Source organism: Diabrotica virgifera, chromosome 9 (assembly GCF_917563875.1).
Source record: "Diabrotica virgifera virgifera chromosome 9, PGI_DIABVI_V3a".
NCBI lineage: Eukaryota > Metazoa > Arthropoda > Insecta > Coleoptera > Chrysomelidae > Diabrotica > Diabrotica virgifera.
Genome location: NC_065451.1, coordinates 48,798,501 through 49,086,858, shown reverse-complemented (window position 1 = coordinate 49,086,858; position 288,358 = coordinate 48,798,501). Strand labels below are relative to the sequence as shown.

Here is a 288,358-nt window from a genome sequence, read left to right as displayed (position 1 = left end):
TAAATATCCTAAAAGTCCCAGTTACCTCAAATTAAATATGTAACCCATAAAAAACCTTCATTGGATCTATTTTAAAGTCTGTAAAATGGGTAAAATTCCCATAAACCCCCTAAAAAACCGTTATTCATCTTTTTGAAAATATTGCACCTTACGCAAAAACTGAAAAAATAGGAAATATATACAAAATAAAATAAATTAGACATGCAGCTATTTACAAAAAAAAATGTTATAGGGTTTTTTTCCAAAAATTATGTTATGTTAATTTTTTGAAATTTCCAAATTGGTTGCATCATAATCTAAAAATTGTCTTAAGTGACATTTTTAATCACATAGATAGAACACAATAAAATAAAAAAAGTTGAATTTTCGATGATAGTGTTTGACATATAAGCGATTAAAAATTGAAAAATTGCGAAATCGGCCCTTTTTAACCCTCAAAAACTATGTGAAAAACTGAAAATTTGAATGTTACCAAGGTAAGCAGATATTCTTTAAACATCTATTGATGAAATCCCGAAAAGTTTTTTGCAATAAAATATTCAAAACTCCTCTGTTTTTTAATTGCTAATCAAGCGTGCGCGACACTATTTTCCACCGACAGTATGGTGCAAATGAAAGGAATAAATTCGTTATTTCGTAAACCGGCGACTTTAAGGAAAAATCCCGAAACAGGTTTATTTTTATTTTTAAGTTATGATATTGTGGCATATATGGTATACTAGTGACGTTATCCGTCTGGGCGTGATGACGTAATCGATGATTTTTTAAATGAGAATAGGGGTCGTGTGGTAACTCATTTGAAAGGTTCTTCAATTATATATTCAGTAATGTAAACATTTACATAATTATTTATAAAGGGTGTCCTTCTACTTCTTTTTTTGTCAAATAATTTAATTTATTTAAAAAATTTTTGGACACCCTGTATAAATAAATATGTAAATGTTTATATTACTGAATAGAGAATTGAAGAACCTTTCAAATGAGCTAGCACACGATCCCTATTCTTATTTAAAAAATCATCGATTACGTCATTACGTCCACCACCTTTTGGTCCTGGCAACATGCAAATTTGTTAAAAGGAGTCCTTTTTTAGTAAGATTGTGCAAAAATCCGAACCAGAATATTTTTCCTAGCGGATGCGCAGTGGCTTTCTGGACTACTGTGACTTATTCGATTTGGTTCTTATACGAATCTTGATTCATACTATGAAGCTTGGATTTGTTGTCTCTTGAGTTTCTGTTAAAAGCGGGATGGAGGATTTTTTGGTCATTTTGGATCATTTTTAAAATATTTTTACCATTTGGCTAACTATAAAAAAATAGTTTATTGCGTTTTTTTTTTATTTCATCGCAACTAAAAATACATTCACACTCCGTATTAGAGACCAGGGCAATTGGCACTAAAAATACCGGAAAAATCGAGTTTTAAAGAGAGCACCTAGAGACTTGAAACTTTTTGCATTGTATTCAGGATGACGCCAGGAAAAAATTATATAAGAGAAAAACGGGTGGAAATACATAATTGCATTTTAGCATAAGTACATAATATTATGTCTGTGTAGGATGTAGGTTGTATGTAATTTATTTAATTCAAAATACATTTACTACTGACAGAAAACAACAAAAAAATGTTTATTCAAAAAATTAACATTGCTTTTCGCTTAACCCTTATCCGGGCAAGGTGGGCCCAACGGGCTCGAGACGCCAATTCTTTTATCATAAACTGGTAAGAAAATTTTTATTGAATATTATGCATCACTGAATTTGTTTAGAAGTATGCTTCCTTCAACATAGTCATGAGCTATTCAAAATATTCATTATAATTTTTGAAATTATTGCGTCGAAAGAATTTTGTCAAGTAAAGGGGCAACACCGACCCGTCGGACCCTATTTGTATTTATACCTAAAGTCTTAATCTTTATTACAGAAGTTAATCTGGCAGTTAGGTAATGTTTTTGTGGATCATATAAACAACTTTTATAATTCCGGAAATCCAATAATAAAGTCTAAACGTGTAACAAACAATGTAAAATCTCTATGATGTGAACATCAAAGAGATGCTTACAATAGGTGTTATAACTATTCTAAATGACTTTTAAAAACTGATAATCATTGTTGGAATGCAATAATATTGTCAGGTAGGTACCGATACATATTTTGAAATAAATACAGTGAAAGTAGACACTGCGAATAAAATGTCCCAAAAACCATTATCAGCTACAGAACTGCAAGATATTACTAATAATGTATGGGATTCCGATGATGAAAGATCTCCTGAAGCAGGTGGCATTGAAAGTGACTCTGAAATTGAAGATCATCTTTCGGAAGCAAGTGAAGAGGATGATTAGCAAGTAGTATTGGGTGATGATGAAGAAGAATGTGTAGCTAGAAGTTACCAGATTTTAGAGTATGTATTTTTTGAAACTGAGGATTGAATTAACTGGAAGGGTCAACCACAATCGACAGGACGTATGCGATCCTGCGACATAATAAAAAGCAATGTGCACATAGTAAGGTTAGCCCCTGGTCAACGTGTAGATGATCCTGTTGATTCCTTTTGTTTGTTTGTGAACGAAAAAATTGTGAATGAAATCGTAAAGTGTACAAATAAAGAAGCCGAAGGAGTCCTGGGGATAGAGAACTGGAAATATTGCGACTCTACAGAGATTTATTGGACTACTACTAACTGCAGGGCACCTGAGTGCCAACATCCATAATGTAGATATACTTTGGAGTAAATTTTATGGACCTACTATATTTAAAGCTACCATGGTGTTAAAACGATTCAGAATTTTCTAAGATTTGTTCGATTTGATGACGAGGACACGAGGTCTGAACGAAGAAGGAACGACAAATTAGCAGCAATACGCGATGTGTGGAATCAAGTCAACCAAAACTTTTAGAAGTACTATTTATCAGGAAAAAACATAACCTTATGGTATTATAATATCACCCTGTACAAAAGATGTTTAAAACTCATTCAAAGTCATTAATCCATGTAGTATCTGTTCTTGGATTCAACAACCGCAAGTAACATTGAATTGTCATGTTTTGTTATTATTTAAATGTGTATATAAACATTAACTCGGTCGAGAAAGATTATTATGATTATTGATGTAGTTGGAAGGTATTCACGTATAGGATAGGTCAAGTTAATATTGTAAACAACTTATGTAGTGAATCATCGACTTCGAATTAAATATAATGTTATTGGAAAACCTAAGTTTTAATTAATTGGGACCAGAAGGCAGTAACATAACACTATTTAATACATGGCTGATCCTGCAGACTAGAGGAGGTCTTCTGAAAGGAGCAGAGATGGTGGCGCCAGCGTGGAAATACCGACGACGAAAATGGGAGTTGGACCAGGACCCAGGAAGACGATCAACCCAGTGAGCGACAGTGAAAAGACAAAGTGATAAAATGTAAGTAAGAATGTCTATCTTTATTAAAAATGCTTCCCTCGTTTTTATATTTTTATTGAACACTGAATATTTATCTTTGCTGATTTTAGAATAATTTATGAAGTATCGATTTTTTTTTATCTATGAATTTTGAAACATGGAGTGATTTTTTGAATTGAATATTTTTATCAAAGTTTATTATATATGTTATTATTGCATTTTTATTGAATTTTGAATTTTTATTGAATTTATTTGAAAAATCTCTATCCGATTTCGATTTTTAGTCCGGTTGTTTTTGAATATTTTATGGAATCTCGAATTTTTTTTCAAAAATTTCTATCGAATTTTGAGATATGAACTGATTTTGAATATTTTTATCTAACTTTTGCATATGCTATTTTTGAATTTTTATTGAATTTTATTAGCAGTTGTTTTTATTATTGATCTTTTAGATACATTTTTATCGATTTTGTGTTAAATTTTGTATGATACGAACCTGAATTAATAATTTTTGTGTGACTAATGATATATAAATGATTTTTTTTTTTTTATTGAATAATGATTAGGGATGACATACAACAAACATTGCTATAAGCAAGAGATATATTTTTAACGAACCGACCTGATGAGTCGAGATAAGGAATTTGAAGAAGAACTATATAGATAAGAAGAAGAACTAACAATATTATAAGCTAAATATTATGAGGCAACTAGAGACAATAACAAACCCACTGCTCTTGTCAAATTAGGAAGGTACTAAGTGATTTATAGAAGCTTGAAAGCTTATTAGAGACCCACTCTGTATTTTGAAGGGTACCTATTTTATTCATGATTATTCGTGAATAAACAAAGGCCTCAAAGCAAGGGATTGAGGTTGTGATATTTTTAGAACAATTTGAACCGCATAAAATACCTATTTCGTGTTTTGAGTTAACTATACCACCTTAATGGTGCGTACAGATCAGGGCGAAAATTCGGGTTAATATTGGCGGAGAACTAAGACATCCGAGTGAAACCTCTTTTGTTAAGGTAAAACGAAGGTATCGGAGCTAGTATATGAAGTGATGATTATGATGTTATATGAAATGATATATGAGATAAATGATATATGATTGTTATATGAAATATGTATATGAAGATGAATTATGTACACTGTAGAAGTGTTATTATGTGGAGAAAATGAAGAAATATAGTTGTAGTACCAGACAAGAAGAAGAAGAGAAAAAAAGATAATTTTTTTGTTAAAATATGTGGGAAAAATGAAAGAAGACACATAAAAATTGCAAGAAAATAAGCAAAATTAAGAAGATACTAAGCAAATAAGTAGCTAATCATTGAATTATGTCTAAGAATTAAAGTTGTAAATTTTTGTTTTCTCTAAAGTAACGTAAATTATAAATAACTTATTTTTAAAGGTAGATAATGAATTCAGGTTAAATTTTCGCGTAAAATGGAAGTGTTTGAATTAAGGATAGACAATATCTTACAATGGTGTTAGTAGATACTAAGCAAAGGGACACAAAAAGTGAAGTACTTAGAGAGATTACATTTTTATTATAGCTACAATATTTTAAAGTTAGTAAGGCGTATATAAATAAATCAAAAGAAGACAAATAGGAATTATTAATAGACTAAAGGATACATTTTTTTACTTATTTGAGTAATATTAGCTTAGCTTAGGACTTTTAGTTAGATACGAGATTTTTAGTTAGGTAGATTAGATTATTCCCCTGCTTATAGGAGATGCATATAGGCACTAAAAGACTATATTAAAAATCCCGATAGGTTTAGTCACTGTTTTTATGTGGACACTGTTTTGTGAATGGAGAAAAGACTAAAAAGCAAGACGGAACAGGAAGTGAATTAGTGATAATAATAAACAATTTTTAGGATTAAAAAAAAACTCTGAAACGTACCATGTTACAGTTAGTTAGGATAGTTAGGAAATTTAATTTTTGAAAATAGTATTAGGTAACCATAAACATTTTTGTAAAAGGGAAAGAGGAGCATCACATTTTAAAAATATGTAATTTTAACAAAACGGGGAGGTATGGTATTATAATATCACCCTGTACAAAAGATGTTTAAAACTCATTCAAAGTCATTAATCCATGTAGTATCTGTTCTTGGATTCAATAACCGCAAGTAACATTGAATTGTCATGTTTTGTTATTATTTAAATGTGTATATAAACATTAACTCGGTCGAGAAAGATTATTATGATTATTGATGTAGTTGGAAGGTATTCACGTATAGGATAGGTCAAGTTAATATTGTAAACAGCTTATGTAGTGAATCATCGACTTCGAATTAAATATAATGTTATCGGAAAACCTGAGTTTTAATTAATTGGGACCAGAAGGCAGTAACATAACACTATTTAATACAACCTTCCAAATGTTTATTACTTGTGAATAAATATTTTTTCTACAAAATTTTCTTGCATTTCATTATTTTTTGCAAATCTTTCAGGTAGATCGCACCCTCGAGGTAGACCGCATACTATAGTAGCATACTTAATCTAGACAATTTAAATTTAACTTTAATAAAAAATCAAAAAAAGAATATTAGAAATATATGGGTAAATATGAATAGTACATTCAAGAACAGTGGTGGGCCCAACGGACCCGAGTTGCCCGGTTACGTAAGTAAAATGTGTTGCCGGATAAGGGTTAAATTAATTGTTCAAACTTCCAAAACGCAGGTGCCTAGCAGGTGCTGGCTTGAACATTGAATCTACGGGAAAAGCAATGTTTATTTTTAAAATAAACATTTTTTTCTGTTTTCTGATAACAGTAAAAATTATTTTGTATTAAATAAATTACATTCATTCTTCTTTTTGTGTCAATTAATTTAATTTAAAAAATTGTTTTTGGACACCCTGTATAAATAATTATGTTAATGTTTACATTACGGAATAGAGAATTGAATAACCTTTTAAATGAGCTAGCACACGACCCCTATTCTCATTTAAAAAACATATTGATAACGTCATAACGCCCAGATAGATGACGTCACGCATGTGATATATATGCTAAAATATTATAATCTAAAAATAAAAATCAACCTGTTTCGGGATTTTCCCTTAAAGTCGACGGTTTACAAAATAACGAATTTATTCCTTTCATTTGCATCATACTGTATATCGATACACCAGTTCCAAAGTGTAACAAGTCAAAAATCCAGGGCCGTAACTACCATTGGGGCAACCGAGGAACGAGGAAAATAAAAGTATGTATTTTAAAAGTCAATCCCAACAAAATATTTTCAAATGACACAATTTTAAAAAGGCCGCAACATAGTTTTTTCACTGGGGAAATTAGTCTTTTAGACTAAAATGCAATTGGAACTGAACAGGGCCCCTAAGGCCTGACATAAGCTGGGGCCCCCGAGACCTTAACATAAAAATTTAAATTATTACTTAAGAAATTAGTTATTTCGGCGTAATACAACCTAGGATGCCATTGGAAGAGAGGGGCCCGGGCTAAGCTGGGGTCCCGAGACCTTTCGTAAACATATAAATTTTAGTTATTTTGGCGAAATAAACACTAAAATGCAACCGGAATAGGGCCCCTGGTCCCAGCTACTTTGTCTTAATCAATTTACCTCAGACCACATCTTGGTACGTGAAAGGAACCACATATTGAAAAGAAAGGTACACATAAGATAAAATGCATTAAGATCAGTCCCACCAGTAGACTGACCAGCTTACCGGGAGCAGACCTCCCGGTAAGGGCCCTCAGATCACATTTGCCCCGGGGCCTCCAACATCGTAGTTACGGCCCTGCAAAAATCATTAGTTGTACCAAAGTACCTACGAGAAAACATGGTAACAACTCGAAACGTGCGACATCTTCAAACGTTATTATAGAGTTACCCTTTAAAACTCGTAAATATTGGTTACTGAAGCACTTTCCAATACTTAACTCCAAATCACTCAAATTCAGACTTGTTACTCTTTGGAAGTGGTGTATCGATATTATTCAACGAGCATGTAATGATGGCTATCAGTCACAATGATGAATTACGCATTACATGCGAGTAGAATACTATACTTTTTCTACGACCTTTTTTTATTGTAATTAGTAAAAATATAAATGTCATCTAGATTAAAATTATAATTTACAAAAATACCTAAATGCTGTTTACCAATAGTACGTGGCTGAATAATTGGTTGCCTACTGTTACCAAATTCTGTATTATGTATTGTAAAAGTACAACAAATAATAGTTGATTCAAGTTCAATTCGTTTCCAAAAAATTGTAAGCACAAAGTACTATCAATCTATTTAATAAATACATATTTAATAAATATTATCGGTGGACGTGTTTCATAAAGTTCTAATGTACTGTCTATCCAAAGTCAATTGAAATTTGAAATTGTACGAGGAGGTTCAAATATATTGTTTGCACATCAATCCGTGCAGCAAGAATACGAGGATATCGTGCATAGCTTGGTTTCGTTGTGTACAATGCTTTGTGCAGTAAAACAGATCTGTTAAATAATATATTTGAATCTCCTCGTATTGACTTTGGATTGACAGTACATTTATATTTAACTAAGTATAATATAATAATATAACTATATATAATAATATAATATGTTATAACTATAACATATTTAACACAATATAACTTTATAAAATAAAGACATTACCTCGACACCATAAGGTACAAGAGGACGGCTTAAGTAAGTAACAAACAAAATGCGCTAATGTCACTGTCATTAAAAATGATAAACGTCAAATTTTTGAAGTGAAAACTTTTTTAGGGACGTTGTGCGATTTTTGGATAGGGGAAAAAGCATTGAATTCGCGACCGTCATCGCGACCGTCATCGCGACCGTCATCACTTATGCTATATATATTATTTGTATGTATATATAAATTGTATAGAAGTATTTAAATTGAAAATAAATGTAAAACCTATTTTAGGATGGGGAAAAAATATTTATTTCGCGACCGTCATAGCGACCGTCATCTCTTCGACGAAATAAATTTTGTACGTATATGTATTGAAGTGAAAACTTCTTTAGGGACGTTGTGCACTTTTTGGATGGGAAAAAGTATTAAATTGGCGACCGTCATCGCCTCGAAGAAATAAATTTTTGAAGTGAAAACTTCTTGAGGGTCGCTGTGCACTTTTTGGATGGGGAAAAATATTAAATTAGCGACCGCCATCGTTTCGACGAAATAAATTTTTGAAGTGAAAATTTCTTTAGGGACGTTGTGCACTTTTTAGATAGGGAAAAAGTATTGAATTAGCGAACGTCATCGCGACCGTCATCGCTTCGACAAAATCAATTTTTAAAGTGGAAACTTTTTTGGGGACGTTGTGCACTTTTAAGATGGGGAAGAAGTATTGAATCAGCGACCGTCATCGCTTCGGCGAAATAAATTTTTGAAGTGAAAACTTCTTTAGGGACGTTGTGCACTTTTTGGATGGGGAAAAAGTATTAAATTATCGACCGTCATCGCGACCGTCATCGCTTCGATGAAATAAATTTGTAAAGTGAAAACTTCTTGAGGGACGTTATGCACTTTTTGGATGGGGGAAAAGTATTGAATTAGGGACCGTCATCGCTTCGACGAAATAAATATTTGAAGTGAAACTTCTTTAGGGACGTTGTGTACTTTTTGGATGGGGAAAATTATTAAATTCGCGACCTTTATCGCTTCGACGAAATAAATTTTTGAAGTCAAAAACTCCTTTAGGGAAGTTGTGCACTTTTTGGATGGAGATAAATTACTAAATTAGGGACCGTCATAGCTTCGACGAAATAAATATTTGAAGTGAAACTTCTTTAGGGACCTTGTGCACATTTTGGATGGGGGAAAAGTATTGAATTAGGGACCGTCATCGCTTCGACGAAATAAATATTTGAAGTGAAACTTCTTAAGGGACGTTGTGCACCTTTTCGATGGAAAAAGTATTAAATTAGCGACCGTCATCGCTTCGATGAAATCAATTTTTGAAGTGGAAAGTTCTTGAGGGACGTTGTGCACTTTTTGGATGGGAAAAATATTATATCAGCGAACCTTCATCTATTCGACGAAATAAATTTTTGAAGTGAAAACTTCTTGAGGGACGTTGTGCACTTTTTGGATAAGGAAAAATTATTAAATCAGCGACCATTATCGCTTCGACGAAATAAATTTTTTAAGTGGAAACTTTTTTAGGGACCTTGCGCACTTTTTGTATGGAGGAAAAGTATTGAATTAGGGCCTTAAGCGCTTCGACGAAATAAATATTTGAAGTGAAACTTAGTTAGGGACGTTGTGCACTTTTTCGATGTAAAAAAGTATTAAATTAGCGATTACGTCACTTCGACGAAATAAATATTTGAAGTGAAAACTTTTTGAAGGACGTTGTGCACTTTTTGGATGGGGAAAATTATTATATTAGCGACCGTTATCGCTTCGACGAAATAAATTTTTGGATTGAAAATTTCTTTAGGGACGTTGTGCACTTCTTGGATGGGGAAAAAGTATTGAATTTGCGACCGTCATCACTTCGCTGAAATAAATTTTGTACATTATATAAATTATGTGTATGTATACATAAATAACATAGGGCATACGCATCGCGTGTATCGTATATGATATAGGTAGAGCACTTCTTTTAGGATGGGTTAAAAGCATTGAGCTCGTAATTTATATACTATAAGAAATTTTCACTTCTGTTGGCACTCCCACGAGTGCATTCAATTTTTTTTTAGTTAACAATAACCGTGAAGAGGTGAAGACGTGAATTATAAATTGTAAAATGCCCTGTAAATTTTAGAAGCCTCGGAGATGTAACCATAGAAGGTTTCCATTTATTTCAATCTGGTGGGATGTAGAGTAATATTTTTAATGTTATTCTATGTGCTATTAGATTGAAAACTTAGTCTTTTGCTAGCAGTTGCTGCTAGGGCATCTCTGCCATTTCGTTCGTTGCAATCTGTAACTGCACGCTGGGGTTTGTCCTAGTTGGATCAGAGAGAGCAGCATATGTGCCTCCTGATGAGAGACTAATAAGTTTCCAAACCTGTAGAGGTGCTTGCTGCACTCTCTGATTGAACTAGAATATGATGCGGCTGTAGTTTCGTGTTGCAACGAAATTGAAAATAGTTATTCATTTTTGAAAAAAAAAAACAGAATTTCGATGTTTTGACATTTGACTTTTATTTGTGTCAGCAGAAAAAAATATACTCCAAGGATTTTCAAATTTGAAGTCGGTTATCTTAAAGATGGTTAGAGATATCGAAATACCGTTTTCAGATTTGGATTCAGGAGACAAAACTATACTCAAAGAACGAAATAGTTGGCAGGAAACTGTTGCATGAAATGTTCCTAATGTTGCTTATTAGTTACTAAAATAATAGTATAATTATAAAATTATAGGATTATACATTATTTCTCATATTCATAATGTCATCACATTTTCTCACCTTTTAAACATTCCTTAGGCTTCTACAAACGTTTTAAAATCGAAATTAGCTAATTCGACTCAGTCATTCTGGAGCTGTTATAAAAAAATATATATAACAAAATGAAATGACGTTTATTACACGTCATTCAATGTTTATATATCGAAATCCCACCGGACAAACTGATTGACATGTCGCATTAGGATTTTATAAGATTAGATATACGGGGTGTCTCGAAAAGATTGGTCATAAATTATACCACACACTCTGGGGTCAAAACTAGTTCTATTGAACCTAACTTACCTTAGTACAAAAATGTGCTCATAAAAAAAGTTACAGCCCTTTGAAGTTACAAAATGAAAATCGATTTTTTTCAATATATCAAAAACTATTAGAGATTTTTTTATTGAAACTGGACATGTATCATTCTTACGATAGGAACATCTTAAAAAAATATATAGTGAAATTTGCCCACCCCATAAAAAATTTATGGGGATTTTGTTTCCTTAAACCCCCCCAAACTTTTGTGTACGTTCCAATTAATTCATTATTGTGGTACCATTAGTTAAACACAACGTTTTTAAAACTTTTGCATCTTAGTCTTTTTTTCATGTCACCTTTTATCGAGATGTAGCTTTTTTTTCAAAATATACCTAAAAATGTAAATTATAAATAAATTTTCAGATTATTAACAGGTCTCTATATAAAGATTATTAACAGGTCTCTATAATACTCTATAATCGTATACAAATGTCTATACAAAAGTCTATACCAATGGCAACTTTTGCGCACTATAGCGATCTGAAATAAAAAAAAAGTTTTTTTCGAACCACCCTAGTCTATAATCGTATACAAATATGTGGTGGATTCGAAAAATATTCAAAATATCTCGATAAACACTGGCTTTTCGAGAAAGTACTAGAGGCAAAAAAGTTTTAAAAACATTATGTTTAACTAATGGTAGCACAATAATAATTTAACTGGAACGTACACAAAAGTTTGGGGGGGTTTAAGGGAACAAAGCCCCCATAAAATTTTTATGGGGTGCACAAATTTCACTATAATTTTTTTAAGATGTTCTTGCTATAATAATCCCACATGTCCATTTTCAATAAAAAATCTCTAATAGTTTTCGATATATGGGAAAAAATTGATTTTAATTTTGTAACTTAAAGTGCTGTAACTTTTTTTATGTGCACATTTGTACTAAGTTAAGTTAGGTTAAATCAACCTCTTTTTGACCATACAATCTGTGGTATGATTATTTATGACCAATCTTTTCGGGACACTCTGTATACCTATCAAAAGTTTGTAAAACATATTTTTTATTGTGAATTAATATCATATTATTGGAATTTCAAAAACTGTTTACCTATATTTGATTTGTTGTTGATATTATCTACGAACTAATATAAGATTCATCTATAAAAAAAATAAGTACAAAGATTTGAATAAAATGTATTTTGATAAAAAATATCATATTTGTGCAATTCATTGATATTCTAAGCACAATAACAACACATTGTATTTATTTGGGATTAAACCAGAATTTATTGTATTAAAAAATATATTTTACAGAGATTGTTTTAAAATGATGATTTTTTATAATCTGTAGTGGATTTTATTAATTAGCTCTTTTGTTTGGGAAGAAATAAAGGTGATAAGCTATTATCAATTTCTTTTGTTTTATTGGCTTTTTACATTTTTTGTTCATAACTGTTTACCTCATATATTCTCTGCCTATTTCAAGTTAAACATGTAGCTCAATTATGGGAGTATTTGATAATTTGTTGTTTATAATTATTAAAATAAAGAACAAAAATATTTAAAACACATTTTACAATGTGAGTTTTTGTGTAGATATGATAATTTAGTAATGTTATAATATCTATTACTCAAAATGTATTATCAGTTCTCTTTTTTTTCTTTGGACGTTTAACATTTTTCCGTTTAAGTTTTGACATCATTATATTTTCTGCTTATTTCAAATTAGACATGTCGCCCAATTATGTGTATAATTTTATCGATAAAACTAAATAATTCACAAGAAAAATAAATAAGGGTCTACGCAATATTCAAATACTGAAATAATCTGAATAATTTAACCAGAACCTATCACTAAATATTTAAGGAATTCAACACTGAATACTAAAATAATTCGCAAAATAAATTTTTATGTAGATAAGCGATATTCCTGGAGCTTGTTAAAGACAAGGAAACCGTCTTTTCCAGGTTCCCAATAGCCTTTCCACAATATAATCAATAAACTTTAAAAATTCTTTAACTTCATACATTTTTTATTGTTATTAGAAAAAATCGAAAAATACATATTGGAAAAGAATATTCATCAACAATAAGATCCTCTGCTGAAGGTTGGTAGATCCTATTAATAAGAACCATTTTGCATTCTCAAGATTGGATTCGTGCTTAAGATCGGTTTATAAAACACTATTCACTTAAGATTCAAAATCGAGTCTTAAGACCGCTTTACAGCTTGCAATTATACGTGCAAGACCCAAGAAAATTGCCTAAAGGCATGAGCAGTATGTCGGCAGTTGATTATTGCCTGCAACTTCTTTAAATTGCGCGATAACCGGTTTGGTGCCATTTTCTCTGCAAGTTTCCATGCAAGTCTAGAGGAATTTGTAGGAAGTTTGATTTTTCTACAATGCCAAATGTTATAATCACTTATTGACACGGATACATGCCGATCAGCTATTTTTTGTTTGTGAAATATCAATATCAACATTTTTCCCACTCGGCCAAGCTTGGAAATGAATAATGAAATGACACTTTCAGCGATTCTATAATAATTGTACCGGGTGTCCCAATAAGAATGGCTCTCGGCCATATCTCAGGAACCGTTTATAGAAAAACTTTGAAATAAAAAATTTTAGAACAAAAGTTGCCTCAGGAAAAGCCTGGAAATTATTTTCCTAATTGTGGGTCCACCGCTAAAGGGCGTAATTGAATATCAAAAATTAAAAAATCAAAATTTTACAAAATTTTTCTAATGAAGGGGCATTGAAAATCCAGTTATCGTATTTCTCATATAATTCTGCGCATATTTTATTTCGCAAGTTTAGGTCTACCTTTGCAAATAAGAGGTGGGGGTGAGTGGGAACCTTGTTATGAAAAAATGGCTGTAAGTCCGGTTCTGTTAAATCAAATCTTGCAAATTTGGTCTTGTTGAAAACAGATCTTTTTCGTCAATGTAAGAGTTATGATTTCGAACCAACCTACTAAGTAGTACGCCAGCTATAAGGCGTTATTTAATTTTTTTCAGAAATCTAGTTTTCTTTGGAAAATATTAAATACAAGTATGCATTTTTAATCCTATACTATAAAATTAGATTAAATTAGCAATGGAATAGCGAAAACCGCATGTCGATACCATTTTTTTATCTCAAGGTATCATACGAAACGTGTAAATTTAAAAACATTACTACTGTCACCGGTAAACGAAGTTAAGGAAAAGTAGTGTGCTATGATAAAAACAAAGAAACATTTTCCAGATGTCAACGTATATAATAGGGCTTTTGAACGCTTCTCATTTGTTTCGAGCCTCGATCATATTCCGTATACATATTAATATTATCACGGATTATACGACATATATGACAGAGGCTCGAAACAAATGAGAAGCGTTGAAAAGCCCTATTAATTAAAACAACAAAATAATAAAAACAACTATTTAGTGTTCGTGACGACATAAATGTTCAAATTTTTGCCAAATCATTTTCGTTGCAAGCATTTACTCTTTCAGATTGAACAGCGGCCTCAATTTCTGCTCTTGAAATGCTTTCGTCTTCTCTGGATAATGTTTTCTCGAGTAGTGTATTAGTATTGTAAATGTTTGCTTCAAAAATGATGGACAATAATTTGAATATTTAGGTCGTCACTAAGTAGTTGTTTTTATTTATTTGTTATATTTTATACTGTTGTTTGTCTTTATATTGTTGTTTTAATTAATTATATTTTTATAGGTTGACATCTGGAAAATATTTCTTTGTTTTTTCCATATCACACTAGTGTTCATTAACTTAGTTTACCGGTAATAGCAACAGTTATGTTTAAAATTTACACGTTTCTTAAGATATCTTGAGATAGAAAAAAGGTATAGACATGCGGTTTTCGCTATTCTATTGCTAATTTAATCTAACTTTATAATGTACGATTAAAAAGGCATACTTGTGTTTAATATTTTCCAAAGAATGCTAGAATTCTGAAAAAAATTAAATAACGCCTCCCAGCTGACTTATTACTTATTAGGCTGATTCGAAATTATAACTTTTACATTAACGAAAAAGATCTGTCTTCAACAAGACCCAGTTTGCAAAATTTGATTTAACAGGACCGGATTTACAGCCCTTTTTTATAACAAGGATCCCACTCACCTTCACCTCTTATTTGCAAAGGTAGACTTAAACTTATGAGATCAAATATGCGCAGAATTTTACGAAGAATACGACGATCGGATTTCCAGTAACCTTTTATTAGGAAAATTTTGTAAAATTTAGATTTTTTTATTTTTGATATTCAATTACTCCCTCTAGCGGTGAACCCACAATTATGAAAATAATTTCCAGGCTTTTCGTGAGGTAACTTTTGTTATAAAATTTTTTATTTCAAAGCTCTACTCTAAACGGTTCCTGAGATATGGCCGAGAGCCATTCTTATTGGGACACCCGGTACATTAAGGTACCAAAGCTCTCTCCTGTAGCAGTTTTTTTTCCTGAAAGCCGTCCGTGTATGCACCCCGGTGGCACTGCAGCTTTTCAGCTTATTGTGCTGTCTTCCATTTGTTCTCATGACACCCAATCCAATATAGCAGTGCCCTTCACTAGCCTGTAAAGGTCCATTGGGTTAGTGCCATACACTGTCGGACTTGGTTTGCAGTCTCCATATATTGCTTGTCTCTTACGATCCAGCGCCTCGCAATCGCACAATAAATATCTGACTGTCTCGGTCTCTCTATTGCATAGTCTGCAGCTGAGATCTCCATCATATAGTCCTATCGTGTGTAGGTGTCCTTTTACTGGAAAGTGTCCAGTTAAGAAACCTGTAGCGATTTTGAGGTGATTCCTGTTCATTTTGAACAGTTCTTCAGCTCTTTTTGCGCAGTCTGAGGTATAAATCTCTTCGCATGCTTTTGCGTGGGAATTTCTTCCCAGTATCCTATAGCAGTACTTTAGAGTAATAATTAATTTGTGTTTCGCAGAAATAGTATCTCAAAATATAGATTTCTTTGTGATTATGTGTTCAATTTTTCCCAAGAGATTATTAAATGTATTTTCATTCATTCGTAGAAAATTAGAGTATTTTTCATCATATACTTGGATAAATTCTTCTGTTAGAGATATATTACCTCTCTTCTTGTTCAACCAAAGTCTTACCCAAAGGCTGGCTGCAGCAATAATAATACTTAAGTTGGATTTATAGTTTGACGTAGCGTAGACGTAGACGCAACGTAACGTAAGGAACGGATGCAGACGTAAGAAAATATTTTGTCAATTTATAAATTAACGCAGCGGAATTTTTGTGCATGAGTAGAAACAGTGACTTAATTCAACAACATAGCCTAAAAATTATACGAACCGTAAACAAAATTTGGTGTTTATTTATTTATACTATTGTTTATTATAATATTTATCCGTTTTGTGTGTCACAATGGATTAGGAAATAAACGAAGGTATGCTCTTTGGTGCCGTGGAATTTCCAAATGTTGTTTCATTTCCTGGTCTTTAAAATGTTCATTGGATTTAATTATCGTATATTATGTGGGGATAACCCCGAATTAACAGGCTAATAAATAACTCATATTTATCTGAAATATTGAAACTACACTATGATATATTTTTATTAAATTAATAACTTAACATCCATTGTAACAAATAATTAACAAAATTCGAATATGTTGACAAACAACTTTACAAAAGGAATGAGGGGGCCGGTCCACTTTGAGTGACAGAACAAAATTCTTCCTTATGATTGTCCAGACGGAAGAAACGCACTGTAAAAGATGAAAGTTGACCATTTCTTCCGTTCATTTAGTATAAATAAGAGTACACAAAATTCGGTGTTGAAGTTTTCCAGTGCGTCCACGTTACGTCTACGTCTACGCTACGTCCAGGGCCGTGCGGTGCTATGATGCGGTGAGGCGGTCGCATCAGGCGGCATCACAAGTGGGCGGCATAATCAGTAAAATGAAAATACATTAAAATAATCATAAGAATAAGAAAGGGTGTGCAAAATAGAATAAGTATTTGAAAAATATCCGACGGTGTGTGTCACTCGAGTTTAAGGCTAAGGCCAGACAAGCGATAATTTACGTTGCCGTAAGAGCAGTAAAATGAAGCGCGAAAAATGGGTCCTCTCCTATGTTGCTATGTTGCTGCGCGATATTTTACAGCTCGTCTGGCCATCCACTACTCTCACCGTGGCACCCATTTTCGCGCTTGATTTTACTGCTCTTACGGCGCCGTAAATTATCGCTTGTCTGACCTTAGGCTAAAGAGTGGTGCATTACACTCTGTAAACTTAGTTATAAAAGTGAAATCGTGTCCTTCTACAGAAATAATAACCTTTTTTTTTGTATTATACAAGAGCTGTACATTTTTTTCTGGTTCTACAAAGCGTTGGGAAGTTCTGAAAAAACATGTTTCAAAACTAACTTTAAAACCGTTAAGCGATACTAGTAAATGGTCAAGTCGAATAGATGCATTGAAACCTTTAAGACTTCAATTTTGTGAAATATATGATGCCTTATTCGAAATAATAGAAGAAGTCAACAAAGATACAGAAACTAAAGTCAAACCACGAGGATTAGCAAAAAACATTAAAAATTATAAATTTATATGCCGTGTAGTTAGTCCTGTCGCCAGGGGGGGTACAACGGCCTTCTTAATTCAGATGGACTTACCCAAGTTTTTTTTATGTATTTTGACCCGTAGAACACGAATTTTTTGGGTAACAGTTGATCCGGATGTCGATAAGATTGTTATAAACAAAGAAGTTGAGGAATTACATAACAGCGATTTCTCTCAAAACAAAACATTTTTTTGTATTTTTTGGGTCATTCTAACCAAAAAATGTTCCTACAAGTTTTTTCGTAGGATGCATAGTTTTCGAGATAAACGCGGTTGAACTTTCAAAAAATGGAAAAATTGCAATTTTTGAACCCGAATAACGTTTGAATAAAAAATAAAATAGCAATTCTGCTTACCGCCTTTAAAAGTTTAAGTCAAATTATATCTGTTTTGAATATTTGTATTGCTACAAATTTATTTTTTGATTGTTAAAAAAAGCTATAAACACATACTGTTTCCCGTGCCTAATACATGCGTTTTATTGCATGCTACTTAGAAATAGCCCCGCTTGCACTTTTACCTCCTCTACGTACTCGTTCGATTTTAAATGAGAAATCATTGAAACATCACTCAAGCACTAGGTGTTTATAGCTTTGTTTTAACAATAAAATAATACATTTTTGGCAATACAAATAATTAAAACCGATATAATTTGACTTGAACTTTCAAATGCGGTAAGCAGAATTGCTATTTTATTTTTTAATCAAAAGTTTTTCGGGTTCAAAAATTCCAATTTTTCGATTTTTTGAAAGTTCAACCTCGTTTATCACGAAAACTATGCATCCTACGAAAAAATTTGTAGGAACATTTTTTGGTTAAAATGGCCCAAAAAATACAAAAAAATGTTTTGTTTTGCGAGAAATCGCTGTTATGTGATTCCTCAACTTCTTGGTTTATAACAATCTTATCGACATCCGGATCAACTGTTACCCAAAAAATTCGTGTTCTACAGGTCAAAATACATAAAAAAAAACTTGGGTAAGTCCATCTGAATACAGGAGGCCGTTGTACCCCCCCTGGCGACAGGACTAAGTTCTTTGGCACGATATTTTATTTCATATCAATTCGGTCTCAGTCTCGAATTTGCAACATGTAACTATAAAGTCAGATTGTGCAAAAAGGTTGTCAGAAACAATAAAAAAAAATTAAAAGTTACAGACAATCTGGCTATGACAAAGCAAAAATTACTGCTAATGAAATTGCAGAAAATCTTGATATAAGCTCCGAATTTCCAGCGAAAAATGAAATTCGAGCCAGGAGAAAAAAGCGTCAATTTGATGACGAAAAATCTATGGATGAGCTCTTAACAGAAGAAGATAAATTTAAAATAATTTTTTTCATCTATATTTTAGACATTGTCAATATTGTCATTAATCCTTTGATTGTTCGATTTTCCGTTCTAGAAATTCATAAATAAATAAATTTTTGATGGTATTTTTAAATTGGGGGAAATAAATGATAAAACACTAAAAAAAATATTGTATGAATCTTCATTCAAGACTTTCAATAGAAAAAGAATCGGATATACAGGCAAATGATCTTCTAGAAGAATTGTGTGGTATATCCCAAATTATAACATAGTCCATGAAACCTTTAGAACTATTTTTGTACACCCAAATGTAGTTGTATCGCTAATAATTTTATTAACACTCCCTGTCGAGGTAGTAGTGGGGAAAGAAGTTTTTCAAAATTAAAAATTATTAAAAACTGTTTACGAAGCTCCATAAGACAAAGAAAACTAAAAAAATTAGCACTCATTGCAATAGAGTCCTCGCTGGCTGCTACTTTAGACTACACCAATCTGATTGACAAATAATTTGCCAAAATTAAAGTCAGAAGGGTAAAATTGTAATTTTTGTAGTTTTTTTTTATTTAGCTAATGCCTCGACAAATAATGGCCATTGGCATGGTAAATACGGTGAATTTATTCAGTTAGGTACCTAGTGTCATGTGTAGTGTGTGTGGTGAGTAAGTGTCTTGTTACTTTGCAAAGTCGACGTCATCGTCTTTGCAAAGATACGCTAATTGTATCCGAACGTCTGCAGCCCCTCCGGTGAGTACCGATCCCACAAGGACAGAAACTATTTTCATCCATTAATTTATAATAAACGAAAAATTTCTAACCCTGGTGAGATTCGAACTCACGACCATTCGGACCTTTCGATCCAAAGGTAGGCGCTCTTACCACTGAGGCACAGAGGGGGTTATTTTTTTTTGTAAATGTTATTTAATGCTAATACGTATTCCATTTAATTTAAATTATGTTTTGTTTTTAAAATAAAAGTGTGCTCATTTTGTGCAGTTGCATTTAATAAAAATAAAAGTTAAGTTATACTTTTAAGGGGCGGCATACCTTTTTCCTTTTATATTTGGCTATTTTTGATAGACTTGGCATTTCGAAATTTACTAAGTTAAATAAACAGCAATAAAGTAATTAGAAAAACAAAAGTTTATAAGTTAGGTTAAGGTTAAAACTTTCAACATTAATCGCACATATAGACCATGCAATAGTCTTGCATGCTGGTAATTGCAGAAGTTTTCTTGCAAGCTGTAAAGTAGTCTTTAAGCATCGACAACTACTTGAGTACAGGCTATAAATCGAGCATTAGTCTTCCTTTGCGTATCTATTTCTTCTTAGCTTTCTATCGTCTACGTTTGGACATAGGCCTCCCCCAACTCCTTCCATCGGTCTCTATCATGAGCAGCAGTGGCGGCTCGTCAGAGGAGGCAAGGGAGGCTCAGCCTCCCCATCAATTTTTTACACACTCTATACTGTTTTGTTTATCATGAATCGCGAAAACAACAATTACTTTCACTATTATACAACGTGTAAACTCCATATTATCACTAATTATCCATACGTACGGAGCATTAGCATTAGAACGCATGATCGCGTCTCAGTTTTATTACATATTATTGTAGGCAGCCCCTGGGTTATCCCGAGATGCACGAACGGAGCCGAGAAGCCCAGCTTTCTCCGTTGCTAATGCTCCGTGCAGCGCAGCAGGCGTTTAAGGAGACCCGGTCTCCTAACAGTGGCATCTACGGCGCCATCACACGCTGCCCGGAGATATACCAAGGGAGGCAGTGTAGCTTCTCAGCTCAGTTGGGTGGTTGGGTGCGTCTCGGGACAACGAATTTTAGGGTCCTGACTAAAAATAATGAAAAATCTAAAAGTGCGAATTTTGTTATGAAATTTGGTATGTGGGGTTATAATAATATTTGGAACAACTTGCTCAAATAACTTTTTCCGATATCTCTAACTCAAAGCAAAATATCGGTAATTTATCGTGTTTTTGAATTCGCAGTAGGCCGCGTTTAGAATTAAAAAAATTCAGTTGAGTATCTTAAAAAATTTGAAGCTTCATTATGTATGGACTGCAAAACTTCAAATCTGTATTTATTTTGATATGCATAGGTATCTATTTACAAATAGATGGAATTGTTAACAAATAAACGACACAAACTTTGGTATTAAACTTTTACTATTAGACTAACTATTTTTAAAATGATGATATCATGAAATTATGAATTAGGATGATATTATGAAATGTAAATAAAAAATGGTCAAGAGATGGGGCCTTATATTACATTTTTTGGCGCATTTTTTTGCTAGTGCAAATTTGTCTAGATATTTTACAGTTAGGTATAGCCTCCCCTATTGTAAAAATCACGAGCCGCCACTGATGAGCAGCATATTTCCAATTTGTTCCGGCTACTCTCTTAATATCATCAACCCATCTCATTAGTGGTCTTCTTCTCGGTCGTTTACTTTCATAAGGTCTCCAGTGTTGTATTGTTGCATTCCAACGTTCGTCTTTTTGAAGTTATACTTGTTTAGCCGCGGTTGAGGGTGATTATTTATTAATAATCTGCGCGCATGCGCACACCGACAGTATGGTAATAGTCGTTATACGGGCTCTGATTGGGTGTTGAAATGATCTGTCAATAATAATTGTTCAATATGGAGGTAAACAAATATATAATATATTAGTTTTATTGTTGTCAGGACAGAAAAAAAAAAGTTTATAATTGTAGTGACTTTATAAATAGTTTTTAAAAGTAACAGGTACGTAATAATAATTGTAAATGTTTAAGTATCGCAATAAAAAATTACATAACCTATTTGGAAAATGTAAAATAAACCTACCTCGTATGTACCTATGTAAAATAAACCTACCTACCTAACCAACAAAATTTCTAAAAATATTCATCTAATATTGTTTTCTTGCTCTGTTTTGTTGTGTTGTAATATTTGAATTCCGTAGACATCAAACTAATGTGGTTAAATTCGGAAGTGTCAAGTTGTTGAGTTGCTCTATCTTCCAGTACAATGCATATGTCCCCGCAGCCGATATCCAAAGGTGCTGTAACTTGAACACAATGCACGTGGGTTCAATCCCCAATACAAACTTTTATTTTTTTTATACATTTTATGATTGTAATTATATTATTTTATAATTTTTTTAAAGAAAATACGTATTTAATTAAAAATTTTCCAAAAATACTTATTGTTCAGAAATCATTTGTGGCATTTTTCAATGTGTTTGTGTGTGTTTTATTCTGTTATAAGTATAACTTCTTACGTGCGTACAACGTACACACACATTCTTTTTTATTGGCGTATCTATTTATCACTTTCATTTTCACGTTCCAATAAAAATAGTCAGTGTTAATTCCTTTCCTTTTAGTTGTACTTTTTAACTTTGATTCCTTCGATGTTGGGGCTTATATCTTGTAGTGAACAGCAGTCAAGTCTCAAGAGACTCAATTCTCAAAAATATTATATGTGGTGTACCACAAGGTTCAGTACTGGGTCCTTTACTTTTCCTTATCTTCATAAATGACATCACTAATTTAAAAATCGATGGAAAAATTTTTCTTTGCTGATGATACCAGTATCACTGGGAGCAACTCAACTATTGCAACTCTTCATGCAACTATAACTTCGGATCTACTGACAATAAAGACCTGGTCTGACTCTAATGTTTACTCTCTTTTAACGTATATAAGACAGTAGCATTATCCTATAAAGGAGCTCTTCAACTTTTGCCTATTAATAACAGCCAGATCAGTACCGTTGATTCTGTAAAATCTATTGGTATTTTTTTAGACAGCAACCTCAAATGGTCCCTTCATATCGATTCGTTAAGTAAGAAACTCGCCTCAGCTTGCTATGCAATAAGATCTGTTTCAAGGAAAATCAATTTAGCATCTTCCAAAATAACATATATTTTGTTGTTCGGGTCTCATCTTCGATATGGTCTTCCTTTTTGGGGTTCTGGTACAGCTACTCAATCGGATGTTATTTTTAAATTTCAAAAAAGAGCAATAAGATATCTGTTTGGCCTCAGAAGAACTACACATTGCAGAAGTTACTTCAGGTATCACGGAATTTTAACTCTTCCATCTTTATATATTCTAGAAACGGTTTGTTTAATTCGTAAACACCTTCATGTCTTTCCAGCAAGGCCTAATCTTCTCGACTCCACCAGAAATTCAACCTTTGATATTTATTTACCGATCACGTCCACTGAGTTAGTAACGAAAGCTATATTATATTCAGCAAAAAACTATACAACCAACTCCTATTACAACTTAAATCTGCAACATGTTTCCCAAAGTTCCGTAAAATGACAAAAGCCTATCTATCTAAAAGACCATATTATTCAATAGAAGAATTTCTTAATGAATAGCTAAGAAACTTGAGTTTCATACGCTGCAGCTTAAACTTATTAGTTCCTAATGTTGATTTTATTTGTTGATGTTCAATTTTCAATGTTCAATTTTCAATAAATTTTGCAATATATTGTTTTTGTTTTTGCTTTGCTTTAATACTCTTATATACTGATATTGACGATTTTTCTTATTCTAGTTAATTGTATTTTTTATTTGTTACTGATATTTTTTGACTGTATGTAAGATTTGTCCATAAAATTATAAAATTTTCAGTGACCTAGTGAATAAAGCATATTTCTATTTTATTCTAGTCTTTCTTCTACCTTTACGTATAAATAATTCCCTTTTACCTAATTTTATTTTATTCTTCATTAAACACAATACCTCTTCTTCTTGTTCTTCTTTTTGTGTAGACATGATTCTGTTTGTTTTTCAATGTGCCTCCAGTAAATTGTCATTTCATTATTTTTGTGTTCTTACCACTGATTCTCTTCCTATTGGGGAACCGTATCTCGCCTTTTTACTACTCCATTTTTTGTCATTCGGCTTATGTGGTCGTTCCATTCTACTCTTCTGGTTCTTACTCAGTTATTAATGTTCTCTTTCTTGCATCTCTGTCGTATATCTTCACTTCCATAGTGTCTTACTTCTGTCCCACACTGTCTTACCATCTATGTTTTAAAGATTCTTTTTACCCTCTCTGCCGAAGGTATTGTTTCTATAGCGATGCGCTTTAATTACTATTTTTGCTAATTTTAATTTTAATAATTTTTCTCTAAACGAAATAATATGGGTCATATATAAGTCACAGTTAATATACAAACCAGATGCTAAGAAAGACACGGTTTTACGAAACGAAATGCATCCCTAACCATATGGTTTTTGATGTGTTCAGTTTAACAAAATGAATTCCCCATAAATTAATTACCATATCAGACCATATGTGTCAACAACTCACAAAGGACATGCATTCGAGACGTTTCTTAAAACTGCAGAAATGTTCCTGTTTTTAAACGCCAGATCTAAATAATTTATTGCCCTCTTCGGGCCATATTGTAGAAAAGCATACATCGATATAATAGTGTTGTGGTTTTAGCCAGTCTCTTCACAGCATGCGAACCATGCAGACACGCCCACACTCTCTCTAACAATCAACCCTCTTCCAAGATATAAGCAAACACCTTTTTTGTTACCAAAATAAATAAATAAATATTTTACTGTTCGTTTGTTACACTTATTTTTATTATTTCAAATAATTGTTTCCGTCAACACACTCCAACGGAACATTATATTTCCACTGCTTATGTCATTAATGATCTGATGACTGTTTTGTAAATTATGCCTTTCAGTTCTTTCCCGATATTTTGTATTTATCTAAATTGTCTCATGCAGGTAACCTGTGGCCATGTCTACTATATTCAGTTGATCTTTCACTTCCGTTTCGAGCTTTCCGTAGTAGTCCATGTGGTGAGACCGCTCCTGTCTGAAAAAAATTTCTGATTCGGTTTCTTTGTGGATTCATATTCAAAAATGTCCCCTTTAAACAAATCTGAAGGGTGCCGGGCGGAATTTTTGGGCAGAAATTGTTTAAACAATTTTTTTAAACAAATACAAAAGATCATGTTTGTTGCTCTGGATCATATATTTTTAGATTTTTTGGGTCAACCTAAACAAGAAAGGTATCTTGTAATTTTTCTCAAAAATTAATAGTTTTGGAGTTATAGGCGATTTAAAATCTGAAAGATGCGAAAATACGCATTTTCGAGGCTTCAAAAGTCATATTTAAATTAGTATTTTTGAGGTTGCCGGATACTTAGATTGAAGACTAAACATTCAGCTCCAAGATTCTGAAGAGTGATCGCGTCTAACTTAAATTTATACCGTTGTTTTTTAATTGTTAAATATTCGTGTTTATCCGATTTTTTTGCCGGTGCGGCGCGCTCCATTTCAAAAATCTCCTATTTTCCTCCGAAAAATATTTTTCCTAAATTCTTTGGGACATTCTAAATAAAATAAGTTTCTTGACATTTTTCTCAAAAGTTAATAGTTTTTAAGTTATAAGCGACTTAAAATCCGAAAAATGACAAAAAACGCATTTTCGGATTTTAAATCGCTTATAACTTTAAAACTATTAACTTTTGAGAAAAATGTCAAGAAACTTATTTTATTGAGAATGTCGCAAAAGAATCTAGAAAAAATATTTTTCGGAGGAAAATAGGAGATTTTTGAAACGGAGCGCGCCGCACCGGCAAAAAAATCGGATAAACACGCATATTTAACAATTTAAAAACAACGGTATAAATTAAAGTTAGACACGATCGCTCTTCAATATCTGGAAGCTAAATATTTAGTTTTCAATTTAAGTATCTGGCAACCTCAAAAATACTAATTTGAATATAAGTTTTTAAGCCTCGAAAATGCGTATTTTCGCATTTTTCAGATTTTAAATCATCTATAGCTCGAAAACTATCAATTTTTGAGAAAATTTACAAGATACCTTTCTTGTTCAGAATAACCGACAAAACTTAGAAATATATGTTCCGGGGCACAAAAACGTGATCTTTTGAATTTGTTTAAAAAAATATTTAAACAATTAAATGGCAGTTTTTGAATTTTGGTCCGATCATTTGTGGCTTCGCTAATTGCAAAATAAGACTAAAATTTCGAAAATAAAAAATTTGCTATAACTTTGGCGAAAATTAACTTAAGACTTTGATATTGCATGAATAGTTGAAAAAGCCAGTACATATCATGCACAAAAAATTTCAAGATGATTCGTCAATTAGTTTAAATTTTATTCAATTTATTTATCCAAAAGAGCTTTTTTTGCAATGTTATTGTTCAGAAACTAATAATGACACAGCAATTCTGTGGAAACCATATGAAAGAAGAACACTCATATTTTCAAAGCATTTAAGAAAGTCTATAAAAAGTAATTTTTATTATTCCGAAAACATTTTACAAAAGTAGAGTCCTTTTTGGCTTACAAACAATTTGAATAGCTTTGTTAATATTGACTGTATAGTAAATCTACTTTGGGATTCCAAAAGCTGGTATTTTTACACGAATTTAAAAAAAAACGTTTTGCCTAGGGTCATTGCGGTCAAAGGTAGCCACTTTTATTATTTAATTCACAGTTACTTTTATATACATAAAATTCTCCTGTAACAGTGTTAGTTACCATACTCCTCCGAAACTGCTTGACCGATTTTTATTAAATTTTACACGTATACGTATATCCTGTAGGACTGAGAATAGGTTCTAATCTATTTTTCGTACCAATAAATTATAAATCTTGACATTTTTTTTATTTGTTTGGACAAAATTGTCTACTTTAATTTTATATGGTGTAGAATTAAAAATACATACAACCCTTAATTTTCAGTCTTCTCTCACCAACCCCTATATTTTAATAGCCATCTATATATTTGCATCTATAAAATTCTCCTGTCACAGTGTTAATTGCCATACTCCTCCGAGACCGCTTGACTGATTTTTATGAAATTATATATGTGTATTCGGTAGGTATTTGAATCCGTTGTAATCAATTTTTCACATCCCTGAGTGAGAAGGGGGCTTCCCCCTAACATTTTCTTATGTTAGGTGGGGATATGTGTACATAACCTACTTTACAAGACTACGAGTACATCCAAATTTAAAAAATTATGATCAAAATCCATCAACAAGCTCCGGAGATATTAATTGCAGCATATGTTTGAAGAATCAATTTCATGTTTTGAGTGCACGGATTTTAATAATTCCCCTCCACCGACCACACGAATCGATTTCGTTAGGACGTCGTAATTTTAAAGCTTTATTAACCACTTTATTGAAGTTCGAAGTTTACTCAAACTTTTACACATAAACTATATACCTTGAACTTTAAAATGGCGCTAGTTAGGTTGCTTAATTGTTATAAACAAAGTAGCTGTGAATTAATTTATAAAAAGTGGCAAGCTTTGACCGTGATTAACCTAAGCGAAAAGGTTTCTTTTTGAAAATTCGTGCAAAAATACCAGCTTTTCAAATCCGAAAGTTTCTGGAGTCAATATTAACAAAGTTATTCAAATTGTTTATAAATCAAAAATGACCCTCCTTTACAAAAATGTTTTCGGAATAATAAAAATGACTTTTTAATGATTTTTTTAAATCCGTTGAAAACATAACTATTCTTCTTTCACATGGTTTTCACAGAATTGCTATATCATTATTATTTTCAAACAATAACATTGCAAAAAAAGCTCTTTGGGATAAACAAATTGAATAATATTTAAACTAATTGACGAATCATCTTAAACATTTTTGTGCATTATGTGGACTGTTTGACTCAACTTTTCATGCACTATGAAACTCTTAAGGTCATTTTCGCAAAAGTTATAGCAATTTTTTTATTTTCCAAATTTTAGTTTTATTTTGAAATTTCCGAAGCAACAAATGATCCGACTAAAATTTAAAAACTGCCATTTTAAACCATTGTTCATCTACTAAAAGAAAAATACTATAAATAAGATATTTAATTACCCTATTTTTACCAGTTAATACTCAATGGAAAGATCGACGGAAAAAGAGGAATTGGTCGAAAGAAATATTCATGGCTCCGAAACCTTCGTCAATGGACAGGCTTATCAGCAGATCAATTGTTACATGCCGCACAAGATCGAGAACGATATCGGCAAATTGTTATGGAAGCTACCTACGCCTAAAAATTTGGGCACGGTATTTAAAGAAGAAGAAGATTTATACGAAAAAACTTTTATTTTTCACACTTATTTGTTAATAACTAATATTCTCGTCCGAACTGTGACGGGCATTTTTGTATTTATAATGTATTAGGTATATAGTACCCAAAAAAACCCATTTGCAAAATGGCTGCTCAAGTGTCCCGAACATGGTATATTTTTGTTTTATTTCCCTGGCGTATTTGAGAGACTGATATTGCATCATCTGCATAGCAGATTAGAGAGAATAGAAATCTGTTTTTCTCGCATTTGGTATTCTTTCTTATTTCTTACTTGTTTTATTATTTCATCCATGATTAGGTTGAACAATAGAGAACTAGAGAGAGAGCCAGCTTCACTTGGGTCAATTAGTTCTTCTACTTCTATTTTTATTGTATTGTTTTAGAAGAAATTTTCGATCGTTTTAATTATTCCTAGATGTGTACCTCCTGCGTACAATAAATGGATAACGTTCTTTAATTTAACCCTGTCAAATGACTTCTTAAAGTCAACTAAATATAAATATGCCAGTTCGTTGTATTCTATCACATGTATTCTAACCAAATACCTACATGTAATAATTTTGTAATTTTAAGGATAAATTATTTTTATCTATTAACCAAAAGATATAATCAATCTTCTTCTTTGTACTCGACCTACTACTGTTTCTTCGTAATGTTGTACATCTTATATTTTCTGCTTATTTCAAATTAAACAAGTAGCCCAGTTATGGGTATAATTTTAGCGATAAAACTAAACAATTCACAAGAAAAATAAATAAGGGCCTACTCAATATTCAAATGCTAAAATAGACTGCATAATTTAATTAGAACCTGTCACTGAATATTTAAAAATTCGAGCACTGAATACTAAAATAATTCGCAAAATAAATTTGTATGTAAGCGATATTCAAATTATAAAATATATCGTAGAATAAATAAATAAATAAATAAATTGCTGGTGTGGGAACGTAAAATCCTTTGAATGATATATGGCCCTTGCAGAGACAGCGTAACAAACGAATGGAGGCGCAGATACAATAACGAGCTAGAGTCTCTATTCGGAAAAGAAAATCTAGTCAGATATATAAAGGCTAATAGACTCAGATGGGCAGGGCATGTGATACGCAGTAACGACAATCGCCTTATAAACAATGTGTTCTGGGAAAGGCCAGATGGAAGAAGGTCTGTAGGGCGGCCTAGAAAAAGGTGGAAAGATGCAGTCAAAGAAGATCTAGAGAAAATGGGAGTGCGACAATGGGAATTAGCGGCACAGGACCGACAAACAGGGAAGGCAATAGTAAACGCGGCAAAGACTCACGAAGAGTTGTAGCGCCATTGATGATGATCGTAGAATTTAACTAGAAATTGATAGTCCGGGAACCGAAGCTTTTCACCTCGCAATTTTTACAGAATCGATGGATTTGCTTGAAAATTTGAGATAGAGTAGTGGATAGTCCAAGGATCAAAATCTATATGATGCAGAAAGGCGCTTTTACCATGGAGTGGTTGCCACCCCATCTCGGGGGTGGAAATTTTTTATTATATTTTGACCGCAAAAGTTGATAAAAACATTCATTTTAAGTAAAAAATGTTTTATATATTTTTTTGATAAAATTAATAGTTTTCGATTTATTCGCTATCGAAAGTGTTATATCGAAAAAATCAATGTTTTTCGATAATATACTCATTTACGATTCACTAAATTTATGCCGCAGAAAATTTATTTAAACGAATTTCGTGAGAAATAAATAAACTGCCATTTAATATTTAAACATTTTTTCGTATTTTTGATGCTAATCTTTATATTCTGAAGAAAATGGCATTTTTTACCAAACTACAAAAATCCTTATTCGATTTTAACTCCAGTTTTTTAAAAACTAATCATTGTAAGCCAGTCAAACTTCTGGAATCTATTAATAATACATAAATAAAGAAGAATGAATAAGACTAAAAACACCGCTAACTTACATTATTATGCTTCCAATTGGATTTCTCCTTTTTTTTTTCAAAAAAATATATTGATTTTTTAACCCTAACTTCTTTATTTTTTAACCTTGAAAGTTTGGTAAAAAAGAGTTTTACAAGATCTATAAGGTTATTAATACTAAATCCTTTTAAAATTCTCATTTGCAAAAAAAGGTGACTTTGAAAGGGTTTGTAAAGGTGGTTTTTGCATGTTATTACAAATTTTAACTGTCAAAAGCTCACTCAATTTTTGCCGTAGAAGAAATTTTTGCAAATCAGTTTCTTTGGAATTAAATAAGCTACAATTTTATGTTTAAACATTTTTTCCTATCTCTGATGCTAATCTTTCTATCCTGAAGAAAAAGGCATTTATTACCAATCTACAAAAATTCGTTATTCGCTTTTAACTCCATTTTTTTAACTGATCATACTAAGCCGGTCAAACCTCTAGAACCTATTAATAATACATACATAAAGAAGACCAAATAAGGTCAATGACTAATTTTATTTGGAGTGGTAAGTAGGGGGAAGCTTCCGATCACTTTGGCGCTGAAAAAATAGGGACTGACATTCTTTTTATTACGTCACTTAATTTTTGAGCTAGAAACTATTTTTTATTTCTGGAGATAGAATACTTTTAAATACTTTAAATTAGCTTAAACAAGTTATCCTCGAAACATGCATAGTTTTCCCGTTTTTTGACTTTGAAACTACAATATTTAGCATTTGACGAAGAAGAGCTTACATATAATAAAGTATAGCTCGACTACTATTGGTCTTAAAAAAATTTAAAAAAAAGGTTTTCTTAATTTTTTCAAAAGGTACTTATTGTTAAGGGGATGGGTACGTATTTTCGGCTGCAATGCTATTCAAATAGGGATTAATTTTTTTCCAATCCTGAGAAAACTAATAAGTATTTTTGAAAAATTTTAACGCAGAATGAAATATTACGTTATTAGCGAGGGACGAAAGTCCCTGAGAACTTCTATAATGTTTATTTTAATAAGTTACAGGGGTGAAAAACTAAGAGAAAATTTAGTGTGATTTTTAATTTCAAATATCTCATTCAAAAGAAACTTTTTATTTATTCTAAGGGACTTTCGGCCCTTGGTAATAATTTAGTCTTTCATTCTGCGTTTAAATTTTTCAAAAATATTTATTGGTTTTTTCAGGATTGGAAAAAAATGAACACAATATCCGTGGTAATATTTTCCAAATCTATCTTTATCTTACAACGCACTCAGTCGAATAGAATATTGTCAGCATATTGTCAGTCAGACAGGGACAATCAGTGACAATTTTAATTATTTGACACGACATCGGGAATATTTTGAGTTGTTGATTAAATAATATTGATATATTATAGTGTATTTCATAAATAATTGAATTAAGACGTGAACTTAATATAAAGTTATTTATTGTGTATTATTTGTGGAAGATCCAAGAGAGAATACATCAGCATAATATATTCTGTGATCCAAGTATTTGTTGTTAAAGATGTTCAAAATTGTAAGCGTTCCATAGTAACAATATATTATTAAAAAATCACTTTAACACTTTTCCTCTTTTCTCGATTGAGTAGTAGTTTTTGTTGTACATATAAATTATTACAATCACTGAATACATAGTTAGTTAAAAAAATTATCACATTTAATAACTGAATTAATAATTTGCAATTATACAAATAACAGTTATCCAAAGACATTCAAAAGCCATCTTCAAGTAGAATGACATTCTAGTAATGTTTTCATATCCATACGAGTGTGAATTTTACTACACGTAATTTGCCGTGTAAAGACAGAAAAAGTAGGGATAGCCGTAAAATATTTGCGAATTATGTACCGATGGCCTTAAGCAAAGTTTTTTTGATAATACTAGTTTTTGAGTTATTAGCAGAAAACTGATTAAAAACATTGATTTTTTCGATGTAAAATTAACACTTTCGATAGCGAATAAATCGAAAAATATTAATTTTATCAAAAAAATGTATAGAGCGTTTTTTGCTTAGAATGAACGTTTTTGCCAACTTTTGCGGTCAAAATAAAATAAAAAATGTCTACCCCCGAGATGGGGTTGCAACCACCCCCATAGTAATAGCGGCTTTCGGCCCCATATAGATTTTGATCCTTGGACTATCCACTACTTATTCTCAAAATTTCAAGCAAATCGATGCATTCTGTAAGAATTGCGAGGTTTTGTCCTATTTTAACCCTCGTAAGGCGGTATGGGTTGCAAATGCACCCCAGACACCGTTATTCTCACCTATCTTTTTTAATATTTTTTTTATTGTTGTTCATTTTTTTATTTGCATTAAATTCAATTCTAAACGCATTCCACCCATTACACCGTTTAAAACTCTTAGCGTTTAAGTGCTTTTTTGGAAAAGTGACTCTAGGGTACAAATAGTGAGGTAAAATTTCCGGGAAGATTCAAACGCCGGAAAGTTCCCGGAAACTTTCCGGGAATATTGGAAACTTTCGGAAACTTATGGAAATATTGCATTTTTATTAAAATTATTTTAATAAATTATACAAATCAGTAGTTAGCTTTACTTATTGTTGTGGTATTATGACTACAGAAAAAATCTGTTAAAAATTAAATGTCCAAAATTTTAAAATTTAACTTAATTAAAAAAAATACTTTAAATATTTGTTATTAGTCGTTATAATTAAAAATAAAAAAGTTATTTTATTTAAAAATATATTAAAAATAAAAAAGATAACATAAAATAACCAAACCAAAATTGATTATATAGGAACTTATTTCAGGTAATCTGTAGTCCTATATAGTATTAAAGCAGGAACTCTTTTCTTAACAAATAATAATAAAAGACACTACAAAATTCTAAGGAATTATAATTATAAAATATATAAATAAGTAAGAGTCTATTCTTGTGAGTCAACGAAATTGTCTTCACACAAGCTGGACTCTGTATTATGAAGAGATATAATGAATAGTCTCTCTCCGTCTAGCTTAATCTTTCATTTTCTGATATGGATTTAGAGTCTTGCCCTGCATCCAACAGATGAGTTATAGAAAGACTCTCATCACATACCGTTTTTCCATGTTTATGATCTTTTAGTGAGTTTTTCATTATGAGCTATTAACTTCCCTGCTCTATCTATAGTCAGTATATTTTTCCTTTTATGTATGAAAGAGTATGTGCTATAACTACGATCTGTTTCAGTGTAGGAAGCTGGTAATCCCAGTATTGTAGTTGCCAAATCTTTTAAAGAAATTTTGGTGCACATTCCTTGTCACCAGCTTATACAATCTACTGATCGTGCTGAAAGCCAAATAAAATCCATTGACCAATGGTCTGCTTTAGCATAGAACTTTGTTAGTTCTGTAAAAATGTTTTCTTTTTTGTCAACAAACTTGGGATGATTGGTTAATATCTTGTCTATACACTGCATAGCTAATATATGCTCTTCACCAGTGAGGCTTTGTCCTGTTAAAGAAGAATCAAGCAAGTTTCCAGCATAGTGCACAGGCTTCACTGTCATTTTTTTTTCTTTTTTCTAATTTAGATAAGCATTCCTTTTCCTCAGACTTATTGATTGGAAGTAATGGAATATTCTCGGTAAAAATATTTTCTGTATCCTTAAATGCCTCGACAACCTGAGATGTTTTAAACATATTGCCTTCCAATAAAGTCTAATCCATTTCACAATTGGCGTTAGCACAACTTCTATTTTTTACAACTTTATCCAAAATATTTCATCATCCAGACAGTTCTGTTTGTTATTTATACAATTGAACATTGAACTCCATCTAGTTTTTACAGGAAGCTTTAATGATAGTATAACTTATTGTAATTTTGAATTTTTTCTTTCTTTTATTATTTCCCTTTTGAAATATTCCCATGCATTATACCTATATAAAATCACAATAAAGATGCACTAGAAATAAACAAACCAAGACACATTGAATGTTCGAGGAGGACTCCCAAATCATGATTTACAATGTATATACATTGTAAATCCCAAATCATGATTTGCAAAGTTTATACATTTTAAATCATGATTCGGGACTACTCGTAATATTCAACGTGTATTGGTTTGATTATTTCTAGTGCATCTTTATTATAATTTTAGTATAGCTTTAGGCATCGAGTGATGTGTGTTAGCGAGTAGACGTGCTTTGCCCGTGCTCCCAACAATTTAACAGTGAAATCAGTTGAAGTCATATTAGTATTACAGTTTGGTCATTTGTAAATCATCGAATTTAATTTCTATATAAAATGGTTGTAACTAGAGAAATGAAAGAAGAAATTGAAAAAGCAGTTCAAGCAGCAGTAATTAGTGCTTTCAAATCTGAATCATTTTTAAAAATTATTACTACAAATGTGACCGACGCAACCATAAAAACGATAAATGAGCTTGAAAAAACTGTAAACAGCTTAAGTGATAAGATAAAAATAATGGAAAGTGAACATCAAAATTCTATAAAGCAGGTTAACCAAGAGTTATCGGATATGATAACGTATAATCATAATTTGAAAGGAAAAATTAATATATTGGATCAAGCAAATAGAAAATTTAATCTCAGAATCTTTAATTTAAAAGAAAAATCAAATGAGAAGGTAGAAGACGAAATTATTAAGCTTTTAAATTCAAAAATAAATATCGATATAACTAATTATATTGAAGTATGCTACAGGGTTGGACAAAAACAACAATAAGGATAGAGGAATTTTCCTCAAGTTAACAACGTATGAAATAAAAAAGAGAATTTATGCAGGAAAAAAATTATTTAAGGGTACCGGCATCGTTGTTAGAGAAGATCTAAGTGCTACGAACATGCAATTATTAAACCAGGCAATAAATAAAGTGGGTGCAAAAAACGTTTGGACTATGGATGGAAAAATATACATACAAAAAGATAATAAAATTATTAGTTTAAAAGACTGTACTCATCTGGAAAAAGTATTTACGTAGTAATTGTTGTTGAGTTTGTTATGATGGTTCACTAGAAGTTATTTAATTTATGTTAAAGAGTAATATTTGTTTTAGGTTTTTAGTTACAATATAATATATTATGAATAATTAAGGCTTCTTGTCTAAATTCATTATAGGTTGGCCGAGCTGGAGGTAATTAAGCATGCCATCAAAACAAATTCTATGATTGAATTCCTTAATCTACTAGATAACAATTTAACAATTGATACAAATATTATTAGTAATATGGAACAGTTTGTTGGTGAGAGAGACACGGACAATCTATCAGGTATGGGTATTGTTCATTTTAATATTCGTGGGCTCAGAAAACATCTTGATGAATTAACCATATATGTAGCTACTATGGAAAAATATTTTGATTTAATTGTTCTCTCTGAAACGAGAAATCTTTTTGAGGTAAGCAATTACAATATTCCTGGATATAATCTGTTTTATAATGATTCTAAAAAAAATATATGTGATGGTGTTGCCATCTACATAAAAAATTCAATTAATGCAGACGTTAAAGTAATATCAATAAATGATAACAAATTTCTTAGAGTTACATATTTATTAAATTCTACTTATTCTAAGTATTCATTTGGTGTAACAGCTTCATACCGATCACCTTCTAGTAAAATTGATACTTATATTAATGATTTAGAATCATATTTCTCGCAAATTCAAATGATGGATATTGAAATACATCTAGGTGATATCAATATTGACTTACAAAATCAAAACTCTCCCGAAACAGTTATATATTTAAATATGCTAAATATGTTTGGCTATACTTCTTTTTTATTTTTTTTTTATTTAGAAAGTACAGCCGCATCCACCTTGATGGTGATTAGCGGCGGCTACAGAATACAATGCTAAATTTTATAAAATATTCCTGTGGACTTTAGAAATTTTGTAATATTGTCCGTTGAACAATTAGTGCCCAATAAATTACTTATACATTTAGGTATGTTAAACATGACGCGATAATTGGCAAAACGGGGGCATACAATTAACAAGTGATTAACAGTAATTTGGACATTACATATTTCACATACAGGTGGATCGCTTTTAGACAGTAAATATGAATGAGTAAGTCTCGTGTGTCCAATTCTCAATCGAGTTATCACCAGCTGTTCTCTTCTGTTACGAGTTGACGGCTCCCAGGCTATAATGTCATTTTTAATTAGTCTCAGTGAAGTTTGAGACGATTGCCATTCGTTTTTCCACTTGCACAAAACACGGTTCTTAAAGTAAGCTTTTATATCACTCGCGGTATTTCGACACTCATCTTTTTCTATATCGGCACATACGGCAATTTCACTCGCGCACTGGTCAGCTTTTTCGTTGCCTGCAATGCCAATGTGGGATGGTATCCATATAAATCTGATTCGTCTAGCGTTTTCTTGAGCCTGCATCAGTTCGAATTTAATGTGTTTCTCAATAGGACCTTTGGGATAGATCTGTTTAAGGGTTTGAAGAGCGCTTAGTGAGTCACTTAAGATAACTGAATTAGAAATGTCATTAGAATTGATATGCATGATAGCTTTGAGCACTGCATAGAGCTCAGCAGAGAAAATCGAGAAGTAAGATGGGAGACGAAATTGATAAGTATTGCTTGGGGTAACGAAGGAAGCACCTACTCCTCTCTCACACTTTGATGCGTCTGTAAAGATTTTGTAACAATACTCATAATTCTCTTTGAGAACTAAATCTAGATGGTGCTGGATCTCTGCATGACTATTAATATGTTTGTCGAATTGGGTTAGCGCAGTATTTATATTGGGAATATTAATTAACCAAGGTGAGGGGTTTTTAATATTGATTGGAAGAATATCTGGGAATTCGACGTCGAGACATCTCAGGTAACACCGTACTCGTTCGTAGTAAGGTTTGTGTTTAGTACTATTGGTAAAGAGATTTATATATTTATTAGTGAATGTGTTATTGAAAAGAGGTTTGTTTACGTTTGAAGCTATTGACGTTGCATGTGACAAAGTTAAGGAAGTTCGTCGATGATATAAGGAAGGCTCTCCACTTTCACTATATAAACTTTCTACAGGTGATGTTCGGAATGCACCAAGAGATAGTCTAAGTGCTGTATTGTGTACAGAGTCTAGCTGTTTCAATAATGTGGGGGATGCAGAGGCGTATGCGATTGATCCATAATCTAGTTTTGATCTTATTAACATTCTGTAGATAGTTAGCAAAGTGGAGCGATCAGAGCCCCAATATTTATTTGACAATGTTCTCATTAGATTTAGTTTCTTATTACAAGTCAATACTAACTGCCTAATGTGTTCTTTCCAAGTAAGTTTTTTATCAAACCACATACCTAAGAATTTCACACATGGTTTGAATGAAAGCGGTGTATTGAAAAATTTGAGATTAGGATTATTTGTAAGGTTCTTTTTAGAGAACACCATACCTACGGTTTTTGTAACTGAGAATTGAAAGCCTGTATCGCGAGACCATTCTTCGAGATTGTGTAAAAAACTTTGGAAAACTGTTAAAATTAAATTGATATCCTTGCCTTTTACGTAAACGACCAAGTCATCTGCATATAAGCGTGCTTTTAAAGGTTTCATGAGGTTTCCGATTATATCGTTAATGGCGATTAAGAAGAGTGTAGGGCTGATAATTGAACCTTGGGGAGTCCCATTTTCTTCCTCTTGTTTTTCGGAATAGTGGCTGTTAATTCTTACACGAAACGACCTATTCTCTAGAAAGTTCTTAATATAGTGAAGACAATTTCCACGAATATTCCACGACTGTAACTTTCTTAAGATGTTGTATCTCCAGCATGTATTAAACGCTCTTCTTAAGTCAAAAAATACGGCAATACAATGTTGTTTCGTTGCCAGGGATTCGTGAATATCACTTTCCAGATCTAATATGTTGTCTATCCCAGATCGGTTTTGTCGAAAGCCATTTTGTTCATTTATAAGTAAGTTTGAACTTTCTAGCTGCCATATCAGCCTTGAATTGATAATTTTTTCTAATAGCTTGCCCATTGCACCTGTTAGGCTTATTGGTCTATAAGAATCAGGATCCAAACGAGATTTTTGGCTTTTGCGAAATGGAAGAATAATAGATTTTGACCAAACAGATGGGTATTGGTGCCGTTGCCAGATAAAGTTAAATAATCGGAGCAAGTAATTTTTAGCAGAAGTGGGTAGGTGTTTTAAGAAAACTGTTGGAATATCATCTGGCCCAGGACTTGTGTTTTTTAGTTCATTAAGTGAGTTATTGAGTTCTTGTAACGTAATAGGAGCGTTTAATGGGATGTTAGAATTTTCTAGAGAAAGGGTAGACTTTTCGGCTTCTAGTTTGTTTTCCAGAAATACGGGGTCGAGATTTTCATTGGAACACATCTGTCTGTAGTTTTTAGCTAATTCGTTAACAATTTCCAGCGGGGATGTGATAATTTGACTTCCAATTTTAAGACTAGATATTGGGGGTGACCCCTTTATGCCGGAAATTTTACGAATTTTCTTCCATACTTCTCTTACTGGAGTGGAACTGTTAATACTAGAGACATATTGTGCCCAACTGGATTTTTTTGTTTGATTTATTAAACGTTGAGCTCTAGCCTTCATTTTTTTATAGGTTATTTTATTTTCAAGCGTTTTATGCTTTTTTAATCTATTAAAAGCTGTTTTGCTGGCACGTACGGCTTCGCTACACTCCGAATTCCACCAAGGCACAGGGACGTGATTTTTGACGGGCTTAGTTTTGCCGATAAAGAGCTTCGCACTCTGCAAGATGACACCATTAAAAGCACTCAAAGATTCATTTATATTATCGCTCATTACAAGATTTCCCAAAGCTTTATCTATATAGTTTTCAAATTCGTTCCACTTAGCAGAATTTATATTCCATTTGGGCAAGAAAGATATTGGACAAGGCTGACTTGAGAGATTTTCAATTAAAATGGGATGGTGGTCACTACCATAGGTATACTGGAGAACATTCCAAGAGAGACGTGGGGCGATACCTGGATCGCACAAACTTAAATCTATCACGGAGGATTCCCCAGTGCAGATGTTAAATCTTGTAGGTGACCCGTCATTTAGGAAATGTAATTGAAGATCTTGCAATACCTTTTCTAGAAGTTTTCCTCTGCGGTCAGTACTCTTCGAACCCCAAATAAAATTATGACCATTAAAGTCGCCTACAATGATTCGGGGAGACGGTATCTGTTCGATAAGATTTTTTAAATCTTCATACGTAACTGAGGAACTAGATGGAATATAAACATTGCATATGTACATTGAAACAGGAGCAGTAATCTCTATAACTATAGCTTCGATATTACTATTAACGGGAAAATCATTTGCAACCAAAGAATTTTTAACAAGTGTCATAACTCCACCTGAAGAATAATTATTGTCACGTACTCTGTCTTTTCTAAAAACGTTAAAATATTTAGAATTATAGTTTTTTTGTGAGTTTAAGTTTGTTTCTTGGAGACATATTATTTCGATAGAAAATTCAGAAGTAAGTTTTTGTAAGGTAGGTAGTCGATGGAAAAATCCATCTATATTCCATTGCAATAGCTTAGTGAATTTTATTATATGGAAATATAAATTTACTGATTACTCTGAGATGACTCGCCCTCGGATTCAGATACCTCGTTTCCTAAGTGTCGTAGGATTTTCTTTCTGAGAGTGGTGATAAAACGTTTGGATGATCTATTTTGCAATTGTGGATAAACTTTAGTTAACATGTAGTGTAAGTCCATTAGGTTGGTAGTGAAATCTTGAATAATTATATCAATAGGGTTTTGCGCGCCAGTAATATTGCTAATAAGAAGGTTCAGTTGGTCAAAGTTGAGGACAAATGCGGGCGAATGATTTTCGATAAAAGTTTTGGCAGGTCCAAGATCATGTTTTTTGACTGATTTCGTTGCTACATGCTCCTCGTCGCTTTTAATCTTCTTGGCTTTAGGTTTAGATGTAGGTACAATAAAGGGTTTTTCTGTATGACTTGTTTCTGGGGAAGTGAGAACTTCATTGATACTACGTTTCGACTGAAGGTCGACATTAATGGGTATGGAGGTGTCCATGGTGCTAACTTCTTGACTTTTTTCTATATTAGGATTGTTTAGATTATTTGCTGAGCTTTCTTCGATAGGAATTTGTTCGTGAGATAGAATTGTAGCTGTAGATTGAGGCATAGTTTCGGGCGAGGAAGAAGAGATCGGTTGACTGTTATTTGAATTTGCTAGTGATTCCATTTTATCGGGACAGTTTGCGGCGATGTGCCCAGACTTTTTGCAGGTATAACAGGCCGTAGTTTCTAAGAAAATTCGATATGTTGTATTATCAAAGTCTAAAAGGAATGAGTCGGGTAAGGAGATATTGTGAGGACTAACGTATATTTGTCTTCTGAAGCTCAAAATATGATTGTATTCAGGAAGATTAGAACTGATTTTTAGGAAGGTGACTGGGGAGAGAAGATTAAGTCCTATTTTTTGCAAATAATCAGTTAACAAACTGTGTGGTATACTGGGACATACGTTTGACAAAACAATACGTTCGGCTGGAGAAATCAGTCTTCTAGCTTGTACAATATTATTTTCGATTTTTATTTGCCCGTGCTTTTGCATAAATTCGTCCACCAGTTGTTTGCTTGAAAGGTACATACATATCCGATTGTTCGACAATCGAGACGAAAATATAATATTTTTTGGTTGAATTAGATTGCCCAACGGAATTAAGTAATCTTGCAGCTTCGTATTTTCTAAGGCGCTGAAGACAATCGCTTGCAGCTTCGACGGAAAAGAAGAAGAAGCTGCTAATGAATAGGTTTTATTGGTATTTGTCTGCGGTTGTTGTACATGTTGCGAGTCAGAGAGACTCTGAATGTTAGGTTCCATTTTTAAATTTAACACGAGACATGTGTTCAAAACTAATACGGACCTGACCAGTAATTAAGCAGGTAATTAAACCAGTAACAAAACTGGAATAAATTGTAGCTTATATCGTACTTTATTGATGTTATTAAATAAGAATTAGCCAAAACTGGTTTACCACGTTATACTAAACAAAAATAATACGATGGATGCACTTACTGGTATCTAATAAACTTGTCACTGAACTATTTATAAATAAACTATTACTATTTCTGCAAAAATTTGCAATTTTGTTGAGACCAGAAATAAACATACCTTTCGGTAGGTCATTCAGGGCCGTACTCCCGGCTATACTTCTTATATTAATAAACCTAAAAGAGTAACTAAAAAATCAAGTACTACGTTAGACCATATATTTATTAGACAGAATAGCGCAATACAAAATTCGTTTAGAATTGATCCTGTAATTTTTACTACTGATATGACAGATCATTATACACCGTTTGTATATTTTAATACTGAAAATGATAAACCGCTGTCCAATTTAAACGATACCGTCCAGATAATAGATTATAAACAATTAAACGTAAAATTGTCCGGTGAATCATGAAATGACTTTTATTCAAGTAATACAACGCAAATTGTTTATGATGAGTTTATAAATAAGTTAAATAATTTCATCATAAACTCAACAAAAACTATAAAAAGAAAAAATAAAGAACAATGTAAAAAAATTAAACCCTGGATTAGTTCTGGTTTAATAGTGTCTATTAAAACTAGAGACAATCTAAAGCGAAAACTATTAAAAAACTACTCTATTGAACTAGACAAAGAATATAAAACTTATCGAAATCACTTAAGTAATCTAATTAAAAAGACAAAAAATTATTTTTATAAAGCTAAAATTAATGAAACAAACGGTGACTATAAAAAAATGTGGTCTATTATAAATGAAATTTCAGGTTGCAAAAGTAAACAAAACAATCAACTTGAAAATATTCCGTTGATTAATACACAAGGAACTCAAATAACTAATAATATTGAGAAATCAAATATGTTTAACAATTATTTTACAAGTATTGGGCAAAAAATGCCTGATAGTAGATATTACAAAAACTACATTACCACCGGGTTTTGAAAGAGACTTAGAATTACAATCATCAATTTTTTTGGAACCTGTAAATATAAATGAAATTATTTTACTAATATCTAATTTAAAAAATAATAGTGCGCCAGGACCAGACGGAATTACTTCGAAATTAGTTAAAAATATTCATGTGCACATTGCTTCTCCATTAGTTCATATCATTAATCTCTGTTATACAACAGCAAAAATCCCAACACAATGGAAAGAATCACTTGTAACACCTGTTTTCAAAGCCGGTAATCAAAAACAAGTCGACAATTACCGTCCTATATCAGTCATTAATAGTTTTTCGAAAATTTTTGAACAATCTCTCAAAAAGAGACTAATTACATTCTTTGATAAATATAAAATTATAACCGAAAGGCAATTTGGATTTGTGAAAAAAGCTAACACAGAGAAAGCTATAATCGATCTTGTTGATCAAACAGTACAATGTCTAGAAGAATCAAATAAATGTCTAGCAATTTTTCTGGATCTCGCTAAAGCTTTTGATACTATATCACATGAGATTCTTCTAAACAAATTATATAAAAATGGGGTAAGAGGTGTAGCTTTAAATCTTATTAGTAATTATTTATCTCAAAGAACACAAAAAGTTAAAATAGGTAATTGTATTAGCTCAACTAAAGAGATTACTGTTGGGGTACCCCAAGGAACAGTACTAGGTCCGATTCTATTTATACTGTACATTAATAGTATAACCGAAATTAATGGGTTTTCAGGGCGAATTTTATGCTATGCTGATGACACAGTCTTAGTATTTAAATATTCAACATGGGACCGCGTATGTAAAACAGCTGAATCTGGCATAAGTAAGATACAGTTATGGCTTAACCACAATCTGCTCAGTCTGAATATAAAAAAAACCAAATTTATTACTTTATCTCCCACTATGTCTGATCAGCCAACTAATATTAGTTTAAAAATTCATAGTTCAGATTGCAACAGTGTGCAGGCATGTCCATGTCCCTCTTTAGAAAAAACTAAATCTATTAAATATTTAGGAGTTATAATTGATCAGCATCTGAGATGGCGTGAGCATGTGGCACACGTTGCAAAAAGAATTAAATCCTTAATGCCTAAATTTTACTTATTAAGAGACTTCTCTCAAAAAAAAACCTTGAGTATCCTATATAACTCTTGGATTGAATCTATAATACGATATTGTATTGTTGTTTGGGGTGGTACATTTAGTAATACCTTACATATTTTACAGACAGCTCAAAATACACTTCTTAAAATAATATTTAAAAAAAGTAAACTTTTTTCCACATCACTTTTATATAAAGAGTTAAAACAAATGAGTGTCCGATCTATTTATATACAGCAATCATTAATTTGGGTATTTTCCAATTCAAGTAAGTTAAAAATAAATCAACATCAAAAGTATACAAGGACAACTCAACAACTTTTGGTTAAAGTACCATTTTTCAGCAAGACAATTACAAAACGATCACTATTTTATTATGGTCCAACTCTATTTAATTTATTGCCAAAAAATATAAAAACAATAATAAATTATAAACAGTTTAAAAGAACCATAAAAAATATGATATTAACTAAAACAATTGAATTCAACATTTTCTAAAAATTAATTTTCTAGCCAAACTGTCTTCTAGTAAATATAGTTGCGCCATGCCGATTAGGTCTTCTCTCCTCTCACTTTCAATTGTATTTTGTCAATCATAGAGTATGTAAATTATACCAGCCACAAGTTCTTACTGTTTAAAATTGTACAATTGGATTGTACACCTTCAGGGATTAAGCTTACAATACAGGTATTAAGTTGCCTAGTGTGCTTTTTCCCTGAAGTGGGTGCATTATATTAAATATAATATTATTGTTAATTACAATGTACAAAATTCTTCTTTGGAAATAAAATTGAATTGAATTGAATTGAATTGAATTGAATTGAATTTTAGTATAAAAATAGTGAAGGTAATGTTCAAAACAATGTTCCTTTTGTACTTGTCAGTGGTATAGGTTCGCCGGCCGTGTGAATTAAATAGCGCTACTTCCATGTAAATTCAAATTACGTCACTGCCTCTTATGTCCAAAAGGCTCTTGGAAATATTCTCAAAAGTTCTCGGGAATATTATGGAAAGTTCTCGGAAACATTCTTGAAAGTTCTCGGAAATATTCTCGAGAATTATTTGCATTGAAAGTTTCCGGGAATATACGCGGTCAGGGGAATATTTCCATTTTTTATAGGCGAATATTCTCGGAAACTTTCCAATGTTCGCGAATATTTGCTTGGAAATATTCTCGACTCGCATCACTAGGTACAAATGATGAAAATTTCATATCCTGAATTGGACGTTTCTGGTGTTCCACCTGGAGCTAAGAGAGCTAAGGGCCAAGGTCGGTGTTACTTATGTCAGAGAAAAAAAAACGAACGTCCTGACATAACTGTATTGTGTGTAAAAACTTTGTGTTGCTCACTCTGTGAAAAATTTCATATGTTTGTCTTGCAAAGATAATTTTTTTTTTAAGAAATGAGTACTTTTTTTGTAAAATGATGTTTCATAGGATAATAAACAAGTCCTAATTATGTTTTAAATCGATTTTCCCGACGTTTACATATAAAAAAAATTGATATACAGATGGGGTGCAAATGCACCCCGCACCGTTGTTTACGTAAGAATCTAACACCGCCTTACGAGGATTAATCTTCATTACTTGGACTATGACATCGAACGTTTAAAAAATTAGAATGAATGAACTTTATCGCTAAAATTACTATCTGTTCCACTTAAGTACTTAATTTGTAATTTATGTATAGTAAAATAGCATAGTGAGTTGACCTAACATGAAATTTATAAAAAGGTTGTATTGGAAAATTAAATATAACTTAAAAGTTTTGAATCCAAAGTTCAAACCAATTAATAGTACTCTTTTTTAGTCTTCAATCTTCAATCTTCTTTTAGAAGTCAATCCATCATTGCTTCTCTCAAAGATAGATTTAACATAATAAATATACGTACGCTATATGAACTTTATCGCTAAAATTACTATCTGTTCCACTTAAGTACTTAATTTGTAATTTATGTAGAGTAAAATAGCATAGTAGGTTGACCTAACATGAAATTTATAAAAAGGTTGTATTGGAAAATTAAATATAACTTAAAAGTTTTGAATCCAAAGTTCAGACCAATTAATAGTACCCTTTTTTAGTCTTCAATCTTCAATCTTCTTTTAGAAGTCAATCCATCATTGCTTCTCTCAACGATAGATTTAACATAATAAATATACGTACGTGTCCTAGATCTAGTTCTTTATGTTTTGGCCATATCCGCCCTAGTTTCTACTGTTTATGGAGGATTCACGAGTACAGTGACCTCATTATCCTAACGTCCTCTTAGATATAGCGATAATTCGAGGTGGTGTACTAGTTACAGTTCCTAAACATCAGGAACAGTACGCGCATAGAACATGATTCTCTACAGAAACGACATTAGCTCATCCCGTAGAGAAGATAGAGTACGTTCTGGTAAACCAAGGGCTGATAATATGTATGTGTATTTTTTTATATAGAAGGAACATTCGACATCACCACCTACGAAGTCATCACAATACGATTCATCTAAAAGATATAAGAGATGGAAAAAACTGCAAATGGATATATTGCATGCTAAGGAGCTAAGTTTGAGCCATTAGAGCACGTGTAGCTAGATGCTGTCCGTAGATGGGAGTTCTCTCGTATGACATCTGGCCAGGGATGACCAGATATAATAACGGGATATATCTGGCGCTATATTCTGAGCAATGTGGACTATCTAGTCATCTTAGCACACGGCAAATCTAATGGCAGTCAAAGGTAAAATAACTTGGGGTAACTACCTTCAGACTTGGGACTTACTTGGATAGAACCAATAATTAAGATTGCGTTAATGGTAGTAACACGCACTCATGGAAATATGTGAGAATTAAAATGAGGTGGTATTGGATTTATAGCATGGTGATTAACAAAACAACTACATATGCATTTGTGGTGCATATATGCTGTAACCAACAGGGCAACAAAAAACTGTCATCTCCAATCTTAACAAGATGTAAAGGCTTGCTTTTCTTGGAATTTATAGGGACTCTGACAGACAAATTAACAGCAGATGTAGAAGGTTAGCAGTGAGCGTGTCCATACACAGGAAAAAGAGGCGCTAGAGTCGATCCTTGGTGAATACCAGTAGTGATAGGGAAATGCGGAGATATTCCTTAGGCATCGGATGGATCGTGTGACTTTGGCGTGGAGAAATATTACCCATTACATGTAAGCTTTACGAAGGTCGTGTGATCTGAGGCCAAGCAAGATAAAATCATGCGGAACCAAGTCGAAGGTTTTTTTAGATCAGCTATGTGCACTGTTTTGTTCTTCTCTTGATGCCTCCCCAAGAGCAGCTGAACAGCGTTAAGTGCATCTGAATTACCAGAGAACGGCAGTTCTCGCCAGTGGCGCACACCCACACCCCCCTACACACGACACTATAATATATACACGAAATTTTCGATTTTCTAAATCTGACGGAATTGAAAATTGTACCAACTCCCATCTTAAATTTCAGGAAAAGACTCACCCATTCATATATAACCATTCATTTTGGTCCAAGGATGTGGATTTTACGACCCTTCCTATTTAGGGCATGTTTTTCGTTCTCGTCCCCAAAACTCCAAAAATCTTCAAAAATTTAAGTCCAACCTTTACAGCTTCTAATAGTACTGATCATTACCTTTCCAAAGCATATCTAATTTTGAAAATCGGTTATACCGTTCAAAAGTTACCGAGCTCAGAAATATGACTCAATTTCTATTTAAAAATGGGAAAATGTTTGTGGATATGTATGTATGTATGTATGTATGTGGCTGGAAAAGTTAAACCGATCTGAATTTTTTTCTGTGTTTGAAGAGGAGATCAGTGCCGATTCAGAACCGGTGTATTTTGTGACTTTTGACCACCCATAAGGCAACTATAGGACTTGGTAAGTACAAAACGGCATATTTTTTGGGGGTACATATCTTCGGTTCAAGAAGAGATGGGAGAACCGTATATACAACAAATTAATAGTGTTGAGTTATGCTTTCAAATGGTGTTTAAGCCGTCAGGATCAGACATACACACGGCTTAGTATCGCAGATAAACTAAAAAACTAAACTTTGAAAATTTTGGTTTTTCCACAATTACTCAAAATTGCAACCTACTAATTGCGACAATAACTGAGCGTTTGTAGAAGGACTATAGACGAATCTGACGGTGTGTACCTTATATCCGGGAAAATTCGAATTTTTAAGTTATAGGCTTCATAAATATGATCAAATCTATTTCCTGTGGTAAAAACGGTTTTTCAAGCTCAATAATTCCTATAGTAGCTTCAGTTATCATACTTGACCTTAGATGCATCAGATACTACCTGTCAATACGTTTCAAACTCATGTTTAGTGATCAAAATCGGTTAAGCCGTTTAGAAGTTATTAGGCTACAAAAGTATAATACAATTAACGATTATTCTCGAAATGATTTATGTAGTTGTAGTGGTTACGACGCTAAATCTGATCTGGCAAACGGGCATTCAACTTCATACATTAAATTTATAATAAAAACCAGAGATTTTTCCATAATATTTGCTAAATTTGAAGTAAGCGCGCCACAAAAGAGTTTCAAAATTCAAACTGTATCAAAGTTACTCTTTTTTTGGCGCGTTTTACTTCAAATTTAGCAAATATTGTGGAAAAATCTTTTAAAATAAAACTAAAATTTTATTTTGCATCAAAAAGAAAATACATTTTCGCGCCACGTAATATTCATATCAGATCTTCTGTAGCTGGAATATTGTATTCGCCACTTATTTTTACGGCGTTTAGCGGATTTTTATTCTTGTTTAATTATACTTGTAGTAAATGTATACAAATCAAATACACTTATTTATTGATGATATTGGCCTCGTTCATAAGTTAGAAAAACTGTAATATTACTTTTCAGAGATTAAGTCCTTATAGGCGATCTTGGGAGCAAATGTCAACAGACAGTGTAACCCAAAAAGAAAGCATATCAAGAATCGGACAAATGAGGAAAACACTCACGAACATGAAAACATTGTTTACAAGATCAGACCTCAGTCTAGGGCTCAGAGTCCTGATCATCAAACGTTACGTTTTCTCTGTCTTACTGTATGGCTGTGAAAGTTGGACAATGGACTCTGAAAAAAAAATAGGTGCCTTTGAGATGTATATATACAGAAGAATGCTAAGAGCTCCATCGATACCAAAATTTACCAACGATGAATATACTTCGGCACATCAGTAAATAAAAAATTACTAAGCATAATCAAAGAGAGGAAAATACAGTACCTGGGTCATGTATTGACAGGTGAAACATATGAGTTGATCCAGACCATATTGTAAGGTAAAGTACAGGACAAAATATTAGTAGGAAGATGCTAAAACTCGTAGCTGAAAGACCTGAGAAGATGGTTTAGTCGCTTACCAGCAGAAATCTTTCGTTCAGCAGTTTCGAAAGCTACAATTACCATTTGAATCGTCAACCTTCTAAAGGAGACGGTACAATAAGAAGACCGGGGACCTGACTGAAAAGAAATGTTTAATGTTCTAATCTTCCAAGGCAGCATTTGATTTCTTCTTCAGTATTTCTCATATTTGGAATTTATAGGGATAAAAGGCAGAGTTCGAGCATATAGTTTAATCAAATCTTGCCCAAGTATACTTTCGGATTACGAGGAAAACGAAAAGCCCTAGATACAAAGTTTACTACGTTTTAAACAATTAGAATAATTGAAATAAAAATATAATAAACAATATTTTAAATCCAAGACTTTTCAAAGTCTCAAAAGGCGGGTTCATCGCATCGCGATGGTTTGCTTTAAAAGAGGCAGAATGTTTGTATTCCCTTCAGAGTTGTGACTGCATAATCTTCACTGATGATGCATAAGGATGCTGAAATAGTTACTATATGGAGATGGTAGTCCAACTCTGAATCGAATATAAACAAAACCTGCCTTGAACCCTTTTTTATCTTTTTCATTTTTACTCAATTTGTGAGTATTTAGAAACTGTCTTTCGGTCCATTTCCTAGACGAAGAGAAGGTAAATGCGTGGCCTAAGTGTCCTCTATTTGCTTTCTCCTATTTCGTCGTCTCTATGTGATTATATACTGTAAAATCCGGAGATGTGGGATGCAGCCAGAAAGCAGTTTATTAACGAAAAGTCTTGGATTTAAAATATTGTTTATTATATTTTTATTTCAATTATTCTAATTGTTTAAAAAGTAGTAAACTTTGTATCTAGGGCTTTTCGTTTTCCTCGTAATACGAGAGATGTCGCTGTATTGCGTCTCAAAAGGCGGGTTCATCGCATCGCGATGGTTTGCTTTAAAAGAGGCAGAATGTTTGTATTCCCTTCAGAGTTGTGACTGCATAATCTTCACTGATGATGCATAAGGATGCTGAAATAGTTACTATATGGAGATGGTAGTCCAACTCTGAATCGAATATAAACAAAACCTGCCTTGAACCCTTTTTTATCTTTTTCATTTTTACTCAATTTTTGAGTATTTAGAAACTGTCTTTCGGTCCTTTTCCTAGACGAAGAGAAGGTAAATGCGTGGCCTAAGTGTCCTCTATTTGCTTTCTCCTATTTCGTTGTCTCTATGTGATTATATATTGTAAAATCCGGAGATATGGGATGCAGCCAGAAAGCAGTTTATTAACGAAAAGTCTTGGATTTAAAATATTGTTTATTATATTTTTATTTCAATTATTCTAATTGTTTAAAAAGTAGTAAACTTTGTATCTAGGACTTTTCGTTTTCCTCGTAATACGAGAGATGTCGCTGTATTGCGTCTCAAAAGGCGGGTTCATCGCATCGCAGTGTTGCCAACCTGAGGGAAATTTCCCTTTTTGCGGGATTTTTTAACAGTTAAAAAGGTAAGAAGAGAAAAAATGAACTCAAAAGGGAATTTTTGTTCCAGTCCAAATTCTAAAATATTTAGAAAAAATGAGGGAAATTACCGATTTTGTAAACGGTAGGGAATTTTTTCATAAAAGTGGGAATTTTAGGGTAAGTTGAGGGAAAAAGCTCGCTTGAAGGTTGGCAACACTGTCGCATCGCGACGGTTTGCTTTAAAAGAGGCAGAATGTTTGTATTCCCTTCAGAGTTGTGACTGCATAATCTTCACTGATGATGCATAAGGATGCTGAAATAGTTACTATATGGAGATGGTAGTCCAACTCTGAATCGAATATAAACAAAACCTGCCTTGAACCCTTTTTTATACTTTCGGCATCATCAGGGGCATTTCTTCAAAACAGGAAGATATCCCATCAAAATGTAGATAACATTTGTATGGCAAGAACGTAATTCAAAGAATTTTGCAACTAATAAATAACATTTAACACACACTGGGTGAAGGACAAACAGATCAAAAATTAATTAAAATTTGCCAGATACTACATTTTGGCAAGAGAAATGTAAGAACAATCACGCCATCATTTTTCTTACATTTCTCTTGCCAAGAATGTAGTATCCGGCAAATTTTAATTAATTTTTGAAGTTATAATTCTTTAGGCGCGATTGAAAGTAAAATTTCAAAATGCTGCGCGCATGCGCACACAGACAGTATCGCGTTTAGTTGCTAAATCTTTCAAGTTATGTATAAATATATCAGTGCAACAAAAGGCGTGAAAAGAATATATTAGTGTTTTTAGTAAATATAGAACTTTGGATTTGTCTTCTTCAGGAGTAAGATGAGTATTATTAAAACATTTTATTGTATATTTATTATACTTCACCTTGTCTGTTTGTTACCGTGAATTGTCATTAGGTACGTCCGAACCAATACAGACACAGTCCTCGTAGCGTATTTGGTATAGCATTCGGCCAGAGATTGAGAGGTCTTGAGTTCGAATCCGGAGCAATTCTATACTTTTTTTTATTTTTTTGAAAGTGATACGCACAAAATTAGTTTGGTGTTTAAAAAAAATTAAAACAGACTGTTTATAGTATATTAAGTATGGAGAACGGTAAGGGTTTTATACCGATCGAAGACAATTGTTTGGAGGAGGAGCGGAGCGACGACTTCAATTATTGTCTAAGATCGGTTACCCTTAATGTTCGACATGCTTATAACGTTTTTTGCACGATTGATACCATTATAAATTTAAAATTAAACATTTTCGTCATATTGACTAGTTTCATTCATTTTATCAAGATAGATACTTTGGTTGTTAGGTAGTAACTAGGGTGCATAACAACAATGGAGAATTGAGTTTTTATTTAGTTGTCAATAATTTTAAGTACAATTTTGATTATTATAAATTAAAATATGAGCGAAAGTGAATTTGAAGAAATTGAACGGGCTTGGGAAGAAGGGTGTTCCGCAATTATTCCCGAAAAATCCAAAATCCGTTATCAAAATGCCTACCAAAGTTTTAAAAAATGGTGCGAAGGCAAGAATTTAAGAATCGAAGAAAAGACTCTACTGGAATATTTCGTTCAAAGACATATGCATTTGAAAGCTCCTGGAAGCCTCTGGGCAGAATATTCAATGATTAAATCCACCGTTTTTCTTTATGATGGCATTGATATTTCCAAGTTTTTAACTTTGATCGCGTATTTGAAGAGAAAAAATGTTGGCTATAGGCCTAAGAAAGTGAGCATATTTACACGGGAGCAATTTGAAAAATTTCTGATGGAAGCACAGGATGAAGAATTTCTAGTTCACAAGGTAATATAAGCTAGTTTAGGTAAAATAAATACTCTAATGAAGATTTTTTCATAATTTGTAGGTCGCAATGATATTGGGAATATCTGGTGCCTGTAGAAGAGAAGAATTATATAATATTACTATGAATGACATCCAACAAACCGATGGTTTAATGATTGTAAAAGTACCCAATACAAAAACGAACGTACGTTTACAGTCGTTAATAAACCAGACGATAAAATTCCATATTTAGAAATTCTGCAAAAGTATATAAAACTTCGTCCATTACAAGTAAAATCAAATCATTTGTTCTTAAGATACGCCAAAGGAAAATGTTGTGCTCAAGTAATAGGGAAAGGGACAATCGGGGGCTGGCCTTCTTAAATTGCCAAATTCTTAAATTTGCCTAATCCCGAGAACTATACTGGCCATTCGTTCAGGAGGACATCAGCAACGCTTTTGGCTAATAAAGGTGTTGATGTCCTCGGATTAAAGCGTCATGGAGGTTGGCGTTCATCGACAGTGGCAGAAAGCTATGTAGAAGATTCTCTTCAAAATAAAATAGATTTTGCCGAAAAAATATTGTGCAATACTAGTAATACTACTAATGTATGCGATTCTGCAGGAGTTTCTGTTAGAAGTGAAACCACAGCCCAAACAAGTGGGATTTCATTAAATAATTTAACAAATTGTACCATAAGTTTCAATATTAATAAATAATTCGTTACTTTTCTTTATTTTTTCAAAAAATAAATTAAAATTAAGAGATTTTTTAACTCGACGGTAAGTGAATTACTTACCGTCGAGTTGGAGTACTTACCGTCGAGTTGGATTACTTACCGTCGAGTTGCTAGTAAATGTCACCTACTGACGTAAAATCTGTCACGGTAAACAGTCAAAAATGATCAATCGTGCAAAAAAGTATATTTATTTTTAAGAAATCATATAATAAAAGTATAACTTCTTACGTGCGTACAAAGTACACACACATTCTTTTTTTTTTTTATCTGTTTGTCCTTCGTCCAGTGTGTGTTTAATGTTATTTATTAGTTGCAAAATTCTTCGAATTACGTTCTTGCCATACAAATGTGATCTACATTTTGCTGAGATATCTTCCTGTTTTGACGAAATGCCCCTGATGATGCCAGTGGCGGTCTCAAGGGGGGGCGACGGGGGCCATAGCCCCCCCCCCCAGAAACCTTAGTTTTCTGAAAAATTGAGAAGTTAATATACATATTAATCTGAAGTGTGAGATCGAACTAATACATTGCTATTATTGGACAAAATAATCTAACAGTGTTATCTTGTAACTTGTTTCAATCACAGTTTAAATCTATCACTGTCCAAATCATCTTAAATTCAGGCTGTTAGAAATGCAACGGGTACCATACAACAAACAGTTTCGTTCTTCACGTCTTCCTCAAAGAGAAATCAAGTTTTGAAACACTATGTAGGTGGCCAGCTACCTGGATTGTGTGAAACACGTTGGGTGGAAAGGCAAACATCGTTTTTGCAATTCAGACTTAAGTTCCCTGAAATCATTCAAGCCCTGGAATCAGTAGCTTCATGGCAAGATTTAAAAGCTGCATCCAAGGCGAGAACCTTGATTTGTGCCTTACTGAACAGTACTTTCATTATCACTGTAGTGTGTATGTGCAACATATTTTCACTTACACTGCCTTTTAGCAAGCTACTTCAAAAACCTGATATTGACTTGAAATGTGCATTGAAACATTTTACGGACATGACCAAAGCACTTGCCAATCAACGGAACACAGCGATTGTTTGCTTTAAAGATTTGCTCCAAGAAGCAAAGGACATCGCCGAGAAGACAAATTTTGATATTAGTATTCCAAGAATATCACAAGTGCAGAAGAATCGAGCCAACCACGCAACTAAAGACCCAGAGACATACTTTAGAGTATTAGTGTTCCTTCTCATTCTAGACTCTGTAATAGAAGACACAAAGTCTCGTTTTCCTGAAGAAACATTGGAGTTGTACAATCTTCACGTATGCATGCCTGAATACCTGATAACCAACTCTGTTCAGGACATGTCTGAAAAAATTGAGTGTTTAGTAAGGAGGTACAGTGAACTTTTTGATATGTCTCAAGCTGAAATGAAATGCTTATTGAAAGGTGAACTACAGCTTTGGGAAATGCAATGGAAAGACACGGACGAATTTCCAAAAACAGCGCTGGACGCGTTAGACAGTTGTAACAGAGATTTGTTCCCTACAGTCAGCAAGCTACTTCTAGTCTTAGCTACACTTCCCATCAGCAATGCTTCTGCAGAGCGTAGCTTTCAATCTCTAAAGAGAATAAAGTCGTGGCTAAGAACACGGATGCGTCAAGACAGGTTGACTGGACTTGCTCTACTCCATGCCCATCGAGACATCAATGTAGACCCAACGAAAGTTTTAGAACGATTCGCCAAAAGTGGCCATCGAAGACTTGAATTCGATTTGTAATTACATTCTTTTTAAAACCTTATAACTTGTTATTTTATTACTTATAACCTAATAAAACTATTACAATATATAATGTGAACCTCCTTTTTTCCATTCTAATAGACTAATTTGTATTGTATATTTATTGTAAATTTTAACGTTTTAAAAGGTAAAATGTGTTTTGAGCTCTTTCAATTCAAGCGTAAAACTAACATTGTCAGACCAAACCTCTGAAGTTTGACGTTTGTTCGTGATAAAGTAAAACCACCTAAATCGTCAAAGGTTTAGAAAGATGAGACTTGCTTCAGAGGCTTGCCATTGAAAAATACTATCACCCACAAACCTTTTCTATTAGACTTTGAGTTGTTTTCAATAGTTCTAAATTGGTTTTTGATACAATCACAAGAATACAAAATATATTTTGAATATTTTATTTGTAAGTTAGCCGAACAATATTTACAACAAGCTTTAGAGGCTAGCTTTTTTATTTTTTATTATAGTGTAAAACTGTTTCCACTCATACTAATTGTAATAATAATAAGTGATTTTCCTTTTTCTCCGTTCGTCATAACCACTAAGTGACAGTCAGTCCATATTCGGTCCATCAACTGTTCAAATGAATAAAATGTTTTTAAAACTCTCAAAATCTTGCCATATTTTTAAAAATTTTCCGGACCCCCTTTCCGGCTGGGGGGCTGCACCCCCCAGACCTCCCTGCAACAGACCATCGCCCCTCCCAAAATCTGACTCTGAGACCGCCACTGGATGATGCTAAGTTAGCGAGGCAAGATTTGATTAAACTATATGCTCGAAATCTGCCTTTTATCCCTATTAATTCCATATACTCGAGCATTCAACCTTCCTCTAATTTTCTCATATTTGTTTAGTTATTTGGTAAATATTAGTGGACGTTATGAATAACAACACAAATTTTGATGTCACTAAAATTTTATGTAACAAACATTAAAATATTAAACAATAGAACCTGCTGATATAGCACCTAAACAAAAGTGTAAGATAATTTTATCATTTAAACTGACGTTATCAAATTAGGCATATAATTATTCCTAAATATATTTTCTGAAAATTTTTTAAATGTGTTCTCGTTCAAGTCACTTTCTAATTCATCACTGGTATTGGTAGCCATGTATTCTAAAAATTTCCTTTGCTGTTCTTTCATTGCCATTAGTTCTTCTTCCTCTAGTACTTCTATTAGAGCTTCTTCGATGGTTTTTGACACCAAAACTTCTACAATTGGTTGGACTTCGATGTTAAAGTCAAAAAGCTAAAAATATATAAAACAAATTTTAATGTTGTCCTGAAGCTATTTTCTTGTGGCATTTTTACAATTTTAACTATTTATAATGGGAAATAAGCCACAATATTATTAAAAAATGATTTTTATTAACGTTTCGAGACCCAAATCGGGTGCCGTTGTCAAAATACAAAATACTACTAAAATAAACAAAAATGTTGTTGCTTAGTAAAAAAATTCTTCTAATAATTTATTTAATTTGACTCATTTATATCAGCAATTCAGATACATAATATGATACATTTTAAAGTAGAAGACTTTAAAATGATATTGCCAATATTTATGAGTTGCGTTTCTGGGACGACTTTACTGAAAGATAGTTCATTCGATTACATGAAATCAACCCCAACTCAAGAATATGCGTCACAAAAAAAATTCATAGCATGTGATCTGTCTTTAAAAAGACAACCACATGCAACGGTGACATTAAAATTCTCGCGTTAGAGATCTCATAGTAAATCACGAGGGAAAACCAGGAAAAACCTCGTGATACTATCCCGACATCGTAAGTATTTGGTCATACATTTAATTTACTCTCAAAATTAATACCAAATTCTGACTTTACTATATTTTTGTTTAAATTATAAATAATATCAATAATACATGGATATATAAGTAATACTAAAATATAAAATATGTACTAACTTGACTATTGACTTACTAATTGTGGTATTTTCTTTCTATTGACTTCCTCTTTCAGTATGGTATCCACATCCTACTGCATTCCACCGAGGAATTTGCGACACAATTGGTTTCGTTTAGCATAATTAGAGCCGCTTCTTTGATTTTTCTCTTTTTACTATCTGTTTCTTTCAGGACTATACTTGAATCTCTCCACTGAACATCAATATTATATTAAAAATAGAGAATTTGATAGATATTAAATATGTCAACACGCATGGGATAATGAACATAGAGTTCAGTGGAGAGATTCAAGTGTAGTCCTGAAAGAAACAGATAGTAAAAAGAGAAAAATCAAAGAAGCGGCTCTAATTATGCTAAACGAAACCAATTGTGTCGCAAATTCCTCGGTGGAATGCAGTAGGATGTGGATACCTATACTGAAAGAGGAAGTCAATATAAAGAAAATACCACAATTAGTAAGTCAATAGTCAAGTTAGTACATATTTTATATTTTAGTATTACTTATATATCCATGTATTATTGATATTATTTATAATTTAAACAAAATTATAGTAAAGTCAGAATTTGGTATTAATTTTGAGAGTAAATTAAATGTAAGACCAAATACTTACGATGTCGGGATAGTATCACGAGGTTTTTCCTGGTTTTCCCTCGTGATTTACTATGAGATATCTAACGCGAGAATTTTAATGTCACCGTTGCATGTGGTTGTCTTTTTAAAGACAGATCACATACTATGAATTTTTTTTGTGACGGATATTCTTGAGTTGGGGTTGATTTCATGTAATCGAATGAACTATCTTTCAGTAAAGTCGTCCCAGGAACGCAACTCATAAATATTGGCAATATCATTTTAAAGTCTTCTACTTTAAAATGTATCATATCGCACCCTCAGTGCAAGACTCCAGTAAGTCAAAATAAGTAAATTTCGAGATAAAGACGATTTTGTTTATTTTTGTGCTAATATCGGTGAAATAAGACACAAGTTTTAAGAAAAATTAACATTTGATTATGATTTTGCATGCTTTTCAGCCTATATTACATTAGCCAAAAATACAAATTTAAATAAAATAATATTAATGCAAAAAAAATTAGGAATTTCAAAGTTACAACAGTTTTGCACGGAGAAAATTGTAAAAAGTGTAGAAACATTTACTTTTACAGTAAAACCTGTGTTACCGGCCACCTGCCAATATCGGCCACCTGTACTAACGGCCAGTTTAAAAATTTCCCAAACCAATTATGTACATCTAGACTACAAAAACTGACAATACCGGCCACCTTTCTCTATCGGCCAATAGTTTTTTCATTTTTAGTGGCCGTTGCTGACAGGTTTTACCGTAGTTGTTGTCCTCTTCTCGTACATCATCTTGTGCCAAAATATTTTTATAAAAACTATGGTGGGCTTCTGGTATCATACCCGAATGGCATAAGTATACCAAATCTTTCTTTTTGGCCATTTGAATTTTTGGCTGTTCTTTGGCAAGTTTTATGAGAATAGATATTTTTGACCTCTCAGTATTGTCAATACACAAACGACATCGCACACATCTTATGGAAAATAAATATAATATCACACAAAGGACATAAAATTTACATCAATAGATTGGTCTCAAAAATCTTTGTTTATTGTCTCAGCCGTTAATGGATTACGTAGACGCGCTGTATATTAAAATTAAACACCACATATATAGACATTAAAATAACAAATATTTTACTTTTTTCATTGCTTGTTATCGAATCTGTTGTAACTCTGTTACATTAGAGTTACAACAGTTTTGCACGGAACTTATGTTCAAAAATGCAAAATAGTTAAACTGTTGTTGTTGTAATATTTAGCCCATTAAGCATTTGAAAGTTACTAAAGTTTTACAGGGGATAGATATGCATGTTTACAATCGAATTCCATGATTACTTCATTTTCATAAAATTTTGCGTTACTGCAGTCTTGCACTGAGGGTGCGATATTATGTATCTGAATTGCCGATATAAATGAGTCAGATTAAATAAATTATTAGAAGAATTTTTTTACTAAGCAACAACATTTTTGTTTATGTTAGTAGTATTTTGTATTTTGACAACGGCACCCGATTTGGGCGTCGAAACGTTAATAAAAATCATTTTTTAATAATATTGTGGCTTATTTCCCATTATAAATAGTTAAAACAAATTTTAATTATGGGACATAAGTAACAAATTTTAAATCGAATGATTTAAAAAAATTGTAATTCAATCGTCATTAAATTCAATATAAAGTGGCGAATATATAAACAAAAAAGAGAAGGTTTTAAACGTATTTCCTTAAAGGCATAAACAAATTGCCTTATTATACCGAACTCACCGATTTTTTGCATTTTTTCTGTATTTAAAGTGGAGTTTTAGTTCATAAACCCATTCATGTCGTTAAATCTAATCTATTTGGGAGTACTCAGTAATTAAGTTGTTAAGATTTTACCAATATTCAGTGTAGGACGACACGATACTGCTAGCTTCTACTCAAGAACATCTGCAAACATTATTTGACAGTGTCATTGAGAGCTGTGGGGAAGCAGGTAAGGATCTGAACATACGAAAAACCAAAATATTCGTAATAAGTAAACAACAGAAAATAAAACCGTCTACGTACCAAACTAGAAGATAGAGTACCAAACTTTAACAAGTTGATCAAATTGTTTGTCTTGGATATCAGTTAAATTGTAAAGTAGAGAGACACGGTAAAATTAGATCTAGAATTTAGCAGTCCAGAGCCGCTTTTAGAAATATGTTCAAGGTATTATGTAACAGAGACCTAAAATTGGCATTGCAGAGCCGCCTACTTCGCTGTTACGTGTTCTCGGTCTTACTTTATGGTGTCGAGTCTTGGACTTTGAATAAAAGTGATTTAAATCGCCTTGAGGCTTTTGAAATGTGGTGTTGTAGAAGAATTTTAAAAGTTTATTGAGTGAAGAAGACTCGAAACTCCAGAATTCTAGAACGTCTCAGAAAGACTACTGAGATTATAAAAAGCATCAGGAAGAGAAAGCTCGAGTACTTCGAACATGTAATAATGGATGCCAAATATAGGTTGCCACAAAATATTATGCAAGGGAAAATAGCAAGCAAACGCAGTCCAGGACGAAGAAAGACGGCATGGCTGAAGAACTTGCCAGATTGGTATATTATTGATACAAGCATTCATCATCATTCTCTTTGCCTTATCCCTATGCGGGGTCGGCTTCCCTAATTGCATTTCTCCACACAATTCTATCTTGGGTCATATCAATGTTAATCCCCTTTACCAACATGTCCTGCCTTATCGTCTCCCCCCAAGTCTTCTTTGGTCTTCCTCTCCTACCCCTTCCAGGAATCTGCACTTCAGCTACTCTTCGTGTTGGATGATTAACGTCTCGACGTTGAACATGACCAAACCATCTTAACCTATGCTCTCTCATTTTGGCATCAATTGGTGCCACACCTAGACTTCCCCTAATATACTCATTTCTAATTTTATCCTTCTTTGTCACTCCACACATCCATCTAAGCATTCTCATTTCCGCCACATGCATTCGTTGTTCCTCTTTCTTTTTCACTGCCCAACATTCAGTTCCGTGCATCATAGCCGGTCTTATGGCTGTTTTATAGAATTTTCCCTTCAGCTTCATTGAAAATTTTCTGTCACACAACACACCACTCGCTTCTTTCCACTTCATCCATCCAGCCCTCATTCTACTGCATGCATCTCCATCTATTTCTCCATTACTCTGTAATACCGATCCTAGGTACTTAAAACTATTGCTTTTCACAATCATTTCAGCATCCAAAGGTACCATTTTATTTGTAGTAGCTCCATCTTTAAATGAACATTCCAAATACTCTGTTTTTGTCCTACTAAGTTTTAAACCTTTTTCCTCCAGAGCTTGTCTCCACTGTTCCAGTTTTTGTTCTAAGTCTCTTTCACTATTTTCTATTAACACTACATCATCAGCATACATTAGGCACCATGGAATACTACCCTGTAGTTTCGCTGTTATCTGGTCCAAAACTAATGAGAATAAATAAGGACTAAGCACCGAGCCTTGGTGCAATCCTACTTTCACCTGAAATTTGTCAGTCTCTCCCACACCTGTCCTAACACTAGTCGTTACTCCCTCATACATATCTCTCACAATCTTTACATATTCGCCAGGGACTCCTTTCTTATTGAGTGCCCACCACAGAATCTCTCGAGGAACTCTATCATATGCTTTCTCAAGATGAATGAATACCATATGAGCGTTGGTCTCTTTATTTCTGTATTTTTCCATCAGTTGCCTTACAGTGAAAATTGCATCTGTTGTTGATCTGCCCTGCATAAAGCCAAATTGATTATCGGATATTTCGGTTTCTTCACGTATCCGTCTATTAATTACTCTCTCCCATATTTTCATGGTGTGGCTAAGTAGTTTTATAGCCCTGTAGTTTGTGCATTTTTGTATGTCTCCCTTGTTTTTGCAGACAGGTACTAATATACTGCTTCTCCATTCGTCTGGCATTTGTCCAACTTCCATAATTCTATTAATTAGACCTGCTAGCCAACTTATTCCTGTTTCTCCTAATGCTCTCCATACTTCCCCAGGAATATCATCTGGTCCGACTGCTTTTCCTTTCTTTATTTTTTGAAGCGCTTGAGCCACTTCCTCGTTTGTTATTCTGGTAACCATTGCTGTTACTGTCTCCGTTAACTCCACAGGCTGTCTGTCAAATTCTTCATTAAATAAACTGTCAAAATACTTTCTCCATCTCTTTTTCACATCCTTTTCGTGTATTTTATTATTTTCATCTCGCATACATCTAATCTGATTAAAATCTCTTGCTTTCGTTGCTCTGGTTGGCTATTTTTATATATCTTTGCTTCGCCTTCCCTGGTATTAAGTTGATCGTATAGGTTTGAATACGCTTCTGCTTTAGCTTTTGCTACTGCTACTTTCGCTTCCTTTTTGGCGACCATATAGTTTTGAAGATCTATGTCCGATCTGGTTTCTTGCCACTTTTTATATAATTTTCTCTTTTCTTTTATTTTTCCTTGTATATTATTGATACAAGCATTGACAGTGAATAAAATTCAGATTGATGTAATGGTTTTCAAAGTTCTGAAAAGATATGGCACATGGAGAAGAATAATAATATTTAGTGTCTTTGTTATAATATTCTGTTATGACTTGTTTTTATAAGCCCCAAATTTCTAATACACTTTTCTTTTCAACGGTATATGTGTATCTAGGTTAAATAATTTATTTTAATGATAATTATATTCATTCGATTGTCTTTGCTAACTGCTCTTCTCTTTTTAACAAACTTATTAATTTTATAACTCCATGGCAAGCCAATATTTTAAATGTTGGGTGTTGATGCCATCATCTTAGTTTTCTCCTCGTTTACTTGCAGGCCCATATTTTTGAAGCATTTGAGAAGGTGGTATACATTTCTTCTAGCTTGCGTGTTGTGCGGGCAACAAAATAACCCTTAACACAACTTAATAGGTAAATTTACCGGGTACTGGATAAAAAAGGATATTTTCTTTTTTTTTGCACAGTATCTTTAAAATTGACATTTATGTATAATTAGATGACCGCATGGATAAACAATTATGAAAATGAGGCAAGGCATATATTTATTTTTTCGTAAATGTGCACTAAATCAATTATACCATGTCATGCCCATATAGACTCGCTCCCAAGTAAAACACACACGAAACAGAAAAATGCAATTTATTGATCACATCCACAAATCCAGCAATTTTTTGAATATATAACCATTTTTATTCATTTTTGATTTACATGTTTACTCTGATTGGAGTACGAAGGGAAACATTCTCGTTGGAACTTTACAGCGCTGGGCAGATAGCAGATGGGACGTGAATTAAAAAATTGTAAAATTCCCTCATATTCCTTAGTCTCAGCATCTGTATGGATTGCAAATTGTAGAAGCCTCGGAGGTGTAACCAGAGAAGGTTCCCATTGTTTTCAGTCTGGTGGAACATTACGTTGTACATTACATTAACAACATTATGTTGTTTTATATGCCATTAGAGTGAAAACTTAGTCTTTTGCTAGCAGTTGCCGCTAGGGCATCTATGCCATTTCGTTCGTTGCAATCCGTGACTGCACGCCGGGGTTTGTTTTGGTTGGATTAGAGAGAGCAGCACATGCTCCTCCTGATGAGAGACTAATAAGTTTTGAAACCGGTAGGGGTGCTTGCTGCACTCTCTGATTGGACTAAAATATGATGCGGCTGTATTTTCGTTTTGCAACGAAATTTAAAACGGTTAGTCATTTTTGATTTACATGTTTACTCTCATTGGAGTACGAAGGGAGCCATTCTCGTTGAAACTTTACCGCGCTGAGCAGATGGGACGTGAATTATAAATTGTAAAATTCCCTCATCTTCCTTAGTCTCAGCATCCGTTATGGCTTGCAAATTGTAGAAGCCTCGGAGGTGTTACCAGAGAAGGTTCTCATTGTTTTGAATCTGGTAGGATGTAGAGTAACATTTTTGGATGTTGTTTTATGTGCTATTAGATTGAAAACTTACTTTTTTTTCATAACATAATATTATAACAAAGACACTAAATACTCTTATTTTTTTCCATGTACCATGTCTTCTCAGAACTTTGGAAACCATTACATCAATCTGAATTTTATTCACTGTCAATGCTTGTATTAATAACATACCAATCTCGCCATGCTTCGAAGTTCTTCAGCCATGCAGTTTTTCTTCGTCCTGGATTGCGTTTGCCTGCTATTTTCCCTTGCATAATATTTTGTAGCAACCTATATTTGGCACCCATTATTACATGATCGAAGTACTCCATTCAGCTTTCTCTTCCTGAAGCTTTTTATAATCTCAGTAGTCTTTCTGAGGCGTTCTAGTATTGTGGAGTTTCGAGTCTTCACTCAATAAACTTTTAAAATTCTTCTATAACACCACCTTTCGAAAAGCTCATGGCGATTTAGATCAGTTTTATTCAAAGTCCAAGACTCGACATCATAAAGTAAGACCGAGAACACCTAACAGCGAAGTAGGCGGCTCTGCAATGCCAATTTTAGATCTCTGTTACATAATACCTTGGACATCTTTCTAAAAGCGGCTCAGTACTGCTCAATTCTAGATCTTATTTTACCGTGTCTCTCTATCCGTGACGGCGCGCCGGGTTTGTCCTAGTTGGGTCAGAGAGATCAGCATATGTGCCTCCTTATTAGAGACTAATAAGTTTCGAAACCGGTAGAGGTGCTTGCTGCACTCTCTGATTGGACTGGAATAATGATGCGGCTGTAGTTTCGTGTTGCAACGAAATTGAAAATGGTTATTCATTTTTGATTATGTTATGACTTGTTTTTATAAACCCCCTTAAATTTCTAATACACTTTTCTTTTCAACGGTATATGTGTATCTAGGTTAAGTAATTTATTTTAATGATAACTATATTCATTCGATTGTCTTTGCTAACTGCTCTTCTCTTTTTAACAAACCTATTAATTTTATAACTCCATGGCAAGCCAATAGTTTAAATAATATATTATGCTGTCGCTAACACAAGGATTTTTGTTTTAGTATTTTTGTTCTGATTTGAATCCGTCTTGTCCCGCTTTTTGGTGGGACACACAAACCACGTAGTGCACGGCACATGGGATAACTAAAGTAACAAGGTTGCTATCATGAAAAAGTCAGCATCTAGTACAGTACAAGTATCTGAACTACAGTCAACTACATCTTCATCTTACCTCCGTAACAGTGACATAAGCTTTTTATATGTTAAGCTTTTAAGTAATATTTATTTTGGTTGATATTAAATTTATTTGTTAATGTATTGGAAAATGGAAATTCTAAAAAATAAAAACCTAGATGAAAGAGATTTAAGACTAATAACACACCTCTATTACAATCAGCGAGCAATAGTAAGAATTGAAAAAGAAATATCTAAAGAAATGGAAATAAAGAGAGGAGTCAGGCAATGCTGCATATTATCACCTCTATTACTTAACGCTTATTCTGAAGAGGTAATACGAGAAACTCTGGAAGATGAAACAGTCGGCATAAGAGTAAATGGAGTCTTAGTAAACAACATCAGATATGCAGATGATACAGTAATAATAGGCGATAGTTTACAAGACCTGCAAAGACTCATGAGTAAAATAGTAAGGTGTGGTAGGGAGGGCGGACTCTCTCAATATCAAAAAGACGAAGTTTACGAAAATTAGTAAGAAAAACCATAATACTAACGAAATCTTGATAGTAGAGGGCCAGCAGATCGAAAGAGTAAAAAAGTACACTTGCCTAGGAACACTTATAACAGAAAATAACGACTACGCTGCAGAAATCAAAGTCAGAATCGAAAAAGCACGTTCTAATTTTATGAAAATGAAAAAGGTCCTATGTAGCAAATATTTAACATTAGCTCTTAAAGTATGCCTAACAAAATGTTACGTATACAATGTACTATACTATGGAGTGAAATCATGGACGTTAAATGTAGAGACAATGAGACGACGTAACGCCTTTGAAATATGGACCTATAGAAGAATTATGAGGGCTTTCCTGGGTAGATAGAGTTACGAACAATGGAGTACTGAGAATAGAAGGTAAAGAGAAGGAAGTTGAACTTACAATTAAAGAAAGAAAGCTACAGTATCTCGGACATGTGATTCGGGCGAGAAGTATGGCATCCTACGACTCATAATGCAAGGAAAGATAGATGGCAGAAGAAGCATCGGAAGAAGACGAATTTCATGGCTGAAGAACCTGAGAGAATGGTTTGGATGTAGCTCAAAACAACTTTTTAGAACTACTGTCTCAAAAATTAAAATAGCTATGATTGCCAACCTCCGTAGCGGAGATAGTATTATAAATACGTTTAGTGTTTAGTTAATCTCATCTTTTATGTGTCCCTGCTCCAATTTCTCATTGTTTAGATTTGCATTTAAGATTAGATGCACCTTCCTTCGACTATTCAGAGGTAGTGGAAGCCTAAATCATAGGCGTAACCAGGATGATCCTAAGGGGGGGTTACAACTACTGGAAGGTCTCTGAGGAGTATGGTGTTAAGCGTATAGAGCTCAAAGTACATCCCAATGGGGGGTTATAACCCCCAAAACCCCCCTGGTTACGCCTATGGCCTAAATAATAAGCGCCCAATGTTGTAAATAGAAACTATTGTTATCCATTAGTTGTTATCTTGTTACAATTTTTAATTTTTATTCTTTATGTCTAATGATGCATAGAGTAGCAATCGACAACCAACAGAAAAAAGGTTGTGAATGTGATCACTTATTGATACAGACAAAATGTAGATACAGCATCTCCAAAAACAAAGACAAGCAGGAACAAACAACAAAATAGCTAAACGTCGAAAAACTGAAGCAACAAAATACAGAAGTACTGAAAATGATTCAGGACTGATTAACTTAGACAACCTGCATAATGCATAGACGGTAAAGAGAGAACATAGAAATAACAAGAATAATTAAAGACAAAAGAACAGTCATAAAATGTTTATAAATCCTATTTTAGATTCTACTACTGGTTTGGCTGATGTAATATCAGGAGAAGTCAGCACTGCAACGATTGGACTTTCAGATCGGCATTCAGCTCTCCAGAAGGGACCGAACGCACATCGATAGCCACGCAGTCACACTAATCTTCCACCACTACCGATGGATGCCAGGAGATGGGCCACCGAAATTGTATTTAATAGAGAGCGGAGCAACAGAAAATCAGTTCCACCCAGCGCACGGAGCTGAAAGGAACTCGCCGAGCCACCAGCATCAGCCTGTTGCCATTCGGTTCCCAATGAATTGAGTTGGGAACAGCCGAAGTCTTGCGGCTCATTGAGCTTCTAAACTCCCTGGCTAACTTAAGTATTGAGTAGAAGACCGCTACAGAACGATTTTGCATTGAAGGATTGCTTCATTGGTGATTGCGCATTGAACGATCGCCCGTGTCCAGCCGGGGGACGAGTCGTTGTAGAGTCCGTGTGTAGTTATAGACCAAGAGGCAGCGCTGAAAAATCTCTTTGAATTTACTAAAGCTAGATTTTTTACAGTTGATTACTGTGAGTGTGTAGAGAAACATACTGCGGTCGGTCAAGAGAAACGTAGAACAGGGGTATAACTGGGTACTGAGGGGGTATCAAAGTTGCTTTCCTACGAAGGTAATTATTTCCACTTACTAAGGTTGAAAATCAGTACACACATTCTAAATTAAATATACATAAAAGATATTATCGTAGGTCAGCTGTATGACGGGACAGAGCCGGTCTGTCGGCCCCAATAGTCGATTGAGGAAATAAAGCATTTTGGCTCGCAATTTTTTCTTCCAGCATGGATTTACTTGAAATTTTCACAGAAGGTAGGAAATAGTCCAAGGATCATTGTCTATATCATGCCGCTATCATACGCTAAAACCTTGGGGGGTGGTTGCCAACCCATCTCGGGGGTGGGAATTTTTTTATTACATTTTAACCATGTAATTCGATAGAAAAGGTGATTCTAAGAAAACAATGTTTTCTACATTTTCTTCGTAAAACTAATATTTTTCGAGTTATTCGCGCTTGAAAATAACAGTTTTTCGACGAAAAAATCGACTTTTTAGAGGGTTTTTTGAGAATACCACGAAAAATATGCATTTAATCAAAAAAAAACTGTAGAAATAAAATTTGTATCTTTTAGTAACACAAACCAAATTCTTTTCCAATAATATCTTTAAGACCAACACAAACCGAGATAGCTTTTGTGGTTAGCTTTTTTCGTCAAATGCATAATTTGAAATATTCAAAGCCAAATAATGGGAAAAATTTGCATTTTTCGAGGAAAGCAAATAATCTTTTTCAAGTATAAAATTAGGCCTTTCAAAAAAAATAACGAAAAGTTTCTAGCATGAAAATTAAGCGACTTAATTATCTCCTTGAGTATATTGATAATATGAATATAAAAGGAACTACAGAAAGGTGAAGACCAATTTTGAATTAGGAAGGTAGTTAGGGGGTTGTTTTCACTGATTTTTTCGTAGAGAAAAGCAGGTACCGACATTTTTTTGATTATAAGTCGCTTAATTTTCATGCTAGAAACTTTTCGTTATTTTTTAAGGCCTAATTTTATACTTGAAAAAATATTATTTAAGTTTTCCTCGAAAAATGCAAATTTTCCCATTATTTGGCTTTGAATATTTCAAATTATGCATTTGACGAAAAAAGCTAACATTTAACATGCCGCATCTCGGTTTGTGTTGGTCTTAAAGATATTATTGGAAGAGAATTTGGTTTGTGTTACTAAATGATACAATTTTTATATCTACAGTTTTTTTGATTAAATGCATATTTTTCAAGGTGTTCTCAAAAAACCCTCTAAAAAAGTCGATTTTTTCATAATTAAGTATTTTCTATGGGAAATAAGCCACAATTTTACTAAAAAATGAATTTATTAACGTTTCGAAGCCCAAATCGGGTTTCGTTGTCAAAATACAAAATACTATTAAAATAAACAAAAATGTTGTTGCTAAGTAAAAAAATTCTTCTAATAATTTATTTAATCTGGCTCATTTATATTGGCAATTCAGACGTATATTATACATTTTAAAGTAGAAGACTTTAAAATGATATCGCCAATATTTATGAGTTGTGTTCCTGGGACGACTTTACTAAAGGATAGTTCATTCGATTGCATGAAATCAACCCCAACTCAAGAATATCCGTCGCAAAAAATCATAGCATGTGATCTGTCTTTAAAAAGACAACCAAATGCAACGATGACAGTAAAATTCTCGCGTTAGAGATTCCATAGTAAATCACGAGGGAAAACCAGGAAAAAACCTCGTGATACTATCCCGACATCGTAAGTATTTGGTCTTACATTTAATTTACCTTCAAAAAACTAATACCAAATTCTGACTTTAATATGTTTAAATTATAAATAATATTAATAATAAATAGATATACAATAAGTAATACTAAAATATAAAATTTGTACTAACTCGATATGTTATTGACTTACTAATCGTGGTATTTTCTTTCTATTGACTTCCTTTTTCAGTATGGGCAACCACATCCTATTGCATTCTACCGAGGAATTTGCGACACAATTGGTTTCATTTAGCATAATTAGAGCCGCTTCTTTGATTTTCCTCTTTTTTCTATCTGATTCTTTCAGGACTATACTTGAATCTCTCCACTGAAAATCTCTCGATTTTTTCGTCGAAAAACTGTTATTTTCAAGCTCGAATAACTCGAAAAATATTAGTTTTACGAAGAAAATGTAAAAAACATTTTTTTCATTAATACCTTTTCCATCGAATTACATAGTTAAAATGTAATAAAAAATTCCCACCCCCGAGATGGGGTGGCAACCACCCCCAAGATTTTAGCGTATGATAGCGGCATGATATAGAAAATGATCCTTGGACGGACTATTCCCTACCTTCTGTGAAAATTTCAAGTAAATCCATGCTGGACGAAAAAATTGCGAGCCAGAATGCTTCATTTCCTCAATCGAATATTGGGGCCGGCCGACCGGCTCTGTCCCGTCATACAGCTGACCGACTATAATCACTTTTATTTATATTTAATTTAGAATGTGTGTACTGATTTTCAGCCTTAGTAAATGGATTTAATTACCTTCGTAGGAAAGCAAATTTGATACCCTCTCAGTAACCCCTGTTCTACGATTCGCTTGACCGACCGCAGTATGTTTCTCTACACACTCACAGTAATCAACTGTGAAAAATCTAGCTTTAGTAAATTCAAAGAGATTTTTCAGCGCTGCCTCTCCGTCTATTATTAATGTTTTAATTCCATATTGGGATAGCGTGATTACGAGTATGTGCTTAGTTATTAATATTTTGATTCCGTATTGAGGAATAGAGTGATTGCTTCTTGTATTATACTAACATTACAGTACAGAGAATTTCGTAAAATTACCTCTTGTTCCTTTTCTGTTCACAATTCCTGTTCAATTTCAGCTCTATATTAACATCATGTTCACACAGGTCACAAAATTTATAAAAAGAAACATACGACTACATACATAAAACAAGTATACGACCCGTAGTGATGTATGGTAGCGAAGCGTGGACGGTAACAAAAGCAAACGAAAGAAAAATCCTAAGGAAGATTTTGGGCCTGTGCTAGATGAAGCAGCAAGGCAATACAGGATAATAAATAACAAAGAACTAGAAGAACTATATTCAGACATTAACATAAAAGGAATAAAGTCCTGAAGGCTCCAATAGGCAGGACACCTCAGGAAACGTTTTGATGAAAGAATAGTAAGATTGGTATGAGAAGGAGATCCAGCTGGAAGAAGACCATGTGCGACTCGGGTGGCGAGATAATATAGTAAGAGACCTTAAATCTATGGGCGTGGAGGATTGGATGGAGATTGCTCCGGATAGGGAGGAATGGAGGCATGTTCTCGATTCGGCTAACACTCACGAAGGGTTGTACCTCCATGGAATAATACCCCAGTTAATAGGGAAAAAAGCATGAAAAAATGTTAAGCAGAGTTTTGAAGGTGCTAAACGGTAGATAAGAGATAAATGATGATAATTCCGTGAAGACGTACAGCTAATTTTTCTTCTTCTTTTTTTTAAACAGGTACAAAGAATGACAAACTCAGTTTTTTGACTATAAAACGTTTCTTGTAAATTTTAGAGAAAAATGTTTTAAATAAGTGTTGTAGATCTTAAAAAGTTCTTGAATTTGATAGTACTCATATTAATATACATAAACAATTGACCTAGATAATTGCAAACAACTCTCATTTTTGCACTAATTTTTAAATATTAATAACTTTACTTTTTACATAATGATATATAATTTAACTACTTTAAATTATGCCATTTAATGGTTTCTTTAAGTGCACTAAATTTCAACCAGATTGACCAAATAGTTTATAAGTTATTCAATTTGTTTATCCCAGAGAGCAATTGTTTATACAACTGTTCTTGCCCTAACAGTGAATCTAGAGATATTGAGCAAATCGCAATCAATTATCCGAGAGTCTACTTTTAAGATGCATTAAGAAAAAATTAACATTTTATTAAAATTGTTATTAAAAAACTCGTTTGAAAAAGACCCTACTTTCTAGGTTATAAACAATTTGAATAACTTTGACAGTTTTTATGTCACACGCTTGCATGTAGTCTCACTGAAAAGCTGGTGAAAAAATACATCAAGTTAGTATTTTTTTTATAAATCAAATTTTGCATTGTTTATAAACATCTATATTTTACGATCCAGTTTATAGATTGCATATACAGTGAAATAATAAAAACTTATGACCTGTTATACTGATGGTACTCGTGAAACACCTCCAACGAAAGTGAAGGTGGAAATTGTTCAAGCTTCGCTTCCTTTTTTGGGAAAAAACTGCAATATATTATCACCTTCCATAGCATGCACAACCTTCTTTTTTAACTGGAGTAGCTCAAGAAAATACTAAAAATTGTGTAAATTTCACCTTGCACAATTGGAAAATCCCGTGAAAATCAATTAATTGAATTTTATTATAAAAGTTATTGAACTCTACAAGTATTCCTTAAAAATTATTTAAATTATTAATTAAAGTATATTTTTTATATAAATATAAAATAATTATAAATTAGTACAATACATTATTTATTTTTTTTTTATTTGAAATAATTAAAAAGTATTTAAAAGTCCTTAATAGTTTTTAAAAAACTAATTTTTGTTTTATTTTGTTTTTGAATTGTTATGAAATGTTATTTAATTTAATGAAGCTATTAATATTTGTTTAGATAGGCATCTAATAAGTATAAATATGTAATATGTTTGCACTATTATTTAATGATGTATGTTAAGTTCAATAATTAGAATAAAATTCATATATTTGTTTTGATGGTAATATATATATTTTAATAAATTCATATAATTAATTATAAAAATAAAAAAGTAGAACATTGTTTATGAATTTTAATTTGATTATTCTAGTGAACGTCTATAACTTCTAAATCGCTTCTCGGCAAGATACAGTTTATCCTCTACAAAGTCTGACTCGACATCGTCAAGAACCACTGCAGCGCGATTACAACATTTTTTCTCCTCTTCTTCCACTGCACAGTTTGTAAAAAGATCCGTACAGTTTATACCATATTTTTTACAGCCACATCTTGTACTTTTGCAACCCGTTGAACATTTACATGTAATTTGTTTTAATATCTCTTTAGGTATCAAACAATCTAAGGTGTAAATAGGTTCAAAACCCGTATCAGTTTTTTTCCATCCATACTGGGTAGCATCCAGTTTTTTACCTAACCAGTGTTAAACGCGAAGTACATGCTGATAACCTGCACCTTCTGTTGGGGGCAAATTTTCCAATTTAAAAGATTTTTTCCCTGTATTTCTTATAAATTGTAAAAAACGTAACTAATTTAATGCCAATATGTTATTATTTTTTTTATATGTAACATCAATTGCAGCAGAATACAAAGCAACAATGATATCACATCCGTTTTTCATGATGTCCTCCTTGTTAGCATTCTCGTCATAAAAAATATTTATCAGATCTACAATTTCTGACGATGCAGTTAATAATTTGAATTTTCCTTGATTAAAAAAGAGGAAGTTGTATCACACTCAGTAAAAATATATAAGAACCCAACGTATTTTCTTAGATGAGAATGTTTAAAACTATTACAACTATAATAGATAGATTTTCCTTTTGCGCCTTTTTTTTTCAAAATATATGTTATTGTCCGGAGCAGAGAGTTGCGTCAATATTATGAGTATATCAGTATCATTACCAATTATTACAATGGTCTTGTTAGTTTCATATGTATGTTCGTGAAGAGCTGTCTGCACTATTAATACGTCTGCATCTTCATCTGCTACTTTAGTTCGGTACCCAGATTTGTTGAGCTCTGCACATAAAAGTTGAATCAATTGCTTTTTATTTTTACTAACTGCTAAAAATATTTTTTGTTTTATGGATAAGATCGTGTTTTCAACCAATTTATTTTCTGGGCCTGAGCTAATTATTATTGTATATTTATATAAATAATATTCTTTAATTAGTAAAATATAAGTAATTCTTACGAGAAATTATTGTAAAATTAAAGCAAGTAATAGCAATTAAACTGCAAATTTTTTCAACATGTTTCAAATTGGGATTCCATTCTAAAAAATAAAACGAAGCTATTCTCACCTTCACATTTGTTGGCGGTGTTTCACGAGTACCATCAGTTTAATGAGTCATGACTTTTTATTTTTTTACTGCATATGCAATCTATAAACTGGATCGTAAAATATAGACTTTCTTAAACAACTTATTCAATTTTCAGCTCTTAATGTTTATAAAAAATGGAAATATGATTTATTGAAAAAAAAATTCTAACTCGATTTCTATTAGTCATATAAAATCCACTTTATTATTTTAATGTGTATATTTTCACCAGCTTTTCAGTGAGCCTACATACGAGCGTGTAATGTAAAAACTGTCAAAGTTATTCTAATTGTTTATAACCTAAAAAGTAGAGTCTTTTTCAGGCGGTTTTTTTAACAACAATTTTGATAAAATCTTAAAACATTTTCAATACATCTTAAAACTAAACTCTCAAATAATCGATTGCGATTTGTAAAATATCTCTAGAGTTACTGTTAGGGCAAGAACAGTTGTTTAAACAATTGCTGTCTGGGATAAACAAATTGAATAACTTATAAACTATTTGGTCGATCTGGTTGAAATTTAGCTCACTAAAATAACCCATTAATTGGCATAATTTAAAGTAGTTAAATTAAATATCGTTGTGCAAAAAATACAGTTATTAATATTTAAAAATTAGTGCAAAAATGAGAGTTTTTTACAATTATCTCGGTCAATTGTTTATATATTGCAATATGTGTCACACCAAATTGAAGAACTTTTTAAGGTCTACAATATTTATTTGAAACATTTTTCTCTAAAATGGATAAGAAACGTTTTATAGTAAAAAAACTTAGTTTTTCATTCTTTATAACTGTTTTAAAAAAAGAAGAAGAAAAATTAGCTGTACGTCTTCACAGAATTATCATCATTTATACCTCATCTATCGCTTAAAACCTTCAAAACCCTGCTTAACATTTTTACGTGAAATCGATGATTTTTTCCCTATTAACTGGTGTATAAGGAAATATGTATCTATAAAGAAAAAAAAGAATTACTTACGTCCGTAGGGTGCACTTGAACCTGTGCATGTGCCTTTTCAATACTAATCGATTCTTGGGTCAAACACTGATCGTTCTCAGTCTGAGTGGCTGCGTCTGTTAGTTCTTTTGTCCTCAAAAGATGTTGTAGTTGACTAATATCTAACATCTTCTCTTGTAGGTGGTGTGGTACCGCGTAGCGCACTATAGTTGGTTTAGCAGGTTTGACTTGTTGGTTGATGGCTCTTTTTCTTGCCAACGCTCTTCTCTTTGCTTGCTCGGCTCTGGTGTTGGAAATATTTCGATCAGCCTAAGAAAAAAATGTAGTTTAGAACAGGTTGTAAAAAAAATTGTTTCTACAGTAAGTTTTAAGCTAAGCTATTGAGGCAATGAGAATGTTCATTTTCATCGATAAGCTATAGTTTATTTATGTTATTAATAAGTGGTTTATGACGTCTTAATTAGTATGTTTCTATGATTTTATATACATTGGAGAATAAAATTTATAAGATAAAAAATAAAGAGACAATATGTAAGACAATAAGGAATTTTAGAAGGAAATAAGTAGGTGCTAAAATAACAGTAAATATAGCGAAAAATTTTAGAGAGAAAACATTTTTGGTTGAGTTAAGTAGTAGAAAAGAAAATATAGCAGTTATAAAAAATAAAAATAAATTGAACAACAAGAAAGAAAATATCTATATAAATGAAGATATGACCAAAGTAGAAAGGTATATACAGAGAGAGTCTGTAAAGTGGAATAAATTCAATATCTCAAATACTAATTGTTTTTTTGGAAAATGCTCAGACCCGTCGATTAGTATTTCAAATTGTCCTTTTTGACATTCAATAAAAATGTATACAGGGTGTCCCAATTTAGAGATATGACGTCATCGTCGATTTTCTTAAATGGCAACACTGTCATTTTGATAGCTAATTTGATAGGGTTTGTAAAGTTATACATAACTGCAAAATATCAAATTTTTATTCTCCACCATTTACAAGATAATAGAAAATAACAAAGTTATATCTGTAATTTGGAATATATTCAATAATTAAAATACTAACTGTTTTTTGAAAAATGCTCAGACCCGTCGATTAGTATATCAAATTGTCATTTTTGACATATAATAATAATGTATACAGCGTGTCCCAATTTAGAGATATGACGTCATCGTTGATTTTCTTAAATGGCAACACTATCATTTTGATAGCTATTTTGATAGCGTGTGTAAAGTTTTACACATCTGAAAAATTTCAAAATTTTATTCCCTACCATTTACAAGATAATAAAAAATAACAAAGTTATGAAGAACAAGAAGTAATCAAATAATAATTGAATTTATTTATTTCAATTAAGCAAATGCTCATAACGTTGCCCATTGACAATTTGACAATAATTGAGGGCAACATTATGAGTTTTTGCTTAATTTATTGAAATAATTAAATTCAATTATTAGTTGATTACTTCTTTTTCATAACTTTGTTATTTTTTATTATCATCTAAATGGTAGAGAATACAAATTTGAAATTTTGCAGTTGTGTATAACTTTACACACCCTATCAAAATAGCTATCAAAATGACAGTGTTGCCATTTAAGAAAATCAACGATGACGTCATATCTCTAAATTGGGACACCCTGTATACATTATTATTATATGTCAAAAAGGACAATTTGATATACTAATCGACGGGTCTGAGCATTTTTCAAAAAAACAGTTAGTATTTTAATTATTGAATATATTCCAAATTACAGATATAACTTTGTTATTTTCTATTATCTTGTAAATGGTAGAGAATAAAAATTTGATATTTTGCAGTTATGTATAACTTTACAAACCCTATCAAATTAGCTATCAAAATGACAGTGTTGCCATTTAAGAAAATCGACGATGACGTGATATCTCTAAATTGGGACACCCTGTATACATTATTATTGAATGTCAAATAGGACAATTTGAAATACTAATCGACGGGTCTGAGCATTTTCCAAAAAAATAATTAGTATTTGAGATATTGAATTTATTCCACTTTACAGACTCTCTCTGTATATACAAACACAAATCAGGAACTATGCAAAGGACGAAAGAACATAAGAAAATAATATTAAGATCTGGTTTCTGATCCAATGGACAAGAAGGTATGGAGAAAAATGGTAAATTAAAAATGTATTATTGTTTATAGATTCAAAAGTTGTTATAATACAAGGTGTTTGGTAAAGAATAGGCAAAAGCTTAACCTTTGATTCCTGAGCTTAAAATAAGTCGATTTAAGGTAACTTATCTTGGTACGAAAGTTGGTAATAACCGAAATACAGGATGTCAAAGCTAAATTTTTATTTTATTTATTTTTGAATATTTTCTAACAGATACGGGATAATAACACTAAATTTGGTAAGCGGGGTTTTTTGGAACAGGAAATCTAAATTCGCCACCAAAAAGATGTATTATCCAGAGGGCGCCACACACGCCTTTCAGCGCTCATTTAATAGGTTCAATTTTTTTATTACTCACTCTATAACTTTTTGAATCAAAACTTTTATTGTCTTAATATTTTTACTTAAAAAATGTATTCTAAATTAATTTCGCTAAACTCTACCGGTTTCGATATATTAGGACCGTGCAAGTTAGGCAAAGCGACACCTGGTTTCTACGCTCAGCAACATTATTCGCACTTTTAATTTTATTGGCCAATTATATTAGTCCTGGTTACTGGATAATTGTCAAGGCCATAGTCGAAAAACATAATAAGAAGAAAAAATAAGATTCAGGTTATGGTATTAAAACGTAAACAATTGTATGTAGTAAATAAAATTAGTTATTAAAATGCAGTACTGCAAGCAAAGTACAATTAATTAAATTTACCTTTATATAATAATTGCATATCATATCAATATTGTGAAGCAATATATAATGTTTCTTCTTCAATGACAGTAGGAATGAAATATACGTCAATTTGACAATTTCAATCGACAATATGAATTATTTAAGAAAGTTGCAATATTTCTCCGCTATTCTCGCACGATCTTTTCTCGTATCCCCTCCAAGTACTTGCACACCGCGAAGGCAACATAATTTTTTGTATAATATCATTGTAGTTACACCGGAAAAATAACTTAAAACCATAAAAATTTACAAAAATGTATCTCAAGTTTCTTTAAATGAAATTTGCGATGCAATGACATAAATATGAGAACTGGAACAAATATTATGGTTTTAAGTTGATTTTTCGGGTGTAACTATAATGATATTATGCAAAAAATTATGTTGTATCGCAAGATTTAAAATGCGCTTATCTCGAAAACAGTTGAGTTTAGCGAGATGAATGTAGTATACCTTTTTTAAGTAAAAATATTAAGAGAATAGAAGTTTTGATTGAAAAAGTATGTAGAGTGGGGGATAAAAAATTGAACGTATTAAATGGGCTCTGAAACATGTATGTGACGCCCTCTGGGTAATACAACATTTTTGTTGGAGAATTTAGATGTCTCATCTCAAAAAACTTCCGCTTACCAAATTTCGTGTTGTCCCATGCCTGTCAGTAAATATTCAAGAATAAATAAAATAAAAGTTTAACTTTGACTTTTAAGTATTTCGGTTATTATCAACTTTCGATACTTCGTAACTTTCGTACTAAGGTAAGTTACCTTAAATCGACCTATTTAAAGGTCAGGAATCTATGGTTAAGCTATGGCTCATTCTTTACCAAACACCCTGTATATAGGTATGATTTTAAAATTAACTTTACTCAATTATAGGAAACAAACTAACTTATTCTACTATATTTTTGTTATTAATTTTGTATATAGTTGATAATAATATATTATGTATAAAATATTATTTTATGTGATTAATTTTTATGTCCAAAATTATACTTTTTCAAGGAGCTCTTTGTCTTCATTATTAGTAGGTACATATATTTCTAGAAGCAGACTTGTACTTGCACTTGCCATATGAGGGGTCGCCGTCTTACTATTTTGAAAAAAAGGACCGGTAGAAATTTGACTGACTGTAAAAGATAATTTCAATAGGGCTTTTCATTCACAGTCATTTGTTTCGAGCTTCTGTCATGTGTCACATAATATTAATATATCTACGTCATACGCTATTGGTATATACCAATTAAACAAACAAGATACAAACCAAAGACGTATGACGTAGATATATTAATATTAGGTGACACATGACCGAAGTTCGAAACAAATGACAATTGATGAAAAGCCCTATATTCAAAACTTTTAAAAATGTAAGTGAAAATCTCGTCAATTACTAATTAATTATTATTAGAATATGTTTTGAGTTCACATTTATAATAGTGGAAAATGCTTGATACCATCGTTGTTTAAGCCTTACCAGTTTTGGTCCTTTTGCAACCCTCATTGTTCTTTGACTATCTCAGTAACTAGAAAGTTCTTTAGCCGTTCGTTGATTATATGAGAGCCAGAGGGGCCTAATTTATAAGAACATTACTTTACATAACCAAAGAAAATAATCAAAAGCTAACAATGTCCTATTGTTTTAGTAATTTTATGTTGATCAAGAATCAGTTGTTAGCACGTTCTTTAACGGTAAAATATTGCAAAACCTCTAAATTTTAAAGAACCGCTTGGATTGACATGAAATTTGGCACACACATAGCTAACAAGTCAAAGAAAAAAAGTGATATTGTCCCGATGTGTGTTTTTGCCCTGGGAGTGGTTTTCACCCCCTCTTAAAGGTGAAAAAATATACGTCCAAAGTATGTCCGGAAATGGATAAAATGACTAATTTTAAGTAACTTTTGTTCCACAGAGTTTTTTTATTAAGTCAATACTTTTCGAGTTATTTGCCAGTGAATATGTTCATTTTTTTAACAAAATAACCACGCTTTTAGACGGTTTTTCGCAAATAACTCAAAAAGTAAGTATTTTGTCGAAAAAACATTCGTAGCAAAAATATAGCCTGTAAAAAATTTAAAAAAATGGTGTATATACCACGTCTCTATACTTAGTAGAAGCAGAATTATAGCTCATGAAAAATAGGTTCATATTCGTCAAATTCCAAATGGAATATTTGAACGTGAAATAACCAAAAATGAAGCACATTTCGGGGAAAACTCATTACAACTTATTTAAAGTGTTTAGAAAAAGCCTCATTTTTGTTTTATAAAAAAATTTCTAGCGTCAAAAGTAAACAAGTTACGCTCAAAATAAAGCTAGTCGTTTTTTTTTTTGGTAAAAAAATAGGGAAAATCACCTCCTAATTAGTATCTCAAATGAACTTAATCGTTTACGACTTTCGGTACGACTTCACAAGTTTTTTGACTCATGTATGTATTGTTTATATGATCTGTAGGTTTCATCGGTTCAAAGTCCTTATTTTTGAAAGGGCTGTAGTTAAAAGGGGTTGAGCGTGTCACTGATCACGAATGTATGCAAATTTAGAAACACCAAATCTTAATCAATTTTTGTCTTACAGGAAAACAAATAATACAGAATATTCAGAAAAGCAATGCTGACTTTTTTTTGTTTTTAGAGATTTTTGATATCTTTAACAATTTTTAAGTTATTTTGAAAAAAAAAGTATATTTTTCAAAATTAAAATATTTAAAAATTTTACTTTAAAATAAAAAAAATTTCAAAAATAAGCACTTTGAATCGATGAAACTTACAGATCATATAAACACAACAAAGTAAAATAATTTGTGGAGCGGTAACGATTAATTTCATTTAAGTTGCTAATTAGGGGGTGGTCTTCCCGATTTTTTTTGCCAAAACAAAAGGGACCAACTTTATTTTGCGTAACTTGCTTAAATTTAATGCTAGAGACTTTTTATAAAAACAGAAATAAAGCTTTTTTAACCTTCGGATGACCAAGCGGGGGAAATTGTGACCCCAGCGTATGTTTTTCTTTAATAAATTCAAAAGTATTTTCAATTTTTAACTCATTATTTTTTTATGTGACTTTAATCATTCTAGGTATCCTCATATTTGGAAATAAAAAAAAATCCCTATATTTTACGAATAAAAAATATATTCTGAAGTTGATGTTTAGTAAAATGTTGATGTTTATTATGTGTAATTCCAAGTAGTTTTACGCTAATGACGTCGACTTTGCAAAGTAACAAGACACACTAAACATACACACTACACACGACACTAATACTCATGTTGTGACTGGCTGAATGACATAAAGTCCATGCCATAAAAAAAATAAAAAAAAACTCCATCTTGGTCATCCGTGTAACAAAAAAGGTTGGTCATCGGAAGGTTAAACACTTTAAAACAGTTATAATTGATTTTCCCAAAAAATGCTTAATTTTTTGGATATTTTATGTCGAAATATTCTATTTGAAATTTGGCGAATATGCACCTATTTTTTATTGGCTATAACTCTGGTTCTACGAGGTCCAGAAACCTCACGCGTACACCATTTTTTTACAGGCTATATTTTTGCTAATAACCTTTTTTTCGACAAAATACTTACTTTTTGAGTTATTTGCGAAAAAACTTCTGAAAACGTGGTTATTTTGTTGAATGATGAACCTATTCACTCGCAAATAACTCGAAAAGTATTGATTTGGTGAAAAAACTCTACAGAACAAAAGTTACTTAAAATTAGTCAGTTTATCCATTTCGAGACTTATCTTGGACATATATTTTTTTCACCCACAAGAGAAGGTGAAAGTCACTGGCGGCTCCAGGGGGTGTCACAGGGGTCATGACCCCCCATAATTGTAAACCCACGTATCCTAGGGTTGGTAAGACTAAGTGACCTTGAATCAAAGATAGGAACTTAAATCACCCTCAAGACCCATGACCCCCCCCCAAACAAAATTTCTGGATCCGCCACTGGGTGAAAGTCACCCCCAGGGCAAAAGCACACATCGGCACAATATCACTTTTTTTCTTTGACATGTAAGCTATGCGTATGCCAAATTTCATGTCAATCCAAGGGGTTCTTTAAATTTTAGAGCAAAAACCGTGAAAGAATGTACTATGTTGATTTTATGTTGAATTGGTCAATACACAATTACTAAAACAATTGGACATTGATAGTTTCTGATCATTTTCTTTGATTATGTAAAGTAATGTTAAATCAGTTAAACCACTCTGGCTCTCATGGCCTCAATGTACCTATTATGGTAGGATTTTCCTTGCATAAGGAATAAGGGCAATGGTTCCGTAATTGCTACGTACGGTTAGTGATCCTTTTTTTTTGTCGATAGGGATCAAGGTGGATTTGCACCACTAATCAGGCAATCCACCTGTGATTCACATCATGTTCCACATATACAGTAATACAGCTACGCCAAACTCGCCCATTAGACAAGGCGAAAAAGGCGGGTTCGTTGGGAAAAATATTCCCATGAGATTTTTTTGCATAATCACATTCGTGAGACATCCCAGAATAAGGTTCAAGAAGTCGCCCACGTGAAAAGTGGTCCAAATTTTTTTTTTAATCAAATTGCAAAAACCAGTATTTTTGGCCCGGACAATTTTTTCTGTAAGTTTTTGGACCATTCTGGATAAAAAACGTCTCTTATAATTTTTCTCTAAAGTTGATCGTTATCGAGTTATAAGCAATTTAAAATTGAACAAAAACGAAAAATGGCGATTTTCAAGGCTTAATAACTCGGTTAAAAGTTATTATTATGAAACTCAGAAAGTGACCAAATCAAAGTTTAATGCCAGCCCTACAAGATCCTGAAGAAATTTTTATATCATTATTTTATTACTAAGCTTTTATTTTTAAGTAATAATAATGAGCGCCATGCACGTGTTAGGCGGCCTTAAATGCTGAGTGCGAGAAAGATGCCATTCCGGCAGTCCAATTGTGCATCTTACTTGCACTCAAATTTACAGCCGCGTCAATACGATCTAAAATTCCATTGTTATTAATTAAAAATAACAGCTTAGTAATACATTTATAACACAGATTTCTTCAGGATCATGTAGCGAAGGCTTTAAATTTTGATTTAGTCACTTTCTAACTTTCATAATGATAATTTTTAACCGAGTTATTAAGTCTTAAAAGGGTCATTTTCGCGTATTTCAAATTTTAAATTACTTATAACTCGAAAAAGATCAACTTTAGAGAAAAATTATAAGAGATCATCTTTTTTTACCAGAATGGTCCAAAAAACCTAAAAAAAATTGTCCGAGCCAAAAATACTGATTTTTGCCATTTGATTAAAAAAAATTGTTAAAAAAATTGAACCACTTTTCACGTGGGCGACTTCTTGAACCTTATTCTGGGATGTCTCACGAAAATCTCATGGGAATATTTTTCCCAGCGGACCCGCCGTTTTCGCCTTGTCTACATTGCTTTTAGAATATCCGCACGTACGCCATTGATCCCTGGGGGTTTGTGTTTCTTAGTTGGTTGAGAGAATCCTCTATTCTGCTCGTAAGATGATGGGTTCTGCGTCTCTAATTGCATGTGTCTGGTGTTCTGAGACTGATGTATCTTTTGAAGTAGGTATCTATGTATAATTGTGAGCAGTAGTTTTTCTAGGTCTCTGCAATGCTCTCTATGTCGGTTTTTACTTTTCCATTATGGTCCTAAACCTTCCGATGACTAACCTTTTTTTGTTACACGGATGACCAAGGGGGGCAAAATGACCCCAGGTCAAAAATGTCAAAAATGACAACAACAAAATGAAGTTTTTTTTTTTATTTTTTTATGGCATGGACTTTATGTCATTCAGCCAGTCACAACATGAGTATTAGTGTCATGTGTAGTGTGTATGTTGAGTGTCTTGTTATTTGCAAAGTATACGTCATTAGCGTAAAACTACTTGGAATTACACATAATAGACGGTATTTTACTAAACATCAACTTCAGAATACATATATTTTTTATTCGTAAAATATAGGGAATTTTTTTTATTTCAAAATATGAGGATATCTAGAATGATATTAAAGTCAAATAAAAAAATAATGAGTTAAAAACTGAAAATACTTTTGAATTTATTAAAGAAAAACATACGCTGGGGTCACAATTTCCCCCGCTTGGTCATCCGGAGACTTGAAGTTGTGGCTTGAAGTCTCGGGTAAAATATTTAACTTTTTTTAAATAGTTCATTGGCCTTCATGGTGGTTTGCATGTTGCTCCAGTTCTTAACAGTTATTTGTATGATTTTTTTTATCTCTGATGCATATATATTTTATTTTCATGCTTAGTTCCGCTATTTCTTAAGTGTTGTTTCGTGTTTTTGTGGTATTTTGTAGCATCATCATCATCAGGGTTTTTCATTCTGGGTGGAATGTTTGCCGCTCTTACTTAGAGCTCTCAGATTCGCTTATTGCGGTGAATCACTCCGCATTCCACTTGTATGTTATCAAAGTTTGTTGTATGACTTGGCTTTCGTTACAATTTTCTTCCACTCATTTCAATATGTGCATAGTTTCCTCCAGTTTCTCACTTCCAGAATTTTAATATCTCTCATGACCTGGTCCTCCCATCTCTCTCTGGATCTTCCCCTTGGTCTTTCAGTTTCTGGTTTCCATCTGGTGATCTTCTTAATCAGTAGGTCGTTTTTCCTTCTCTCTATGTGTCCCAGCTGTCTCAACCTCTGTGCCTTAGTACATCTAACTATATCTTCTCCCTTCATTATGTCTCTTAGTTCATGGTTAATTTTTCTTCTCATTTCTCCGTTGTCCGTTCTTATCGGGCCCATAATCCGTCTAAGGATTTTCCTTTCGAATATTCTCAATTTTTCTTCATCTTTTTCCGTAAGGTACTTGTAGCTAAGGCATTTTGTAGCATAGTTCTTCTTTTTCATTAATTCTAAGGTTTCTTTTTTATTTACACGGTGTGCACTCTTTTTCCGCAGAATTGGCAGTACATGTGTTTATTTTTGTTTTTTATTTTTACTAGAAAGAAGCTGTATATAATTGCCTTTCCAACGTGGGTATTCAAGTACACCTTTTTAAATCATCCATGTCGAGAGGGATGTTTATATATTTATTTAATAATTAATATAATTATACAGTGTGTCCCGAAAAGATTGGTGTCATAAATTATACCACACATTCTGGGGTCAAAAATAGTTCGATTGAACCTAACTTACCTTAGTACAAATGTGCTCATGAAAAAAGTTACAGACAGCTCTTTGAAGTTACAAAATGAAAATCGATTTTTTTCAATATATCGAAAACTATTAGAGATTTTTTATTGAAAATGGACATGGGCATTCTTACGGCAGGAACACCTTCAAACAAAATTATAGTGAAATTTGTCCACCCCATAAAAATTTTTTATGAGGGGTTTTGTTCTTTAAACCCCCCAAACTTTTGTGTACGTTCCAATTAATTCATTATTGTGGTACCATTAGTTAAACACAACGTTTCTAAAACTTTTTTGCCTCTTGGTATTTTTTAGATAAGCCAGTTTTTATTGGGATGCGGCTTCTTTTTTAATATGTATACATAAACATTTTATGGGGGTTTTGTTCCTTTAAACCCCCCAAATGTTTGTGTACGTTCCAATTAAAGTATTATTGTGGTACCATTAGGTAAACACAGTGTTTCTAAAACTTTTTTGTCTCTTAGTATTTTTTTGATAAGTCACCTTTTATCGAGATGTGGCTTCTTTTTCAAAATATACCTAATAATGTAAATTATAAATCCACCCCATAAAAATTTTTTATGAGGGGTTTTGTTCTTTAAACCCCCCAAACTTTTGTGTACGTTCCAATTAATTCATTATTGTGGTACCATTAGTTAAACACAACGTTTCTAAAACTTTTTTGCCTCTTGGTATTTTTTAGATAAGCCAGTTTTTATTGGGATGCGGCTTCTTTTTTAATATGTATACATAAACATTTTATGGGGGTTTTGTTCCTTTAAACCCCCCAAATGTTTGTGTACGTTCCAATTAAAGTATTATTGTGGTACCATTAGGTAAACACAGTGTTTTTAAAACTTTTTTGTCTCTTAGTATTTTTTTGATAAGTCACCTTTTATCGAGATGTGGCTTCTTTTTCAAAATATACCTAATAATGTAAATTATAAATAAATTTTCAGATTATTCTCTGCTCTCTATAATCGTACTTAACCATATTAGTCTAAGAGCTAGTGAACCCTCCGACTAACGGTCGTCCTGTAAGGCTAAAAATTTGTCTAGTGATAATTCATAGCACACCAAGGCTAAAAACCATGACCTGGCAGGCCTCAGCGGTGCACGTGTATCTACCAGGTGAATCGAAAAGTGCAAATTTAGGGGGTAAAATAAACTTTCTCCTGTAAGGTTTAAATATAATTATGTGTTTGAGTAAGTCATTTAGAAGAAATGTGTACAATGACAGGCGATTCTGAAGAGCATAAGACCTTGCCAGGCGAGAGGAAAGATTAGGGGTTTTTCCTAAAATTATTCTTTTTGCATCGAACAATTTTTTTTATGTTTTTTGAATCATTCCAAATAGAAAAGGTCATCAGTGATTTTTCTCTTAAGTTAATAGTTTTTGTTATATAAGCGATTGAAAATTTTGAAAATTGCGAAATCGGTCATTTTAACCCTAAATCGGACATTTATCTAAAAATTTCAATGTTGCCAAGGTACGCAGATATTCTTTAAACATTGATTGATGAAATTCCGAAGAGTTTTTTGCAATAAAATATCGAAAACCCCTTTGTTTTTTTAATTGCTGATCAAGCGGGTGCGACACTGTAGTATAAGTGAGGCCATTTGAGTTTGCATAAATTCATTATCTCGAGAATGGGCAAATTTCAAGGGAAATTCTCAGACACGTCGATTTTTATTTTTGAATTAGGACTTTTTGGCATATATAAAATACTAGTGACGTCATCCATCTGGGCGTGATGACGTAAGCGATGATTTTTTAAATAAGAGTAAGGGTTGTGTGATAGCTCATTTGAAAGGTTATTTAATTCTCTATTCAGTAATATAAACATTAACATAATTATTTATACAGGGTGTACAAAAAAATTTTTTCTTTTTGTCAAATTTAATCAAAGTTATTTTAATAAAAAAAATTTTTTTGTACACCCTGTACAAATAATTATGTTACTGTTTATATTATTGAATAGAGAATTAAATAACCTTTCAAATGAGCTATCACACAACCCCTACTCTCATTTTAAAAAATCATCGATTACGTCATCACGCTCAGATAGATGACGTCACTAGTATTATATATATATATGCCAAAAAGTCCTAATTTAAAAATAAAAATCGACCTGTCTGAGGATTGCTCTTGAAATTTGCCCATTCTCGAGATAATGAATTTATGGCAACTCAAACGTCCTCACTTATACTACAGTGTCGCGCCCGCTTGATTAGCAATTAAAAAACAAAGGGGTTTCCGACATTGTATTGCAAAAACTCTTTGGGATTTCATCAATCAATGTTGAAAGAATATCTACCTACCTTGGCAACTTTGAAATTTTTAGATAAATGTCCGATTCAGGCTTAAAAATGGTCGATTTCGCAATTTTCAAAATTTTCAATCGTTTATAAATATAACAAAAACTATTAACTTAAGAGAAAAATCACTAAAGACCTTTTCTGTTTGGAATGATTCAAAAAACTTAAAAAAAAATTTGTTCGATGCAAAAAAAATAATTTTAGGAAAAGCCCCTAATCTTTCCCCTCGCCTGGCAAGGTCTTATGCTCTTCAGAATCGCCTGTCATTGTACACATTTCTTCTAAATGACTTACTTAAACACATACTTAAATTTAAACCTTACAGGAGAAAGTTTATTTTACCCCCTAAATTTGCACTTTTCGATTCACCTGGTAGATACACGTGCACCTCTGAGGCATGCCAGGTCATGGTTTTTAGCCTTGGTATGCTATGAATTATCACTAGAAAAATTTCTAGCCTTACAGGACGACCGTTAGTCGGAGGGTTCACTAGCTCTTAGACTATATACAAATACCTATGTGGTGGATTCGACAAATATTCAAAATATCTCGATAAACACTGGCTTGTCGAAAAAGTACTAAGAGGAAAAAAGTTTTAAAACATTGTGTTTACCTAATAATGCAACAATAATAATTTAATTGGAACGTACACGAAAGTTTTGGGGGGTCTAAGGGAACAAAACCCCCATAAAATTTTTATGGGGTGCACAAATTTAACTTTAATTTTTATTTAAGATGTTGCTACTATAAGAATGCCACATGTCCATTTTCAATAAAAAATCTCTAAGAGTTTTCGATATATGAAAAAAAATCGATTTTCAGTTTGTAACTTCAAAGGGCTGTAACTATTTTTGTGTGCACTATTGTATATAGGTAAGTGAGGTTCAATCAATCTATTTTTGACCTCAGAATCTGCGGTATAATTTATGACTAATATTTTTGGGACACCCTGTATATGTTTTAAATTCTGCATAAATTACATTTTTAATAGTATTATAAAGCGCATGTGCACACATAAGCAAAATGGAAACATCTATGAGATAAATAAGAATGATGTAAAATATGGTTGATATACACAGAAAATGAAATGATGGTATGTTACTTTACGTACCTCGTCACATGACAGAAGTTTGGCAAACGCAAAATTAGGATTCCATCTTGGCTGCCAAACAGTACGACACAAATGTTACAAAATTACAACTTACACAGAGATTTTTATAATTTAGAAATCAAAATGGGCCGAGTGTGTACCTGATAAGAAATCTTCCAAAAAGTGTTCTGATTTTACCTGATTTTCCAGAGTTGATACGTAGTGTTCCCTATGTACTTTTTTTTCTATGGTGGATCGTGGTTTTGAAGCATCTCTAAAAAATAAGAAATACACCATTACAATCAGGTCGAACATACCGACCTACGTAAAGTATTTTGATATGTTGTAAATTTTAATAGAAAAGAACTAAAATTTGCAACAACACTTTTTGTTATACTTCTAATATTTGTAGAGACCTTCAAATACATACAGAACTACTAATTCTGATATGGATAGAGAACAAAACGGTGGGAAATCAAAAATGATGACGAACCTCGTCCCCAATGAGCTAAGAGAAATCTGGAAATTGCCCATTAAAGTTGTGGAAAGATATGTGTGTTTGGGCTACGAAATAAGATTAACGCAAGACAACCAAACATGTGAGCTACTAAGAAGAGTAAATTTAGCTTCCAACCAATGCATTCTACCAGTATTTGTATACGGAGCAGAAACCTTAACTCTTGCAATAATATCAACAGAAAAATTGGGGACACAAATAGTATAGTATAGTTGATCCAAAAGATGGCATAACCCAGACATCCAAAGTAAAAGTTATCCTTTAACACCAAATTGTTCTATATGGTTCACACATTGTCCAGAAAAAAGTCACACCATTTTGAGCGTCGGGTTTGGGGGGTAGAGGGGGCGAAATCGGTAAATTCGTAGTTTTTTAAGTTTTTCGCCAATATTTCTAAAACTTTGCGGTTTAGCTTGAACAACCCTCTATAAAAAATTATTCTACATTAAATTTGAAATAAAAAGGCCCTATGCATAATCTTTCTAAAATGAATGGTTCCAAAGTTACGGAGGTAGTATAGTATAACTGGTCCAGAAAAAGGCCTAACCCAAACATCCAAAGTAAAAGTTTTCCTCCAACACCAAAATGTTCTATATGGTCCACATATTGTTCAGTAAAAAGTTACACCATTTTGAGCGTCCGGTTTGGGAGGGAGAAGGGAGAGAAGCCGGTAAATTAGTAGTTTTTTTTAACGTTTTTCGTCAATATTTCTAAAACTATGCTTTAACGTAAACAATGTTATATACAAAAATATTCTACATAAAATTTAAAACAAAAAATGTTGTATACATAATTGTTATAAAATCAACGGTTCCAGAGTTACGGAGGGTGAAAATCGAGGTTTTCAATACTTTTTATATTTTTTGGGCTATATTTATGATATAACTATACCAAAAACCCAGACATCCAAAGTGAAAGTTATCCTCCAACACCAAATTGTTCTATATGGTCCACATAATGTTCAGAAAAAAGTCACACCATTTTGAGCGTCTGGTTTGGGGGGAGGAGAGGGGGGAGGAATCGGTAAATATAAAAAGTATCGAAAACCTCCACTTTTCACCCTCCGTAACTCTGGAACCGTTGATTTTATAACAATTATGTATCGAACCTTTTTTATTTTAAATTTTATGTAGAATATTTTTCTATAGAACATTCCTTACGCTAAAGCATAGTTTTAGAAATATTGACGAAAAACTTAAAAAAACTACTAATTTACCGACTTCTCCCCCATCTCCCCCCCAAACCGGAAGCTCAAAATGGTGTAACTTTTTACTGAACAATATGTGGAACATATAGAACAATTTGGTGTTGAAGGAAAACTTTTACTTTTGATGTCTGGGTTAGGCCTTTTTTTGGACCAATTATACTATACTACCTCGGTAACTGTGGAACCGTTCATTTTAGAAGGGTTATGCATAGGATAAGGCCTTTTTTATTTCAAATTTAATGTAGAACAATTTTGTGTAGAGGGTTGTTCATGCTAAACCGCTTAGTTTTAGAAATATTGACGAAAAACGTAAAAAACTACGAATTTGCAGATTTCTCCCCCCTCTCCCCCCAAACCCGACGCTCAAAATGGTGTGACTTTTTTCTGAACATTATGTGGACCATATAGAACAATTTGGTGTTGGAGGATAACTTTCACTTTGGATGTCTGGGTTTGGTTCTAACTATACCATACTAAAAGTAAAATAGAGAGATCAAGCTTCAGAAATATACTAAGAAACGGGGAAAGACGTTAGCTGGGCAAAAATTTTCTTGAGTGAAGACTACGGGTAGACAAGCGAAGCCGGGGAAGACGCAGATCCGGATTTAAGGGATGGCAGGCTGGGCAGCTGCCCGGGGCCCCCACATTTCGGGGGCCCCCACAAAGCTCCAAACATAAGAGGTTCGTTTAAACAAATATTGACAGGAGATACAGGAACTCGACAATATATGACAAGTATAAAATGAAGGAGCGTAGGAGTGATAATATTATTTGTTCATGGTTATGTTTTTCACCTTCACCGGGTGAGTGTATTACTTCGTTTGTAAATTCTTATCTAGTGTTCGTACACATTTTAGCCACAGAGGATTTTGTGATTGGAAACATGCAGATAGTAGGATTATAGATCACGAAATGTCTAAAGCACACGAAGGAATTGGGCGTATTGATACTGAAATAGCAAAACAGGCCGAAGAAATAAAGAATTATTGGAAAATGGTAACCCAAAGACTAATTTTAGTGTTATCAAGTTTATTTGTGAACACGATTTAGCATTTCACAGCGAAAATGAGTTGTCAAATTCATCACAAAATGAAAATTATTTGGGAATACTCCTGTTATTAGCTGAATATGATTAATTTTTGAAGCACCATATTAATAAATATTCAAATCCTGGAAGCGGACATCAACTATATGTGAGGAAATTGTACATCCGATGGGTCAAAACGTATTAAATAAAATAGTTTCAAGAATTAAAAAGTCAAAATATTATTCAGTTCATATCAATCAATTAACAATCCATTTCTTAGAATAATTTCTTAGAATTTCTTGTATTTTTCACTTCCTCTACATATAGATACAACTTAACAGAATGTTTAAAAGCTGCGTCTTTAAGCGACAGCGACGCAGACCGTGGCAAAAATATGATTGTTTCTAAAAGAGCAAATACTAGTATTGTCATGGAGGTAGTGCCGCAAAAGGACTAGTTAAAGGTTATAATCAGATTAAAAGAGCATTATCCAAAATTTCGGAAGACTATGAACAACAATTTAAAACTTATAGCATTGCAAATGGTTTTTACTTATAATCGAATGTGTTTACTGGAAACAGAGAGGATATTAGGGAAGACAAACAGCACAAGTCGATTTCTTCAAGATCCAAATATTGACCTTAATTTAGGAGTGGCAGCACTTGGATCACTTAAATAAATTATACAGTCAAGACGTGACAATTTCAAAATATATGAGAACATCAGAAAAGTATAACATTCAAAATTTCAGTCACTTCAGTACCTCTTTAAGTCATAGGCTTTCTGCATAAATATGAATCCATTCATTCCAATTTTGGATTTTTACATCATTTGGGAAAATTGGAAAATTTAACTCTCAATGAAATTGTAGCTCACTCACCAAACTTACCAACATTTATAGCAATGATTTAGATGAAAACTTATGTGTCCATCTGGTACAGTTTGTAAGATTCTTCAATTTATTTAAATATGGAATCAGATCATCAAATATAAGCAAACAACTTCAAATGTACCAACTGCTAGAGAAAAGTATACGAATGATGCTTTTGCAAATGTTGAGGTGACACTTTGTTTATATTTAGTTGTGATGCTAACTAACTGCAGTGGTTAGAGATCATTCTCAAAATTTAAGTTAATTAAAAATCGACTTCCGTTTATGATGGGCCAAGAGTGTTTGAATGATCTCTCTACAATGAGCATTGGCCACGATGTCTTAATGCAACTAGATATGTCTCACATAATCAAGAAATTTTCAATTAAAATATCTCGAAAAGTTTCCGGATTTTAAAACAATACATTTTACTATCATTTTTAATATTTTACTGTAACAAGTTACAGCTTTTATACTTTTTATTACTTAAAATTCTTTTATAAAAGTAGATTAACATTTTTTTAATGGTAGGAGGTAGGGCCCACACCAATTTTGGCCAGGGGCCCCTACTGCCTTAAATCCGGCTCTGGGAAGACCCCCAACGCCTATGGACTGAGGGCCTCAAAATAGTTATGACCAATTGGATAGCAAAGGATCAGAACAGAAAAAGATATAAAGGCAGGTAGATATAAAGGTATCTAGAGTAGGCGTATGTTTAACAATGGATACATCAAGACTGATTTATGATGATGAAGAAAATACCTCATCAAGCTCATCATACGTAGTATGAAATAGGCATACAAAACAAGTGCGGGAAATAGCATATCTCTCTCTCTCTCTCTCTCTCTCTCTCTCTCTCTCTCTCCTTCCATTATATTCTATCCCTTGCTCTGTTTTTACTTATGTCTTACTATGTTTCTTTAACCTTTCCTCAAAGTATGAACTATCCATTTCCATCTATTTACTTGACTGTATATATATATTAGTTTACTTTGTTCTTTCTCTAAATTTTGTATTAGTTATCTGCTGGACCTGTTTATTTTTAGGATTAAGATTTAAATGTTTCTGCTCGCTAAAGTACAAAGTAGTATACTTTTGATGCAACTATTAAAGATTTTAATTTTTGTTATTTCTGATATTTCGTTTATTTACTAAATTTTATTTAAAGCGTTCAATGCATGTTGATCCTATTCTCGTTGGTATAACCTTTTTACGCTCCCCGCTCCTTTCCATGACTGATCATCCCAAATATGTGAACTTGTCTACCTCCTGTCCTTCCTTACCGTTTATCAATATTTTATTATTTGGGTGGTTATTATTTCTTAAGAGTTTAGTTTTCTCATTGTTTACTTGGGATTCGATCGTGTCTAAGTACTGTGTCAACTTGTCAAATTTGTTTTCATATGATTTTTATATTCAGTTAGCAAGCACATCTTCTTTAAGAGCCATCTCCTCATCGGAGGTTGGATATCATCACCACTATCTTTACTCAATCCACCGCTGCTCTGAAGAGTTCTATAAAACTGCATTTAAACCAGTCCCTTAAATTATTCAACCATGAAACTCTTCTTCTTCCTATACTCCTTCCGCTTCTTATCTTTCCCTGTATTATCAGTCTTAGCAGTTCCCATTTCTCGTAATACTTCCGTGTTATTTTTCTTCTATGTCCATGCTATTCTAAGCATCTTCCTGTAACACTAAGTACATTTCAAAGGACTGTAGCTGATTTATGTGTTCTTCTGTATCAAAAGCAGGCACATATTATCCGCAAGGGATAGCAAGCAAACATGGACCTTGAGCGAGAAAAGTCAATGAACACCAAAAATTGGAATGAATGCACCAAAAGATGTACTGTAAATTATTTATTATATTTTCTTATAATATAAAATAAAACATTGAGTCTTGTTCTAGCATTCATACGAGTAAGACCTGTGCCAAGTATAATTAAAATCTAGTTTACCTTATCAGTAGTAATTAGTGTATTTGATTTCGATTTAATAGTGTATTTTAAAAAGTGATTTCTGGACAAAATTTGTACGTATTGCTTTCTTTATATTATTAAACCATTATAAATTGTATTTAATTTATAAAAAGTGCATACCAGCGGCTGGTTTCACCAGTTTGCTGGTTCTTGCTGACCATCCAGCATAATGGCTTTGAATGCAATTCTGATACCAGAACCATTTAAAGAAAAAATATAACACGAAGCTATTGTCTGTATCTGCATGACAAGTACAAACATACACAGTAATCCTACAGTTTCTACCTCAACCATGGCCCTTCAAAGTGCTACAAATACTCAAGCTACTACATCAATTTCGTACGTAAACGCTGCAAAATCTTCGCCGAAACCACCATCCCTACCCAAAAAAGAGCAAGCCATAGTCCTTCACGCAGAAGAAAACCTTAAACTTCTAGATTACGTTAAAGCTATTGGTGATGTCATCGGACCAAAAAATATTTCCTTTGCTTCCAGAATCTCAAATAATAGAATCTGCATATATCTAGCCAACCCAAATCTCGTTGATCAACTTCTGAAGTCCCACCCAACTATCCAAATCGGATCCCTAATTTTAAGTATTAGGAAACTTGTCTCCCCGACAAAAAGAATATTAATCTCGAATATCTCTCCTTATATTCCCCACCAACTTGCAGAAAATGCAATCAAGAGTCTTGGTCTTCAAATAGCCTCCCCAGTGTCTTTCCTTAGAGCAGGAATTCCAGGTGATGAATATTCCCACATCCTCAGTTTCCGCCGCCAAGTGTATGTCTTTTCACCCTCTGATAATTTCGAGCTTCACACCTCCTTATTAATTTCATTTGAAGGCAATGATAATAGAATTTTTCTTTCAACGGACAAGATGGAATGTTTCGTATGCAAACAGGCTGGGCACGTTGCGTCAAATTGCCCCAATACTTCATCTGACAATGTGTTATCACAAAATTCTACTCTTTCTCATGACCCAACTCCCACTACCGAATCAACGCCACAGCAACAGCATACACAACTTGTGACAGACAATGTGTTATCTCAAAACTCTACTATCTCATATGACCTAACCACCACCACCGAATCTACGCCACAGCAACAGAACACACAACTTTTCTCCCATACTGAATCACATCAAGCTGAAGACGGTGATCCAAACAACATAAATATTCAAAAACCTTCTTCAATTTCTTCTACTCCTCAAACCCTACTGCCAACTTCTGAAGCGAGCAAAATAATTCCCACCGAAGAGAACATTCCCACTAAAAATCCATGTGAAAAAACCTCTGAAGTAATGGATCAACAAGCTTCACTCGGAATCATAGGAGAATCATCCAGTACATCTGTGAAAAGAAGTATTGACGAAACGTTATCCCCTCCCATCGAAAATCTGAATACTAATAATCCAACGTTTGCTCTCCCTCAAACACCACGTCAAACCAACATCCAAAAGCCCAAAAAACCTAAACGCACAGCACCTACTCCTGACGCACTTAAATTTTTCATGAATAAAAATTCCACAACACTCCCATTAAACTATGATCAGCTAATAATGCTAATTGAAAATACCCAAGGTAACAATTCACCTATAGAAATTATCCAGGAATACACAACCGATCTCCCCGGTTTAATAAACCTATTAACCATATCTTACCCATACCTATCAGACAAAACTACGAAACATCGCTTCACCCGACTTAAAAATAAATTGAATCACTATCTAGGTAAAGATATCACTGACAGTGAATTATCTTCCTCCGATGCCTAATTTTCAACTCTATATTACAGTGGAATATTGATGGACTGTTCCATCGTTTACCCATGCTTCAAATCATCCAATCAGCCCTTGAACATGTCAACAAAAACAAAATACCAAAATGCTTGATCCTAAGTGATTCACTCGGTGCTTTACAAACTTTAAATCATGTGCATCCTAAAAACCCCCTAGAGAAAATGGTAAAATCTGAACTAGAAGAGGCTCAAGAAAATTCCAGACGCATTACCTTCATATGGATCCCATCTTATATTGGTATCGATGAAAACGAAGCAGCAGATCAGTGCGCCCGTAAAGTGTCGGAAAGTGTCGAAACAGAGGTAACGGAGTGTCGAAATCTCGCGAGTGACATAAAATCGTACTTTAGAAATCTAATCACGTGTAAATGGAACCAAGAATGGAAATATTCACAGACATCTTTAAGAACAATCAAAGATAATGTTTACCCGCGGCTATCGAGAATACGAGCCCGAAAACTTCAAACTGTTATCACACGTCTGCGTATAGGTCACACAAGATACACGCACTCTCACCTGTTTACAAGAGACGATCCCCCTAAATGTGAAATTTGTGACGAAATAAATAATGTAAAACATTTTTTTAATTGACTGTCCACTTTTTACAAATGAACGAATTAGATTCAATATTCCTAACAACATCAACAAACTTTTAGGCACAGATGGTTACTATGACAATATCGCAAACTATTTAAAATGTATAGGGCTATATTATAGAATCTAAATTACTGGAAGTTATACCTACACTGTATTCTTAATTTAAGATACATACTGTAATTATAGATAATAATATCGATAATTATTTAAAACTCATAGAATTATATTATAGATTGAAGTTATTGGAACTGTACTCCTACACTGTATTCCCGCTAATCACCTCTTGGTGGATGCGGTAAATTTTCAATAAAAAAAAAAAAAAAAATAAAACATTTTTTCTTGGGCTGAAAGATCCATAATGACGAATATTTTAACTTCTTCTTCTTCTTCTTTTTGTATAGATATGACTCTGTCTGTTTTTTCAATGTGCCTCTAGTAAGTTGTCGTTCAATCGTTTTCGTGGTCTTCCCACTGATCGTCTTCCTATTGGGGAACCGTCTCTCGCTGTCCTGACTGTCCTATTTGTTGTCATTCGGCTATGTGGTCATTCCATTCTATGCTTCTGTTTCTTACCCAGTTATTAATATTATACACCTTACATCTCCGTCGTATATCTGTACTTCTAGCTCTGTCCCATAGAGTCTTACCATCGATTTTTCGAAGGGTTTTTATCTCCGCTGTTTCGAGCAATCTTTTTGTCCTCTCTGTGTCGGGTCGTGTTTCTGCCGCGTATGTCATTATTGTTTTGATGACTATTTTGTAAATTCTGCCTTTCATTGCTTTTCCGCTATATTTATTTCTCCATATTGTGTCATTCAGGCAACCTGCGGCTCTGTTTGCTCTATTCACTTCTGAATACTTCCGTAGCTAGATAGTTTGATGCCTAGATATGCCTATACTTCTGTTTCGAGCCTTCCGTAGCTAGATAGTTTGATGCCTAGGTAGTTAAACTCCATCACTTGTTCTATTATCTGACCTTTCAGCTCCAATTTACATCTTATTGGATCTGCTGTTATAACCATGCATTTTGTCTTTTGTCAGGAAATTATCATGTTAAATTTTTTTTAATTTTCTTAATGTTTCCTTTACCTCTCCCTCCTCGATGTTTATTTCTTCGTTTGTTGTAACTTCAGGTGTAGGTGGTTCATTATCGTCGCCTTTAGCAAATAGAGATCGGAAATAGTCTGCGCATGTTTCCTTCTGAATGTGTTTCGCTTTTATTAATTCGTTCATCTCCTTTCTTTGCCCTCTGATCATTCTCCATACTTCTTTTTGTGTTCCGTAGAAGTCGTGTTCCATCTGTTTTGAGAAACTCTGCCAGTGCTCCCTTTTTATTTGCCTCACTAAAGTATTGGCATTGTTTATCTACACAATGGTCTAGTTATACAATGGTATTGGTTTCGTTTCTGATTCGTTTATGAAAAAACAAAAGATGTAGATCTTTGAAACACACTCAGTGATCAAAAGATCCACAGGTACTGGTTTAACGACCACTCGTACGAAATCAAACAAATGAAATAGAGAATGTGGAAAAATCCCCTTACGAACAATTCACACATCCACCATTTCGGGCTGGGAAAAATTTTTTGAATAGAATCAAAGATCCAAACACCAGTTCTTAGAAATGTGTTTCGCCCTCTTCAACCTCTCTGGGCTCATCGGTAAAGATGAGAAGTTGAATATCTTTAGACACATTCCAATCAAAAAACAACATTCGAGTCCTAGACATAGCAGGAGCGTAAATCTACGCCCATTTTTTAAATAAATTCGTAAGGGGATTTTTCCACATTCTCTATTTCATTTGTTTGATTTCGTACGAGTGGTCGTTAAACCAGTACCTGTGGATCTTTTGATCACTGAGTGTGTTTCAAAGATCTACATCTTTTGTTTTTTCATAAACATTATCTTACTTACTCTAAAGTAATTAGGGAATTCAAACTTAAGACTGTCATTTTCAGGTTGGGCGTAGATTTACGCTCCTGCTATGTCTAGGACTCGAATGTTGTTTTTTGATTGGAATGTGTCTAAAGATATTCAACTTCTCATCTTTACCGATGAGCCCAGAGAGGTTGAAGAGGGCGAAACACATTTCTAAGAACTGGTGTTTGGATCTTTGATTCTATTCAAAAAATTTTTCCCAGCCCGAAATGGTGGATGTGTGAATTGTTCGTAAGGGGATTTTTCCACATTCTCTATTTCATTTGTTTGGTTTCTGATTCGTTTGTAGTGATTGTATGCCTGTTGTGTTTGTTTCGTTCTGTATTGTAAAAATGCTTTCTTCTTTTCTTCACATTTTATCTTAACTTCCTCTCTAAACCACGGGGTTTTCTTCTTTAATATGTGAATATTCGTTACTTTTCTCTCTCCAAGTGATTCTGTTGCAGCGTCGATTATGTTATCTTTGAGTTTTTGCCAGCTTTCATCGATGTTATGGTTTTCTAATATTCCATTCTCAGCAATCTTCTTTAATATTCTTTTCCTGTATAAGTATTCTGTGGATTCCATGTGTAGTCCTTCGACTTTAATTTTTGTTTCTGTTTGTGCTGCCCTCTTGGGTGTCAAACATATCATAATAATTCCTATTTTACATAATACTAAGCTATGGTCGCTACCTACATCTGCAGAGTTGAGGCATTTTACGTTGATTATTTTTGATGGATGTATATCTCTGTTGGTTACAACATAATCTATCATATATCTTTGTCCACGGGTGTTATTGAATATATATTTGTGTTGGTCTTTGTGGTCAAAAAATGTGTTGTTTATTCTAAGTTTGTTATTCGTGCAGAAGTTTATCATCAGTTTTCCATTTTCGTTTTTAACTTTTTCATTGTATTTTTGCTTAATCCCGGATATTACTTGGTTACCTATTCGAGCGTTAATATCCCCCAGTATTATCATCTTTCCTCTAACTTGATCTGCTACTTGTTGTAATTCGTCATAAAAGATTTCCCTTGTTGTTTGAGGCTTGTTATTTTGTGGGTCGTATACTCCGATGATGTTCAGGTCTTCATTTTCCATTCTAATTTTTGTTGTGACAATTCTTTCCGATATATATTGACACACTTTGATGTGATTTTGGTATTTTTGATGTATTAATAATGCTACACCTTCTTTGGCCCTGTTTTCTTTTGCTACTCCACTGTAGATTAGTATATATTCACCTAACCTTGATTGTCCTTTTCCTTTCTTTTTTGTTTCCTGTAGAGCGCATATATCTATTTGTTTCTCTTTTAATACTTGGGTGATTTCTTGATCTCTAGTGTTGAGTGATCTGACGTTCCATGTGATAATTCTCATCAATGTTTTTCTTTTTTCCTTATTTCTCGCCATGGTCGTCTTCATATGATCAATACGGTTCCGAGGTTTCACATTGTTTCTTTGAGCAGTATTCGTGTTTCCGATTGATAGGTTGCTAACCTTGCCAGTCAACCCTCCACATTTTATCCGGGCTGGTGACCGGCTTGGAATATTTTAACTGTAAGGCAATATTAAAGTGATTAATAAAGTCAAAGATGAAAAATGTGAGTGAATTATTTACGAGTGCTCTAGATTGTAGTACTGTTGGTTCATGTCAAATACATTTTTTAAGTTTTAAAGTATTCTTAAAAATATTTTTTTATTAAAAATTTAATTTTAAAAATTTGCTCTACAAACCTGAGTTTTTCATTTTCATTCTTAACGCCAACAACTGTACCTACTAATTTTGCTGCTGCCCATGCTGCGGCTTCGCATCTTAAACATTAACATACATATAAATAAATAGAACTAAATCTAAAGCCGCATCCTCACTGGTAAATTTTTCGTGCGTATTGAACTAATGGTTCGTCGCAAGAATTTGCGTCGCAAATTTTTACCAGTGAGGACGCGGCTAAAAAGCGACAACCGATGGAGCGTGTGCATTGTGTGCGTCGAAAATTCTTGTGTCCGATTTATGCGACGAACTTGTCCACATTAACACAATTTATCTCGAGTACGCAAATATTTGCGACGTATAGCTGGTTCGACGCAAATTTTTATCAGTGAGGACGCGGCATAATACAACGGATATCGATATGTTAGAAATGGATATTATTCTCATTTTGTCTTTAATCAAGCTGCATCTGATGATACCAAATGTATAATCAAAGTAGACGAGATTTAATTATTCCTGTACGTATATTCTTTGTACATTATTTTATACTTTTGTTCAAATTGCAAAGTTACAAATTATGTTTACATGACAAGCACCAGATATTTTGTTGAAGATGCCAGTCCATCTGGCATCTTTAAATAAAAGGGACAGATAATGCCATTCTATTAGATTTGCTTCTATTTGATTCAGACTAGCAGCTAGATATTTTTCTATGCTTCTATGAGAACAGATCTACTTCAAGGACACAGGCCTACCTATGCAATCTACCTATCTCCCACATGTCAAGTCTCTGGTGAAATCTTGGCAATTCCTTTTCTTCCTATAAATATCGCAAATCCCTTTACATTTCCCTAGCCATGAAGAACAGCCAACGGTGAAAGGAACAGATGAGACAAAGAGTCATAGAATTCTGATCTTCACTCTGCCAACGGTCACTGTCCAATGACGGAAAAACGGAATGAGATAGGCCACCATTTTCTCTATGGGATGTGAAATTGCCTAAAATGGCAGATGAATGTAGAAGTGAACGGGATAAGGATATGGAAGATAATTGGATTGCATTGAGTTAGAACCTATCCTGGGATCTGGGGTCTGGCCATATAGGCGAGCGGCAGCAACTCCTAAAATTACGTTATACCGACCACGAAAATCAACTTTAAGGTGAATGACCAATTTTGGTGATTCTTTATGTTTTCGAGGTTGCTAAATGTGAATATGAAGTTTATTTTTATCGAGAGTTGGTGGAACATCTTCAAAAATCAAATTTTATGCAAAAATTCGAAAAATCAATTTTGATGATTTTTCAACTTTACCTCGCTGTATCTTTGGTCGCTGTAAATATTTCCTTTTGAAAATATTACTGTGTCATCTTTAAAGTATTTAGATAACAACGAGCTTTGTCCAAACTTTTAAACAAATTAAAAGAGGAGTTGTTAATATTTAAACATTTTGTCGTCAGATTTCGTTAGTTTCATGTTTACTTAAAAAAGTTGAATGACAAACTTTTCAGTTTATAATTTTTACCAACACAGGAGTAAAATATAATTCATGAAAAAGTTTTCTGGAAAATTTTGAGTCAAAATATGCAATAGGAAAAAAGTTATGTGACTTTATAGACGAGCGGCACACCACAAAAAACGCTTATTTCTCGAGATACTGTGTGGTGTGAAGACCACGGTGTGGTGAATGGCAAATTTTGGTTATACTTTATGTTTTTGATGGTGCTGAAAACAAAAAGTTTGGTTTATTTTAAATTTTACGTGGGGGAACATTGGCAAAATCGCTATTTTACCCTAAAAATAAAAAACAAGAATGTGTGTGTACTTTGTACGCACGTAAGAAGTTATACTTCTACTACATATTATGTGATTTTTAAGACTATACCAAAAATTTAAAAAAATAAAAGAATAAAACGCACACAAACACATTGAAAAATGCCACAAAGAAAAAATGATTTCTGGACGATAATAATTGTTGGCAAAAATTTTAAATACGCATTTGCTGAAAAAAAAAATTATAATATAACAAATATACTTACAATCATAATATGCGTAAAAAAGTAAAAAAATAAAACTTGCATCGGGAATTGAACCCTTGAATTTCGTGCCGCTTTGACTCGTAATCGAAGCGTAGACTCACTCGTCCAATCGCACATTATTTATCATGTGGAAAAATACGGTAACTGAACGTTTTACTGTTTGACAATTGTTTTGAAAATTATGTAGTTTAAATTTTGTGGAAGAAAATATAAAAATATAACAAAACAGTAAGAAAACAATATATTAGATGAAGATTGGTAGAACTTTTGTTGGTAATCAAATTAAGTATGTAAATCAAAGCATTACATACCTACTAGATAAATAAATCTACGCCAAAAAATCATAATTTAAAAATAAAAATCGAACCTAATTTGGGATTTCTCTCTAAAATCCGCATTCTTGAGAAAATAAATGTATGTATTTCAACCTAATCCAAATGTATAGTTACAATATGATTATAATAAAAACTAGGTACTTACCAAATTAGAATGAGTTTTCCTTGTCCAAAATAGTCCAAAAGTCCAAAAATATAGGTATATGAAAACTATTTAAAAAGGCAGTATAACTATTAACTAACTTTTGTTTGTTGTTTCTTTTCACACAAATTTTAAAACGCAACAACCATAAATAATCTAACTACAGCTATGCCACAGCCACCATATTGAATAATTTTTGACATGTCATTTGAACATCCAATCAGAACAAAGTTATAATGCGCATGCGCCCGGTCGCTAGGTTTTCCCATATAAAAATTTACCCTCTATCGCCGGTAAAGAAGTATAACTTCAAAAATTAAATTTTTTTTTGCGTTCAACTTGCTACGACATTGTTCCATTTTAATATTTTTTTTCTAAAATTTTTATAGTATATGTATATTTGTTACCTTTCCGAAAACAATGGTACCTGTTTCAATCTTTCTGTCTTATTATAATAAAAGTTATGAATTGTTTAAAGCAAAAGGTGTAGATTGCTGAATTGCAAAGTTTAATCGCAAAAGTTGAGCGACAAAATTTGAATTTTAGCTTTTTAATCAAGTTGATGTTAAAATATGGGTTACAAAGAATAAAATGTTTTATAGAAAAAAAAATAGTGCAACTTTTAATTTTAAAAAAAAAGGTGATTTCATTTTTTTTATTTTTAGGGTAAAATTGCGGTTTTGACAATGTTCCCCCATCTAAAATTCAAAATAAACCTCATTTTCGTTTTCAACACTATCAAAAACATAAAATAAGACAAAAATTAGCCATTCCCCACACCGTGGTCAGTATCGCGAGAATTGAGCGTTTTTTTTTGGAGTGATACTCGTTTATAAAGTCACATAACTTTTTCCTTATTGCATATTTTGACTTGAAATTTTCCAAAAAACGTCTACATGAATTATGTTTTATTGCTGTGTTGGCTGAAACTATAAACTAAACAGTTTGCCACTCAACTTTTTTAAGTAAACATGAAACTAACGAAATCTGACGACAAAATGTTTAAAAATTAACAACTCCTCAATTAATTTGTCTAAACATTTTGGACAAAGCTCGTTGTTATCTAAATACTTCAAAGATAACACAGTAGAATATTCAAAAGGAAAGATTTACAGCGACCAAAGATACAGCGAGGTAAATATGAAAAATCATCAAAATTGATTTCTCGCATTTTTGCATAAAATTTGATTTTTGAACATGTTCCACCAATTATAGATAAAAATAAACTTCATAATATTCGGACTCAGCGACCTCGAACATATAAAGAATGACTAACATTTTCCATTCAACTATCATGGTCGCTTTTTCGATTTCTAAGGCTCAAATTAGAGGTGTGCCGCTCGCCTAATAATGCTGTGGCGGAAAAAGTAAATATAAAATTAAAGAAAATTAAACAAAGGTTAAACAAGGGTTTCTAAATAAAATCGATAGTAGAAAATAGAGACCTTAGGTAGATATGAAAGTCAAAGGAAATGTAAAAGTGGCAATCCCTAAAATCATGATAGTGAGTCAACTTTCTTAAGCTATTTCATAATAATGATAATAACAATAATAACACTAACTTTTACCGTTGATATTACTTACCTAGACTGATGCACAGTTCTAGGCGGAGTACGACTTAAAAGTCTTGGTTGACTTGCAAATGCATACAGTTTTTTTAACTCCTTTGGATTTTTCCTTACAACTTTTGGCTCTTCTATCTTGACTCCCATGAGTAATGCTATCTCGGGCGGAGGTTCTAGGAATTGTCCCTTTTTAACGGTTGTTACAAAAGGCTTTCTAGAAGTTGGTGGGTCCGAGTATGAAGATTTTTGTTGTTGTTTATTTTCATTTTTCTGCAGTCTCTTAAGTTTAGAATCTAAAACGGAAATTTTATAGGTTTTAACTAATTTTGAAGCTACGACAATAGGGAGTTTTTGTTGCTACGTAACGTAACGCATCTCCGTATACGTAAAGCAACTAACGTGTCGTAGAGGATGAATGTTAAAATGGGTAGTTTTTGTAACTGCCTTAACGTAACGTAAAGCAAATCGTAAATGTTCACACAATATACAATTAATATACAAATGTAAAAAAAGATAAATGAATGATGAAATTGTATGGTTTTAATTGCTTCTATTTAAATATAAAAATATTATTTTTCCTTAGGTTAAAATTTTTTTATTTTTGTTTATACCTACTTTTTAGTTGTAAATTATTGTACCTACATCAGAATTCCAGTATAATGTAAATAGTTTGGTAATATTTATTTGCAAATTTTACTGAAACTAGGTCATTTGTTTATCTAGTTATTAATTGTGGTGATCACTGTATTTCTTAAACTAATACAAGATTTGTTTGTTTTACTTTATTAATAGAAAACTTAAAAACAATAAAATTTTAAATCTATTATGAAGTTCCAATTTCCAATTACAAACACAGAATAATTTTACTCAAATAGACTTTTAACCAATAACCAATATAACCTTAAAATGTTTATAAACGGGTAGTACGCTGATGAAATGTTCATTTGGTAGGTAATCGAGCAAGATCCTCGTCTGCATTCGGTGACTTTCGTCTCGATAGGGATGCGTTCTCACGTACGTATCAGAGCGTTACTTTAGGTAATACGTATCGAGATACGGGACTTCAACCATTACTGCGCAAGCGTATATGTCAAAAAGATGCGTTACGTTTACGTATTTGTGTGTACAAAAACTCCCTAATACTGTTTTACGTAAAGAAGAATATAAAGTGCGCTGGAGTAGTAAAAGAAGCGGGAAGTTCTCGAAGTTTACATCGGATCGAAAAACTGAAGAATACGTGTTTAATATTTTTTTAAATCTATCGAATGACCTCAAACACGACCCCCCACCACCACCCCTTAGAACGGCAGGAAACAACTTGCAATATTTAATGGGAACTCCACTTTTATACATTACTCAAAAAAATAAGTATGGCGCTATAATCGAAATAACGCGCTACAGCCGAAAAAAATAGAAAATTATGGAAATTGTCTAATATATATAAATACACTTCAAGATAAAATACCAAGGCACAGGTGTTTATTATTTTTTCGTGTTTGATGGTAGCCATCAAAAACGGCCCAAAATCTGACTATATGGGGTTGGGGCGTAGGGCAAACTTTATTACAAATTCGTACAGATTCCGATGAAATATCGGAAGAAATCCTGTATGTACTAATAAACAGAATATGGCAGGAGGAGAGAATACCTGATGATTGGAAAAAAGGTATAATTGTACAGATATAATAATTGTATAATTGGTATAATTGGAGAGCAATAACACTACTTTCTACAGTGAGTAAAGTCATGACAAGGATGATACTAGAAAGAATGAAAGAAACTATAGACCAGTTGTTAAGACCAAACCAAGCGGGCTTCAGAAGTAATAAAGCATGCACAGATCATATTAACACATTAAGAAACATTGTAGAACAAACAATAGAATGGCAGAGCAAAATCTATATAAATTTCATTGACTTTAGACAAGTCTTTGACCGGATTAACAGAGAAAAAATGTGGGAAATATTAAAGAGATATGGAATTCCATTAAAATACATAAGAATTATCAAAATGTTCTATGAGAACTATACCGCACAAATCATGCACAATGGGAAACTCACAGAACCAATCAACATAGACAGTGGAGTCAGACAGGGGTGTATTCTATCTCCAACCATATTTTTGACCTTAATCGACTGGGTCATGAAGAAGGCAACGAAAAATAAAGCAGGAATTAGATGGAATGCTTTTGGTCAGCTTGAAGATCTAGACTTAGCAGATGATATATATCTGGTGTCCGAAAACAGACAACATATGCAGAAAAAACAGAAAAGGTGACAAAAGAAGCAAGAAAAATAGGACTAGAGATTAACACAAGAAAAACCAAACTTATGAAGATAAATACGTAAAGAGAAATGGGTATATTCATTGAAGGAGAAGAAGTAGAAAATGTACAGAAGTTTTGCTATCTGGGAAGCATAATTGACGCTAGCGGTGGAATAGAAGAGGAAATTAATGGAAGGATAAATAAAGCCCAAAATGCGTTCTATATGCTGAAGAAAACATGGGAGTCCAATAAATTAACAACCAAAACCAAAATCAGGATATTTAATACAAATGTAAAGAGCATTTTGCTATATGCAGCAGAAACTTGGAAAATAGAGAAAAAGATTATACAAAAGGTTCAAACATTTGTAAATAGATGCCTTAGACGAATATTGCAAATATATTGGCCAAATCGGATAAGTAACAAGGAACTTTGGAGAAAAACTAATCAAGAGCCGATAGCCAAAACGATAAATAGAGGCAAATGGAAGTTTATTGGAAAAACTGGAAAAAGAAAACAAGGCAGACCAATGACATCCTGGAAAAGAAATATTGCCAGAGAGCTAGAAGACAATGGGTTAACATGGAAAGAAGTGAAAGCCCTGGCCAGAAACAGAGATGAATGGAGGGGGACTGTAGAGGCCCTATGTTCCAAATGGAATCAAGAGGAGTAAAGTAGTAGTCGTGCAGATTCATAATGCACAAGCACAAGCCATAATTCATGCATTATTTTGTACGGTACAAAATATATAGGATCCGTCTTTTTCGAGACGGTCTGTTATACAGCCATCAGAGTAGATGGCGCTCTTGTATCTTTCACTAAAATTGTGAATTTCCAGTACACATTGGTTTCCTTCTGGTTGTGGATTCGTATTCTATTCGGGTAGCTGATGACGCCGAGAGGCAGAAACCTACATGGATCACCCTATTGAATACCAATTCATGACCAGAAAGAGAACGATGTGTGCTGTTTTACCAGTTATTTAAATAAATATTTATTTATTTGGTATTTCAAATCATGACGTAGGCAGACATTCGTTGACATTCTAATATATGCTATATTCGTACATATTATTGTGTTTTCAATTTATCAATCAAAGGCAAAATGAAAATTAAATTAAATTTTTTTTTAAATAACGCGGGCACATAAATTTGATACACCCTGTATATTGATCTGTAAATATTTATTAGAATTTAGCTTGGATGTAAGTGGATTTCTCTTTTAATGAGCTTTCCGATGAACCATTAAAGACTTTTGTGAATAATTAAAGTGAAAAGGACGATGTATTTAGATTTAAAATGGAAAAAGATTGTTTATTACGGGAACTATAGAATCCACAGGTAGAGGTAATTATCATTTTCTAGAAAAATGGTTTAAAAGAAAGTTTGGAATTTTAATATTTTTGTTTCATCCCAAGTAAATGTTGTAGAGTTTCCCCGAAAGTAATTAGGATGGTCGGAATAATTTTGAAAGAATGACTGTTTGTTTGTCGAATGGAAAAGAGAAATGTTTCTGATTCTTGGCAATTTGGAAGGGGAAAAGTGGTTGGAATGATTGAGTGAGTTTGAAAAAGAAGGCAGTATGTTATTGGCATCGCTGAGGAGCAGTTCGACGTTTTCGTGGATAGATAGTTAGCAAGTACCAGTGGTTGTTTGATAGTGTAGAATAGTGCTGAAAAGTGGAACGAGAGACAGATCAAATTGAGACGAAATACCTCTTTGATTCTGTATTATTGTGAGAAGGAGAGCAGAGAATTTTTGGAGTTCTGTTGGAATCGAGTACTGGTCAAAAGAGGCCTGGCTTGTTGGAGAATTGGTGCTGGTATGCTGATAGTTTTGAAGCTGGAGAACGGAGAGGGCTTTGATGAGTAGCCTTTAACATAGTGAACGAGGGAGAGCTGTTTTGGGTCACGAGAGGACATCAGAGTGAGTGAAGCAAAAGGTCAGTCAACTTATGTGAAAGATATTTTTATGTTCGGAAACTAAAATTTTGAGTAAAAAGCGTAGGAATTAAAATTCCAATATTTCAAAAAGTAAATAGAAAGTATAGCTAATCTTGCGAATACATAATTTGGTTTTGTTTAATTTGTTGTACCAAAGTCATCGGGAACAAACCGATAAATTGTTTTTTTTTAACTAGAATAAATTTAAGTGGTAAAAATTTCATTCGGATATCTGTGTCCACAGGTTTTAGATTTGATAGATTTTAGAGTATTGATTTTGATAAATAAAAGACAATTCTGTATGTTTATTTTATATTTTTGCTTTATTTCTTTTTCCTATTTTATCCCGATTAGGATCAACTAAGAGATACTGAAACCACGAGAGAAGATAAGTATAACGTAAGATACTTTAGACATTTTTTTAATATTAAAAAAAAGGCACCCTGAGATTTTTTATTAATTTTTTATGTATGATTTGCGACAATTAAATAATTAGTCAAATAAATAATAATTAATATAAAATTAATAAGAAGCAGATCATAAAAACATGGCGAGCCAACGTAGGACATTAAAGTATCTCTGATTGTGAATTTGAAGGGAATAGGAAACGGAAAAACAGGTGAAGGAAAATTTATTTGCCCGTCGGAAAAAGTTTATATGTTTAAAGTTTATGAAATATTTTGTTTGGAGTTAAATTTTTTATCTAGGTACAGTTTTTACATATTTGTTTTATTTTTGATTGATTTGGAATTTGAAATATTTAAATTTGTGGGATAAATTGATTATATTTGGGGAGAGAAAAATTTTTGTCTCGACAGCATACAAGGTATTTTTCGAATTTCATATTAAACGGCGATAAAATTTTAACTACATGTCGATAACAACCAGAAGCAAAAGCAAAAAACAAAGAACAAGAAGAACATATAGAACAAGCAGACATTTTCGAAACAACAATCATGGCATCAGAACAACAGGAATTATCAGGAATAGATAAACTATTACAACTGATGCAACTCCAGTCACAAAAAATGGATGACAATCAAAGAGAAACACAACATAAAATGCAAGAAAATCAGGAGGAAACAAAACAAGCAGTGGATAAAAATCAGGAAGAAACATCAAAGAAAATGGATAAAAATCAGGAAGAAACAAAACAAGCAATAGAAGAGAACAATAAGGAAATAGAGGAACACAGAAAAGTATGAAAAGGAAATAAAAGGATGTTTGGCAACAATGAAAAACGAGATAGAACAGCAAGAAATGAAAATTAAAGATCACATGCAAGAACAAGAAATGAGAATGAAGGACCACATGAAAGAACAAGAAATGAAAATTCAAAACAAAATGAAGGAGTTAACAAATTGCCAGAAAAAGGAACTAGAAAATTTGGAAAACAAATTTGAAAATGCTTTACAAGAAGACAAGAAAGAAATAGAAGAAAGATGCCGAAATAATGAAAAACTAATTGATGATATCAGAAAACAACAAAATTCCGGAGAAAGAAGGGAAACGATTATCCCTAGTACAGAGGATGTGAAAATAAGATTTGGCGGGGATGTAAAAAAATTACACCCAGTAATTTTCATAAATCATTTAAAAAAGAAAGTAAAATACATCGGTAACTTCGAGACAGCCAAAGAAACGATAAGGAACCATCTTAAAGATGAGGCGAGTTTATGGTTTGATAGCAAAGAAGAAGAATTGGACAATTGGCATAAATTTGAACAAAAGTTCCTGAGTTATTTCTGGGGAAAAATACAACAGCTAGAAATAAACAAGGATTTGCAAAATGGAGGTACCATGATAGAATGGGTATTTCAGAGAAAACATATGCACTACAATTATATAATAATGCAAAACATCTACAGTACAATTATTCATCCGAACAGCTAGTAGAACTGATAGCCAGACATTTTGAAGATACCTTAGAAGATCACATAACTCTACAAAACCACAAAGATATCGACAGTTTGTGCCAATTCTTACAAATACGAGAAGCAAAAATGAGAGAAAGAGAAATAAGAAGATCGCAAGATAATTATAGACAACGCGAAAATCGAGACTATAGAGATAGAAGACAGAACTTTAGGACAGATTATACAAGAAGAGAAAACGAAAATAGAGACAACGGAAGAGGAAACTATGAACAAAGAAATCGGCAATGGAACGAAGACAGATATCGAGAAAACCAGAATAGAAATAACACCCGCACAAATCAAGAAGACAGAAATGATAATAGAAGGAATGAACAGGAAAATCGTGGAAACCGATACGGGTCCGACAGACAAAGAGAAAACAGAAGAGCGGTAAACAACACGCAAATATATGAATATGAGGATGAGACAAAAAGTGACGGAAGAAGAAGCGAAGAAGAACAGCAAGCGTCTTTTCACGAAGGCGCTCACTAAAAACAAAAGAACAAACAGGAATTTTTTGTCACCCGAAAGAATTTATTAAATTAGCAGGAAATAATGATAAAGGAAGTGGATCTAATTTAAAATTTGTAGATGGTTTTATCAATGAGAAACCGATTAAAATTATGATTGATACTGGTTCAGAAATTACTTTGATTAACAGGAAATTAATAGAAGAGGTTGATTTGACGAATTTAATTTACAAAATTCCCAGGGTAAATTTAGTGGGCGCAAGTAAACGGACTTTGGCAACAATAAATAAAGGAATACGAATAAAGGTTCGATTGGGGAAGAAATTTTATGCACTACAATGTGTTATAATGCCAAACATGATTCATGATATGATCGTAGGAGTGGATGAATTGTCAGAAAAACATGTGGTGATAGATTTCAAAAATAACACGATGAAAATCACAGATGGAAAAGAAGAAGAACCGAACATTCTGGAAATGGACAAGGAACATGAGAAACGAAAAAAGGATAATGCAGACAAAAAACAAACGGTGGAAATGAATTTGGCAATGAAGCAAGGACAGAAAAGAGAGAGGAGAAAGCAGCAGAAGATAAGTAAAAACAATGAAGATTGGGATTCCTCGAAAAAAGAGATGAGCCCAGAAGAAGAAAAAGAAGAAAAAAGAGTGACGAAAGAAATTGACGACTGAAATTCCTCGAAAAAAGAGATGAGTCCAGAAGAAGAAAAAGAAGAAAGAGGATTGATAAAAGAAAATGAAGATTGGGATTCCTCGAAAAAAGAGATGAGTCCAGAAGAAGAAAAAGAAGAAAGAAGATGGATAAAAGAAAATGAAGATTGGGATTCCTCGAAAAAAGAGATGAGCCCAGAAGAAGAAAAAGCAGAAAGAAGATTGACAAAAGAAAATGAAGCTTGGGATTCCTCAAAAGAAGAGATGAGCCCAGAAAAAGAAAAGGAAGAAAAAAGATTGACACAGGAAAATGAAGCTTGGGATTCCTCAAAAGATGAGATGAGCCCAGAAGAAGAAGAGATCAGAATAGAAAAAGAAGGCGGAAAAGATACAATTGAGACTGCGGCATTTAAAGAGGAAGTATGCAAAATGGAGAAGAAAGAATACACAATAAACATGTGAAGAGAATCGGAGGAGAAAGAAAGAAAATTGAGATGTGGAGAAGAAAAGGAGAAGGAACTGCGTGTAATATTGAGGGAATGTGAAAATTTAATAAATAAAGAAAACAGAGTAGCCAAAAAGTATGAAAATTCATTTGAGACTAAAGACTTAGGAAATTTTCGATCCAAAACTTACCCTATCCCATCTAAGTACAGACACTGGGAAAAAGAAAGCAATTGTTTTTCAGGTGGGATTCAATACTTTGACACAATAGAAAAGTGTTGTTGTCGAGAGAAAATCATTTTTTTGTTGCACTTATTAATACTGATTTTATCTCAAAACAAGTCGGGGATGTTTTTGTGTTTTCAATTTATCAATCAAAGGCAAAATGAAAATTGAATTAAATTTTTTTTTAAATAACGCGGGCACATAAATTTGATACACCCTGTATATTGATCTGTAAATATTTATTAGAATTTAGTTTGGATGTAAGTGGATTTCTCTTTTAATGAGCTTTCCGATGAACCATTAAAGACTTTTGTGAATAATTAAAGTGAAAAGGACGATGTATTTAGATTTAAAATGGAAAAAGATTGTTTATTACGGGAACTATAGAATCCACAGGTAGAGGTAATTATCATTTTCTAGAAAAATGGTTTCAAGAAAGTTTGGAATTTTAATATCTTTGTTTCACCCCAAGTAAATGTTGTAGAGTTTCCCCGAAGGTAATTAGGATGGTCGGAATAATTTTGAAAGAATGACTGTTTGTTTGTCGAATGGAAAAGAGAAATGTTTCTGATTCTTGGCAATAAGGAAGGGGAAAAGCGGTTGGAATGATTGAGTGAGTTTGAAAAAGAAGGCAGAATGTTATTGGCATCGCTGAGGAGCAGTTTGACGTTTTCGTGAATAGATAGTTAGCAAGTACCAGTGGTTGTTTGATAGTGGAGAATAGTGCTGAAAAGTGGAACGAGAGACAGATCAAATTGAGACGAAATACCTCTTTGATTCTGTATTATTGTGAGAAGGAGAGCAGAGAATTTTTGAAGTTCTGTTGGAATCGAGTACTGGTCAAAAGAGGCCTGGCTTGTTGGAGAATTGGTGCTGGTATGCTGATAGTTTTGGAGCTGGAGAACGGAGAGGGCTTTGATGAGTAGCCTTTAACATAGTCGACGAGTGAGAGCTGTTTTGGGTCACGAGAGGACATCAGAGTGAGTGAAGCAAAAGGTCAGTCAACTTATGTGAAAGATATTTTTATGTTCGGAAACTAAAATTTTGAGTAAAAAGCGTAGGAATTAAAATTCCAACATTTCAAAAAGTAAATAGGAAGTATAGCTAATCTTTCGAATACATAATTTGGTTTTGTTTAATTTGTTGTACCAAAGTCATCGGGAACAAACCGATAAATTGTTTTTTTTTTAACTAGAATAAATTTAAGTGGTAAAAATTTCATTCGGACATCTGTGTCCACAGGTTTTAGATTTGATAGATTTTAGAGTATTGATTTTGATAAATAAAAGACAATTCTGTATGTTTATTTTATATTTTTGCTTTATTTCTTTTTTCTATTTTATCCTGATTAGGATCAACTAAGAGATACTGAAACCACGAGAGAAGATAAGTATAACGTAAGATACTTTAGACACTTTTTTAATATTAAAAAAAGGCACCCTGAGATTTTTTATTCATTTTTTATGTATGATTTGCGACAATTAAATAATTAATCAAATAAATAATAATTAATATAAAATTAATAAGAAGCAGATCATAACAATATATTTCACATTTATAAACATTACATACAGGGAGGACGTTTGAGTTGGAATTAATTCATTTTCTCGAGAATAAGCGACTCTGGAGATAAATCCCGAAACAGGTCGATTTTAATTTTTAAATTATAATTCTTTTCATGTATATCATACTAGTAACGTCATCCATCTGGGCGTAATGACGTAATCGATGATTTTTTTAAATGACAATAGGGGTGGTGTGTTAGCTCATTCTAAAGGTTATTCAATGCTGTATTCACTAATATAAACATTAACATAATTATTTATGTTAGGCGGCCCAAAAAAAAATTTTTTAATTCAATTAATTGAGACAAAAAGAAGAAGGTGTATCATTTATTTAATTCGAAATACATTTTTCCACCTACCTCTACCGAAAGTATACTTTTCCGGACCTGATTGTAGGGAGCAAAGTTGTACTTTTCCTCCCTAGGGAGGAAAATATTTTTCCTCCCTAGGGAGGAAAAGTAAAAGTGACGTCATGTTATTTCATTCATGAAATATAACTTATTGACGCCCTGTACAATATCTATTTTCTATTACGTAAGTACCTATACATTTTAACATTTATTTATAAAACACCCTGTATTTTGCAGAATGGTAAAAAACAGTAAATTGTTATTTTGATTTATCAATGTTTACATTAATAAATTTGACTTATATTTGACAGTTGACAGTTATATTGTACCTACTTGTTAGTTTTAGTTCTAATAAATTTTGTTGGTTAGTTACATAAATAAACTATTTAAAAATGAAAAAATGACTTGTTATTTGAGGAAGGTGGAAAAACCATATGTATAACATGGGAGTAAAGTGCCTTTTACTCCCTTGTTATACAAATAGCTATTACTGTTGTCCGAAAACAGCAAAAAATGTGTATTTGATTGGTTTTCGCTTAACTTCAATATTAAAGCTGCCACTCACCTGCCTCTTAGCAGTTTGTACATTTAATTAAGCGAAAAGCAATGTTTATTTTTCAAGTTAACATTTTTTTCTGTTTTCTGACAACAGTAAAATGTATTTTGCATTAAATAAATTACATACATTCTTCTTTTTGTCTCAATTAATTTAATTCAAAAAATAAAAATTGTACAAATATTTATGTTAATGTTTTATTAGTGAAAAAATAATTGAATAATCTTTCGAATGAGCTATCACAGGACCTCTATTCTCATTTAAAATAATCATCGACTACGTTATCACGCCCAGATGGATGACGTCACCCATTAGTCGCCCATTCTCGAGAAAATGAATTTATTCCAACTCAAACGTCCTCACTGTATATCTACAATATATACACAATTACAGTGAGTTAGAATACTTCATAAGAATAATTTATAAATCAGGTCCAGTGGCTTTTTACTGACACCTTGTTACTGACAGGATCAATTGAACATCTTCAAGCGTTATTGAACCGAATGGTGGCATTCTGCGCGATATATAGACTCAAACTCAACGCAAGAAAAACAAAGTTTATAGTTATTAGTAAACAGGCAGCCGTAAATAATAAAAACTATAACGTAACAATCGGTAATGGCTCAATTGAACGGGTAAGTAATATTGTATATCTGGGTACTCATATTAATGAAAGCTGGAACCCTAGCACAGAAATAAAAAGTAGAATTGCCAAAGCAAGAACAAGTTTTATGAAATTTAAGAAAATCCTGTGCAGTCATGATCTAAATTTGGAACTTCGCATAAGAATGGTTCGATGTTGCATATTCCCAGTACTACTTTACGGGGTTGAAGCATGGACCCTGACAGAATCGCTTTTAAAAAACCTAGAAGCATTTGAGATGTGGGTCTACCGCCGTATTCTGAAGATCAGTTGGGTAGAAAGAGTCACAAACGAGAGGGTTTTGCAAAGTTTGAATAAAAGTTGCGAAGTAGTGAACACGGTCAAAAGGCGCAAATTGGAATACTTTGGTCATATAACGCGTCACCCAGAATAATATGACATATTTCATCTTGTCATGCAAGGTAAAATAATGGGAAAAAGAAGTGTGGGCCGCCGTACAACTTCTTGGCCTAAAAATCTACGCCAATGGTTTGGGAAAACCCGCACTGAACTATTTCGTGCGGCTGTAAATAAGACAATGATTGTTAATATGCTGGGAAACAAGAGAGCCAACGATCGACAAACGGTCTCGACACCTTAAGAAGAAGAGGCTTTTTACGTTTTAGTGTTTAAGTTTGTTGACTGTTACCAAGCAAGTTTATTGCCAGAGCATTTGGATGGCTTTCTAGGCGTTTTATGTACCGAACACTGCACTGAACTATCAATTCACTGATCGTAGGTATTTCTAGATCACACTAAATATCTATATTTGACATGAACCATGGGATGTCTCTTATAAAGCGTAACACTGGATAGGTTTGGTTTTGCTGCTGTACCCCATAGCTGGATCTCATAGGTCCAGACCGCATTGACTATTCTTTTGTATACCAACAGTTTGTTTCGAATAGACGACTTCGATGTTCTGCCCAGTATCCAATAATGTTTACGAAATTTTAAGTTCAACTGTTGGCGCTTTTTCCATATATGGGTTGTCTATGTCAAAGTTTTGTCCAGGTGCATACCAAGTTATTTAACGCTTACAGCTTGTGAAATTGCTTTGTTATTTATTTCTATATTTTACGACCTTTTATAAATATGATATGTTGCAATTTAGATTCATTGATTTTTATGCTCCATTTCTTTGTCCACTTTTCAATGTACCTAATATGCCTTTAAAGAGATTTTATAGCTGTTGCGCGATTTTAATGTTTGACTAATATAGCAGTGTTGTCTGTGAATATTGTAGTCATTACATTTTCATTTGTTGGTATGTTGTGTGTAAATATCAAATTTAATATAGATCCCAGGACACTGCCTTGAGGGACTCCCGATCGTAAAGGGCAGATGTTTCTGCTTCATACTTGACACGGTAGTGTCTTCTTTCTAAATATGATTTCAGTAAAGTTAACATTGAATCTGGAACGTTCAATTTTATTTTGAAGGGCAAACCTTCATGTCAGACTTTATCAAAAGCCTGGCTTATGCTGACGTAAACAAAGAGTGCAGAGCAGTATTTTTTTCTTCAAAAGTTTGTGAAATCTCAGCTAGATAAAAAAAACCAAAGACTTTTTTGATACCAAATTTGATAAAATGTTTGAATTTTCTTGAAAACTTTGACGAATCCTGACTTAAGGCTCAAAGAATCGATTGCGATTTGCTAAATACTTCTACAATTTTGGGCAAGTAGAGTTGTTTAAATAATGACTTTCCTGGGAAGCAAATTGAATAACTTTCAAACTATTTGGTCGATGCAGCTAAGATATGACCCACTTGAATAACTCATTGATTAACGTAATTTCTTCTTCTTCTTCTTCTTCTTCTTCTTCTTCTTTTTGTATAGACATGACTCTGTCTTTTCAATGTGCCTCTAGTAAGTTGTCGTTCCATCGTTTTCGTGGTCTTCCCACTGATCGTCTTCCTATTGGGGAACCGTCTCTAGCTGTCCTGACTACCATATTTGTTGTCATTCGGCTTATGTGGTCATTCTATTCTATTCTTCTGTTTCTTACCCAGTTATTAATGTTATCCGCCTTTCATCCCCGTCGTATATCTGTACTTCTAGCTCTGTCCCATAGAGTCTTACCATCGATTTCTCGAAGGGTTTTCATCTCCGCTGTTTCGAGCAATCTTTTTGTCCTGTCTGTGTCGGGTCGTGTTTCTACCGCGTATGTCATTATTGGTCTGATGACTGTTTTGTAAATTATGCCTTTCATTTCTTTTCCGATATTTTTATTTCTCCGTATTGTGTCATTCAGGCAACCTGCGGCTCTGTTTGCTCTATTCACTTGATCTTCCACTTCTGTTTCAAGTCTTCCGTAGCTAGATAGTGTGATGCCTAGATATTTAAACTCTATCACTTGTTCTATTATCTGACCTTCCAGCTCCAATTTACATCTTATTGGATCTGCTGTTATAACCATGCATTTTGTCTTTTTTGAGGAAATTAACATGTTAAATTTTCTGGCGATTATGTTGAATTGGTGCAGCATACGTTGTAAATCATCTTCACTTTGAGAGATTAGTATTGCATCGTCCGCATAGCAGATTATTTTAAGTTGTTTTTCTCCCATTTGGTATCCTTTTTTAGTTCTTACTTTTTTTATTATTTCGTCCATGATCAGGTTGAACAATAAAGGACTCAAGGAATCCCCCTGCCTTATCCCATTGCCGGCTTCAATTGGGTCAGTTAGTTCATCTTCCAATTTTTACTTTTATTGTGTTGTTCTGGTAGATGATTTCTATCGTTTTAATTATTCCCAGAGTTACCTCTCTCCAGTATAACAAGTGGATAACGTCCTTTAATGTGACCCTGTCAAATGCTTTCTTAAGGTCCACGAAACATAAATATGCCGGTTTGTTGTATTCCAACGATTTCTCTTGAACTTGCCTCATTATAAATATAGCGTCAGTGCATGACCTTCCCGACCTAAAACCTTGTTGTTCTTCTGCTAATGTTATAATTTCATTCAATTTGTTTGTTATCACTTTTGCTGTTAATTTTAATGTTGTGTTTAATAAGTTAATCCCTCTGTAATTCTCCGGGTCTTATTTGTCTCCTTTTTTGAAGAGAGGTATTAGGATGCTTGATCTCCATTCTTGTGGTATTCTGTTTTGTTCTATTATTTTTTGTATTAGTTTTAATAGTTGTTTAGTTAGATCTTGTCCTCCGTACTTTAGGAATTCGTTCGATATTCGATATCGAACCGTAATTTCAAGTAGTTATATTACATGTCGTTATGCAAAAAACGAACTTATTAACATTTATAAATTACTGCAAAAATAAGAATTTTTTGCAACGACCTCGGTCAATGGTATGTGTTTTAATTTACATACTCGCAAATTAAGACGCTTTTTGAGATCTGCAACTTTTATTTGAACCATTTTTCTCTAAAAATGTATAAGTAACGTTTTACAGGCAAAAAAGTTTTATCGCTTACGTTAGGCGCGTCGTTATTGCTGACAAGCTTAGGCACGCGGTCTACGATTGTAGACCAATAGTTTTTTGTCGTGTAATACCGGATTTTGACAAAATTAACAAACTAGTGGTTAATAACATGTTTATTTATGTTCGCACTTTGATATTAGATATGTTTTGTTCCTTGGCTTTTCTCATTTTGACAGTGGTAAAATTAAAAACGAGGTCATGATTTTTTGGGTCTTTATTCGCAAGTAAATGAAAATGGTCACAAAAATAAGCTCAATTTAGTAAAAAACACAAATATTTTTTTTATCTTTGAACTTATAGAATGACCATTAGGTATAAATAATAAAAAATAGAACTAAAAAGTATAAAAAGAACAAAACTATTAAATGGTCAAAATGGCACAATTTTAGTCCGTCAAACATTCAGTGCAAATATCCCCAAAATGATCCTTGAATGCAAATGTGTCACATCTTTGGCATGCCCTTCTTGTTGATATATTGCAAATTCATGCACAAATACAACATCGTCCCACGTAATTTGTTGGAGTATTAGGGGAAGAGGGTACGACTTCTTGAACTCAGAACAGTACGCGAGCTCGTCGTCTAAGTTCTCTTAGCAGGGAAGGCATAGTTGATCCATATTCAATTTGCTGTTTGATTAGTTCCCATGCTAAGTTTTCAATGAAGTCGCTTCTTGAAACATTTTCATTTATATTATTAGCTTTATACACACAGCAGGCTACATATTAGCTTTATATATACAACTAAAAACTGGAACGCGCTTAGTCGCGTGGTCTACGGTTGTAGACCAGTGCTCTTTGAATAATGGTAAAAAAATAATGCAAACAGATCGGCGGCGTTTAGAAAACTGAAGAGTAAGTTGAAAGTATTAGTGACAGCTACTAAGCGGGATGGGGGCGTATGTGCAGTTTTATGCAATTGGCGACCACTTAAAGGAGAGTGGTCTACGATTGTAGACCACGCGCCTAACGGAGGGTTAATGAATGTTTATAAAAGAAAACAAAGCAAAAAATCAGCTCTACGTCTTGAAGGACTTGTCATTATTGTCCTCACCTATCCCTCATATATCTTTTAGAACCTTCAAAGACCTGTCTAACGTTTTCTTTGCTAAGTTGTTTTTTTCTCTACTGACCTAATATTGAGCAGGTCACTTTTATTTAGTTTCAGACTGATCGATTTTTAAGTGTTCTAGAAAATTGAAGTTACTTTGGAAAAGTCGACAATGTTGTTTTTTATGTCTCTTATCCCCATTTGGTATTTTCCTTAATCAATAAACATACTTGAATATTTAAAGGAGGTAATGGTTGTTTTTTTAGAAACGTAGAATCTAGTTTATTTTCCATACAAAACGTAAAATCCGGACGCAATAACAGTAATACAACGAAACTGCTTGAAAATTATGTATGTAAATAATAGTTCATGTTTACCAAATAGCACTTCAGTTGATTTCTCTATTTTTGTTTGATTGATTGTCACAGCACATATTTAAAAAATATTCAATATTTTATTTTTAACACAACATAGAGTTTTCAATATTTTAACAGAGGATATTTAGGAGAAAAGAATATTTGTTTTATAACAAAAAAGGTAATTCTTTCGTTATTTTGGTGATATGGTAACACAATTCAGCAATGACGATTATGCGAGTAAATGAAGCACAAAAGCTACCAAATTTTTCGCAGCAACATGGTTATGCAACTTTTTGCATTCGATTGAGGAAAGTGCCAGAAAAGTTTTTAAATAAAATTCATGGGGTAAAATTAAAATTGCGTTTTGTGCAGAAGGAAAAACATCTCCAAACTGCATAGAAAATTAAACATTTGTTACTCAGGACATATCACCAGAAATAAGTTGAATTTTGGGGGTTATCTAGATCGCTAGATATGCGAAGAAAATAAGAAAGCCTTTTTACAATACAGAACGAAACAAACACAACAGGCATACAACCACTACAAACGAATCAGAAACGAAACGAATACTTTAGTGAGGCAAATAAAAAGGGAGCGTTGGCAGAGTTTCTCAAAACAGAAGTATCGAGAATGATCAGAGGGCCAAGAAAGGAGATGAACACATTAATAAAAGCGAAACACATTCAGAAGTAAACATGGGCAGACTACTTCCGATCTCTATTTGCTAAAGGCGACGATAATGAACCACCAACACCTGAAGTTACAACAAACGAAGAAATAAACATGGAGGAGGTAGAGGTAAAGGAAGCATTAAGAAAATAAAAAAAATAGAAAATCTCCAGGAGGAGACAGAATATCGAACGAACTCCTAAAGTACGGAGGACAAGATCTAACTAAACAAATATTAAAACTAATACAAAAAATAATAGAACAAAACAGAATACCGCAATAATGGAGATCAAGCATCAAAAAGGAGACAAATCGGACCCGGAGAATTACAGAGGAATTGACTTATTAAACACAACATTAAAATTAACAACCAAAGTGATAACAAACAAATTGAATGAAATTATAACATTAGCAGAAGAACAACAAGGTTTTAGGTCGGGAAGGTCATCTACTGACGCTATAATTATAATGAGGCAAGTTTAAGAGAAATCGTTGGAATACAACAAACCGACATATTTATGTTTCGTGGACCTTAAGAAAGCATTTGACAATGTCACACTAAAGGACGTTATCCATTTGTTATACTCGAGAGAGGTACCTCTAGGAATAATTAAAACTATCGAAAACATCTACCAGAACAACACAATAAAAGTAAAAGTGGATGATAAATTAACTGACCTAATTGAAGCCGGCAATGGGATAAGACAAAGGGATTCTTTGAGTCCTTTATTGTTCAACCTGATCATGGACAAAATAATAAAAAAGGAGGAACAAAAAAAAGGATACCAAATGGGAGAAAAACAACTTAAAATAATTTGCTGTGCGGACGATGCAATACTAATCTCTCAAAGTGAAGATGATTTACAACGTATGCTGCACCAATTCAACATAACCGACAGAAAATTTAACATGTTAATTTTCTCACAAAAGACAAAATGCATGGTTATAACATCAGAGCCAATAAGATGTAAATTGGAGCTGGAAGGTCAGATAATAGAACAAGTGATGGAGTTGAAATATCTGGGCATCACACTATCTAGCTACGGAAGGCTCGAAACAGAAGTGGAAGATCAAGTGAAAAGAGCAAACAGAGCCGCAGGTTGCCTGAATGACACAATATGGAGAAATAAATATATCGGAAAAGAAATGAAAGGCAGAATTTACAAAACAGTCATCAGACCAATAATGACATACGTGGCAGAAACACGACCCGACACAGAGAGGACAAAAAGATTGCTCGAAACAGCGGAGATGACAACCCTTCGAAAAATCGATGGTAAGACTCTATGGGACAGAGCTAGTAGTACAGATATACGACGGAGATGCAAGGTGTATAACATTAATAACTTGGTAAGAAACGGAAGAATAGAATGGAATGACCACATAAGCCGAATGACAACAAATAGGATAGTCAGGACAGCGAGAGACGGTTCCCCAATAGGAAGACGATCAGTCGGAAGAACACGAAAACCATGGAACGACAACTTACTAGAGGCATATTGAAAAAACAGACAGAGCCATGTCTATACAAAAAGAAGAAGAAGAAGAAGAAGAACAAGAAGAAGAAGAAAAAGAAGAAGAAGAAGATCTAGATCGCTGAACACACTCATAATGACAATGGTCCTCGAGCTATCTGGTGCCTACGGTAGACCTCTTCTCCTGGAGTTTTATGATATTTTCATTCAAATCCTGGAGCCATCTGGTACTTAAGGTGAACCACGCTTCCTAGAGTTTTATGTTATTTTCATTCGAAATCAATCTAAAGTAATTTCTCGTGGTCTTTTGGGTTCTTTTTTTTTTTTTTGTCTCACTCAGTTGGCAGAAACGTATCGGTATAAGATGAATCTTATGGCTATTTCCAAAAATTAAATGGGGTCGATTTGTAAAATTCTACCAACGGTAAATGTAAGTTCAAAATTGGTTAAAGAGAAAAGGAGTTTTGAATGTAACAGCCTGGGGATGGGAGCTCAAAGAAAATTCATATCATCCAGTGAAGGCGACACAGCCTCTTTTTCCACAAGTGTTTTGAATTTAATTTTTTGTAGTTGCCAAAAAGACTGCGGCAGCTCATGTGGATGTAGAAAAAATGGCTTGGTTTGGAATTTAGCTTGTAAATATTGTGCTAGGTCCAATTGTATGAATATTTATAGTCCAGAGAAATAAGGAAAAAAATATCCTGTTGGTGATACAAGCCTCTCCAGGCCGAAACCAAATTTTTTGAGTAGTATGGACATCTCTAATAATAACCTATATGTTTCGTGCAGTCGATTTTGATGATATACATAGTTATAAACAAATGAAGATCAAAAAACGGTAAATTTTCGCTTTTTTCGTCTATTACCAAAAATGTAAGTTTAAACAAATTTGAGAGTAAGAAACTTATAAATCGTATAAAAAACTTCAATATGGCGTTCGCTGAATATGTCTATCCTTATTGGTTGCTTATAAAATTGTAAAATAATTCTTAAACCTTCTTATTACACGGAATGCTGAGACTTCTGGTGCTTAAATCATACCCTAAATTTTAAAGCAATTGGTTAAATAGCTTTAGCTTTTTAGATAGAAATTTATTTATCCCAAATTAATTTTTTTGCAACACTATAAGTCAGAAAATGATGAAGTTGCAGTAATACTTTGGATAGTTTATGAAAGAAGAAGATTTACACTATTAATTTAATTTAAAAAAAAATGACAAAAATAATTCTAAACATTGCAAAATTATTTTGCAAGGACATGTGAATTAAAAAAGGGGGGACTAACTTCGTCCCTAATTGTCCTAGGACAATTGTTTTTCTTTTTAAATGTGTATAGGAATTCAGTCTTTCTAAATATGAAAAAATAATGTTTCTACGGTTAACGGTTAAAAAGTGATTCTAATTATTTATAAGTAAGCAAAAAATTGACATGATTTTGCAAAATAATTTTACACTATTTAAAATTATTTTATGTAATTTTTTTAATTAAGTTAATAGAATACATGTTCTTCTTTTATAAACTGTCCGAAATGTTACTGTAACCTCATAATTTTCTGACTTATAGTGTTGCAAAAAAAATGAATTTGGGATAAACAAATTAAATAACTTTTAAACTATTTGCCCAATTGTTTTGAAATTTAAAATATAATTTAAGCACAAGAAAAGTTATGAACATTTATAAAATCTCAAAATTTATGACTTATTTTGCAATTATCTAAGCAACCAATAAGAATAAACAAATTCCTCGAATGCAATATTGAAGCTTTTTATATGATTTATGGGTTTCTTATTCTCAAATTTGTTTAGAATGCTTCATTTTTTAGTAATAGACGAAAAAAGCTCAAATTTACCGCTTTTTGATCTTCATTTGTTTATAACTATATCGATACATCAGTATTAGAGTGCACCAACTCAAAAAACATAGTTCTTCACAAATCAACTTTAACTTATTTTTTCTGGGAGAAAATATTTTTAATCTGTTGTAAATGGTCCATTTGTTTTTCAAATAGAACAAAATTTTGGAATCAGATGTTTATTTTATGGTTCTTTTAGATGATAATTTTTGATTAATTTTTTTTTAAGAATTCAGGTTTTTTGTTTGAGTTGGTGCACTATGAAACTGTCGACACATGATTTTTTAACAATTAGTGCATTTTGTATAGGGTATTTGTATGGAAATCAAATAAAATTATTTAAGTATTTTTTTCTTATAAAATCAATATTGTTTCCTTGTTATGAAAAAATATAATAAAATCAAAATAGCGGCAATTCTTCAGCAGCGGCAGCTGTGGCAGAAGTTGGTAGTTCTGGAAAAACTGGAGGTTTATTGGAGAGGATGAGAGATGGTTCTTCATAGGCCACGCTCGTTCTGTTTTATCGAGTATTTATGACATTATAATTTTCGTCAAAATAAGACTTCTTTTACATTATTTTGTGTGGCTGGTTTTGCTCAACTCTTAGAATTTTTTATTTCGCTCCATTTTATTTTGTCTCCGGCTTCATTTATATTAAAAATTTTCCCAATTTTTTGTAAATTTTTACTTCATACACTTCGGCAATTTCTTCTGTAGCGTACCAGGCCGTCCAGTTTTCTTCTTCTATTTTTCTTCTTCTTTTTGTATAGACATGACTCTGTCTGTTTTTTCAATGTGCCTCTAGTAAGTTGTCGTTTTCCATCGTTTTCGTGGTCTTCCCACTGATCGTCTTCCTATTGGGGAACCGTCTCTTGCTGTCCTGACTACTATATTTTTTGTTATTCGGCTTATGTGGTCATTCCATTCTATTCTTCTGTTTCTTACCCAGTTATTAACGTTATCCACCTTCCATCTCCGTCGTATATCTGTACTTCTAGCTCTGCCGCGTATGTCATTATTGCTCTGATGTCTGTTTTGTAAATTCTGCCTTTCATTTCTTCTCCGATATTTTTATTGTAAGTTTTCTTAGCCAGGCTAATAATTATCGGTACCATTTGCGATCAAATATAGAGCGGGTTTCATTTTAGGTATCTTTTTTTTCTTTTTCTATGAGGGCATCACCATCATTTTGAGTATGTGCAACTACTGAGAATTTGTGGGTTATGCTTTTTATTGCTAAGTTTTGACAGCAATATAAAAACAAGCAAGCAATGAACTTGTTTTTTTTTTGGCCCAGGCAATTATCGGAGTAAAATATGTGCTCATATTGAAGTCCCATGGTTCTTTAGATACTGTCAAAGACACGTACTTATTTCATTAACACCTCTGCTTGCGATACGTTCGTGCCAAAAAAAACTATAGCAATGTTTGTGAGAAATATCAAATATAGTGAAGTTGTCACATGATAGGAGTATCATGTAATAAGAAAATCACTTCGATCTCCATTTGGTAGTGATAATACAACTTGGAGATGAAAGCAACAAACCACAGTACTGTCATCTTCCTTTGAATCCTTGATATCCAACTCTTTCTCTAACCGAATCTGATTTTTTTCTGATATGTGCATCATACTTAAGTTGCTGTAATACTTTTTACAACACTGGTCTTTTTTGGCTGAAAAAAGGCAATATTAAATTACCTGTTGAAAATCTTGGTGTAATAATGGAGTTTTACGGGAATTTTCAGTTCTCCTCTACATTTTCTTGGTACAATCTGTGCATGGTGGCTAAGTTTAGAGATTTGTTTTTTCTTGCTCGGCAATAATGAGAGTCAATTACTGGAAAAGATTTGATGTGGGACCTCACGAATTCTTTTTCATCATCTAGCACCCTTGGTCGCCCAGCATTTTTCTTTCCTCCTCGATTGTCATTTTGCGCAAATCCTAGCTCTGTTTTTTTTAAATTGCTGTGCATGCTTTTTTATTATTATCCTATTCAAAATGTTTAAAGTGTTCATAAAGTAAACTTTACATACAACTTTACTTAATTTTTTCATGTTTCATCTCAAAGTAATAAGCTATATTTTCGTTTCTATTACTCCCTTCTTTCTTATGTTGATATTTTGGCTTAACCGGCATTACATTGTTAACTATAAAATCTCGCTGCCTATTTAAATCACCAAGACCCCAGTAGTTATTTAACAGTTCTTCTCTTTCTGTATCACTAAATTTTTCATTTCAATAAAACATTTAATTTAGCAACGGTCAGTGCAAGCAGCTTTCACAGACCATTTTGAGTTAGTAGCTGACAACAGTTCTACCGATCAAGTTTCATTATGCACTAACTCAAAATGATGCGGTATGAAACTACGGCATTGTAAAAAAATATTCGATTCTGCATGTAGACAAGTCAAAATTTTTACAATGGGGTTGGAATTTTGAGATGGTGTAATTTGAAACTGATAAATAAACATATTTTAACCATTTCCTCATACTTATCTCAATATTGAAAAATTTTGAGTTGATGCAGTCTGATACTGATGTATCGATATATATCATCAAAATCGGCTGCAGAAAACATATAGGTTATAAATATAGATGTCCATTCTACTCAAAAAATTTGGTTTCGGCCTGGAGGGGATGTGTCAAGAGAAAATCTTATTTCGCTGGACTATTAGAAATATGAAGACAATCAATTATTGGATACAGAAGATAAGGAAGAAATACATTTGGATGATACGTTTATCTATTAATCATCTTTTTTACCTAATAAAAAAATTGTTGTGTTGACATTTAAGAAATCATATTTTAAATCTTATTTGAATCCACACTTTCATAAATATCTTAAATAACAAATTAACATAAAATTCAGGGGACGACGTCCACCCTGGGCACTAGATACCTTAGAGCAGGGGTCACCAATTATGTTCCCTGAGGGTCCATGTCGAAAATCCATGACACTTCCGGGGTCCGGATTTAATGCTACCTGTGTCTGGTTGTTCTGATTCGGTTTCTTTGCGGATTCTTGTTAAAAAATATCCCCTATAAACAAATCAGAAGGATGTCGGGCGAAATTGGTTTAGATATTGGGCAGAATTGTTTAACAAGTCCGATTTGAATCGGTTGAATGAATGGTGCAGCAACAATGACATGGTTCTCAACTCCTGCAAATGTTTTCACATTTCAATCACGCGTTCGAAAAGTCCTATCTCTTTCACATACAAAATAGGTGATATAAATATCACAACAGTCACATCCATAAAAGATCTTGGAGTTACACTTGACTCTGGACTATCTTTCAATATTCATATAAGCAATATCATCTCAAAATCGCTTCAACTGTTAGGTTTTATTAAAAGATGCTCCCAAGACTTTAAGCAGTTGAGATCGTTTAAACTGTTGTACTGTGCAATGGTGAGGCCAATCGTGGAATATGCATCTTGCGTCTGGTCACCCGCCTATGAGACATACAACTGTAAGATTGAAAGGATCCAGCACCTATTCCTTAGGTTCGTCGCATTCAAAACAAACCGTAGAGACTGGAATTATATGGATCTTGAACTAGAACTTAACATTGACACCTTATCAAGCAGACGGAAAAAGAAGGACATGTACATGTTGTATAATATTATAAATTCAATTCACGACTGACCTGAGCTCCTGGAGGAAGTAGGTTTACATATTCCCTCCAGAATCACACGTTCAAGATCTACGTTTCATACTCCCATCAGCAGAACTAACTTCACTGCAAATTCTTTCATCTCGAGGGTTTCTAGACAGGCAAATGCTTGCTCCAATTGTGTGGATTTCTTTGCGGATAGTTCGCGATTTTTAAAAACGCTAAAGGATTGCACCCTCTAGTTTTATGTTCTTGAATATTTTAAACTTGTGATTATATATCTTTACCTGTTATTTTTACCTTTTGACTTGCTTTATTGTCGTAGTGTTTATTGTATCTTATTGTATTTTATGTATATTTGTAATATTTTGTTAGTTCTTCATATCTTCTGTAATGTTTTATGGCAATGAGCTTTGCTCGTAAATATATATAAATAAATAAATAAATAAACAATTTTTTTAATAAATTTAAAACATTACTTTTTTGTCCCCGAAAATATGTTTTCAGCATTTTTGGGTCACCTTAAACAAAAAAGATCTTCTGTCATTTTTCTCCGAAGTTGATAGATTTCGAGTTTTAAACGATTTAAAATCTGAAAAAGGCGAAAATAAGAATTTTCGAAGCTTGAAAATGCATGTGTAAATATTAGTTTTGAAGTTGTCAAGTGCCTAAATTGAAGTTTAAACGTTCAATTTCAAGATTCTGATGGGACTTATTTCAATTTAGACCGTTGGTTTTAATTATTGTTAATTATGCGCGTTCACTCGACTCTTAAGCTACCGCGCCAGCGCGTCGCACTATATGGTGCGTATCGCATTATATGATTGGCGTATTTAATTAGCACATTGGCAATAATTAATTAAATAAATAAATAAGATGAATTTATTCATTGTTTACTGTTTTGATATTATTATCAGTATATTTTGAACATAGCAATATATTGTAAAAGCTAGAAATTTATATTTTGAATATTAATGACGTCTTTCTCAAGTTTTTAGACATCTTCAATTTTGTATGTAGTTATTAACTTCTTTAAATCCAATTATTGAAACAGAAATTTAAAAGAAATAACCATACTACAAAATGGTACCTAATTAACATGCTATATTTTCTACATTAGTTTCAATACAAGCTGTTTATTGCAAACTTATAAAATCTGAAACATATTTTAATTCAATGCAAAGCTGAAAAGTACTCCCCCTTAACATATAGAGATAGGAAATGGATATAAAAAACGCACATGACAACTGACATTACAGTTTAAGTATAACAATAAGGGGAAAACTCTTTACAAAATTAAATTATCAATAAGATAAATGACATTTTTTATTATGTACAACCTGTCTGAAGTTTGAAGTGAGGTTGGTGCAACTTATTCTCATTAGGGAGTTGGGATATTCATCTGTTGGCTGAGATCTCTAACGAATTTTAATAAAGTTCATTCTTGAAAAGGCGGCTTCGCACACATAAGTTGAGCCACACATAGTACACAATTTCATGGCCAAACATTTTCAAAATTGCCAAACATTATATTCTGAATTTAATAACGGTCCGGATGCGAACCGCGGTCCGCCAATTAGTGACCCCTGCCTTAAAAAATCGTCGTCGTAATATTCGTATTCGGCAACCCAAAAAACATACGAGTAATGACTGATTGATTTCGAATAAAAATAACATAAAACTCTACGAAGCGAATTCCACCCTAGACACCAGGTAGCTCGAGGATCATCGTCGGTGTCATATTCGTGTTCAGTGACCTCGAAAATTCCCCGAGGAATGACTTTTGACTGACTTTAAATGAAAATAAAATAAAACTCCAGGAGACGATGTCCACTCTGTGCACCAGGTAGTTCAAGGACCAGCATTCTTATCATTGTGTTCAGCGACCTCGAAAAACTCCGAGTAACAAAATTGAAGTCATATCTGTCGATATTTTCAGAGTTGCAAAATTTTCATTTTCTATGCACTTTGGAGATGCTTTTTCCTTTCGTAAAAAATGCAATTTGCATTTTACCAGCATGAATTTTATTCACAAACTTTCCTCACATTTTCCCCAATCGAATGCAAAAAGTTGTACAGCGATTCATCTTGTTGCGAAAAATGCTAGGTTTAGTGTAGGGATGGCCGTTGTTGACAAAACACCGGTTTTCGGTTAAACCGGTTTTTTTACTTACTGTTTAACCTGGCGATTTTAACCGGTCAAAAAAACCGGTTATTCCAAAAACCGATTTTCGGTTTTTGGAATCAATATCCAATACTCAATAGGTTACAATGTTACATTTACATTGCATTTTAGTTTGCGATACTCCAACATCCATATCGATGTAGTAGTATTGTTTAATGGAATAGGGAAGGTGGAACGAAAAGTTCGAACTAGCCAATTGGAATCAATAATAGAAGAACGGTTTCGGTCAGCCTAAAATTTCTACATTTCGCGCTCTAGAGCGAAAAATTTCCCCATTTTTTTTAGTGATGGGGTTCTTGAATACCAAGAATCGATTAGTATTCCAATCCTGAAAGTTCTCAAGATATCTCGAGAGTTTAAATCGAAGTATTCCAATACTAACTAGCGAAGCCTCTAGTTTATCTAAGGTTTGGCTAACAAAAACAAAATCTGTAACAAACTTACACTGAGATATCTTTTAATCCAAGTTGCCAAGCTTAAATGGAAGTTCGCAGGACATATCCTAAGGCAGAAGGATGAAAGATGGTCTAAGACTACACATTGTAGATCGTGGAGCCACAAACGAAAAAGGGGAAGGACACAAATGCAATGGTCAGATGATCTGAAGAAACACGCCTGGTAAAAATTTATGCAAAATGTCCAAGATAGTGAGGAACGGAGAAAGGAAGAGGATTCTCGTTTGTCTATAGCTATACAATTTCATCTAACTATGACTGCGCAGCTGATTGATACTATATTATTATATTTATTTTTAATAGGATTCCCCAATTCTCCAAACAAGACGTGCTTATTCTCAATATCATTAAAATTGACAATTCAGCCTATCACATTTATTAAACATAACTATTTTAGGGAGTGTGAGAGTCATTAACGAATATAAACACTATACTAAGCGTATCAAGAATATTGATGAATTTAAAACAAATAATATTTTTTCTCTAAATTCATAAATTTTTTCAGAAGTATAATAACTTATCCGGTTTTTCACCGGTTATTACTTTAAAAAAACCGGTTAAAACCGGAACAAAAAAAACGGGTAAAACCGGTTACTGCGAAGTAAAAAAACGGTTTTAGGTTATAACCGGTAGGTTTTTCCCATCCCCAGTTTAGTGCTTCATTTCCTCGCCTGCGCCAGTTTCAGAGGCTTGATCGGTAACTTTGTCATGTCGTCGAAGCTTGTTATTGGTTAGAAATTAATTAGAATTGGTTAGAAATGAAAAGCTGCGACGATACGACAAACTCACCGATGAGGCGTCTGAAATTGGCGTCCATTTTCAGACACCTGATTCGTGGGTTTGTCGCAGCTTGTGATTGGTTATAAATTAATTAAAATTGGTTAGAAATGAAATTTCTAATCGACTACAAGCTTCAACGACAAAACAAACCCACCGATCAGGCGTCTGAAACTGGCGTCTTAGCTTAACATGGAAGCGAACAACGCCGACGCACGTATAGGCATAAAATTCAAGATCTGAGTGCAATCAAGCTTATAGGAAAGCCGTGTACAATAAATAAATATAAAATGATCAGACATAAAGAAGAAATAAGAATTAAAATATATAAAAAAGGACATTTTTAGGTAGAAGTAATTGTTGTTTGAAGTAAAGCAAGCATTAAAGTAAAGATGACAGGCATTAATTAATAACCACAAATGTAATAACACTAACTTAATATTTGGTTACAATTTTCTAACTCTAGGTTCGTCTTCTTCTTTTTGTGTAGACATGACTCTGTCTGTTTTTCAATGTGCCATTCCAGTAAGTTGTCATTCCATCTTTTTCGTGGTCTTCCAATTGATCGTCTTCCTATTGGGGAACCGTCTCTCGCCGTCCTTACTGCTCTATTTGTTATCATTCGGCTTATGTGGTCGTTCCATTCCACTCTTCTGTTATTCACCCAGTTATTAATGTTGTCCACCCTGCATCTCCGTCGTATATCTGCACTTATAGCTGTCTATCCCATAGTCTCTTACCATCGATTTTTCGAAGTGTTTTCATCTCTGGTGTTTCTAGCATTCTTTTTGTCCTCTCTGTATCAGGTCGTATTTCTGCCGCGTATGTCAATATTGGTCTGATTACTGTTTTGTAAATTCTGCCTTTCACTTATTTTCCGATATTTTTATTTCTCCATATTGTTTTATTCAGGCAACCTGCGGCTCTGTTTGCTTCATTCGCCTGATCTTCCACTTCTGTTTCGAGCTTTCCGTAGCTGCATTGTGTGATGCTTAGATATTTAAACTCCATGACTTGTGCTATTATCTGACCCTCCAGCTCTAATTTACACCTTATTAGATTAACTGTTATAACAATAGACCAGGGCGCATCTGTAAAAATACTAGCACATTTGGGCACAAACCATACATACTCATAGACGTTTCACGGCCATGTTAATCTTTCGGATCGAATTAACGCCATCTCTTGATTGGAATGGGAACTAAATTAACAAATTTTAGTTACGTGGGAATTTCAAATTATAAATTTTGCGGGATTTTTTATGAAATTTCGCAGGAAATTAAAACAACAGAAAGACAATTCAATGTTTTATTCAATGTTTTACTGAAAACTTCAAATATTCCAATTTTATTTTCTAAATGCTATAAACACTACTGCCATGTGTCACGTGAAAGCACTGATGTGTAATATTGAGTTGAATGAAAATTTTTGAAATAATCTTGTAGGATGATTGTTTAGATAAATACCTTATAATCTTTCACAAACTTCCAAAAATATATAGGCCCGAAATGTTGATGACACACTTGTATATTGGAATAAACTGTTTCAGGATCTATTATATTGTTTTTTTAAATATGGAGAAACACAACACGGGATGATCAATGTAAACTAAAAATTCTACTCACAAAAACGGAGAGGAGGTTAATACAAGTGATTAAAATTGTGATTAAATCTAATTAAAAACGTAACACCACTATAATAAAATATTTAAGCCACAAACTGTAAAATAAAACGTAAATAACAAATTAATTTAATTGTCAACTGTCAGTTGTTAAATATGACAAGAGAATTGACTGACAGCGACATCTCTGGATTGGAATGGTAACTAATTTGCTGTCTTGACCTTGACAATTTACGTGAAACGTCTATAAGTATGTATGGTTTGTGCATTTGGGCGTTGAGAGGTGACTCAAACTTTTTTGCAGACATTGCTTGAAAATAACTCAAATAATAATATTTCAGTTATCCTCCCTCTCAAAAAGGTCCGGAACATTGTTTAAATAATCAAAATGTCAAGAAATGAAGGAAAAATTCAATTTTTTTCTTCGTTTTTTGATTATAACTTTAAAACTATTCATTTTAGACAAAAGTTGTGCTGACATAAAAGTTGCGAAATTAAATTTCCTATAACATAGAATTATCTAAAAATTTAAAAAATAGTCACCCTTGTTGCAAAATAGCAATAATTACGAAAAAAACATACAAAAACAAGTATTCGCATTTTACGTATTTCAACCATTTATACTACACCTAGGACCTTCATATTTTACCCAGAAAAACTTTATGATACAGTAAAACAACACTGTAAATTTCGGCACAATAAATTTTGCAATCCAGCTTTCGCAAAAAAAATTCATTTTTTCAAAATGTTACAGGACTGAAAATAAAGCAGATAGTAAGTTAAACATTTTTTTGCTTATAGAAGTGTACTGTACCTTTCATTTGCAATTCGCAAAACTAAAATCGATTAACTACCACGGCGTCAGGAATTTTTTTTAAATAAACATTAATTATTGGTGCTACGCGCAGGACAGCGGATAGTTTGCTCTGATTGGGCATTTCAATGACCTTTGATAATGATTGATATATTTTAATTTTTATTACATTTCGATATAAATAAATAAATTTGTTTATTGCAAAATAAAAACACATACTTTTCTTTTGAAATAACACTTTTTTAGCAAAAACTTTCTTTGTTCATATATTTTAACTTAGAGAATAAAAGTTTATTATTTTTAAACATTTGCAATTGTTTAAACAATATTTCACAAACAATAATAAAATTAGTTTGCTTTTTGTGGAATTAAAATATTAAAATACAACAAAATATAGAGTAAGAAAATAATATATTAGATAAAGATTGGAATAAATTTTGGTGGAAATCAACTTGTGTGAATCAAACACCGCTGTCCTGCGCGTAGCACCAAAAATTAATGTTTATTTAAAAAAAATCCTGACGCCTTGGTAGTTAACCGATTTTAATTTTGCAAATTGCAAATGAAAGGCACAGTATTCTTCTATTTGCAAAAAAAAAATTTAACTTGCTACCTGCTTTATTTTCAGTACTACAACATTTTGAAAAAATTAATTTTTTTTTCGAAAGCTGGATTGCAAAATTTATTTTGCAAAATCTGTTGAACCGATCTTAACTAAATTTACAGTATTATTTTACCATATCACAAAGTTTTTCTGGATGAAACATGAATTTCATAAGTTTAGCAGAAATGTTTGAAAAACGTAAAATGCGAATACTTGTTTTTTTATGTTTTTTTTTGCAATTATTGCTATTTTGCAGCAAGGGTAAAAATTTTAAAAATTTTTAACTAATCTTATATTGTAGTAAATTTAATTACGCAACTTTTATTTTAGTATAACTTTTCTCGGAAGTGAATACTTTTAAAGTTATAATCAAAAAACCAAGAAAAAATCTAATTTTTCCTTCATTTTTTGACATTTTGATTATTTAAACAATGTTCCGGACCTTTTTGAGTGGGAGGATAACTCAATTATTATTATATGGGCCAATTTCAAGCAATATTTGCAAAAAAAATTGGAGTCACCTCTCAACGTCCGTCTCTAAACAGATCCGCCCTGGACTACAATGCATTTAGCTTTTTTTGGGGAAATTAACATTTTAAATTTTCGAGCAATTATATTAAAATGGTGCAGCCTACGTTGTAAATCATCTTTACTTTGAGAGATTAGTATTGCGTCGCCTGCATAGCTCCAGGTGGTTCTCTAAATCCTCTAGTTTCATTTGAACCGTACTATTATTATGACATAAACCATGTGAAGTGCTAAAATTTTTGCGTACTTTAATTTTTCATGGCATCTTCATTACTGCCACCTACTTAATAATCCAGTAGGCTTTTCAGTAACTTTTTGCTTGGAATTTGTCCACTATTTTTCTCCATTTTCTTCTATCCTTGGCCATGGTACCCCGTCAAAATAGCCCCGTCGAAAAAGCTCCGACAAAATATCCCCGACATAATATCCCGCACACAAAACAGCTCCGACAAAATAGCCTGCAGACAAAATAGCCGCGAAACAATAGCTCCCCCACAAAATAGCCCCGACAAAATAGTCCCGACAAAAAAGCCCCCTTCAGAATTCATTGTGAAATAATCCCTTAAAAATACATTTTTTCGGAAATGGTAATTATCCTCTATTCAATATGCTTATCTTAACTACATTAAATAATGTTGTTCTGAAGCTATTTTCTTGTGGCATTTTTATAATCAAGTATATTCAAATGGGAAATAAGCCACAATTTTACCTAAAAATGATTTTATTAACGTTTCGACGCCCAAGTCGGGTGTCGTTGTCAAAATACAAAATAATACTAAATAAACAAAAATGTTGTTGCTTAGTAAAAAATTCTTGTAATAATTTATTTAATCTGACTCATTTATATCGGCAAATCAGACACGTATTATACATTTTAAAGTAGACGACTTTAAAATGATATTGCCAATATTGATTTTGTATATTCTATATATATAATATTTGATATTCCCAAACTTGAGTTGGGATTGATTTCATGTAATCAAATGAACTATCTTTTAGTAAAGTCGTCCCAGGAACGCAACTCATCAATATTGGCAATATCATTTTAAAGTCGTCTACTTTAAAATGTATAATACGTGTCTGATTTGCCGATATAAATGAGTCAGATTAAATAAATTATTAGAAGAATTTTTTACTAAGCAACAACATTTTTGTTTATTTAGTATTATTTTGTATTTTGACAACGACACCCGACTTGGGCATCGAAACGTTAATAAAATCATTTTTAGGTAAAATTGTGGCTTATTTCCCATTTGAATATACTTGATTACATTAAATAAAAATCGTCTTTTTAGAGAACTCGAACCCTGTGTCTTCTGTTAGGAAAAAACCAGGAAAAAAATTCCTGGTTTTTTTTTAGTGATTTACTATGGAATCACTAACACGAAAATTTTACTGTTACTATTGCATGTGGTTGTCTTTTTAAAGACGGATCACTTGCTATGATCACTTGCTTAAATTAAAGTTGATTTCATGTAATCGAATGAACTATCTTTCAATAAAGTCGTCCGAGGAACGCAACTCATAAATATTGGCAATATCATTTTAAAGTCTTCTACTTTAAAATGTATAATCTGAATTGCCGATAGGAATGAGTCAGATTAAATTAAATTATTAGCAGAATTTTTTTACTAGCAACAACATTTTTGTTTAATTTATCATTATTTTGTATTTTGACAACGACGTCCGAAGAGGAAGTCGAAACGTTAATATAATCATCTTTTTAAGTTAAATTGTGGCTTATTTCCCAACTAGAATAGTGATTTAAAATAAATGGTAATCCTTTAAAAGGTAAAACTTTTTATTGGGGGTGTTTTCGCCGGGGCTGTCTTGACCGAGGCTATTTTGTGTGCGATCTATTTTGTCGGGGCTATTTTGTTTACGGGCTATTTTGTCGAGGCTATTTTGTATCCGGGCTATTTTGACGAGGCTTTTTTGACGGGGCTGTTTTGACCGGGTCATTTTGACGGGTCACGCTTGGCCACAGTTCTCCAATTTGTCTTCTCGATTATTTCAAGGCCTTCCTTAAAAGCTTCTAATTCTAACCACTTTTGTGGACATCCTCTTCTCTTCTTTCCTTCCACTCTCAGCAGCTAGTCCTTTAGCCACTTTCCGTCAGCCTTTCTCTTAAGATGACCTAACCATCTAAATCTCTTTGTTCTGACGGTCTGGCTAATTTCTGGTTTCCGGTACAGCTCTCTAATATCTGCATTTTTTTGTCTCCTCCAAACGTCTTCACCGTTTTTTAGTTCCCTGAATATCTTCCTTGGAGTACTCCGCTACCAGCTGTTCATTATTTTTTTATTTTTGTTCATAATCCATGTTTCACTTCCGTGTAGGATGGATCACTGCTGTTGGCTATAGTGTCAATTTTGCCTATGTTGCCCAAGATGTTTTTTGCTCTTAGTAGTTTGTGTAGGGCTTCTATAATCTATTTTCCTCTCGAAATTCACTTCTCAATTTCTTGGCTTTCTTTCCCTTTACTTGTTGCTCCTAGTTACCCAAATTCCGTCACCTTTTTGAAGCAATACTCTTTACTCTCGTTGTTTATGGTAGTCTTCAGTTGAGTGTTTTTATATGTGGTCTGCCCCATTGCCATCATCATCATCAATGGTGCTACAGCCCTATGAAAGAGCATCGACCTTCCCAAGTCTCTTACGCCAGTCAGTCCTATCCATTGCCAACCGTTGCCAGTTTGATGCGCCTAGTTTTCTCCCATCCTCATCTACACCATCCTTCCATCTAAGTTTTGGCCTACCCCTATTTCTACTTCCCACAGGTTGTGACATAAGGATTCCTCTAGGAGGGTAGTTATGCTGTGATCTTGCTAGTTGTCCTGCCCATCTTAGCCTTCCTATTCTTATAAGAGATACTACGTCTTTACCACCAAATATATGTTTATATCTGTGGTATACCTCGTAGTTGTACCTCCTCCTCCACATACCATTTTCACAGATGCCACCGAATATTCCTTTCAGGATAATTCGTTCAAATATAAGCAGAAGGTTTTCATCTGCCTTGGAGATAGTCAATGTCTCCGATCCATATGTCAACACTGGTTGTATAAGAGTTTTGTATATGGTTATTTTTGTTTTTTGGCTAAGTTTCTGCTTCTCATATGTCTACTCAGTCCCAAATAGCATTTATTCGCTGGGATTATCCTTCGCTTGATTTCCTCCGTCATGACGTTCTCCTTGGTGATCAGGGAGCCTAAGTATGTGAATTTGTCCACCACTTCAAAGGTAGAGTTATCAACAGTGAATTGGTGACCGATGTTTCTGGCTCTATTGTTGTGTGTTGATGCCATCATCTTAGTTTTCTCCTCGTTTACTTTTTGACGCATTTGAGAAGATGGCATACATTTCTTCTAGTTTGCGTGTTGTGCGGGCAACTAGGTCCACGTCATCTGCATATGCCAAAATTTGGGATGATTTATTAAAAATATTTCCTCTGTTGTCTATTCGGGCATCTCTGACCGCCTTTTCCAGAGCTATGTTGAAGACGAGACACGCCAGCGCATCTCCCTGTCGCAGCCCAACATTCGTTTCAAACGCCTGTGATTGTTCGCCCTGTATTTCGACTTTACAAACGACTTTACGCATTGTAGCCTTAACTAATCTTATCAGTTTATCAGGGATGTGGAATTCATCCATGGCTTCATACAATTTATTTTTTAGGACACTATCATAGGCCGATTTAAAATCTACGAAAAGATGGTATGTGTGGATATTGAATTCATTGGTTTCTTTCAGTATTTGTCTTATCACAAAAGATCTGGTCTGTTGTTGGTCGACCAGGCCTAAAACCACTTTGAAATTCTCCAGGAAGCCCCTCTGAATGTGCACTTAGGCGACCATATAAAATACTCGAAAATATTTTGTAAGCTGTATTAAGGAGGGTTATTCGCCTATAGTTTCTACATTCCAATTGATTACCCTTTTTGTGTAGCGGGCAAACGATTCCAACACACCACTCTTTCGGGATTTGTTCCTCATTCCAGGCTCTCAGTATCATTTTATATATTTGATTAGTCAGAGTAGCACCTCCATATTTAATAAGTTCCGCGGATATACTATCACTTCCTGGAGATTTATTATTTTTTAGGTGTTTTATTGCATCCCCTACTTCTTGAATAGATGGAGGCTCTAATGGTGTATTGTTGGTTGCTCCTGGGGCTGGTTGATTTGGATCTTCTACTTCGATGGTAAGTAGTTCTTTATAGTGTTCCACCCAGCTTTTCTGGATTTTGGATCCCTGCATTTTTTTGTCTCCTCCAAACGTCTTCACAGTTTTTTAATTCCTTGAATATCTTCCTTGGAGTACTCCGCTCGCGCTCCCAGCAGTATATTTTTTTTATTTTTGTTCATAATCCATGTTTTGCTATAGTGTCAATTTTGCCTATGCTGCCTAAAAGGTTTTTTGCTCTTAGCTTTCTTCCCCTTTACTTGTTACTCCTAGATACCCAAACTCTCTCACCTTTTTGAAGCAATACTCTTTACTCTCGTTGTTTATGGTGGTCTTCAGTTGAGTGTCTTTATATGTGGTCTGCCCCATTGCCATATATTTGTTTTTATTTACTGATTAATTATTAGTCCATACTGCATAGCATCCGCTGCAAATACATAAATTAAAAATCCTCAGCAGTTCCCTTCCAGTTCTTATCATTAACACTACATCGCCCGCAAAGGCAAAGGCCAGGCTTAACTTGTGGCTTATTGCCAAGTAATAAGTAGATTTAATGATGTGATAGATCTGAGTGCAATCAAGATTATCGGAAAGCCGTGTACAACAAATAAATATAAAAATTATCACGCATATTATATGCATAGTACAGGGTTATTCACTATATTTTGACCCCCCTGTAAACTGCTTTATTTACAGAATGAGGAAAAAATGGTAAATACAAAAGTTATTCGATTTTTAAAATATGAACTTTTGACATATATAACATACTAATGACGTCATTCATCTGGGCGTGATGACGTAATCGACTATTTTTTTAAATGAAAATAGGGGTCGTGTGCTAGCTCATTTGGAAGGTAATTTAATTCTCTATTCAGTAATATAAACATTAAGATAATTAAAAAGGGGTAGTTCCCTGGGTTGGCTGTATACCTTATAGTTAAACAAACTGGAACATGAAGTAAAAAACACTTCTATGTAAAAGGTATATTTACTAAAAATTTTTAGAATCCCAATGGATTCAATAAAATGAGTTCATCAGAACGTTTTCAAACCTATCGGTCCATCATCAGTGAATTTGAATACTTGCAAAATAGCCCCAGAACCAAACAATGGTTTTGATCATAAATAGATCTACATTATGTTAAAATAAATTTAAAATGGCTAAACGCCGATGTTCAGGGATTAAACCTCTGGGAACATGGTGAAACTCTACCCGAGGACCCAATCAACCATCTTCGGTCAACGATGACTACTAAGTCACTTAACTTGACCGAAGATGGTTGATTGGGTCCTCGGGTAGAGTTTCACCATGTTCCCAGAGGTTTAATCCCTGAACATCGGCGTTTAGCCATATTAAATTTATTTTAACATAATGTAGATCTATTTATAATCACAACCATTGTTTGGTTCTGGGGCTATTTTGCAAGTATTCAAATTCACTGATGATGGACCGATAGGTTTGAAAACGTTCTGATGAACTCATTTTATTGAATCCATTGGGATTCTAAAAATTTTTAGTAAATATACCTTTTACATAGAAGTGGTTTTTACTTCATATTCCAGTTTGATTAAGATAATTATTTATACAAAAATAATTTTTTAAATTAAATTAATTGACACAAAAAGAAGAATGTATGTAATTTATTTAATTTAAAATACATTTTACTGCTGTTAGAAAACAAAAATAAAAATATTGCACAAATAAACATTGATTTTTGCTTAAATTCAATGTTCAAACTTCCAAGAGGCAGATGGGAGGCAGCTTGAACATTGAATTTAAGTGAAAAGTACTGTTTATTTGTTCAATAAATATTTATTTCTGTTTTCTGACAGGAGTATAATGTATTTTGAATTAAATAAATTACATACATTCTTCTTTTTGTGTCAATTAATTTCATTAAAAAAATTATTTTCGGACACCCTGTATAATTAATCATGTTAATGTTTATATTACTGAGTAGGCAATTGAATAACCTTTCAAATGAGCTAGCACTCGACCCATATTCCTATTTAAAAAAAATTGTCGATTACGTCATCACGCCCAGATGGATGACGTCACTAGTATGACATATATGTCAAAAAATCATAATTTAAAAATCGAATAACTTTTGTATTTTACATTTTTTTCTAATTCTGTAAATAAAGCAGTTTACAGGGGGGTCAAAATATAGTGAATAATCCTGTACATGTAATAAGAAAGAAAATATATTAAAAGAAATGCTTAGATGGAAGTATTTGCTGTTGAAGTAAAACAAGCATTAAAGTAAAGATGGCAAGCATTAGTAACCACAAACAGTACTAACCTAATATTTTGTTAAAATTTTCTAGCTCTAGGTTGTTCTCTAAATCCTCTAGTTTCATTTGAACAGTACTATTATTATGACATAAATTTCCATGTGAAGAGCTAAGATTTTTCCGTACTTTCACGGTATTTTCGTTACTACTATTTAATAATCCACTAGGTTTTTCAGTAAGTTTTGGCTTAGCATCTTCTACTGTCTTGGATATCCTTCGAATAGGGTGGACTATGAGGTTAGGTTTGTTCTTTTGAGCTGATTGGTCGAATGGTTTCAAAATTGGTTGACCTACTACTACTATTGGAAAATTGTCTTGGTTTATGACCTTAAAGGCTAGTTGGTCTTCATCTCCAGAAGTTTCTGAAGGAGTAGGAGCCATCTTTGTTGCTGATGTCATGCAGATCTGTTAAAAAAATGTACATACAGTCTTTAGTTTACTGGGTTTATGAGTCAAGGCAATCATTAATATTTTATGACTAATTTATAAAGCAATGGAAATATCATAAAAAAGACGTATTTTTATAATTTAACAACAACAGTAAAAACAACGAAGAAACCAAGATATTGGATGTATAAGCCCTAATTAGCAGTATGCTAATTAAAAATTGGTAGTATTTTATAATATTATTATATACACAAGTTTTAACTTGGATTTGTTCCGTTAAAAAAATTTAAAACCAGTTCATTTCCGCTTTAGTTTAATGCTAGATTAAGGCAGTTAATACATTTAAAAAAGAAAATACCATAACCAGTATAAATTACTTGGTAGAAGGGATGATTACTAAAGAATTTCTCATTTAAGAAATGAATGTAAACAAGACTCCACTGAATGTTATAGCGTTATAGTAACTATATATTTGAATAATATTGAGAATGGCATTCTATTTAATCTTCCACATTTTTGGAAATATATAGGGCGAGGCAGATAACTGGCCTATTAGAAATATTTAGAGAACTAAAGGCCACAGAATCATGAAAATTGGAATGAAGGGGTTTTGAAGGGTGATCTATTTAATGAAAATATTTTCATCAATTTGCCACATCCGGTTATACCGGAAGTGGCTTAAAACTTCGTTTTTTTTAATGGGACACCCTGTATATTTTTACATTTTTAGATTCTACTCGCTGTCTTCTTTCTTAAAATATGCGGTTTTGTAATGTTATACATGGTAGTTTAAAAGCTAATTACGTTTTTTTATTAATTTCGTAGCAACTTTCACACCCTGTAGAATTGTAGTAGTTGGATATCAAAAACTTTATTTATGTTAAAATGATTTTTAATATAGTCTACTATAATTAAAAATTATTAGTATAGCTAAATGTTAAATTTTAGTATACAGGGTTGGTCGAAACTCGGAATGAGGATTTTCTGAATATTCTTAAATGGAACACCCTGTATTTTAGTATTGCAATGAAAAGACATTTTATGGTAGTTTTTTATTTCTTAAGCATTCCCTATACCTAAATGCTTTAGTTTGTGCTTAATTGTTAATCGCGCCAAGAATGTTAACTACGTAGGTATTTTGATAGCTCAACCATTATTGGCAATTTTAAAGATCAGTCAAGATTAATATGTATTTATTTCCGAAAAATTATTTGTAATTGAATATTTTCACGGCCAACCTAATAAAATTTCACGTATTTTTTGTTGAAATTAATGTTTGGCTTGAATCACCAATAACTCACAAATTAAAGCATTGAGGTATAGGGAATGCTTAAGAAATAAAAAAGTAGCATAATATATCATTTCATTACGATAATAAAATATGGGGTGTTCCATTTAAGAAAACTCAGAAAATACTCTTTCCGAGTTTCGACCCACCCTGTATAGTCCAATTCAACATTTAGCTATACTAACAATTTTTAACAATAGTAGACTATATTAAAAATCATTTGAACATAAATAGAGTTTTTAATGTCAAACTACTACAATTCTACAGGGTGTGAATGTTGCTAGGAAATTAAGAAAAAAACGTAATTATCTATTAAACTACCCTGTATAACATTACAAAACCTCATATTTTAAGAAAGAAGACATCCAGGAAATCGAAAAATGTAAAAATATACAGGATGTTCCATTTAAAAAAACGAAGTTATAAGCCACTTCCGGTATAAGCGGAAGTAACAAATCGATGAAAATATTTTCATTAAAGAGATCACTATTCAAAACCCCTTCATTCCAATTTTCATGATTCTGGTTCCTTTAGTTCTCGAGATATTTCTAATAGGACTTTTATCTGCCTCACCCTGTATACACACAGCCAAACTTATAAGGAATCATCTGATAAGTTCTTACTATTACTTGCGAATTTAAAAAACGAACGCACGAAGTCAAACAATATTTATTTTAAAGCAATTTAATAACAAATACATAACAATTAAATAAAACAATAAAGTATTTAACAAACAAATTGAAAGTAGTTGTTTTAAAGTCAATAGCATACAAAATTTCAATGTAAAACGAATAATGTTTAACTTGTTTTTATTTATTTTTTTTGTAATTTGTGGTAGTCAGTGTTATCACCTCTAGTCCTTATGCAAGCTTCAGTTTGCGTAGGCACGCTCCTAATCAAATTATCAACATTTTGTTGTGGTAGGTTGCTCCATCCTTTAAAAGCAGCTTATACTAGCCGTGCGGTGTTTTCTCCAGACAAGGGATACCTTCTGTTTCAATGATGTCTGTAGTCACTCTAATGGTATGTAGACGTCCATTATCATAAAATTAAATTAAATTTTCTCCTGTTGCACCTCTCCAGAGCCTTACTACAGGTTATCAACATAACTGTGAGCAGTTAAAGTTGATTGGATGAAAACTAAAGGAGTTTTTTTACGAATCAGAATTCCTCTCCAAAGCATTACACTTCCCCTTGTATATTTGCGAACAGATCTGAGAGTTTTCGTTCTTGTTTGTCTTTCTCGACCTCTAAGTACACGATTTCGTGGGTCATCTGATTTTCCATCTGATTACATTAAATCCTGACTGTTTTTGGAAATAGCACATTTTGTCAATTCCCAATGTTCCAGTTTTGGTGGTGAAGACACCAAATTAGGCGATCAATCTTGTGCTACCTGGATAACTCGGTAACCCATAACTGTCTCCTGCTGTATACTTCTTGGTACGAACTCTTCTCTTCTTATCGTTTCAACTGAAACAGTTACACATGTAGCTTCCAAAAGCTTTCTTTGGAGCCGCAGGTGAGAAATGGTTGGGTGTCTTCCAGCTGATTGGACAATTAAACGACCGTGGAGAGCCGTTATTACTTTTGGCGACTTTCCTTTGCTTTATTTTGGAGCTTTCCTAGTTCCTGTTACCTAGCATACATTTTGGACAGAACGCCCTGTATTACGCCTAGCTCTGCAGCTATGTCCATCTGAGAACATTACTTTCTCCACAAGACCAATCTTTCCTCGTTGTAAGTCCTATAACCCCACATGAGGCATATTTTCGTTTTTGGACGCAAAAGTTAGTTTATTTATTTTCATTCAACTTGCAACTCAAGCAAATAATATATACCGTACCGGGCTCTACTATCCGATTGTCTTATATATTTGTTTATTTTCAATAAAAACCTATGATCTTCGCAACAATACCAAGTTTTTTCAAAAGAAATAAATATTACTTTGAAATACATGGTGATTCCATATAAGTTTGGGAGTGTGTAAATAACAAACGAAAAAGTTACAATCTGCCATCTACTATGTTCTATGGTAATAGTACAGGTGATAATTCTGAAGGCATAGTTAATTTATTTGGTAATTTTTTCTCAACTACATATTCAAATATTCTCAGTAGTAATTGCACATGAGCTCTAAAATTATTGAATTTTTCCCGAGTGACACTTTAACAGTTTTAATTTCACGAGCCGAAGACGAAAGAAACTATGTCAAAAGTGTCACGAGGGCAAAAATTCTATATTAATTTTAGAGATCGAGTGCAATTTGTTGCGATTATTTCATGAATAAAACTGTTCAAAACCAAAATTTTATTGTAATTTATTTATGTAAGTACAAATTGGTAAAATTAAACACACAGTTGTTATAAATATTTTACGGTTGAAAGTCATGACTTTTATAATTTTTAAAACATTAATTGTGATTAATGTCACTGAATATATTTTTTCGTAGCAACGAAGGGCATCTGACGTAATATGCTTGACGACGGGAAATTATCAGTAGTAATTGCACAAGAGCTCTAAAATTATTCAATTTCTCCCGAGTTACACTTTGACAGTTTTAATTTCACGAGCGAAAGGCGAGTGAAATTATGTCAAAGTGTCACGAGGGCAAAATTCTATATTAATTTTAGAGTTCGAGTGCAATTTGTTGCGATTATTTCACGAATAAAACTGTTCAAAACCAAAATTTTATTGTAATTTATTTAAGTACAAATTAGTACAATTAAACACAAAGTTTTTATAAATATTTGGCGATTGAAAGTCATCACTTTTATAATTTTTAAAACATTAATTGTCATTAATGTCACTGAATGTATTTTTTCGTAGCAACAAAGGGGATCTGACGTAATATACTTAACGACGGGCAATTATCAAAAATTATCGATTTAATTCAGATTTCTGTAGCTTTCTATTGGTCAGAATCTCCTATGAATGAAATAATCAGTAGTAATTGCACAAGAACTCTAAAATTATTGAATTTTCCCGAGTGACACTTTGACAGTTTTAATTTCACGAGCCGAAGGCGAGTGAAATTATGTCAAAGTGTCACGAGGGCAAAAATTTTATATTAATTTTAGAGATCGAGTTAAATTTGTTGCGATTATTTCGTGAATAAAACTGTTAAAAACCAAAATTTTATTGTAATTTATTTATGTAAGTACAAATTAGTACAATTAAATACACAGTTGTTATAAATATTTTACGGTTGAAAGTCATCACTTTTATAATTTTTAAAACATTAATTGTCATTAATGTCACTGAATGTATTTTTTCATAGCAACGAAGGGCATCTGACGTAATATACTTGACGGAAAATTATCAGTAGTAATTGCACAAGAGCTCTAAAATTATTCAATTTCTCCCGAGTGACACTTTGACAGTTTTAATTTCACGAGCGAAAGGCGAGTGAAATTCTGTCAAAGTGTCACGAGGGCAAAATTCTATATTAATTTTAGAGTTCGAGTGCAATTTGTTGCGATTATTTCATGAATAAAACTGTTCAAAACCAAAATTTTATTGTAATTTATTTATGTAAGTACAAATTAGTACAATTAAACACAAAGTTTTTATAAATATTTGACGATTGAAAGTCATCACTTTTATAATTTTTAAAACATTAATTGTCATTAATGTCACTGAATGTATTTTTTTGTAGCAACGAAGGGGATCTGACGTAATATACTTAACGACGGGCAATTATCAAAAATTATCGATTTAATTCAGATTTCTGTAGCTTTCTATTGGTCAGAATCTCCTATGAATGAAATAATCAGTAGTAATTGCACAAGAACTCTAAAATTATTGAATTTTTCCCGAGTGACACTTTGACAGTTTTAATTTCACGAGCCGAAGGCGAGTGAAATTATGTCAAAGTGTCACGAGGGCAAAAATTCTATATTAATTTTAGAGATCGAGTGCAATTTGTTGCGATTATTTCATGAATAAAACTGTTAAAAACCAAAATTTTATTGTAATTTATTTATGTAAGTACAAATTAGTACAATTAAATACACAGTTGTTATAAATATTTTACGGTTGAAAGTCATCACTTTTATAATTTTTAAAACATTAATTGTCATTAATGTCACTGAATGTATTTTTTCATAACAACGAAGGGCATCTGACGTAATATACTTGACGAGGGGAAATTATCGAAAATTATCAATTTAATTTAGATTTCTGTAGCTTTCTATTGGTCAGTATCTCCTATGAATGAAATAATCAAAAATTATCAATTTAATTTAGATTTCTGTAGCTTTCTATTGGTCAGAATCTCCTATGAATGAAATAATCAAAATAATCAGATCCCAATTTTTCGCTTTTAACATATAGTAAATGTGAATAATTATAGTATTAAGCTATCTAACATAATAATTATGTAATAGTATTTTAAAGACGCCTTAAAATTATCGTTTGGATCAGATTGTTTTCCAGATTTTGTACTCAAGCATTGCATTTTTATTCTTGTAAAACTTATCCACTACTGATTTATTTCATCACTGAGTACTGTATCTTTCCTGATTTTTTGAATTTCTCTATTGGAAATATTCTATACTTAAATATAAATAATGTTTTAAAAGTCCTTTTGGTAGATCATGGGATTTTGTACACTGTTGTTATTGTACAACTAATGTACCTTTAGTGGCACCTAATAATATCAAAGATTTGGGTATAAATTTTGATTCTAAATTATAGTTATTAAGGTACCAAGGGTATTTATTATAAGGATAATAACGCTTGAGGTCAATGGTGTGTAACCCAAGGGCCTTTGGCTCGAGGCATATACGTTGACTGCAAGCGTTATTATCCATAATACCTGTGGGGTCTGCTACATTTAATGTCCCACTGAATATTCTTTATATTGTAACAAAAGTATTAATTACCGACCGAAAGTAACAGCTCCAAATGGTTCCATCTCGACCTAAGCCGAGAATACTCTGAAGAGAGCAGATATGTATGGAAGCGGTGGGAAGAGATGTGAGATAGATGGAAGGTGACACAATTACTAGAGGTGGCGATTTCCGGAATTCTCCAGAATGACGTTATTATGTATTTAAATGAAGCGCAGTATTATTTGATTTAGTGTATAATATAAATTCGAACTATAAGCTTGTATAAATAAATAGTCATTTATAAATCACGAACCAAGTCAGTACAGTACAGTGGAGTCAGGTGTCGGGTAAAAGTTGTTTTAAATAAAATTAAAGCGACTTTAATAGACTATTGAACTTAATTCGTCGGGAATAATTAAAGTGCGTTAATTGTTTGGCATTCGGAAAGACTTTTAAAAGAACATTTGAAAATACGTGTGTGCCGACCAAAAATGTGGCTAGTAGAACTTTCCATAAATCAGCTCCGTGAACAGTTAGAAGAACGCGAGTTAGATGTCAGTGGGTCCAAGAAACTCCTACAAGCACGACTCGAGGATGTCCTCAGGAAGAACAGAGATGATCCAGAGATGTTCCACTTCCAGTCAGTGGAAGAAGCAGTCTTTTTGAAAATAATTTTTGAAACTGTTTCTCAAAACATCGATGAAACTTCTAGAAAAAGCGACAAGAAATTCGAAAACGAGCTAAAATATTTGACGAGACTTCTCAAGCAATTAAAGAAGTTTGTAGACAGAACAACGAGAAACTTGAAGAAGTTTGTAGACAGAAGAACGATAAATTCAAAAAAGTTTCTAGAACATTCGATAAGATACAGAAAACTGCAGATGACAATAAAGAAATTCTAGACGAGAAGATCAAACAATTAGAGAGCATGATGCATGATAACCAATACGAAAATGCAACCACTAGTTAGTGCAGTAGCTTTAGATCCACTAGCGAAACAAGAACCACGGAGAGACGAAACGTCACATCATATGGGATTCAAATTACCACCATTTGATGGAAAGTCTTCTTGAAAACAGCTTAGATAATTTGAAGCTATTGCGACCGCCAATCATTGAACCGAACAATAAAAGGCTGTTTCCTTGACTTCTGCTCTACGAGGTGATCTGTAGAAGTGAGAATCTGCAAAAACTTGAAGCAGATGTTGCTCGTGTGGTGTAGTTGCCTTATCCGCAGGCGCCAGACAGAATTTTAGAAGAATTTGGTGTAGACGCCTTTGTCAATGGGTTGAGAAAAAGTGAACTGCAGAAAGCTTGACGACTAGTGAGGCCGAAAGTTTTAGATGAAGCGCTTGCTATTGCCTTGAAACACGAAGCAGCCAGCCAAACTTCACAAAACAATCGAGTACTAGCGGTAGAGAAGGCGATAAACGAAACAATGCACGTTTGGAGGAAATGGTACTGAGAGTGTTTCATGACACGATGCCTTAGAGACGCATGAAGAGGGCTGGAAGGGTTCGTTCAAATACAGATGCTCCCTTGAGACGGCCATGCGGTGAAAGTTGTTATCACCAGCTTGAAGTAGAGAAACAATTTTGCCCTGTGAGACGAACCAGCCCTAAAGTCGCGTTTACACGATGGCAATTGGCGAGACAATTGTCAATGGACAATTGTCATCACGTGGTTGCGGATTGTCGGAGGCCAGTCCAGTTGAAAGAGAAGATGTTTACACGGGGTCATGATGTTTAGTTGGCCCCGTGTAAACATCTTCTTTTTCAACTGGACTGGCCTCCGACAATCCGCAACCACGTGATGACAATTGTCCAATGACAATTGTCTCGCCAATTGCCATCGTGTAAACGCGACTTAAATGATCCATGTGTAAAAAGAGTATTGAATTGGATGCGTCGAGGTGAGAGACCTAGTTGGCAAAACATTAGTGCATGTAGTCCAGAAGTCAAGGCCTACTAGAGCCAATGGAATTGCCTGGTATTAACCCGGCATTGGTCGCTAGGTAGTTTGTTACGCGAGTGGTCGCGCGTGAGATTTTCTCTCACATATTCAACTTTTACCTTTCTTTACAAAATTTTACAAAAAATATGAGGTTTCATCAACGCTAAAACCATTTGCTTTAAAAAGACACGACGTTTTTCTGTTTTGTTATTATCATCTTTATATAAAATATGACTATTCATGCCGCCAATATTTTAACATTGAAAAATATATGGTAAGTGATCATCTACAACTAACCCGTGAAACAGAATATAGGATTTTCATATCGTCGACCACATCCACGGCGCCTTTTATTACATCATAAAAGAATATTATTTTAGGTTTTAAGGGGAAAAATAAAATTAATTTTTATACACAGTTGGTGACGCTGGTGGTCGCTTGATGAGAGAATTGCTCACATGAAGCGCACTGACTCAACAATATGGTGATACTAAGTAAACTGAGTCACTATCTGAGCGGGCGAGTCTATTAGATTGTCGAGGGAGGATAGTTAGGAGGCTAGAAGGAACTACAGCGCGTATAATTTCCCAGAAGAAAAGCTGTGCGCAATTTTCTGAAACCGTGAGAGAAAATCTCATATAGCGACCACTGGCGGGTTAAAAGATGATCTTTTGTTCAGGACCTTTGAGAACGATGACGGTAGAGAATCTAAGCTTCAGTTGATTGTACCTAAAAGTAAAGTGTCAGAAGTATTGCGTCAGTTGCATGACGGTGCATGAGGTGGAAATTTTGATATTACGAAGACGCTACAAAAGGTTCGAGATCGGTTCTATTGCGTGAACGGTAAAGATGATGTAAGAAGGTGGCGCCGGAAATGTGAACTGTGTGCATCCAGAAATGATCCAGTTAGTAAAAAAAGAACATCCATGAAACAGTATAAGGTTTTTAGGGCTATCGAAAGAGTAACAATCGACATTGCAGATCCATTTCCAGAAACCGATGCTGAAATTAAATACATATATCCTGGTAGCCATGGATTATTTTACGAATTGAACTGAGGCCTATGCACTACCAAATCAAGAAGCTGTAACAAGACCAGAACGACACATCAATCAGATGGAATGGTCGAGAAGGTGAACTGAACGATGAGTAAGTACTTGTCCAAAGTTGTATCTAAACATCAGAGAGATTGGGATCAACACATTTATTTATTCCTAATGGCCTACCGCTCGGCTGTGAATGAAACTAGAGGTCAGACACCAACCTGTCTGATATTGGGTCGGGAAGTTAATTTGCCCTGCAACCTAGAGTTTGGTTGCAGACCTTCCGAGGAACATGTTGCAGGCAAAGAATATGTCGACTGCCTGAAGTTACGAATGAACAACATTCATGAACTTGCCCGACAACACATCAAGATAGCCAGTGACAGAATGAAAGATCAATATGATTCTCGATTCAAGAATGAAAGCCTCGAAGTATAGTATTTTTACTACAAAAGCGATATTACGTAGGTCAAAATTTTTGACGTAAGAGAACTGTCAAAACATTAGAATATGACTTTTATTATTGCCATGTTTATTATAAACCTGGCAATAATAAAAAGTCACATTCTAATGTTTTGACAGTTCTCTTACGTCAAAAATTTTGACCTACGTAATATCGCTTTTGTAGTAAAAATACTATAGGTGATCTTATCTGGCTTTATAATCCACAACGTCGTCGACGTTTATCCCCTAAACTCCTAAACTATAAAGACAATGGGAAGGTCTTTATGAAGTAAAGAAGAAAATAAATGACGTAATATACAGAATTACGGAAGTTTCCAAACGGTAAACCAAAAGTTATTCACATAAGTCTTCTGGCACCATAAACTTGCTCGAATAGTGTCGACTGGTTGCCCGAACTCCGCTATCGCGTCTTTCGGGTCAACGGCAGTCTCGTGCTGGAACGTAGCACTTTCCGCACTAGCTAGGAAAATAACTATTTCCACCCACCTCTACCGAAAGTATACTTTTCCGGACCTGATTTAAGGGAGCAAATTTGTACTTTTCCTCCCTAGGGAGGAAAAGTAAAAGTGACGTCATGGTATTTCATTCATGAAATATAACTTATTGACGCTCTGTACAATACCCATTTTCTATTACTTAAGCATCTATACATTTTAACGTTTATTTAAAAACACTCTGTGTTTTGCAGAATTGTAAAAAACAGTAAATTGTTATTCTGATTTAACAATGTTTACATTAATAATTTGACTTATATTTGACAGTTGACAGTTATATTGTACCTACTTGTTAGTTTTAGTTCTAATAAATTTTGTTGGTTAGTTACATTAATAAATTAAGTAAAAATGAACAAATGACTTGTTATTTGAGGAAGGTGGAAAAACCATATGTATAGGTAACATGGGAGTAAAGTGCCTTTTCCTCCCTTGAATGATTACTACTGAGTAAACTTCCTTCTCGGGAGGAAAAGTAGCACTTTCCTCTCTTGTTATACAAATAGCTATTTCCACCTACCTCTACCGAAAGTATATTTTCCGGACCTGATTGTAGGGAGCAAACTTGTACTTTTCCTCCCTAGGGAGGAAAAGTAAAAGTGACGTCATGGTATTTCATTCATGAAATATAGTTTATTGACGCCCTGTACAATATCGATTTTCTATTACGTAAGTATCTAAACATTTTAACGTTTATTTATAAAACACCCTCTATTTTGCAGAATGGTAAAAACCAGTAAATTGTTATTTTAATTTAACAATATTTACATTAATAATTTGACTTTTATTTGACAGTTGACAGTTATGTTGTACCTTGTACCTGCTTGTTAGTTTTAGTTCTCTAATAAATTTTGTTAGTTAGTTACATAAATAAATTATTTAAAAATGAAAACATGACCTGTTATTTGAGGAAGGTGGAAAAATCATATGTATAACATGGGAGTAAAGTGCCTTTTCCTCCCTTGAATGATTACTGCCCTCTGCTACGCGTCGGGCAGTAAACTTCATTCTCGGGAGGAAAAGTAGCACTTTCCTCCCTTGTTATACAAATATCTATTTTCGATAAATTGGCGTATGAAAATTATTAACGATATTGTCGGAGAGCATAGTTGTATTTATTTTTGGGAATCGTTTCTTAAAAGCCTTTCTTTAACTAATATTTGTTAGTATTATATTTCCTTTTCAAAAGTTCATTTACACTTTCCAAGATATTGAACGTGGTCTCTAATAACCTTGATTGACTCTAAGGCCAGATATCCTTCATAAATCTCACAAAACAATAGTTTATCGGTCTATTTTAAGGTTAACAACTCCGAAACAAAGCCGTGAATATATTATTTTCAAATCCAAATAATAAATATAGTTATAAGTTTCTTTCGTCAACAAAAAACATAATTTTCCATTTATATATTCAGGTTAAAAGTATACTTCATAGTTCTCTAATATTTAATTATACTATTGATTTCTGGAAAGTATTTATAGCTTCGAACTTTTGTCAAGACTTAGACTATTTATTATTTAGTCATTTAACTTTGTACCAATCTACAAATTGAAGTTAGTATAAAAACACCAGGGAAATTATGATAATTCAAATAATACCAAGGGACCAAAGAGATTGACATAATTAAAGGATGTAACAAAAGAAAACGAAAACTTCAGAAGTGTATTAATTCAGAAAAATTTCAGTTTAGTATTTATCTCACCAACAAAATATATTATTCATCATCTTTTTCCTCAAAAACCTGTACCTAATATCGTAACCTTAAAAATAATTCACTAGATGGAGCGAAATATATGGATGCCTCAGAAGTCAAACGGTTTAAGTCACATTCTCCCTAAAAGTGACTTATGATATATAACACTTATATAATAATATTATTATTTCCTTGTTTGTATTTATAAATATGTTACCCATATTATGATAAATAAAGACAGTTTGTTTGTTTTTAATATCTACTTATATCTCTGCAACTATTGTCAGAAACATCTTAGTATCTCATTTTAAACCCTTATTGACTTACACCGATTGGTTTCTGAGGCATCGATATGTCACAATTAAAAATCAAGGCTTATAGTTCGGTAAAAACAGTAACATTCAAACTTGTGGCAAGAAGATGCACGATTTTCTGGTGAAAACGTATTAAAAGTATTAAATCAAAAAGCGACCATATAACAATTTGTTTTTAAGGTTTCTCTCGGGAAAATTGTCGCAATTATTTGGAGCAAACTGTAATATTTTTGATCAAAATGTCGTTTTTTATCTGTTATTTTCTTTTAACAGATATTTTCCCATGTTACTATAGCTCAGTTGTAACAGGTAAACTATTGATAGAAAAATGAAATGTATGTATATTACCTACGATAAAAAGATATAGTCCGTCCGCTATAACTTTTCCCATCCGGTACGATTCATTTTCAATCAAATTAAGTCAAAACATAAATTGAAACGAACGTCGACATTTTGTATACTGTATACTATATACTACACACATCGGCAAATATACATACACCTTATACAAGCATCAAAATGAACGCACCCCCTTAAAAATGGGACATTTTTGATGTCTTGTATTTCCTAAACCTGTTGTCCGATTTTAGTGACTTTTTGAATATGTTATAGCTTTATTTTTCAAGAATATCGATGTGATAATATTGTTGCTAAACGGATAAGTGTCATTGTATACCGGGTGTAACAATTATAGTGTGTTTTTTCCTCAAAGTTTGGAACACCCTGTGGAATATTCTAGCGTATATAAAATATTGATATTAAAACTCAACTTTAGCCTTAGGCTTTCTTAACATTATGCTTTTTGATTCATTCGCTTATGTCGGACAATAAAAAAGTTAGGTACTTTAACAACTAGCAGCGTTCTTCATCAATACAGGGTGTTTCTAAATAAGTGCGACAAACTTTAAGGAATAATTCTGCATGAAAAAATAATGACCGTTTGCTCTATAAACATATGTCCGCAAATGCTTCGTTTCCGAGATAAGGGATGTTGAATTTTTTCTTCCATACTGACGATTTATTTATTGCTCCTCTAAAACCGTTTGAGATATGCAAATGAAATTTGGTAGGTTTTAAGATGTAGTTATTGCGCATTTTTCGACATACAATTAAGAATTTTATATTCACCATTGGCGTGCATACGGGTAATATAACTGGGTAATACGACCCATATGGACGCCAATGGTGAATATAAAATGGGCAATAACTACCTCTTAAAACCTACTAAATTTTATTTGCATATCTCAACCGGCTTTAGAGCAATAAATAAATCGTCAGTTTGTAAGAAAAAATTCAACATCCCTTATCTCGGAAACGAAGCATTTGCGGACATATGTTTATAAAGCAAACTGTCATTATTTTTTCAGGCAGAATTACCCCTTAAAGTTTGTCACACTTATTTAGAAACAACCTGTATTGATGAAGAACGTTGCTAGTTGTTAAAGTACCTAACTTTTTTATTATTCAACATAAGCGAATGAATCAGAAAGTATAATGTTAAGAAAGCCTAATGCTACAGTTGAGTTTGAATTTCAATATTTTATATACGCTAGAATATTCCACAGGGTGTTCCAAACTTTGAGGAAAAAACACACTATCATTGTTACACCCGGTATACAATGACACTTATCTGTTTAGCAACAATATTATTACATGGTATTCTTGAAGAACAAAGCTATACATATTAAAAAAATCACTACAATCGGACAACAGGTTTAGGAAATAGAAAACATCAAATATGTCCCATTTTTAAGGTGGTGCGTTAATTTTGATGCTTAATGTATTATGACTATAATATCGGCGAAATGTAAGTTTCGCACAGATTTATCCAGGTTACACAATCAAATACCTTTTGGTAGTCAACGAAGCATATAATCATAGGTACTTGAAATTCTCTAGACTTTTCAATGATGATATCTGTTTTTGATGATATGCAACAAGATTTTACTAGCATGTGTTATTAGTGACAGTGTGCGGTAGTTTTCACATCTGGTAGTAGTTTCTTTTTTGTGTAGTGGGATATAAATTGAGGTACACCAATCAGATGGCCATTTTCCTGAATTCCAAACAGCTACACAGATAGAATGGATGATATGTAATCCTTTGTCACCTAGTAACTGTAGTATTTCACATGGTATTGAATCAATGCCTGGGGATTTATTTCTCTTTAGTGATTTAATTGCATCTTTGACTTCAGCGAGTAAGACAGTAGGTTCTCTAGGGTAGTCAGAAGGCCACTGATTTTCTGCTGATACCTCGTTATTTTTATATAGCTCGCCACAGTAGTTTCGCCATGTTTCCAATATTTCATCAGTATCGGTCTTTAAATTACCTTCCTTATCTATTACAGACCACGTTTGAGGTTTAAATTCTCTGGTAAGGAGTTTGCTCATCTGGAATAAGTCCCCCGGTTCATTTCGACAGCCATGTTCCTCTATCTCTCTGCATATTTGAGAGATGTAATCAGCTTTATCTTTGCGGCACTGTTTTCTGATTTCTCTCGATAGCGCTCTGTATTCATCGTTTGTTCCGTATCTAGTTTTATGTTCTTTTCTGCGTTGAATCACAGTCCACGTATTATCGGATATCCATGGCTTACGGCCAGTGGAAACCGCTGCCTCACAGTCTTTTGCAGCCTCGATTACCTTATCTTTGAGATAGATCAAGTGCTCTCAGGGTCACTATCTACTTGGTCTAGAGAAAGAGCATCTTCTAGGTTTTGTTGGAAGTCATTGATTTTTGATGGACTTAGAAACATGACTTTTCTCTGGGGTCTTCTTTTGGGGACTTTAAAACGAATTCGAACGTTCAATACCAGGAGTTGATGATCGCTTCCACAGTCTGCGCCAGGATATGTTTTACAGTTGATGGACGACGACTTCCATCTTGATCTTATTAGGATGTAGTCTATTTGATTCCTTGTTCGTCCATCTGGGCTGCGCCATGTGTATAATCTCCGTGGATGATGTTGATATAACGTGTTTGTAATTGTAAGATGTTGTTCTACACAGAACTCCACTAGAAGGTCGCCATTCTCATTTCTCTGTCCCAGTCCATTTTTGCCTAGCACTCCTTCAATATTTTCATTAGATGACCCCACTTTGGCGTTAAAATCTCCTAAAATTATGACGAGTTCACGATTTGGAATAGCGCGAACAGTTTCTTCTAGACGACCATAGAACCTGTTGATGTCTTCTTCTTGTGCAGCTGTTGTAGAAGCGTATACCTGGACAAGGTGTAGGGTATTGGTGGATATTCTCATTTTAAGGGATATTATCCTATCATCAATAGTATTATATCCAAATACGCAGTCGTTAAGTTTAGAGGGTACAATTATTGCGACTCCATTTGTACTTTTGTTATCTGGGCCTGAAAAATAGACGACGTTGCCACAGTTGTTTTAAAATGCCCTTTTCCTCTCCAGTGAGTTTCTGAGAGTCCCAGTACCGAAAGATTTTGGTCTAAATGTGCTAGAATCGGGTATATTTAGTAGGATGTGTTGAGAGCGGGTAGGATTCTTATAGTTCTGGATGGCGAATGCATGGGAGGTGGAGCTTGTGCTGAGAGCGGGTATATTTTGTAAAATCGCAGCCCGGAGGGCTCGAGTGACTATTGCCGATTGGAAACAAGCATAAGAAAGAAAATTGGAGCATTATTTGGATGCTAGAATGGAGGGAAAGACACCGGTAGGAAAGGCAAGGAAGCGCTGGGAAGACACAGTAAACAGCGACGCACAAGCCCTTCTAGGAGTCCGTGGAGACAAAAAATAAAGAAGACCAAGGCTCAATTTGGGCTGTAGTGCCGTAGAAGAAGAAGAAGCATTAGTTTCTTATTTATTCTTACTATCGTGTGATATTCGACAGATAATTTTTTAATACTTAGGTACATATAAAATTCTAGTGTTTGTATAAAAACATTCAGTGACATTGATCCCAATTAATGTGACACACATTTTTCAACTTGTCAAAATGAACAACATAGTTTAGCAAATATATATACGAAGATATTAATAAAATATTAGTTAAAATTATTTATAAATGCAGTTTTATTAATAAAATAATCTTACCGAAGTAAAATCGAGCACTTAAAATTGCCGATTTGTGTTCTCCTCGTGACAATTTGACATTAGATGTATATACAAAAAGTATATTATGGATATTGTCTTAAATGTGACAGTTGTCAAAACTAGAGACTGGTTGCAATTAAACAGCAACAGTAGAAAATTACCGCTGTAATAATAATCTGATTGGACAGAATTAAACACGTGATGAAAAATCTTACTACACGATTGAAAGTTAAAATCATTATAAAATAATCGCTGTAACTTTTATTTCTGTAGCTTTCTATTGGTCATAATCTCTGTGAATGAAATAATCTGAATAATTCTCTTCTAAGTTATACTACAACTTATTCATGTATCCTCTTCTAATGAAGATGGGTGATTATTTTTCTTCTGTCTTGGCTCTACAAGTCTAAGTGAGTCTTGGCTGCGTTTACTACTTTCCGGTCTCTTGTCGGTCTTGTGCAACAATCTCCCATTATTGTTGTTCTCCCTCTTACGCAGATCACTCGATACTGCATGCTTCCCTCTTTTTCTTGAGCGACTTTCTGCCATCGAGCTTTTTCCCGAAGGTTGTATTTTGTAGTTTTTTATCATTCGCTCATCACAGTGCATGTCAATTTATACAGGGTGTCCAGAAACTCTACCGACAAACGAAGACAGGAGATTTTTTAGATAATTTTAAGATAATTTAACCCAATTCACCTAGTCCAAAAAATGCTTCCTAAGGGAGCAATAACTCCAGAACGCTTCTATTTAGAAAAACGAAAATTGGTATGCTTTTTTACTTTCCATAAATGAATCGATTCCATCCATTGTGAATTTCTAGTACCGGTCATAGGCGTACGTTTTGGGTAAGGCAACGGTTATTTTATCGCATAACTTTTTTGTCTTTAACTTTTAAGTATTTTTGACACTGGATTATTAAATTGTGAGGTATTCTAGTACTAAAAGGTACTCTTGCTTTAAGTCGGTAGGACACACCGTTTTCTAGAAAAATCGATTTGAATGTTTTTCGTTTTTGGAATTTGAAAAAAAAATTAAAAAAAAAAATTCAAAAAAAAACTATCTATTTTACTAACTTAAAGCAAGAGTAACTTTTAGTACCCGAATACCTTATAATTTAATAATCTAGGGGCAAAAATGCTTAAAACTAAGGACAAAAAAGTTACGCTATAAAATAACTGTTGACCTACCCAAAACGGACGCCTATGACCAGTACTAGAAATTCGCAATTAATTAAATCAATTCATCTCTGGAATATAAATAAATGTACCAGTTTTCGTCTTTCAAAATAGGTTTTTTTTGAAAATTTTTAATGAAATTCAAAGAACAAAAAATTTTCAAATCGATTTATCTAGAAAACGGTGTGTCCTACCGGCTTAAAACAAGAGTACCTTTTAGCACTAGAATACCTCACAATTTAATAATACAGTATCAGTAATTCTTGAAAATTAAAGATAAAAAAGTTATGCGATAAAATAACCGTTGCCCTGCCCAAAACGGACGCCTATGATCGGTACTAAAAATTCGCAATAGATGGAATAGATTTATCTCTGGAAGATAAATAAGCGTACCAATTTTTGTTTTTCTAAATCGAAGCGTTCTGGAGGTATTTAAGAAAAACTCATAACAAGACGCCATATTCAAAGAGCTCTAGCTCCCTTAGGAAGCATTTTCGGACTAAGTGAATAGCAGTGGCGACGCGTGACTTTTTCTGAAGTGTTACCAAAACCAGATGCCAAAAATCTAATTTAAAAAAATGAAGATATGGCTAAATGTATATATACACTCACCGGCACAAAATTCCGCCACCCAAAATTTTTGATTAAGCTTGACAATCTATAACTTTATTATTTGTACTTCGATTTTCAAGATTCTTGCACGAGTTTGTAGGTACATGTATTTATGTCAATTGCTATTATTCTGGTAACAAAAATTTTTTGCTTAGATGGCATTATACGGGAGTGAATTTAAGCGTTGTTTTTTCTCCTAACTTTAAAAAATTCTGTGGAAAAATTGGAGGGCTGATTCTGTTTCATACCTTTTTGTATTATCCTGGAGGTATCACTAAGGTCTTGTTTTTTGAATTATCTGAATATCTCTTTGCTTGTAAGAGCTGTAATTAAAAACACTGCTTTGAAGGTTTATTTAATTAAAAATATCAAACGCACTAAAATTAACAAAACAAAACAAATTTAATAAGAAAACAAAACAATTCAATAGCGGTTATGTCCACCTCTTGCAGCAACGACTGCTCACAATCTGTTTAGCATCTAATAAAGATGTGTTTTCCTTGCCTAGGGAATAGCCCGATATTCCTCTACTAGGGCCATAAATGTACCAACTTTTCTGGAGGCATAGGATGACGGCAAATCTTTTTTTATTCATCCCATAAATGCTCAATATGATTGAGATCTGGGCTGCATGCGGGCCATTCTAATCTTATCAATCCAACCTCAATTGTATGAGTCAATCAGTGTTTTTATTTACAAAAAATGGTACAGCTCTTACAAGAAAAAAGATATTCGGATAACTCAAAAAACAAAATGTTGGTGATGCCTCCAGGAAAATATGACAGGACTATGAAACAAAATCAGCTATTCCATTTTTCCACAGATTTTTTTAAAATTAGGAGAAAATACAACGCTAACTTTCACCCCTGTACAATGACATGCAAGCAAAAATTTTTGTTACCGGAATAATACCAAACAATATGAATACATGTACCTACAAACTGGTGCAAGAAACTTGAAAATCGGAGCACAAAAGTAATAAAGTTATAAATTGTCAAACTTAATCAAAAATTTTGGGTGGCGGAATTTTGTGCCGGTGAGTGTAGCTTCAATAATATCATTTTGTATATGACTTGAAACTCTCGAAAAAACAGATGTTTCTAGATGTTGACAAAATTTTTGATCTTTTTTGACAATTAATGTTAACAATTCCCCGTAATTGCCTCGAATGTCAGAGTCGTCGCACTCAAAATGATCACGAAACGCTAGTTCTTGTTTGGCCCAAAAACATACAGTATCTCTTATAAGTGTGCTAAGGATATACCATATATACCTATCTATTTTTGAACAAACTCATTATGTTTAGCAATATTTGCTTTAAAAGCTTGGTTAAGAGAATTTTTGATTTTTGTTTTGCCAAACTGAATCAAATTGGGTATACATCTTACATGTAGGTAACGGAGAAATTTCATGTCTCCTTTTTAAAAATCTAACACCATTTAAATCGTGAACTTGGTCCACCCATTTTTCTGTAGAAACCAGAAGACATGGCCAACAATACAGCATATTTTTCTTGCAACGATAATATAACCAAGGATTTTCACTGTACCAACTAAATTTAAAATATCGAACTATTTTTGTTGATTCCTTTTTTAAATTGTTTAAAATAGGTCTTTCATTTTTAATAATCTCATTTTTTTCTTCAAAATTATACAAGGAGAACTACTTTTCAAGTAGTTGATCGATTAAGAAGCGACACTCATCTCTCTATGGTTAACTGCACGCACACTTTTTATAGGTACTGTCACCAATTTGAAATTTGGTAACAGCCCTACTGATACACAGCGCGCTTATGCCGTCGCTTCTTCAAAATTTTCAGTGACTAGCCGGTCCCGAGCGCCAGCGTGCGTATATAACCATTGTCACCAGAAATGAGTCTGGTAACAGAGTATAATAAAGTGCAACGGAGTCACATAAACTCGCCAATATTTTCGTGTCTACGAGTAGTTGGCTATTTAGTGAGTTATTTACTGAGTTAGGTACTATTACCACATAATATAATAATATATTTCTATTGGTAAAAATACTGGTAAATAGAATTATTCATCGTCATAAAATATTTATTTGCAAGATTTGTAACTGTTACCAATGGTAACAGTGGTTACATGGACGCTTCGCCAGTGGTGAATAGGGTTAAATTATCTTAGAATTATCTGAAGAATCTTCTGTATTCGTTTGTCGGTAGAGTTTCTGGACACCCTGTATAATTTTGTTGTTTTACGCTGTCTCCAAGTTGTCTCACGTTGTCGAAGTATCACTTCCAAACGTTATTATGGGGCGAATTATAGTTTTTACATTTCTTTATTTTAGCTGCCTTTGAGAGCAATAATTTTCATTTAAAAAGCGTCAATATGAAGTAACACGCTCTATTTCCTGATATGATTCTAGCTGCTACGTCTTTTCAACAATATATCGAACTGTTTTTGGCTATTATCCAAGTATTTGAATTCATTAACAAGTTCTAAATTGTCTTTATTTATCAAAATGTTTTATCTAATTCTTTGTCTTGGATTTTTGGTAACTACCATGTACTTGGTCTTATGTTAGTCGAACTTAAGACCCATTTCCCTGACCCTGATTTCAAAAACAATAAAAACCTCTTTCGCATATCTGTTGGATTGTGCAATTGTGTCAACATCGTCAGCGAAGGCTAACAGTGTCTTCGCTTCCCGGGCAGTGAAGCTCTGGTTGTGCTCTCCGAACTCCGTATTCTAAAAGGAAGTTGCATAACAAAGGGAAAAGTGGATTGCCTTGTCTTAGACTCGTTTAGATTTGAAACGCATCTGACATAGTGCTGCCAATTCTGATATGTACTTGCAAATGAATTCTGCACACAAATCTGGGATAATTCTACCAGTTTTCTGAATACTCCCATTTTCATCATTACCGTCCACAGTGTATCCCTGTTTACAGAGTCATACGCTTCTTTAAAGTCTATAAAAATTTTATGTGCATCTTTGTTGTATTCCTAACACTTTTTCTGAAATTTTGCGCATCATAAATATTTGGTCTATTGTTGACCTTCTCGGTCGGAAGCCACACTGGTGATCACCTATCATTTTTTCTGTGTACGGAATTAGTGTTCGCGGTTGAATAAACGACATAACTTTATAGCTTGTACGAATTAATCAAAAAACACGAAAATATGAAATCGGGAAAAACTATCTCTATGCAGAATTAAATTACGGTAAATTTTTGTTTGGGTGTTTTTGGTGTCAAGTTAAAATCTCCGGAGTTACAAAACAATAATAATTGAAAAAAAAGATGATTTCAGAGCGCTAATTTGTTTATAAAAAAATAGCACACTATCTGAGGACTTTGCGTACTTATATTATTAATAATATAGTCAATCATAAGAGTCGATTCCAGCAATAAATCTGCGGCTAAATAACTTTTTCCAAAAATAAATTTAACTTTAATAATATTTCTATTTCCTATTTCTACAAGGCAATATCGATTTCTGAATATTTGTATTTCTGTTAAATTGCTTTTCCATAAAAGCGGTAAATTATTGTTTAGGAATTTTTATTTTAATTACAGAAATTGTCTGAATTTCTGACTTTATTCAATTTAATATAATATTTATGTACTCAGTAGTAAATTTGTTTTTCTTGTTGTTACCATGACTAAATATTTATTTTCCTAACTAGTGCGGAAAGTGATACTTTCACGCACGAGACAGCCGTTGACCCGAACGACGCGATAGCGGAGTTCGGGCAAGCAGTCGAGTGCGGGGAAGGCACTTTCCGCATGAGTTAGGAACAATATTTTTTCTAGGGCCGTACGTTTGGAAAAAAGCCACGAAAAATAGAGTTATATCAATTCTTATTTAGAAGTGAAAATACACAAATTAATTATTTGACAAGGTTGTCAAAACCAAACTTTCAATATAATGGGTTACCACGACGACGATATTGGTTTCCATGACGACGATTCAAAACCATTGTAATTAGGTGCGTTCGCGGATACGATGGACAAATTTTCGCCGACAATTTCTAACCTCACTTAATAAAAATAATACTGTTAATAGATAAATATACAAGGTATATTTACTTTTAATAAATATTAATAACTAATTATTAAATTATGATAGATAAATATAACTTGTACATTTATCTATTAGCGATATTATTTATATCATTTTAAATTGCGCATGCGTTTTGCTGCTAATTTGTCGCCGACAGGCATCGAATTATCGGGTATAATATCACAAGAGAGTGAGAATAAATTGAAAATAATGCGACAGTTTTTCGAAAATTTGTTGTCTGGCAATAGATACGAGAGCCCCCAGGGCTCGAGTGGCTATTGCCCAATGACAACGAATTTGAGTAAAAATGAAGCATTATTCTCTTATTTATTCTTACTGTCGTGTGATATTCGTAAGATTATTTTTTAATACGTATATTATGGATATTTTCTTAAATGTGACAGTTGTCAAAACTAGGAAACTGGTTGCCATTAAACAGAAACAATCTACTTAAAAAAATTCTATCGGTAATTTTCTACAGTAGATAATTCTCAGTATAATTTTAATCTGATTGGACAGAATTAAACACGTGATCAAATATCTTACTATACGATTGGAAGTTAAAATCATCAAAAAATAATCGCGCTAATCACATTAAAACATGAACACAATAAGATAAATTTGAAATAAATTTGTAAATAATATCTAAATATTAATTTATTGAATGTATTATAATATATTATAATGCCATATTATACCCTATTCCACGAACATACGCCTGTTTTGGATCACTTCGACAACGAATATTTTACTGTACAAAATAAGAAGAACCAAAGTAAATTGCAAATTACATTGTTGTTTATTGGAATAATTATTAGCGCCATTTACTTTCGTACTTCTTATGTTGCACAGTAAAATATTCGTTGTCGAAGTAATCCAAAACAGGCGTATGTTCGTGGAATGGCCCATACAAGGTATTTTACTTTTCCGCACGCCTGCGGGAAAATTTACTTTCACGCATGCCGTGAGGGAAAGTGCAACTTTCGGAAACGAAATGCGTGCGTGAAAGTGGCTCTTTTGGCCGTAGAAAAATCATTTTATTTAATACCTTCTATGCATTAGTCTAGTATTGTGAGTTTTGCTTGTGTGGTATTTGTCTGTGGATATTTATACAGTGATGAGCACACTAATAACCGGCAAAATAACGCATAAGATGGAAAACATATTAAGTTGTGCGATAAAATGAGATGAACTTACTAGAGGTGTTAAATTTAACGATAGTAACTTATAAATTAACATTATATTGATTGTTTCCCACTTTTAGACGTATCGGACGAGTTTGAGAAATGCCACTGTCACAGTGACAGTTTTAGTTGGAATACTCCTCTGATACGTCTAAAGGTGAGAAACAATCAATATAATCGCTAAAGTTAACATCTCTACTAGTTTTATTTCTTTTTATCTCACAACTTAATACGTTTTCCATCTTTTGCGCTATTTCACTGTATAGTACATTATTTCACGGTTTTTGCTGTAAATTTTAAAGAACCGTTTGGATTGACATTAAATTTGGCATATGCATAGCTAATATGTCATAGAAAAAAGTGATATCGTGCCGATGTGTGGCTATTGCCCTGGGGGTGACTTTCACCCCATCTCGGGGGTGAAAAAATATATGTCGAAAATAAGTCCGGATGTGGATAAACTAACTGGTTTTAAGCAACTTTTGTTCTATAGAGATTTTTCGCCAAGTCAATATTTTTCGAGTTATTTGCGAATAAATATGTTAATTTTTCAACAAAATAACCACGTTTTTAGACGGTTTTTCGTAAATAATTCAAAAAGCAAGTATGTTATCGAAAAAAAAACGTTCTTAGAAAGAATATATAGCCCATAAAAAATGTTAAAAAATAGTGTACACATAAGGTGTCTAGATCTAGCTGAACCAGAGTTATAGCTAATGAAAAATAGGTTTGTATTCGCCAAATTCCAAACAGAATATTTCAACGTGAAATATCCAAAAAATGAAGCACTTTTTATGGAAAACTCATTAAAACTTTTTTAAAGTGTTTAAAAAAGTCTTTATTCTTGTTTTTAAAAAATGTTTCTAGCATCAAATGTAAGCAAGTTACGCTCAAAATAATGTTGGTCCCTTTTATTTTGGCAAAATAAAATCGGGAAGATCATCCCCTAATTAGCAACATTGAATGACATTAATCGTTACCGCTTTACAAGTTACTTTACTTACATTGTATTTATATGATCTTAAGTTTCATCGATTCAAAGTGCTTATTTTTGAAAAAAATTGGTTTTAAAATACAATTTTTAAAGTTTGTAATTTTGAAAAAAATTATTTTTTCAAAATAACTTAAAAATTGTTAGAGATACCAAAATTTTAAACAATAAAACATGTCGGCTTTGCTTTTCAGAATATTAATTTTTCTGTAAGACAAAAGTGGGTTAAGAATTGATGTTTCTAAATTTGCATACACTCGTGATTAGTGACTTGTTCAAGCCCTTTTAACTGCAGCCCTTTCAAAAATAACGACTTTGAACTGACGAAACTTACAGAACATATAAACAATACAGATATGAGTGAAGAAACTTGTGAAGTGGTAACGATTAAGTTCATTTGAGATGCTAATTAGGGGGTGATTTTGCCGATTTTTTTAATGAAGTACAGGGACCAACTTTATTTTAAGCGTAACTTGTTTATTTTTGATGCTAGATTTTTTTTATTAAACGAAAATAAAGATTTTTTTAAGTACTTTAAAAAAGTTTTATTGAATTTTCACCAAACGTGCTTCATTTTTTGGTTATTTCAGGTTTAAATATTCGATTTGGAATTTGACGAACATGAACCTGTTTTCCATTAGCTATAACTCTGCTTTCTAGGTACAGAAACCTAATATATACACCATTTTTTTCAGATTTTTACAGGCTATATTTTTGATAAGAATGTTTTTTTCGGCAAAATCCTTACTTTTTGAGTTGCATATTTACGAAAAACCGTCTAAAAATGTGGTTATTTTGTTGAAAAATGAACATATTCACTCGCAAATAACTCGAAAAGTATTGACTTAGTGAAAAAACTCTATAGAACAAAAGTTGCTTAGAATTAGTCAGTTTATCCATTTCCGAACCCTCTTTGGAAATATATTTTTTCACCCCCAAGAGGGGGTGAAAATCACCCCCAGGGCAAAAGCACACGTCGGCATAATATCACTTTTTTTCTGTGACTTATTAGCAATGTGTATGCCAAGTTTCATGTCAGTCCATGGGGATCTTTAAAATTTAGAGGTTTTGCAATATTTTACCGTTAAGGACCGTACTAATATTGATATACTTTAGTTCTAAAACTCTAACGTTTATTTCTCTTGCTTCATGCAAGATTACACAAACTTCTGTCAGGGATACAGAGGCATATCTTACTAATGGAAGAGAAATCTTTACATTTACATCACTACTGAATATTCCTACATTCGATATTCTACAATTTTAGACCTTTCTCCGAACAGGTATAACTGTGCAATCTGAGTTGTCTTGTATTCTCCTTCCCATCCCTCTCTTGATCAGAAATCCACTTGAAAAGGTACTTTAGGTCTGCACCAGGTAGTCAGGTTGTTCTTCTTCTTATTGACTGGCTTTACAACTCGGGATGAGTCTGATCCTTCGTCGCATCCACTATAGCTCTCCATCTTCTACGATCTTGCACTTCCATTTTCCATTGTTGTACCCCTTCTTCTTCTTCTTCTTCTTCTTGTAGTTACTTCTCCTATCGGAGGTTGGCTATCATCACAGATATCCTTACCTTTGAGGTTGCTCTGAAAAGATCTACTGAGCTGCAAATATACCACTCTCTAAGATCCTTTTCTTCTTCTTCTTCTTCTTTTTATATAGACATTACTCTGTCTGTTTTTCAATGTGTCTCCAGTAAGTTGTCATTCCATCTTTTTCGTGGTCTTCCCACCGATCGTCTTCCTATTGGGGAACCGTCTCTCGCCGTCCTTACTACTCTATTTGCTGTCATTCAGCTTATGTGGTCGTTCCATTCTACTCTTCTGCTTTTCACGCAGTTGTTAATGTTGTCCACCTTGCATCTACTTCGTATATCTGCATTTCAAGCTCTATCCCACAGCGTCTTACCATCGATTTTTCGCAATGTTTTCATCTCTGCTGTTTCTAGCATTATTTTTGTCCTTTCTGTATCAGGTCGTGTTTCTGCCGCGTATGTCATAATTGGTCTGATGACTGTTTTGTAAATTCTGCCTTTCACTTCTTTTCCGATGATTTTATTTCTCCATATTGTTTCATTCAGGCAACCTGCGGCTTTGTTTGCTTTATTCACCTGATCTTCCACTTCTGTTTCGAGCTTTCCGTAGCTGCATAGTGTGATGCCTAGATATTTAAACTCCATGACTTGTTCTATTATTTGACCCTCCAACTCTAATTTACACCTTATTAGATCTGCTGTTATAACCATGCATTTAGTCTTTTTTTGGGAAATTAACATGTTTAATTTTCTAGCGGTTATATTAAATTCATGCAGCATACATTGTAAATCATCTTCACTTTGAGAGATTAGTATTGCGACGTCTGCATAGCAAATTATTTTGAGTTGTTTTTCTCCCATTTGGTATCCTTTTTTTTGTTCTTACTTTTTTTATTATTTCGTCCATGATCAAAATGAAAAACAGAGGACTCAGGGCATCTCCCTGTCTTATCTCATTGCCAGCTTCAATTGGGTCAGTGAGTTCTTCATCTACTTTTACTTTTATTGTGTCGTTCTGGTAGATATTTTCGATCGTTTTAATTATTCCTAGAGGTACCTCTCTTGCGTACAATAAATGAATAACGTCCTTTAATTTGACCCTGTCAAATGCCTTCTTAAGGTCCACGAAACATAAGTATGCCGGTTTGTTGTATTCGAACGATTTTTCTTGAATCTGCCTCATTATAAATATAGCTTCGGTGCATGATCTTCACGACCTAAAACCTTGTTGTTCTTCTGCTAATGTTATAATTTTATTCAGTTTGTTTGTTATTACTTTGGTCGTTAATTTTAGTGTGTTTAATAAATTAATTCCTCTGTAATTCTCCGGGTCCGATTTTTCTCCCTTTTTGAAGAGAGGTATTAGGATGCTTGATCTCCATTCTTGTGGTATTCGGTTTTGTTCTATTATTTTTTTGGATTAGTTTTAATAATTGTTTGGTCAGGTCTTGTCCTCCATACTTTAGGAGTTCATTCGATATTCTGTCCTCTCCTGGTGATTTTCTATTTTTTAATTTCCTTAATGCTTCCGTTACCTCTGCTTCTTCAATATTTATCTCTTCGTTTGTTGTCACTTCAGGTGTTGGTGGTTCGTTATCGTCGCCTTTAGCACATAGAGATCGAAAGTAGTCTGCCTATGTTTCCTTCTGAATATGTTTCGCTTTTATTCGTTCATCTACTTTCTTTGTCCTCTGATCATTCTCCATACTCCTTTTTGTGTTCCGTAGAAGTCATGTTCCATCTGTTTTGAGAAACTCTGCCAGTGCTCCCTTTTTATTTGCCTCACTAAAGTATTCGTTTCGTTTCTGATTCGTTTGTAGTGGTTGTATGCCTGTTGTGTTAATTTCGTTCTGTATTGTAAAAAGACTTTCTTCTTTTCGTCACATTTTATCTTAACTTCCTCTCTAAACCACGGGGTTTTCGTCTTTAATATGTGAGTATTCGTTACTTTTCTCTCTCCAAGTGATTCTGTTGCAGCGTTGATTATGTTTTCTTTGAGTTTTTGCCAGCTTTCATCGATGTTATCATTTTCTAATATTCCATTCTCAGCAATCTTCTCTGATATTCTTTTCCTGTATAAGTATTCCGTGGATTGCATATGTAGTCCTTCGACTTTGATTTTTGTTTGTGTTGTATGTCAATATTTCATAATGATTCCTATTTGACATAATACTAAGCTATGGTCGCTACCTACATCTTATGAGTTGAGGCATCTTACGTCGATTATTTTTGATGGATGTATATCTCTGTTGGTTACAACATAATCTATCATAGATCTTTGTCCACGGGTGTTATTGAATGTATATTTGTGTTGATCTTTGTGGTCAAAAAATGTGTTGTTTATTCTAAATTCGTTATTCGTGCAGAAGTTTATTATCAGTTCTCCATTTTCGTTTTTAACATTTTCATTGTGTTTTTGTTTAATTCCGGGTATTTCTTGGTTACCTATTCGAGCGTCCTCTGATCATTCTCCATATTTCTTTTTGTGTTCCGTAGAAGTCGTGTTCCATCTGTTTTGAGAAACTCTCCCAGTGTTCTCTTTTTATTTGTCTGACTAAAGTGTTTGTTTCGTTTCTAATTCTTTTATAGCTGTTGTATGCCTGTTGTGTTTGTTGTGTTCTGTATTGTAAAAAGGCTTTCTTCTTTTCTTCACATTTTATCTTCACTTCCTCTCGAAACCATGGGGTTTTCTTTTTTAATATATTGGTATTCGTTATTTTTCTCTCTCCAAGTGATTCTGTTGCTGCGTTAATTATGTTACTTTTGAGTTTTTCCCAGCTTTCCTCGATGTTATCGTTTTCTAGTATTTCATTATCAGCAATCTTCTCTGATAATCTTTTTCTATATAAGTACTCCGTGGATTCCGTACTTAGTCCTTCGACTTTGATTTTTGTTTGTGTTGGTGCCACTCTCTTAGGTGTGAAGCATTTCATGGTGATTCTAATTTTACATTATACTAGGCTGTGGTCACTACCTACATCTGCTGAGTTGAGGCATCTTACGTCAATTATTTTTGATGGATGTATATCTCTGTTAGTTACAACATAATCTATCATAGATCTTCGTCCACGCGTATTTTTGAATGTATAGTTGTGTTGGTCTTTGTGGTCAATAAAGGTGTTGTTTATTCGAAGTTCGTTATTTGTGCAGGAGTTTATCATCAGTTCTCTATTTTCGTTTTTGACATTCTCATTATGTTTTTGTTTAATTCCAGGTATTACTTGGTTGCCTATTCGAGCGTTAAAATCCCCCAGTATTATCAACTTTCCTCTAACTTGATCTGCTACTTGTTGCAATTGATCATAGAATATTTCCCTTGTTGTTTGGGGCTTACTATTTTCTGGGCCGTATACTCCGATGATGTTCAGGTCTTCTTTCTCCATTCTAATTTTTGCTGTAACAATCCTAGACTAAGAGCCGCTATAGGTGAAATTTCTTAATCATTTTAGGCACGATGGGACCCTATAACTTAAATAGTAGAACCTAAAAGAAAACGTTTGAACACTGTGCCGTCACTTTTCAGTGGCACATGCGTCGACAGTGGCGCATCAAACTTTCCACTTATGGACGGGATAAATAAATTAAAAGTTACCCTCCCTTACTAACAGAATTAAATTTTTTTTATTTTTTTAAGTTCTATGTGATTAACACATAGGATTCAGTGTAATTTTAACCCACAACCCCCTTCCTCCTGCCCCCACCATCAAAAACTTCATTTTTCGTTTTTATTTTTTTTTGGTGGGATGCAATCAATTTTAAAATTTAAAAAAATTTACACGCATAGCTGAGGCTTTTATAAAACATGCCTATTTTTTATAGACCCATAGGTAGAGTGTACATAACCTCAAAAAATTAAAAGAATTTTTTTTTTCAAAAAAGCGTATAACTTTTTTTGAGGAATAGCTGCAGATATAACTTTTTCTTAATCTTGTGTGTTTTATCAAACACTACATTTTCAATTTTTTTCAGATTTTTCCGTAAGGCTCCCCACCTTCAAAAATCCAAAAAAACTGTTTTTTGGGGGGTTTTGGGGGATTTTCCCTATTTTATAGACTTCATAATATATCAAATCAATTTTGTTTTTATAGGTTATATGTAACTTGAACTAACTGAGTCCTTTAGAATATTTAAAAATCAGAAAAACACGTTCAAACCCCCCAAACCCCCCTTAAAAAAACAGTTTTTTGGATTTTTGAAGGCGATCAGCGTTACAGAAAAATCTGAAAAAAATTAGAAATATAGTGTTTGATAAAATACACAAGACTAAGAAAAAATTGGATCTGCAGCTATCCCCAAAAAAAAGTTATATACTTTTTTCCAAAAAAATAATTTTAAAAATTTTTTGAGGTTATGTACACTCAACCTACAGGTCTATAAAAAATAGACGTATTTTATAAAAGCCTTAACTATCTGTGTGAATTTTTTGAAATTTTTTAATTGATTGCATTCCACAAAAAAAAATAAAATCGAAAAATAAAGTTTTTGATGGTGGGGGCAGGGAGAAGGGGGTGGTGGTTTAAAATTACAACGAATCGTATGTCTTAATCACATAGAACTTAAAAAAATGAAAAAAACTAAATTCTGATAATGAGGGAGGGTATTTTTTAATATATGTATCCCGTCCATAAGTGGAAAGTTTGATGCGCGACTGTAGACGCATGTGCCACTGAAAAGTGACGGCACAGTGCTCAAACGTTTTCTTTTAGGTTCTACTATTTAAGTTATAGGGTCCCGTCGTGCCTAAAATGATTAAGAAATTTCACCTATAGCGGCTCTTAGTCTATCCTTTCTTATACATTGACACTCTTTGATTTTATTTTGGTATCTTTGATGTATTAGTAAGGCTACACCCTCTGTTTTGGCCCTGTTTTCTTTTGCTACTCCACTGTAGATTAGTATATATTCGCCTAATTTTGACTGGCCTTTTCCTTTCTTCTTGGTCTCCTGTAGAGTGCATATATCTATTTTTTTCTCTTTTAGCGGTTATTTCTTGATCTCTAGTGTTGAGCGATCTTATGTTTCAAGTGGTTATTCTCATCTGGGTTTTGGAGGTTTTTCTCGTGTCCTTATTTCTTGCCGTGGTCGTCTTCATATTATCAATCCGGTTCCGAGGCTTCACATTGTTTCTTTGAGCAGTATTAGTTTTTACGATTGGTAGGTTGCTAACCTTGCCAATCACCCTCCACATTTTATCCGGGCTTGGGACCGGCTGTGGTAACCGCAGAGCTACTCGATCCACCCCACAATTACCCCAGACAGTGTTAGCCTGGGGTAATTGCGGGGTGGATCGGGGTAATTGCTAAGTTCCTTAGCCAGGAAATTCTTCTTTTACCTATGGATCTTTTACTCTTAATTTTACCCTCCATTAGGAACCTCAATATCTCAAATTTCGCCCCTCTGGTAATGTGGCCCAAATATACCAGCTTTCTTATTTTGATGTTCTTTATTACCTCGCAATCCTTTTGTAGCCTTCTTAACACTTCTGCATTTGTAACTCGTTGTACTCCAATTCTAGACAAATCGGCTTCAACATCATCCTTCCATCTGTTTGTGGGACGGCCTACTCATATTCTGCCGTCTGATTTCTCAAAAAATAATGTCTTTAACCGTCTTCCTCTTATCTTATCACATGACCTGCCCATCTTATCTGGCTAGCTTTGATATGTCTGACGATGTTTTCAGTACTAGACAGTCACCAGTTTAGCATTACGGCACCTCCTCCACTCTCCTGTTACTTCATGTCATTGAGGGCCAAATATCATTCTGAGAACCTTCCTTTCAAATACCAGCAGCTTATTTATTTTCCGCTGATGTCAAGTCCATGTTTCGCTTCCATATGTAAAAACTGGGAGAAATAATTGACATGTACAGTCACAATTTAGATTTTTTTCAGTAGCTTAAATCTTAATAATGATAATAGGGAGTGTAATGCTCTATTCCCTGCAGCTATCCTTGCTGAGATCTCTTTTTATATGTGATTGTCGTCTGTGATTACCGCCCCCAGATTTTTGAACTCTTTTACCACTTCGAAGTTGTGGTCATTAATACTTTTGTTCTGCCTAACTCTTGGTCTTGTATTTTTGGTTACGAGCATGTATTTCGTCCTCTTTTCATCTACTCGAAGGCCTAGACTACATACTTGTTTCATCCTCGAGTTCAGAAAGCACATCTCTTACGTCTTTTGTAGAATGAGCGACTGCATATAGATCATCACCAAAGGCCAACAATAGTTTTGATTCTCGATTCGCAAATCCCCCTGTCAGCTCAGATGATATTATTTTACTCTTTTCATATTCTAAGATTATTGCAAACTATTATACCCCATTTTCGCTTCCCTCATTCTCACGATGTTATAGGAGGAAGGTCCAGTAAGACCTACATACAATATCATTACCTACATTTTTTCTAAATAACATTTTTATATACAGGGTGTTTCATTGGGAAAGTAACATACGTTAACTTAATAAGTCTTACTCCATTAATAACAAAGATACTGAGTGTTTTATCTATTTTGCCATTTTCTTAATTGGTTCATAACTTTTTAACCACACTGTATATTTATTTTATATTTGTCACGCAAATATCGTTTAAGGTGTACAATAAATTAAATTATTTACAATTGTAAAAAATCCAGGTCCGGATTAAAAAGAATTGGAAAAATATTCCAACCCAAAAACAACACCCTGTACATTAAATTTTTTTAAAATGGATTTTTCAGTTGAAAAGAGGATGAAAAACTAAAGTTAGTGGTATACTTTGAATTTTTGGCAAAATAATTTTTCTGGTCAAATTTTTAATTTAAATTCTGAAATTATGTGAATTTCGAGAGCTCTAAGTAGAAAAAAATTGAAATACAGCTTACAACTTGTCAACCGCACTGTATATTCATTTTATATTTAACACGCGAATATTCTTTTAGGTGTCCAATCAATTAATTTATTTACAAATAAAAAAAATCCAGGTCCGGATTAAAAAATATTGTATAAATGTTCCTACCCAAAAAAAACACCCTGTATATTAAATTTTTTTAAAATGGATTTTGCATTTAAAAGAGGCTGAAAGACTAAATTTAATGGTATACTTTGAATTTTCGGCAAAATAATTTTTCTGGTAAAATTTTGAATTTGAATTCTGAAATTATGTGAATTGCGAAGCTCAAAGTAAAAAAAAATTAAAATATGATTTAATTTTAATTAATACCATTATTTAATCTAAATTAGTAAAATATTAACATTTTGACACATAACAATAATTTTTGAGGGTGGTAATTTTGAATAAGTATTTTAGTTTTGAATAGTTATGCTGCACATTTTCTCTGTTTTGTTATAATTTTTAGATACTTTGTTGATTAAAGTGATGCATTCTTTATTGACTCTTTATTATTTATTCATTATTTAAAGATGAATATTCGCCATAGACTATTTGTCACAGATAATAAAAAACATTGAAATGTTTTAACATTTTACCAATTTAGATTAAATAATGGTATTAATTAAAATTAAGTCGCATTTTAATTTTTTCTACTTAGAGCTCCCGCAATTGACATAATTTCAGAATTCAAATTCAAAATTTTATCAGAAAAATCATTTTGCCGAAAATTTAAAATATACCACTAAATTTAGTTTTTCATCCTCTTTTCAAATGCAAAATCCATTTTAAAAAAATTTAATATACAGGGTGTTTTTTGGGTCGGAATATTTTTACAATATTTTTTAATCCAGACCTGGATTATTTATAATTGTAAATAAAATAATTGATTGGACACCTAAAAGAATATTCGCGTGTTAAATATAAAATAAATATTGAGTGCGGTTAACAAGTTGTAAATTGTATTTATTTTTTTTTTCTACTTAGAGGTCTCGCAATTCACATACATAATTTCAGAATTCAAATTCAAAATTTGACCAGAAAAATCATTTTGCCGAAAATTCAACGTATACCACTAAATTTAGTTTTTCATCCTCTTTTTAACTAAAAAATCCATTTTAAAAAAATTGAATATACAGGGTGTTTTTTGGGGTCGGAACATTTTTACAATATTTTTTAATCCAGACCTGGATTTTTTATAATTGAAAATAAAATAATTGATTGGACACCTAAAAGAATATTCGCGTGTTAAATATAAAATAAATATACAGTGCAGTTAACAAGTTGTAAGTTGTATTTAATTTTTTTTTCTACTTAGAGCTCTCGAAATTCACATAATTCAGAATTCAAATTCAAAATTTGACCAGAAAAATCATTTTGCCGAAAATTCAAAGTATACCACTAAATTTATTTTTCATCCTCTTTTCAACTAAAAAATCCGTTTTAAAAAAATTTAATGTACAGGGTGTTGTCTTTGGGTCGGAATATTATTCTAATATTTTTTAATCCGGGCCTGGACTTTTTACATTTGTAAATAAATGAATTTATTGTACACCTTAAAGGATATTTACGTGCCAAATATAAAATAAATATACGGTGTGTTTAAAAAGTTATGAACCAAATAAGAAAATGGCAAAATAGATAAAACACCCAGTTATTAATGGAGTAAGACCCATTAAGTATGGTATTTTTGAGACCGCCTAAGTGTCCTCTTTCTACAGTTAACGTATGTTACTTTCCCAGTGAAACACCCTGTATTCTATACCACTCTGCACCTACCTATATAAAAACATTTCTAATAACGCAAGAAGTATATTTTTTAGTGCTTGTTCTTTACTTATGTCGTTCAACATTACATTGTACTACAAACATGTTTTCATTGTAATCCTACAATATTAGAGTTATCGTGAACTTTATCAGATTTTTAAATTGATACCTGTGGAAAATATGCTAATATCGTGCAAACATTGATTAAAAATTCATTATAATGGAGTTAGGTAGATGTTGTTTAGGTCAGTATGTTCATAATATATATGTAACTGTTGAGGTTTTTCAATTGGGAATACTGGAAGTAAGCCAAAAGAAAATAATATAATTGCTTATTACCTGCTGCAGACAAATAGTAATATAATAGTAGAAAATTGTAGAAAAAATACTTTATTCTATAACCGTGTTAAAAATGCAATTTTTAGCACTCCATAGGAGCGTTAAAAATGATACTTTAAGGCACTAGGGCTTTAAAAAAATTTTAAGGCACTGCAGTTCGTATTGACCGTATATGCAATTTTGACGTAATGTCAAAAAAATATAAAATTGGAATGTCAGTCAAGTTCAAGTAAAAGTTTTTGTAGATATTGTCCTGTAATTACGTTTGTAGAAAAAATATTGTATGATATGCGTGTTAAAAAGTACATTTTTAAGGCACTCATCTGAATTGCAGAACTCGCTATCGCTCATTCTGCAAACTTTCACATGCGTGCCTTAAACGTGTACTTTTAACACTTATATCATTAATAAACTGTTCGTCAAAAGTTAGGGATATAGACAATTATGCTGATTTTCATAGTTGATTTTTTCGCGAAAAGACGGATTTCGCTATTTTTTCTATTTTAGATTTTTCTTTAGTATTTACACAGTTTTGCAAAGGTTTACTCAAACTTTTGTTTTGTACTTATACCGGGTGGAAGAAACGAAATGTTTTTCTTATGTTAAGTTTGAGACACCCTGTAGGGAGAACGAGGTAAAAATGTGAGTATACATCAGAACCATATTGTAGTCTTATGTTTTGTGAACATGTTGTTTGAATGTCCCTGATATCTTTAGAAACAAAAAACATAGACGGTTTTGTACTTGAACATGTGTTTTAACCGAAACAAAAGTTTGAGACACCTTGTAGGGAGAAAAAGGCACAAAGGTGAGTATACCTCGATATTGTGTTGTAGTCTCATATTTTTTGAATATTTCATTTTTTTTAATTTCTCTGATATCTTTAATAACAAAGAAACTAGACGGTATTACTCTTTAATATGTGTTTCTATGTTTCACATGTGTGATGTGGCGCAAGTCGTCAGTTAAAACACATATTAAAGAGTAATACCGTTTAGTTTCTTTGTTATTAAAGATATCAGAGGAATTAAAAAGGGTATACTCACCTTTGTGCCCTTTTCTCAATACAAGGTGTCTCAAACTTTTGTTTCGGTTAAAACACATGTTAAGTTTCAAAACAGTATATTTTTTTGTTTCTAAAGATATCAGGGACATTCAAAAAACAAAATGTTCACAAAACATAAGACTACAATACGATTTCGATGTATACGAGTACTTACATTTGTACCTCGTCCTCTCTACAAGGCATCTCAAACTTAACATAAGAAAACATTTCTTTTCTTCCACCCGGTATAAGTACAAAAAAAAAGTTTGAGTAAACCTTTGCATAACTGTTACTTTGCGTAACTTTGCAAATAATAAAAAAAAATTAGCGGAATCCGTTAATCTGTTTACGAAAAAATTTACTATGAAAATTCATCAGAATTTTCTATATCCCTAACTTTTGACGAGCAGTAACTATTATAAAAAGTATCTCAAAATTTACGAATAAATTTAATGCAATTTTACTTTCTTTAGATTGTAATTTTTTTATTGAATCATAAAGTACATAGGATAGGGTTATGTATGGAATAGCACCTAAGGCAAATGGCCTCATGGCTTCGCTGACACTTAGGCATGTAACTTAGGCAGTATAATTTAGGCAATCAATATAATCCAATTTAGGCAGTAAGAACTCTCCTATCATGTTGCGATATAGAACTGCTTGGTCAGCCTCATTTTCAAAGAAGATCCAATGATGCCTCAAGCCCAAAATCCGCACCAAAAAGTGACACGTTGTGGATGCATTTTTTATAGTCACATTTGGGTTCTTATAACCTTAAATGTTGCAATTTTGACGAGTTGCTCAGGTCAGAATGTGCTCAATTTTATTAATTCTAAACCGTTATCTGTTTTTGTTTTGTTGTTTGTTAACGCTTTACTACACAAATGGCAGTAAATTCAAATTCGTTTATTTTGAGACACCTTTTAGAAGAACAAATTTGTAAAAGAAACAGATCCGTAACTGTCGCATGTCGCTTTGGTACCTTTAATAATAATAATTTTATACAGGGTGTCCAGTAACTCTACCGACAATGAAGACAGGAGATTCTTCAGATAATTTTAAGACAATTTCACCAAATTCATCTAGTCCGAAAATGCTTCCTAAAGGAGCTAGAGCTATTTGAAGATGGCGCCTGGTAATTAGTTTTTCTTAAATATCTCCAGAATGCTTCTATTTAGAAAAACGAAAATTGGTACACATATTTATCTTCCAGAGATAAATTGATTAGGGCCATTGCAAATTTCTAGCACCGGTCATAGGCGTCCGTTTTGGGTAGGGCAACAGTTATATTATCGCATAACTTTTTTGTTTTTAATTTTTAAGCATTTTTTGAGTCTGGATTATTAAAATGTAAGGTATTATAGTATTAAAAGGCACTCTCACTTTGAGTCGATAGTATACAAGTTTTCTAGAAAAATCGATTTGAAAATTTTTCGTTTTTTGAATATTAAAAAAAATTCAAAAAACCTATTTAGAAAAACGAAAACTGGTACGTTTATTTATATTCCAGAGATGAAGCGATTTCATTAATTGCGAATTTCCAGTACCGGACATATGCGTCCGTTTTGGGTAGATCAACGGTTATTTAATCGCATACCTTTTTTGTCTTTAATTTTTAAGAAATTTTGACACTAGATTATTACATTATGAGGCCTTCTAGTATTAAAAGTTACTGTTGCTTTAAGTTGGTAAAATACACTGTTTTTTTTTAATGTTTTCAATTAAATTTTTTTTTTCAAATTCAGGAAACGAAAAATTTTCAAATCGATTATTCTAGAAAACGGTGTGTCCTACCGACTTGAAGCAGGAACACCTTCTAATACTAGAATACCTTACAATTTAATAATCCAATATCAAGAATGCTTAAAAGTTAAAGACAAAAAGTTATGCGATAAAATAACCGTTGCCCCACCCAAAACGGACGCCTATTATTGGTACTAGAAATTCACAATGGATGGAATCGATTTACCTCTGGAAGATAAATATGTGTATTGTGTATCAATTTTCGTTTTTCTAGCTAGAAGCGTGATGGAGGTATTTAAGAAAAACTAATTACAAGACGCCATCATCAAAGAGCTCTAGCTCCATTACGAAGCATTTTCGGACTAGGTGAATTTAGTTAAATTGTCTTAAAATTATCTGAGGAATCTCCTGTCTTCGTTTTTCGGTAGGGTTTCTGGACACCCTGTATATTAGGTATAATAGACGGAGAGCTAGAGCCGAAAAATCATCGTCATAAGTAATATGGAGTTTTTCGTGTGAAATGTGTCCATTGTATATTGACAATTATGACCCCTTTCAGGCTGACACCTCAGTATATACAGGAAGTAGCAATAAGGGATGAAAGGGGAAAGTTAGTGCAGTCATTAATGGTTTTCACCTCCTATTTTGTTAAACCTCCATCGATTTGCATGAAAAGTGACTAGTTAGAGCATACCTCAAGAAACAAAACTGATTTGGTGCCACTTGCACTTTTACCCTGGTGGTGAATACCACCCCTTCCCGCGGGCGAAAACCATTTTATTAAAATTATCCCCACAAATCGATAGAGGGAGAAATTTTAAGTAAAATTTGTTATATTATCATGTTATTAAAATAAATCAATACTTTTTGAGTTATTAAAGATCAATGATTTGTCTATTTAAGAGAATATGCGTGAAGTTTGGGGATGATAAAAAGAACATGTTAATTAATTGTATGTTAGTAAAATATTATTTTCATATTATTTCGATATTTAATTGAATTTTTTTTTTATTATTATAAACTGAATATGTCCAGAAACTTGGGGTGTCCAATAATGGGTACACTTGACGTATTCGAATACACTTTTGCTAAATTTATAATATCGAACTAATATAGAAATAATATTTTAGTAACATACAAATAATTAATATGTTCTTTTTATTATCCGTAACTTCACGCATGTGCTCTTAAACAGAAATATCTTTGATCTTTAATAACTCAAAAAGTATTGATTTATTTTAATAAGATGATATAACAAATTTTACTTATATTTTGTCCCTCTATCGATTTGTGTTTTCAAGATGGAGAAGATGGTGAGAAGGGATGGTATCCACCCCCCAGGGTAAAAGTGCAAGTTGGCACCAAATCATTTTTATTTCCTGAGAGGTGAAAACCTTTAAAGACTACACTAACTTTCCCCTTTCATCCCTTATTGCTACTTCCTGTATCCACTGAGGTGTCAGCCTGAAAGGAGTCATAATTATCAATATACATTAGACATATTTCACATGCCAAACTCCATATTACTTATTACGATGATTTTTCGGCTCTAGCTCTTAGACTATAATGTTTTCGCTTGGTATTTTCTAAGGTTGCGTATTTTACTTATTGAACATATTTAATCAAAAAGGTGCTATGGTTATCTTTGAAAGGAAGTTGTCTTCCTTCTTATGTTCCTCTTCAATTACAGATTGAAGGAATCAAGGCTATTCAAACTTTATAAACTGTTCGTGTGGGGTGCAATCACTCATACATGACATTCTTCTGCGGCTTGTATTTTCTAGTCCTTGAAACAATTCCTTTATATTAAAAATGAATAACCATTTTCAATTTCGTTACAACACGAAACTACAGCCGCATTATATCCCAGTTCAATCAGAGAGTGCAGCAAGCACCTCTACCGGTTTCGAAACTTATTAGTCTCTCATCAGGAGGCACATAAAATAACATTAAAAATATTACTCTACATCCCTCCAGATTGAAAACAATGGGAACCTTCTCAGGTTACACCTCCGAGGCTTCTAAAATTTGCAAGCCATAACGGATGCTGAGACTAAAGAAGATAAGGGAATTTTATAATTTATAATTCACGTCCCATCTGCGCAGCGCGGTAAAGTTCCAACGAGAATTTTTCCTTCGTACTCCAGTCGGAGTAAACATGTAAATCAAAAATGAATAACCATTTTATTTTCAATTTCGTTGCAACACGAAACTACAGCAGCATTATATTCTAGTTCAATCAGAGAGTGCAGCGAGCACCTCACCGGTTTCGAAGCTTATTAGTCTCTCATCAGGAGGCACATATGCTGCTCTCTCTGACCCAACCAAGACAAACCCCGGCGTGCAGTTACAGATTGCAACGAACGAAATGGCACGGATGCCCTAGCAGCCACTGCTAGCAAAGGACTAAGTTTTCAATCTGATGGCATATAAAGTAACATTAAAAATATTACTCTTCATCCCACCAGATTGAAAACAACGGGATCCTTCTCTGGTTACATCTCCGAGGATTCTAAAATGTGCAAGTCATAACGGATGCTGAGACTAAAGAAGATGAGGGAATTTTACCGCTCTCGTTGAAACTTTACCGCGCTGAGCAGATGGGACGTGAATTATAAATTGTAGAATTCCCTCATCTTCCTTAGTCTCAGCATCCATTATGGTTTGCAAATTTTAGAAGTCTTGGAGGTGTAACCAGATAAGGTTCCCATTGTTTTCAATCTGGTGGTATGTAGAGTATTTATAGCAAAATGAATGAAGATACTACCGAGGAAATTACCCAATACAATTGGAGATCAGCACCTTATGAACTGAGATATTAGTTGACGAAATTGAATCTTACTGAGAACAAGTATTGGCGAATTTTGCCAAACCAATAATTTTGTTATGAAAACGAAAATTACCCACCCGAATGAACCCTATTGGCGGTACAATCAGTAAATAGAAGTAGTGGTATAGCACGACTTCTTCTTCTTCTTCAAGTGCCATCTCCGCGACGGAGGTCGGTAATCATCATAGCTATTCGGACCTTGGAGACGGCTGCTCTGAAAAGTTCGTTTGATGTACATCCGTACCATTCTCTCAGGTTGCGCAGCCACGATATTCTGCGTCTCCCTATGCTTCTTTTTCCTTGAATCTTTCCCTGCATAATGAGTTGGAGCAAGTTGTATCTCTCTCCACGTGTAATATGTCCGAGATATTCCAGTTTTCTGGTTTTAATTGTATTTAAGACTTCCATTTCTTTATTCGCCTTTCTCAGAACCTCTTTATTTGTGACGTGTTCTGTCCATGATATTTTTAGAATTCTTCTATATACCCACATCTCGAATGATTCCAGTTTTTTCATTGATGCCACATTCAAGGTCCAAGCTTCCATTCCGTAAAACAGAGTCGAGAAAACGTAGCACCTAGCCAACCTTATTCTTAGCTCTAACCTTATATCTCTTGTTTCTCATTTTGTTAAAATTCGCTCTAGCCTTTTCTATTCTAATTTTAATCTCCTGGAAGTAATCATTTGTGGAGTTGATCATTGTTCCAAGATATGCATAATGGTCTACTTGTTCGACGTCGATAAATTTTGTCTTCTTGATATTCATTGTTAAACCGTATTCTTGGCTATATATCGCTATTCTGTTAACCAGTCTCTGAAGATCTTCAATATTTTCGGCTAAGACGACAGTGTCATCCGCATATCTAATATTGTTAATGGGAACTCCGTTCACCTTTATTCCAGCTGTTTCACCCTCAAGAGCTTGTTTTAGGATCTCTCCGAGTAGGTATTAAAGAGAACTGGAGACAATACGCATCCCTGTCTCACTCCACGTCTAATTTCAATTTCCTCTGACAACTGTTCGTTAACACGTACTTTTGCTCGCTGCTTAGCACGACTAAGAAGGTGGAAAAGTGTAGAGGAGGACGCAAGGAAGATTGGCGCAGAAAATTGGCTGGATTATCAATTTTGAAATCTTAGACATTATAGTACACTTTTTTAACACAATATACAAAACAGGATATACAGTGATGAGCGCGCTAATAACCGGCAAAATAGCGCAAAAGATGGAAAACATAATACATTGCGAAACAAAAAGAGGTGAAGCTAGTGGAGATGGAAATGATCGTTATAAACGCTTAAATTAACATTACATTACATAATTTCCCACCTTTAGACGTATCAGAGGAGTATGACAACTGTCACTGTGACAGTAGAATTTTATAAAATACTCATGTCACAGACGTCTAAAGGTGGGAAACTATGTAATGTGATGTTAATTTCTACGTTTAAAACGATCATTTCCACCTCCACTAGTTTCATCTCTTTTTGTTTCGCAATGTATTACGTTTACCGTCTTTTGTGCTATTTTGTCGGTTATTAGCGCGCTCATCACTGTATACGAAATTCACATACACATAAAACAATATACGAAACAATGGTTACTCTCTACCTTTTCTGCTATCCTTAAAAATACAAACGCTAAAGACTGCAGTGAATACAGAAAAATATTCTAAATAAGACATGTTCTCAAATTATTCTTGAAAACAATAAATGGTGCAATTCCATATGCATGGATATGAATATTTATGTTTAAGTTTGTTACGTTGATTTTGGAAAAGCATCTGACAAAGTAAGACATGAAAAATTAGTCCAAATTCTCCAACTTCAAAGACAAAAAACATAGACAAAAGGGACTTAAGAATAATATCAAAAATATTTACTGGAATCAGGAGCACAAATTGTAATAGATATCAATCCCAGTTCAGAAATTTAAATGAGGAGAGTATTTCACTCTCTGAAAGTAAAGGAATAATACTCTGGGCTAATTAGCAAAATACAAGGAAAAGTTATTTACCAGCAATTTTATTGCTTAATAATATAGGTATGCAAAGTATGCAGATAGTGTGCTACTTTTTTTATAAACATAATGGCGCCCGAAAATCGTGGTTTTTTCAATTTTTGCTCTATAACTCTAAAGATTTTAACTTTACACCAAAAACACCCAAATAAAATTCACCTTATATAAATTATACATAGAGACGTGTTTTTTCCGATGTACTTCGACGAAAATTTTCCCAGGAAAATGCGGGTTTTTCCAACAAAATCTTTAATTTTCAACTAAAATTTTAGATAAGTAATTGTTTTTCAATAATTAAATACCTTGGTAACATACAAGCTCTTTTTATATAGATTATAATTTCAGAAGCCGATGGAAATTGAATAAACAGTTTAGCAGCAATTTAATTGTTAATTAAAAATTTACGGTCGCTATAATAACCACAATAATTATGACACATAAGAATAACTATGATTTTTGTATGAAAAAAACACTGTACCTATCTAATATACTTTATAGAATTAAAATTGGACTATCTAAGCGGCCTCAGGAATATTTTAAAATTATAAACAATTTTTTGGCTTATAAACAAATAGCATCTCTCGGAAAATATTAAATTAAATTAAATATTGAAAACGGTAATGGAAAAAAGCGGAAGGTCGCTTTTTTTTTAAGAAAAAACGTTTAATTGTGAAGAGTGGTTCCTGAGATACAACCGGTCAAAGTTGACCGGAATTTACGAAAAAGATATAAACAATAGGATCATAATTTTCGAACCATCACCTTTTTTATTTCGGTCCTCCTTCTCCATACCAATTTTCATGTCTTTAAAATACTCATAACATATATTATTATAATAAAAACTATCGATATTACGAGTGAAAATTACCAAAAATGGCAAAATTCCAATCAAAAATTAGATTGTAGAAAATGTAATCTCAAAGTTCAAAATCGGTATACGTTAAAAAAATGCATTTTCTCGGCTTCCCATGGTAGTCCTGTCGCCAGGGGGGTACAACGGCCTCCTTAATTCAGATGGACTTACCCCAGTTTTCTTTATGTATTTTGACCTGTAGAACACGAATTTTTTGGGTAACAATTGATCCGGATATCGATAAGATTGTTATATACAAAGAACTTGAGGAATGACATAACAGCGATTTTTCGCAAAACAAAACATTTTTTTGTATTCTTTGGGTGATTCTCAGCAAAAAATGGTCTTACAAGATTTTTCATAGGATGCATAGTTTTCGAGATAAACGCTAGTGAACTTTCAAAAAATCGAAAAAGTGCAATTTTTGAACCCGAATAACTTTTGATTAAAAAATAAAATAGCAATTCTGCTTACTGCATTTGAAAATTCAAGTCAAATTCTATTGGTTTTGATTATTTGCAGTGCTAAAAATAAAGTTTTTATTTATTAAACAAAGCCATAAACACATAGTGTTTCCGGTGCCCAATGCATGCATTTTAATGTATTTTTATGTACGTAATCTACGTAGAAATTGTATGTATGCCCGCCTACTCGTTCGATTTCAAATGAGAAATGCATTGAAAACATTATTTAATCACTATGTGTTTACAGCTTTGTTTAACAATAAAAAAATTAATTTTTAGCAATGAAAGTAATTAAAACCGATAGAATTTGACTTGATCTTTCAAATTCGTTAAGCAGAATTGCTATTTTATTTTTCAATCAAAAGTTATTCGGGTTCAAAAATTGCAATTTTTCGATTTTTTTAAAGTTGAACCGCGTTTATGTCTGAAACTATGCATCCTACGAAAAAACTTGTAAAAACATTTTTTGCTTAGAATGACCCAAATAATACAAAAAAATGTTTTGTTTCGCGAAAAATCGCCGTTATGTGATTCCTCAAGTTATTTGTTTATAACAATCTTATCGACATCCGGATCGACTGTTACCCAAAAAATTCGTGTTCTACGGATCAAAATACATAAAAAAAACTTGGGTAAGTCCATCTGAATTAAGGAGGCCGTTGTACCCCCACTGGCGACAAGACTATGGAGCAATTTTCTTCATTCTTTTTTTTTTTGTTCTTAAGTAGCTTGAGTAGAGCCATCTAACTAACGCATTATTAAATGTCAAACTTGCTTTTGTTTTGTTATAATAGATTAATTTATTTACAAGAAGAGAAAACTACATATTTTTCCAGTTGTAGACTTTTTTTAGAGAAACTTACTACAAGTGTACCTTTTAACGTTAAAAACACAAATATTCTCATGTGAAAGCTGTATAATTATTTAAACAATCTTTATTTAAACAAATTAAAAAATTTTGTTATAATAAATAAATTGATTTATTATAACAAAACAAAAGCAACTTTGACATTTAATAATGCGTTAGTTATATGGCTCTACTCGAGTTACTTGGGAACAAAAAAATAATGAAGGAAATTGCTCCATGGGAAGCCTAGAAAATGCATTTTTTAACGTATACCGATTTTGAACTTTGAGACTAGATTTTCCCTAACTTAATTTTTGATTGGAATTTTGCTATTTTTGGCAATTTTCACTCGTAATATCTATAGTTTTTATTATAATAATTAATAATATATGTTATAAGTAGTTTAAAGATACGAAAATTGGTGTGGAGAAAGAGGACCGAAATAGAAAGGTGACGGTTCGAAAATTATGATCTTACTATTTATATCTTTGCCTTAAATGTTGGTCAAATTTGACCGGTTGTATCTCAGGAACCACTCATCACAATTAAACGTTTTTTCTTTTAAGAGAAGCGTCGTGCCACTTTTTTTCCAATGCAGTTTTCGTGATTTAATTTAATTTAATATTTCCCGAGATATTCTATTTGTTTATAAGCCAAAAAATTGTTTATAATGTTAAAATATTCCTGAGGCCGCTTAAATAGTCAAATTTCAATTCTGTGAAGTATATTTGATAGGTAGGTACAGTTTTTTTATACAAAAATCATAGTTATTCTTATGTGTCATAATTATTATAGCGACCGTAAATTTTTAATTAACAATTCATTTGTTGCTAAACTGTTCATTCAATTTCCATCGGCTTCTGGAATTATAATCTATACAAAAAGAGCTTGTTACCAAGTTATTTAATTATTGATAAACAATTACTTATCTAAAATTTTAGTTGAAAATTCACTAAACTTGTCGATCGACTGCGCCTTTGCCAACTGGACCGCCTAGACCGACATAAGATTCAATTCCTGCAATGAAATTGCTGGTAAATAACTTTTCCCAAAAATGGCCTATTCTCCGATAATCTGACCAGACTATAATAATTAATGGAAGAACTATGAATAATATAAAGTATGTAGATGACAGCGTGATTATGGCAAGCTCTGCTGAAGAACTCCAACTACTACTAAACAAGAAAAACTGTTTCTGTGAAAAATATAGGATAAAAATTAATATAAAATAAATAAAAATATAAGAGACGATAAATAGATGTTTCGATAGAATGGGTTGATAAATAAAAATACCTAGGAACCTGGAATTTAAAAAAGGGTGATCAAAGAACAGAAGTAAGAACCAGGATAGAAAGAGCAAGAAATGCATTTGTAAAAACTAAAACAATTATCTGCAATAAAGATTTAAGATTAGAACTGAAAGTAAAATCTCTGAGTTTTCGATAGTAAAATATGGACTTTAAAGCTGGACACTGATGCAGAAACACATAAATAAGATACAGTCATAAGTAGGTATGGTGTTACAGTTTGTTGATCAGAGAATGATCAACAAACTAATAAATTCTGTATGCAGCGAGGAGTACGACAAGGAGACACCATCTCACCAAAGCTGTTCACAACCCTTTTAGAAGGCAGATCTGAACGAATATGGTATCAATATAAATGGAGAGAAGCTCAGTCATTTGAGATTCGCAGATGACATCGTCCTTATAGCCGATCGTATGGATGATACAATAATAATGTTGAACAAGTTATATCAGGCTTCCTTAGAGGTCGGACTAAAGATTAACATCAACAAGACGGAAATAATGACTAATCTGGTGCTAAATCGTAATATTGTTGTTGATGGAATGGATATTGAGCAGACTTCATCTTATAAGTACTTGGGACATGAAATTCGGTTGGGAAGAGATAACCAGACGTGCGAGCTCCCACGTCGCATAGGATTAGCCTTGGCAGCGTTTGGTAAACTGAGCTATGTATTTAAATCGGACTTACCCATAATATGCCTGAAAAGGAAAATCTTTGACCAGTGTGTATTGCCTGTACTCACTTATGGAGCGGAAACATTAACACTCACAAAAAAGGTAGTGAACAAGATTCGCGTAACTCAGAGGGCTATGGAGCGCCAGATGCTGGTTGTCTCCTTGAGGGACCGAATCCCAAACGAAGAAATACGTCGTAGAACAAAAACAACGGACGCCGTCGAAATAATCGCGTCGCTCAAGTGGAATTGTCCAGGACACGTCGCCAGATTGTCAGACAACCGATGGACAAAACGTATTGTCGAGTGGAGGCCACGAAAAGAAGCACTACAGAACAGAGGACGACCACCAACCAGATGGGCTGACGATCTGAAGCGTATTGTCAGCAACTGGATGCAAGCCGCACAAAACAGAGAAAGATGGAAAGAGCTGAGGGAGACCTATGTCCAGCAGTGGACAAGTACGGATTGATGATGATGATGGTGTTACAGAAGGATGCTTAGAATATCATGGCCACAGAAGAAAACGAACACGGCAGTATTGTGAGAAATAGGAAAATAATGCAAAATAATAAACATAATAAAAATTTAAAAAAATCGCAATATTTGGGACAAGTAATGAGGTGACAGCGATATGGAATGCTAGGACTGATAATAGAGGGAAAGATAAGAGGATGAAGAAGTATAGGAAGAAGTAGAGTGTCAAGGTTGAAAATTTTAAGGGATTGCTTTAAATGTAATTCACTAGAACTCTTCAGATTAGTGGAAGATAGAGTAAAGATAGTGATGATGATATCCAACCTTTAACTGGGAAACGCCACGTAAAGAAGATCGTACGAACTTAGATATTAATTGACGGGACTGAATCAAACGAGATAAATGTACCAACTTACCAGAACTTATAAAATAACCCCGTTTAGATCTCACCAATGTTAAAAACAAGAACGCATCAATTAAGTTGTGTGTTAGTATATCACTGCGGTAGACTATACCATAAAGATATGTAAACCAATGTAAATATACACCAAAAATATCTCTATTATTGTTCAAAAATTACCGAAAACGTCGTAGAACCAATTATATAATAAAATCAATTAGTGTAAGTCTAATTACCTGAATTGCCGGTGTAAAACTTAAAACACTACCACCACGTGGCAGTAGCTGTATTTGGACTGACCACTGTCCAGTAACGCGGCCAACGAAAATGACCACCAGCGCATGCTGTTTTCCGTATGGTTTTACTATTGATTATTTCGGAGATTTTCTCATGAAAAAATGTTAAGGTTTATTGCTTCTTGTATTTTATAATCGATATTTTAAAACGAAAATCGGAGAATCTATTTTCTCTCTAAATTAAAGAAAAAATCCAGTGTGTGTACCTATTGTGCTGTAAGCTTTTATTAACGGGGAGGTTTGAAAAACTATATAACGGTGATTGAACTTTCCATGAATACAATCAAGCTTCCGTACACGCGCCAGAATTTGAGGTTTGTTATAGCCGGAATATACGCAACAGAAAACAGAGCAAATATATCCACAAAATTGGCGCATATACAGGGTGAGGCAGATAACTGGCCTATTAGAAATATCTCGAGAACTAAAAGCAACAGAATCATGAAAATTGGAATACAGGGGTTTTGAAGGATGATCTATTAAATGAAAATATCTTCATCTCTTTGCAACTTCCGGTTATACCGGAAGTTGCTTATAACTTCGTTTTTTAAATGGGACACCCTGTATATTTTTACATTTTTGGATTCTCTTCGATGTCTTATTTCTTAAAATATGAGGATTTGTAATGTTATACAGGGTATTTTAAAAGATAATTACGTTTGTTTATTAATTTCGTAGCAATATTCACATCCTGTAGAATTGTAGTAGTTTGACAACTAAAACTCTACTTACGTTCAAATGATTTTTAATACAGTCTACTATTGTTAAGAATCATTAGTACAGCTAAATTTTTAATTTTAGTATACAGGGTTGGTCGAAACTCGGAATGAGTATTTTCTGAGTTTTCTTAAATGGAACACCCTGTATATTAGTGTTGTAATGAAATGATATTTGATGGTACTTTTTTATTTCTTAAGCATTCCCTATACCTAACTGCTTTAATTTGTGCTTAATTGTTAGTCGCACCAACAATCTTAACTACGTAGCTATTTTGATAGCTAAACCATTATTAGTAATTTTAAGGATCGGTCTGGATTGATATGTATTTCTTTCTGAAAAATTGTTTGTGATTGAATATTTTCATGGCCAACCTAATAAAATTTTACGTATTTTTTGTTGCAATTAATGTTTAGCTTGAATCACCAATAACTCACAAATTAAAGCAGTTAGGTATAGGGAATACTTATAAATTAAAAAAGTACTATGAAATATCATTTCATTACAATACTAAAATACAGGGTGTTCTATTTAAGAAAACTCAGAAAATATTCATTCCGAGTTTCGACCAACATTGTATACTAATATTTCAAAATTAGCTATACGAATAATTCTTAACAATAATAGACTATATTAAAAATCACTTGAACGTAAGCAGAGTTTTTAATGTCAAACTATTACAATTCTACAGGGTGTGAATGTTGCTACGAAATTAATAAAAAAACGTAAATATCATTCAAAATACCCTGTATAATATTACAAAATCTCATATTTTAAGAAAGAAGATATTGAGGAGAATCCAAAAATGTAAAAATATACAGGGTGTCCCATTTAAAAAAACCAAGTTATAAGCAACTTCCGGTATAACCGGAAGTTGCAAAGACATGAAAATATTTTCATTTAATAGATCATCCCTCAAAACCTCTTTATTCCAATTTTCATGATTCTGTTGCCTTTAGTTCTCGAGATATTTCTAATAGGCCAGTTATCTGCCTCACCCTATATTATGCAAAAAAAATTAAAGAATATGCGTAATACATACATGCAAATATGCAGACGTTAATATTATCGTCTTGTTAATAAATAATGTTGCATTTAAAAACCAATTCATACAATTATGATAATAATCTGTAATGCCTTATACTTCAGTCAATGTGTACTCTACGAGCTTCCTAGTGGGAAAGTTTTGGGGTAGTTCAGATTTCGTTCATTATATATGTATTTTGGGCTGCTGAATCCGAATATGAGGTTTGCGGACAAAATTTATTGACGGAACATTGAAAAAATCGCGAAAGAGGGAAAAATTTCTGCATTCTTCCGCTTTTTTGCTAAAATCTGGAAAACTATTAACTTTTAGTAAATGGTCTGTTAACAGAAATTAAAGTACTTAAAATTCTCTACAAATATCACTATTTACTTTTTTTTAAGACGAACCGTTCGGTCTAAAGTGCAAGTTGAAAATTGCCAATTTTTAACGGTCTCGGCAAAACCCACTTTATATATTCCAGAACTTTATTTTTTATTGGAATGCTGTGATTTGATAAATTTCTCCTAGTTTTCTGTACAAATAATAAATGTTAGTTCATAATATGAATACGGTATGTCTCTTGAGACAGCTTCCATGAATCCATTCCATCCTAAGAGGCCGGGAATGTCACTGCTTTTCCCTTAGAGCCACAGAAGATCTGGCACAGATTCAGTTGGTGTGAATATTTCCTTCGGATATGTTATCTTGATTTCTGATAAACCTTGAGGTTTTGTCCTTTCAAAATGTATTAGTTGAATAGCTCCCTGACTTCCATAAACCTCAGGCGTGGGTTTAATTTTTAACCGCGGAATGGACTGGTTAGGAGCTACTACATGTTTTGGTGTAATACAAAAATGCCACCCATGACGTAAAAAGTGTGGTATCCGTCGATTGTATGTACGTTAAAATCAGCGTTATCGTACACCTGTTGTGTAAAGCACGGCTGGTCAATTTTCTGCGGATCGCCTGCGATTGCTGACACTTCCAGACAAGCAACGTGCTTGCAGTCTTGTAGCGGCAGTAAGGCCCAGATAATTTCTCTCGCCATTCCTTGCAGGGTTGGCTGTTTTCTCTACAAAAAGTACGGCTCAAGAAAATAGGTTGATGTAATTTCCTCTTTGCGGTTTTGTTCATCCTATACAGAAGCTGTACGCCTGGAAGTGTCAGCATTCGCAGGCGAACCGCAGAAAATTGACCTGCCGTGCTTTACACAGCAGGTGTACGATAACGTTGATTTTAACTTACATACAATAGGGAACTTGCACATAAAAATATTTTTGCATAAAATTGTTAATTTATGTTTAAAAATGTTATATTCAAAATATTACGTCTTAACAATGAATGGTGTACGTAAAACTGATCAAAGTTCCGCGCGCAAAATTTCCGTTTCAAACAACTTCAAAAGCACGAACTAGGAGTCTGACGTCACCAACCACTGCGTTCTCGTTCGCCCGTTCGGTGAGCTATTGCATTTAATGTATTCTGCCATTCTTAGTTGTGCGTGTCGAATAACTGTGTTATTATTGTATTGTATTGTAACAATATTATTGTATTTAGTGTATAATATCCTTTATCAAAGTTAAAAACAAATCTGCGTAGCGTTATATCACAGTATAAAGAGGGATGTAAAACCACTTCTCTGTCGGCACTTTGATCTCAAGAAGTAATACCGGCAGTACGCAATTGGTAATTCACCAGTGGTGGATGCGGGTTTTCCCTGTTAAAACCCATACGTTTCTATGCGACTAGCAATGCGAGAGTGGGGCAAAAGCGACTAAGAACATTGCGCGGTCGCCATGCGCGACTTCAGATTTTACTTCCAATTTTTCCGAGAGTGGTTCTACTGTCCCCAGGGCCGCGTTTAGGTTAATTGACGCCCTAGGCAATTCTCTAGTAGCCGCCCTTCAAACATGTACCATTTTTGCACAAAAAAAAATTGCAAGAATTTTTTTTTTAAATAAGAATGCACTAAACATTGATTTAAACTACGATGTTTATATACCTATAACAGAAAAAATTGTCATTCCATTTCGATCACATCAGACCTCTCTTCATAAAAAGACTTTTCAAAAAAAAAATTTTTCTTGACAAAATCGACAAATTGTTAACACGTTCTTGCGTCATATTTGATGGGAAATTATTTTTAATTCTTGACATTTTCGAAAATGACCTTTCAGCGGACACGTGTGCAACTGGGATGCACAAATCAATGTGCAAAGCAATGTCAAAATTATAGCCCAGTAAATGAACGGCAAATGCGGCGATACCGTGTATTTTTCAGGGGCAACTCCGAATTGCATGAAAATTTAGATTCCGGTTCTACTTACCCTCCACTTCAAAGTTGAATTTGTGCCGTTGGTTGCTTTTACTTGGGGGGTGACAGTCACCCCTTCTCGGGTGTGAAAAAACATACGTTCAAGATAATCCCGGAAATGGATAAATTGACTGACTATAAGCAACTCTCGTTCTATCGTGTTTTTTATGTAAGTCAATACTTTTCGTGTTATTTGTGGTTGAAAACGTTTATTTTTCGACAAAAAAAAACTACGTGTTCAGACGGTTTTTCGCAAATAACTCAAAAAGTAAATATTTTATCCAAAAAAAATATTTTCAGCAAAAATGTAGGTTAGACAAAAAGCGAAAAGAATTGTGTATTCGTGAAGTCTATAGATCCTTCAAAATCAAATTTGTAGCTCATGAAAAATACGTTTTTATTCATCCAATTCCAAATAGAATATTTCATCGTAAAATAACCAAAAAATGAAGCACTTTTCGGGAAAAACTCGTTTAAACTGTTTTAAAGAATTAAAAAAAAAGGATTATTTTAGTTGTTCACAAAAGTTTTTAGCATTAAAAATAAGCAAGTTAAGCTCAAAATAAAGGGCCACCTTTTTTTTCGTAAAAAAAAAATCATGAAAACCTCCCAGTGTTTAGCTCCCCAAATGAAATTAATCGTTACCGCTTTACAAACAATTTACTTGACTTATCTATTTTTTATATTGATCTGTTAGTTTCACCGGTTTAAAGTGCTTCTTTTTGAAAGGGTTATAGTTGAACTGTATGCAAACTTTGAACAGCCATATCTTAACCTATTTTTGTCTTAGAGAAAAACAAAATGAAACTAGTATATTTATAACAGCAAAGCCTACATTTTTTACTATTTGAAATGTTTCGTATCACTAATACTTTTTAAGTTATTTTGAAAAAAAGGAAATGTTTCCAAAATTTTTAGGAATTTTTTTTTTTTTAATAAAACCAATTTTTTTCAAAAATAAGCACTTTAAACCAGTCAAACTTACAGATCATATAAACAATACACATACCTACATTTAAAGTAAATGGTAAAGCGCTAAGAGTTTATTTTATTTATGGTGCTAAATACAGAGAGATTTTCACGATATTTTTACCAAAAAAAGGAGCTAACGTTTTTTTCAGTGTAACTCGATTATTTTTGCTGCCAGAGAATTTTGTAAAAAATAGAAATAAAGCTTTTTCCACCTACCTCTACCGTAAGTATACTTTTCCAAACCTGTAGGGAGCAAAGTCGTACTTTTCTTCCCTAGGAAGAAAAAGTAAAAGTGACGTCATGGTATGTCATTCATGAAATAACTTATTGACGCCCTATACAATATTCTATTATCTATTACGTAAGTATCTATATATTTTAACGTTTATTTATAGAACACCCTGTATATTATTATGCAGAATGGTAAAAAACAGTAACTTGGGTATTTTGATTTACCAATGTTTACATTAAAAATTTGACTTATATTTGACAGCTGACAGTTATAATGCACCTACTTGTTAGTTTTAGTTCTCTAATAAATTTTGTTAGTTACATAAATAAACTATTTAAAAATGAAAGAATGAGTTATTATTTGAGGAAGTTGAAAAAATCAGTTGAAATGTATAACACGGAGTAAAGTGCCTTTTCCTACCTTGAATGATTACAGTAAACTTCATTCTCAGGAGGAAAATTAGCACTTTGCCCCCTTGTTATACAAATAGCTAACAAATGTTAAGTTTTTCCCGAAAATTGCTTAATTTTTCTGTGATTTCACGTTGAAGTATTCGATCTGGAATTAGACGAATGAGAACGCATTTTTCATGAGCTACAACTTTGCGTTTACTTGGTCTATAGACATTACTGATACACCGTTTTTTTCGTTTTTTTTTTATGAGCTGCAGTTTTGGTAAGAATATTTTTTAGATGAAATATTTACTTTTTGAGCTATTTGCGAAAAACCGTCTGAAAACGTAGTCTTTTTGTAGAAAAATAAACATTTTTAATCGAAAATAACTCGAAAAGTATTGGACTTACATAAAAAACTCTATGGCACGAAAGTTGCTTATAATCAGTCATTTCATACATTTCCGGGCTTATTTTAAACACGAGTTTTTTCACCCCCCAGAAAGGGTGACTGTCATCCCCCAAGTAAAAACAACCAACCGCACAAATTTAACTTTGAAGTGGAGGGTAAGTAGAACCGAAATCCAAATTTTCATGCAATTCGTAGTTGCCCCTGAAAATTACACTCCAAAACGGTGATTTACTGGGCTATTAGGAAAAATATCTAACTCTTATTTAAATATTAAGTATGTCAATTGTTGATTGTATTGTGGTATCCAAATGACACTTTAAGTGGATGCATTCATGTATGAATGATGTATCTTGGTCGTCTTTATTTTGTATCAGATTTTCAGCTTCTCTAACAATTTCTTCATTGCTTAATTTTGGCAAATCTGTTAATAACACGAAAACGTTGATACATAAGTCGATAAGAGTCCAGACGTCTATTCAGGTTTCTTATCAGAGTGTCGATTATAATATATAATGTGTGGATTTTCATCTCATAAGTAGCTGAAAAGTTTAGTTCATCATCGGCCCCCTCGTCAAATTGAATTTTTCTTTTTCTGTTTCTTACTTCTTTATATAATGTTTTATTTGGGCACATATTTTGGCATCCTTGCGGTAAAGTAATTTGAAAGAGCTTCATACTCTTTAATGACATAACCCAGATCCATAATTTGTATAAATATCTACAAATATTTTTTGTACAGTATTTTTGCCGCCCTCTCATAATGTGCCGCCCTAGGCAACTGCCTATATTGCCTAATGGATAAAGTGGCCCTGACTGTCCCTCTTTATACTGTGGTTATATAAGTACTATATAGTACCGGAATGCCAAAGCACAACTGTCAGTACATCCAACAAACAATTTTTTACTCTACTAGTAGAATCAAAACGTCGATTAAAATGACTAAAGGCATGTTTGCGAGATAAAAAGGATATTTCACAAAGTAGCAAAGGTCTTTATGTATGTGAGGATTATTTCGATGTGAGTATTTATCTAATTAGGTATCTAATAAGACATTTTCTATTTCAAGAAAAAATATTAGTTGTCGTTTCATAAAATGTGCCTGCTTAAACTTGTTTATTGGTTGCAGTTGGAACAAGACATGGATAACATGTTTTTCTTGCAAAATGTATTACTGATAAATTATTTTTCGTTCTTTATTTGTTAGATTGTTACATTTACATACAAAAGTAGTGTTTAATTGTCTTCATAAAATGTTCTATTTTGTCTTTGTGTCTTTTTTGTAAAATTTATTTCTAATAAATTATTTCCTTTTCTTTATTTGTTACATTTACATACAAAAGTAGTTTTAAATTGTTTCAAAAGTGTTGCATGTTGTGGTTGTGTTTTTTTTTGTAAAATGTACTACTAGTACATTATTTTTCTGTCTTTATTTGCTACATTGTTACATTGCTTACCGGATTGATAATCAGTAATCGTCAATTGTCAATTCAGTCATGGCTTACTTAAAATTTGGAAAAATTTAGACACCTACAACAATTTGCTATGAAAAATGAAAATATCTCGAAAACTAATAAATTTGGACATAGGGAGTGTTATATAAAAATTAAAGTACGGAACTGGTACTTTCCAATGGTGATATAAAATTCAGGGAGTTCCATTTAAAATTACTGAGAAAATAATGTACTTGCGTTTTGACTCACGCTGTATTTGATATAAAGAAAATTAGCAATGTCAATATTTTCTGAAAATTTTGACAATAGATAAAAAATATGGCATTAATAAACCATTGCCGTTGTGCTTATTTTTATTTACACAGGCAGTTGAACTTGTTACGATTTTCATATAAAAATAGTTTGTAAAAACTTTGTAAATACCCTGTATAACATAACAAACCTTTATATTTTTGTGATGGAGAGGTTAACAGGATTTTGAATATAAAATGAAATATAGGGTGTTCCATTTAAAAAAACATAAGTTTGGTCTGCCACTGTGTTATCGATCACCCTGTATAATTCTATCTAATTTTGTAATGTGAAGCTCAAAGTTGGCTACAATTTTTATTAACTTTTATTGCTATCTATTACTATAGCGGATCTATTGAGCTTTACCCCACTAATCAATCACCCTGTATTATATCATACTAGTGACGTCATCCATCTGGGCGTGATATGCAATCGATGATTTTTTTAAATAAGGTCGTATAAATAATAAATAGGGGTCGTGTGATAGCTCATTTGAAAGGTTTTTCAATTCTCTAATTACTAATATAAATATTAATATAATTAGGTATTTATACAGGGCAAAATACAGCCCAAAAAAAATTTTTTAATAAAATTAATTGAGAATTGAGACAAACAGAAGAATGTATGTATATAATTTATTTAATTCGAAATACATTTTACTGCTGTCATAAAACAGAAAAAATGTTAATTTGAAAAATAAAATTAGCTTTTCGCTTAAATTAAATGTTCAAACTGCTAAGAGGCAGGTGGGTAGCAGCTTTAATATTGAATTTAAGCGAAAAACAATATTTATTTATGAAATAAACATGTTTTCCTGTTTTCGGACAACATTAAAATGTATTCCGAATTAAATAAATTATATACATTCTTCTTTTTGTCTCAATTAATTTAATTGAAAAAAAATTTTTGGGTACCCTGTATAATTATGTTAATTTATATTAGTGAATAGAGAATTAAATAATCTTTCAAATGAGCTATCACACGACCCCTATTCTTATAAAAAAAATCATCGATTGCGTCATCACGCCCAGATGGATGACGTCACTAGTATGATATATATGCCAAAAATTATAATTTAAAAATAAAAATCGACCTGATTCGTAATTTATCTCCGGTGTTGCCCATTCTCGAGAAAATTAATTTATTCCAACTCAAACGTCCTCACTGTACCTATAACTTCAGAGGCTTATATTATCTTAAAACCATGATTTTTTGGAGCTACGCTCCCGTTGAGTCTTTTGTTCTACACATCAAGGACTACCAGAACCCAAAGTTTCAGAGCATTTGACAGCAGAGAGCCATTTCCCATAAGGTTTCTGCGGGGTCCTTTGCAATAAGTACCTAACTTTTTTGTTTATAGACCATTTTTTATTTAGAAAATCTCATTTTAAAGATCAAGTATTTTTAAGAAAGTCGTCTGTTGAACGTTTTCGTCTACAGTAGGGCTTTTCAACGATTCTCATTTGTTTCAAGCTTCTGTCATAATATGTCGTATAATCCGTGTATAATATTAATATATGACATATGATCTTCTACTTCTTCTTCTGTGCCTTATCCTCTGTCCATCTTCTGTCCGGATGTTGGCGATCATCAAGGCTATCATTGTTTTGTTGACTGCTCTGCGAAACAGCTCCGCGGAGGTTATCCCAAACCATTGTCGGAGGTTTTTCAACCACGAGATACGACGGCGTCCCGGTCCTCTCCTGCCAAATACTTTGCCCTGCATGATGAGTTGAAGAACTCGATATTTTTCTTCGTTCCGCATCACGTGGCCAAGGTACTCAAGCTTACGTTGTTTTACTAAATTAAGCACTTCTCTTTCTTTTGTCATGCGCTGTAGGACCTCAATGTTGGTGACATGGTCCACATAAGATATTTTTAGTATCCTCCTGTAGATCCACATCTCGAAGGCTTCAATCCGCTTTTCAGTGGCTTGCGTCAGTGTCCAGGCTTCAACTCCATACAGTAGCACTGGAAGAACGTAGCACCTCACTATCCGCATCTTGATTCCCAAACTGATATCACTGCAGCACAGCAAGGATCTCAGCTTGATAGATGTAGACCGTGCCATTTCAATTCTGGATCTAATCTCTTGAGCGTGGTCCCATTGTGAGTTGAGGGTAGTTCCGAGGTAAGTGAATCTGTCGACTCTCTGGATCTCTTCGCTATCTGCCATTAGTGCACCGGGATCTAAATTTACACGGCTGACAACCATGAATTTAGTTTTCTTAATATTAAGGTTCAGTCCGTATGTTACGCTCACAGTTCTCACACGGTCTAGTAAGGCCTGTAGATCATTTAGACTGGTTGCTAGTAATACAGTGTCATCGGCGTAGCGGATATTATTGATGTATTCACCGTTCACTCGGATTCCCATTTCTAGGTTTGTGAGGGCTTCAGTAAAAATTTCCTCAGAGTATATATTGAAAAGAGTCGGCGAGAGCACACAGCCCTGCCTTACTCCTCGCATGATCTTCACTTGGTCGGTCAACTGGTCTTCGACCTTGACTTGAGCACGCTGGTTCCAGTATAAATTCATGATGATCCAAATGTCCTTCTCATCTAATCCTACTCTTTGTAGGGCGGTGACCATCTTCTGGTGCTGGCAACGGTCAAATGCCTTGGCGTAGTCAATAGAACAAGCATAGACATCACAACCAACATCGCGGCATCTCTGAAGTAGAACTTGTAAGGTAAAAAGTGCTTCACATGTACCCATGGAATCGCGGAATCCAAATTGCATTTCACCAACATTTTCCTCGCATTTCTTGTAAATTCTGGCATGTATGATTTTAAGAAAAATTTTAAGTGCATGACTCATAAGGCTGATAGTCCGGAAATCTTCGCACGTTTTCGCAGATAGTTTTTTTGGTATTGTTACAAACGTTGACAATAACCATTCCTCTGGGATATTACCTAAATCGTATATGGCGTTGAACAGTTCAGTTAACTCCTTCGTGCTTACTTCACTCATCACCTTAATAAGTTCGACGGGTATTTCGTCCGGACCTGTGGTTTTACCATTCTTAGACTGTTTTAAAGCCGCTTTCACCTCGCTTTCTAGTAGTAACGGCCCTGTCATGCAATTTATTTCTGGAAGATTGCCTCGGTAGTCCCAGAAGAGTTCTTCGATGTACATTTTCCAGGTCACCAGCTTCTCCTTAACTGTCGTCGCCAGGTTCCCGTCTTTGTTTATGAGGAGGTGTGTGTTTTTCCTCTTGTGTTGACCAGTGGCTTCTCGAATCTTTCTGTGAATATTTATATGATCGTGTTTCACTTAGAGCTCCTCGATTAATTTACATTTTTCTTGCATCCATGTCTCCTTGGCTCTTCGTATTTCTTTTTTAATTGTTTGGTTGATTTCTTGGTATTTCTTCGCGTCCCTGTTCTTTATTAATCTCCTTTGATCCATCATCTGCAGAATGTTATCAGTCATCCATTCTTTATTTTTACTCTTGTTTTCTTTCCCAGATGTTCATTTCCCGCATTGAGCACGACGTCTTTGATATAACTCCATTTTTGTTCTACACTCTGTTCTTGTTGTTTAGCGGTTTCTAGTTTTACTCTCATTACATCTCTTACATTCTGACGAACTACGGGGTCTTTTAGAGTGTCATAATCCAGGTTCTTTTTAGGTTTACTTTTGATGAGTTTTTTTAGTTTGAGCTCTACCTGGCCCACGAATGGGTTGTGGTCCGATGAGACGTCTGCTCCTGGGTAGGTCTTCACCGAAGTCAAGCTGTTCTTGAACCTTTTGTTAATGATAATAAAGTCTATCTGGTTTCTGATGATATTGTTGGCTGTGTCTGCAGGTGGTTTCCATGACATATGATAGAAGTCGGAAACAAATGAAAATCGTTGAAAAGCTCTATTCGTAGGTTTTCCCCAATAATGATATTTTTTTGCTAAAGTGTAAAGTGTTAATAAAAAACTATGAAGGAGTAAAAAATTTTGATACCCACGAGGTGGTATATGTATCTTTTCTATTGATTTCACCCAGATATTCTATTTTAAAAATAGCGTCTAGTAATTTTAGATTTTTAGATTTTTCAAAAAGTGCTTTTTGCGACTTCGTTTCTTGGGGTAATATAGATAATCTCTATAATGAAGACTTATAATCAAATCAACTAAGATTTTCTGTTTACAATGTTAAAAAGTAAAAGAAGAACATCGAAACTAACGTGCAAAGGTCAAGGGACCTTCACCTTAAAAAACACCGATGGAATTGATATTATCATAAAATTATTCTTATCATTTGCAACAACACGCAAACTTAGTTTTTCTGACTAGGAATAACTATAACGTCTTACGCAAAATTTGTATTCATTTGCATTCAAAAAGAAGTGCTAATTATAACAGTCTGGGTGGAATGTAAGGGTAGTGGTTTTTCGAGTGATTGTATATCTAAAAATACACGTCAAAAGAAAAATGTCTAATAGGAACAAAAAATTCTCATATACAGGGTGATTCATTAATAATGACCAATCTCCGAGTTGTATATTCTAAACCTCAAAATATTAAGATTTAACCCAAATAACTTATGGTTGGGGAGCCCAAGCGGGGATTTTTGCAGTTACTCGAGCGCGTCAGGTTATCACATGGGGAGAAACCTTGTAGAAACCTACCCTGTAAATGTACCTCTATCATATTGGCTATTAATACAGGGGAGTTGGTTAAGAGGGATCCGAAAAAAAACTATCCTTAGAAAAACTCGAAATCGTCAGATAAGTTAAGTTATAAGTACATGCAAAACAGTGTATATTTCAAAAATCTGACGATTTGTACGGGGCGTAAGCAATTGGGTGAGTCACAAAGTTGGACAAAAAAAAACGAATATTTCGCGAAATTAACGTCAAATTGAAACACTAAAAAACACGTGTTCAATATTTGTCAAAAATCTATCAAACACGATACCAAACACGACCCCCCCTTTTAAAATCTTCGCGAATATTTCGACGAAAAAAAAGCGAATATTTCGCGAAATGAACGTCAAATTGAAAAACTAAAAAACACGTGTTCAATATTTGTCAAAAATCTATCGAATGATACCAAATACGACCCCCCCCCCCCTTTTAAAATCTTCGCGAATATTTCGACGAAAAAAAAGCGAATATTTCGCGAAATGAACGTCAAATTGAAAAACTAAAAAACACGTGTTCAATATTTGTCAAAAATCTATCGAATGATACCAAACACGACCCCCACCCCCGGAGAGGGGTGGGGGGTAAATTTTAAATTTTAAATACGAACGTCGCGATATTTCGTGAAATGAACATCAGATAGAAAAACTGCAAAATACATGTACCTATTCAATATTTTTGAAAAATCGATCGAATGGCAGCAAACAGGACCACCCACGGAGGGGGATGGGGGTTACTTTAAAATCTTAAATAAGGGCCCTCAATTTTTATTGTAGATTTGGATTATTTACGTAAAAATAAGCAACTTTTATTCGAGATATTTTTTCGAATTATGGATACATGGCGCTATAATCAAAAAAACGATTGCTGGAAATGGAAAATTAAATTAAAAAATATTGTGTGTGTACTTTTTACGCACGTAAGAAGTTATACCTTTATTATATGATTTCAACGAAATAAATATACTTTAAACAGTTTATTTGTATTTTATTTAAATATTAACCTAATTTTAATACTTACCACTTTCAAAAAATTGTCATTAAAACAATACCAAAAATTAAAAAAAAAAGAAGGAATATGATTTGTCCGGGTTTGAACGCGGACCTCTCGATCTGTAGTTAAATGCTCTACCAATAACCTACCACCATTCTGTTTATATCACTTCTAGGACATAATTACAATCACGATGACAAGTAGATCAAGTGAAGTATAAAAATGAAAATGTGTTAGTAATACTTATTATCTTACTCCCGAGCAAGACAAATCCAAAGACAAAAAATTATAATAAATATATTTACAAAAACACTAATATTTTCTTTTCGCATTTTATTTACGCTGATACATACATAAATTGGAAGATTTAGCAACTAACTCCATACTGTCGGTGTGCGCAGGCGCGTGGGATAATAAAAATTCACTCTCAATCGCGTCCAAAGAAGTATAATTTCAAAAATGGAAAGTCCCCCATTTTATGGAAAACTTTTTTTGGTTTTAGGACTTACTCTTCACAACCCACAATAGGTTCCCATAACGCTCGAGTAACTGCAAATTTAGCATACTTTCCTCCCCTACTATTAAATAAAATGTGGCTCGTTACTGAGTTACAGGGTGCTTTATTTAAAAATTCAATCAATATTTTACCCAGTATTTTAAAACTATGTATTTAACAAATCCTTGTCATATTTAGCACATAGCGTAGGTACTATACACCCTACTAAATGATAATAAACAAACGTTTCTGGCTACTATCAGAGGCGTACGACAGGGGACAGTGAATGGTTGACCATTCCCAAATTTTACGCCACTGACGGAATTGCTATTTTAGCGCAATATTTAGATTCTCTCCAATACCTTCTATGTAAATTATATTATACTCTACATTCGTAACGATAAAGTTATTGTTTTTCAGATATATGAATTTGAAAATGAAACGATACAGCTATTTTGATTAATGTATTTTGCCTCTTCATTTTTAACTTCAGACATCTCGAATACTAATGATTTTATCGTTACGAATGAAGAGTAATATATTATTTGCACCGAAAGTATTGGCAGATCGAAAAATTGCATTAAAATAATAATTCCGTCAGTGACGTAGAATGTAGGAAGGGTCAACCATTTACTTTTCCCTGTCGTACGCCTCTGGTAGTGGCCAGAAACATTTATTTAACACAATTTAGTAGGATGTACAGTCCCGTACTTGAAGATACTGTGTCAAATATAGTATGTATTTGCATGTGTGTGCTTCCACACAGAATTTCCTCCGATCACAGAATGATTCTTACCGATTTAATTCACCTACTATATCATTCTATACCGAGGATGCTTCCACATTCCACAGGCCAGATAATTCCTGGCACTTGGAGACAGATAACTGTTAGTGATACTGGTGTGAGTCAACTTACAGAATTCTCCGAAATGTTTCGAATTATGCAAAAGCTATTCGAGAAGAATTTATGGAATACTTTATGACATCTCAAGGTAGCATTCCACGTCATAATAATGTGTAGGTAATTAAGTTTGTTACTTATAATTGTTTTATAAGCGTGAAAACGTTGAATAAATGTGTAAAGCGTGTGATACACACGCGAGTAAGTACGCGAACTTATGGCTCGACGATCTTTTTCGCGCGTGTGGCACAGCAAGTACGCGTACTTTAAGTCCGCCGAGTAAGTACGCCGTCGATCCAACAAGTTTGAAAACTTACTCGTAACCCGTACGTGTATCACTGCCACGAGCCGCGAGCCTCGAGTCATCATGTCATTGCGTTTAAAGTTACACTTATATTTTCACTAATTAAGCAAATTGCCTAGAAATAATTCAATCTTTTATTGTTGAAAGCAGACAAGTTACATTTTATAAGTTTTGAGAAAACCGTAAAACACTATTTTAAGCTTTTTTGATTATTTTTTTTTTTGAGTAAACCTAATTATTTATAGGCTGTTTTATCCTACTGACTACTGATGAAAATATTACCTTCTTATCTATGATATTTTATAAAAGGTATATGTATTTAAAATCTCTAAAAAGGGCTGTATCACAACAAAACGTTTTCGGAATCAATATTCCATCATCAGTGTTATCACCTAAAATAAGTATAACTCTATAAGTAAAACAAACATGAGGTTGAATTTTGACAAAGGTCAAAAATTGAATAGATAGTTATACTTACAGGTTTATATGCTTTAAGCCACCAAAATGTACGGGTACACCTTAAATTGATTCTAAAGAGTTGGGGTTACATTATATATTATCTGATTTTGAAGGATGTTAAAAATATTTCCAGATTAGCCACTGGCATCACATGACATCAACCATATTGGTTATAAAATTGAAGGTAGAACCTTACATGGCAGAGTTTAGGTGACAACTGATCGGAATGACCCCCGGAAGGATGTCATTACCAGACTGACACCGCACCTTGACAGAATCTAATATGTGTAATTAATTCAGCCAAAAGAATTTAAATTTTATGTTAATATTTAAATAATAACAGTAGTGAAAAATACATGTTGGGATTAAAAATAATTTACCCTAAATAAGTATGATGGATGAAAGTTAAAAATTATAGAATTAAACAGAAGTGAATTAATACTTTCTTTAGGGTAGGCAATTATCAGTACATGAGATGGAAAATTATGTTATTAGGTAAGCTGATGTAATGAGCTTAATATTTGGTGTAATTTATTAATAGAAGGATCCAACAAAATAGATAAAAGTTGATATATATTTAGTTTTCTTCAGCCAAATTGAATTTTTTTTCTTCGTGATATTTTTATGATATTTTGTTTGTTACCCACACTTTTAGATTTCGTTTTTTTTTTTATTAGTATTAAAAATATATAATACGATAGGATACGATATATATATAATGGATTTCTACGGCTGTCGCCGCCTCTCCATACCCAGCTTCCAATTTTTTCTATCGTAACACGTATCTTCATCTAATTGCCTCGAATCCATTGCGTCCTGAATATTGTCCCTCCAGCTTCTCCGTGGTCGTTCCCTTCTTCTTCTCTCCGGTGGGACCCACTCTAATATTTTTTTCGGCCAGCGAGTCTCATTCATTCTTTTAACGTGCCCGAACCATGTCAGCTGTCTCTTTTCAATATCGTCCATTATAGTTTTTTCCACCTTCATACGTTCTCTAATTGTTTCATTTCTTACATGTTCTAATCTGGAAACCTGACAACTTCTCCTCAAGAAGTCCATTTCTGTACTAAGTAGCTTCTTTTTATTTCTTGCACTTATGTCCCAAACTTCTGCACCGTAGATTGTAGCGCTCTTCATTATACTTTCATATATTCTTTTCTTTGTTTCCTTCCTGATATCTTTGTCCCATAAAATTGAACTGAGGGATCTAGTGATGCTTCTACCTTTATTGATCCTGTGTTGTATTTCATCTTCACTATTTCCTCGTTTGTTAAATATAGCTCCCAAATGTTTGCATTTAGATACGATACGAAGTATAATACGATAAAATTCCTAAATAACACAAAGCATCTTCTCTCGACGACATCGCAATGAGTTATGAGTAAGTCTCCCGTGTATCACCGACGAACGGCGAGCCGAGTAAGTCCGCGATCTTTAAACCCGCGTACTTAAAGTTTGTGTGTGTATTGTGTATCACACGCTTAAGATGTACCTATCCGCTCCGAGCTTCGCTGGTATCGCCACCTACCTACAGGATTACTAGTATAACTTTTACCGGCAATTTTCTGGAAAGAAAAAAGTGTTGCCTATACTCTGTGAGTGTCGCTGGTATGGCTGCTATCGCCATCTAACGGTTGACTAGTGTTCCTATTTCGGCCGGAATTTTAAAGAGGACAGTAGAAAAGCAAATAATAGGTGTTTCAAACTTATTATTTAATTCTTATCGTGTAATATTTACAACGTAAAGAAGTAATTGACATAAAGAAGTAAAGAGTAATTATGAATGACAGTTAACGGCATCCTACGTTTGCTGTGATTGGTCGTTATCTTCACGCATTCAAATTTGGTTTCAGGATTGGATTGTAAAATTGAAACCGTCAAAATTCGAGAGTGTGCTAACTGATCCTTTAACTAAAATTTTTCTACCGTTTTAAAATTAAAATTATGTTTACTTACTTTTTTCTAATTGCATCAATGCATTTTTGTCGTTGAATCACCTTAGCGACAGGAAAGTTGTAGAATACACAGTTACTATTGTAACCAGTATTTCGACACTCTTTAATACAACAACTTTCGTGAGACATTTAAAAGCTATAATATGCAACTCTTAATGCAGAACGTCAAAAAGCAAATTTCCAGTAAAGGTTTACAAACTTGTCATTACTGACGCTCGCGAATTTGTAATTATCCCCTCTACCTACGAGCTCACAGCGTATAGACTATTTTCATTTATACTGCTCACAAAATATTTGGAAGGCCTTATCAATAGAATATGGTAACATTCTGTCTAATAATTCTTAACCTAACACATTGTTTAAACAATGAAGTATTTTTAATGGGAAATAAGCCACAATTTTACCAAAAAAAAATGAATTTATTAACGTTTCGACGCCTAAGTCGGGTGTCGTTGTCAAAATACAAAATAATACTAAATAAACAAAAATGTTGTTGCTTAGTAAAAAATTCTTCTAATAATTTATTTAATTTGACTCATTTATATCGGCAATTCAGGCATGTATTATACGTTTTAAAGTAGACATAGCTCCAGAACAACATTTTTTAAACAACTTGTAGGTTCTGGTTTTTAATTTAAATATTCTTCAAACAAATTTTAATATTTCTTAAACCTTTTTTAGTTGTTTTTGTCAGTGTTCCATCTAGAAGAGCCTTTTTTATACGTATTCTAGTATTATTAGCCCAGTCGGGATAACATTTTACCTTGCATTAGGAGCTGCCCCAAATTTTATTTTTCAAATCTATAGAGGGGGTCAGTAGTAGTGTAAATTTAAAATCTCGACTAAATTCCACTGTTGAGTTAGCCGCCATCTTGATTTTAAACGAGAACCGTTTTTGCTCAATATCTCCGCCATTTTCGACTTTTCGATAAAAAGTGTAGACACTGAAATTGTTGAAAATACGATTTTCTATAATTTCGTTTATTATAATTTTTTTAGTGCGGTCGATATTTTCCAAGTTATGGGGGGAAAATAGTGACAGTTAGAGCATAATTATTCAATTATTGAATTATCTCGTTTATTATTAATTTTACAACAAACATGTACCTATACAAAAATGAAGAGAATTAAATTTTGTATAATTTTGATCTCTTTAATTCTTTTGATAAAATCAATATTTAAGGTAGTACGTATGCCGTACAGGTGCGAGGGTAAGACCTGATTGATTTTATAGCAATTGTATTTATTCAATATATCCGCCATTTTCAACTTTTCGACAAAAAGTGTAAGGACTGAAATAGTTGGAATTACGATTTACTACAATTTTTCGAGAAAACCTGTGGCGGGTCTACGATGTGGGGGGGATGGGAAAATCTACCCCAACAGGGTCCAAAATTTAAAAAAATTGTTGGAATATAAAAATATATTAGCTGACATGAAACTTAAAATGTAGACAGACAAATTCAACCAATAAAACCCGCTAGTTAATAAAATGAAGTGAACTTAATCCATATGCATATTATAAGTTATTATTTATGTCTTTTATGTACTTAGTTTGGTTGAAGTTTCAAAAATTATAAAATAGTATTCTCTTTATTTTTGTTTATGTACAACTATGTCGTGAAGTTAATAATAAATAAGACAATTCAATAATTATGCTTCCCCTCCGCTTCCACTATTTTCCCCCTTAATTCGTAAAATATTGATCGGATAAAAAAAATTTTGCAATAGAAATTGTAGGAAATTGCATTTCCAACAATTTTATTTCCTACCATTTTTGTCAAAAAGTTGAAAATGGCGGAGATATTAAGCAATAACAGTTCTCCTTTAAAATCAGTATGGCGGCTCCTGAAACCGCGGAATTCAGTCACGATTTTAAATTTACACTACTACTGATCTATAAAGGATAGGATTATAAAATTTGGGGCAGCTCGGAAACAAGATGCAATTCAATAATTATGCTCCCCCCACCACTTTTTACTATTTTCCAACTTATCTCGGAAAATATCTATCAACCGCATGAAAAAGCTTGTAAAAAAGAAATTGTAGGAAATCATATTTGGAACAATTTTAGTTAAAAATGGCGTATATATTTAACAGAAACAATTGCTATAAAATCAATCAGTTCTTACGAACGCTCCATTACCGCATAAGTACTACCTTAAATATTGATTTTAGCAAAAAAATGAAAGAGGTCAAAATTATACAAAATTTAATTCTCTTCATTTTTGTATGGGTATTCTTTTTCTCATGATCATCTTTCAGTGCGTCATAGTTTTTCGATTTCTTTCTAACGCATTAAATTGTATGTGACAGAAAAAAACGCACGTCGATGTAATCGGTGACATTTATAACATTTATTCTAGTTATTTTAGTTGTCGATAGATGGCGCCATAATAAATAAAATAATTTTTTTTTAATTAGAGAATAATATTACAAATATAATCTGTATAATTTATAAGACTATACAAATCAAAGAAAATACCATTTTATAAATGCAAGAAACACATTTGATTTGTTTTTATACCAAATTGAAAATAAAATGTGACAACTGTCAGATTTAACTAAAATGTCATGTTAGAATAAATGTCTATTATCACGGACTTACCCTTTTTCCTATCATTTGTTACGCACTGAAAAATGCTCATGAAAAGGAAAATACATATTTGTTATAAAATTAATAATAAACGAGATAATTCAATAATTGAATAATTATGCTCTAAATGTCACTATTTCCCCCCATAACTTGGAAAATATCGACCTCACGAAAAAAATTATAATAAACAAAATTATAGAAAATCGTATTTTCAACAATTTCAGTGTCTACACTTTTTATCGAAAAGTCGAAATGGCGGAGATATTGAGCAAAAACAGTTCTCGTTTAAAATCAAGATGGTGGCTAACGCAACGGTGGAATTCAGTCGAGATTTTAAATTTACACCCCTATTAACCCCCTCTATAGATTAGAAAAATAAAATTTGGGGCAGCTCCTAATGCAAGGTTAGGCCTGTTATTCGTCTAAGCCGACTGGACTATATTATGTTATTACGTTTCATTTGACATTATTTTATAGCCTTATAAATATTCTTGTAGTTTATTTTTTTTTAATTTGTGTTATTAATTTCTTATAAGTTATTAGGAAACATAGGTAAACAACACATCAAACTTAATCTGAAACAATTAATCCTTACCACCAAAAAAACAGACCAAAATAAACACACACAATTAAATAATACAGGGTGTTTCATTGGGAAACGAAAATACTTTAACGGTGAATAGAGGTCAACAAACCGGTTCTATATACAAAATTTTTTGCCCTGCCGACTTTTATAACCGAGTTACAGGGTGTTTTATCGATTTTGCCCATTTCTTTCCTAAACCATAACTTTAGAACCGCCCTGTATATTTTTTGATATTTGGTACATATATGTCTCATTCAAAACCCAAACGACCGACATACTAACCATAAGAAAAATCCAGGTCCGGATTAACAAAAAATTATAAAGTAATTGTGACCTTAAAACAATACCCTGTATATTGAAATTTTGAAAAGCTGTTTGCATATTTGAAAAGATCACAAAAAAGTAAGTTTAATGGTTCGCTTCAATTTTTCGGCGAGACAATTTTATAACTTTAATTTTGAAATTATATTGATTTTTTTAAGAACTGTGGCATTAAAAAGCAGGTATTATTAACTTTTAGTTATAAATTATTAAAGTTAATGAATAAATACTCATTCTAAAAATAATCAATACTTATTTGCCACATTGGAACGACCCAATTACTAATGACAAGAAAAATCCAGGTCCGGATTAACAAAAAAATATTAAGTAATTGTGACCTTGAACCAACACCCTGTATATTGAAATTTTGAAAATTTGTCTGCGCATAAAAGAGCATAAAAAACTGTGGTTGAAGGTTCATTTTAATTTTTTCGCCGTTGATTTAATTAGGTACATCAACTTTGAAATTATATTGAAATTTAACTCTGAGATTAAAAACCAGGTATGTATCTTTTAATAATCTTAATATAATCTTATTAATTAATATCTTTTAATAATTTAATGTTAATGCATCAATACTTATGATAAAAATACTTAATACTTATTTACTACGCTGGCTTCATGGATTCTCTGGATTTGTAGCTGTATACACATCATTAAAGATTAGAATTGCGAGAATTGGGATATTTTAATAATTTAGTAAAGAATTAAAAAAACAGCTATATCTAATAAAAAAAAATTCGTTTAAACAATTCAACATAAATTAAAAATATTTGAACTATAACAGTTGCTCAAAATGTCCGCTATTTTGTTCGATGCATTTCCTTGCTCGTTTTAAAAGAATTCGAATCGATTTTCTAATTACACTGTGAGTGTTCTTCATTTTTTGGCAGCTTCTTGTGACCTTAACAGAATTAATCAATATGAAATTAAATTATCTGCGCAAAAATTTGACATGCACCTTTTAACGTAGTTTTTGATGCTCTTTTAAAATCCGTAAACAAATTTTCCAAATTTCAATATACAGGATGCTGTTTCAAGGTCACAATTACTTTATATTTCTTTGTTTATCCGGTTCTGGATTTTTCTTGTCATTAGTAATTGGGTCGTTCCAATGTGGTAAATAAGTATTAATTATTTTTAAAATGGGTATTTATTCATTAACTTTAATAATTTATAACTAAAAGTTAATAATATCTGCTTTTTAATGTCAGAGCTCTTAAAAAATTCAATGTACTTTCAAAATTAAAGTCATAAAATTGCTTGGCCGAAAAATTGAAGCGAACCATTAAACTTACTTTTTTGTGCTCTTTTGAAATGTGCAAACAGATTTTCAAAATTTTAATATACAGGGTGTTGTTTTAAGGTCACAAAATTATAAAGTAATTATTACTTTATAATTTTTTGTTAATCCGGACGAGGATTTTTCTTATGGTTAGTATGTCGGTCGTTTGGGTTTTGAATGAGACGTACGTGTACCAAATATCAAAAAAATATACAGGGTGGTTCTAAAGTTATGGCTTAGGAAAGAAATGGGCAAAATCGATAAAACGCCTTGTAACTTAGTTATAAAAGTCGGTATGGCAAAAAATGTAGTATATCTAGAACCGGCTCGGTGACCTCTATTCACCATTAAAGTATTTCCGTTTCCCAATGAAACACCCTGTATAAAAGTGACTAAAAATATATATAAAAGGAACGTTAAAACACAAAGAAATCCATCTACGCTGGAACTACGGTCGCTACGCTGTGCGTTTGGCCCACGCAAAAAGGACGCAGTGTGGGCATAGCATATGGATATGAAGCCTGGGTCATGAAGGTTAATATGTTGAACAAATTAGAAGCCTTCGAGATGTGGCCATAACGTAGAAAGCCCAAAATATCATGGTTTAAACGCATTTCAAACATAGAATTCTTAAACATAATAGGTCAAGTCGAAGGTGACTTGACGAAGATGATACAAACGAGAAAACTTGAATACCCCGGGCCTATAATGAGCGGTATCAGATACTGGATACTGCAGTTAATACTCATGAAAAGATCGAGGATAAAATAGAAATTCGTAGGAAGAAATAATATTCATGGCCCCGAAACCTTCGTCAGTGCAGTGGCGGCCGGTCAGGGTCGGCAGTGTCGACCCACACATTTATAGATTTAGATTTTTTTTAATATTCAAATTAATCAGAGTTGATGTCATTTGTATCTGTGAAATAAAAAAATCTGTCAGATAATACAGACTGAATTTTATTCATGGTTTTTAAAAGGATTCGCACAATCCGAGCGTTATCTCTGCGCATAAGAGACTTTTCAAAAAATGAATGATCCAAGCCATTCATTTGACTGTTTTCGGCAAGCCGACCCCAGCTCATCTCGAGCTTGACGATTTACACGTAAATTTCAACGAAATACGAGTCGAAGAGCAACGAAACGTATAATTCTCTCCGTAAGCATTAAGCGGCAGGTACGGCACATTTAAATCTGCCGATGTTTCATTTGGAAGCATCGGCAGAAATTGTAAAAAATATTCACGCCGTTTTACGTCGTTTAATCGATATTGTAATTTATTTAAGTTGTCAGGAATTATCATTTACGGAACATGATGAATCGGAGCATTCGTTAAATCAAAGTAATATAGAGAACTAATAAAATTGTTTAAGAAATACGATTTGAAATTTTTCTATTTTTTTTTCTGATTCAAAGATATTTAGCGGCGTGTCTAAAACAGTACAGAATGAACTAATATAATCAATTAGTTACATTTTGAATAACGTTATTGAATCTGAGATTCTGAAAACCATTTGCTTTTCGCTAGAAGTAGATGAAACTTCTGATTATCATGTCATTCACAACTATCAATTGTTGTTCGATAGGCGTTACGTGGTAATATTTATGAGAGGTTTTTAGGTTTTACAGACGTCAATAAAAGCAATAAGGCAGAATATATTTTTGGTGTTTTAAAGGACAGATTAAACTTTTTGGATATCAAAAATAAATTGGTAAGGCAAATTTAAGACGGCGCTGCCGTGATGTCCAGTGAATTGAATGGTCTCCAGGCAAAAGTTAAAACTATTGCACCACAAGCTTTATTTACTCACTGTCATGCGCATAGAATGAATATAGTTTTGCAGGATATGTGTAAAAAAATTAAAGAATATCGTCTTTTTTGCCATTTTAGCTCGCCTAAACGGACTACTGTTTTATAACAATTTGTTTCGAAAAAAAAAAAGGAAGTTTGTCAGACGCGATGCAATTTTAAATCTCGGTTAATTTTCACTGTAGCAGATTTTCGTGAACAGCTTTTTGGAAGTTTTTTATTTTATTATCGAAGGCGACGATTTTGAAAGCGGTGATATCTCGATACGTGAAGCAATCGGTTTGAGAACTTTATTAAATGATTACTCTTTTAATATTCTTTTAAATATTTTTAAGAAAGTGTTTGCCCAAACCCATTCGATATTCATTGTTGTTCAAAATCAGTCAATTGTCATTATTTATTCCAAAAATAACATAAGAAAGCTGGTGCAAAATCTCAGAGATTTTCGTAATGAGAAGTTTCCAGTATATACGCAGTGACGTTTTGGATTCGCTTGATATTTTTGAACCACCCCAAAAAAGACAAAGGCATGATACATATCTCGAAAAACGAGTAATTTTGATATTTTGGATACCTGCTATTATGCAAATAGATACTCGTTTTTCGAATTTTGGAGATTTGCACATTTTTGACCTCTTTGATAATTCAAAATTTAAAAGTTACCTTCGCCAAAAAATTTCCAATATATTTATTTATAAGTTACTTAAAAATTATGCTGATCCAAATATTTTCGTTAAATGGGATAAGTTACAAATATGTATAATTTTATATAGTAAGTACTGCAATTCACTACAACAAACTGTTCATAAATTCTCTTATTATCACTAACTTCTGCCTCAAATGAACCGATTTCTCTTGTCTCAAAATAATCAAAATGTATTGTCGAAACACTATGGCACAAGAGAGAATGTCAAGTAAACCAAATAAAAAAAGTCTCCTATGATATGTAAGCCTTTTAATTAGATGATAAAGGGTGAATGTACCAATTTCCGACCAAACTAGTTATACTTCCTCTCAGTTTTTGCTCCATCACGAACTTTATTAATAGCATTGACCAAATCGTCTTTAGAATAATTTTTAGGCATCTAAAACAAATAGTTTGATTACTGTACCAATTTATGACCACCATTTTGATCCAGTAGCCGACCACTGGTCGTTTATTGGACAGAAATTAAATCTACGTATAAAAATTAAAGTCCCCTATTCGTACTACTAGCAACAGCCTATTTAACAAATCATCCGTGGATACAAACCCAAACCAGAAAGCGACCAGCTGGTCGTCTAATGGAAAAATTTTACAATGATGAACCATAAAGCGACCACCATAAATTAATCACTTAGTTACAGATATTTCGGAAAATAATAAGTTAACTGTATTTATTACACTTTTATTAACGAGTAACATCATATTTCAACATTAAAAAAGTTAAAAAAAAACATTCGATGTAATTAGATAAAAATTGCTTACCTTCATGTGCATCTAGTTACACGCACACAGATTTAACCTATTGGCAGTGTTGCCAATACACCAAAATTCCCACTTCCTTTAAACTTGCTTTGGATAAGTCAACGAAATTTCCCTACATACCTAAGGCCACGTAGTATATGTGGGCTGTGCAATAATTTCTGAACGTTCTAAGATTTTCTTAGTTTTAATATTTGTTTAAAGAGTGGTCGGTAACTGGTGCTTGGTCGGTTACTGGTGCATTCACCCTACCTATATGAGCAAACAAAAAAATCTTGCCGACCCTGTCTCTAAGGCCACGAGCCGCCACTGCGTCAGTGGACTGGTTGCTCAGCAAATGAATTGTTACATGTCGCGCAAGCTCGAGAACAATATCTGCAAATCGTCATGGAGCCTACCCACCACTAAAATTTGGGCACAGTACTCAAAGAAGTAGAAGCTTTTTCTTTCATTGGTTCTTATTTTGATAAAGAACTTCCGTGTTTTTTTACATTTTCTGCCTCCTAGGTATTAATCTCCTGGCGATCCTTATTACACATTTCTCTATTGGCTTCCGTTATTGTTCTTCTTATTACTCTTTTTCGCGCCAAATATTTGAAGTTGGATATGATTCTTTAAACGATCGGGAAAAAAGGGTACAATATAAAAAAATTATTTTCAAAAGGTAAAACAATTTTATTACTCAAATAACTTAAAAATGTAATTGAAATGCATTATTCAATAGATGCAATAAATAGACCTTTAAAGAAGTTTGGTTTCAGCAAACTTTTTAGCAAGATCTAAAATATCCAACGCAGGTATACTGTTGTTACCTGAAGCTTGAGCAGAATCTGGCTTGCCACCACCTTTTCCACCAACCTTTTTGGCTACTTCTTGGACCCATTCATTTGCTTTGAGGCCTTTTTCTATGGCACCTTTTGGCACAGAAGACAGACAAAATACCTTGTTAGAATCGTCATCAACCGTCAAAAATAAAGCTGAAGTTTCGGGACTTAAGGTTCGTACTTGTTTCAGTGCTGAATCTAGAGCCTTAGTATTATTAAAAGCCTTAAGTTCCTTGACCAAGATGGGTATGTTTGGATTTGTTTTCACGAATTCTTTGATTTCTTCAACAACTTGGTTTGCTACTGCTGCTTTGGCAGCACGATCTTTATCGTCTAAAGCTTTTTTAAGGTTCTTTAGGATATTTCGTATTTCTTCTTTCTTCCAGTACGGTATTAAGGCATGTGATACTTCTTCAGTTAGTTCTACGATACTTTTGACGTATTCTTTAGATTTAGCACCTGTTTTATCACTATCAATAGTAGATTTCAATTGGTTAAGTCTATTTTCTAACAATTCAGTTCTTTTAAGAGCCTTAGTGGCTTCTGGTCCGGTTAATGCAACGATTCTTCTTATTCCTTTAGCAATAGCTTCTTCGCTTGCTATTACGAAGTCTCCTATATGACCAGCATATTGAACGTGAGTACCACCACAGAATTCAATCGAAGTATTATCACCATCTGGGCTGAAAGGATCCTTTTCTAGCTGGTCAACAGGAAGTCCTATAGACACAACTCTTACAGGATCTGGATAAGTCTCTTCAAAGACAGCACGAAGTCCTCTGATAGTTTTTGCTACGCCTAAACTTGAATCCTTAGCGAAGACTTTGTTATTTCTGGAGATGAGTTCTTTTGAGTTTTCCTCCGTCTTTTTAACTTGATCAGTCGTCATTGCACCTTTATTGGTAAAGTCAAAACGTAACTTATCTGGAGCTACAAGGGAACCTCTCTGGTCAGCATCGGTGCCTACGAAAGTGGAAAAACGTAAAATGTAGGTATAGCATTAAAAGTGTATTAGAAAAAAAGAAGTTTTTAAAGATATCTGTGGTTGTTTGCCAAAAGCTGATATGTCCACTTTTTGTGATTTGCACTTTTTTATGCCAGCTGATACTGTGCGATTATATGCTACGTCTGTCCAATGCAGATAGAATAGAATAGAATGAATTTGGTCAATATATGTCAATATAAAATTTGTTTTTTTTTTAGTCAAAAGAATGGTGATAAATAGTACATATGGCCAGTACACTGTGAAATGAAGTTTTCCTTCCATTTTTAAATCTGGATACGTCCACATGACCAAATCAAAGTGATATGTACCGGGTGTCCCAATAAGAATGGCTCTCGGCCATATCTCGGGAACCGTTTATAGTACAGATTTGAGAAAAAAATATTTATAACAAAACTTGCCTCGGGAAAAGCCTGGAAATTATTTTTATAATTCTAGGTCCATCGCTAGAGGGCGTAATTGAATATCGAAAATTAAAAAATCAAAATTTTACAAAATTTACCTAATGAAAGGGCACTGGAAATCCAATCATCGTATTCTTCATAAAATTCTGCGCATATTATATTTCACAAAATTAAGTCTACCTTTGCACATAGGAGGTGGGGGTGAGTGGGAACCTTCTTATGAAAAAATGGCTGTAAGTCCGGTTCTTCTAAATCGAATATTGCATACTTGGTCTTGTTGAAAACAGCTCTTTTTCGTCAATGTAAGTGTCTTATTTTCGAAATAGCCTAGTAAGTAATATGCAAGCTAGGAGGCGTTATTTAATTATTTTCAGAAATCTAGTTTTCTTTGGAAAATATTAAATACAAGTATGCATTTTTAATCGCGTATTACAAAATTAGACCAAATTAGCAACATAATACCGAAAACCGTATGTCTATACCTTTTTTTTATCTCGAGATATCTTAAGAAATGTGTAAATTTTTAACATAACTGTTAGGTACTGTCACCGGTAAACGAGGTTAAAGAAAAGTAGTGTGCTGTGGAAAAAAAAATAAACATTTTTCCAGATGTAAACGTATATAATTAATTAAAACAACAATAAGACAAACAACACTATAAAATATAACAAAGAAATAAAAGCAACTAATTACTTAGTCTTAGTGACTGCCCAAATGTTCAAATTTTTGCCCATCATTTTCAATTCAAGCATTTACTCTTTCAAGAGTAGATTGAATAGCAACAGATTTAACTGTTTTAGACTTTTATTTATGGGGACGGATTAAAGACCTTGTTTTTGCCGCTAGACCCACTACTCGAGAAAGCATGATCTAGAATCTAGAGAATACGAAACGCCATTCAAAGTATTGCGAAAGCAGAAATTGAGACTGCTGTTCAATCTACTCTTGAAAGAATAAATGCTTGCATCGAAAATGATGGCAACAATTTGAACATTTAGGTCGTCGCTAAGTAAATAGTTGCTTTTATTTCTTTGTTATATTTTATAGTGTTGTTTGTCTTATTGTTGTTTTAATTAATTATATACGTTTACATTTGGAAAATGTTTCTTTGTTTTTTCCATAGCACACTACTTTTCCTTAACGTGGTTTACCGGTGACATTAACAGTTGTTTAAAATTTACACGTTACTTAAGATATCTCGAGATACAATAAAGATATCGACATGCGGTTTTCGGTATTATATTGCTAATTTGGTCTAATTTTGTAATACAGAATTAAAAATGCATACTTGTATTTAATATTTTCCAAAGAAAACTAGATTTCCGAAAATAATTAAATAACGCCTTCAAGCTTGCATATTATTTATTAGGCTATTTCGAAAATAAGACACTTACATTGACGAAAAAGAGCTGTTTTCAACAAGACCAAGCATGCAAAATTCGATTTAGCAGAACCGGACTTACAGCCATTTTTGCATAAGAAGGTTCCCACTCACCCCCACCTCTTATGTGCAAAGGTAGACTTAAACTTGTGAAATCAAATATGCGCAGAATTTTACGAAGAATACGACGATTGGATTTCCAGTGCCCTTTCATTAGGTACATTTTGTAAAATTTTGATTTTTTAATTCATGATATTTAATTACGCCCTCTAGCGGTGGACCCACAATTATGACAATAATTTCCAGGCTTTTCCCGAAACAACTTTTGTTATAAATATTTTTTCTCGAAGCTGTACTATAAACGGTTTCTGAGATATGGCCGAGAGCCATTCTTATTGGGACACCCGGTACACTTGGAAGTGGATTTATCAGTATTGTGCTGAAGCTATTTTCTTGTGGCATTTTTATAATCAAGTATATTCAAATGGGAAATAAGCCACAATTTTACCTAAAAATGATTTTATTAACGTTTCGACGCCCAAGTCGGGTGTCGTTGTCAAAATACAAAATAATAATAATGGATTTATCAGCTTTTGGCAGACATTTTTTTCTATATTTCTTGAACTTATCTTGTTTCTTCAGGAACAGTATTTTTTTTATTTTGTACAAAAATTTTGTTTTTAAAAATGTTTAACTGTCTTATGTTGGCAATTTTTTTTTGTTTATTTAGGAAGCTTACATTTTTAGACTATAGATTTACAAGAAATAAAAAAGCATACTGAATAAAAATAAACATAAAAACTCACTGAAGGTAGTGTTGAAGTGTGACAAACTTTAAGGGTAATTCTACATGAAAAATTAATTATTAATTTTTTTTTAACTGACGATTTATTTATTGCGCTAAAACAGGTTGATATATTATGCAAATTAAATTTGGTGGGTTTTAAGAGGTAGTTAGTGCGCATTTTTTGACATACAATTAAGAATTTTATATTCACCATTGGCGCGCATACGGGTGATAGTCTGAATTTAAAAAAAAATAAATAGTACGAGATATATCAAATTAAAAATCATTTTTGACTTCCTCGTTCAATTTGTGATAAAAAAATATATCATCCGTTTTTATACGACGCGCCGTTTATATTATTAGGAATGTATAGAAACATTTCGAATATCTGTAAGCGTTAACTTATTTTTTTTTTATATATAAAAACGGATCTGCATTGTACGGAATTCAAAAATGTTTTTTAATTTAAAATATATCAGCGGCGTACTTTTTTTTCTTTAAATAACTTCAGACCATTACCCGTATGCGCACCACTGGTCAATATAAAATTGATAGTTGTATGTCAAAAATGCGCAATACCTACCTCTTAAAACCCACCAACTTTTATTCGCTTATCCCAACCGGTTTTAAAGAAATAAATAAATCGTCAGTTTGTAAGAAAAATTTCAATTTTTTTATTTTTATATAATATATTATTTTTCATTATTTTTATTAATAAAGTCTTTCTAGCGTATTTATGCCAATGAAAACGTTATATCCGCCAATTTTTTGCATTTTGCAAAATTACCAGAGAATTTTTATAAAATTTGTAGCTAGCTTAATATTTAAACTCATATGGATAGCTGTAAGAAAATTAAACTGAAAACCAAATATGATATTTCTGAAACTGTGATTTTATAGACGTCATAGAAATTTGAATTTGCTCTCCTGAAAAGTAGCAAAAATTGACATATCAGCTTTTGGCAAACGACCACTCATATTAATAGTATACCTTAGTCACTGAGTATAACGTACCTAGTACTTTACGCAAGGCATAATTCAAAACGTGAGTACCGGTATGATTGCTCATGATCAATCGTCTTCTGTTGTTATCAATATGTAGACTAACTTTGTCGCCCTTTTTTAAAGTTCCTTCCAAATTTCCAATATGAATAATGTAGCCTCCTCTGACTTGCACATTTTTCACTGAGAATTCCACACTTTCGTCTCCAACTTTTACGATGTATCCAGTATCGTAAATCTGGCCACCTACAAAAGAATGAATATACAGAATCGAAAAAGGACCACAAGATACAAAATAACAGACGGGCATCATTTTTTAAGATAATTTTAAACTAGATCATAAATATGGTAACATATTTTTTACCGAGTATGTCGTGCTCGTAAAAAGGAGCACATTTTTTATAACTTATTTTTAAATTTTCCTATACAACTAATAGAATTTGATAACTGATGGGATATTGTAAAAAACTTCTTGCTTATACTTCTACAAATATTTCAAAATCAAAAGTAGCCAAATCAATCTAGTCCTTCTTGAGTTATAAAATAAAAAAATATATAAAAAAATAAGAGTCAGAAAAATGGAGGGTATAAGATAAAATTGGAGGCCACCAGAAAAAAAGTGAGGGAATCCGAAAAAAATGAAGGCGACGGGCAAAATCACTATTATCTTATAACAAGGCAGCCGTCCATCATTTTTAATGATTATGTCACTGAGACTTCATAAAAACAACAAACTGGTGTCTTGGTTTAATTACCCACAAAATTACTAAATTAAGTTTTATGATGCAAAAAATGCTTGCGGTAGATTTAAGACAAGCGGTGTAACACATTTAGTTACATCTCATCGATATGGCTTTAATTAAAATTAATTATTATTTTAATCACTCAATCAAGTAACTACTACTCATACTCAGATCATATACAGTGATAAACGAGCTAATAACCGGCAAAATAACGCAAAAGATGGACTAGATTTTTTGCTTGATTTTCGTCATAATGCCTCAGTGTTAATATTTTCATATCTCATTATATGGTGAGGACTAACTGTTTTCAGGTCGTATACGCAAAATGAATTATTCAGCTCATCACTCCGCTCTTCTTTATAAAATAAATCGCATCAACTGAACAGTTATACATTGTATTATCCGGGGAAAAGGCGCAAAATGTCGTTTGTCAAAATTTTGAATGAGTTTTAAATGTATTCATTTTTTCGAATCCTGAGAAAACTAATAAGTGTTTTTGAAAAATTTAAACGCAGAATGAAAGATTACGTTATTACCGAGGGCCGAAAGCCCCTTAGAATAAAAAAAGTTTCTTTTGAGTGAAATATTTGCAATTAAAATCACACTAAATTTCCTCTTCTATTTTTATCCCTGTAACTTATTAAAATAAACTTTACATAGAAGTTTTCAGGGACTTTCGGCCCTGAGTAATATTGTAATCTGTCATTATGCGTTTAAATTTTTCAAAAATGATGAAAGGGTTGCCAATGCGAGTCCATTATACTAATGGATATAGGAAATGAGTCAATACTCGCAATCTTAGAGTTTGTATGTTTTTTAATAGTTGTTATACAATCATGAGGCAACCGGTTTCGAAGCTTACAATATAGGTTTCATCTTCAAAACTTGTCAGCTGATAAACAGTCTACTAACTAACAGACTGTTTCAGGTATATATAAATGATGCACGAAGTAGCGTTAGAAAACTTAACAACGGCTTACCTCAAGGCTCAGTGCTAGCTCCTTTATTATTTAACCTTTATACGGCGGATATACCTGAAACAAAATCGAGAAAATTCGCTTATGCAGACGACCTGGCCATTGGCTTCCAAGATAATAGTAAGGAAGCTGGAGAACGAGCTCTAAACGAGGACCTAACTACACTTAGTAACTACTTTAAGAACTGGCGCTTACGTCCTAACACAAGCAAAACTGAAACCGGTCTCTTTCACCTGTCGAACCAACTTGCGGGCGATACCCTCAATGTAACTCTAAATGATGCAGCTATCAAACATAACAACAACCCCAAATATCTAGGCATCACACTTGATAGAACACTCACCTTCAAAAGCCATCTTACAAACGCAGCCGGTAAACTGAGAACAAGAAATAATATAATAACAAAACTTGCTGGAACAACTTGGGGTGCTTCTGCAGATACTCTTCGGACCTCTGCTCTAGCTTTGGTTTTTTCAGTGGCAGAATATTGTGCACCAGTATGGTTAAATAGTGCACATACAAACAAAATCGATGTCCAACTTAATCAAACCATGAGATTAATCACTGGAACAATAAAATCAACCCCAGTGAGATGGCTGCCTACTTTGAGCAATATTGCCCCACCAGATCTACGCCGTACAGCAGCATTAGTGAGAGAGTATCAGAAAATTGTAGCCAACATACAATTACCAATCCATCAAGACATACCAGACATCTCAAAAGAGCACCAGCGACTGAGGTCTAGAAATCCTCCAATCAGAACTGCCCGAACAATTGGTGATTCCTATGATATACAAAGGCAATGGTCCACAAGATGGATGCCAACAATAGCAGCAGACTATATTCAGATATCCACCCCAACCCAGGGTTTCATCGGATCGGGTCTGCCCCGGCCCACCTGGACGAGGCTTAATCGCATACGTACCGGACATGGTAAATGTGCTGATTCTCTGTTCAAATGGGGTCGTGCAGAAAGTCCACAGTGTGATTGTGGATCGCTTAGACAGACCATAAGTCATTGTGTTTCAGATTGCCTAAATCGGGCCTACCGTGGAAACCTCCAGGACTTTGTGGAATGCTCCCCAGATGCAATTGAATGGCTATGTAAATTGGACATTAATATTTAGATTCATTCATTATGTTTTGGTGTTTGAATAATATATGTGTATATGTGTATATATGTGTGTATATATGTATATATGTATATATATTATATTTGTGTATTTATCGTACTGAGAAAGTCCATACGCTAAATAAATAAATCTTCAGGCCCAGTACATAGAGTCTTCACCTTCACATATACAAACTACTAGCTAAAATTAACAAAAAGACAAAAATGTACATACATATAAAAACATAAAAACAACTGTGGAGTATTGAACTTAGTAGTCCATAGAGTGTATATTGAGACATTCTGCTATTGGGAGTGACCAGTCTGATGGAAATTGCTTGGTATATAATATAATATAATATAATATAATATAATATAATATAATATAATATAATATAATATAATATAATATAATATAATATAATATAATATAATATAATATAATATAATATAATATAATATAATATAATATAATATAATATAATATTATTTAATGTTAATTAATTTTAATATTTAATAATAATTATTTAATATAATACTTAATATATTAAATTATATACCAAGCAATTTCCATCAGATTGGTCACTCCCAATAGCAGAATGTCTCAATATACTCTCTATGGACTACTAAGTTTAATACAGTTGTTTTGCTTTATTGTATATATTTTAATCAAACCCAAGACATAGTTGTTTTTATGTTTTTATATGTATGTACATTTTTGTCTTTTTGTTAATTTTAGCTAGTAGTTTGTATATGTGAAGACTCTATGTACTGGGCCTCAAGATGAAGCATATATTGTAAGCTTCGAACCCGGTTGCCCCATGATTGTATAACAACTATTAAAAAACATACAAACTCTAAGATTGCGAGTATTGACTCATTTCCTATATCCAGTAGTTTTTCAAAAATATTTATTAGTTTTCTCAGGATTCGAAAAAAATGAATACATTTAAAATACATTGAACATTTTGACAGGCGACATTTTGCGCCTTTCCCCTTAAGTTGTGAGATAAAAAGAAATGAAACTAGTAGAGATGAGAAATTTAGCTACAAAAACCTATAAATTTATATTATATTTATTGATTCCCACCTTTAGACGTATCGGACGAGTTTGGCAACTGCCAATGTGACAATGGCAGTTTTAGTTGACATACTCCTCTGATACGTCTAAAGATGGGAAACAATAAATATAATGTAAATTTATAGGTTTTTATCGCTAAATTTCCCACCTCCACTAGTTTCATTTCTCTTTATCTCACAACTTAATATGATTTCCATCTTTTGCGTTATTTTGTCGGTTATCAGCGCGCACATCACTGTATGTCCAATAGAAGCTTCTCCGTTACACATTGTAGCGCTAAATCCACCATTTGTACCATCGAATCGGGGGTCCCACAAGGCAGCGTTTTGGGTCCACTACTTTTCCTGATTTTACAGCGGATTTATCAGAAACACACAATCCTTTTAAGATGACGTAGCTGTATTATCAATTAGTGAGAATCCCTGAACTGTCCGAGACCTTCACAGTAGAAAAAGGAGTTAGACTGGGTTGCATACTGTCACCAGCATTATTTAACATATACTCTGAAATCTTTAGAGACGCCTTGGACGAATCGGAAGATGGTACTGCAGTAAATGGCGAACTTATAAACAATATTAGATATCTAACAATAAAACACTGAAAACGTTTGTTTTCTATACTTCCACAAAATTTATTACAACTATGTTATTACTACAGCTGTTTCGGCAAAGTGCCTTTCTCAAGTGATATAGTTTACAATGTGTTTGCCTTTTTAAGTCTTTAACTGAAGAGGTTGAGGAGTGGGGAGCTGTTTGTCTCGAGTTGGTCATTCAGAATTATATCTGTATTTTTCAATTTATTAATTTCCATAGATTCTAAAAAAGATAGCTGAAGGCCTTTATTTTGGATATGCAGAATTTGAAACTCTTCATTGAAAGAATGATTATGATCTAGAAGGTGAAGTGCGTATGTAGAAGTGTCTGTTTTTCTATTGTTGAAAGCCCTTTTGTGTTTTGCTATCCGTTTGTCAAAGGTTCTGCCAGTTTGACCGATGTAAGTTTTCGGACAGTCACCACAAGTTAGTTTGTACACACCACTCTGTAGAGGATTAGCCATAATAAGTCCTGCACTGTTGTTTGTGTATATTTGATTATTGAATTCAAAATAGTCTTGATTTATGCAAATTTCAAGAAGGTGTAAAATTTCAGATGCAATGATCGGATTTGTACTATTATGGTCTAAAAGATTTTTAACTAAAACAAATTATTACTAAAACAATTCATTGCATCTGAAATTTTACACCTTCTTGAAATTTGCATAAATCAAGACTATTTTGAATTCAATAATCAAATATACACAAACAACAGTGCAGGACTTATTATGGGTAATCCTCTAAGCCCATTGCTATCAGATATATTTATGAACCAACTTGAAACAACAATTTCTAAACATCCCGTATTTAAACAGTTCTTATATTGGTGGAGATACGTGGATGATATACTAGTATGCTTTACAGGAACTAACAGACAACTTGACCAATTTCTATCATACATTAATTCACTTCATAGTAATATTGAGTTTACAATAGAAACAGAACAGAATAACTCCCTAAACTTTCTAGATGTAACGATTACCAGACTACACAACAAACATGAGTTCTCCGTATATCATAAACCTACCCATACTGACACAACCATACACAATTCATCATCCCATCCTACACAACACGAATTAGCAGCCTACCATAGCATGATACATAGACTGACAGAAATTCCCGTGACAAAAAATAACTTCGAGATAGAACTAAACATCATTAAACAAATAGCAGTAAACAATGGCTATAACGAACAAACAGTTAACAAAATTTTAAATCAAAAACTCCATAACAAAGCCCTGAAAATAGTGTATTCACCACCACAGAAAGAACCCAGTACCTTCTGCTCTCTCACATATACTGGCAAGATAACAACAAAAACAGCCAGATACATAAAAAAGAAAGGAATAACACCAGCCTTCAGAACTAACAACAACTTAAGTAAATATATTAAGAACGATAAAAGCCGAAAGAGAAAGCAACTACAGAGTGGTGTGTACAAACTAACTTGTGGTGACTGTCCGAAAACTTACATCGGTCAAACTGGCAGAACCTTTGACAAACGGATAGCAGAACACAAAAGGGCTTTCAACAATAGAAAAACAGACATTTCTACATACGCACTTCACCTTCTAGATCATAATCATTCTTTCAATGAAGAGTTTCAAATTCTGCATATCCAAAATAAAGGCCTTAAGCTATCTTTTTTAGAATCTATGGAAATTAATAAATTGAAAAATACAGATATAATTCTGAATGACCAACTCGAGACAAACAGCTCCCCACTCCTCAAACTCTTCAGTTAAAGACTTAAAAGGCAAACACATTGTAAACTATATCACTTGAGAAAGGCACTCTGCCGAAACAGCTGTAGTCACATAGTTGTAAATAATAAATTTTGTGGAAGTATAAAAAACAAACGTTTTCAGTGTTTTATTGTTAGATAAAATGAACTTCCATCAAGTAACGGTCGAATCCATCAAATATTAGATATGCAGACGATACAGTATTGCTGGCAGATAGTGCGCAGGTGCTCCAAGGGATGATGGATAATGTTGTAGAAATATGTAACAAATACGGCCTAAAACTAAACTGTAAGAAGACAAAAATAATGATCATTAGTAAAAACACCAACATAAACGCCCAAACTACATTAGGCGATACACCGTTAGAAAGAGTGGAGAAGATATGCTATTTGGGCTTATTTATTTTTATTTAGCGTATGGCACCTGACACATTTACATTTACATATATTTTGTATAAGACAATACATAGGTTCACAAACGCACATCTAACTTATTTACATAGCCTATCGACTCTGGAGTCGCCATCAGGAAATCCTCTGACCTGCCACGATATAATCTTATGGGACACTGTTCTGTGATGTGATAGATGGTTTGTGGTTGTCCACAGTCACAGAGTGGGGATGGTCGTTTACCCCATTTGTGCATCATGTAACCACATCTGCCGTGTTGGGTTCTGATTCGGTTCAGCATAGACCATGTGTTGCGTGGTAAGTTAAAGCCTGGTGGTTTTTGTGTGATGCAGGGTAAGTTGCTATTTTGTTCTTCCATCCATTCTCGAGTCCATGTTGTCGTTAAATTGAACTCACCCTCCACAGCAACCTTTGCTGTTTTTATTGGTGGTCGTCTGGAGCGTAGACGGTTACCGTTGGCGGCATCTATATCTTGATGGATTGGCAGGTTCTCGTTACCTACTATCTTTCTGTACTCACTAGTGAGTGCGTGTATACGTCGTAGTTTGGGTGGTGGAATGTGGCTCAGTACTGGGAGCCATTGCGTAGGGGTGGATTTTATAACTCCAGCAATCATTCTCATTGTATTATTCAATTGGACATTTACTTTGTGTATATGTATGTGGGCTGTTAAGCCATGCTGAAGAGCAGTATTCCGCAGTTGAGAAGACTAGGCCTAAGGCAGATGAACGCAAGGTGCAAGCCGATGCTCCCCATGTTGTGCCGCACAGCTTCTGGATGATGTTGTTTCTGGATTTAAGTTTTTCCGCTGTTTTTGTCAGATGTTCCTTGAATGATAGGGTTCTGTCAAGAGTCACCCCAAGGTACTTTGGTGTTTTATTGTAGACGAGTGAGGGGTTTTCGAACTGAATATTGAGTATTCTTCCTGCAAGCTTGTTATTTAGGTGGAAACTGGAAACCTCTGTTTTCGCAGCGTTTGGTTGGAGCCTCCATTTACGGAAATATTTTCCCACTATGTGTAAGTCCGCCGTGAGGATTTCTTCTGTTTCTTCAAATGACTTACACCTTGTTGCAAGGATCCAGTCATCTGCGTAACCAAACTTTCTTGATCTGGTTTCTGGTATATCAGAGATGTATAGGCTAAAGAGAAGAGGAGCAAAGACAGATCCCTGAGGCAGTCCATTCTTCAGTTACCTTGGGGTGCTGATGTCAGATCCCATGACCACTTGAATCATTCTGTCGGCTAGCATGCTGTTGATTATTCGAGCGGTGGATTTACAGGGGATTGTACGGAGGAGCTTGTATATCATGCCTTCTCTCCAGACTGTATCGTAGGCCGCTGTTAGGTCTATGAATGCGGCTGCAGTTTTAGGTTTTCGCTGGAACCCTGCCTCGATAAATGTGGTAAGTGAAAGAACCTGATCTGCGCAGCTTCTTTTGGGTCGGAAACCTGCCTGATCAACCGGTATTGTTTCAAGCAGCTTTGTGCTAATTCTATTGTAGATAAGGCGCTCTAGAAGCTTAAACGTAACCGATAGTAGGGCTATTGGTATGTAATTCTTAGGGTTGTTATCATTTGGTTTCCCTGGTTTTAATATGGCAATGACCTTCCAGCGTTTGAGTTCCTGTGGTATGATACCGGTCTTCATAATGTCCGTGAAAAAGTGGGCTATCCATTCTCACGCATATTTGCCGCAGTTAATTAAGAATTCGGGATGAATATTGTCAAAACCTGGGGCTTTACCTGGCTTTACATCCTTGAGAGCAATAGTGACTTCTTTGGAAGTGAAAGGGCGGGAGTATTCGGTGTCTGTAGATTGGAATTTTAAAGTTTTGAGCTCTCGTTTTACCTTGGTTGTATGTGGCTTGTCTTTCGGTGCTCTGGATGTTGATACCAGATGTGAGGCAATAGTGTTTGGGTTAATTGTTCTTTTGTTCCTTGTTATAGGAGTTCCGCTTCCTAATTTTCTTAATAGTGTCCATGCTTGCCTGCTTGATGTTTGAAAATTAAGACTTTCTACCGTTTCGGTCCTTGGCTATATTGGCCTTTCGGCTATTTGGGCTGCAATATTAAGGATACTTGGGATCATAGCTACGAAATAAAAACTCGTATTGAAAAAGCCAGAAGCTCTTTTAACAGTCTTAGGGAGATTCTCTGTAACTTATCTTTAGGTATCAATATACGCATAAGAATTCTTAGATGTTATGTCTTTAGTGTCGTCCTCTATGGAGTAGAAAGCTTGAGTCTTACAGAAGGCGCCATAAACAATTAGGGGCATTTGAAATGTTGTGCTACCGACGTATGTTGAGGTCTATTAGTTCGGCCTTCTTCTTCTTAAGGTGCCGAGACCGTTTGTCGATCGTTGACTCTTATGTTGCACAGCATATTAACAATCATTGTCTTATTTACAGCCGCACGAAATAGTTCAGTGCTAGTTTTCCCAAACCATTGGCGTAGGTTTCTAAGCCAAAAAGTTGTACGGCGGCCCACACTTCTTTCTCCCATTATTTTACCTTGCATGACAAGGTGAAGTATGTCATACTTTTCTGGGTGACGCATTATATGACCAAAGTATTCCAATTTGCGCCTTTTAACCGTGTTCACTACTTCGCAACTTTTATTTAAACGTTGCAAAACCCTTTCGTTTTTGACTCTTTCTACCCAACTGATCTTCAGAATACGGCGGTAGACCCACATCTCAAATGCTTCTAGGTTTCTTAAAAGCGATTCTGTCAGGGTCCATGCTTCAACCCCGTAAAGCAGTACTGGGAACACATAACATCGAACCATTCTTATGCGAAGTTCCAGCTTTCATTAATATGAGTACCCAGATATACAATATTACTTACTCGTTCAATTGAGTCATTACCGATTGTTACGTTATAGTTATTATTATTTACGGCTGCCTGTTTACTAATAACCATAAACTTTTTGTTTTTCTTGCGTTGAGTTTGAGTCCATATATCGCGCAGAATGCCACCATTCGGTTCAATAACGCTTGAAGATGTTCAATTGATCCTGTCAGTAACAAGGTGTCATCTGCGTATCTGATATTGTTCATAAGCATACCATTAATGATTATTCCCTCTTTTGCGTTTTCCAACACTTCATTTAAGATTGTTTCAGCGTAAAGATTAAACAACATTGGTGACAATATACAGCCTTGTCGAACTCCACGCTTGATTTTTACTTTTTTAGAGCACTGATTCCCAACCCTAACACATGCAGCCTGGCCCCAATACAAATTTGCGATAATTCTAATGTCCCTACCGTCCAGACCAGTAGTTTTGAGAATATGTAGCATTTTTTCATGGCGAACTTTATCAAAGGCCTTTTCAAAATCAATCGCGCACATGAAAACGTCATGATTTACATATCTGCATCTTTGAATTAAAACTTGGGTTGCGAATAGTGCATCACGCGTTCCAAGGCCACAGCGAAATCCGAATTGAGTACTTGAGATTCTTTCCTCAATTTTTCTATATGTTCTTTGATGAATTATTCTGAGAAAAGTTTTCAATACATGACTCATTAGGCTGATGGTGCGATAGTCGCTGCATTTTGTGGCTCTGGGTTTTTTTGGTAGTACAACAAATGAGGATTTTAAGCCAATCTTTAGGAATTTTTTAGTTCGGCCACATTATGCGTAATAATAAATACTGACTTCTACAGATGATTGTAGAAGACAAGATTAAGGGCAAGAGAGGCTCTTGGCGTAGACGTATATCCTGGCTTGTGAATTTTAGGAAGTGGACTGATCTAACATTAACTGATCTATTTCGAGCTGCTGTGAATAGAATAAGATGAGTCACTGTGGTCGCCAACATTTCAGAAGATAGGCACCTTTAGAAGAAGATAATCCAGTAGATGCCTCTTCTCATCACCAAACTCACCTAAACCTACTCGCAGAATGGTACAATCAATGGAGAATTAAAATAAATGAAAGAAAGTCAGTACATGTAACATTTACCACCCGCCGGGAAATCTGTCCTCCACTCACACTTAACAATACACACATCCCCCTCAGCACAGAAGTCAAATACCTTGGAATGCATATAGACCAGAGGGTAACATGGAATAAACACATCCAAATGAAAAACAGGCAGCTAGATCTCAAGTTCAGACAAATGTACTGGTTCCTTGGTATAGTGTTGGAAAATTCTCGAGAATGAAAAATCGGAGAATATTCCCGAGAATATTCTCGATATGGAGAACTTTCTGAGAATGAACCTTATGACGCGCTTATGGATATTGTTAAAGATGAAATAGAATATTAAAATTCATTAAATTATATACAAAATTATGAGACGAAACAACAGTGTTCTTTATTCGCGGTGTGCAAGTACTTGGAAAGGGAAACGAGAAACGACCCTGCGCGAGTCGCGGAGAAATATTGCAACTATCTTAAATAATTCATATTGTCAATTGAAATTGTCAAATTGACGTATATTTCATACCTTCTGTCAATGAAGCAGAAAAATTATATATTGCTCCACAATATTGATATGATATGCAATTATTATATGAAGGTAAATTTAATTAATTGTATTTTGTTTGCAGTACTGCATTTTAATAACTAATTTTATTTACTACATACAATTGTTGATGTTTTCATAACATAACCTGAATCTTATTTTTTCTTCTTATTATTTTTTTGGACTATGGCCTTGACAATTATCCAGTAACCAGGACTAATATAATTGGCCAATATAATTAAAACTGCGAATAATAGTACAGAGCGTAGAAATAGGGGTCGCTTTGCCGAACTTGCACGGTCCCAATATACAGTGCGTCCATAAAGTAACGCATACATTCATTATTTCGTAAACCGGCGACTTCAATGAAAAATCCAGAAACAGGTCGATTTTTATTTTTAAATTACGATTTTTTGGCATATATATCATACTAGTGACGTCATCCATCTGGGCGTGATGACGTAATCGATGATTTTTTTTAATGAGAATAGGGGTCATGTGAAAGCTCATTTGAAAGGACATTCAATTATCTATTTAGTAATATAAACCTTAACATAATTATTTATACAGGGTGTACAAAAAAAAATTTAATTAAAATAATCGAGACAAAAAGAAGAATGTATGTAATTTATTTCATTCAAAATACGTTTTACTGTTGTCAGAAAACAAGAAAAAAAATTATTTGACAAATAAATATTGTTTTTCGCTTAAATTCAATGTTAAAGCTGCCACCCACATGCCTCTAAAGCAGTTTGAACACTTAGTTTAAGCCAAAATCAATGTTAATTTTTCAAATAAAATTTTTTTCTCTTTTCTGACAGTAGTCAAGTGTACATAAATAAATTACATACTTACATTCATATTTTTGTGTCAATTAATTTAATTTAAAAAAATGGCCACCCTATATAAATAATTATGACAATGTTTATATTACTGAATAGAGAATACCCTTTCAAATGAGCTATCACATGATCCCTATCCTCATTTAAAAAAAATCATCGATTACGTCATCACGCCCAGATGGATGACGTCACTATTATGATCATCATCATTCTCTTTGCTTTATCCCTATGCGGGGTCGGCTTCCCTAATTGCACACAATTCTCCCACACAATTCTATCTTGGGTCATATCAATGTTAATCCCCTTCACCAACATGTCCTGCCTTATCGTCTCCCCCCAGGTCTTCTTTGGTCTTCCTCTCCTACTCCTTCCAGGAATCTGCACTTCAGCTATTCTTCGTATTGGGTGATTAACGTCTCGACGTTGAACATGACCAAACCATCTTAACCTATGCTTTCTCATTTTGGCATCAATTGGTGCCACACCTAGACTTCCCCTAATATACTCATTTCTAATTTTATCCTTCTTTGTCACTCCACTCATCCATCTAAGCATTCTCATTTCCGCCACATGCATTCGTTGTTCTTCTTTCTTTTTCACTGCCCAACATTCAGTTCCGTACATCATAGCCGGTCTTATGGCTGTTTTATAGAATTTTCCCTTCAGCTTCATTGGAATTTTTCTGTCACACAACACACCACTCGCTTCTTTCCACTTCATCCATCCAGTCCTAATTCTACTGCATGCATCTCCATCTATTTCTCCATTACTCTGTAATACCGATCCTAGGTACTTAAAACTATTGCTTTTCACAATCATTTCACCATCCAAAGATACCATTTTATTTGTAGTAACTCCATCTTTAAATGAACATTCCAAATACTCTGTTTTTGTCCTACTAAGTTTTAAACCTTTTTCCTCCAGAGCTTGTCTCCACTGTTCCAGTTTTTGTTCTAAGTCTCTTTCACTATTTCCTATTAACACTACATCATCAGCATACATTAGGCACCACGGAATACTACCCTGTAGTTTCGCTGTTATCTGGTCCAAAACTAATGAGAATAAATAAGGACTAAGCACCGAGCCTTGGTGCAATCCTACTTTCACCTGAAATTTATCAGTCTCTCCCACACCTGTTCTATCACTAGTCGTTACTCCCTCATACATATCTCCCACAATCTTTACATATTCGCCAGGGACTCCTTTCTTATTGAGTGCCCACCACAGAATCTCTCGAGGAACTCTATCATATGCTTTCTCAAGATCAATGAATATCATATGAGCGTTGGTCTCTTTATTCCTGTATTTTTCCATCAGTTGCCTTACAATGAAAATTGCATCTGTTGTTGATCCGCCCTGCATAAAGCCAAATTGATTATCGGACGTCACTATTATGACGTCACTATTATGATATGTATGCCAAAAAATTTTAATTTAAAAACAAAAATCGACCTGTTTCGGGTTTTTTTCTTAAAGTCACCGGTTTACAAAATACTGAATTTATGCGTTACTTTATGGACGCACTGTATAAGAAAATACAAAAACGACAGAAAACAAAACTTATTTGACAAAAAAAAATGAAATTTTCTTAACAGCAAATACTGGATGTGGTGAGCTAATCAGAAAAAGATGAGGCCTCAGATTCAGAATCTAATTCTATCATTAGCTCATCCTGGTCATCTACATTCTGCATTTTTCAATGTACTGATTGTGGGATTTTGTTTTCCACTAGTCGCCAGCTCAGTCATGGATTGGTCTACGTCTAACAATTTTAAATTGTGAGCAATAGAAGTTACCTTAAAATAATTTTATCATACTTTCAAAAAAAAATCACAAAAATGTGCTTGAAATGTTGATTTCTACCCCTACGCCCCCCCTCAAGGATAGCTATGACACGATTTTGATAGGCAACCCATGCTGGTCGTGTTTATCTATGTATGAAATTTAATCAAAAAAATGTTTCATTGGGCAAGCAGATGGGTACATTTCAACCTCCTATTCGGATCTTAGACTATGTAGAAGTTGATTGTAAGTAAAAGTTCAAAGGGACAAGAAAAATTAATCACTAACCTTGTTCAGCATAAAAATTGGTTTTATCCAGTAGTACTCCACATTCTTGTCCAGTATGAACCTCGTCAACGAATTCTTTATTGTATCTGAGACCTATTACTGTCGCTTCACAAGATTTGAAAGTGTAATCCGAATCTGGGGATTCCGTAGAAACATATGAGTACTTTTCTAAATCATCCGTCGGTGGTACTCCTTTATTTTGAAGTTCTGTGATTGCGTGTACGTCTAAGTTAATAGTATCTGCTACACCAGTGCCTTTACCCTATAAAATAAGTTCATAAAAACAATGACATATGAATCGTACTGTCAAAAATGCGGTATAAAATATCAAATTGTTCAATTGGAGCCTACCCATAAAAAGAAATTGACACATGCGGTAAAATGGAAAACTATAGCAGATGAAAACAAGGCCAGTGGCCAAATGAATGCTATGGTCAGAAGCTTCGTTCTTGTGGAATTTTAACATTAACTAATGGGCGCCAGCAGCGGAGTACAAGGGAGTGCGATTGCACCCACTCTCTCCTATGGCCTAAGTCGGGCCCTGGCCTCCCTCAGCATCCGCCTCCAAATATCTCTGCCCCTAGCTACTCTTCTTCAGTTGCCCACCCTGAATATTTCTTTAGCATCGGTTCTCACTTCGTCTATCCACTAGTGATGTTAAAAAAGTAACTATTCGTTACAAAGTACTCGTTACTTAAGAATACTGAAAGTAACGATTACTATACAGAGAGGCAGATCGTTACTTTGATTACTCTGATTACTTCGTTACTTCGTACCAATCTCATCAGAGCGAGTAACGACTATTGTATCTACTTTGATTACTTTGATTACTCTGATTACTTCGTTACTTCGCACCAATCATATCAGAGCGAGTAACGACTATTGTATCTACTTTGATTGCCTACTTTGATTACTCTGATTACTTCGTTACTTCATAGCAATCGTATTAGAGCGAGTATCGACTATTGTATCAACTTTTATTACTTTGATTACTCTGATTACATCGTACCAATCAGAGCGAGTAACAACTATTATATCTACGTTGATTACTTTGATTACTCTGATTACTTCGTACCAATCGTAACAGAGCGAGTAACGACTATTGTATCTACTTTCATTACTATGAATACTTCGTACTTCGTGAAGGTCGTTATTATATCGGAATCGGAGGTGAAAGATTTCACCTCCGATTTTGTTGAACCTCCTAGGTCTGGATCCCGCGTATGAAAAAAAAGTTGATTAATAGCAAGCTGAAAATTTGTTAATAGCTTAAGGGTGTCTAGTCGGACAAACTTTGATATATGGGAACACTAAAAGAGGGGAAGTTTTAATTGTGGAATAGGTTAAAAATTTGGAACGGTCAGACCACGAAAACGGCAAATGTATTTTATCCGACAAAACAGACTTAAACTCTCCGAACAGAGATTAAACTCTCATGCAAAAATCAGATTGCTATTTATCACCAAATGGGCGTTTTAATGAGTGGAACATGTAGAATATGTCAAATGACAGGAATTATCCTTAAACTGATAGAAGAAGACCCGATCCACATTTTAGTTGAACTTTTCAATAGCATTTATACATTAGGAAAAATACCACAAGAATGGCTTTTATCCACCTTTGTTATTATACCAAAAAAGATGAATGCCAAACAATGTATTGATTACCGTACAATCAGTTTGATGAGCCATGTACTAAAAATATTCCTGAAAATGATACACACTAGAGTACACAGAAAACTGGAAATGGACATCAATGATACCCAGTTTGGATTCCGAAATGGACTCGGAACAAGAGAGGCTTTGTTTGTACTGAACGTTATGTCTCAAAGATGTCTTGACATAAATCAAGATGTATTCATGTGTTTCATAGATTATAACAAGGAATTCGATAAAGTGCGGCATGATCATCTAATCAGACTCCTGGCAGAAAAGAATTTAGATAAACGAGACATCCGACTAATAGCAAATATGTACTACAATCAGAAAGCAGTAGTGAGAGTAGAGAATAATACCACTGAAGAAATTAAAATAATGCAAGGTGTGAGACAAGGGTGTATACTGTCACCAACCCTGTTTAATCTCTATTCCGAAGACGTAATGAATAGAACACTCTCTGAGCAATCCATAGGTATTAAAATAAATGGTGTTAGATTAAACAATCTGAAATTTGCCGACGACACCGTTCTGATCGCAGAAACACTTGAAGAGCTACAGACATTGGTGAATAAGATAACAGACTGCAGCGAAGAATATAGACTATCTTTGAACATAAAGAAAACTAAATTTATGGTAATATCGAAATCAACACGAAATGTCCAAAATTTATATTTACACAATGAAATTATCGATCGAGTTAGCAAATACAAATATTTAGGCACTTTTGTAAATGAAGACAACGATAGCTCAGCAGAAATCAAAATAAGAATAGAAAAAGCCAGATCCATATTCACTAAAATGAAGAGAGTGTTCTGTGGAAGAGATTTGAGCCTTGAAATGAAACTTAGCCTGATGAGATTTTACGTACTTTCTGTGCTGTTCTACGGAATGGAGTCATGGACGCTGAAAAAGATTGATATCAAAAAAGTGGAGGCATTTGAACTGTGGATGTATCGCAGAATCTTGAGAATATCATGGACGGAGAGAGTCATAAACGTCGATGTCTTGAGAAGAATGAATAAAGAAAAGGAAGTCATATTTACGATCAAAAAACGAAAACTGCCATACTTGGGACACATTACAAGAGGCGAAAGATATGAACTGCTTCGAATAATTATGCAGGGGAAGATAGCAGGAAAAAGATCCATAGGAAGAAGACGAAACTCCTGGCTAAAGAATCTACGGGAATGGTATAGCTGTAGCAACAACGAATTGTTTCGGTCAGCAGTTTCGAAAATACGTATAGCCCTGATAATCGCCAACCTTCGGAACGAAGATGGCACTTGAAGAAGAAGAAGAAGATAAATAGCAGTCTGATTTTTGCATGAGAGTTTAATCTCTGTTCGGAGAGTTTAAGTCTGTTCTGTCGGACAAAATAAATGTGCCATTTTCGTGGTCTGACCGGTCCAAATTTTTAACCTGTTCCACAATTAAAACTTCCCAGTGTTCGCATATATCAAAGTTTATCCGACTAGACACCCTTAAGCTATTAACAAGTTTTCAGCTTGCTATTAATCAACTTTTTTCATACGCGGGATCCAGACCTATCCATCGATTTTCATGAAAATTGGTGAGTAGTTAGAGGATACCTCAAGAAACAAAAAAAATATGGTGTCAACTTGCGCTTTTTGCGTTTTAGGGGTGGAATCTGAAAGGAAAGGGTGAAATCTGAAGGAATTAATAGACCCAAAACACATCGAAAAGGATGCATTGGTTGAATATTTAAAGAAGTTACATACAGAAAAACAACAAATGGCGTTGGAACCAGAAACACCAGAAATTACAATAAATGAAGTTCACAAAGCGTTTTTATTATTTTTCTTACCTGTGATGCGATTTGTGCTTGCTTTTTCGATTCTTCATAGGTATCCATATCAACAGTAAGACCCTTTTCTTCTGCCATCAGTGTTGTCAGATCTACAGGAAAACCGTAGGTATCATATAATCGCCAAGCAACATCTCCTGGTACCACCTTTATGCTACTGTCCAATTTAGTGATTGTTCGGTTAAGGAGATTTCTACCTCTAGACAACGTTTTCAGAAATTGTTCTTCTTCTTCGTTGATGGTGTCCATGACACCTGAAATATAAGGGAATGTTAAATAAATATATGTATACTAAGATTGTCGTGAAATTTGGAGTTATCTGTCCTCTAAATACTTCTAAAATCTATTGTTCCCTACGGAGTCGAAATGTGGACTCACAAGACAGAGTATGAATAAGTTAAAGGCAATTGAAATGTGGGTATACCGTAGAATTTAAAAAAATTCCTGGACTGCCGAAAAACAAATATAGTCTGGGCAGATTATCAGAGAATAGGCCATTTTTGGGAAAAGTTATTTACCAGCAATTTTATTGCTGGTATATATCGAATCTTATAATTGTATATATTAATAATATAGGTTATGCAAGATTAATTAGATGCAAGGTGGATAACATTAATAACTGGGTAAGAAATAGAAGAATAGAATGGAATGACCACATAAGCCGAATGACAACAAATAGGGTAGTCAGGACAGCGAGAGACGGTTCCCCAATAGGAAGACGATCAGTGGGAAGACCACGAAAACGATGGAACGACAACTTACTAGAGGCACATTGAAAAAACAGACATAGTCATGTCTATACAAAAAGAAGAAGAAGAATAATATAGGTATGCAAAGTCCGCAGATAGTGTGCTACTTTTTTTATAAACAAAATGGCGCCCGAAAATCGTGTTTTTTTCCATTTTTGCTCTATAACTCCAAAGATTTTAACTTTACACCAAAAACACCCAAATAAAAATTCACCGTAATTAAATTCTGCATAGAGACATGTTTTTCCTGATTTAATTTGACGAAAATTTTCCCCGGAAAATGCGGGTTTTTCCAACAAAATCTTTAATTTTCAACTAAAATTTTAGATAAGTAATTGTTTATCAATAATTAAATAACTTGGTAATATAAAGCCCTTTTCGTATAGATTATAAATCCAGCAGCTGATGGAAATTTAATGAACAGTTTAGCAACAATTGAATTGTTAATTAAAAATTTACGGTTGCTATAATAATCACAATAATTATGATACATAAGAATAACTATGATTTTTGTATAAAAAAAAACACTGTACCTATCTCATGTACTTTACAGAATTGAAATTGGACTATTTAAGCGACCTCAGGAATATTTTAAAATTATAAACAATTTTTTGGCTTATAAACAAATGGAATATCTCGGGAAATATTAACATAAATGAAATCATGAAATCGGTATTAAAACAAAGCGGCAAGACGCTTCTTTTAAAAGAAAAAACGTTTAATTGTGATGAGTGGTTCCTGAGTTACAACCGGTCAAAGGTGACCGGCATTTACGGCAAAGATATAAACAACAGGATCATAATTTTTGAACCATCACCTTTTTAATTCTGTCCTCTTTCTCCATACCAATTTTCATATCCTTAAAATATTCAATAACATATATTATTATAATAAAAACTCGATATTACGAGTGAAAATTGACAAAAACAGCAAAATTCCAATCAAAAAAAAAATAGGTTTATTCAAATCAGTCTGGACATATGGTCTGCAGCTCTGGGGAACAGCATCCAAGTCGAATGTATCCATAATTGAGAGATTCCAGTCCAAGGTGTTACGTTCCAAACGAAAACCGTCAGTGAAGTGATAGTGGAGTTAAGTGCAAAATAACAGTCAGGAAACAAAACGGTTAAAGAGACAGACACCATTAGATTTACCGCACAGACATTAATATTGTTACAGTAGCTAAGTTAATATATGTAATACAGTAATTTAATAATATCTCTGTAGAGATGTGTGGCGCTGGTCATAATCTCTTCATGTCATTATTTCTCAGATAAAATGTGCCTATTGTTATATGTTATAACAGATTGCCTAATAAACAAAAGAAAATAGGTTGGAGAAAATGTAATCTCAAACTTCAAAATCGGTATACGTCAAAAAACTGCATTTTCTCGGCTTCCCATGGAGCAATTTTCTTCATTCCCATTTTTTGTTCCCAAGTAACTCGCGTAGAGCCATCTGACTACCGCATTATTAAACGTCAAAGTTGCTATGGTTTTGTTATAATCAATTAATTTATGTAATATAACAAAAATTTTTAATTTGTTTAAATAAAGATTGTTTAAATAATTATACAGCTTTAAAATGAGAATATTTGTGTTTTTAATCCAAAAGGTACACTTGTAGTAAGTTTATATAAAAAAATCTACAACTGCAAAAAATAAACTGCTCGTCAAAAGTTAGGGATATAGAAAATTCTACTGAATTTTTATAGTAGATTTTTTCGTGAACAGATTAACGGATTCCGCTAATTTTTTTTTTTTTTTATTTTAGACTTTTCTTTAGTATTTACACAGTTACGCAAAGGTTTACTCAAACTTTTTTTTGTACTTATACCGGGTGGAAGAAAAGAAATGTTTTTCTTATGTTAAGTTTGAGACGCCCTGTAGGGAGGACGAGGAACAAATGGGAGTATATATTGAAATCGTATTGTAGTGTTATGTTTTGTGAACATTTTGTTTTTTGAATGTCCCTGATATCTTTAGAAATGAAAAAAAAATAGACGGCTTTGTAATTTAACATGTGTTTTAACCGAAACAAAAGTTTGAGACACCTTGTAGGGAGAAAAAGGCACCAAGGTGAGTATACCTTGATATTTTGTTGTAGTCTCATATTTTGTGAATATTTTATTTCTTTAATTTCTCTGATATCTTTAATAACAAAGAAACTAGACGATATTACTCTTTACTATGTGTTTTAACTGACGACATGCATCACATCACACATGCGAAACATAGATAAACCTATTAAAGAGTCATACCGTCTAGTTTCTTTGTTATTAAAGATATCAGAGAAATTAAAAAATAAAATATTCAAAAAATATGAGACTACAACATATCGGGGTATACTCACCTTTGTGCCTTTTTCTCCCTACAAGGTGTCTCAATCTTTTGGTTCGGTTAATGCACATGTTAAATTACAAAACCGTCTATTTTTTTGTTTCTAAAGATATCAGGGACATTCAAACAAAAGCAATTATTCTGATGTATACTAACATTTGTACCTCGTTCTCCCTACAGGGTGTCTCAAACTTAACACAAGAAAAACATTTTTTTCTTCCACCCAGTATAAGTACAAAAAAAGTTTGAGTAAACCTTTGCACAACTGTGTAAATACTAAAGAAAGAGCTGAAATAAAAAAAATAGCGGAATCCGTCTGTTCGCGAAAAAATGAACTATGTAAATCAGCATAATTTTCTATATCCCTAACTTTTGACGAGCAGTTTATGTAGTTTTCTTTTCTTATAAATAAATTAATCTATTATAACAAAACAAAAGCAAGTTTGACATTTAATAATGCGTTAGTTAGATGGCTCTACTCGAGTTACTTGGGAACAAAAAAAGAATGAAGAAAATTGCTCCATGGGAAGCCGAGAAAATGCATTTTTTTAACGTATACCGATTTTGAACTTTGAGATTGCATTTTCTCCAAACTAATTTTTGATTGGAATTTTGCTATTTTTGGCAATTTTCACTCGTAATATCGATAGTTTTTATTATAATAATATATGTTATGAGTATTTTAAAGATATGAAAATTGGTGTGGAGAAAGAGGACAAAATTAAAAAGGTGATGGTTCGAAAATTATAATCCTATTGTTTATATCTTTGCCGTAAATGCCGGTCAACTTTGACCAGTTGTATCTCAGGAACCACTCATCACAATTAAACGTTTTTTCTTTTAAAAGAAGCGTCCTGCCGTTTTTTTTTTGTTAATACCGTTTTCATTTTAATTTAATTTAATATTTTCCGAGATATTCTATTTCTTTATAAGCCAAAAAATTGTTTATAATTTTAAAATATTCCTGAGGCCGCTTAAATAGTCCAATTTCAATTTTGTAAAGTACATGAGATAGGTACAGTGTCTTTTTATACAAAAATCATAGTTACTCTTATGTATCATAATTATTATTGTGGTTATTATAGCGACCGTAAATTTTTAATTAACAATTCAATTGTTGCTAAACTGTTCATTCAATTTCCATCGGCTTCTGGAATTATAATCTATATGAAAAGGGCTTTTACATTACCAAGTTATTTAATTATTGATAAACAATTACTTATCTAAAATTTTAGTTGAAAATTAAAGATTTTGGTGGAAAAACCCGCATTTTTCGGGGAAAATTTTCGTCGAAGTAAATCGGGAAAAACACGTCTCTATGCAGAATTTAATTGCGGTGAATTTTTATTCGAGTGTTTTTGGTGTAAGTTAAAATCTTTCGAGTTATAGAGCAAAAAATTGAAAAAAACACGATTTCGGGCGCCATTTTCTGTATAAAAAAAGTAGCACACTATCTGAGGACTTTGCATACCTATTGACGTGGTACTAGGTCTGGTGGCTGAGCTATTGTACCCTAAGTGCGGGATGTATAATAATATACCATTTTCACTTTATAAATACATTTGAACTTCACAGCGTTCGTTTAAACAATTAAACAACAGTATATATGTAAACAATAACTAAGGTATTATTGCTTCATCGTGACTAATCGATTGATCTGAATGTCTCGTCAATTCTTTGGTTCGTTTATATACAATAAATCATAAGGTCAATACCGGTCAATGCCGAAACATATTTACATTACTATAAACTATACTTATAATATTTTATTCAATGCTAAGGGTTAACGTACTATGTTACATCATCCCCTTTTAGAGAGGAGGGCTTATATCGTCAGATATAAGTCCTCAACTATATTATTACCCTAACTTAACAGAAATCCTATTTTTATCCAAAATATAGCAATAAAATATTTATATTATTCCTTATTCTAATAAATTGGTACCTATTTTATAACCAGATTAAATCTTATTTACAAATTAAATATATTTTAGTCTTTCTTTCACACTAATTCTCTTCTTGTATGAATATAGCCTATTCTTATGAACTTCCTTTATTTTTCCCGGTTTTAACTCAATTTTGCAATTTACTTTACCTATCTCTGATATCCTATATGGACCGTTGTACAATGAATCGAATTTGGTGTTCTCTTCGTTTTTAATTAAGACTAAGTCACCTACTTTGAATTTCTGAGGTGATGCTACGATTTGGCTTTGCCCCTGCCTGTTTATTTTTTGTTGTATTAAAATTTTGCGGGCTCTGGTATGCGCAAACTGAAGTTTATACTTAAGCTCATTATAATATGCGTCTATATTGTAGCATGGTTGGATGTTAGAGGTGAGGTTCTCAGGTATATTTGCTGGCCTCCCATATACTAATTCAAAAGGTGTGTACCCATGGTATGAATTGGGGATGGTGTTGTAACAGTATGTGAACATTCTACACCACTCATCCCAGTCATCCTTACCTTCGTTGATGAAACACCTGACGTACTCGTTAAGTGTGCGATGTAATTTTTCGCAGCTTCCTATCGATTGAGGGTGGTAAGCTACCGAGAAGTTATGTTGGATGTTGAGCAATGTTGATCCTAGCAGGATCGCCATGACGTGGTACTAGGTCTGGTGGCTGAGCTATTGTGCCCTAAGTGCGGGATGTATAATAATATACAGTGGAACCTCGATTATCCGCCTCTCTATTAACCGTCACCTCTGTTAACCGTCAGGGTCCATACATAAGTTATATTGACTACATAAGTAAAAATTTAGTCATCAATTTATTTTGTTTGAGCATTGCGATAAACCAAACGAAATTCATTGAAATGTACACGTGCAGTTATGCCACCACCGCATTTTTTATGTAAATAATTTTTGTTCTTATTCAGGGCTCTGGATTAAATTTCAATTGAAATAGGTAATGATAAATAATACCGTACTTTAAGAGTTCTATTTTTAGAATCGCAAGCCCAAAATAAAAACGCACGGCACAATAATTATTAGATTTGATGATTTTACGTCAATTAAGAAATTCAGCCGTTGCAAAATGTGAACTAAAGTAACGTTTACACGTATCCAGTAACTGGCGCCAGTCTCACTGGAATGCAAGTGCTTGACTAAGACAGCGCTGGATAGGTTCGTTTACACGTATCCAGTAACTGGCGCCAATCTCACTGGCACTCTTATTAAAAATCCTAATACGGCCACTGAAACCACCGGTACGACAGCGCCAGTGACTGGAACGCTGTGTTTACACGTGTCTACAATCACTGGCACGGGGTTAGAGGGGACGCGGACGAGTGCCACTGGCACGGAAAATAGACCAGCCTTCTATTCGAGACAGCGCTGGCAGACAGCGCTGGACTGGAACAAAAAAGCGTTTACATGATGCCAGCACTGTCGTTCCAGTGCGACTGGCGTCAGTTACTGGATACATGTAAACGCGCCTACAATAAAACAAAGATTTCGGAATATTTTAAATCAAATTGATTCGACTGTACTAACATAAATACCTCTTCCTATTTTCAAATAAAATATACAAATACAATTTGAGAGTTATATGTACTATCAATTTTTATTTTTTTTTATGTTCTGTTAACCGTCTTTTCGATTATCCGTCGTACCCTTGGTCCGGTGCCCTGACGGATAATCGAGGTTCCACTATACCATTTTCACTTTATAAATACATTTGAACTTCACAGCGTTCGTTTAAACAATTAAACAACAGTATATATGTAAACAATAACTAAGGTATTATTGCTTCATCGTGACTAATCGATTGATCTGAATGTCTCGTCAATTCTTTGGTTCGTTTATATACAATAAATCATAAGGTCAATACCGGTCAATGCCGAAACATATTTACATTACTATAAACTATACTTATAATATTTTATTCAATGCTAAGGGTTAACGTACTATGTTACACTATATTATTAATATATGCAATCATAAGATTCGATTCCAGCAATATAATTGCTGGTAAATAACTTTTCCGTGTATTTTGCTAATTAGCCTAGAGTAATAAAGAAGTAGAAACGAAAACTCTGTGTAACTAAGGATAGAACTGTTAGATGGTTATGTGGAAGGAGGGGTAGAGGAAACCCAAGGAGGAAATGAAAGGACTGTGTGGCAGACTTGGGAGAAAAAGGTTTAAATGAAGAAGGCACGAGCAACAGAAAGAAGTGGAGAAGAAGAGTAAAGAACTCTGAAAAAGGAAAAGCTTGAACATAAACGTCAAAACCTGAACTTACTTTGGGGATCTTTTCTTACTTCAGGAAAGGTATCACCCAGAATCTCGACTACAGTGTTGACCAATGTGGAAAAGAAACCAGGTTTTGCATTTAACTTTTCTGTAGCGTAACGGACAGCTCTTCTTAATATCCTCCTCAAAACATACCTACAAAAAATCATTTAGATATATCTGCTTTAAAAATTTTTAGGGGTACTTACCCTCTACCTGTATTATCTGGGTTGCCACCATCTGATAATGCAATTGTTAGAGTTCTTGCATGATCAGCCAATACTCTGTAAGCCATATCGATTCCATCTGTGTCATCTTTACCAACTCTGCCTTGATAAGATGGCGCGCCAGTACCTTTCTGGATGGCCTCAAACAACGGTACAAAAAGATCTGTATCATAATTTGATCTAAAACAAACATATTGACGTCAAAACTCTACTTGATATTTTTTAGCTAATAAAAAGACACACACACAGCGGCAAAATTAACGGAACACCTTAAAAATGGGACATGTTACATGTCTCGAATTTCCTAAACCCGTTGTCCGATTTGAGTGATTTTTTAGTATGTTATATTATTTATTTATTAAGCTCAACAGGCCTTGGAGGCCTGGGGCTGAAAGATCATATCTATATAATGCTATATCCTATACTACTATATACAATATTACATTTGTTTATATAAAACACTTAATACTACACTTAATATTCCTTATAGTCTTTCCATACATTTATTCACCACTTCCTTACATTGTTTTTGTCCAAAGCTTTTTCTTTCCAGTTCACAATATTAATTTTTTGTAAGTCTTCATATCCGCTGCCCTTCCATATCCTTCTTGGTCTACCTATTCTTCATTTTTGTATTGGTTTACGTGATAGAACCGTTTTTGGCATTCTTTCCTTTCCCAATCTTTCAATGTGTCCTAAGTATCGGATTCTCTGTGCTTTGATTGACGTCGTTATTTTTTGGTTTATTATAATATAGTTCTTCCAGTTCCTTATTATTTCTTCTTCCCCATTGACCATCTATTTTCACGCCTCCATATATTGCTCTTTGTATTTTCCTCTCCCATCTTTCTAAAAGGTCTATTTCTGATTTTTTTAGCACCCATGTTTCACATGCATATGTAGCTGTAGGTCTGATAACTGTTTTGTAGATTCTTATTTTTGTTTTTCTTGAGACATATTTAGATTTCATTAATGGTCACAATGCTCCATACTTTTTGTTTCCTTTTGCTATCCTTGCTTTTATCTCCGCTTCCCCACGTCTCTTTTCATCTACTTTTACACCCAGGTATGTAAATTCTGAAACTCTTTTAAATACGCATACATTTTCTCCTTCTCTCTCCAATGTGAAATTGTCTTCTTTTTCTTTATCTGTTTCTCCCATTACCATGTATTTTGTGTTTTCCTTATTTACGAGAAGACCAAAAGTTTTGGCTTGTTTTATTAAATTGCTCATTAATTTTGTTAGCTCTTTCTTACTTGTCGATAATAATGTTAGATCATCTGCGAATGCAATACATTGGTGGCCATTTTTAAAAATCCTTTCCTGTGTGTTTATTTTACTTTTTCTAATTATTCCTTCCAGTATTACATTAAAAAGAGTAGTTGATAGTGGGTCTCCTTGTCTTAATCCTTCCTTTGCTTCAAAATTATTTGATTTATGCTCCTTCCATGCTATTTCGTTTGTGGTGTTCTCTATAGTCATCTTTACCATCCTGACGATTTTACTTGGTAGGCCCATTTCTTTCATTAGTGCATACATCTGTTGCCGCTTTACCGTATCGTAGGCCTGCTTAAAGTCGACGAACAGGACGTATACTGCTATTTTATGTTCGTAGCACGTAGTCTAGATTTCTTTTAACGCAAATATTTGGTCTGTCGTCGACCTATTGCTTCTGAATCCTGCCTGATATTCGCCCAATATCTTTTCCGTGTATGGATTTAGCTTTTTTCTTATGATGTTTGACAAGATTTTGTAAACGACTTCTAGCAACGCGATACCTCTATAATTTTCACATCTCATTTTGTCACCTTTTTTATGTATGGGACATATCCTTGCTCTGGCCTGGCATTCTTTCTGTTACCCATATGCTTATTACCAGGTTATGTATCTCTTTGTGTAGTGTTTTTCCTCTTGCTTTTATCATTTCCGCCGATATTTCTGATATTCCTGGACTTTTATTGTTTTTGAATCCCCTTATTTCATTTTCTATTTCTTCCTTAGTAGGTGTTTCTATTACTGTATGGTCGTCTTCAATTACTTGGCTTATTTCCCTTTCTTCTTCGTTTTTGTTTTTCAGTTGTGTAAAGTAAGTTTGCCAATTTCTCATTATTTCCCCTGGTTCATTTATTAATTTTCCTTCATAATTTTTCATAATATGGGTTACGTTTCTGGTATCCTCTTTCCATTTTTCTTGTTTCCTGGTAGGTAAAAGGATCTTATTTCCTTTTTTTGGAATTTTTCTTCTATCAGTTTGAGTTTATCCTCGTTGTATTTTCTTTTTATTTTTGCATGTTCTCTTCATCATTCTCCTCAATTCCCTATAATATTCTTGTGTGCTAATGTCACTATTATTTGTTAAGTTTTTTATTCTTATTTTTCTAATTTCTTCTGCTATTTTTTGACATTCCTCATCATACCATTCTTTTGCTTTTTGTTTTCAATTACCTTTAATTAATGTTTCTGTACTGGTGTTTAAAACTGCTTCTTGTATGCTTTCCCACTTTTCTTGCGGGTCTAGAGTTTCTGGTTCTTCGTTTAGTCTGTTGGTTATTCGTTGTTCGTACTTCTTCTGTGTCGTATTATCTTTTAGTATTGCCGTGTTGAATTGTTTTTTGATTTCTTTGTCCGTTTGATTGTTTTTCTTTATATTAACATTCATTTTATAACCTGCTCTTACCAAGAAGTGGTCCGAGTCACATTCCGCTCCTCTCATGCTATTTATATTTATTATATTATGGGCGTGCTTCTTCTCTATTAATATGTGGTCTATTTGGTTTATTGTCCTTTTATCCGGGAAAATCCAGGTTCCTTTATGTATATCTTTTCTGCGTTGGTGTGTGCTTTTTATTACTATTTGTCTTTCTGTTGCAAAACCTATAATTCTTTTACCGTTATCATTTGATATATCATGTTTACTGTATTTTCCTGTTATATTTTCATATACATACATATATCCTCTTTTCCCACTTTAGCATCGCAGTCTCCCATTACTATTTTGATATCAAATCTTGGTAGTCTGTCGTATTCTCTCTCTCTCTGGTTGCTCATAGTATGCATCTTTGTCTTCTTCTGTGGCGTCTTCTATTGGTGCATGAACATTTATTATGCTTATGTTTCGTTGATTCCCTTTTAATCTGATTGTGCACATTCTATCTGATATCGGCTTGAAATTCATCACTCTGGTTTCCCATCTTTTCTATATGATAAAGCCTGTTCCTAACAATATGTTATTCCCCCCACTTTAAAAAAATTCTATATCCTCTACTTCTACTATTTCTGTGTCTAATTGTTTTGTTTCTTGTAAAGCTAATATGTCTATTTCATATTTTTTTGTTTCTCTAATTAATTCTTTTAGTTTTCCCGTTTCATAAGTGCCTCTTACGTTCCATGTTCCAAATTAGTTTTCATTTTCTTTTCTTTAATCCCAATCGTCTCCTTTTCCATTGCTGTTGTTGCCACCGTTTCATTTACGTCATTTAGTTTTTTTGGTTTCTATTTTGGTTTTCTATTTTTCCAAGTTGTTGCTGATGTTTATTCCATGTCCATACCTCATCATTTATTTTAATTTTTTGAAATCCTACCTTAACAATTTTTCCTTCCAATTTAGCAATCAAGCAGAATTTACTTCCAATTTTTCTTTCACTTGTTATTTTTGTCTTAACATTTAGTGCATTTCTTAAAAAGTCTTAGACGTTATCTTTTGTTATGTTTCGATCGTAGGTATCCATTTCTACTCCCTGCAGTATTATGTTATTTCGTCTTTTGTCCTTTTCCAGTCTGTCTATTTTATTTTCCAATTCTTCCACTTTTTGTTGAGTTTCCCTGTTTTCCTGTTTCAGCTTTACATTTTCTTGTCTGAGTTCCTTCATTTCAGCTCTATACTCTTTTTGTTCTTCTCTTAGTTCCCTTATTTCCATTGTTATGATATTTAGGCTCTCCAATATTTTTTCTAGTTGCCTATCATTCCCAGGCGACCTATGTATTTTCTTACTTCTGCTATCGTCTGTCTCATCTTCCGATGCATCTTCTCTTTTTCTTGTCTTATCCTCCACACTATACTCGTTTTCAGCCATTTTGTACTTAGCGTTAAATGGGCAAACCCGTTTCAACCACTCGTAGTATGTTATAGCCCTATTATTTAAGAAAATCGATATAATGATATTGTTGCTAGACAGTTAAATGTCATTTTATACCGGTTCCAACATTCATACTGTGTTTTTCCTTAAAGTTCGGAACAGCCTGTGGAATATTCTAGCATATATAAAATATTGAAATTAAAACTCAATTGTAGCCGTAGGCTTTCTTAACTTTTTGTTTTTAATTCATTGGCTTATGTCCCATAATAAGTGTGTATTTGGATTCCGAGCAGTAAAGACGTACCATATCGCTCTCGAGATCCAAGTTCCAAGTTTTTGTGCCGGTCTCGGCTATCGGCCGGGACTAGTTTATGGTAATTAGTGAAATAATAATTAAAAAACGATTTGAGTGATTAATTCTAAATTACTATTTATGTGATTAATTTTTAACTCAGTGGCGTACTATATTAAGGAAATGTACCACCAAAATCAAGTGCCAAATGGGGGGTTGTATAATGTGCCCCAAATATATACACAGCCTCAACAACCTCCAGTAATATCGCCCCCATTTTATGGATTCCCGAGCAGCCAACAGACAACAAACCAATATATCCCGCCTACTCCATTCCCAAACAATAATCACCAATATAACCAAAACCTCCCTGCACCTCAAATGGATCAACCAAATACATCAAATGCTTCCCAATACATCCTCAGTGGAGAGGAACTTGTCATGGAAAACTCAAGCGATGAAGACGACGAAACCATAGAAAATGTCCATGATTGGCAAACAGTCAAAAAAATTACAAAAAAAAGAAAAGCAAACCCCAAAGATGATAACACAACAACAATGCAAGTGAGTACAAACAACAGATTTGAACCATTAGAAAACCTAACTGATAATAATAACACACCAGTAACACCTAAACCTCCACCTATATTTATCTATGGGGTAAATGATATCAAAAAGATGACTGAAAACCTATCGACAGTCATTAAAGCAGAAGACTACCACTCGAAAGCTCTCCCAAATGACACAATAAAAATAAACACAAAAACTATTGAGTCATACAGAAAACTTATACAGCATTTAAATAGTAGCAAAATAGTTCACCACACATACCAAGCAAAACAAGATAGAGCTTATAGGGTAGTTATAAGAAATTTACACCACTCGATGCCAGTTGAAGAAATAAAAAGTGAACTAGCTAAATCAGGGCATACTGTCCGTAATATCATTAACGTATTACACAGAGTCAATAAATCACCACTGTCAATGTTCTATGTGGATCTAGAACCGAAAGAAAACAACAAACACATCTATACACTGGATTCTATCGGCAATATGAAAGTCAGCTTTGAACCTCCTCACAGAAAGAAAAATATAACACAGTGTCAACGTTATGGACACACAAAAGCGTATTGTACAAGACCTTACGCATGCGTGAAATGTGGAGGAAGTCATCCAACGCCAGAACGTACAAAACCCAGAAATACACCAGCAAAATGTGCCCTGTGTAACGGAGAACACACTGCAAACTATAAAGGCTGCGTAATTTACAAGGACTTGCAAAATGTAAGAAATAATAGACAACGCGGAAATCAGTCAACCCATAATAATCAGAACCCACATCAAAATGTTAACCCAGCACCAACTTCACAGTATCAGAGTCAACAATCACAGTACCAACAACAGAATGGAACCCAATCCTATGCCCAAGCAGTAAGAGCAGGAAATCAAGTAGCTGACATAGGGTCTCAGATGAACTTATTCTTAAACGAATTTAAAGCAATGTTCACCCAACTAATGAATCAAAACAGCATGATCCTTACCACGCTAACAACATTAATTAATAAAATTCATTAGATCTGTTCGAATAGCCGAATGGAACGCAAATGGTTTAGCAAACCATAAAGCAGAAGTAATCCAATTCCTAGAGGACAACATAATAGACATCCTCTTTGTATCCGAAACGCATTTCACAGAAAGAAGCGTAATTAAAATACCTCAATACTCAGTCTACCACACTAGTCACCCAGATGGAACAGCCCATGGAGGATCTGCAATAATTATAAGGAACAATATACAACATCATCAAATGCCGGAACATAAAACAGATAAGCTACAAGCAACAATACTTAATATAAATGCCAGGCCTTGGAACTTCGAAATTGCTGCAATATATAGCCCTCCTAGACATAGAATCACAACTGAAGAATACGAAGAACTATTCAACAAGCTAGGTAACAAATTCATTGTTGGAGGTGATTGGAATGCTAAGCATACGAATTGGGTTCACGACTCATTACACCAAAAGGCAGAAGCCTACTAGATGCCATCAACAACACAAACTGCACCTACTTATCGACGGGACAACCAACGTACTGGCCGTCCGATACAAATAGACTACCAGATCTACTTGACTTCTTTATCCTAAAAGGAATTGCAGCAAACTACACAAACATAGAAGCAAGTTGGGATCTCTCGTCTGACCACACACCAATCATAGCAACAATCAGCACCCACATAATCAAACGACCTGAAATACCCAAGTTGACTTCCCCTAAAACTAATTGGTGTGAATTCAAGTACCAGCTTGACACGAATATAAATCTTGGAATCAGACTCAAAGAAAAAGATGACATAGATAAGGCTATAAACCACTTCACCTGTCAAATTCAGCAAGCTGCATATCGAGCTACACCATCAACTCCAAAGCAAGAAAACAAAAATACCACTTCGAATTATATTAGACAACTAATAGTCGAAAAACGAAGAGCAAGAGGTAGATGGCAAAGAAGCCGCAACATTAATGACAAACACGAATATAATCAATTAACCAGACAACTAAAAACAGCGCTAAATGAAGCACGCAATGCCACATTTGAACACTACATTAGTACCTTGTCTAAAGAAGATCACTCAATATGGAAGGCAACAAAACACTTAAAGAGACCTACAGAACACAACTCGCCAATTAAGAAAGATGATGGTACTTGGGGAAGATCAGACGAGGAAAAAGCTTCAGCATTTGCAGAATACTTAGCTGGTATTTTTAAAGAACACCAAGTAGAGAATAATGATGATGGAAACTTAATAAGAGACTTCCTGGATAGTGCTTGCCCTATGACGCTTCCAATAACACCATTCAATACATCAGAAGTTAAACTAGAAATAGAAAAATGCAATAACCACAAAGCACCTGGATTTGACCTAATAACAGGATTAATACTGAAACATCTTCCGAGAAGAGCATTGGTCATGCTAACTACAATATACAATAGTGCAATCAGACTGACATATTTCCCAATCACATGGAAATTTGCGCAAATAATAATGATTCACAAACCGGGTAAACCTCCAAATAAAACATCATCCTATCGGCCAATCAGCTTGTTGCCGATAATGTCTAAGATCTTCGAAAGACTACTACTTGGTAGACTGAAGAATGACATTAACCTAGATGTAGAAATACCCACACACCAGTTTGGTTTTAGAGAGAGACACTCCACAACACAACAGACTCATAGAATTATAACAAAAATCCTTACTGCTATTGAGGAAAAAAAATATTGCACAGCGGCATTCTTAGATGTAGAAAAGGCATTTGATAGAGTATGGCATACTGGACTTTTATACAAACTCAAATGTATTCTTCCAACCCCCTACTACCTAATCATGAAATCCTACATTGAAGATCGTTACTTCCAAGTAAAATATAACACAGCAACTTCCACATATTTTCCCATTAAATCAGGTGTACCACAGGGTAGTGTCCTGGGCCCTCTCCTTTACCTATTATTTACCGCAGATATCCCAACCACTGAAACAACCCAAATCTCAACATTCGCTGATGACACCACTATAATCGCTGTCAATGAGGACCCTATTATCGCGTCTGCACAACTGCAAAACCACCTTGACCAATTGGGAACATGGCTCAACAAATGGAAGGTGAAAGTAAATGAAACGAAGTCAACCCAAGTTACATTTACAAACCGAAGAGATGTATGCCCAACAATAACACTAAATGATACACAATTACCAGTCAGCACACAAGTCAAATATTTAGGACTAACCCTTGACAAAAGATTAACATGGAAGCCGCACATCCAAGCCAAGAAAACCCAGATCAACATCAAAATACGACAAATGAGCTGGCTTATTGGTCGAAAATCAAAACTCAATATTGAAAATAAACTGCTCCTGTATAAAACTATGATAAAACCAATTTGGACCTATGGTGTTCAACTCTGGGGATGCTCAAAGCCATCAAATATCAAGATAATACAAAGAGTCCAATCAAAAATATTGAGGATGATATTCAACGCACCCTGGTATGTAAGCAATAAAACCCTACACGAGGACTCAGCTACACCCTTGGTAGAGGAAGAAATTCCAAGGATCACAAAGAGCTACCTTGATGGACTGAGAAGTCATCCAAATGATGAAGCAAGACTGCTGAACACTCCTCCCGAATTCGCAAGACGACTGAAGAAACTATGGCCAACAGATTTAATAAATTAAATATATACATATTGTGATCAAATGTAAAAAATTATAATAGGAGGGTTGCCACAGGGCAGCTTCTCCCTCATGTATTTAACATTCAAACTATTTGCTTATAGCTTCGATGAAGCAGATTGTAAATGAAAATATGTAATAAAAAAAAATGTCCCATAATAAAAGAGATATATGTACTTTTTATTACAAATGAGGTATGCTATTTGGTATTGATCAATATCATTACAAATCTCGAGAGCTACTGTTTCTACCTCTTTTGCCAATTATGTCACACAAATATTCGATCGGGTTAAGATCTGGACTATGCGATGGCCAATACAAAGCCCAAAGATTTACACGTTGTAAATATTCGATTACAGTTTGTGAACGTGAGGTCTTGCATTATCGTGCATTAGCAAAAAATTGTTACCAATATAAGGAGCCGATAGCATGGTAGCTAAGTCCTTCGCTATGTAAGATTATTGCTTGAACACACTCATCGCGAGTAAAATTCTTTGTAGCGCGTTCCATTTCCACCAAACTAAATCTACTAATTTTCACGACAAACACTTTTTGACTGTTTGTTTTTAACAATTTGGCATATATTAAATTGTAAATTTCTAATAGCTTGTCTATTAAACCAAGCAGAAAATCAGGATTGATTGATGAAAAACATGGCTAGTTGTTAACGTACCTAACTTTTTTATTATCCAACATAAGCAAATTAATCAAAATGCAAATGTTAATAAAGCCTAGGGCTACAATTGAGTTTTAATTTCAATATTTTGTATGTGCTAAAATATTCCACAGGGTGTTCCGAACTTTAAGGAAAAAACACAGTATGATTGTTACACCCGGTATTAAATGACATTTACCTGTATAGCAACAATATTATTACATCGATTTTCTTAAATAATAAGGCTATAACATACTAAAAAAAATCAAATCGGACAACAGGTTTTGGAAATTCGAGATATTTAACAAGACCCAGTTTTAAGGTTGTTATGTTAAATTTACGGCTGTGTATATTTTTATGAACTGTTTTTTTTAAATCTTAAGTCAAATTTTCGATATATTTTTGTTGTTTTCCTGATCTTATCCCTTATTATCTGTGATTTAATTATATAAATCATAGATTATATGTTACGTTGTGTATTTCATATAGTACTAACCTTTTATTTTGTATGACTGATACCAAGCGTTCTAAACCCAATCCACAATCAATGTGCTTTTTAGGCAAAGATTTCAAGCTGCCATCAGTTTCCCGATTGTATTGAATAAACACAAGATTCCATATTTCTAAAACATCAGGATCATCCATGTTGACCAGTTCAGGGACTTCTCTGCCACCGATTCTATCGTAATGAAGCTCTGAGCATGGTCCACATGGACCTGTTTCGCCCATTTCCCAAAAGTTGTCCTTCATACTACCAGGAAGAACATGAGATGGCTTGACACCAAGATTTAACCATATCTAAAAAACATTACAATAAATTATTGTCTTTATAATCCTCAGAGTTTACATATTAAGCAGACTTTTTAACCACAGAAAAGAGAAAAAGAAAAAAACAAAAGAACTTTTGCTGTAACTTTTTTCAAGAAGGAAAAATAACAAAAGCTGAAGTGACCAGACAGTTGGGCCAATATTGATATAGCAACATGAGAAAGGCATAATAAATTCCATAAAAATTATGATTGCATATTGACGGTCCGGAAGAATAATGACGTAACTGCAAATTTTGTCAATTCCTGTTTATTGTGTAATTAATTAACTGTAGCAACAGAAACGTAACTATGTGCTGAGCCACTACAGGGTAGTTGCGTCGTTATTGAAATATGCACTAAGGTAAACCTTGTTTCAGATGAATAATGACGCAACTTTAAATAGGGTTAAAATGGGGGGACTAAATTAAGATAATGAAATTCGGACCAATAGGGATGAAAATAAAAGCCATACGTATTCTTACGTATGGCGTTTATTTTCAATCATTATTCTCATCCCAGCAACTGTTTTCCTCCATTGCTCCAGAGGTTTCTGGATGTATATTTTAAATACTGTTGGCGATAAGCAGCACCATTGCTTTAAACCTTTTGTAAGAGTGAATGGTGTCAACATAGATTTTCCCTATCTAATGCAGCTTTTCTGGTTTGGATACATATTAGATTAGTAGGTACATGATTTTAAAAATACATGGACTTCTCAATACCTACCTGTTTACATTCATTGTCAGGCTCCAATCCAGATGCAGGATCCCCTCCAAAATATGTTACATAGAGCCTATCAGCTTCTAGTTTTAATTTTTGGGTCAAAAACTCCCATGCCCAGGAACAAACCTCTTTCTTGAAGTAGTCTCCAAATGACCAGTTTCCCATCATTTCAAAAAAGGTATGATGGTATACATCTTTACCTACATCATCTAAATCATTGTGTTTGCCTCCTATAAAACAAAATTAGAGCATGAATGTAGTTGTAAAAAAGAAAACTCAATCAATTATCCTTTCAATAAGAACATCCAATGTACAGGCAGCAAGATTACAAGGACTGAAGGCTGAAGTTGTCTTGGATATCAAAAAGGCGTTTAACTCTGTTTGGCACATTATGATACAAACTTCCCATAATAACCTGCTCCTCTTCCCGGGTTAATTGTATTGATAAAGAACGTGGCTAGTTGTTAAAGTACATAACTTTTTTATTATCAAATATAAGCGAATGAATCAAAAAACAGAATGTTAAGAAAACCTGAGGCTATAGTTAGGTTTTAATTTCAGTATTTTATAAATGCTAGAATATTCCACAGGGTGTGGTGAACTTTGAGAAAAAAACACAGTTGGATTGGCACACCCGGTATACAATGACAATATACCTGTCTACCAACAATATTATTACAGCCTCAGGCTGTACCCAACTATAGCCTCAGATTTTCTTAACATTCTGTTTTTTGATTCATTTGTTTTTATTAGATAATAAAAAAGATACATACTTTAATAACTAGCCATGTTCTTCATCAATACAGGGTGTTTCTAAATAAGTGCGACAAATTTTAAGGGGTAATTCTACAAGAAAAAATAATGACTGTCCGCTGTATAAACATATGTCCGCAAATGCTTCTTTCCAAGATACGGGATGTTGAATTTTTTCTTACAAACTGACGATTTATTTATTGCTCTAAAACCGGTTGAGATATGCAAATTAAATTTGGTAGGTTTTAAGAGGTACTTATTGTGCATTTTTTGCCATTCAATTAAAAATTTCATATTCTCCATTAGCATGCATACGGGTCATATTACCCGTATACATCATCATTCTCTTTGCCTTATCCCTATATGGGGTCGGTTTCCCTAATTGCATTTCTCCACACAATTCTATCTTGGGTCATATCAATGTTAATCCCCTTTACCAACATGTCCTGCCTTATCGTCTCCCCTCAGGCCTTCTTTGGTCTTCCTCTCCTACTCCTTCCAGGAATCTGCACTTCAGCTATTCTTCATATTGGGTAATTAACGTCTCAACATTGAATATGACCAAACCGTCTTAACCTATGCTCTCTCATTTTGGCATCAATTGGTGCCACACCTAGACTTCCCCTAATATACTCATTTCTAAGTTTATCCTTCTTTGTCACTCCACTCATTCATCTCTAAGCATTCTCATTTCCACCACATGCATTCATTGTTCATCTTTCTTTTTCACTGCCCAACATTCAGTTCTGTACATCATAGACGGTCTTATGGCTGTTTTATAGAGTTTTCCCTTCAGCTTCATTGGAATTTTTCTGTCACACAACACACCACTCGCTTCTTTCCACTTCATCCATCCAGCCCTAATCCGACTGTAATACCGATCTGTAATACCGATCCTAGGTACTTAAAACTATTGCTTTTCATAATCATTTCACCATCCAAAGATACCATTTTATTTGTAGTAACTCCATCTTTAAATGAACATTCCAAATACTCTGTTTTTGTCCTACTAAGTTTTAAACCTTTTTCGTCCACAGCTTGTCTCCACTGTTCCAGTTTTTGTTCTAAGTCTCTGATAATAAATAAGGACTAAGCATCGAGCCTTGGTGAAATCCTACTTTCACCTGAAATTGATCAGTCTCTCCCACACCTGTCCTAACACTAGTTGTTACTCCCTCATACATATCTCTCACAATCTTTACATATTCGCCAGGTACTCCTTTCTTATTGAGTGCCCACTACAGAATATCTCGAGGAATTCTATCATATGCTTTCTCAAGATCAATGAGTGTTGGTCTCTTTATTCCTGTATTTTCCATCAGTTGCCTTACAATGAAAATTGCATCTGTTGTTGATCTGCCCTGCATAAAGCCAAATTGATTATCGGATATTTCGGTTTCTTCACGTATCCGTCTATCAATTACTCTCTCCCATATTTTCATGGTGTGGCTAAGTACTTTTATAGCTCTATAGTTTGTACATTGTTGTATGTCTCCCTTGTTTTGTAGACAGGTACTAATATACTGCTTCTCCATCCGTCTGGCATTTGTCCATACTTCCCCAGGAATATCATCTGGTCCAACTGATTTTCCTTTCTTTATTTTTTGAAGCGCTTGAACCACTTCCTTGTTTGTTATTCTGGTAACCATTGCTGTTACTGTCTCCGTTAACTCCACAGGCTGTCTGTCAAATTCTTCATTTAATAAACTGTCAAAATACTTTCTCCATCTCTTTTTGACATCATTTTCGTGAATTAGTATTTTATTATTTTCATCTCGGATACATCTAATCTGATTAAAATCTCTTGCTTTCTTTGCTCTCTGTTTGGCGTATGCACACCAATGGTGAATATAAATTTTCTAAGGAGCACTATTTTCTACAAAAAAAATTGAAATATGTTAAATGTTATGTTAAAATTATGTAATTTTGAAAGCCAAACATTTATGTTGACAGCAACAAATCATCTTCTAAAATGATTCAATCCAAGATGCAACGCCTAAATTTTTAATTAAATTGCACGTAATTTATTTTAAAAAAATACATACCAGCTCTAATGCATTTCTGGGTGTTCACAGCGCGAATAAGTTTTGAAAGATCGCTGTTTGGGTCAACTGTCCCCAAAAAAATTGACTTGTATTGGTTCATACCAGCATTGGCGAATAATAGCGTTGGATCATCTAATGGTATAGTTGATGAAGAATGTACATACACATGTTCCCTTTCCTTGAAAAAATCTATATAGGCGTTTCGCACCTCCTTAGCTGTCATTGATATGGCCATTGTTTATTTATATGAAGACCTGAAATGGTACTATAAACATTATTTGTTAGGATAAAAATATAACATAGATGCATTACATTCTAAGCCATGTAAGCTTATATAGCAGTAAGTACAGTACAACCTGCCACAACCAGACCTGTCATATCTGGACCTCCCCATATCTGGACGGTTCTGTGGTCCGCATCTACCAAGAAAGGCAGTCCTGCTGTTGGATAACTCACCCTCTCATCCCGACCCAAAAGAACTAAAAGACCGTGAAATAAAGTATCTTTTTGCCCCCAAATGTGACATCCCTCTGTAAGCCTATAGATCAAGGTATTATAGAATCTATAAAATGTGTATCACTTAAGTGAAACCGCCTGCAGTGGGCAGGACATGTAGCCCGGGCCCCTGAATCGAACATGATAAAAAAGATTCTAACAGCTCAACCCGTGGGAATGAAAAGACAGGGTAGACCAAAATTGAGGTGGATGGATGGGGTAACACCAGATGCCAAGAAGATCGGAGTCGGCAACTGGAAAATGCAAGCAAGGGACAGAACAGAATGGCGTAGAAAGCTTGAGAAGGTCAAGGCCCTCTAAGGGCTGTAGCACCAAGATGATGATGATAAAATGTGTCTATTGACTTAAGTTATTGACGGTGTTGATTACTGGAATGTATGAAAGAAAAAACGTTTCAGGGACTATAAAAGAAGTGGTCTTGATATCTGGATTTTTAATATCTGGATCAGTCTGTTGCGACATTGATCCGGATATGGCAGGTTTTATTTTGGTTCTTTTTATTAGTTTGCTACAAGACGGAGGTTGATGGATAAGCAATAATATCAACTTCAATAAAATTAAAAAATAAAGGGAGTATGTCAGATGTATGCTTCATTAAAAATATAAACAATATTACAGTAGAGCGTCGATTATCCGAATTAATTGGGTGACATGGGTGTTCGGAAAACCGCTTTGCTCAGATAATCGAACTATATTGAGATTGTCATACATATTTATCCACAAGTGAATAAAAACCATATTTATATAACTATATATTTGTTTATACCTTGATAATGACAAATAGCAATTAAACAAAAAAGTGCAGTCTTTGCAACAACATATTTTTGGATACAGAATTGAAGAAAATTGAAGATATTTTAAGCGTTAATTACTAACGCTTACTCAGTACTCGAGTGCGGGGCGCGGGAGTTCGGATAACTGGTCGTTCGGTTGATCGACGTTCGGATAATCGACGCTCTACTGTATTTAGAAATACTTAATGAATCTTAAACATTTAAATTAAAAGTATTACCTTCCTACCAGTACACTTTTTGTCAACAGAAATATTCTATCCAAGTATAAAATTATCCTTGAGTACAGATGTGACTACAATAATAGTACAACACTTACAAAGATTGTGAAATCTTACAATTGTACATTATTGTACTTCTAAAACTCAATAGAAAATCATTGACTCATATTCATATTGTAAAAAAAATATATGCACATTTGCAAATTTAAATTCTATGTTCTTATGATGACATATGTTTCAAAATATGCGCCAGAAGAGTTACGAAGGTATTCATTATAATAATATATATTAAATAAAATGTTGTATGATGCAATGTTTACTAATAATAAAGAAAAATTTTAAAAGGACTAACTATTAATGGTAGATGTTAAACGGTACTTACACTTTCTTAAAGCACAAATATATCTATAAACTAGATCGACTGAAGGTGATCTAATTTTTCTAAGAGAAAGTACAAAACGCCGAACTTTTACCAACACGATGACAGCGGTAAGGTAAGAAAGAGGTTATAGTTAAGTTGTTGAAAGGGTAGTCTTCTTCTTTCATGCTTCATTCACGTTTTCACATTGTTGTTACACAAGTAACCACATCGTCTGCGTAGGTCGTAATGGTCGTAAGTTCCTATTCTGTGACGGTAGTTGCTTGAAAATGACAGTTAGTAGAAGAAGACTGGCAATCATGTGACAGATAGATGACAAATGAAGCCGGCGCCGCCTAAATTATCGGGACAACCAACTTAAAAAATATAAAGTCACAAGATAATTTTTGTTGAATTTTCTATTTTATGAAAGAACCATTGGGTAATTTGGGATACTTTATATTATCCATTGTTAATTAATCCATTTCAAGTTAAATAAGTATAGTTTAAATAAGAAAAAATTACATTTCTTTTCATGTGTTTTTAAGAGCACATGGTGTTCCGTGGCATGGCAAATGTCTCCAAACTCCAACCATCCTCCATGTTTAATTCTTTGTTTATTAGATTTGTTCAAGCTTCTTTTTAAATAGTTTGGGATTAAATTGTACCCAAAAGAAGTTCCACAAAAACGGCTGCACATATGAAGATGAAATTGGTAGACCAAGTGGTGCGGAGTTTCCGCGTTGCAAAGGTTTTTCGAGAAAATACAGACAAAATAAACAGCATCGATTTCTCGCCGACCGGAGAGACTCTGATCTCATGCAGTGAGGACGACCAAATTGTTATATACGACTGCGAGAAAGGAACCCAAATACGAACTGTTAACAGCAAGAAATACGGAGTAGATCTTATACATTTTACCCACGCAAAAAACACTGCCATTCATAGTTCAACTAAAGTCGATGACACGATTCGATATCTATCCCTACACGACAATAAATATATTAGGTATTTTCCGGGGCACACCAAAAAAGTCGTATCACTTTGTTTATCTCCTGTAGAGGATACATTTTTGTCTGGATCATTGGATAAAACGCTCAGATTGTGGGACTTGAGATCAGCAAATTGCCAAGGTTTAATGCATTTATCAGGAAGACCAGTTGCCGCATATGATCCAGAGGGACTGATTTTTGCTGCAGGTGTTAATTCAGAAAGTATAAAACTATATGACCTGAGATCATTCGATAAGGTAATTATGTTCTTGTTTATTATTGATTGGCAATGTGATACTTTATGTTAAACATTCCTTTTATTGTTCTAAATACATCTGCTTCCATCTACTCATTTATTCACATTCGACTCCTGTATCTGTAGAGCAGGAAGGGTGAGTCAAGTCCCATAGCACTTAAACCCCAGTTGACCCATTGTGCCTCCTCCCAGGGGGCTGTCGTCCTTAGTTCATTATCCATACTACCATTTCCAGGAAGGTGGACAAATCACCAGGGGACATCTCTCCTATCTCAGCAGGTGTAGGTCGAAAGCTTGCCGAACGCATACTCTCGTATTAACAGTAGCTCCAGACTTTCACATAGGACATGCTTGACAGTTTCGTCATCTCGTTCTCACTTCCTGCACAGAGTTGTATCAACTAGCCCCAGTGTGTGGAGGTGTTTTCTTAGTTGACAATGACCAGTTAAAAAACCAACTGTCATGTGTAGGTTTTCACTGGTCATTCTCAAGTACTTTTCTGATGATGACTTCCCATGGTTCCTTAGTGTTACACAGTGCAAGTCTACATCCTTCGACCCCTGCAACGAATAACATTGTAACCAGCATTTAGGATATTCTTCAGAAATGATAAAAGATACAAATTTCTTTGATTTCTTTTTTTTTATATGCATGTGACATTTCTTTAGTGTAAGAAGTAAATAATTATATAAATGTTGAACTCCTCTTTTAGAGTAAGGAATAATTTATTTGATTAGAAGGTATATTTTTGAACTGTGGCACATACAGTTTTTGATATAAATATAAAGTTTCATCAAATAATCTTGTAACTGCACTTACGATGTTCTTATTGGAAAGGTTAATATGAATTTCAAATTATTGCTCGTTATAGGTTGATTTCTGCTCATGATTTTTAAAAAACAACACCTGCACTGTGTACTATATAACGGGAAACATCCAAGATCTGTCTTGTCTATTTACACCTACTATCATCTAGTGATGTAAGAAGAGAGTATTCTCGGCGAGAATTTTCTATACAGGGTGTCCCGGAAAATAGTGCGTTCCTTTAAGGTATAGAGAGAATACACAATTTGGAACAAAAAAGTCATATACCATTTTTTTCTAAAGTTAACCGTTTCCAAAAAAAAGTTAACATTGTTTTCCATATACCTGTATTTTAATGTTTGGAAATTTTAATAAACTGGCAACATCGTACGCACTACAGAATAATAACATAATAAAAACTCGTTTGTGATTGTGACTAACAGTATTTAAAATAATCCAACCTAATAGTAGGTAATACTTATGTATTTACGATTTGTTTACTAAAATTATTTTCTTTTGAAATGTATTGAAATACCTATTGCATAATTTTAAACGAATTACACATCTTTTAACATAAAAACACGTCTTTTAACTGAACTAGTATTATGTATTTAGTAAGGTTTAAATGGGTTGAATGCTGAGTATTGCTGAGGGCTTTAACTGAATTACATAGTTTTAATAGTTTACAGTGGAACTTAAATACACCAGATAATGTCTCAGTAATTTGTTTACTTGTGAACTGAAATAACTAAGTTGTACTTACTTGAAAATAATTATTATACCGAATAGATGTTTCAAGTAACCTTTCACAAACACCATTCATAGGTAATAACATAATAGGTAATACACTCACTATTCGAAAACATTTTCGGCATTGACACTAAACAGGATTCTTTAAAACTATCTGTTTACTATCTATCTTCTATCTATTTACATGGGACTGTCTATGCTTAAATTTGTGTACCGCACATAGTTGTCAGATTTAAATTTACATACCAAAATACATTTTAATTTTTTGGTCAAACAGTTGCATTTAGAAGAAAATGGTATAAGAATTTTTTGTTCTACATGGTGCCTTCTACCTATACCTTTAAGGAACGCACTATTTTCCGGGACACCCTGTATTTACAAAAACCGAAATAAAAATAAAAACTAGATATGGGTCAAATTATTGTAATTTAAAAAATATGTATACTGTTTTTAGAAATTTTTTATTAATATACAGAAATTTTTCATTTATTATAAATTAATAAATGAAAAATAGTTTCTGTCCTTGTGGGATCGGTACTCACCGGAGGGACCGCAGACGTTCAGAAACAATTAGCATCTCTTTGCAAAGACAATGACGTCAACTTTGCAAAGTAACAAGACACTTACTCAACACACACACTACACATTACTCCCCTGACTTAGTGATAAGTTATACAATTACGTGGCTAAAGGTTCTAGTTCTAAACCAAAGCCAGAATCAGAGAAAAAAAAAAATGTATACTGTTTTTGCCAATTCACCTATATTTTTGGCATCCGAAACATTATTATTCTTGAAACCCAAACACCTACTTGAGGCTCTGCTCATGAATAGGGATGGCAACAATGTATCGATAAATTAAATTTATCGATATATTTTAAAATGTTTTCGATATTCAACTTTCGATTTATCGGAAAATATATCGATATTTGAGATTCAATATATCGCCCATACAAGATTAATATGCCACATTGGCAAGATATAAAATTATAATAAAATCTTATAATATAAATCATATCCTTATTTTTTTTGAGACGCTTAGTATATTATAGGTACTAAAGAAATATTCTACTACACTATAGAAATATCATAATCAAGATTTTCGACCAGTATTATTTTATTTGAATGTCATATACCCACCCTTGCCCTTAACTTGTTGTCCAAGTTGCAGGTAGTACCATATTTTTTAACTTTTAACAATGTTTTTTAAGAGGACAGGCTATGTAAACCCTAAAAACGATATCAAATTTACCATTTGTCACGTTCACCTGTTCACCTTTAGTATGTTCTATAAAGTTTTAAAATAATTGTATTGTATTGACAAAAACCCTAAAATTCAAGATGTCAATATTACTGGTGTTGGAAGGAGCAACTGCTACCAAAACAAGGAACCGCTTAGCAGGCAAACGGTTGTCAAAATTAATATTTTTGAATTCACTGCCACAAGAATTAAATTTATTTTGAATATATACAGGGTGTAACAAAAATACAGGTCATAAATTTAATCACGTATTCTGAGACCAAAAATAGTTCGATTAAACCTAACTTACCTTAGTATAAATGTGCACATAAAAAGAGTTATAGCCCCTTGAAGTTACAAAATGAAAATCAATTTTTTCCAATATATCGAAAACTATTTGAGATTTTTTATTGAAAATGGACATGTGGCATTCTTATGGCAGTAGCATCTTAAGAAAAAATTATAGTGAAATTTGGACACCCCATAAAAATTGTATGGGGGTTTTGTTCCTTTAAACCCCCCCAAACTTTTGTGTACGTTCCAATTAAATTATTATTGTAGTACCATTAGTTAAACACAATATTTTTAAATCTTTTTTTGGCTCTTAGTACTTTTTCGAAAAGTCAGATTTTATCGAGATATTTTGAATATTTGTCAAATCCATCACATTCTACTAGATCTTATTTTTCTAATTTGTGTGACATTTTAATTGTAAAAAATTTTAATTGTATCATGTACTAATGGACTTCGGTCCGTAAATGAATAATAAATAAATAAATAAATATTTGTATATGGTTAAGTACGATTATGGAGACTTGGTAGTAATATGAAAATTTATGTATGACTTACATTTTTAGGTATATTTTGAACCATATTAAAAAAGAAGCCACATCTCGATAAAAGGTGCATTCTCAAAAAAATACAGAGGCAAATAAGTTTTAAAAATACTGTGTTTAACTAATGGTAATGCAGTAATATTTTAACTGGAACATATAAAAACATTTGGGGGGTTTAAAAGAACAAAACTCCCATAAAATTTGTATGTAAACATATTAAAAAATTGGCCTCAACTCGATAAAAACTGCCTTATCGAAAAAATACTAAGAGGCAAAAAAGTTTTAAGAAAATTGAATTTAACTAATGGTACGACAATGGTAATTTAATTGAGACGTACACAAAAGTTTGGGGGGGGGGGTTTAAGGGACAAAACCTCCATAAAATTTTTATGGGGTGCACAAATTTTACTATAATTTTTCTTTAAGATGCTCCTACCATAAGAATGCCACTTGTCCATTTTCAATAAAAAATATGTAATAGTTTTCGATATATTCGAAAAAATTTATTTTCATTTTGTAACTTCAAAGGGCTGTAACTTTTTTTATGTGCATATTTGTACTAAGGTAAGTTAGGTTCATTCGAACTATTTTTGGTCCCAGAATATGTGATTTAATTTATGACCTGTATTTTTGTTACACCCTGTATATTCATAAATACATACATAAGACATAATAGTTATTTATGATATAAGTGTTAAAAGTACACGTTTAAGGCACGCATGTGAAAGTTTGTAGAGTGAGCGATAGCGAGTTCTGCAATTCACATGAGTGCCTTAAAAATGTACTTTTTAACACGCATATCATACGAAATTTTTTCTACAAACGTAATTACAGGACAATATCTACAAAAACTTTTACTTGAACTTGACTGACATTCCATTTTTATATTTTTTTTTGGCAGTAAATCAAAATTGCCTATACGGTCAATACGAACTGCAGTGCCTTAAAAAATTTTTAAAGCACTAGTGCCTTAAAGTAGCATTTTTAACGCTCGTATGGAGTGCTAAAAATTGCATTTTTAACGCTCGTATGGAGTGCTAAAAATTGCATTTTTAACACGGTTGTAGAAACATTTATATAAACATACATATAATTATAATTTAAGTAATTTTTAATATAATAGTTTTAAAAATTCTGTATTGATACTGTATGTACTTCTTTACTGATACTCTGTATGTATTAAAAATATTAAAGGATTTTATACGTAACTGCATCTTTACTTTTAAATTTTGAAGAAAACCTCATCCTTTTGTTTATTATTTTGTATAATTTACTTTTTTAGTAGTTTATTCTAGTAGTTCTTTTATTTTATTTAATTATATAAGAATATATCGATATATCGCACCTATCGATATTTTTTCTCTGATATATATCGTATATCGATATCTTCATTCGATGTATTATATGATACAATATATCGATGTACAATTTGTTTTTGCCATCCCTACTCATGAAATGCTCTTTCGCTTTGGCCGGCCGGGAAATCACATGATTTTAGATAGAATCCCCTAAAATCGAAGTAACCGGGGCTGGGGAATTCCATGAACCACTAACTAGGGTGTTTACAGTGTCAATATTTATTGTTTTGGTGCTATATTATCGTACAAATAGTTAGAATGGTATTCATTTAAGCAGAGAAGAACAAATTGAGGGAACGGAGTTTATAGATAATTTAGCAACTTTAAAATATGATGACTCGGCTGAACTAAGGGCAGATTTGTCACTTTATGGGTCTAAGGAGAGATTTTTTGGAAAACCATACGCCATATGTTGTAAAATTAATTGAAAAACTAGACCCAATCATATATGGTGGAAAGGTACATGTTTCGGAACAAAATTAACCAAAATAGCAGTTGATATAGCATAGCATGCCTTCATCCAGTGCAGCGACTGAAAGAAGTTTCAGTACTTATGGTTTTTTATTCACTCCTCCTATATAAACCGGCTTACTGCTGAACGGGCAAGTAAGATTGCTCACAATTTAAAATTGTTAGACATAGACCAATCCATGACTGAGCTAGTGACTCATGAAAAACAAAATCCCACAACTTCTCATCAGTACATTGAAATGCAGAATGTAGATGACCAGGATGAGCTAATGATAGAAATAGATTCTGAATCTGAGGCCTCATCTTTTTCAGATTAGATCACCACATACATTATTATTTGCTGTTAAGAAGAAAATTTCATTTTTTAATCAAATAAATTTTGTGTTTTCCGTTGTTTTTGTATTTTCTTATACAGTGAGTAAATCGTTCAGCTGAACATAGGAAACATACATTGTATATATTTAGATACATAAATACACACATTGTATTATATTAAGATAATTGTGGCAACTTCGCTCTCTCAATGACAATATAGTTGTTAGCATTAAGGGACATTAACCTCAAAATTGACAGTTAATTTCGGGTTACACAAATAAATGTCAAAACATGACATGAATTTTTTAAAAAATTACTAAAGACATATATTTTACCTAGATAAAAAAATAATTTTTAATAAATCTGTATGTGTTGTATAATATTGCATGTATTGTATATTGTATTTAATTAAGCAAATTCATATTTAAATATTGTTAGTAGGATTTCTATTTCAATAAAGAATTTCAAATTTCAACATTGTAGTAGAACTATTTTTGACCTAATGGGAAAACTGTGTGTTTTAAAGTAAAATTATTAATTCATCAGTCATAATCTTTGTTTTTGATTTATTTATGGACTGCCTTGCATTCAAAATCACTCATTCTACTTGTTCTAACAGCTCTATTGCACCAGAAACTCATACTCGAACAGAAGTTTTAACTAACACAGGTTAGCGCAGTTGCCACAATGATCTCAATGTGTATTCCCTATGTCCAGCAGAACGATTTACATACTGTATACAAAGAACACTGTTGTTTCGTCTCATAATTTTGTATCTAATTTCATGATTTTTATTACCCTATTTCATCTTTAACAATATCCCTAAGGACGTCATAGGGTTCATTCTCAGAAAATTCTCCATATCGAGAATATTCTCCGATTTTTCATTCTCGAGAATTTTTTTAACACTACTATCATCACAATAATGCCATAAAATATTTACCGGATTTGCACACAGCCCTGTTGGGCAGGGAAGTGGGCAGCATAAGTGTGTGAATAGGTCACTCGCACTGCCACTTGCCGTCAGCATCTGAGTGCTAAAGGAAGTGTTGTGTTTTGTTGATTCTAGGACATAATCAGTACTTACTTGCTTCTATTATTCTGTTGAAATGAAACAGCCAAATTAAACAACCCCTATGTTTTTAATAATTAAGCAGATTGCATATAAATAATTGAACTTCGAAAATCTTCCAAGAAAAAATGATAAATATTGATTTAGGGAACAAACAATAACTAATAATTTTTATTATTATTATCTTTGACGAAGGCGTTTTTGATTTCTTTTTAAAACATTTAAATAATTATTTATACTGACAAGACATAATGCTGTCGCTGCAATAATCCACATCTTCCATCGTTGCCAGCCGTTTGGTAATGAGTTGAAGACATTGGTGAGGACTGATGTGAACACTCACTCGTATCGATATCATATTTTGGACAATATTTCCGGCAGTGGCAGGAACAGTGGCAAAGGCTGAGTGTAAATCCAGCAATTGACACACATGTAGTATCTACCTGCACAATTATTGGAGCTTAGCAGCCAATGCAGTGAATAAAATTGTAACAACAGTTACTTACAGTGTAGTTTTTGAAATATGAGATTTAGGTTGATGCATTATGGTAGGATACAGTATTCTTCAATGAAAATTGGATTTGGTTCAACCAATGATACTATTATACATCATCTTTTTCCTCAAAAAACTGTAATATTGCAACCTTAAAAATATTTCAGTAGATGGAGCAAACCAATATGTCACAATTAAAAATTAAAGCTCATAGGTAAAAATGATATCATTTAAAAAACAAAATGTCATCATAAAAAGAGGAGCTAGTTTTTGATGTGACCATATAATACCAATGTGTTTTAACATTTCTTTTGGGAAGAAGTGTAGTAAATCAAATTTTTGGAGGAATACTGTATTTAATATTTAATATTGTGAAGTATTCCTTACTTCTTGTGTTTATAAAGTGATCTTATGGCATTTTACTTTTGTAATTAGTATAAAATGGGATTTAACTCTCTCTCTCCTATGGTGCTACAGCCCAAGTTTGGCCCTGCATACTCTGTAAGCATCCGTTTTGTTGGCTGCTCTTCTCCAGTTATCCATACTCAATATCTCTTTAGCATTTTCTCTCTTCGTTGGTCTTCATATTGGTTGATGTCCCACTATAGTTCCATTAAGTATTTTACTAGGTGTGCTGATATTATCCGTTCTTATAATATGGCCTGCCCAAGTGCTAACACATTCCATGTGCATGACTCCGATCAGAGGCTGTAATCTGTTGATTTTTAAAGCAGTATATTTTTGCCTAAGAGAGAGGCCAGCATAGCTCATGCAGTAGGATGTCTGACTCACATTCTGGTAGGCTGGGGTTCAAAACCCAGCTCCTGTGAGAACAGCTAGACATTTTTAAAATGTCTATAGGTCCCAGGTCAACTCGGCCTGAATAAAATGAGTACCTTGGGTAAAACCAGGTGGTTGAAGCGTAGCACTGACGCTGTTACCTCCCTTGTATACCGTAGGCCCTAGATGTAGCAGACTACCCTGCTATAATCCCAAAGCCTCATCAGCGGTATAAAACAGGAGACTATTATATTTTTGCCTGGATAACAATTCTCGCAAAAAGTCACAGCAAATGTCTTTTCCATCATGATCCATGTTTCTATGCCATGTGTTGCTATTGCTTGTATTCTTGGAGAATCAACTACAATTATAAAATTAACTTTTTTTTAATCCATTGGACTCCAGGCTGATAACTGTTTTCAAAATATGAATTTTAAAATAATTTTATTCTAGGGCCCCTTTGTGACATTCAAACTCACACAAGAAAAAGAAGCTGACTGGACAGGATTGAAATTCTCCCGAGATGGAAAAACTATCCTTATTAGTACAAACGGATCAATTATTAGACTGATTGACGCTTTCCATGGCACTCCTCTCCAAACTTTCACAGGCCATCTTAACAACAAGGGTATTCCTATTGAGGCATCTTTCAGTCCGGACTCTCAATTTATATTTAGTGGATCAACTGATGGAAGAGTACATGTTTGGAATGCAGACACAGGATATAAAGTAAGTAATGAAGAATGTTAAAAGTTCAATTTATTTACAACAATATTAACACGCTCCGTGCGGATGGCATACATGTGAGCCACATGATGCCTTTGCCAATGTGCGGACGGCACGCATGTATTTTATTTTTTTATTTATTCCATGAAAGTACAAAAAAATGTTTTAAAGTAATGTTATATACAAATTACAGACCCTGAGCAAAGGCTGTGTGGGTCAAACTAGAAAAAAAATGTAATATAGATACTAATATAATTAATTAAACACATTAAAAATTTTGAAGAAAATAATGAGGTTCAACTGTACAAACTAGTTTGTATAAGCCTACTAATGTTATTATTATTGATATAATTTTAACAGAGGAAAAATTCAAATTTTTTTTATCCAAAAAAAGAATACAAAAAGGACAAACAAATGTACGAAATTTTACTGTAAGGAGGTTGTAAAATGGTTATCATAAAATGATGCCAGAAATTGGTATGCCATTGATTATACACATTTTTAATATGAGTTTTTTTGTCCGTTCACAGTATGAGTCTTAGGATCAGACATCTGCACGCAATGTGTTAACATTTAATGACTTTTTAACCTTTGTAGGACGAACCTTGAAAAGGACGGACTGAGATTCACTTGGACCTCAGGCTTAATAAGCAATGTACTACACTTTTGTTTTTATTTATCATTCAAAAATAAGTTTAACGGTTTTGTTATTTAACATTAAAATCCAAATAAACAAATAACAAATGGCAATTAACTAAATGGCAGTGAAGCATGGGTCCTGAAAGAAACTTCTAAAAAACTCAACACATTCGAAAGAAAACTACTGAGGAGAATAATACTACAACCTGTGAGAGAAAATTTAATCTTCAGAAGCCGATACAACAAGCTTTATCAACTTTATAAGGAAACACCCCTGTCAGACTTCATTAGAATACAAAGATTGCAATGGGCCGGACATGTGATAAGAATGGGAGAGGATAGGCTAGCAAAAAGAGCACTGAACGCTAGAATGCAGGGAAAGAGACCGGTTGGAAAGCCAAGAAAGCGCTGGAAAGACACAGTAAACAGCGACGCACAAGCCCTTTCAGGAATCCGTTTATGGAGAAGAGCAGCCAAAGACAAACAAAGGTGGAGCAAAAAATAAAGGAGGCCAAGGCTCAATTGGGGCTATAGTGCCGTAGAAGAAGAAGAATTAACTAAATAACTACAGTTATAAAGTAAGATCATAAAGGAGGGACCCGGGTCTAAATGGACCCCAACTTAGCACCGATTTTTCTTATTGAGTTCGATTCAAGTTTAACCTGAACTTTTCGTGAGTGTCAGTTAAAAGTCAAAATTGCCTTTCTCAATTCCCGCTCAACCGATTTTGGTAGTTTAAACTTTGTTCAATCTGAACGCTGAAATTGAAGCATTCAGAACCCATTTCAGATGATTTCAAGGATTAGGCATGCATAGTATTATTGCAATTTGACATAAAATGCTGTCATGTAGTAGTACAGTGGAACCCCGATAAGTCGGCCCCCGATAACCCGGAAGTCCGGCTAACCCGGACCGATTTTTATCAGACAAACATTACAACAATAAAGATGTATGTCCTTTATGCTGGATTTTCCAATTTCTTTTCAACATCTTAAAATATTTTCTTTTATCTTTCCTTATAAACATATTGTTCGAATACTATAATATCTTATATTTTTCAGGCTAATTTTATTTATCATAATAAACTTTCTTCGTAAAAATTTGTCGCTTTAGCGAATTCCTATGTAGTTCATTCGTTTCAATTTTCAATGTCAAACACATTATACAATGAGAGATAATGCGTATTTGTGTAATTTGATACATAATATACCTTAGTAAAAATGACTGGCATGGCAGACAACGCTTGTCGTGTTATCGAAACCAACAGACATCTGTAGTATCCTTTATTTACTTGAAACTGTCTAGCATTGTTTAGAAAAGACTATTAAAAAATTATTTTTCAAACAATGGTCTTAGTCTTCACTCTTATTAAATAACATAAGTTCGTTCTCGTTGCGAGACGGTATTGTGTGTGTGTAGTAAAGTCGCATTGTTCGTTCCGTTCTATAATCGTTCGTAAATATATTCAGATTTTGTGTTTCCGTGATTTTTTGTCTACGTAATGGCAATAAAACTTAAAATGTTGTTTTTGTTTCAAAATGATAACAAAAGACAGTTTGGACAATCGGTGCAAAGATAAGAAAGCTAAAAATGAGACTCTCGACGACGCTTTGTATGTGTGGAACGCGAACGTGGTTTACAAGTGTCTGTGTGCCAATTATAACGGAGTTTATCTGTAAGCATACCATATTTTAATAATTTTTACCATTTTCTCCGGCTAACCCGAATTTTCGATAACCCGGATCTGCCGCGGTCCCGATTAATCCGAGTTAACGGGGTTCCACTGTAGTAATCTTTATTTCTAATACAGATTACGCAGAAGGCTGGATTTGTTTTTCAAAATTGACAGATGACTTCATCTTGATATTGTAGGCCATAGACATGCTGTTTTATTTAAAACAACTGAGGATGATGTTTGGGTTTTTTTTTAGTATTTGCCTATGTATGATGCACTTGTGAATTGTGTATTTATTTTATGTGTTGTGTATTGCATATATATTATAGATATTTGTAGATGATGTGTGTCTCAGACGTTCTATTACTCTGCTAATGTTGGTATATTCTTGTTGGTGTCTTCTTTTAGTATTGGGCACTAGAACCTGAGATTATTGATGTATCTTTCCATTGTACTATGTGCTCACTGTCCCAAGCATGTTTGCACATCTATGATTTGTTGCTGTTTTTTATGTATGTTTCATGCTTGTTCATTCTGAAATTTAGTGGTCTTGTGGTATTTCCCACATAAAAATTGTTGCATCCACAGGGTATTTTATAAATGCATTTCTTTAATCTTTCTTGTATGTTGTTTGTCTTGTTTGTTTATAATGTTTTGTTAGAAATCCTCCATGAATATCTCATCGAATAATTTCTCATCATTTTGTTTGGTAAAAGTTATTATCCAGTTGAAAATATGTGTTCTCTGTGTAAAGGGTTAGTAGCTCCATGATAGCTAATACATTCAGTTTGGTTTTTGATGCCAATGTATCATCCCTCTCTGATTGGACTCTTATTATTTTAAAATTTTTTTTCAATGGCACATTGGTGAAAGGGCTGCTGATATCGAAACTGACTAGCATATTGTTAGAATTGTCATCTATTATGCTGGTTTTTGCAAAAAATGTTTCGACGCTTGAAAGGTAAAACTGCTAATACGCCAATTACGAATTTTACAGGAGAACCGTTTGAAGTTTGAAATTTTATAAAAAAAATTAGGTATAATTTTTGTTGTAAGCTTAAGAATATAAATGTTTTATAGTAGAATGCTTTCATGGTATAAATTTCTAAAAGAAATATTATCTAGTTTTAAAAGTAATGGCGCATTATACAAAGTGATTCTTGAATGCAATCAGGAGAAATGTATTATAAGCATAATGCGTTATATAACCAGGTAACTGAAAACGGCTAATTTACCAAATATGAGTAATTTTATGAGAAGGTGAAATGTTTTATAATATATTTATCTTATGAGTGCAAGCTATTTGAAGTGTCTTTTGGGAAAATTACAAGAATATAAGTCATTCTCGGTTTAAATTCTAGTATTATTTTATTATATTTATTACATAATTATTAGATATTCTAGACATTTTACATTAAAAAACAAAAAGAAATAGTTTAAGTTACTAGAAAATACTTTATTTCTACGAAAAAAAAAACAAGTAAGGTTCATGACAAAACCAATAAAAAACACATCAGCAATATTAAAGTTGAACTCAATCTTCGTCAGTCTCTGGAAGGACATCATTTACACTATTACCTCTAGGTAGATTTGAATATTCATTATGTTATTAATAATAATATAATAATATCGTATGGCATTTTTGCCGGGGAGATCCTTTCGGATAGTTCCAGCGCCAATTACATCTTTAACCCTGTTTCAAGTAACTAGTGTCGATGTACACTAGCCCAGGGGGACCGACGGCTTAACGTACTCTCCGAGGCACGGTGAGACGGCTCGTGTCATTATTGGAAATGAAAATGGTTTGTCTTTGGCAGGGATCGAACCCACGTCTACTGGCGTATGAGGCCAGCGTTTATGCCGTTACCCACGGCCTCTCATTATGTTATTGCAAGGGTACATTCAAACTGTTGGGACACTAGAATCTAATATATACACTAGATATGATACGTTGTTGTGGGAAACCATATATAGTTTAGTTTTACGATTAGTATATTGTTTTAAGAAGTTGTCAAATAAATTAATAAGAAAAGTCACACTTTCACGTTTCTCTCTCGGCATAAAATATAAATAAAACACACAAGAAATTACATTATTGGCATCCCTGGTTAATTGAAAAACATGCAGAACCTAAAGCTAGAGAGGGAAACAATAAAAGGATCCCTGAAAAAAGTTTTTAGAGATATTGAAGAGGTGAATCCCAGTGACGAGAAGACAATACAAAGACTCCTGCAACAAGTTGATGATAAAGCAGAGCGAGTATTTCTTCTAGACAACAGCATAAAAGACATTCTATTTGCAGAAGAAACCAGCACGGAAACTATTAGCAAGGAATTAAATGATGAAGAGAACTTTCGTGACGAGGTAGGAAAATTTAGAATAGAATGTGAATACTTGATCAAAAATTTAAAAACTTTGAAAGATCAAGAAAATAAAGGTACAAAAAATGAAAAACCTGTCAAAAATTTACATCTGCCAAAACTTGAAATAAAGAAATATGATGGAAATGTCAAAAATTGGATAAATTTTTGGGGCCAGTTTAGAAAAATCGATGAAGACGCAGACCTTCCAAACGAAGACAAGTTCCAATACCTGATCCAATCAACAGAAGATGGCACGCCAGCCAGAAGCCTTGTCGAAAGCTTCCCACCTTCCGCTGAAAATTATAAAATAGCCATTGACCAACTGAAAAATAGATTCGCAAGGGACGAAATTTTAATTGAGGTATACGTTAGGGAGTTATTAAATTTAATTCTAAATCAACAAACCTCAAAGGAGGACCCAGGTATGGCTTTATCTACTTTGTATGATAGGTTGGAGACTCAGCTGGGCTTTGGGAACACTAGGTGTTACTAGCGACAAGTATGCAGCGATGCTTTTGCCACTTGTTGAATCCGCGCTACCTTATGAGTTGCTTAAAATTTGGGAAAGAAATAGGGCTTCTAATAATTTAAAATTTAATAATGAGTTGCAGGGTCTACTAGAGTTCCTGAAAACAGAAGTGGAGGCCGAAGAGCGTGTAAAACTTGCTCAGTCTAGTTTCACAGTTCCAAAAAGTATTGACGATAAGTATACTGTAGAAACCTTACATACAGAGAGTTTAAAAACCAAGGGTAAGCAAAAGTTTTCTTGTATTTTTTGCGAAAGCAATACACATGCCAGTCAGGACTGCATTAAAGCTCAGAAAATGACTTTAGAGCAGAAAAAATCCATTATAAGTAAAAAACGGAGTTGTTTTTCATGTTTAAAGCAGTTTCACAATTTTCGGACATGCAAAACAACTGTCAAATGTATAAAATGCGCTCGCAAGCATTTTACATTAATGTGTCCTGATTTGCATGAAAAAGAAAACAAAAATAGAGATTTGCAAAAATCAGAATCTTTAGAAAATACATTAACAACTGTCGCTTCTGAAACTTTACTGCAAACGATCAATGTTAGGGTTATTTCTGATAATAAAAGGTCAATGACAGTAAGGGCACTGCTAGATTCGGGTTCGCAACGTTCCTATATAACTACAAAATGCGCGGAAGATTTAGGGTTAACTAAAATTGGACAAGAAAATATAGTTCAAGGTGTTTTTGGTGGGTTGCAGGCAGCTCCAAAGATTCATCGTTTGTTTAAGGCAGGTATAGAAAATTTAGAAAATTCATTCAGCATCGGGTTATCTTTACTGGAACAATCTAAAATTTGCAATTACGTTCCAAAACTAATTGACCAAAAGGTCCTAGATTTATTAAAAGATAAAAATATTTATATAAATGATTCTGCTTCTAAAGAATTAGAGGTTAATTTATTAATAGGGGCAGACATGTTTGGTCACATCATAACGGGAAACTTGGTAAACATAAATGATTCTTTAGTAGCTTTGGAAACCAAGTTTGGTTGGACCGTTATGGGGACACAAAAAAGTAATAATAAAATAAACACGTTTGTTTCAACTTATTTTACTGACTCATTGAGTACTTTATGGAGTTTAGATGTTCTGGGTATAAAAGATCCAGCAGAGACGAAATGTCGAGAAGAGTTAGACATTCGCACTTTAGAAAAATTTAAAGAAAGCACTGTGGTAAATAGTGAAAATAGATATGAAGTTTGTTTACCATGGGCAGAAGGTTATCCGGCTATAACCTCTAATTTTAATTTAGCTGAAAAGCGACTTTTTTCTACCACAAAACGGTTAGTTTCTCTGAACAAGCTTACAGAGTATGACAATATATTGCAAGATTGGGAAAATACAGGAATCATTGAAGAAGTAGAAGAAGAGCCGTTGGAAAAGAATACGCACTACTTGGCACATCACGCAGTTGTCAAAGAGTCCAGTTTAACTACGAAGATCCGACCAGTGTTTGATGCGTCAGCTAAGGATGGTAACGGTAATTCTCTTAATGATTTAATAGTAAAGGGTCCGAATCTAATTGAGCTAATAATACCTTTAATTTTAAAGTTCAGGTTACATAAAATTGGGGTAACGTCAGACATAGCGAAGGCATTTTTGCAGATAAGCATTTCAGAGAAAGATAGGGATTTTTTACGATTTTTGTGGTGGAAAAACTATGAAAAAAGAGAAATAAAAATATTTAGACATTGTAGAGTAGTTTTTGGGCTAAAACCAAGTCCGTTTCTTTTAGCAGCAACAGTTAATTTGCATTTAGAAAAGGAAAAAACATACACAGAAACAGCTAATCAACTTCTTAACGCATTTTACGTAGACAATTGTGTTTCTAGCGTTAGGAATGAAACAGAACTTAAAAAATTTATTGATGAGTCAACAGAAATTCTAAAGAATGCAAAATTTGATCTTAGGGGGTGGACTTTTAATGAAAATAACGATACGTATGTTTCTAGCGTCAATGAAAAATTAGAAAATAAGGTTATCTCTATTTTGGGTATACAGTGGAATTACCAAACTGACACTTTAGCGTGTGATATAAAAAATTTAGACAGTCTTGACGAGATTCCTAGAACAAAAAGAGGCATTTTATCTGCAACGCAGAGAGTTTTTGATCCTATTGGTTTCACTGCTCCATTTACGTTAATACCGAAAATCTTATTACAAGAGACTTGGAGCTTGAAATTGACGTGGGATCAAAAATTACCTGACAATATCAATAAACGTTTCGAAATTTGGTTAAAAAGTGTTAAATGTCTCAATTTTTGTAACATACATAGATATTTAGCATATCCAGAAGAAGAGAACCTAATAATAAATAAAACTCTTCACGTTTTCGTTGACGCTAGTAAATACGCTTATGCCGCTTGCGTTTTTATTAGGCTAGAATTTCAAAATTCAATTTCAATCAAACTTTTGTTAGCAAAATCGCGTTTAAGTCCAGTTAAAACGATTACTCTCCCTAGGTTAGAATTAATGGCTGCTGTGATAGGTGTTAGGTTATTAGAAATTGTTAAAGAATTAACAGACTTTACAGAGCTTAAAACGTACTACTGGAGTGATTCGATGGTTGTCTTAACCTGGATTAAAACAAAGGGTCTTTGGAATACTTTTGTAGGAAACCGGGTAAAAGAGATTAAAAAATATTCTGCAGTAGATCAGTGGCGCCACGTGCCAGGTGATATGAATATTGCAGACGTTTTATCACGAGGATGTAGCGGGAAACAACTTTTGGAAAAACAATGGTGGAAGGGCCCTCAATGGCTCAAAGAACCAGAAAATATGTGGCCAAAAGGAGAAGTAAGCGCTACAGAAGAAGAAGCAATGAAAGAATGTATGAAATTAGTTAATACTAATCTAGCAGAAAATTCGGAAGAATTTTGTCAAAAGTTAAATTATTTTGGAAAGTTTTCAAAAGTACGGAGATTAGTAGGATGGATTCTTAGATTTTACCACAATGTTAGGAACAAAAGAAGAAGAACATGTGTAGAAGCTAAGACAAGCAACAAATTTGATTACTTAAATGCTCAAGAACTAGAAAGAGCTGAAACATGCATAATAAAATTTGCACAAACTCAAAATTTAACAGAAAATATAAAGGGATTGAGGAAGTTCGAAATATTTGAAGACAAAAATGGAATTTTAAGGTTAAAAACCAGACTTGCATATGGCGATTTTTCACAAGAATTTAAGTACCCAATAATTCTTCCAAGCAAAAATACAATAGTAAGAAAACTTTTAGTTGAAGAACATGAAAAAAGTTGTCATGCTGGTCCCAAAATACTTTTAGGAATAATCAGAGAAAATTTTTGGTTAATAAAAGCCAGGAAAACTATAAACTCTGTAATTTACTCATGCGTCACATGTAAAAAGTTAAACGGTAAACAAATTGAAACACCTTTCGCTCCTTTACCTGCTAATAGAATAAACGATGCTGGGGTTTTTGAGATTGTAGGTATAGATTTAGCAGGGCCCTTATATTTAAAGGGAGGTGAAAAAACGTGGATAGTTTTATTTACGTGTGCAGTATACAGAGCGCTTCATTTGGAACTGGTGAAATCTCTCTCTACTGAAGCATTTTTATACGCTCTTCGTCGCTTTATTAGTAGAAGGGGGAGGCCTAAAATCATATATTCGGACAATGGGACAAATTTTCATGGGAGTGACAATATTTTTGGAAAGTTAAATTGGGTAGAAATAGAGCAATTTTCAGGTACAAGACGAATAAAATGGATTTTTAATCCACCCTCCGCTTCTTGGTGGGGCGGGTGGTGGGAGAGGTTAGTAAGAGTAGTAAAAGAACTTTTGCGCCGACAACTAGGGAAAGCATCGTTGCATTATGTAGAGTTGTACACAGTGTTATGCGACATAGAGTCGGTGATAAATCAAAGACCACTTACCTATGTTTCTGAAGTCGATGAGTTTGAGGTTTTAACCCCATCAAGTTTTTTAAGGCCATTACAGGGTAATTCCGATGAGGTTGTTGATTTAGACATCGTGGATTCAGAATTTTTTAAAGGTAGGTTTCGTCATATTCAAAATTTAAGGCAAATGTTACGCGACAGATTTAGGAAAGAATACCTTGCGGAACTAGTAAATTATGGTCAAAGAAGAGGAGATTCAGTGAAGGTTGGTGATGTAGTAATGGTTGGTTCCGACAACGTCAAAAGAATAAACTGGCCCATGGGCAAAATCATTGAAGTATATTCTGGGCAAGATGGCATCCAAAGGGTCGCAAAAGTAAAGACAAAAAATGGTGTATTGGTTCGTCCATGTCTACGACTATATAGAGTTGAACTACCTATCAATGATATTCAAGAAAATTTAAGAAAAGACAAAGAAGAATCAACAGAACAAGATAAGTCAGAAAAGGGTAAAAAGTCAAGGTATGGAAGAACATTGAAGACTCCACATAGATTCACTGCCGCCTGATTCCTGGGTCCGGAGAATGTTGGGACACTAGAATCTAATATATACACTAGATATGATACGTTGTTGTGGGAAACCATATATACAGTCGGAAAAATGAAAGAATACCCATGAACGAACATATAAAACACGCTGTATTTTCCTGTCACCGTGTCACACAAAAAATTGGCCAGCGCAACTACATATAATAATTATTATTACATGCACTTGTGTTGGGCAATTTTCTTTGTGACAGGGTGACAGGAAAATACAGCGTGTTTTATATGTTCGTTCATGGGTATTCTTTCATTTTTCCGACTGTAGTTTAGTTTTACGATTAGTATATTGTTTTAAGAAGTTGTCAAATAAATTAATAAGAAAAGTCACACTTTCACGTTTCTCTCTCGGCATAAAATATAAATAAAACACACAAGAAATTACACAAACAAAACTTTTACTAAAATAAAAAATTTCAGCGAAAACCGCATATTTCGATCTTGGGCCATTTAAAAGTTATAGGCAGTAAAAATGGGGGAAAATATAAGTGGACACCTGGTATATTAATTACTATTTCACTACCTGTATCATAATGAAAAGTCCATATAGGTGTGGTATCATGCTGTAGTGCTTTGTTAGATTTTTTTTTGGAATATGTCAGATATTCCTTAAGTTTGTGCCGTGTTTTGTATACGTATTTTGATTTCCAGTAATTTATTCAGATCCTATTTTACTATAGCATAATAATTTTCTCTAAAAATCTATTATATGCATTACTGCTAAAAATTATTTGAAGTTCTTTATTACATCATATTATGTCAGTAGGTGTCGTAAGAAACAGAAAAACGCTACAGCGCAAATACATGGCAGTGTTGCCATGTATTTTAGAAACTTTTTTTGACATAAATGAAATATTTTGAATAAAATTTTCAGCAACTATGCTAAAAATCGATAAAATTTTGTAGATTTAGAGTTTTATCAGTTACAATTTTTCTATCTATTTGATTCAGAGTTAATTATTCTCTTAACAATCTTTACACAAATTATAAATGATAGATTAAAACTCTAGGGTGCTTGGTAAAAAGAGTATAACTCAAAAATGGTCAAAATATTATTTGTGCCGAAAAAGACTATAAAGGACTATATCTTTACTTTGGTATCTATAGAAGAAGTCAATATGGGAATGTCACGGTCCCAGGCCGGCCCTGTTAATTCCGGAAGCTTCTGACGGCGAACTGTCTGAGACCCTTTCTGTGGGCGAGACAAAAGAAACTTGTTTACAATCGGCGTATCTAGAAGGCCGTCGATAAACCTTTTTTTATTGTTCTGTAAATAATATTTACCTTTCGATTTTTCTGGAAATCAGTAGACTAATAATTGTACATAACTATATAAATAGACATTTTTGGAATTAGAGTTTAGTTGTGAACTTGAATACGTCGGTGTAGTTTGATATGTATCGGGCGCGGTATATTTTTGAATTTGTAATTATGTAGATAAATTATTAGATTTAGTGTAATAAATAAATTAGATTCGTAGTTTGTGAAATAAAAGATATAAATTCAGTGTTTTCCATTTGTTTAGAAATAAGGTATTAAGGCCATGGGTACATAGTTCGCAAATATTTTACGGCTATCCCTACTTTTTCTGTCTTAACACGGAAAATTACGTGTAATAAAATTCACACTGGTATGGATATGTAAACATTACTAGAATGTCATTATACTTGAAAATGTCATCATTAACTTAAAGAGATGGCTTTTGAATGTTCTTGGATAACTGTTATTTGTGTAATTGCAAATTATTAATTCAGTTAATAAATGTGATAATTTTTTCACTAACTATGTATTTAGTGATTGTCATAATTTGTATGTACAACAAAAACTAATACTCAATCGAGAAAAGTGGAAAAGTGTCAAAGTGATTTTTTAATAATATATTGTTACTATGGAACGCTTACAATTTTGAACATCTTTAACAACAAAATACTTGGATCACAGAATATATTATCCTAATGTATTCTCTGCTTGGATCTTCCACAAATAATACACAATAAATAACTTTTTATTAAGTTCACGTCTTAAATCAATTATTTATCAAATACACTATATATCAATATTATTTAATCAACAACTCAAAATATTCCCGATGCCATGTCAAATATTTAAAATTGTCTCTGATTGTCAATGTCTGACTGACAATATGCTGACAAATATTCTATTCGACTGAGTGCGTTGTAAGACAAAGGTAGATTTGGAAAATATTACCACGGACATGGTGTCCATTTTTTTTCGAATCCTGAAAAACTTAAACGCAGAATGAAAAACTAAATTATTACCGAGGGCCGAAAGTCCCTTAGAATAAATAAAAAGTTTATTTTGAATGAGATATTTGCAATTAAAAATCACACTAAATTTTCTCTTAGTTTTTCACTTCTGTAACTTATTAAAATAAACATAGAAGTTCTCAGGGACTTTCGGCCCTCACTAATAACGTAATCTTTCATTCTGCGTCTAAATTTTTCAAACATATTAATTAGTTTTCTCAGGATTCGAAAAAATGAATCCCCATTTGAATAGCATTGGAGCCGAAAATACGTACCCATCCTCTTAAAAATAAATAAAGTCAACTAAAACTAAACATTAGTGCCTAAAATATCATAGAAAAGACAGTTTTGTAACAGTAATATAAAATAATTATTTGGCCGTAGATAAAATTGATAGTAGATATGCTAATTAATTATCGTTTTTTGTTTCTCCTGAAAAGTTTACTAAAGGCCTCTTCCAACAAACAGTCAAACTAGTTCGAGATCGTCAGCAAACAATTGGTCAGTGAGAGATCATAATACAGTCATCAGTGCTATTCCCTCTACATGCAGTGGTTGACTATTCGCCTGATAGTTTCTGACTGGTTTGGCCACTTGTTGGTACAAATCATAAATTTTCTTACACTTCTTTTATCGAGCATCCTAAAACTAATCTTACGTCTATAAATCTTTCACAAAAGTAATAATACAGTACAACCTGCCATATCCCGACCTGTCATATCCGGACCTCCCCATATCCGGACGGTTCTGCGCCGTCCAGATCTACCGAAATCTACCGAGAATTGCAGTCCTGCTGTTGGACAACGCATTAAAAGAAAAACTAAAAGATGGCGAAATAATGTATTACAGAATGTCTATCGACGAAAGTTATTGACGGCGTTGATTACTGGAATGTATGAAGGAGAAAACGTTTCAGAGCCTATAAAAGAAGTAGTGGTCTTGATATCCGGATTTTTTCATATCCGGATCGGTCTGTCGCCACATTGATCCGGATATGTCAGGTTTTACTGTATTGAAATTTATACTAACATGTTTATTGTTTTATCATTTTAACAAACTATTTTTTTGCTTAGGTTTGTGTGTTGAATGCTGACCATCCAGGCCCAGTACAGTGTGTGCAATTCAATCCGAAGTACATGATGCTGGCTTCTGCCTGTACAAACATGGCCTTCTGGCTGCCTGCCATGGAAGATACATAAAAGTAAAAACTTGAAAAATGTCCAGGAACTAATGTTAATTTTTCTTCAAGTGAGATTAGATTGTAGTCAGTTGTTCCAAGTTTTACATGTAAAATATTTGTATATCCTTCTAACCCTTTCAGCTCCGGTGACGCGTACGCGCGTCCAAATATGACTAGATTAGTGCCGTGGACGCGTAAGCGCGTCCGTGGCACGTACGCGTAATCGCATCCATGGCACGTACGCGTAAGCGCGTCCATGGCACGTACATATTAAAAGAAAATTATTTCTGCCGGCACCTGCTCTGATGTTGGAAATATTACAGCGGAGCTTAAAGGGTTAAACATTGGGGGAAATATTTTGCAGTATTTGTCATTGGAAAAACAAGTATATTGGTAAATTTTATGTAAGAAAATAAGAAATGAGTACTTCTTTGTGAGTACAAAATACTCCAGCTTCAACATAGTAATTTTTGTATGTTATTGTTGTTTTTCTAATCCTTTTTGCAAACCTTCTTTCTTCCCATATCCAGATTTCTAAATCACGCTGTGCTAAATGTTGATTTAGCCCGGGAAAAGATACTAATTTTATAGAACTGCAAACCAAATCTATTTTTAAGGTAATCGCCCATTGTCATTTTTCATTATCAAAATACAGTAGATATTGTGAAATCTTACTACAAAAAGTAAATCAAAGGTACATAAATACAAAAATTTTAGTTTCAGAGAGTTGAAAAATATTATATAATATGTAGCTTTCAGATTTACATAGTTTAGTGACCAGATCAAGTACACTTGGAAATCATTATATTTTAATTTCTTTAAATTAAAACCCAACTATAGCATCATGTTTTCTCAACATTCTGTTTTTTGATTCATTAGCTTAAGTTGGACCATAAAAAAGTTAGGTACTTTAACAACTAGCCATGTTTTTCATCAATCAGCGTGTTTTTAAATAAGTATAGCAAACTTTTAGGGGTAATTCTGCATGAAATAATAATGACTTTGCTTTATAATCGGCTTTGTTGGCTTTATAATCGTATGTCCTCAAATGCTTCGTTTCTGAGATCGGAGGTGTTGATATTTTTCTTACAAACTGACGATTTATTTATTGCTTTAAAACCGGTTGAGATATGCAAATGAAATTTGGTGGGTTTTAAAACGTAGTTATTGCACATTTTTTGACATACAATTAAGAATTTAATATTCACCATTGGCACGCATACGGGTAATATGACCGGTCATGTTACCCATATGCATGTCAATGGTGAATATAAAATTCTTAATTGTGTGCCAAAGAATGCACAATAAGTATCTCTTAAAACCTACCAATTTTCATTTGCATATTTCGACTGGTTTTAGAGCAATAAATAAATCGTCAGTTTGTAAGAAAAAATTCAACATCCCGTATCTTGGAAACGAAGCATTTGCGGACATACGATTATAATTATAAACCAAACTGTCATTATTATTTCATGCAGAATTACCTCTAAAAGTTTGCCATACTTCTTTAAAAACACGCTGTCATCATTCTCTTTGCCTTATCCCTATGCGGGGTCGGCTTCCCTAATTGCATTTCTCCACACAATTCTATCTTGGGCCATATCAATGTTAATCCCCTTTACCAACATGTCCTGCCTTATCGTCTCCCCCCAGGTCTTCTTTGGTCTTCCTCTCCTACTCCTTCCAGGAATCTGCACTTCAGCTATTCTTCGTATTGGGAAACACGCTGTATTGATGAAAAACATGGCTAGTTGTTAAAGTACCAACTTTTTTATTATCCAACATAAGCGAATGAATCAAAAAACTAATTGTTAGGAAAACCTGAGGCTATAGTTGGGTTTTAATTCCAGTATTTTATAAATGCTAGAATATTCCACAGGGTGATGCGAACTTTAAGAAAAAACACAGTGTGGCGACACTCTTTAATTACTATTTTTGCTAATTTTAATTTTTAATAACTAATCTCAAAACGAAATAATATGGGTCATACATAATTCACATTTAATATACAAACCAGATGCTAAGAAGGTCCGTTAAGTTTACGAAACGAAATGTAACCAGATGTTTTTGGTGTGTTCAGTTTAACAAACTGAATTCCCCATAAATTAATTACCTTATCAGACTTTGGAAATGCATTCGAAGACGTTTCTTAAAACTGCAGAAATGTTTCAACTTTTAAACGCCAGATCTAAATAATTTATCACCTTGCTGGCCAGATGGTAGAAACACAAACATATTAGCGTTTGTGGCCTTTTTCAGCCACAGAGTCGAGATACAACCACGGGTCGTTTCACACACTCGCAGCAGGCATCGGGCGGTCAACAAACCCTCACTGGGCCAAACAATCAAACCCTTTTACGAGATGAATAAGCACGACTTTTAACCAAAAAATAAATAAATATATTATTGTTCGTTGTTTACACTTATTTTAATTAATTACATTTACTCAATTCCGCAGCACGGAACAATTTAATTAATTCCATTTACTCAATTCCGCAGCACGGAACAACAGTTTGATTCGTACACTCGGTATACAATGAAAATTTACCTGTTTAGCAACAATATTATTATAGCGATATTGTTAAAGAATAAAAAGTCACTTAAATTGGACAACAGGTTTAGGAAATTCTAGACATCAAAAATTACCAAATTTTTAAGTGGGTCGATTTCTAGCACGCTAGTTTTATATTTAACCGACATTGGTTATCTTTATGATAGATCGGGGCAGGGCCCTTGATTTTCCACTTATGTTTGAGCTGCTGTATAGTATTTTTACTACAAAAACGTTATTACGTAGGTGAAAATTTTTGACGTAAGAGAACTGTCAAAACATTAGAATGTGACTTTTCATTATTGGCATGTTTATAGTAAACATGGCGATAATGAAAAGTCACAATCTAATGTTTTGACAGTTCTCTTACGTCAAAAATTTTGACCTACGTAATAACGTTTTTGTAGTAAAAATACTATAGCTAGATAGTCTGATGCGTAGGTAGACATTTAAACTCCATCAGTTATATTATTTGCTCTTCCAGCTCCAATTTACATTTTAATAGATTAGCTGTTATAACCACGCATTTTTTCGTTTTTGGGGAAATTAACGTTTTAGTAACATTCACTTAAGGCTGTATGACACTATGCATTTTCTTGTATCATTTCTAATATCGTTTGTTGTATACATTTTCTTGTATCATTTCTTGTACGTACATTTGTGCCCTGTATGACACTATGCAAGTTCTTGTATCGAAAACTGTATGAAATTCGGCACGTGATTGGTCGAAATTTTGTTTGTCACCCTGTCACGTTACATTGGTATGGTAGTACTGCGTCTACAGCTGATTTTAAGGATTTTATAAAATTTATAAACTTTTAAAAACAAATATTTTAATGTTATAATAACTAGAATTTTTACGTTGACTGTTGATTATTTGTGTTTTTTATTTTGTTTTGATATTTGTGCTAAAATATTTGCATTATAATTATCTTCAGTTTGATCCAAATTGGAACTGTTGTATTTTCCTCTATTAAAAAATTATGCAATATGAAACCCAAAGTTATTCTAAATATATGGTTATTAGTAGAACAGTAGTCCATACCAAACGGTATATTAAGTATCAATAAAATATTTATAAATAATACCTACAAAACACAAATAAATTAATCAAGACATAAATCATATGATCTCATTTTCAGCCGCCATTATGACATTTAGAAGTTTTACCAGCAGGTTTTACGTTTTTGCTCTTTGCGCAGAAATTGGCGCAGTTATTGTACAAGAATCTGTGCCTGACACAAATTCTTGTATCGTTTCTGATATCGTTTCTTGTATCTGTGTATGACACTATACATTTTTTTGACATCAGAAACGATATTAGAAATGATACAAGAAAATGCATAGTGTCATACAGCCTTTATAAAATATAGACGGAGAGGCAGCGCTGAAAAATCTTGAATTTACCAAAGCTAAATTTTTCACAGTTCATTACTGTGATTGGTGTAGAGAAACATACTGCGGTCGGTGAAGCGAAACGTAGAACAGGGGTTACTGAGAGGGTATCAAAGTTGCTTTCCTACGAAGGTAATTAAATCCATTTACTAAGGCTGAAAATCAGTACACACATTCTAAATTGAATATAAATAAAAGTTATTATAGTCGGTCAGCTGTATGACGGGACAGCCGCTCGGTCGGCCCCAATGAATGTACAGGGTTATTCACTATATTTTGATCCCCTTGTAAACTGCTTTATTTACAGAATTAGAAAAAATGTAAAATACAAAAGTTATTCGATTTTTTAATTATGATTTTTTGACATATATATCGTACTAGTGACGTCATCCATCTGGGCGTGATGACGTAATCGACAATTTTTTTAAATGAGAATAGGGGTCGTGTGTTAGCTCATTTGAAAGGTTATTCAATTCTCTATACAGTACTATAAACATTAAGATAATTATTTATACAGGGTGTCCAAAAAAGTTTTTGAATTATTAATTAAACAATTAATTTAATTAAAAAAAAATTTTTGACACCCTGTATAATTAATCATGTTAATGTTTATATTACTGAATAGGGAATTGAATAACCTTTCAAATGAGCTAGCACTCGACCCCTGTTCCCATTTAAAAAAAAATAGTCGATTACGTCATCACGCCCAAATGGATGACATCACTAGTACGATATATATGTCAAAAAATCATAATTTAAAAATCGAATAACTTTTGTATTTTACATTTTTTTCTAATTCTGTAAATAAAGCAGTTTACAGGGGGGTCAAAATATAGTGAATAACCCTGTACATTCACTGGGGCCGACCGACCGGCTCTGTCCCGTCATACAGCTGACCGACTATAATAACTTTTATTTATATTCAATTTAGAATGTGTGTACTGATTTTCAGCCTTAGTAAATGGATTTAATTACCTTCGTAGGAAAGCAACTTTGATACCCTCTCAGTAACCCCTGTTCTAAGTTTCGTTTCACCGACCGCAGTATGTTTCTCTACACAATCACAGTAATCAACTGTGAAAAATCTAGCATTAGTAAATTCAAAGAGATTTTTCAGCGCTGCCTCTTGGGCTAATATGGCACGTTGTGAAAGTTTGAAAACTAAAATTGTTGATATATTTACACAATTTTCCAAATCGACACCATTGTACTGTCTCTCACTTTCTACTGGCAAATAACTGGCATTAGAAATGAATAATATGGCGATATTGCAAAAAGTATTTTGTTTTCCAATGATAAAAAAGGGCTGCGATTGCAATTAATTTTGAGGTACTATGAATGAAAATTTAAGATGAAAACTGTAAAATGTATTTTAACTGTTAAAATACGTTTAGATTAGTTTTTAGACTTGGTATTTATTCTCTTCGTTGCAGATAAGTACTTTTTTTGTGTATATAGAAATAATTTAGTAAATTTTTTACTGCACCTTTATATATAATTTGAATAAAATAGTAATTTCTATTTTTTTAAGTTTTGTATTTTTTCTTTTAACCCAGATGTGCCTAATTATGTGTGAATTCTTTCTCTTGATAACAGCCTGAATACTTTCATAAAATCTTAATCAACTATAAGATGTAGTTGCGAATTGCTCACTTGGTGGTATCTGACGATAATTTTGTGATAAAGTTATGTTTTTAAAATAGTTGAATTTGGAATACTGTTATTGTCCAGGGCGGATCTGTTTTGAGATGGACGTTGAGAGGTAACTCATATTTTTTGCAGAAATTGCTTGGAATTAACTCATATAATAATAATTAAATTACTCCCACTCAAAAAGGTCCGGAACATTGTTTAAATAATCAAAATGTTAACAAATGAAAGAAAAATTCGATTTTTTTCTTCGTTTTTTTGATTATAACTTATTACTATAAGGATTCACTTCAGAGAAAAGTTGCACTGACATACAAGTTGCGTAAATAAAATTTTCTACAATATAGAATTGGTTAAATATTTTAAAAGTTGTCACCCTTATTGCAAAATAGCAATAATTGCGAAAAATACCATAAATAAACAAGTATTCGCATGTTACGGTTTTCAACCATTTACGCTACACTTAGGACCTTCATATTTTACCCAAAAAACTTGATGGCATAACAAAACAATACTGTAAATTTCATTAAGATTGGTTCAATAGATTTTGCAAAATAAATTTTAAAATGCAGGTATCG

The 288,358-nt window shown here is 33.3% G+C and overlaps 3 protein-coding genes across 8 annotated transcripts; 1 reads left to right on the top strand and 2 right to left on the bottom strand.

The window, feature by feature from the left end:
• Nucleotides 1-55,078: 55,078 nt before the first annotated feature.
• LOC114340691 (radial spoke head protein 3 homolog B-like) lies at nt 55,079-187,536 on the bottom strand. 5 transcript variants are annotated; one of them, XM_050661989.1, is made up of 8 exons: nt 187,341-187,536; nt 139,413-139,809; nt 102,447-102,720; nt 98,371-98,448; nt 86,912-86,987; nt 86,735-86,785; nt 73,277-73,564; nt 55,079-55,433 (listed from the first exon to the last, which is right to left on the bottom strand). In XM_050661989.1, the coding sequence occupies exons 2-8, from the start codon at nt 139,801-139,803 to the stop codon at nt 55,179-55,181; spliced, it is 1,413 nt and encodes a 470-aa protein (XP_050517946.1). In that variant the 5' UTR covers nt 139,804-139,809; nt 187,341-187,536; the 3' UTR covers nt 55,079-55,178. The 5 variants fall into 5 exon arrangements, with proteins under 5 accessions (XP_050517946.1, XP_050517947.1, XP_050517948.1 ...); XM_050661990.1 differs by lacking the exon at nt 187,341-187,536 and adding an exon at nt 187,121-187,204; XM_050661991.1 differs by lacking the exon at nt 86,735-86,785.
• Nucleotides 187,537-213,669: 26,133 nt separating this feature from the next.
• LOC114340801 (alanine--tRNA ligase, cytoplasmic) lies at nt 213,670-259,202 on the bottom strand. Of its 2 annotated transcripts, none has more exons than XM_028291585.2 (10): nt 259,001-259,202; nt 257,091-257,344; nt 254,296-254,522; nt 253,257-253,558; nt 243,486-243,683; nt 243,287-243,432; nt 235,953-236,206; nt 232,470-232,731; nt 218,432-218,665; nt 213,670-214,805 (listed from the first exon to the last, which is right to left on the bottom strand). In XM_028291585.2, exons 2-10 carry the CDS (start codon nt 257,323-257,325, stop codon nt 213,760-213,762), a joined length of 2,904 nt encoding a protein of 967 aa, XP_028147386.1. In that variant the 5' UTR covers nt 257,326-257,344; nt 259,001-259,202; the 3' UTR covers nt 213,670-213,759. The 2 variants fall into 2 exon arrangements, with proteins under 2 accessions (XP_028147386.1, XP_028147378.1); XM_028291577.2 differs by having other exon boundaries at nt 257,091-257,355; nt 259,001-259,195.
• A 221-nt stretch (nt 259,203-259,423) lies between these two features.
• Nucleotides 259,424-287,660, top strand: LOC114340817 (WD repeat-containing protein 82). Its single transcript, XM_028291593.2, has 3 exons — nt 259,424-260,225; nt 268,795-269,070; nt 282,078-287,660. Exons 1-3 carry the CDS (start codon nt 259,677-259,679, stop codon nt 282,201-282,203), a joined length of 951 nt encoding a protein of 316 aa, XP_028147394.1. The 5' UTR covers nt 259,424-259,676; the 3' UTR covers nt 282,204-287,660.
• The last annotated feature ends 698 nt before the right edge of the window (nt 287,661-288,358 follow it).

Bases quoted from the DNA above. Each gene is read 5' to 3' on its own strand.
- LOC114340691 (XM_050661989.1), bottom strand. From the start codon at position 139,803: ATGACATCAGCAACAAAGATGGCTCCTACTCCTTCAGAAACTTCTGGA. The intron at 98,449-102,446 runs GTAAGTAATATC...TTAATGTTTAAG, and splicing joins AGAACTGTGCATCAGTCTAG to ATGCGAAGCCGCAGCATGGG. The intron at 86,988-98,370 runs GTTTGTAGAGCA...CTTATTTTTTAG, and splicing joins AATGAAAATGAAAAACTCAG to AGATGCTTCAAAACCACGAT.
- LOC114340817 (XM_028291593.2), top strand. From the start codon at position 259,677: ATGAAGATGAAATTGGTAGACCAAGTGGTGCGGAGTTTCCGCGTTGCA. The intron at 260,226-268,794 runs GTAATTATGTTC...ATTTTATTCTAG, and splicing joins ACCTGAGATCATTCGATAAG to GGCCCCTTTGTGACATTCAA. The intron at 269,071-282,077 runs GTAAGTAATGAA...TTTTTTGCTTAG, and splicing joins ATGCAGACACAGGATATAAA to GTTTGTGTGTTGAATGCTGA.
- LOC114340801 (XM_028291585.2), bottom strand. From the start codon at position 257,325: ATGGCCATATCAATGACAGCTAAGGAGGTGCGAAACGCCTATATAGAT. The intron at 254,523-257,090 runs GTATGTATTTTT...TTTGTTTTATAG, and splicing joins CCAGAAATGCATTAGAGCTG to GAGGCAAACACAATGATTTA. The intron at 236,207-243,286 runs GTAAGTTCAGGT...CTTATATTTCAG, and splicing joins AGTAAGAAAAGATCCCCAAA to GTGTCATGGACACCATCAAC.